This window comes from Centruroides vittatus, unplaced genomic scaffold (assembly GCF_030686945.1).
Source record: "Centruroides vittatus isolate TY-2023 unplaced genomic scaffold, ASM3068694v2 contig_18, whole genome shotgun sequence".
Classification (NCBI taxonomy): Eukaryota; Metazoa; Arthropoda; class Arachnida; order Scorpiones; family Buthidae; genus Centruroides; species Centruroides vittatus.
In genome coordinates, this window is record NW_027121101.1 from 4420992 (window position 1) to 4699367 (window position 278376).

Below are 278376 nucleotides of genomic sequence, written 5' to 3' on the forward strand. Positions count from 1 at the left end.
ATTGTAGACTTAAAATAACACATGGATAATGTTATTGATGATACAAATTCTTGCTAATCTATTCAATATACAGTATATTGTTCTATATACAACATGCAATTATTTATTGTGTCATCGTCACAAGGCCATGCTGCAATTTTTATTTAAAATATATGCTCTCCACTTCAAATTAGTAGTGGCTTGACCCTGTACATCATACTTTTCCTTTAACAGTAGAGTCGTGCCCGTCGTCTATCCGACTCCTTTCAAGGGAAAATTTTTGAATTGAAATAAAGTGACCTACGGTTGGCATCGGAAGTTAATTTATAGTTAATCGGGACCTCTTGCCCATAAGGTTTCCATATCTGGCTTCAGATTTCATTTATTTAATTCCATTCTCGAGATTAAGAAAAGACAGATGGACGACAGTGGTCAACATTTTTTTATTATTTTAAATTGCAACCCAATTATGAACTTTATATATATATATATATAGCCTATATAAAAAGCTCATAATGAATTAATAATTAATTGTGTTTGGATTGGCAGTGTCGTTGAATTTCGATTTCTTTTGTCTTAACGTTTTTGAGAAAATTATCACTTTTTTATTCTCGTACTTTCTTACTAACCCGTTTCATCATATTTTATATAAAATTTCGCGAAAGCCACAGATTTGTTTAAAACGACCATAAAAGTTCTGTAGCGTTTTTACAGCTATTACTTTTGCTTTTCGTCACTGCGCGCGATTAAAGCAAATGTAACGAGATCGTAACAAAAACCGAGTTTATTGCGTAACAGTTACATGACTCGACGACGCGGCTAACCTAGAACAACTGACTGTCCAAAAGGTCTTACTGGGTGAGTTCGGTCTTGTTCCAGGAAGTGATAACTCATACCATCTGGGGTTCGTTACGACAGTTAAGATGTGGAGGGTGACGTTCACCACAGTTCATTTTAGCAAATTCTATAAAATAATACAGCGGGTGATCGGTTAACGAATTATTCGGTTAAGATTTTTATGTTCGGACAACGAACACCTCACAGAACAAACACAAGAAGAAGCGACGTAAAATAATGAATTCCCTTGTCTTCAGGCAACAATTCGAAACTTTTTGGAACGCGGGAGACGTCGATATCGACGCTCAACCCGGTATATACTTTTTTTTTTTTTTTTTTTTTAACTCTTTCCGCCCTGTGGGCACTAAGAGGGCCTCTTTTAGTAGGCCCATTATGGGTTCGGCCAGGCCCACAATGGGGCGACCGGGTGGTGAGGGACGGGGCCCGACATATCCGAACGGACCACCCCCCGAAAAATTCCTGGGGATTATTCGACCCGCTCGGATTCGATCCCGGGTCCTCCAGAGCGGTAGGCTGCCACCTTTACCGCTCGGCCATCCGGCCGTCACCCGGTATATACTAATCAGATAGTATTCCTCCGAACTTTGAAACTCTCCCTTGTAATTCCAGCCTTTATTTTTCTGACAGAAACAATTCTTTTATAGTATTCGCAAGCTGTCGGGCGGGAACTCGTTAAGTTTTGCGTCGGTTTTTATTTTCGAAAAGTGAGAGTATAATAGCAAAGATAGAGAGTGGGCAGATGTCTGATGTTGCTGGGCAGTATGGCTCGAACAGGTCTACAATAAGCCGCAGGTTCAGTCTTATCTAAGAAAGATACAGTATAATCAAGAAGACTCAAGCAGCTAAAGGAATAACAAAAATCACATCTGAGAAATAAAGAACATTGAAGAGCTCATGATGGAACCTGAAACGGATCTGACGACAGAAAAACGACAAGAACCCTTGAACGAAGAACACCAAGAAACTCGGCGAGATATCTTTTCGTCCGAAAAAGAGAATTAATGCCGATATCTGCTATAAAGATCTTTTGAAGAAGTGGGAGAATGTCAGAACAGTCTTAGAATGGCATCCAAACCAGGTTGAGGTTAATAGGCTTGGGGATCTCTACAATTTCAATGCTATTATTAATTACTTCTGAAAAATCCCGAAGAAGAGAGAAAAGCAATTGATATTAGACAGGTTCTTTAACCCCAAACAAACAGAAAAAACATGACTAATAAAAATACAAGACTGTGTATATATGTATTTTTATTATTACATTTAAATAAACGTAGTAAGAAAGTATATATTTTTTTATTTTTTGGGGTCTCCAGAACGAATTATCAAAAAATCTTTAATTAATAGCTGATATTGGCATTAATTCTTTTTTCATAATAAAACATATCTTGCCGAGTTTCTTGGTGTTCTTCATTCAAGAGTTCTTGGCGTTTTTCTGTCGTCAGATCCGTTTCAGGTTCCATTATGAGCTCTTCAATGTTCTTTATTTCTCAGATGTGATTTTTGTTACTCCTTTAGCTGCTTGAGACTTTTTGATTATATTGTATCTTTCTTAGATAAAATTGAGCTTCGCCCTACTGTAGATTTGTTCAAGCCATACTGCCCAGTAACATCAGACATCTGCCCACTCTCTACCTTTTTTGCTATTATACGCTCACCTTTCGAAAATAAAAACCGACGCAAAACTTTACTACTTTCAGGGAAAAACTTTTGAATTGAAATAACGTGACCTCCGGTTTGCATCGGGGGTTCATATATACCAGACATGGGCAAATGCGGCTCTTGCTGAAAGTGTTAATTTCTGTTTATTATTATTATTTTTACAATTTTATTTTTATAATTTTGTGAAAATATGTTTATTTAAAAAAATTCAATATTTGTTTTATATTATATTTATATTATATAATAAAATCGCGAGCCTTACCATACTATCCGCCACGACAGTACAGAACTGCGGTTCCCATGCATTTTGCAAAACCTACATTTCGGCTCCCACAGAACTCTTGCTTGCCCACCCCTGATATATACAGTAAGACACCGCTTAACGCCGATTCCATATAATGCGGTCTGCTCGAAGCCTTAAAAAAAAGCTCAAAATTTACACCGATTTAAATTATCGCGGCATTTCATTGATTCGTATATAATACGATTATTTACGAACACGAACCAATCTGAAAAAGGTAGCAAAAACGTGTACTTTCTTTAAATCTATGTTTGTTTGGTGCAATTTTGGAAGAAAAAAAAAATATAGCTTCATGGATGCCATAGGCAATATCGGCTCGCTTTGCAAGAATTAACTGATAAATGCATGAACGAAGTGTGGAAGAAGTTATGGCTGAAGGTATCCAAGAGTAGTCAATGAGAAGAGCCTATCTCTGTATCGTTAGGTTGACCAAATTGTCAACCTAATCGATACAGCAGGACTAGATGTAGATTTGCAGGATATTGAGGAGTTACTGCAGGTTTCTGGTGAGAGCCTTACCAACGACGACCTTCAAGAACTGGCAGAACAAGGAATTCGTGTAGAACTGGAAAATAGAAATTCTGAAAACGAAAAACCCAAAACATTTATCTACAGTTTTCCTTAGTAAAAGTTTGGTAACGATAACCGAAATCGTTAATCAAATTGTAGCGAATGATCCAGATTTTGAAAGGAGTGCAAAAGCAAAACAAGGCTTTTTGGATGCGATCTTCTGCTACCGACATTTGCTTAAGGAAACAAACGAAACTTCATAACTTTATTGCAAAAAAAAAAAAAAAAAAAAAAAAAAACAAATTTCAGAAAAGTCAGGACCTTCACGAAAAATGAACTTTACATTTCTGTGTGCATGTTTATGTGTTATTTAACATATATTATACAAATTAATTTAAAAATAACGTAAAATCTGTTTATTTTTGGGCTTGTGTTACCCTATCCCTATTTACTCTATGCTAAAATGACCTCGTTTAACGCTGTTTCGTTTAGCTCTTTGTCGTCTAGGAACGCATCCCCCGCTTAAGCGGGGTCTTACTGTAGTTAATCGGGACTACCTGCCCCTAATATCCTTTCCATATCTGGTCTCGGATTTCATTTATCTAATTCCTTTCGAGATTAAGGAAAGACAGAAGGACAACAGTGGGAATTTGTCTACAATTTTTTTTTCAAATTGCAACCCAAAAACCTTAACTAGTAGGTTCTGTCGAAAGTGTAAATGAGGAAATGCTTTCATTATCACAAGTTTTCTTAATTAGATTTATTTTGTTTGATAAGCGTTTGTGATAACTTGCAAGTCTTACACGATGTCACTATCAGCGCTTGCAGTTCGCCATTGTTCAGACGGATGTTTACTCCGCTGCATTAGTTTTAGTACATCGCATTTTTCCGTTCTGTCTGTCGTGCTTAAAAAGGAGAAGTAAATCTACATTTAAAATTCGACGAACAAATCTTCAACATATTGGATTTTAAAAAGTAAACTTAAAGTTGTTTAGATTTACTCGTATATAAACAATTTTAATAGACTAGATTTTGTTTTTCATTCCCTAATCTTAATGAAATTTCATTTAATACGAAATAAGAAAATAAACGAACTTAGGGTAATTGAATAAATAAAAGTTCAAAAGCCAAATTATAAAAATAGCGTTTAAAAACGGTTTTTACCTTTAGTATTTACAAAGTTTCATATTTCTACTCATTAGGTACTGTACTGTACTGTACTGTACATTATACAGGGTGTTCCAGAAAGCCTGGCACAGCCTTTCTGGAACACCCTGTATAATGTGCCAAAACTCAAATGGTTAAGAAAAATTAAGCGTAATCTTGTTGATTACTTTCCGAGCTATATTATTAATTGGTGCAGAAGTTGCGTCCCGTTCAGGATCGAGGTTTCCTTTCAGAATTTTTAATTTAAAAAGACATAAATCTATGTAAGATTATGGTTTAACCGCTCTTCATTAGGACACATGTAATATCTTATTAAGTAAAAATTAAATTCGTTACAGCTTGAAAAATAATTTGGTAAATTATGTTTAAGTTTGGTTTAAGACTTATTCATTATAATGGAGACGAAACCAAAGTGTAGAACTGATTAATCTAAGTTTTACTTTTTGATGTAGTACGAATACTTTTTTCTTAATTTCTGTAAAAATAAACGAAAGATTTATGGAGACGAAATCGCGCACTTTGCATTTTACTCGTTTGTCAGAATTCAACTGGACCACCCAGGAACAGTATATGAGCCAGTCAAATTATTCATCAAATGTACTTAATACATAAATTAATGCAGACTCTGCACAAAAGCAATCGCTAAAAAATAAATTGAAATAAAAAATTGTAGTAGTCGTTTTTTTAAGTTCGATACTCAAGTTGAGTCTCACGACCAGCAGAACTATCATAAATTCTGTTCATAGAACTGACAAGTCTACGCTCGGCATAAAACAGAAAACATAGTTCGTCTCATTTCTGTACAATTAAATTAACATGGATTATATAATTTTTCTGAACAGAGAACGATAACAACAGACAGCAAACACCCTCTCCTGTGTCCAAAGTAGCTATCACAATCAAAATACAACAGCTACTTGACAGAGCTAAATGTGATTTATAATTATATATTTCATATATCAGGCATTTTTGTAAAGAATTTCACGATTTTAAAATTCTATATGATTTTCTTTACTGGCTAAATCAAGAGATTAACTGTTTTATTTAAATCAACGTTTTTCAACATTATGTGAGAAGCTGGAGAAATGATTATTATTAATTATTCAATAAATTTCAAGAGAAAAGACAACAGGTTTTCTTCTGTCAGAAAAAAAATTATAGGCTAAAAACTTTATTCCAAATATATTTTCTATTTTCGGAAACTACTTTGAAGATGGACAGATAAAACTCGAATGCTCACTGAACCTTCATAATGGAGACAAAGCATCTCAATTTACAGAAGTATCAAACTAGCAATAGGACTTTTTATTAATCATTGAAAATGCATCTATCCATTGTCAGCAAGTTCACACAATAAAGAACATAATAACTAATTACTTCAAAAATAATATATTACTGTATATTCCAAAAATTTTTACATTGAATTTTATGTAAATTTATAAATATGTTGCTTTTGCATTAAAATACATAATTTATTTTTATGAAACTAATTGTGAAACATATGGGATGGATTTACAAATTACCAATTAAAATGCAAATAAAGCATGAAAGCTTTGTATAAAATAAATACAAATAATAAATGGTAATTGTTAGTTTCATACATTTGAAATGCCAGTAGTATTTTTTTTTAATAAAAAGTTAATTTTTTTAGTATTATTATTTGAAATCACATTTTGCTTTCTGTGATTTCTTCATCTTCTGAGCAGCTTAAAGCTTCACCAAATATATCATGTTCTGTAACACTGCAACTTTGTGAATTTTCATCGCCAGTAGCAGGAGGATTGTTTAACAATACAGTGCCATTACCATAGTCTGAATTTTCCACTTTATTTTCATTCTTCTCGTCGGCATTTACTATCTTATAACATACGCTGACTGCTTCGTTGTCTGCTTGTAACAAGCGTTTAACTTCTTTTTCTATCTCTGGAAAATCCACATTTTTCTTCCTCAATGTCTTTCTGAATCTATTTTTTCTGGCATTTTTTAATGGTGGAGTAATTCCATGAGGCCATAAATATTTTCTATCTCTTTTGTCACTTTTTTTTGGAGATTCATTTTCGGGCTCTTGTACGTCCTCCTCTTCTTTACAGATCATCATCTGACATATATCTGCTGTTTTATAAAATGTTTTTCTGTCTAAGGTTTTGTGGCATTCTATAATACAAGGTAAATCTACTACTTTAGATGGCAATATCCATTTATCAAACCGTACCATACCGTGCCTCATATCTGGTTCTAACTGAACTGTTAATCTGTCTTTCAAATTCATTACACCCGATCTCACTGCAGCTCGTAACGAAGCTGCTGGTGTTGAGGGTAAACGTAAAACGAACTGACTTTCTAACTCTACTGGCATATCATCTCTGATTTTTTTTGCTGCTAAATTTTTATCGTCATTCATTTTCTTCTATATCTGAAAAATATAAAGTCTGATGAAGTCCAAAAATTTAATTATTGTCATAAATTATATCAATAATAATAATTACCGTATTTTATGGACTATAAGACGCACTTTTTTCTTCGAAAAATTACCTCCAAAATTCAGGTGCATCTTTCAAGTCCGTAGCATCTTATAGGTATTTTTTTTTTTTAAATTGCTTAAAAATTAAGGTGAGTCTTATAGTCCGTAGCGTCTTATAGTTCGCAAAATACAGTATATGTTTTTATGGCTAGATTTCATTGTGGACATGTAATTTTAGAGCTGCAATGAGGTAGAACCATAAATTTAATGTCCCTTGATTCACTTTTTGTGTGTTATAAATTATTTGCTGTAATTTGGGATGAATAGAAACACCTCTATGTCTATATGTTTTATATAATTCCAATAATATTAATATTCTTATCTCCTAACTTGTCTTTAAAAAAATCAATCTTATCCTGCTTAAGATCTTCAGTAAGTAATATTTGAAGTAATCAGATTTCTTGTTTTTCATTTTTGACTTGATGTTTCTTTTCACCACTACTAATGGGATAAAAAGAAAAAGTAATTTAAGTCATGTTTGTTTCTATTTCACAACTAAAGGGGTAAAAAGAAATGCATTTTCTTTGCATAAAGGTCTATTATGTACTTAGGCCTTATATTATGTCCATTAAAGAAAGAAACAAGTTTTTATAAAAAAAACTTAAGCTGTTTGGGTAATTTGAAAAATTGATTAAATAAATCAAAATGAATAGTTTTTAACAAATAATTGATTCACTGAAGTCATCAGGAAAAATTATCATGTAAAACTATATTATAAACACAAACTCCTTTATGTTATATGCTGGAGTTTGGGTAATATAGTTTTACTTATTTATCCAATTATTTTGTAGTGTAATATTTAAACTTATGTTTTTGAAGTATAATGATGAACTGATAATGGGGGCAGTTATGAAATAACTCTGCCCATATATGAAATAAGATTTCTCATATCTCCAAAAATATCATCATTCTTTGAGTTCTGTAGAAGAGTACTATACATTCACCATCTCCAATTTGACAAACTTTGCAATGTATGTATGATCTGCTTGAGCCTTGTTTCTTTCCATACACCTTCATTACAGAGAAGTTACAACATTTAAGAGAAGTGTCCTCACTGAAAGAAATTAAAACCAATATGGAAACACTAACATATCTATTTAGCTACTTCAGAGCTAGGTCTTAAAACTTCTTCAAATTTTAAACCACTGGTACTGAAAAGTTTCATAGGACAAATAGAAACAGCAATTTTTTGTTATGTTTCCAATCGCCCTATGAATTCAAAATCATTACATTGGAAAAAGAGATCAATGCCTCATTAAAAAAAAAAAAATTCAAAATATGAGAGATTTAAATGAAAATTTAATGAAATGCTACTAAAACACTATCCTACCACTATAATGTGCAATTGAGATTGGCATCTAGAACAGCATTACAAACTTAACAAAACAATGTCGGTACTTTGAAAAATAATGTCCAAAGAGATAGCACTGAGAAATTTCTGATTTGTTGATTACTTTCTTTGTTAAGCATGTATAAAATTTTCTAGTTTTGTTTCTATTCACTCCAAATTATGGTACTATAAGATACATTTTTAAGAACTTAAATGACAATCGTAAATCAATATTAATTACAAAGAACATTGTAAAACAATATACTTAAAATTAAAGATAATATAGGATAAAAAGTTTACTTATACATACTTTTATACACAGAAATATTCTTTAAAATATTATTGGTATATACTTAATCAAGCTATACAGAATGACCTACAGTGAGGAATGGAAACTAGGTTGTCTACCTTGTAAATGTACTCAATTCAATACGGGACATTCCAATTTTCAACATGGGTGTTGAGTATCGAAACCAACAATTTGACATCATCAACAACATTCCAACTCGAGTACGAAGTGCTTAGTTCTCATAATTCCATTTTCCAAGATGGATTACATTCAAATATCACACCAATTACCCACAATTCATTGGAAAGTAGCAGTCAACATATCTGTTGAGTGCTGAGTGCGTTGAGTCAGTGTTGACAACAGCGCCACTTCAACGTAGAAAAAAGGGACGACTTTTACCAAACGTTGAGATCAGTGCTTAGTCAGCATTGAAAATTGGAATGTCCTGATAGTGATGAAGTAGCCCAATGTAATTTGGCAGTCATTTGGCATATTACTAAAATATTGGGTTTTGAGATGTTTATATATGTACTCAATTCCCGTTTTCATCCAAAAAGCCTGTTGTGTAGTAAACATAATGCAACAATGTGTTGACTTTCCAGAATAGAATTTGTGCCAGACATTTAGAGAATGCATCCACAGCACTGAAATTTTCTTGAGACATTCCTTACCATACGTCATTGATGATGTTCTTTATCTGTCACAAATGCCAATAAAAACCAACCATCTTTATTTGGAAACTTTGATTTTGATCTCACTATAGCATTCACAGGAGATACTTCACCTGCACAATACAACATATTCATTGGCATTCATCTCTAAAGCATTCCATTCACTTTTGTCTTGTCAATTACAAAGAAATTCTCTTCCTAAAAGCACCATTCTTTTTTGTACAGCTTGCATTTTCTTTGCTTTACTGAGCTCTTCTTTTCATACCCTTTCTTCCAACTTCTCATTACTATTCCTAGTTCAATCTTTGGCTTTATGTAGATTATTAGTTAGAGTTATTTGTTTGAAAACAACTTGATTGTTTTCTGACTACAGGCTGCAAGTTAGAGTCCAGTTTTTTGTAACAAACACCAGTGTCAAAAAATGCCTAATGACTCGGTTGACCCAAAGTGCTTTCAAGCAAACACTTAATCATAGCTGCAATTTTTGAAAAATTGGACAATGTAGATATTTTCTTGCTCAGTGGATTTATCTTTTAACACGTGATAGTCACATAAAAATGAATATCTGCCTTAACTTCTTGATCAATCACATTACAGATTTGATTTTCTCAAATAGTTTTGTCAAATGATACACCATCCCACACATCAGGATAATAAACCCGATTTGACTCTTATCTAGATATTAACTAATTTCTTTTAAGTATGGTACATTATACAAATTACTTTTAGGTATATATTGTCTACTTGGATCTTGTTTATTAATAGGACTTATTACACTGGTGTAGTTTCTGATTAGCAGAGAGGAACTCTTAGTCAAAAAGAAAACCTTTTACTAAGACTTCTTCTCTTTGCTAATCAGAAACTACACCAGTATAATAAGTCCTATTAATAAACAAGGTCCAAGTAGACAATATATACACATTAATTAAAACAGTAAGGACATAGAAGTAAAAAGAATTACTTTTAGGTAATTTGAAGATACATACTTAAATATATAAAGTACTTAAAGTTAACTTCTACCCATTATAGAATTACTGTATGTTATGTGGATTATAACATCCTTATCTTAAACATTTATAATATAAGATACAATGTCTGATAACAAAATTATCCCAAAATTTTATTAAATTAATGAATTACCTTTCAATCAAATTTTGTATATATAAGAAGGACAGTTAAATTGGTACAAATGCAGCTCTGAATGATTCCTATGCGTCGATTTTTAGTTTACCGTCATGAGTTGTATCGGGGTATATCATACAATATACTCTGACTGCACAGAAAAAAATTCGTCAATGTTGCCAGATGTTTTTAGCTTTTGTAGACAAAAATATTTTAAAAAGTAGCCAACTTAAAAAAATTTTCTTTTTAGTTGGCTACTTTTTTAAATAAATATTTATAAAATATTTATTTTAAAAAGTTATATATATTTTTTTAAAAATAAATAACTTGAGATTTGACGATAATATCACAAAACACACCTTTCATACTTTACCGTACCAGTAATTAGAATACTTAGATATCTAGGTACAATGATACCTCGGTTTTCGTCGATAATCCGTCCGAAAACAATCGGCGAAGTCCGAAACCGACGAAAACCGAGGCAATTATTTCTATATGAATCAATGTAAATCCAATTAATTCGTTCTAGACACTCCAAAATACATACCAAAAACACATTTATAGAGAATTAATATAGCGTTAACTACTAAAAGCAATAAGAAATTAACATAAAAGACTAATTAGCATAAAAGTACTAAGATTAAAGATATGATAATTAGCATTAAGATAAAAGCAATGGAATTGTTCGGCTAGACACACGGAGTAATGTCTTGTCTTGTAGAAGCTAGTTGGACATGAGATTTTAGCCTATATCACCCCGTGGTAAAGTGTGACGTCATTATCATGTAATAGTAGTAGTATGCATTTATGATGGTCATATCGAGGGGAATAATGCCTTACGGGAAATCCGTTTAAGGGTAATTGGCCCCTATTCAGGCGTTACAGACGTGGAGAAAACCCGGAAAACTTCATGTGGCCAGCCCACCCTGGCGAAGCGCGAACCCACGACCGAACTCCCAGTGTTCAGGGAACGGAACCTTGGCCAATGGTGGGCCGTCGCGGGGTAATATTCACACAACGAGAAATAACGCCACACTGCGCCGGAAAACGCGTGGGTCGCCCTTTGTTTTCGCAAAATTAGCAGCGAGGTCACTTGAACACCTCGACGAAATCCGAGGCAATCGACAAAAACCGAAACCGACGATAACCGAAGTCAACGAAAACCGAGGTATTACTGTACTCTAATTACTATCTAGGTACTCTACCAGTAATAACCTAAATCATAGAATCGAATGTTTTCGACCCAATTTACAGGCCTGCAAATTGATCTGCAAATAAGGATATCAAGACAAAATACATAGGCTGTTTGTTTTTCAAGCTCCGATGGTCCATAAAACAACGACAAGTGTAAATAACAAAATGAATTTATTACCAAAAGTTAGGTACCGGTACAAACATGGTTACTTTTCGATATATTCACCGTGAAGATTGAGGCATTTTTTATATCTGTGGACGAACTTTTCCACCCCCTTGTCATAGAATGTTACCGCCGATGACTTGAGATGGGCCCTAACGTTGTTTCGAAGTTCGTCATTAGTCTCGAACCTCTGCCTTCCAAGTCACTTTTTCTGTTCAGGAAAGAAGTGGCTAAATCGGGGCTATACGCTGGGTGTTTAAAGGTGGTGAAGACGTCCACCTTTCAGACTTTCTCCCAGCTTGGGACTTTTTAATATGTGAAGACTTCAACTCTTTCCTGAACTGAAAACGTGGCTAGCAGGGCAGAGGTTTGAGACTAAAGACGAACTTCAAAACAACGTTAGAGCCCATCTCAATTCGCTGGCAGCAACATTCTATGACAAGGAGATGGTAAAGCTCGTCCGCAGATATCAGAAATGCCTCAATCATCATGGTGAATATGTCGAAAAGTAACCATGTTTGTACCTAACTTTTGGTAATGATCCATTTTGTTATTTACACTTGTCTTTGTTTTATGGACCATTGGAGCTTGAAAAAAACCGCCCTCGTACATGCATAAAATGTAATTCACTGCTGTCGAGAACACTCTTATTTTATATGGAAAGAGTGCAATGAATTATGCAACAAATGATCTCCCCGAGACGGATTATAAAAATTAATTTTCTTATGTAATATTCTTAATAGCTACTGATTTTCTACTATTCCAAAGGACTTATCAAACCAGAATTATTTAAATTAAAAGTTTAAGAGATTTCTTTATACTCGAGAATATTTTGCCCAATTTACCAGTGGCGTGCCGTGACATCTGATGATAGGGAAGCTGTGTTTCTGTAAGAAGCCGACTTTCAGGAGCAATCAATTAATTGCGCGTCAGGGCCCGTTCGTATTCGTTTGTTCGATAAGCCAGTAAAAACCGTATACTTCTTTAAATGTATTTTTAATAGATTATCCGACGTACTTAATAAATAAAAAAGTTCAATATAATTACCTCCGTTATTAGATTCAATAAATTCCCTACGCCCTCTAAATGCCAATTCTCGCTTTGAGAAAAAACATATAACATCTATTAATTTAGATATATCTATTAATCGTAATTATCTCGTTATAATTTTCAATATTTATTTTATATTGTCTACCAATGTTAAATTCTATTCCTCTTTGATTTCCAAATTGCTTCAATTTTACAAAAGAATCGTCATTCGTCATAAATTTTATCGTTAAAATGTTGACATTTTTTGTTGACGTATTTATATTTAATTTAGGCATTGGTCTTTCTCTTTTAATAATGTTTTCTTTTTCATTATATGGTCTCGAGCCAAAACTTTTTTTAAATAAATTTTTGAATCACTAGCCACGATATAAGGGCTAAAATTAAAATTATCAGAAAAACTTACTTGGTAAAACAAAATGTGTGATGAATTTACATGCCTAGTACAAAAAATTCTTCAATTGTATGAATATACTTTTAATGAAGCTTATAATTAAATATAACTTTGTGAAGAAACGTACATAAAAATAACAAAATATTCTTTACTTTTTAAATCTTAAAACAATCCACTTAGTGAAATACTGTAGCTCCCTACGAGTGGCTAATGAATGGAATCAGAGACGGTCCGGGTAGGTGTGTGCGTGCCAAATCCCGAGGGTGCCGATACCGGTCAATGTCAAATGCCTCTTTTGTCGCGTCACTAGTATATATCAAAGGACGCGACGGGGTTGTTGTAGATTTTAAACGTTTCTCACCATAGCTATAAAAATCTAAATATGTTAAACTTAACAGATTGTCGGTTGTTCGTTTTCTAACTAATTCGTTTTAGGATCGAGTGTTCACGGAAATTTCCAAAATTTACAACTTTTCGGTCACTCTCATTGAACTGGAGAAATTTCTGTCTTTATTACATCTAATATTACGAAGAGATCAGACCCCACTGTACTCGGCAAGAGATTGGTTCGGTTAAGCTTTTGTGTAAGTAAAATTTCGGCTCTTTCATCGGGGTTTTATTTATGTTTCTAATTCCCTAATCGCTTAATTATTTAACTACTTCTTAAGTAGAAATAAGTCGAAACCGGTTACTTTGTACTCGAATATCTGTAGTCTTGGGAAAGAAGTGGAAAGAAATTTTTATGACAACGGATACATAAATCGTAAATTTAAGGAAAATAAATTCTAGAGCTTTTTTTGTACCATTGTACGTCTCATTCATTAAATTTAGTTGTAAATGATGCAGCCAAAGTAACAGTTAATTTTTTTATCACTGTACTAGAATCGTACACGTTTTTTCTGCATCCCCTTACAGATGGGACATACTAAATCGTAATATCACCGGTTTAACATTGAAATCCGTAAGTAATATAAGATGGGAGAGCAGAATAAACGCGGAATAAATGTATCAAATATTTTAATGGATTTTTTTAAAACTCCTGTCTATGCCAGTAAATTCCTATCGGTTGGGTTAAGTTATAAATCTAGTCTACAGTGGGCAACCTTTTTTATAACATGCGCCAGAATAAATTTTACGTTTTTTTTTCCGCGGGCCATAGTAGACGCTTTCTTGTGACTCGTAATTTTTTTAGTCTGCAAATATGAAATAAATAAACAAAAAGTTAATTACTACATTTATTTCTCTTATCGTTTTCGAAAATTACAAAGAATTGGAAAAATAATTATTAATTAGTTATTTTTCCAATTTAATAATCTATTAAAGATCTCGCGGGCCGGATAGAAACTTTTCGCCAGCCGTAGCTGGCCCGCGGGCCGGGGGTTGTCCGCCGTTGATCTAGTCTGCTCATGATTCACATAATCAGGCGAGGGTGGCCGAATATCTTGCAGGCGGCTAACAGCCCACAACCGCTCCGGGATATAAAGTCGGACTCTTTACGCGTGTGTCGCTTCTACCAGCTAAACCGGGTGAGGTTGGTGCTCTGTAAACCGCATGTGACAATGCCTATATAATCTGGCTGATTGGAAACTGACCCGGTTTCGACACTCCTTCCGCCACCGAATCATTCGAATATACAATAGCAATCTTATCGTTTTTTTTCACTTGTAGTATAGAAATTTGTAAAAGATACATAATGCAGTTATAATAAAATATTAATTTTAATTAATGCAAAGTACGTTAAAATATGAAAATTTATATTTTATAAAATACAAGGGAAGGTCATTGGAAGGTGGAATCGGCGCTTCCATCGCTTCCAATGAGGGCACGCCACTGTATAGATCCTACAGTTTTTACATCTGTAATTTAATTGGATAATTGTTATTGAATGACGGAAGGGTCATTTAAACACTAATTAGAACGTCTTTCATACAATTTCACGATTCACATTCTTTACTACACATTACATTATTCGTATTAACATACAAATAATGTAATGTGTAGTAAAGAATGTGAATCGTGAAATTGTATGAAAGACGTTCTAATTAGTGTTTTGTTTGTATTTAGTTTGGTTTGTTTTTGGCAACGCGACACGTGGGCGAACTGCCGAGGAGGATTGCCTTTCTGGAGGACTTTCTACGGGAAACTGGTCTCTATTTAAGTGTTATAAACAAGAAGAAAATCCGGAAAACTTCACGTGACCAGCTCGTTGGTGAGGCGCGAACCCACGACCACAATTACCAATTTTTAGTGGTTTGTTTGTATTTGCAAAGTGTACGTTTTGTCGAGATCAGGAGTATTGTCATAAATAAAACAGACCTGAAGCGCAATGCTGGCGTTCGAAAAGTTGTTAAGCGGCGCTGGCGTCACTACACCACCAGTCGAGATTAAAACTCAGAAATGTAAGAAATGTAAATTGAATTGCTGATTGCAGAAAGGGAGGTCCATTTCTAGTATGACTACAGTACTGGTACGTACTGTACAGTACATTCTTTGGAGATAATGGGATGGGAGAATCACAACTGATAAATACAGGACCTCTCTTATTAAATTTCGACAAGAAATACGGCATTATTAATTAATAATTTGTTACCACATTATTACTGATATTGATTTGGTGATGTAAAAAAAGAAATACGTAAATTTCTATAAAAAATTTTAAGTTCGAAAATCTAATAAGGAAAAAGTATAGTATAATATCAAATTTAATAGTTAGTTACGTTGAATTTTTCTTCTTTCGATTTCTTGAAATGTTTGGTTATTATTGTCTTTAGTAGCGTCCATTGATCAAATTTTCGAATTTCATCTATTTCCTTTCGTATAATATATTATTTAAATTCGTTGAAACTATTTTGTAAGTTAGTGGTTCCCAAACTTTTCCGGTCACGGAACCCTTAAGAAGAGTTTGTTTTTTCTTTCTCCGTGAAACCCTTAACTCCATCCCTGATCTTTATTGAACATTATAAACCCATAACGTTTTTCCTTCTTTCATCTACTCCTGATGCTTGAGTTGTTTGAGTAACGTAGTAGATTTGGAAAAAAGAGAAAACATTTTTAGATGTAACCACAAACTTTTAGTTTGGCACAAAAAAAAATATTGGAATTATATCTAATATGACGAAGTAACTTGTTTCATTTTTGTACTTAAAATAGTTTTGAAATTTGGTTTTATGTCCGACAGCTGAATACGTAAATCCGGGACGACGACGACGTCCAACCTACTCCTAAAGTTGTTTTCGGTGTCAGTTGAAAAGCCTGATTCGCATTGATAAGTGGACATGAAGGGAAGCGTAGTTCGAGTACTGACTGATATCAGTTCTACCCAAAAGTCATTCATTGGCACAAATTCAAACTTTATTTTTAGGGATGAATTTTCGGGTGGTGGTTCGTCTGGATTTGTTGGGCTTCGTCCATCATCATCCATCCAACTCATTATAGGTCTAACAGTGAGTTTCAATAAGCTGTTCATACTCTGGCACGTACTGTATTGTACATGTGAAGTTTATTTAGAGTTTTTATTATTAACTGTTTCCTCCCAGTGAGCACTAAGGAGACATTTTTAGTCGGCTCATTATAGGTTTGGCCGGGCCCACAATAAGACGGCTGGACGACGAGGGACGAAGCCCGACAAATCCGGACAAACCACCACCCGTAAATTTTCGAAATAAACTGCAAAATCTATTTCTAGATTTTTCACCCAGTCAAAGTCCGTGTTGGTATCTGGGAATTAGACCTAATCCGACAGAGATTTCACGAGTTGCATTAAGTGCTTACAAATTTTTATTGTACTGTATATCAGCTTCGATTTCCAACTCATTTTCATTCAATTCGGGCTTTTGGACGGACTTGCTTGTCACAATGCTAGTGTTATCGAAATCAGTGTTAAATAAGAATAAAAATATTGACAGAACACATATATATTCATCCATTTCTTATAGATTATATAGCGACTACGAGAAATATCATTGGATTTTCATCAATTTCCATGAGAAATCCAATCATAGTGTTTCGGCATCACTGGTTTCGTGGCATTCTTCGCCATTTTCATGCGGCAACTGATGTTATTGAGTAAACTTACCTAAAAAGAAAAAGATTCTCAACGGATATCGAAGAATAATACGAATAGTTAAGGACCAACCGGTAAAAAATAGCCAGCGACTTATTTGCAACTATTCTTTGGTGATTAATTCACTATTTTGTGAACATAAAAATATTTCCAGGGACATGTTGGCAAGTGCTTCCTTCATCTTATCATCGAACCTAATATTATTTTCTATATTTCATTAAAAAATCGAAATTTTACGAAACATTTTTAGACTTTGACAGAATTATACAGTCTGTAACAACCACGTATCCTTTCGTTAATTCGAATATTTTAAAAATAAAAATGATATTTTGTAAAAATAGGTCAGTCACAAATATACAAGGTCTATTGTTAATATGAATATTTATCAACATATTAAAAAATGATCTATTTAAATTATCGAGTAGGACCTTAAACTCTTCTCGAAATGTTCAATATTAATAAGGTATAATCATTTTAATTTTATTTGGCATTTAATTTTCCCGTATTTTCTATTTTAGTTTAAATTTAATCTATACTTTTAAAGTTCACAAGAAAGATAAATTTTTAAGATGCTTAACTTTCTCAATTATAGCATTGGGAAAGTTAAGTGATACGCGCTTTATATTTATAGATTATTGTACTTAGAAATTTGATGATATGAGAAATGAAAAAAATTAAGCATTGGCGTTAATGACACATATGTATTCACGAGTTGTAATAAAAAATAAACATAGAATATATTTGATATCCATCATTAAGTGAATTTTATGTGCTTCACTTGTCGCTTAAAGTATATAAATATGATATATTAGGTACTTATACAGAAAGTAAGTGAAAATGGGTTACAACGTTAGTCTCGAGGATAATTTATTATTCAATTTATATTCCTTTTTTTAATTTAATCTTTGTTTTAGATAGATTAAATCCAAAAATACGAAATTTAAATTTATTTTACGGCGTTTTCAGATTACCGAAGACGCTTTTATTCCTCAATTTATAAATTCAAATACAGAAATTAAAGTTTAGTTGGAATCTTAATGTCAGAATGAATACAAATGCATCGAATCTAAAGTTATAAATTAAACGGACGGCTATTGGTTTTAAAGGTGGGTTATTAGAAATTAACTAAGAAAATTTTGATGTAGAAAATATTTAAAAATTAAAACGTATTATAGTTAATACGGTATTGGATAAAGCAAACAGTGCTGTCGTTTTAGTCAAGCAATTGCGAAATAACTGGCTTAAATCTAACTTGACACTGTGACATTTGTCAAGCGTTTCTTAATTAACTTCAGTTAGCAGAAAACAAAAACAAAAAATAACTCTTCTAGAAACTCCAGCGATTTCTTATCAGAGGTTAAAAAAATGCGGCTATATATAATTTCAGAATGTCATAGAGACACATTGTGTGTGTATAACAGGAGATTTGATGACAAAATGTCCAGTGAAACAGGAAAACTTAACTTCTTAGACCGTTATCATTGAAACTAAACAGATGGTAGAATGACGCCAAGCCAGTAGCTATCATTAAATGCATGCATATTTAAGGTGTCGAATTTCAATCATTAGTATAGCTTGGCAGGCGAAATAAAAGAATCGTTGTTGTCATAACAATACTGAGGGGTGTGGTGTGCTAAACAGGAGTGAAACCACACCCCAGAACATCTCCGGAACGAGAGAATGAAAGACACGAAATAAACTTCATTCAGCAATTAGAGAAAGTAGCGAAAGGTTTGGTAAGGATTCTCTGTAAACTTTTTACTTTAAATACAAACACTTACGACTTAATATTACGATTTATATATTTTTATATATGTAGGTCAGTAGGATGCGATTCTTCTTTATCCTCTTCACTATAGAAGTTTTGATAGTCAGAAATTATTGTTTTTTGCCGTTATCTAGAATTAAACGTAGTAATAATGAGAAAGATAATGAAAATATGAAAAATGACACTTACAACAAACAGCACATAAGTATCTTTACTGATCCCAAAACTGGCAAAAATCCATACGTAGATATAACGGAAGCGGAACCGACCGATAATTTTCGAAACATCGATATGTTGAATACACCTGAGAATAACCAATACCTGTTAAACCAAGGTAATCGGAGAGAAATGAACGGAAGTTTCAATCAAAATATCTGGACCAACGAAATATTGGTAGAACGCGGCAGACTCTTGAAAAACGAGTACAGGTTAGACACCGAAAGTAGAAATTCGTCGTCTTTTAAAGAGAATGTTACGGATTCTAGAATGTATCTTCGTAATAAAGAAGAAACAGATTCTTTCCCAATGACAGATACGGATGTTTCCACTCCTACTTCTTTCAGTTACGTTAATGTCACAACTAGTCTAGTCAATTCGTTATCGTCACCCTCCATTGAAACTTATCTGATTACTGCTACATCAATCATATTTTTAATGGCTGCTATCATTATAGTATTTGGAGTATGGAAATGGAGATGGTTAGGAAGACAACATCGAACGAATAACGAAAAAACAACCGTTCATCACAATCCTGCATAAGTATCCTTTATTCACCCAAATTTTTAGAATGTAACGGCATTATAAATGCCAATTTTTAAGTTGTTACTGATTTAAAACAAATAGATGTATGAATATTGTTATGATTAATATTATATTGATAGCGAGTCTTGTAATCGTGTAAAGATTTAACGATAAATAAAAGATATTTTCATTCATTAATAATATAATTATTTATAATTTATCTGCTTAAAAGTATATTATAATAAACATTTTTGTTCAGTTCCTACATTATTAAAAGATTAATCGAGACGAATAATCGCTTTAGTTATAGCCTATTTAGAAGTTAGATACTATTTTCGTTTATTAAGAATTAATAATACAAAACACTTCAATCAGCACAAGTATTAATAGCAATTCAAGTTGAACACAACCTAATGAAATAGTATAAACAATAAGAACTTTATTCTCTAATAGGTTCGCTGTTTAAAGCTTCCTATATTTTACCGTACAATTGTCATTATACAGAGATATTTATAGATATAAGTGATTGAAATATTTTGTTCTTAAATAACGACCAATTTATATTTTATTTTATCTTTACAAATAACTATGTTTATCATTCCCAAACTATAAAAGTTCGAACGTCTTGATATGCCATATATTTCCATTAATGTGTATTAAAGTAGAAATATAGAATAAATAAGAAATTTTTTAAAAATATCCTAAATATAACTGAAATATTAATTAATTTAAAGTTAATAGAAATTCTTATTGTAATTTTTTAAAATCGTTAAATAGGATCTTGATACGGACTAAGTGCCCTATGAACTGTATCTTAACAATAGGTAATAATAATCATTAAAATTAATCGAGGGAATTTAGTCAGATGCAAAAATTAACTTTAAAAAATGTTTGTACCGATAAATTAATTTTATGAAGACAAAATATTCGTAACAATCACAGGTAAGGCACATGACTAGGGGCCATCCGAAATTGGAAAAAGAAATAAAACACTTTTACGGTTGCAATTGTATATCATAATTTATAAACAATTCTATAGCTACAATTGGTTGTTATTAGTTTATGATGTAAAATTACGTAGAGGTGCCCTTAATCTTCTGTGCCTAGTCCCAAAAGATTCACCTCTGGTGATAGAACAATTAGCAAGATATAACTTAATTAATCATTTGTAAATTAAAATAATACAAATTTTCTCAGAATATATTCGTAGCGATATATTACGTATATCTTTATATTGTTGCTTATATTTGTTGCTAATTTTTGTTTTTCCTTTACAAATCGTGATTAACAAGATACAAATCAATTCGATAAAATGATATTCTAGTTTCAAGTTACAACAATTGGAGCATATTAAATCGCTATAAAATATATTAGAAACAAGTTTAAATCTCATTTAAAAAAAAATCAATTTATTTCAAAATCTGCAAGACACGTTATTTTAAAGAGACTTGCCCACATTTAACTATTTCTGGATGGTGGCCCTGAATCGTATCCACAGTATGAAAAATTGTTTAAATTAATGAAGCCAAATGCTTGTTTTTTTATTCTCAGACAAATGTTTACACATGTTTAATATATGGCCGTAATCCAAACAAGCAATGAAGTGTTATAAAAAATGTTCTTTTCAATATTAATGAATACTTCTGTTTCTAAAGTTGACAAAATAATCTAAATTTAATAGTAATCTTAATCTAATTATAGAAATTTAATGCTTTTAAAATCGGATGTTAAATAAATAATTTAAAACAAATGACAGTTAAATTCAACAGCTTGGCTAATGAGTGCTAAAAAATTGGGAAATATAAGCCAAAGCGGCAAGAAGTGAAATTTGTGTAAAATAAATACTTTAATGTATTATGTCTGGAATTATATTTGCATTGAAAGTAAGTTTTTATGTACAGTAATGCATACAATAGCCTACTCATATTTTCAGTGGTAGGACTTTGTGCTGAATTTCAGAGCATCAAACTTTCTTTTGAAGTAATGTCTCGAAAATGTTTCGATGTACACAATTTTAAGCTTCCTTGAAGGTTTGATGATAAATTGGACTGGAGAAAATTCTTTATATATGCATATCTATTTCTGTATTTTTTAAATATGTTCCTCATTTTCTAATACAATAAGCTAAAATGCTCATAGGTGGGCCACAAATATTTTATATATTTCAAATATACTAAAAGTAGGTTTATAAGTGATTTATTAAATATGTTTGCTGGCCGAATTTAATACAAGGAGGTAGTTTGGATACCACTGCAATACGGTAAATGTATTTGAATATTATATTTTATGAATTACAATTTAATTTTAAACGATTATTAAAATGTTTAATAAAATAAAGACACATTTTAGCTAACTTTTAAAATATTAGTTTTGTTAAACAATACTATTAAATTCTTAAGAATTGTGCGCTAGTTTTGTAACAATTAGCTTAAACATATAAAATATTATTTTATAATATTTATTTTGGCGTTTAACATTGATTGATCCGGAAACATGAAGAGTTAGAGCTATAAAATATTTATTAACAAGTTGTTTTTAAATAAAAATAGTTATATTACATGTAGAGTAAGGCTGTGGTGATCTATCAGCGATATATCACCCTTAAAGATGTATTAAGAGTAATTGATTGCCTCAGGTCTTAGTAATGTTTTGAAGGCAGAGGAGCATCTTTTTGAAGATGCTCCTCTTCAAAAAGATGCTCCTCTGCCTTCAAAACATTACACTGATGAGGGGCTTAAACGCTGCATAGGCCCGAAATGCATTTGTAATTTCCAATAAAGAAGAACCTAACCTAATAGCTGCGAGGAAGTCTACCGGATTGATTCATTCGGATCAAAGAGACATACATTCACATTATGTATATACAGCTATCACCTCTGACATTGAGAACAATTAATATAATTTAAAAATGATTCAAAATATACAAAAACGTATTATTATAGTAGTAACAATATTTTATTTGTCAAAATTTATAATTTTAACAAATAAAATACAGTATAATACAAAGAGATGCTTTTGTCAAATATTTCTTTTCAGACTCCCATCATGCAAATTGAATAATATACAAGCTATTCTAAATATTATTTTTTAAAATAAAATCTCATATTATTAATTATTATAAAAAGGCAAAAAAAAACACTTAATTTTGAGGGTAAAGATAAATTTCATAAAATATTGTAAATGTTAAATAACGAGTAAAATTTTCGTTAAGTCCGATCACTCTCGAGATACGACACATGGCCCTCTTTGTCTCCTCACCCTCTTGACCTTTAACCAATAAAATTTAATAGCATCAATGCCCCTTATATACAAGCTACCATGCTAAATTTCATTTCTTAATATTCACCCAATATGAAACGATTCCAATACAAAATTATTATTTTTTGCGATACTTATGAGACTATTGAAGAATTATTTACGACCTTAATACGTAGCTTACTATGTAGCAATCTCACGATTGCAGGGATAAAATATATAGGCCTACTGTTTTTGTTTATTATTATTATTATTATTATTATTATATGTCGCCAATAGGATGCCGTGTAATTGGAAATTATATTATTCAGTATACTAACTTCAAAAATTATCGAATAAATTATATTGTGTATTTTCTGAAACACTAACGAGTAAGATCAACAAAGTGCATCCATATATCTCTGTTAGGCTGCATTCAGACAGGCTCCTCTTACGTTATATTCATCTGGCCAATCAAAAGCGTTACAAATAATGCCTTTTTATTGGCCAGAATAATATAAACTGGTCAAGCAAGTTTAATAAATGTCTTCGCAAAGCCATAGTATCTTACAAGAAATGTATGGGCCTCTTTTCCAAACTTTGTATATATATTCAAAGTTTGGAAATGAAATTTTAGTAGTTTACATAATCTTTTCAGCAGTCATTACTACTCTCTAAAATCCAAAAAGATTTATGAATGAAAACAATCAATGAAAGTAAAAAAAAAAAATGGTAGTTTCACTGCAATGGTCATATTCTATGAGGAAACATTACTATGCAGGAGTTGCACCAGACTAAACGAGCTATCAGATCCGATGTATATGGTAAATTTACGTATTTACTGGTAGTCTAACAATTTAATATTTATAACATTATAATAGTGTGCTAACGGTGAAATTCTCATAAATACTTTTCAATCATTTTTCTTGAATTGCATTACGTAATAAGAAATGTTCTTACAAGTAGCTACGAACACAGAACATTAGACCAGATTAAAATGATAATAATGAAATGAAAACAGCTGTTATTTAACCGGTCTCAGAGTTAATTTTTCAAATTTTTCGTCCATCATTTTGCATTGTCTAGGTGTTAAATTTGTTCCAAGGAAAAACATGTTCCACTGCAGCACTTAAGTATATTTTAAAGATCATTATTTACATGCAGTAGTATTTTAACACACTCAAACTAGGATTCGAGTGGATTTATAGTTTAAAGTAATTGGAACACTTGGGCGATCTACCAAGGAGACAGTGCCTCCCGGAAGGACTTTTACGGAAAACTGGTTCCTATTTTAGACACGTGAAGGAAACACGGAAAACTCTGCAGCTAGCCCGTTGCGACCAACTAACCTACCCGTGTCGGTCACTCTTGAGCCACACTCAAACTAATATTGTTTTATAAATTTTCAATGTAAAATTGGAAATTGAAAATACATTGGAAATTGGAAATTGAAATACATTGAAAATTTCTGCCAACCATTTTAAGGAGTACAGCAATAACTCAATGAAGTATAAAACAAAATAAAAATATACTAATGCCATTCTTACACACCTGCGTGACAAAACGTAATAATACCCGATTGTTTTTATTTGAACTTAGACTTTTATCAACAAAATTAAAAATTTCACACACTACAATTGCTCAAAAACGCGTAAAACAGTTGAACCCGATATTCATAAAAACAAAGACGTGTTTGCTCTTCTTAATATATTACAACAAAGCAAATTATAGTGAATTAAAAGGAATAGTAGTTGAAACTAAGAATGTAGTTAACTAATACGTTAATTACTAAATTGAGATAGTAATTGTAATTAACAGTTAACTACCGATCTATAGTATTTCAGACATCTGGGCAGTGGAAGATGAAACCAAATTTATAAATACATTTCATGCTGTGGAGCCATTCATTAAAATGTCCATAAATGATTTTGGCATGCACAAGAGTAGCTTAGACTTCTACTTATCTACATATCCATTCTTGTCTAATACAATTACAATACTATATATTAACTTTATATAGTATATTTTATAATTTTACTTTAATATATAATGTATATGACCTCTTGTACTGTACAAATAGAAAAAGTAAGAGAAATACAATAAGGAAAACAAATTCTGACTGATTAATATTACTGTATTATTCATTGATATTTTTATACATTAACATTTACAAATATTTACTAGAGAATTAATTTAAATAAAAATTATAATCACCACCAAATCAATGGAAAATACAATTAAAAAATGGATATTGAAATTATATATGTAAAGAAAAAATTATTTTCAATGGGTTTATATTTGTAATGTGGTACTGTACATTCAATTATAATTTTTAAATTTTTTTTAAAGCTGGTGCCAAATTAGCTTAGATGACACCATCACATGGGATTGGATTCATGCCTCAATAGTGCCTATTTCTATCTTCTTCTGCAACCCATTTTTCAAATGACAACTAAAAAACCAGAGCATGATCTTCATATTACTTTCTCTTGATATTGATAATAGTGAATGAAGAGAAATCTTTTATTTATTTTAGATTAAGAAATGGGAGAGAGAAAATCATTTATTTTCTTACTAAATTCAGTTGAGTTACTTTTCTTTTTATAAAAAGCAAGCAGTTCTTTGTTTGTTTTTCTCTAATACAAAATATTTTAAAACTGTTTCGGCATCAATATTAGTTTCAAATAATTCATTAAATTTAATCTAAATTATTGAAGCTACTATATTTAAAATTACGATTTGTTTATTATCAGATACTTATTTATTTATATTGAAATATTTTCCTAGCTCCACTTTTTTAGATTAAAATTTCTTCAATTATTTCTCTATGAAAGAAACTAAATTTCTTTCGACCTCCAATTTTCATATTTTCCAGTAATATTTTATATAATAAAACCACTTTCTTTAGTGGTATTCTTATCACATTTAGTTTCATTTTTATATCACAAACATCATAAGTTTTTATCATTCTTAGATATCCAGTTTTAAATATTATATCTCTAGAGATAAATAACATTTCTATATCTGAATTTCCCTCTTCATGAACCACATTCACACTGAACAATTCCCATAAGTCTTATCAATTTTCTACTTTTCTGATCATCAATGTTTTTTTGATGTCTTCCATCAATTTTCATCTGGATCATTGTCTGTTAATCATCATCCATTTATAAATTATGTAACTTCATCAGTAAAACCTAAGTTATTCCACAAAATATTGCCTATTCATGAAATTTATTTGCAATCCATTATCCTGTGGCATTATCAGTTCTTAAACAATTTTATGACTACAAAATTAATTTAATAATGAAACATTTTAGGAAATAAAAGACAAATGGTCAGTGCTAAATTCAATTTTGATAAGAATAGTTTTAAATTTAAGCTCTTCTTTTGTATAAGAGAAGCTATGGTTCCGACGTATCATTTAACACAGCTGGTTCGGACGTCTGTTTTTTGGGACTCGGCCCGAAGCCACATGCTTTCAAATTTCTAAGAAAATTTGATTAAAAACTTTTTTTGCGAATATTTTGTGGCTCCACTAATAACTTTTTCTTGAGGGCCCACAAAACCTCTGCACAAATATTTAAAATAAAATATTTCTGTTTCAACTTTTCATTACTAGTTGTTAGAATATTAACAAAAACAGTTTCTTTTGTCAAGAAATTTGTTTAACCAATTTTCTTCACACTTGAATTAATCATTTAAAACCCATATTCAATCTATAGCATTCTGTTTTATTCATAAAACAGGTTTTTTATGTAAATAAAAATTAATTATTACATATTTTAATGTAATAAGTTGTTTAGAATCCAGTTAGTAAAAAATGAATGATAGAACTAAAAATTTTAAATAATTTTGCATGTCAATGTTCTAAACTAGCTTAAAAACATCCAAAATTATAAATTTTATAAACAAATTGTAAAATCTCAATACACCTCGATGAAATTTTTAAAATACTTTAAGTACTTTTTGATTTTATAGCTGAATTTTTTAATTTCTATTACTTAAAACTAAATTTAACAGGTTTTTTAAAAATAAATTTACAAATAAATGTTTTTATATCAAAGTATGATAATAAAACAGTATATTTGTGGTAATGTACTTGATAAATGTACAATTTTGATTGAAAAAGTGAAGCACTGCATTTAATAATTTCTAAATAAACATTTTGGCTCTCTACATACGTTTATATATATTATATAAACACAAAATGAAATTAAAAATCAAGAAACATATACACAAAGTTTTGTTTTTATTATTACATGATAAATTTAGCAACAGGAAAACAAAATACTAAAGGAATACCAAACTATCCCATTATACAAGTATAACATTACTACTAATTTGCAAACAATGAAATGACATCACAGGAATTTTACAGTATGTAAATGATGATTATTACAAGTGTGTGGTGAATATGTTTGTTCTTACATAAAAAATATTTGGCTATAACTTTAAATCACAAGATGGCAGAAGGACAATAGTAAATAATACAAATGTCACTGATGCATTTAGGACCATTTAGATTTTTCTCGGAATTGTTTTCCGTTAATTATTGCCGTCAAGCAAGAACGTACAATGCACGCTTCCAGACGTGCATTGTCGAATGCATGGGACCACTCGTAAGATATCTATTGTGGTTCCTCCGATAAAAACTTAAAATTTATAGACGTTTGTTGCCGAGAACAGTCATCCTCTGGTATACAGTGCAATATCACCAGTCCACGTTTTTCTTTCTTTTAAATTCTCTTAATGTCAAAATCAATATTAAAATGGAAACTATAAATTAATAATAAATGAATGAAGCATTGTTATTCAATGAGAAAGATAGAAATGCAAACATAGATGAAGTTTTCTATATTATGAAAATGAGTGTTTTTTGTTTACTCACAAAAATTAAGAACACTTTACAGATAAACATTCTGATATATAAATAATGAAACATGAAACACATTTAAAAATTTTTGTCTATATAAATGTTAATATTCAAATGAATCTAGAATTTCAGAAAAAAAAGAGGAGAAACAAAAACAGACATTTAGGGAATTTTTCCTGAGGAAAAGTGAACAACAGAAAACTGCAAGCATTTTTAAGTATGTTTGATTATTATAGCAAACTCTTATTTGAACATGTATATGCAGACAAACTAATTACACAAAAAGGTACAAATGCCATCTGAATTTTTTTACAAATACTGTTCTCTGTATTATGACGATGACATATATTGGTAGAATTGAACATTTTTGTGTCTGTTAAATATATTTTGTTTCAAAATTTTTTTTTTACATAGATTTTCAATAATTTTTTTTCTGTGAAAAATAACATTTATGATGGAATTCTAATTATATAGTGGGCATGTATTCGATGGGAGTGCAAATATATATTTGTACATAGACAAACAGAAACAAATGGTGCATTAATGAAAACGTCTGATGTATGCACCATATTGTGAAATAAAATTGCAGTGACGATGAAACAAATTTATACATATGTGCGTACATAAGCGAATACACATATACACACATATATATAAAATTAAATCCCTCGCTTTCCAGTTGAAAGAATTAGCATCCATTGTATTATTGCAATGCCCAAAAATATGGATATTTTTAAATTTTGTCTTCTACCTAAAATAGGTTTTATTAAGTTTTAGACCATGCATATTTTGACAACATGGAAATTCTTGCAGTTTTTATTCATCACCAACATATGTCAAATAAAAACATTAATATTGGAGATGTTAGAGATTTGTGAAAATTTTCAGTTAATATTATTGTGATTTTCCATCCACTTGTGTTTTCTCAATTTCATTTTCTTGTGCAGATCCTATGATAGTGGGATCCATGGCCAGTAGGGCTTGAAGTGTTTCTAGTGGAATGGACTGATCACTGGGTACTTGCAAAGTTGTTGTACCATCTGGATTCTGGACAATGACAACATTGTTTGGCATGTAATTTTGTGATAACTGGTCACCGAGTTCTGTCACTCCTTCGACTTGACCACACATGGACCACGTGCCAATGACTTGGCCATCAGGAAGAACTAACTGTCGAATTACAGCAGTTCCGTCATCTGCACTTTCGGCACACACGACCTTAAAAGAAACAGTTAATATTTTTAATTTAAACAAGTAAAATGTTTTAAAATAATCAAGTTTATTTCAATTGAAAATCAGTTAAAATTATTCTAAACAATTTAAACAAGAACTGAAGAAACTATCCAGCTTTTATAAAAAGTAGGCAATTGAAACAGAAATTATTTAATTACCATTAAATTATATAAATTATACATAACTTAATCTACTTTTCAATATAATCACTATGCAAATTGAGGCATTTATCATATCTTGGAACTAAATTGATGACATTTTGAAATATTTCTGGATGTTGCAGTGATTGTTGTTTGTTTTCTGGCGTCATGTGGCAAATCCATGTTTCATCACCAGTGACAATTCTTTTCAAAAATCCATTTTTTTCCCCTTCATACTGCTGCAAAAAATTCTAATGCTGATTCCATGTGTTTTGTTTTGTGATTGTTTTATCATTTTTGGCAACCATCTCAAACACAACTTTTTGAAGTGCAAGTGTTTAGTCACAATCTCACACAGTGAAGATCTTGAAATGTCAGGAAATTGTAGAGACAAATCAGAAATTGTGAACTATCTATCAGAATAAATCTTCTCTTTGACATTGCATGGCAAGTTTTCATTGACTAGGGATGAGTGGACACTACACTTCTTGCCATGAACATTGTCTCTTTGTTAAACATTCTAACCCACTTTCTAGCATATCTGTTATAATAAAAAGAAAAAATGTGACAAGGCTCCCCCTGTTGCATAGCAGAAGAGATAATGTTTTTTTTTTTTATGTAAACAAACTGCATGCAAGTCAGCCATGTCATTTTCTCTTGAAGTCCATGTGTAAAGTTATTTATTTCAATAAAAAGTAATAGGTTATTGGTATGGTAGACCAGTAGGAAGACTTGATCATCTGAGAATTTTCTGCACTGGATGCTACATATATATAAACAAGAATTTTCAATCAGAGTTTGACAGTAAAGCTATTTTCAGACAGTTGGTTGGGTATGTTAATGGTAAGGATGGATTTCGTGTCTGGATTCCTTCTCAAAGGAAAGTAGTTATGAGTCACAATGTGAAATTCAAACCAGAAGTTGTCTGCAACCAGTACAATGATACTTTGGAATTTGACTTCCCTCAAGAGCAGCTTCTAACATCGGGTTGGTCCAATCCATTGTCTGGGATGAAGGAAATGGAGGAAGTCACGTACTGGAACGGAGAAAATCAAATCAAAACTGAAGAATTCATCATGGCATCTTCTTCAGGAGGAAGCAAAGATTGGAGTGAATGTGATAAAAGAGAAGAATCAATGAAACTTTTATCAAAGCAAAATACTGAAACTTCTGACAAAGAAAACTGGAGAAGCAAGAGACAGAGAGGTAAACCATCCTGGATGGAAAGCAATAAATGTTTAATGATGGCAGGAGTTGTTACTGGGGTATACAAAAGCCCAAACTCATTTTCTGAAGTATTGCAATCGAACAAGAGAGAGAGAGATATAAATGCAAGCTATTCATAAAGAAATGAAATCTCTAAAACAAAACAATACATGGAGATTAGTCAAACGTCCAAAGGATGCACAAGTTTTGAAAAATTGTTGGGTTCTGTGCAAGAAAACTAAAAATGATGGAAGTACTCACTTGAAAGCTCGGTTAGTTGCAAAAGGTTATGCTTAAAAACCAGGAATTGACTACAAGGAAACATTTAGTCCTGTTGCATGTTATGACACCATTCGGACCTTGTTAGCAGTAGCAGCTGCAAAGAATATGCAATTGGAACAGTTTGACGTAAAGACAGCTTTCTTGGATGGCAGGCATACTTGAAGAGAAAGTGTATTTGGAATAAACAGAAGGTTTTGATGATAGTACCAGTTAAATATGGCTCCTGAAAAAAAGTCTGTATGGGTTTACGCAGGTACCAGGTTGCTGGAATAAACAATTTATTGGATATGTGAAAAATGTAAGTTTTCAAGACAGTACTGCCGATCCTTGTCTTTTTTTTTTTATCAAAACCAGAATAAAAAGCGACTCTACATTGCAATTTATGTAGATGACGGTCTAATTGTTGGCAGTGACAGGAAAGAAATTGCTGATTTTTTGAAAGCTCTGAAACAAGAATTTAATATGAAAATGGGTCTCTCGACAATTTTCTTGGGATGAAAATAAAACAATATGAAGATGGATCAATTACAGTAAGTCAAGAAAATTACACAAAAAGAATATTAGAAAGATTCCAAATGGCTGAATCAAATGCAGCTCAACCTGTTGGCTGTGAAGAAAGTGATCTTGATGAGGCAGCGTCATCTGATAATACCCTAGTGTGAGACAGTGGGCTGTCTCATATATCTTGCAACAGCATCTTGTCCAGATATTGCCTTTGCAGTGAATAAATCTGCTCAAGCTACAGAGAAACCAACTATTCAAAGTTGAATCAGGTAAAATGTATATTTCAGTACTTGAAAGGTACTATGAACTGGGGCATCATTTATAATAAAGAAGAAGAACTGAAAGTCTACAGTGATTCTGATTTCGCTGGTGATAAGAAGACAAGACAATCAACAACTGGAATCATCATGAAATTCTCGGGTAGAGCTATATCATGGACTAGCCAATTACAAAAAGCAGTGGCAACTTCCACAAATGAAGCGGAGATTATCTCAGCAAGTGAAGGAGCAAAAGAATTAATTTGGCTACATTTATTGTCTTAATTAATTGAAATGCCAGAGCAGTCCCAACACTTTATACAAGAACTATAAAGCTAGCAAAGAATCTGGAATTTCATCAACGGTCCAAACATATCAAGGTTCAACACTTTTATGTACGTGAAAGATTTTTAAATAGTGAACTCAAATTGGAGCATGTCGACAGAAAAAACCAGTTGGCTGATCTGTTGATGAAGCCACTTAAACATGTCTGATTTGATTTGCTAAGATTGATAGATTAAGAGAAAAGATTGGTATAAGGAGGTTGTGTGGATGACGCAGTCCTCCTCATTTCCCATGCTAACCAGAAAGTCCTGTAGGATAATATGAACAGAATCCTCGCATCTCTTTCTGATTGGACAAAAGAGAACAAACTGGTAATAAATACTGATAAATGTAAGAGTGTAATCTTCCCCAGAGCCAACCTCCTGGTAAGAAGCCTTCCACTCACACTAGGGACTAAAATCAAAATCAATGACACTATCAAGTATATCGGCCTCACCCTGGACCAAAGGCTATCGTGGATAATGTTCAAATAATACATGACAAGGCAGTTAAAATCTGCTATTCTCTTAGGTCTATATCAAGAAATACCTGGGACTTAGATGCTAAAGCTACAAAGACTATCTAAGCCCCAGGATACTCACTGTCCTGAGGATGATGAAACCACCCTACATCTGCTTTTCCACTGCCAGAAATATGAGGATCATCATCTACAACTAGTGACCAACGTTCTCAAAGACAATCTTCCTTGGCCCTGCCAACCTTCCATCCTGCTAGAGAACAACAGGTACTACAAATACTTACTGAACTTCATTAAACAACTGGACAATTGCAAGTATCATCAGACTCAGCAGAACCTCACAAACTGAGATCTTCCTGCCATTTCTGCATTCTGTGTGCTGCAACATTATTCTCTGTACTATCACACTAGTGATGCCTCTTCAACTTTGTATTTTTACCACACCTCATACATATAAATGTTTTATTATATTGTTGTTTCTCCAGCATGAGAATTTCTGTAAATATTATATTCTCTTTAATAACTGGTTCATGGCATGGTGCTTATGAGACCCACTTCCTTCTGCTTCCTTTCCACACTATCCACCCACCTCTTCCCCCTATCCCACCCTTCTACTCTTACTCCCATCCCCATCTTCTTTCTATTTCTCATTCCTTTCTTCACTAAGGCTATGCCTAACAGTGTGGCCTTTATCTTTTCCACCTATAACTATACAGAGGTTGTAACTATGTAATCATTAATTAAGCAAGTCTTATTTTTTTCTTTTGGAGGAAGTGTTATAATAAAAAGAAAAAATGTGACAAGGTTCCCTCTGTCGTGTAGCAGAAGAGTTATCAATTTTTTTTTAATGTAAATAAACTGCATGCAAGTCATTCTAATGAAATCCACATGTAAATTTATTTATTTCAAAAAAAGTAATATCATCTTCACTTATCACATTTAGTCCATAAATTTCACAAATTTGCTGGTAATTTTCGTGTGGTTGAACATTTCTTGCATTCAAAAACCTAATTACCAATCATATTTCACAAGTGATGGGCTGCTCGATTATTTGAACATTATAACTGATCTAAGCATCAGTTATAATGTTCAAACAATCAAGCAGCCCATCACTTGTGAAATATGATTGGTGATCATCAACATGAACAAGAAAAATAAATAAGGCTTGGTTACTTGGTTCTTTAGTGGAAGAAGTAACTACACACATTCAATCTTGACATTGCCAAAATTTACAGATCTTTTATTACAAACAGATAATTCTCTACACCAATTTTTTTATACTGGAGTTCTTAGACTAATTTCAAGGGTCTGCAAAACATTCAGAAGGTATGCTTAATATGCATTTATTTTCCAAAATATATACTGATGGAAACACAAGCACGTATGAATTTTTCTATGTACAGCAAATTGATGCTGCATAAAATCAGTTATATATTTATGTAAAAATAAGAATAAAGTTAAACTGTTTCATACATAAAACTTTGAATTCTATTTTCAGAAATCTTAATGTTCATACACATGTATAGATATACAAATATATATGTATTCTATCAAATATGCCCAGTGCTGCCTGGGCAAAATGTAAAACAGCAAACATTAAAATGAAAACCATATTAAAAGTTTGGTTATTTTAGCTTACAGTGTCATGTTTATCACGATACTTGAATGGTATGGAATGGCACAATTTTATTGGTCAGGTAGACAGGAATTTATATTTTCTAACAGAAAATAGTTGTTGACTTCCAATGCATGAGAAGATAATTCAAGACATCTAATTTTATTCTAATGTTAACTCTAATATTCCATTCACAGTTGAATACAAAATGGTAATTGGCCAACCACTCAAATTTCACAAAAAAGACAAATATTTAAACCCTGCACCCTCGGAAATACCTAAAACATATTTTGCTCTTGCTGGTAGCTTTGCATTAAGTAACATTCCTATTCGAATATCACCATCATGCTGGTCAGTGGACAGAAGGTTGAAGTTAATTCTACCAAAAGCACAACCTAATTCAAAACCAATAATTCTGAATGGTAAAGTGTAAGTAAGAGACTTTGTTAGATATTATACTTGCAACAAAAATTTTATCAGCTTTTGTTGCTTTTTCTAATTGATAGGAAAATAATGATTTCATATCAAGAATTATAATGATTATTTTTGTGGATATTTAAAGGAAATAAAACGAACATTTGTTGTCTCATAATGATAAAATATTAACAAATTAATTTCGAAATAATTGAATATACTCACTTTGATATTTTCTACACTAATTTGCATAAACCTACGTACTCCTGTGTGTATTAGCAGAGAATCAACCAATAGTAGGCTGTGATTACAGTCTTATCATAAGTGAGCAATACTTCTACATGCAAAGAACACCAGGATGAAATCAATCATGTACCTAGAACCTGTTACTGGTGTGGGTGATACGACAGATAAATATATTGCAAACGTTTTCGAACAATAATAGTTCTTCCTCAGGTGATACAAAAACAAGCGACAGAATGTAGAACAAAATAAAACACGAATATTTTAAATTAGAATCGAATCCTCGTCTCGTGCAATAACGTTGTGTTTGACATGCGCATTTCCTTTGGATAGTTCGTGATTAAAGATCGGTGTCCAAGATGTCCATCACCTGGCAGGCCCTCTTGGACATTGATCTTTAATCACCAACTACCCACAGGAAATGCGCATGTCCAACACAACGTTCTTGCACGAGACGTGGATTCGATTCTAATTTTAAATATTTGTGTTCTATTTTGTTCTACATTCTGTCGCTTGTTTTTGTATCAGCTGAGGAAGAACTATTATTGTTCGAAAATGTTTGTGATATATTTATCTGTAGTATCACAGATACACCGGTAACAGGTTCCAGGTACGTGATTGTGTGCAATACTGATGAGAGAGATTTCTGAACAGTGAAGATAAAAAAGCCAATATTTAAGTATCAACTAAACATTTTAAAATGTAAACAAAACTATATTTTAATTAAAAAATTCATCAAATTATTTTAATACTTACTATGTTTACTTATAACGATAGAACAATTTTCTCATTCTAATTATGAAAGTTTTTGTTATAATTCACAGATGATGCCATAATACGTTAAATTTTCAAATGTGATTTGTGTTTCTGAGTAAAAATACTTGTTTGTGCTAAGTTTAATGCTGTTTTGAGCTTTAAAAATTGGTTGGTTGGTTTGATTTTAGTGGCACAAGAGCCATGCAGGCTATACTGCACCATGACACATGGTACAAAATAAATAAATACATATATACAAAATATAACTATTTAATGATTAAAAAGACAATGGAAATAGAAATGTAACATCTAAACTATAATAAACAAACAAATTAATAAATAAATAACTCCGTAATTATATTTCTTTGTAATAATTAACGACTTTCAGAAAGTTCAGAATCTCGTGAAGACTTGGCCTATGACCCAAAATTCTTGACAAACTTCCATTTCCAAACTGACTTGTGCAAACACCTGCAAGTTTAGGGCATTCACACAGTATGTGTTTAGCATTTAAAGTGCAATTGCAATATTGGCATACTGGCTGGTCATCACCCTTCAAAAGATATTGATGAGTCAGTCAAGTATGTCCAATTCTCAAACGGGTAAGAATAACCTCGGATCTCATGTCATAGGGTTTCTTGTATGTCCAATTTTCTATCATAGGTTTGATCTTGTGTAGTTTATTGTGGACTTGTGCATTCCACACATTTTGCCATATCTCTGCTAGTCATTTTTTAACAACTAGCTTCAAATCACCTCCTTCAATATGCATTGTATGCTGTGAAGGACTAGCTGACTTTGCAGCTGTGTCAGCTTCTTCATTTCCTCTTATACCTACATGGCCTGGGACCCAACAAAATTTTACAGAAATATTACTCACAATAAGATGGCAAAACAATTTGCAAATTTTAATCACTATGGAGTGAGAAGTAGGTTCACATGAGATCAAAGCCTGAAGTGCATTAACTGAGTCAATGTAAATAACACAGCGACAATGACCTTTTTTAATTACATATTTTAAGGCTAGGTAAATAGCCTGCAGCCTTTGTCTGCCACGATTTCATCCTGGCAGACAAAGGCTGAGCCAACATAATCAACTGATTTCGATCCATCAGTGTATATAGGAATTAAATTCCTGTCACAATGTTGAATTTCAAGAAAGTGCTGTCTATAGACATAATCTGGAGTGGATTCCTTAGAAAACTGCTTTAAGCTAATGTCAACGTTCATCACAGGAGTTGACCAAGGTGATATATTATTGACCTCAGCCTGTGAAATGTTGCTTGTGTCCAGATCAATCGTGCTGCTTACATTCTCCATTCTAATGTCAAAGGTAGGGACACAACTTGGGCAAGCTGCAAATAATCTTTTCAGCTGGGTATCTGAACAATCAGCTAACAGTTTATTCTGAGATTTCTGTTTCATGTAGTAAAAAAGAGACAACTGTTCTCTCCTAAGAGATAGTGGGGGCTCGTAAGCATCCACGTACAAGCTTTGAACAGGAGAAGTTTGAAAAGCACCAGTGCACAAACACAATGCTTGGTGGTGGATTGGATCCAGTATCCGAAGAGTAGATTCTTGCGCAGAGCCATATACAACGCATCCATAATCCAGCTTAGAGTAGACAAGGGCCCTATAAATCTTAAGCATAGAACATTTGTCTGCTCCCCAGGACGAGCAGCATAATACCTTCAAAAAGTTCAAAGATTTTAAACATCTACTCTTCAAATTGCGCAAGTGTGGCAAGAACGTCAATTTATGGTCAAACACAACACCCAGAAACTTAGCTTCATTGACCATTGGGATTTTCACTCCATTTACGTAAATTTCGGGATTCAGGTGCAAATCACGCCTTTGGCAAAAGTGGATGCACAAGGTCTTCTCTACGTTAAAACTAAAACCATTGATCTTGGACCAATTGTCTACGTGATTTAGGAAAGTTTGCTGGTTAGAATTTTGTTATTAGACTGGCAGGGGATCTGAAAGTCATCCACATACAGAGAGTGTTTCACATTGAGAGGGAGACACTTAGCTAGGCTGTTAATTTTAACTAGGAACAGAATCACACTCAAAATAGAAACTTGAGGAACACCTTCTTCTTGTGTGTAAAGCCTAGATAAAGTTGTGCCTATCCTAACTTGGAATCTTTGATTCTGCAAGAAGCTTTTTACAAAAATTGGCAAATTACCCCGCAATCCGAATTGGTGCAGATCACGAAGTATTCCATATCACCAGGAGCAATCATAAGCCTTCTCTATATTGAAAAACACAGACACTAAGTGCTATCGTCTAACAAACACTTCATGTATAGATGTTTCAAGGTTTACTAAATTGTCCGTGGTACTTCTGTTTCTACGAAATCCACTCTGATGTGGTGAAAAGTAATTCTTTTCCTCTAAGAGAAACATCAGACTCTCTCAAAAATTGATTTTTCAAGATAGTCTGTCTAGATATTCATGACTTGAGTGAATAAATTCAAAAATTGGTTAACTCATGATGATATTTATTTGGCTCGTTGCATCATTTGTCAAACTTCATTTAGTATTAAATACAATGGAGTTAAATCATTTACGAGAAATGCCTGTTACAAAAAGCATAAAGTACATCTTCTCATTTATTCCCCCTGTCATTGAGTCGGCCAATGAAGCAGTTTCCAAAGATGGAGACCCTACATGACACGATGGGATAGTTCATTCAGGAATTAGCTGTAATTTCTTTGGGGGTAGTGTTGCAATATTAACTTTATATCCAAAATAAGATTACAAATTTATTTTGTAGTACACAATAAAAGCACAAGTATCTACATATAAATGGAGAATTTTTACATTTCTTTCAAAAGATTGATTTTGGGTTTCCTGATCGTTTTTCATTCTTAAGCTTGATGTTTATTAATTAATGAATGTACTGTGCTCGTAATGTAAATTGTTAACCACTTGGAAAACATTCGGTTTTTTTTTTTTTAAGCAAAATGTGCTAAGAAAGATGTTGCTAAATCTAAATTCTTGTAGCATTTTAGCAAAAAAAAACTAGCGACAGCTTAAACCCTGATTAATATTTTGTGAGATAACCACAAAATTGTAGGAAAGCACATCTTATTGGTGAGTTGACTAGTTTTTCAAAGTACTCACTCATCAGTAGTTACATTTTTCCAGATTTCTCTTATGCATTTTTAAGTTTTTGTTGATTTTATGGCCTATATTCTTGTAATGTATGTTTCATATTTCTCCAAACATTTTCTATCAGATTTAAATGTAGTAAATTAGGCAGCCACTATGGAAGAGACTTGTTTTTCTTGAAATCAATGCTGAATGCATTTTGGTGTGTAACTGGAGGTATTATCTTGCTGGAGTAAGAAATTTTTGTTGTCAGACAAGTTTTCCAGTGTTGAAATAAGAAATACATCTAATAAACACTGCAGTCATGTTTTTAGAATACATAACTCACTTGGACCTAAAGCAGTTATGTTATGCCCTCCAAATCATCATATAGAAACTTTTGTGAGTGACTTAAAAATTAGTGTTCAGTGTTGAAAACTTCCATTTTTTTGACAATCCTTGTGGACTATGACCTCCAAATTCAAGAGTAAATATGGATTTGTCACTCCAAGCAATATATATTACCAGTCTTCCTTGATCCGGTCCTGATTCACCTTAACTCACTTGGCTCTCTCTTGACATTGCTTTACTGTCATGTGGCTTTACCTCTCTAAATCTGTATTTAGCCAAGACAAGCCATATTTTTGTTTTTGAGATGTTTTTCCCAACTCATTTGGACCAGTTTTTTGCATAGCTGGCATCAGAATAAAATATATATATATTTTTTTACAATACATCTGAATATTATTATACATCTTTGGAGTTGTAAGTTTTAGACATTCATAAAGTAGATGATTGCTGTGGATAATATGTACTTCATCCCTGTAGCATTTTAGCCATTTATAAATTGTACTTTTGGCACTATTGATCTCAGCTGCTAGTGATGTCAACAATGAGCCAGTATTGTGCAAAGGTATAATTTTGGCTTTTTCTTCAATTGTTAACTCATATACTTTCCCCATATTCAGTTTGAAAAATGAGTATAGATTATGACATCTACACATTTATATAACTAAGTCATAATTTGTGTGATATTTATATAAACAACATACAATGTTTCTGAACTCTTGTATATGCAAGAACCCTGTTTATAAATCTTTGCAACAACCTGCATATATAATAAAACTATTGTTCACAATAATTAATATTTTTGGTCAATTTCTCTTCATTTCAAAGCATTTTGTATATCTGACTTGTATATGTTATTCCATCATTAGAAAAACTGATAAGATTTAATAACTTCAAAAAACAGCAATGTTAACATGTACCAGTGTTTCTAAACTTTTAAAGTTAAGTTGTATAATAATGTAGAAAATTTTTCCATTAATCATCAAAAGAGGTACTTTCAATTTTATATCTCAATCAAATGTCATACTGTTACAAGAAATGAGAAGAATCCTTTTTTTTCTTTACATTTTAATCTTTATATTCAGTTTTTATGTTCTCATGAAGTATATATCAGTAGTAGTCAAATGAAAATAGGTCTCTATGCATAGAAGTTAAGGCATGGAAAAGTTGGTAACACTACTATTTATGAATGAAACTGCCATCTGTGGGGAAGGAGGGCAGCATAGTGACCACTTGTACCAGTACATGCACACTTGTTGTTTGTTCATTGCACTTGTAATAAGGTTAGCAATATGTGTATTCATCCGATATCAGAAATAGAGGCGAGTAAAGAACAGATAGGTGTGGTTGGTTTTTTCACTGCATATGGCAAACACTGCATGTCATGTTCATGTGTGTGAGAGTGGCATAAGAAATTCTGAGATGAATGCAGGACATTGCAAGACAATCCATGCCCAAGACAGGCTTATCATGTCATTAATCCAGATGTTATTGCATAAGTGGATGGTCTTATCTGGGAAAACAAATGGGTCATAGTGGAAGAACTTCATATTTTAATGGGGAGAAGCTATGGTTCCATATATACCATTATCAAAGACCACCTGCATTACCAAAACGTGTGTGAGCAACTTTTAGGTAATGCAGGATTGCAACAACTGATAAAGGAACAAAGGACTTACAGAGTGGCTGTAAATCTGAGTCATCTGCAGCTGTACCATGCATTTCTGACACATAATGTCACTAGGGACAAAACATGATGACAACATTCAGAGCCTGAAAGCAAATGAAAAAGTTAAGAGTGGAAACACGTGCATTCTCCTCTGCCAAAAAAGTCCAAAGCCATACACACAAACAAGTTCTCTCAAAATCATGACAACATTGTTCTTTGACTGCAAGGGCCTGCTGCTTGTTAACTTACTCGAACATGGGGCAACAATGAATGCAAAGCACTATGATGACAGTTTGCAGGAATACTATTGAATAGCATTATCCTTCTCTGTGATACCACTTGCTCACACACTTCAGAGATTTGAATGGAAAACACTTTAGTATCCTCCCTACAGCCAAGATCTTTCCCCTTGACATTTTCATATTTTTGGCAATCTGAAGATAGACATTCATGGACATCAATTTCAAACAAATGAGGATGTGTGCAATTGGGTAAGATTGTAAATCCATCAGTGGCCTAAATGCTTCTACAAGAATGGGATTGATGATCCTGTCTCCCAGTGGGATAAATGTATTAACAGCTATGAAGATTATTTTTGAGGTAATAAATGTTTAATGACACTTTCCAGTGTCTTATCCTTTCATTTGACTGCCCCTAATATTATAGTGGCAAAATAAAATCCATTCTGTGATCAATTATGTAATTATTATTTTAAATAATTAGCTTCAAAATGTTTAAGTTTTGTTAAACTGACTTCTTTAAAAGCCATTTAATGTTTTTATGTATTTCAAATATACATTCAACTCCATTGATCATTACTGTATAAGTAAATAAACATACAAAAATTTTGGCAAATAGAAAATATTATAACAGTTAATTCTATTTTATCATATTCAATCTATCTCTTCTATGGGCTTAATTAATATAAATGTTATAAATATAACTAGAAAAGTTTTAAGATAAAATATCTGAAAAAAATGACTTTGAATATGATTAAAAAATATCACCTGATTCATTTCAGCAACTTTTTTCCCTTCTGATGTAATTTGATTTCCTTCTGGCAAAATTTTGGAATTAGCTTCAGTCATTTCATTACTTGCTTCAACTGTATTAACAACTGACATATCTGAGGAATTCACTTCTGCACAAGTTGAAGAATCTTCAGTTTCCATTGCATTGTGTTGTCCTGACATAGTACTGTCAGGAACACTTATGACAACATTTGTACCAGGAGGAACTGAAGAGTTGTTTAAAAGAATGCCCTCTTCTGTCATCAACCCAGTAACTGAAGAATACTCATTTAAAGTTGTAGCAGTTCCTTGTACATTAACTACAGTTGAGAGACTTCCATCAGAAGTAATAACTGAAATATTTTCTCTATTATTGACAAGCATGTTTGATGAATCTTCAGTAGTACCATGGCTAGAACCAATAGACCCTTCCAGCACTTCGTGATTTTCATTACTTTCATCAATTTTGGATGAACCAAATATTTGTACTTTACGTACTTGAAGAGTTGGTTGTTGAGAAATACCTTGCATTTGAGATTTTGATACAGTTCCAACAGAACTGGTAACCATTGCATTTTGTGATGTTGATGTAAGTTTACCTTCCACATTATAATTATCACCAGATAAATCAAAACTATTCAAGACAGATTCATCTGTTACTTGTTGATGAAGTAATGCATTCCTTTGATTATTTCCCATTTCTGAAACTAAACTTCCTCTTAAACCAGAAAGATCTATATTGTCTACACTTTCATTTAAAATTTGATCTGAAAGTGTACTACTAAGTGCTTCACCTACAGTTTCATCCAAGCATTGCTTTTTATTTGGGTTCATCTGATCTGCATTTTGGTTTGCCTCTTCACCAGTTTTCATGTTTTCTACATCAGGTGCAGGACGTTTCATTCCAAATGATGCCTTTTCTGCAAACTGTTTTACTTCGTATACACCAATTTGAAGATTTAATGAACGAGCAAGATCTTCAGAGTGAACCTAAATATAAAAATTTATTTATAATTTGCAAAAAATAATATATAAACATATATTGAATGACCAAAGTTAAATTTATTTTTAATATAAATTAATTCAGAACTAAAAGTTTTCCTAATAATTAAAAAGACTACTTTAACAAACTTATATGTAGCTATTTACACAACATGTATAATATTTATTAGTGACAAACAATATAAAAACTTGTATTTTCAAACAATATTATACTCCAAAAATTATTTCAAAATTACAATATAGACTTGCTTTACTTGTCATAACAACAAAACAAAACAGTTTAAATAGTTTCAGACTAAAGCTCATCTTCAGAACTAAATATAAAAAATTTCATTACTGTGGAAAGAACAAAATAACCATTCAATTTAGAAATTCAGGAATAATAATTTTTAATAAATCAACTTTTTTCAAGAAGCCATGAAAAGCCATTGACTCTTCGGTAATATAATGAATCAGGATTTTAATTAAAAATGAAATCAGAGAATGTGCCTAATATATCTAAACATTTGAAGCACTAACATAATAACAACAACAACAACAACAACAACAACATAGCCATTCCAAACACTCACAATGTACAAAACACATTCACTGGAAAAATTAGCAAGTACACAGAACTCACCCAGGAAATAAGGCATCTGTGGAGGATGGATAGAGTGCTTATTGTACCTGTCATTCTCTCCTGTACAGGTGTGATACCACACACACTACACAAAAGCCTGGAACATTACAATTGAATAGAAACACATACATCACACTACAGAAGGCCACAATATTGAATATATGCCATATTGTTAGAAAATTCCTGAATACTGACATTGACACACTTATTTAATTTTAGTTTTGTTTTGGTTGCTATGCCAAAACAAAACTAGACAGACTCTGGTCCGGCATAGTACACAGCCACCAGTGTCAACCGAGTATAACCCGCTACCCCTAACATAATAATAATAATAATAATAATAATAATAATAATAATAATAACAATAATGGGATATGCCTCTTTGGGGAGACAGTAAGGTTCATGATTGCCAAACAGGATCAAGTTATAAATACTAACTACAGAAAACACATACTCAAAGATACAACACTCACAAATGACACATTCAGAAAATGTCACATTATGCCAGAAACTACACATCACTTCTGGATATATTTATAATAAAGAATGAGTGCTAAAAAATAAGCTAATATCAATGCAACCCATCTGATTTATTAAAATGTTAATAAAAATATTAAACAATAAATGATCAGAAATTAACTTCTTTTAATTAGTATGACAATCAAAATCATCAAAATAAAAAACTGCCTTATTAAATTATATTTTTTATAATTTATTTTCATTTTTAGATTAGTTTATCATCATCTCATTTAAATTACAAATGTGATAAACAACTAAAATGAATTCAGAAAAAACTGACATAATTTTAAAAATAATAAATTATTGCATTTTGCATGTACTTTTATTTCAATTTGTGAATGTTGCATACTTTATGATACTTATTTAAATACAAATGTAAACATCCAAACCCAATAGTTATACAGTGGGTGATTGGTTAACAAACAAATCAGATAACAAACACTTTCACAAAAGATTTTTATGTTCAGACAACAAACACACGTTTGGATAACGAACACCTCACAGAACAAACACAAGAAGAAGCAACGTAAAATAACGAATTCTCTTGTCTTCAGGCAACAATTCAAAACTTTTCAGAGTGCGGGAGACATCGACATCCAACCTGGTATATACTGATCAGATAGCATTCCTCCGAACTTTGAAACTCTTCCTTGTAATTCCAGCCTTTTTCTGACAGAAACAATTCTTTTATAGTATTTGCAAAACTGTCGAGCGGACACTCGTTAAGTATTGAGTGGGTTTTTATTTCCGAAAGGTGAGAGTATAATAGCAAAGGTATAGAGTGTGCAGAAGATGTCTGATGTTGCTGGGCAGTATGGCTTGAACGGGTTTACAGTAGGCGGCAGTTCAATCTTATCTAAGAAAGATACTGTATAATCAAGAAAACTCAATCAGCTAAAGGAGTAACAAAAATCACATCTGAGAAATAAAGAACATTGAAGAGCTCATAATGGAACCTGAAACTGATCTGACAACAGAAGAACACCAAGAACTTTGGAATGAAAAACACTAAGAAACTCGGTGAGATATGTTTGCTTCTGAAAAAGAGAATTAATGCTGATATCTGCTATTAAACATTTTTTTGAAGAAGTGGGAGAATGTCAGAACGACGGTCTTAGAATGGCATCCCAACCAGGTTGAGGTTAATAGGCTCAGGGATCTCTACAATTACAATGCTATTAATTACTTCTGAAAATACTTAAGAAGAGAGAAAAGCAATCGACATTAGACAGATTCTTTAACCCCCACAAATGGAAAAAACATGACTAATAAAAACGCAAGACTGTATATATATGTATTTTTACTATTAGATATAAATAAACGTAGTAAGAAAGTATATATATTTTTTTATTTTTGGGGGTCTCCAGAATGAATTAATCAAATTCCCATAAAAACCTATGGTAAATTGATAATTGGTTAACGAACAAAGTCTTAGAACAAATTATGTTTGTTAACTGATCACCCACTGTATATTAAAGCCATTACAGTGAAACCTCCATTAATCAAAACTCCCGAATAGCAGACACCTCTACTTAACGAACATTTTTACAATCCCCAGACCTTTCAAATTGGACGTCTATTATATTTACCTCTAAATAACAAATGCCATTGTTCATAACCTATCTTACAAAAACACAAAGTCCCACCTTCAATATTCTGAAAGAATTAATTATATACAAAATATTTTAAAAGTAAAACAAAGAATCAGTTCAAATACTCTTTCAGAAAAAGAATTTTGACTGTAGGTGTTGAATAAAGATGGTTTAAAACAGGAATAAGGAAGGAGGGCATGTTGTAAAAAGCCAAACAATATTCTTTATCTGTTAGAGAAGACTAATCTGTCTTAAGTTGTCAATCACCATTTATTGTCATACATATTAATGTTATTAAACTTCTGTCGTAAGGTCCATTTACACACAACAGTGACGTGCAGTGAATTTTTGCCTGTGGGAAATTGTTGACCTAGTTTTAAACCACCCAGTCCAGACTTGTCCATCACAGCGCTGTGCAATGGCAGTGGCATCACCATATCATGAAAGTACATTTGATGGGAACAATATTTTCACTGACAGTAAATTTTGTTTTCCAATGGATGACAAACATTTAATTGAAATAATGCATCAACACCCTGTTCTATTTGATTTATCTCATTTGAAATACATGGACATTGGGTACAAAATGAATATTTTCTCTGTTTTGTTTAATAAAATATGAAATTCGCGTTGAGACATTCGAAAATATTCAAAAAATATAGATTCGTCATCTCAATTTTTTATAAAGGGTATGAGAAACTCCCATTCTGTTGATATTTTTGTCCATGCTTGATGTCCCCATTTGCAGCACTTTCTTGATTGTATTTCTTTTTCTTCTTCATCCAAACATATAGCTATCATAGCCAATTCATCTTCAGAAAAGTCCACGACTACTCACTGACAGCTCGGTCACGTCACTGTTGTGTGTAAATACTCATCACTGTGCCATGCTCGACATCACTGTTGTGTGTAAATGGACCTTTATTGTTGGAATTAAGCTTATGGTACCAAGAAACCATAACCTTTTATGAAGTTATTCATTCATTCAGTAAGAAATGTAGTACAGTAGTAATGGAAAAAAAAAATAGTTTTAAGGTTAAGATAACAGTGTTTATTTGGTGAAAGTTCAAAGATTGTGTTATGAAAGCAATTTGCTAACCACTTTAACCTTCACATGTAGGAAGATATTAGATTTTCTGGCATTTATGACATAATTTATGATCTTAACAGCTTTGTGGAGACTGAAGTAATTTTTAATAAATCATTTATTGAAAAATGCAAAAATGTTTGAAAAAATTACACCTATTTGATAACTACAAAGCAGACAAATCCCTATATTAATTTTTATTAGTAGCTTAGATCATAAATTATGTTATAAATGCAAGAATATCGAGCACATTTCCCACTCCTTGAAGTGGCTAGCAAACTGCCTTTGTAACTTGACATTCAAACTCTCTTCGCTTAAAAAAACTTTTGTCCACCCTTCTGTTCACAATAACAGTTTCATTTTTCTTTTTCACGACTTCTGCTCAGGACATTTTTGATGAATTAATAATTAATCAATGTTTACATTTTGTCATAATTTTGATGTTCCATTTAATTAAAGTACAGTAGAGCATCGATTATCTGACCCCTGATTAACTGTCACATCGGTTAACCGACTGTGTTCTAGTTGGCAAATTCAGATGTCCGCTAGTGATGTGGCGCTACAATATTTGGCTATATCTTGGCTACTTTAATATTATTTTTGTTAAATTTTTGCGTGTTTTAGCTGGCAACACTGGCTCGACCATGAAAGGGAGGCCAGTATTTAAAGGCAGGCTTAATTTTCTAGTTTTCTTTATTTTTGTATTTATTTTGTGCAAAATAAAGAAATAATTTTTAACAATACAATAGCAACGATTATTATTTTTAAAAAATTTTTGTTAGGCTTAACATCGATGAAAATTCAATGCGAAGTAGGTTAATAGCAATATACTAATTACATGGGATATACTAATATACTATACTAATAATGTATTTTTTCATACTTTTCGATTATCTGTTTTTTCAGTTATCCGACCAACCCAGTCCCCAATTGAGTCAGATAATTGATGCTCTACTGTATCCCTATACAATCTGTTTGCTATTTAGAATTCAATTAAAATGTGATTTTTTACAGCTGAAAAGATAAATAATATACTGTATATATATATATATTTTAATTATAGATGCTATGTATACTTTTTGGTATTTTCACATTCCTAATGCAAATTTGATGTTTTCGTAATCCATTGTATTCTTCATTTTATAATTACCAGGTTAAAATACAATATGGTCACTGGTATGTACAGTACCTCTGAATAGAGGACACCTCTAAATAGTGAACAAACTTTGCAGTCCCAATGGTGACCACTATTCGGAGGTTATACTGTACTATTATTATTAATTAAATGCTAAGTTATTTGGCACTAGAGACATGTGTTAAGCACCATCTCTTGCTAAATTTAATAATTATAATTTAATATTTTAATAATTAATTTAGAAGGTTCTGGAAGAAAAGAATTGACCCAAAGTGGGACTTGAACCAGCAACACCTGCACAGTATGCATTCTGAAAGAAATTGACAAAATAGTGTTTTGGTTAAAAAATAAAAATGCTAAACTGTAATGAATGAGATTATTTTTGTATGATAGTCCACTGTCAGGAATTCTGTCAATTTTTTTGACATTCAATAACATCTTAGAAGTTTAGAGTCAGAAATATATAAAATATTTAAAATATAAAACAGACAATCAAGAATAACTATTGGTTTTATTTACTAATGAAGCCAAATATGTTCTTAATTAAGAATATCTATTTAAAATTTGTTAACGTGTATCCATTTAAAATTTTGTTCTCTTTCTAAATATGTTATATTTTGCCTGAAGACATTTGTAAAATGTTGAAAGTACTTGTGGTACATTTGGATTAAATTAATGCTGAAAGACAGTGTGCATTTATTAATTGTACTAAATTTGGTGTTGAGTGTTCATCAATTTTACTCACTTAAATTGACAGACAAATTGTTGTTTAGGTAAAAGAGTGCCTACAAGCCCTGATCAGATGCCTAAACTGGCCAGTTAAAAATTCTGATCAATCTGATCTCAATTTTACTAATGAAGATCAGTAGTAGTATATTATGGGTGTAAAAATTGCAGAGAAGAGGTCTGAAAATAAACATCAACTGCAGAAGTTTGATACCATGAGCTTGGCATAGAATATTTGAAGAAAGTCATCCACACTATACAGGAGCTAATAAGAGCTCCAGGATAATGTGGATTAAAGCCTAAAGCTATTACTAAGGCTCAAGGTTGTCCTACAAAGTATTAGGATTCCATTCAACAAGGAATAACTTATCATGTAGTGTTTTTCAGGCATACTTATGCTGTAAACTTATTTAAGCTCAATGTAGCATTATATTTAATAAATTACATTGTATTGGTTTAGTCTTGTTGGTTTCTTCTCTTTACTACATATGTTACATTACAAATTACAATCCTAGCTTAAATATGCTATTTTGCAAATCTGTTGAACACTTTTCCTTATACACTGAGTGATCAAAAAATTAGAGACACTCCTTATTTGAAAGTAAACCAGTCCAACAATGACAGAGTAACAATGTGGAGTTGCTTATATAAAGAACACTCAGCTTAAGACGACGTAGTTATCGCAGAAGTTAATGTCAAAATGGGTATGACGGAAGATTTAAGTGACTTTGAACAAGGGATGATCATCAGTGCAAGAAGAGCTGATGCCAGCATCTCTGAAACAACGACTCTTTTAGGATTTTCTTGCCCAACAGTATCTCAGGTGTTTAGAGAGTAGCAGTTGAGAAAAACACTTCAAATGATAAGAACAATTCTGGTTGAAAAAGGCTGATGAATGAGAGAGGTGAAAGGCGATTAGCACGCATAGTCCGCAGCAACAGAAGGGCTACAACATGACAAATTACAGCTGAATTCAATGCAGGTGCATCACAAAGCATATCCCAACACACAACAAGATGGACTTTGCAAAGGATGGGCTTTTAGCAGGAGGAGACCATCAAGAGTGCCTTTGGTATGACAGAAAAATAGGGAAAAGGCAGCTGTTGTGGGCTCAGGAACAACAAAATTGGTCACTGAGGACTGGAGAAAGTAGCCTGGTCCAATGAATTTCGTTTCCTGCTCCATCATGCAGATGGCAGGATCAGAATATGGTGCAAACAGCATGAATTCATGAACCCCTCCTGCCAAATGACAACTCTTCAGGCTGGTGGTGGTGGAATTTTGGTGTGGGGAATGTTTTCCTAAAGTACACTGAGTCCCTTAATATTTGTGGACACATCTCTGAATAGCACAGCTTACCTCAACATCGTTGCCGATCACATACACTCATTTATGGCTGTAATGTTCCCTGATGGAGATGGCCACGTTCGGCAGGACAATGCACCTTGCCACTGTGCTTGATCAGTCTCAAATTGGTTTGAGGAACACCAGTCAGAGTTTAACCTGCTTCCATGGCCAGCTCAGTCTCTTGACCTCAATCCTATGGAACATTTGTAGGATGAAGTCAAAAGATCACTTCAAAGCTTGGAAATGTCACCATCCAACCTGACCCAACTTAGAGCTGCCATTATGTCAGCATGGACCAACATCCCTCAGCAACAGTATCAGCAATTTGTTGAGTCCATGCCAAGAAGAATATTGGCTATGATCAAAGCTAAAGGTGGACCGACTTGTTTATTAGAGGGTGTGTCTAATTTTTTGGCCACTCAGTGTATATCATTATACATGATGCAATTTCCATGGCCACTATTGTATTTTTAGTTGTTATAATTTTTTTAACTTTGTTATTTTATTGTAAATTTATCTATTTAAATTTATATTAAAACTCAACTTATATAATTAATTAAAATAAATATAGAACATTAAAAAAATTAACTGTAATTATTCATATACATTTTTTATTATATTTATATGTATTTTCAATACTGACCTGATAACAAAATTTATCATCTTTTCTATCTGGACTTGTTGGTGCAAGACACGTCTTTGCAACTTTCTGTATATGCTTCAATAACGAATCAAAATGATCAAGAATAGCTGGTATGTGTGGTTGAGAAGGATTTGACGATTCAGTTTTCATCAATAAAAATTCCCATAATGTAATATTTTGTGATAAATGTGGCATTACAACTTCCATCAATTCTTCTTCTTGACAATGATTTAGAAACTAACAATATTAAACAAATATAATTATTTTTTTATTAAAGACACATTAGTATAACAACAAGTAAACAATATTAATTAAAATGTCTGAAATACATATTCTATTTATTTGATATATTATGCTTATATACATACATACAAATTAAAAATTAGAGATGTAGCAAATAATGACTTGGTTTTTAAAAATATTAAGATCTGTTACAAAATACCTAAATGTTTTAAAAATATTTAAAAAATTTTTCTAGCAAAGACATAAAACTGGCTTGTTCATGAACCAAATAAAAAATTTATAGCCAGTTCTTATTCACAGTTCCATGAGTATACTTTTGTAAAAGTAGTTAACAATTATTAGCTTCTTTTTTAAACAAACAAATGTTCCTTTAAAATTGTTCATTATGTGTTAAAAACCTTTAATTACTTAATAAATAGAATTAAAATTGAAAACAACATACACTTATTTACTGTTAATGAAACTATTGATGGGTAAAGCTTAATATTCGATTCACATATTTTCCACATAAATAGTTCTAGATATAGATTGTAGAAAAAAGATCTACTAATGAAAACAACTAATCTCTCCACTTTTTAAAATATGAGAAAATTTAAATATTTTTGAATTCTTAATGGATCCTTTTAATTTTCAATCTTTGAAGGATCAATCAAACATGTTTACTACAACATTGATTAAAGCAAACGTTCATAATGCTAAAAAAATGCACATGCATGTGTGTAGGTGTATTATAAACTAATTTATTATGTAAAAACCATCTAATTTAAATGTTGGTTTAGACAGTAAAAAATATCGAATTATATAATTTTGTAGCAATATTTTAAGAACATGTGAACAAAATAAAAACATTTGGAAATGTTTATTCATTTGACAGTAAAGATTCTGTAACTAAACTAGTAAATCAAGTAAATAAATTTTAAATTTTTATAGAGAACTTGACAAAGTATTTGAATGTTACCACAATAAATGTTTTTCTGAAACCAGTTAATCTTTATTGAATACAAATGAGCATCCATTTTTAATATTATATATGATTTGCTACTCAAGTAATGAATAGCAAATCACATATAATATTAAAGTAATTTCTACATCAAGTAATGCTTATAACTCTTTGACTATAAAGTGAGAGTTACTTCTGACCATATGACCACTATAACAAATTTCTACATTGAGTTAAGCTTAGAGAATATAGTTCTAATGTTATATATAGCCCTATTATTTTCAATGCAAAGTAGCAATTTCAGCCTTCTATTATACAGAAGTTTAAGTTTAATAATAGTAGACCAATGGAATCCCATGTTACAAACAGCCAAGAAAAACTATATACCTAGTTATAACTCTGTTTTAATCATTAAAACATTTTATAGAAAAAGTAATTACAGTAAAAAAAAATCACTTAGTAATTTTATATTGAAAAAATAAATGTCAGTAACCAACCAGAGCAACCAAGCAATCACTATATATTTTTCCATTATTTTGCTTTAAATGTTGTCACTTTCCAAATATTTTTTATTGATGAATTCTTATTTTTGTCACTTTAATAAATTTTTACCATATGCATTTTTCAGAAAATAAAATATAATGATAAATATACCATTCTTATACTGGTAAAAATACTATTATTTTTTTAAAAATAATAACAACAATAATTTTTGATCAAAATTTAATTTTTCAGGTTTTCCTAAAAAAGTTTTTCTGAATAATATGGTTAATCTGTGCTCATTTTATATATACCAAACAATACTGGATTTTCATGCTAATATAAATCTATAATTTAATGAAATTAAAACATAACGTTAAATTAACTATTAAAAAAAAACTAGTATTATTTGGTTTATAAGTCAGCATGCAAATTTCAAACTAAATTGTTTTGTACATTTGTTATTTGTATGTTTTATTTATTAAATTAAGCATCCAATAATTTCATTAGTAAATAAATTGATTAATCAAAAATAAAATTTTAAATTCTTACATCTTTCAATTTAGCTTTCCGCCTAGCAGAAGCTATTTCACTGTTATAAGAACGAGGATGATGATGATCATCATCACCTCTTGTGGAACCGTGGCGTCCAAAATTCATTTGATGGCCTGATGACATAGTTGTGCTTCCAACTGCTGATGCCATAGAGCTATTTGAATTCTCATCTAGAATAAATAAATAATAAAATTAATTTAATATATTTTATTGCAATATATTTTTCCTTTTAATTATTATTTTAAATAATTTTAAAAAATTAGCCACAGTAGTTCAAAATAGATAGCACAACTCAATTATTTTAAATTAAAAGTTAATTAGTAAAATTTCAAAAAATAAATAACTGTTTTCATTGGAAAGTCCTGATTATTGTTACTTTAAACTACACTTGAAGACAGAACTACAACCCCTGCAAAAAGTATTAGAACATGATGTAAGAAAATTACATTGTTTCATTATACAAGAAAATTGTTTCATTATACAAACTCATTTTACAAGAAAATAAAAATGTAATGTTCAAAACAAAAATATACATTTTATTAATTGGGTTATTAAGTATTAATCACTTAATTTCAAATGAATAAACCAAGCCATTTTCCCAGAAAAGAATTTTTACATAAAGCAGTATTGGACAGAAATTTTTGAACATACAGGAAGTTGGAAAAAAAGTATTTGAACATCAACAATAATAAAAGGATAACATGCAAAATAATTGAAGTTAATATTTTGTTGGTCCTTCTCTTGATCTTATTACAGCTTTTATGCATCTTGGCACTGTCAAAATTAATTCATTCAGGTTTCTGAATTTATTTTACTCCAGCTAACTTTAATGGCTTCTTTAAGTTTCATCTTTATTAGTTGGCACCCTTTCATCAACCAGCATTTTCAACTTTGCCCATGAATTTTCAATTGAGTTTAAATCTGGGCCATTTGCAGATTCTTAGATTTTAAAAATTCTTTATTCTGTTTGGCTCAATGGCATGTGGCATTATCATCCTGAAAAAGAACATCAGCACCAAAATGATCTTTGATTGTTGGAATCAGAAACAATTCTAAAATTTCCTCATACACTTCTGTTATTACAGCCTCAATAAAAAAAATAAATATATATATTTCCAAATCCAATAGCTGACTTGCAGCCCAAATCATTAAACTTGTTGGAAACTTAGTGTTCCTATTGAGGCAGTCTTTTTTAAATTTCTCATCTGCACATCTCCAAATGAATTTTCCTGCCTCATCACCACTCTCCAATGCATATATGACTCTCACCGGAAAACATAATCTTTCTCCAGTCTTTTACAGTGTAATTTTTGTGCTGTCTTGACCATTTTAAACAATTGTTTTTGGCCAAGAAACAAAATTCTTGGCCAAAAAGAGTTTTGTTTTTACTTTGCAAATGAAAATCTCTTGTCATTCAGTCTATTTCTTACTGTTCTGTCACAACATTTGTTTTATTTTTCTTCCATTCTGTATTTAATTGTTTGAAAGACATTTTTTGATTTTTAAGCATATTTTTCTCAATACATGATCTTAAGCCTTACTGGTTTTACATAATCTTGTAGTAGCTTTAGAATTTGGTTTCTCACATCATTAATAAATTCTTTGATTGAGGCCATTGTTTAAGCAAAGACAGATAAAATATCACTGTTTACTTGGAAAATCATGCAAACACACCTCTTAAAACAAATGGTTTCTTCCATTCAAATTAAAATGCTCAAATCTGTAACTTTAGAAGTGTTCAAAAAACTTTTTTAATACTGTTTTATATAAGAATTCTTTTCTGGAAATATGGCTTGGTTTATTCATTTGAAATTAAATGATTAATACTTAATAACCCAATGAATAAATTGTATAATTTTCTTTTGAACATTACATCTTTATTTTCTTGTAAAATGAGTTCAAACTAAATGATTTAATTTTCTTACATTATGTTCAAATACTTTTTGCCAGGGATTGTATCTATATATATAAAAACAAATGTATGTATGTCTGTCTGTCTGTGTGTGTGTTTGTCCTTCATGCATTACCACACTATTTATCCGATTGCCACGAAACTTCGGGAAGTTGTTTAATACACTCCTGCGAAGGTTTCTGACATATGTAAAGACCACCATTTCCCCCCCTTTCAAAAATATATTTATATATGGATTAAGGCTTTTATGTCCAACAAATGGCATTAACTTCCAATGACCTAAGTTTGCTTTTCTGTGAGGCATTATGCTTTTCTGTGAGAATGGACTAAAGCAGATCATTTTCTATCTATCTATATAAATAAAATATAACGTTTGTTTGTTCTTACCGATTCCTTTGAAATTTTGACACAATGTTGCATTCGAATACGCATGTGTTTTTATATAATATACATGTCGAAATTCCCCCATTGGGGGAGATGGACAGGATTAAGGCTTACCGTGAAGAACTCGGCTTCTATTATACTATTTTACATGTGGTTTTTTGCGTTTTTAATTGCGTTTTAATAGGTTACGTCAACAGAATATACACTAAAAAGGGATTTTTCGATATTCCCCAGCGGGGAAAGAGACAGGATTAAGGCTTACTGTGAAGCACTCGGCTTTTATTATACTATTTTAGATGCGCTTTTGATTGCATTTTAATAGGTACGTCAAGAGAATGTACACTAAGAAGGGATTTTTTGAAATTACCCCCACGGGGGAAGTGTTATACATTTATAATAGATACATTTTGAGTCACAACAACGTGTGGCCGGATCAGCTAGTATTCTATAAATATTAAGATTTAATACAAGCAATTATTTGTTATGACATTGTCACAATACTGTTCTTCACTTTTTCATCACAATGCTCTCAATTTTAGTAGTGTCTTGCCCCTGTACATCATACTTTTCCTGTTAACAATGGAGTCATACTGGTCATCTATCTAACTCTGCTCAGGAGAAAATTTTTAATTGAAATAACATGATTTTTCATCCAAATTGAATGTTTGTATGTAGTTAATCAGGGCCTCCTGCCTCTAAGCTTTCAATATCTGGTTTTGATTTCCATCTATCTAACCATTCTTGAGATTACGGAAGGACAGACAGACAGATGGGATGCCAGTGGAAATTTACAGATATATAATTTTTGAAACGTGCAGCCCAACAATCTTATTTCTAGATTGAGACTGTTATCTATTATTATCTCATTAAATAAAAGTGACATTTAAATATTACAATATAAAAGCATCAAAGAAAAATTAAAAAACATTAACTACTGACTGAATGATATTATTAATAAATTTACCTTGTGTGCTTCCATCTTCAATATCAATAATATTTCCATGTGATGGATTCAGTCTGAAATGACGTGCTAAACCACCTCGTCCAATATAAGCTTTATCACAATAACGGCATTTATAATTCCTTGGTTTTGCAGTTGTAACACCTTAATAATAAATAAATAAATAAAATCAATGATCAATGCAAATTTTAACTCTGAAAATTAAAAATGGCAATATTGAATATTATAAAAGAAAAAATCTAATTATTAAAAAAATTTAATTTTGTATTTATGAAATATTAGAAATTATTTGATAAATAATTGTTAACATTATAAAATATTGTTAAACTAAACATTAAAGATCATGATGAGTGTTTCATTTAAAAAATGACATGTTAACATATATAATTTCTATGCCTATTCTTGGTAACATCTTACATCAAAATTACATGACAATAAATTTAAAATTTTTGGAAATTTATCATTTTATTTTCAAAAAACTCTAAACATAAATTGTTATATTTCTATTTAAAAAAGTTCAAGATGCAAAAATGTCAAACCTTCTGTAATTAAATTTAAATATTTAATTTTATTAATTTGATAACTAAATATTTTTGTTTCATCAACATTCATATTGATTTGTAAAGAACTGATATTCATGTGAGTAAATGTTAACAAAAATCTCAGTTCTCCTGTAGCTACTTTATTGTTTAAGCACTGAATATTCAGATGATTTATTGCAATATTCACATCAATATTTAATTTCTTATATCATAATTTAAAATTTTCATACATATCATTGTAGTTTAATTTCTAATATATCTGACAAATTTCTTAGCTGAAAAATAAAATTTCATCATATACATTAGAAGTCATAGAATATTTCATTTAATAAAAAGTACTTGAAATAAAAAGTTATGAAATTTTTGAAGGGGGGAAACTACTCACAGTAAATCTGTTATAGAGGTATATATGTAATATTAGTTATCTAATTATTAGTGAACAATTACATAAAATATATTTGAAAGTAATGTTAATTACAAAATAATTTTAGAATTATCTGATTATAAAAATTTGGCTCACTTTTTAAAATAAAAACTGAATATATTTTGTTGTTGTTAAATAAAAATATATAATTATACTAATTTAATCATTCAAAAACTTAGTTTTTAAAATTTTGCTATGAAAAACTAATTTTAGTCTTTTTGGATAATTTTTTGTAGCATTAATGTTTATAAATTAATGCATTTCAAACCTTTGCTTTTTGATTACTGTTATTGTGCAACTGTGAGTTTTTAAGCCAAAAGCACTTTGATCTGAAAAGTGCATTGTGCACTGCACAAGAAATACTTCAGAAGTATGATCTCTTTAAAAAAAGATGTAGACCTCTAAAGAAAGCTGAAGGATGTCACTAGGATTAATAAGAAGAAAACCCAAATAAACAAGTCAGTCTGAGCAAAGATCTGCACAGTCACAAATGAGATGCAGAGGAGTCTTCTCAGCAGATTTGAAAAACTCTAAGAAGGAAAATTTCAGTCAGCACAAATTTTGACAAAAATTTAAAAAAAACCAATAACAACACCATCCAAAAAGTGAACATAATTATTGTTATAAGCCAAGAAATCCTTAGTTTATCCAGAGAACAAGATAGCCAAAAATGTACTACTCAGCTTTAAACCAGGAATTACCTCCTCTTTCTTTTGTTATCTTTCAACATAATAAAAATGCTAAAGATTTTACTAAACATATTTTAAATTTTGATATTTCAAGTAAACAGTAATATATTATATATATATATATTATATACAGTCAAACCTGTTTTTATGCGCTCTTTTTATGTGCGATTTTTATTTGTGTGATTTTTTTAATGCGAATTTTTAATTTATGCGGTTTTTTTTGTGCGATTTTTTATTTGTGCGGTATAGTTGGCGACTAGTCTCGTGCAATTCGTCATGTCTCACGTTGACTTATTATAGCTAAATAAACTTATTATAGCATAAATGCACTTATTATAGTAATATTATTGCATGAATATGCGAAAAATGAAATAATTTACTTTTTAAGTCAACAAAACACCACCTGGACAAAAATATGTAAAACAGACGATAGACCAGACGATGCAGTCAAGTGCTGACATCTGTTGTCAATAAATTCTATTTCGTACGGTTTTGAGTTATTTTCTACGTGAGACTTTTTTTATGCGGTCCCTGTTGACCGCATAAAAAAAATATTTTTTAATTGTGTTGCGAAAACTATTTTTTACAGCCATTCGTAAAGTTTCGTGCTATTTTTTTTAATGCGTCTTTTTTAATGCGGTCCCTATCCCCCGCATAAAAACAGGTTTGACTGTATATATATATCTTTAAGTACAATTAATTCCAATATCATGTCATGTAACTTTGTTTTCAAAATAAGTAGTCATAATCATTATCAAGATGACAAGGCACATTGATTCCTGAACACAAAAGAAAAGATGTAAACGTATTAGATGAAGATAAATATAATCGTAAGTTACTAGATTAACAACACAAAACTTATTCAAGGAATCTTTATGTTTATTTTCTGTAAAGTTTTTGAGTGAAACTTTTTCCCTTAACCAGCAGTACATCATACAGATATTTAATTATAAAACATTTGAATTTCTATCAAATCTTCAGTTGACATGTGAAAAGCATACTACATGATTATAATTAAAATTTTTCATTTCAGAAATTCCTCTTTTTTCTTTCCATTTTAAGAACAAATAATGAACTAAGAAAATTAAGACTATCCATTAAAAAAAAAAAAAAAAAAAAAAAAAAAAAAAAAAAAAAAAACAGTTGTCTTTATTCACTTCTATATTTTAAAACTCCACAATCATGGTACATGTAGGTTTTTTCTTGTAGACTATCTAACAATGGTATAAAACATTTCTTTTAAAGCATGAAAAAAATATCCCTTTTTTGACAGACTTTTAAAATACATCATTAATATTAAAGCTATATATTAAAGCAATACTAATTCATGGTATATATATATTTTTAAAGCTAATTTTATTTGTTTTTATTTACATTACAGTGTTATAAAATATGGTTTTGTTTTAGAAATAAAAAATATTTACATAATTCCACAAACACATGGAACTTTCACAAAATATCATTTTCCTGTTCACCAAAACAATAGTATATTTCAAGATTTCATAATCATTTTTTTTTAATATGTGGATAAGCCTTAACTCTTTAAACTTCAAAAATAAAAAAGCTTTAAAATTTCTCCTTTCTATGTATCTGGAGGCAAAATTGTCTTTACCCCTCAAGCTCTGAGGGGAATTTATACAGCAAAACCAGCTAAAAAACTTTTCCTTTGGCTGATTTCATGTTTAAAAAGTTAAAGGAATAAAATTGATATCTTCATTAAAGTTTTCTTTTTTCTCCCTAAACCTTTTTTAAAACAATTTTCAGTGATTAATATTAATTACTATATAATCTTGGTATTCATGGTCATTTTCTTTTATCTGCTTTGGAATCAAGAATTCTTATCATTTAATTTTTATTCTTAACATTTAAGCTGTTTAAGTTACTTTCTTCACTATATAAAAGAAATTTTTGACTGACTAAATTTGCTAAAGAAATAAATTTATATTATTTCATCCTTGGAGCTTTTAATTTATTTATAACCTTCTCATTCATCACTAATGCTTTGTTGCAAGTTTATTTTTAATATTTTGCTTTTATGTTTTTTTATTTACTCAATGTTTAATATTTTGCTTTTATGTTTTTTTATTTACTCAATGTTTAATATTATCTTTATTTTTTAAAAATATTCTTATTCTTCATTATCTTTAAACTTTTTGTATAAATGAAAATATATAAATTTTGATCCTTTTTTTCAACTTTGCCTGTAAACTACTAAAAAAATCAGAAAATAAATCTGTATTTGATAGCTGTTGATGAGAAATATGTACTTCAGGAGAATATACATTGAATCAGTATGTTTGAAATCATAATATGGTAATATAAAAAATGAGGGGATGCCATGACAGTTGAGAAAAGTTCAAAGTGAGCCATAACTGAAAGCACATTGAGAATAGCTGAATTAGCTTATGATAAAAATATTTTGTTATACATTGATTATACATTGTTTTGCTTAAAGTCTCAGTTTCCAAGAACTTATTAATGACATTAAGTGATTAATAAATGAAATTTGGCACACAGCTTGTGTATAAGGGCACTGATGCTATTAAATTTTGGTGGTTAAATGTTGAGGGTAGAGAGAGAGAGGGTGGTCACATGTCATACCTCAGGTGGGGTCAGACTTAATGATTTTACTTGTTAGCATTTACAATTTTTTTATGAAACTCATCTCTAATAGTTATTAATACAAAATTTTTTATAACAAATTTCATAACAGATAGCCACCACACATAATTTTACCTATGATTAATAATATAAAAATTATTTTTTAAATAAAATTTTATAACAACCAGGAAAGTTATGCAACTCATTGTTAGATTTTTTTAAATAAAAATAAAGGCTGACAGCATTGCCATAAGTTTATCAACCTCTATTTTTATTTTAAAAACAATGAAAAAATTAAACAAAAATAAAAAATTATTGTGTTGGTGTAAAAAATACACATGCTGACTTGCCATTCACCAATATTTTAGCTGAGATAGCTTGTCAGTTTCCTTTGATTTCATGTATTTTTGACACTTCTTTTTGTATTTTTTCTAAAAAACTTTTTGTATAAATAAAATTTTTGTAAGAAATAAAAATTTTTAAAAATTCTAGTATGTAGATAGTCTGAAGATTAAGTTTTCCCCTATGTGGAGACACACTACGAGAGGCAGTCAAAACATTCCTGGAGTTGTGATCCTGCACTGTAGTGGCATGAGATATGGCAATGCAGTCCTAATCACTTTCAAAGTAGGTCCCTTCCACACAGATACACTTGTTTTGTCAATCCTACCACTGTTGAAAGCAGGAATGGAATGCTTCCTTTGGAATCTTCCGGAGTTGGGCTGTCGTATTCGATACGATGTCCTCCCTGATTGTGAAACGTGTCTGTTTGAGACCCATTTTGAGAGTAGGGAACAGCCAAAACTTACTGGGAGCAAGATCTGGAGAGTAGTGACTGGGTGATGATAGGAATTGTCAACGAAGGAACTGCTGCACAACAAGCAGTGTGTGACTCTGTGCATTGTCGCGATGGAGAAGATACCAACTTCTTGCTCCAACTCAGCAATGGCTATTCTTTGATCATTTTTAATCAGTTCTCAAACTTTTTCAATGTTTTTTTCACTTCTAGATGCTGAAGGTCTCCTGCTACATTTGTCATCCTCCAACAACTCCTGTCCGTTTTTAAATTGGTCAAGCCAGTCATAAACTGTGGATTTCTTTAGTGCCTTCTCACTTTAAACTTGCTGCAGGGCTGATAGCGTCTCTGCAGCAGTTTTCCCCAATTTGCACACGAACTTGATCTTTGCACACTGCTAAAACTGGGACATTGCGTAGAATGATAAACAGTCACACCCAACAAAGACGCTAAAGTAACGACTGTGCAAGTCTAAACTTGCACAAGCATTATCACACTGCAAACAGACACGCTGAGCTTCCTGCCACAGCAATGCATAACCTTATCTTATATTGCATTTTCGTAACTGTAGGTAAATTCTGGGAACTTTTTAACTGCTCCTTGTATACTAATACCATAATCTATATTGACATTAAATGATGTCTTACGTATTGTTGATGTAGATATAGGTTCACATTATTTGAAAAACAGATGAAAGTAATGTAAATTAATTAGATTTCAAAAAAAAAATTCAATCAATGTTATTTTTATTAAATCATGTTTGCAACCTCAAGCATTTAATTCCCAGTTCATAGAATCAATCTTACTGTTTATAAACAAAACTTAACAACAATAATAATAATAGATAATTACAAATGTACTTGTATTTATTCTCATTAATGTTATAACAAAATGATGTTGAACAAAAAAAGTGAGAACTTACTATATTCATTTTTCTAAATACAAGTTACATCTGTAATCTATTTGGTTTTAAAAGGAAAAAAAATTTCTTTTTACTTATAACTCCATTCATTAAAAAATAATCTATAATTAAGCTAATTTTTAGTCCAAAATTAATTTCCAGTAAGTTAATAATAAAAGTAGAATCAAAACAGCAATAAATTGTTATGAATTTTTTTATTTAAACAATAAAATATTATCATCTCAACAGAAATTGAAAAATACTAAGTTCTATTGTACAATTACTTTTACACATTATTTTCATTTTTAGACTAGTTCATTAACATCTGTACTAAAATTGCAGGTATGATAGAAAAATAAAGAGGATTCAGAAAATGAATTGTGTTATTTTTTCAGATATTTGAAAATTTGTTTTTAAATACATAAATTGTTGCATTCTGAATCAAAATTTATTTATTTAGACAAATGCTGTAAATTTTATTTGAAAAAATATTGTAAATTTATACTTTTTTTAAAATTATTAAATATCAAGGCTATAATTCTATATGATGTATTTTGAATTTATTTTATTAAATTTTGTATATGTATAAAATAGGGTTTCTCATTTCCCGGTCTTTTGCTTGTCCCGAGATCCCGGGACAAAAGTAATTATTTTTAAGATATACAAAATATCTCGAAATCAAATGATATAATTATTTGTTATTTTTTAAAAGTAATTTAATATGTTCTGCAACCTCCAAAATCATATTAATAATGCTGTCTAAGATATATATTAAAAATTACCTTTGAAGTACATAGAAATTTTCACAGACTGAAAAAATTTATTAAAGTTTGCTGGAAACTGCATATAACAACAACAAAAATACCTTTGAATTGAGTTGAAAATTAAAAAAAATGAACTTAGATCAAACTTCTAACACAGAAGGTAATTTTTGTTTTTTTTTTTTTTAAAAAAAATAAAATATAATACAAAATATTGTAAATTTTTATAAGATTTTAAAAAGCAAAGATGGTCAATACTCCAATCACTCAATCTTATTCTTATTTTAGTAATGAAAAGTCTTGCTACCGAGAATGCCTTTTCTGATTCAATTGATATGATTGGAATCATGTTTAATGCATTTAAGAGAAGACAAAAATTGCGTTTTTTTCACCTGTATCCTGAAAGATTTCTAGTTTGTTTTCAAGATTGTAGTACTTTTGTTCTCTAGTATTCTTGATTTGTCTACCTTGACTGCTTTAACAGAAACATCATAGCCCAATAATTCAACAGTTTGTTTGTCTTTAACAATCAGATTATGAAGAAAAACTTCATACTTGCAGACTTCGTACTCGTTTGTATCCTTGCCCAATTTGCACAGCTTGGCGTTACGCAGTTATTGAAGCTACTGGGCATGGTTAAAAATTAAGACAGCCTAAGCACAATTATTCCAGATATTACTGGTAAAGAATTTTGAGAGTCCTGCCACAAATAAGCTACATATTGATTATTGACCATTTGTGACGTGCCATAACGAGCAAAAATTTAAAAAAAACTAATAAGTAGGTTTAAAATTAATAAATGCAAATGTATTCTGACAGTTTATGAGTTAATTATACTTTCTATTTGCAAAATTTCCTCAACCTTAATATAAAATAAGAAAAAAGTGAATTTTTAAGAAATTTGAAGGATTTCCTGGGTTAAAAAACAACCAGGATCCCGTTTGAGAAACCCTAGTATAAAATAATTTATTTTGTAAACATTTTTCATAATACAAGTTCACGCCTTTCAATATAAACACTAGTAAAAACACTGCACAAATCTTATCAATGTCTTAAGATTTTGATATTGAGAAAATTAGAATTGTTTTACAGAAAAACTAATCAAGTGAAAATGACAGATGTAAAAAAATACATGATAATATGCGATGGGTCAATAAAATATTTGCACACCCTGAATTTTATGAAAAAATTATAAAACTGTACACATTGATAAATGTTACTTATATAAGTTTATAACACACATAATGTACAGTACATATAAATCAATGTTATAAAGTTTTATTATTATTCTCTTTTCAAAATATAATAAAAACTGTTAAAATGAAATGCAAATAATATCTTACTGTATACATTAATCAGTAAAGAAATTTTTAAAAATGCTGCAAAATTAGTTCTATCCATATGAAAATGATTACAAGAACTGAATGAAAGAAAAGAATTTCATAGAAAATATTTAAGGACTTAATAGAGAACTGTTAAAGACTTCTGATTCATTGTGTAAATACTTTAGTGACCCACTATATATAAGTTATGAATAAACAGTAAAACTGATTCATTATTTTAGTCAAAAGACTTGAAAAAGAGAAATATGGAAAAAAGATAAGATGCAGATATATATACACACAGTACATAGAAAAGTCATATTTGCCTGTACGCATTTACTCAATCAAAAAACATACATCAATATATTTTTCCCATTGTCAAGTCCAATTTACATTACTTTTTTTTTAATCATTAATCTTCATTTATTAGCAATTTCTTTCTCAATCTGAACAATAAACTTTCAATATTTACACATTTGCTTGGTGATTGTGAGAACAATCATTAACAAACAAGAAACATAAAGTATTCTCAAACTTGAATGCATGACGTGATTTGATAAAACATGGCACTAGGTTGACATTAGAGCTTCATTGCCTCCAGCTCATTGCTTGGCAAATAAGATATATGCAAATTCACATAGCTAGTTGTACACAGTTCAAACTAGTATCTGCTATACCATATTCCAAAACATCAACTGCTGTTACTACAACTGATGCATATATTTGTGTGTGGGGTGTTGCTTTTTCTTAAAAATGATCAATCCAGGATTAATGTACTTCGAGACTAAAAATTCTGACTAATAAAAGCAGGAAAATGATAAACTGAAGAATAATTAATGTGAATTTAATTTCCATGTGAAAGGTTGGAAATCTTCAAGGCATTCTTTAAAGACAAAGCAATTAATTATACAGGGAGGTGGAAACATTCTCCCATGCCTGGAGATCTTTATTTCATATTCCTGATTTTTCAATCTCATCCTACAAATCTAAATGACATCATCCATCACATGTCAGTTACAACCCATACTATCATGTTATGTTAATTTTTTCAAATTCCTTGTTGTATATTCCAAATCACATTTTAACCTAAAGTTGACAACTTAAGTTTGTCAAAAACATTTGTTTTTAAGAATTTCTTCAGTTAAAATTTAACTGCTGGATTTTCTGGTTTGTGAGTGTTTTTAATATTATATTATATCCAGTTCTCAGTTATTATTACAATTTCCATAGCTTAAATAAAATTTGTTTGGGGACCCTAAGAGTTGAAGAATGTTTTTGGGAAAGCAATACATTCAGGAACAATAGACTGAGGTTCCACCATAGTTATGAAAATAACCTTACTATCACAAAAGATATAAAAATTCTAATTCAGATAACAGTAATGGCTGGAATAAAATGACAAAGAAAGAAATTGTTTGTATTAATTTTTAAAATATGTTAAACCAAAAGATTTTGAATAAAAATTCAACTATTATGATAAATTTTGTGTAATATTGTATACTACGATATACTATGACCTAGGTAGCATTCACAGTATGCCTTAGGAATGTTTATAAAATAATATAAATAAATAAATAAGCAGACAACTGGCATTTATAATGGAATATATAAATACCAAAATTAAAATTGAAACGAATACATTACATCATAATATATAAATATGTATTTTTATTAAAAATGAGAAAAATTCTGTCCCCCATGAGCATGTTTATACTGCCTCTTTAGGAAGAATTCACACATTGCACACCATTGTTTGACTGCCCCTGGACTAATGTTTTAGAATTACTTTTACTTAATAGAAAAACTCTTCTAAACATATCATATTTCAGCATTATAAGTACTTTTTATTGCAAGTATGTACTTTCGACGAATTTATAATCGTTGTCGTCAGGAAAATAAATATTTTAAAGAACGAACAAAAATATCCTGAGAGGAGCAGAATACATATACTTTGGTAAATTGAAGTGCATAGAGTTTCCTCAGCAAGGAATAGAAGAGGTTTTTTGCAGTTTCCATCTCTTAGTATACTATAAATTGATACTCATGCCAAATATTGTATAGCAGGACAGAGTTCACTGAGTTCGGCATTACAAGTGCTTTATGCGCTTCAATTTACCAAAGTATGTGTGTTCTGTTCCTCTCAGAATATTTTTGTTCGTTCTTTAAAATATTTATTTGCCTAACAACGACGATTATAAATTCATCGAAGTACTTGCGATAAAAAGCACTTATAATGCCAAACTCAGTGAATCCCTGTCCTACTATACAATATTTGGCATGAGTATCAATCTATAGTATACTCCTATTTTTAAAAGAAATTTTCATGTATTGGAAGAATTTGTTTACTTTGGCTTTTTATTTTTAATAATGATTACTACAGAGATGCAACTGAATAGTTACTCTAATACTCTAATAAAGAGAGGCTGCCTGCTTTTGCAAACTTAGCCCACTAGGAAGAAAAAGAGGTGAAGAAAAGGTTGAAGGAAAGGATCTGAAGGGAGAAGTATAAAGGAAAAGGGGGAAAAGTAAAGGTGAAAAAAGTTCTTAGGACCTCAGAGCACTGCATCAGAAATTATTAATAACCAAAACTACAATAGTTGACAAAACAGTTATACAATATTATCAATTACAAGAAATGGTCTGGTTATAGTAGTATGCAAAACACATCACTTATAGGTAGGTAGATAATAACCTTGATCACTGCAAGATTACAATAATATTAAAAACTGATTACAATTTTAATACACAGAGAATGTAAATACAGTAGAGCATAGTTTATCCAAAAGCCAATCAACCAAAATGTCAGTTAACCGAAAGCATTCCAGTCAGCAAATTTAAATCCACTAGTGCTGTGGCACTGCAATCTTTGGCTATGTCTTGGGCTACTCCAATATTTTTTTTGTTGGTGTGTGTGTTTTAGCTGGCAGCACTGGCACTATTGTGTGGTGTTTTTCCGAGGACTGTATGTTGGGACGTGTGTCGTGATGAATCGAAATCCGTTTCCATCGGGGACATTAATTTGGATCTGTGAATTTTATACTTGTAACAGATCGTGCTGTAGTTGTTGTACCATTCGCAATGGCGACTAAACATAAACGTGTTGTTCTTAGTGTTTCCATTAAACTTTAAGTAATAGATCAGTTGAAGTGTGGTACTAGTGGATCAAGCTTAGCTCGGAACTATGGAGTTGGAATTGCCACAATATCGGACATTAAAAAGAACAGTGATGCCATTAAAAAATTTGCGACTAGATTAACTTCTAAAGTATAATATTTTTTGTTTTTATATTTTTCAATATATTTATTTTGTTTGTACAAAATAAAGAAATAATTTATAACGATACAATAGCCACGATTATTATTTTAAAAAATTTACGTTAGGCTTAACATCGACAAAAATTCAACATGAAGTGCCACACAATGGAGAAAAATTTCAATATGGGATACTTAAGTTAATATATTTTTTTCGTACATAATCGGTTATCCGAAAAATAAGTTATCCAAACAACCGCAGTCCCCAATTGATTTGGATAAATGATGCTCTACTGTATTAGCTTACTATGATATAATAATACTGATTACAATTTCTATTCACAGAGAAGGTGAGTGATTTAAGTTATTTACAAATTTCCTTACAAGATAAGTTAACATGCTAAACATATATAACTGAAATGAGGATGAATAGTTACTGTATCATTATATTTATATTGATACAGCAGTGTAGTGCCAAAATAAGCTGGCAAGTATAAGAACATGTTCTTACATCTGAGGTATGCTCTTGTAAGTAAAGCAAGACACACATTTCAAATCTGCAAAAACAAGTGATTTTCACATATGAGCATGCTCTTATATGCATGGAAATACAGTACAAAAAATTAATAGAATATTCACTAAAACAAATATTTTAGCCAATTTTCAAATACAGTAAACCCCCACAAATTGGACTAATAGGGAGTGAAGGTTGTTCAAATTTATGAAAGCCCAATTAGTGAGGCATTTTCTCTAATGACATGGAAAATGAGAACATGAATATACAGTATAGAAATTTAGTAAGATCAATTCTGTACAGAAGTTTTACTGAGCTGAGATTATATTGTGAAATTTATTATTACAGGAAATGAGCTCAAAAAATTTCATGACAGTACTAAATATTGTACATCAATGTATAATATTTAGTAGTTTAGTGACTACAATAATATAATGTAAGGCAGTGATTCTTAACAGGGGGGCCATGGCCCCCTGGGGCTCCGTAAGAAGTTTGCCAGGAGGCCGCCAAATAATGCAAAATTTCCTTCAGAATATAATAAAAAGAAAATTGATGTATAATCGAATAGCGTATTGAAAAATGAAATAAGAAAGATAAAGTTTTCCTATTTAGTTTTTTTTATTTATTTTTTATTTCTTCCTATATACAACTCTGTTAGTACAGAAGAAATAAATGCAAATATGCTACTTACACTGCAGTATTTACTTCTTTTATTCCAAAGCAATTCTAAGAAACTATTAATGCTTGGAATTTTAAAAATAATTAGGAAAAATAGTAGGCTTTGAAAATTTAAATATTTTTGCAAAAGATATGCAAAATCTTTACGACAAGTTGTGGGTGTTTTAGTTTAGTTTTAGCATCGACTTTGGATTGATTTATCAACATGTTTCTTATTTTATTTTTTGTTAAAAATTAATGAGTTTTCGTGCTTAATTGTGAAGTTTGAATATTATTTAAATAGATAATGAAATAATAAAGTTATGATTTACATTTATTATATAAAAAAATAAAGCAATAATAAAAAAATCAATTTATTATAGATAATTTAACAAATATAAATTATTATTAAAAAAATGGAGGCCACAAAAAAAATTATGAAATATCTGGTGGGCCGCAAGTATAAGAAGGTTAAGAACCACTGATGTAAGGTATTAGAAAGACTTCTGGATATTGAAAACACTTATTAATTATAATTTTTCTGTTGTCAAGAATTTTAAATTACTGTTTTGAAAAAATTTGTCTGAATTATGCAAATTCTGAGTTAGTCAGAGTTTACGGTCTGTTTTATTGTATTTGCAACAATTTGTAAAAATTATAGCTAAAATCATAAAAAAAATATTAAATACAGAAACTGGATAAACAGAAAAATGTAAATGATCATAAATTCCAACACAAATTCTTTAATAAATGTTTTCATCCTTATTCAACAAAGGCCTCATCAGACTACATTGCTTTGAATATCAAAGATGCTCACAAAGAATCTCTTTTTTGTTTTATCTTTACTTCGTACTTTTGTTATAACCCATATATCAATTTGTTCTTAATTACTATTTTATGTGTTATGTTTTGCACATTTGTGAACTTCCAAACCACACTTATTATAGCATGTTTCACAAATCTTGATATGTGTGCTTTGTTAATAGAATATAAGTATATCCAACATTGCAAAGCCATATACAGGGTGTTTCACAGCCTCTCCACAAAGTTTTTTTTTTTGGAATAACTTTTGAACTGCACGGTTTTCAGCCTCAATTTTTTGTAGGCGGAGCTTTGAGCAAAAAGGAATTGCTTCTATCACAAAGTCAGATGAGAGAAAGCATCAAGAGCATGAAGGGCATCTCAGATCATACATGTAGTAATGTGATTGCTAATTTCCAAGAGAGACTGCGCTACTGCATCTCGACAGAGGGCAGACATTTCGAAAATATCTTGCATTAATTTCCTTTTTCATCTTCTATCTTTGCTGAAAATTTCATTAAAAAATTTGAATTTTCAAAAAAGTTATTCAAAAAAAACTTTGTGGAGAGGCTGTGAAACACCCTGTATATACTACACATACCAATTAGCAGAGTTATAGCCTGATTATTTAAGACAATCATTTGGTATGATAATAGTATATAAATATGGAGACTTATCTGAGAAGACTTTTTCACTAAAGCAGATTTTATAGCTTTCCATAAGCCAAACAGATGTTGAATTTCTTTACCATATTTAAACAAGTTCTATAACAAAAGCCAACAGCTTAATGGAAATCTGTCTTAAAGTAGTCACTAAATTAGCATAGTAGTGCAATTTTTTGAGTCAGTTTTACCAACATAATGACCATTCTTATACTAGCTAACAACTATAAGATATTAAGTATTGTCCCATAAAATACGGTGACCAATTTCCATATCTTTGATACAGGCAGGTTTGAAAAGGAAAAAGAAAAAAGTGCAATATCATCAGCTAAAAGTCATAAAACAACTCATAACAGCAGTGATTCCCAACTTCCTATCAACAAAACTTTTTGCTGGTACATGAGAAATAATGGAGTCTACTCATTTTCATCCAAAATTCAACAAAATAGGAGATTTGTCATTTTATTTCTACTTTTCAATAAACAATTAAAATTAAATTTTCAAAATACAGCTTTATACAGGGTGGGCCAACGAAAACGAAACGGCAGAGTGTTCGTGTTCGTTCAAGCAAATCGCTCGAACAGGTCAATTTTATTCTCGAGGGGACATCTTATGCAATAAAGTTTTTGCGAATCTGAATATTAACTAAACAAACATTTTTTTTCGAAATAAATGTTTGTTTAGTTAATACAAATTAAATGAAATAAAACACTTACTGGAATATAAAGAATGAAAACAAAACACCTTGGTATTTCCAGCACACAAGTAAAATTTAATAAAATAAAAACGTTTTTGACTATTTTTAATAGTCCTCTTCAGTTAGAGCATACGCACAATAGCTGTACAACATGGATATCATTTACGTGAGATTAATGCTCTTATTGATAAATTTTGTAATCCAACAAATAAACATCCTACTACCACCAACCAAGACCGAAAGGTAGTTCTCCACTATATTCCTTTCCTACATTCCATCTTTAAGAAAATAGCTCGCAAGAACAATGTTAAAATGATCTATCGACGTAATCCTACGATTTACAGAATTCTACGGAATGATAAGTTGAAACTAAATCGAAACAACACATCAGGAGTATATTCAATCCCATTAACTGACTGCCGTTTTAATTCAGAGTTAGTTTATGTTGGTGCTACCATGAGGTCTTTAAAACAAAGGTTGCAGGAGCATGAATATTCAATTACTAAACACTTGGACAGTACTGTACTGGCAGCCTTTGCAAAAAAACAAGATGTCAATATTTATTGGGATAAAGCTTCCATAATTAAGACTGCCACTAACAAACATCTTATTAAATACATTGAAAAACTAGAGATTTACAAGGCCCATAATACCAAAGGTTGCATCAACCATACCAGGTTGTTCAATAAGTTTTGTCGTTCAATAAGAGATGGCGCTATTAGGTTTGTCATTTTATTACTCTAAAAATAGTACTACTTTTTTATAAACACACGTGAAGTTTCATGTAGATCTGTCAACTCATTTCTATATTTGCAGCTGTTCAAAGTTGACTTGTCAGTGTATTTTATTACAATGGAAAAAATTGAATATCGTGCAGTGATAAAATTCTTATTTTTGAAAGGTGTAGCACCAAAACAAATTCATGAACGATTGGTAAAAGTGTATAAGGACTCTTCACCTTCAATTAGAACAGTAGAAAGATGGGTTGCTGAATTTAAACGTGGCCGTACAAGTCTTGAAGACGATCCACGTGAAGGACGTCCAAAAAGTGCATCAACACCAGAAATCGTAGCAAAAATACAGCATATGGTTTTGGAAGATCGTCGATTAACTGAGAGAGATTTAGTAGAAGCCCTAGGGATCTCATTAGGCAGTGTGAGCAATATTTTGGCTGATGTTTTGGGTTACAGAAAGCTGTGTGCACAATGGGTGCTGCATTCGCTAACTATGGAGCAAAAACACATTCGAATGCAACTTTCTCAGCTACATTTGGAGCGTTTTAGAAAAAATAAAAAGGATTTTGTGCGTCGTTTCATTACTATGGATGAGACTTGGGTCTACCATCATGATCCTGAATCAAAACAAGAGGTTAAGGAGTGGTGTGAACCTGGTACTTCGGCTCCGAAGCAAGTTAGGGTCCAGAAATCGACCAAGAAGGTGTTAGCATCAGTTTTTTGGGATGCAAAAGGAATTTTGTTCGTGGATTATCTCCAAACTGGTAAAACAATAAACTCAGACTATTATTGTAATCTTTTGGACCAGTTGGATGTAAAAATTTGTGAAAAAAGACCTGGTTTACAGAAGAAAAAAATCATTTTTCATCAAGATAACGCACCCTCTCATACAGCTCAAAAAAACCATTGCGAAAATCAGCGAATTAAAATACGAATTGTTGCAACATCCTCCCTATTCGCCAGATTTAGCTTCCTCTGACTTCTGGCTGTTCTCACATCTTAAAAAATTCATGCGTGGGAAACGATTTTCATCGAACGAAGAGGTAATAGCAGCCGTGGAAGCGTATTTCGACAGTCTTCCGGATTCTCACTTCAGGGATGGAATCCATAAATTAGAAGATCACTGGAACAAGTGTATTGAAGTTCAGGGAAATTATATTGAATAATAAAATGTATTTCAAACCATAAAATTGTGTTTTTTTTAACGAACGACAAAACTTATTGAACAACCTAATAGAGATGCTGATAGTCTTTCTAGTGCATGGAAATCTTTTAACTACAACAATTAATTATATTAATACTTTGTTTTATTTTACTGTTTAATTTGTACTATTTTTATGTTACTTTTATTTCATGTTATTTTTATTTTATTATTTTAAATTTAAATGATGTTATTGCTGACATTCTATTTTTGTTCTAATTCTTCTTTTTAAAGAAGCATTCTATTTTATGTTCCATTTTCAATTTAAAGAGTCTAACTGAAGAGGACTATTAAAAATAGTCGAAAACGTTTTTATTTTATTAAATTTTACTTGTGTGCTGGAAATACCAAGGTGTTTTGTTTTCATACAAAATAAATGAGTTTTTAAAATTTTTTGTTCTCTGTTGTATTCAGAATCGCAAAAACTTTATTGCAAAGGATGTCCCCTCAAGAATAAAATCGACCTGTCCAAGCGATTTGCTTGGACGAACACGAACACTCTGCCATTTCATTTTCGTTGGCCCACCCTGTATATCACACAAGTCAGAAATTTTTAAATTTTATTTTATCTGCTAATTGTATTCTAAATATAACAATCTTCAATCAGGATAAGTGGTATAACTTGGGTTCAAATACTTTTTGCATAAGTCTGCTAGTGTCATTATGAGTGACCAAAATACAGTAGAGCGTCGTTTATCCGAAAGCTGGTTAACTGAAACGTCGGTTAACCGAAAGCTTTCCAGTTGGACTGTGTCATGCTGAATTGAATGTTTTTGATACTAGATTAACTTCTAAAGTATAATTTTTTTGTTTTCATATTTTTCAATATATTTATTTTGTTTGTACAAAATGCAGAAATAATTTTTAACAATACAATAACATCAATTATTATTATAAAAATTTTCGTTGGGCTTAAAATTGACGAAAATTCAACATGAAACGACATGCAATGAAGAAAAATTTTAACATCAAATAGGTTAATATATTTTTTTTGTACATAATTGGTTATCCGAACAACCCCAGTCCCCAATTGATTTGGATAAATGATGCTCTACTGTAATGTTCAATAATGAGCTAAGAACAGTGTCACATTTCAGTTATGTGCAATCACAGAAAAGTAGCATTGCAATTTTTAGGAAAATATGAAATATTTTGAGTTCTGCTGTTTTTCATATTGCATCTTGTGTCAATTAGAACGTTATCTTGAGCAGATAACCATCATATTTAGGTTTATGACTGTGTTCCTGTATTAGATGTACAGGGTGGTTACAACTGAGTGCATAATAAGCATACCACGTGATTCCTTGTCAAAAACCAACCAAAAATGTCTAGTCCCCTTTTTTCAATTGGATTTTCCCATTTCTTTTAATATATTAAAGAATTAAAATTTAGAGAAACAGAAGTCTAAAGGAAAAGAACCAATACTAAATAAACTCACACAAAACTAACTTTGAAGAAACAGCAAAAAATGTAATAACTATATAACATTTTTGGATGTTTTTTTATGTCCTTTCAGTAGAATATATAATAGAATCTGAGATTCCATTACATATTCTACTGAAAGGAGGATGTTATAGTTATTACATTTTTTGCTGTTTTTTCAAGGTTAGTTTTGTGTGAGTTTGTTTATATTTACAAGACAGCTCTGAGTTAGAACCAACACTAATGTTGTCCTACAGCAAGCATATTAAAAAAATTATGAATAGATGAGAAGAAAGCAAACTGTTTACAATTAATTCACTCAAAATATATTTCAAGAAGTTGTACTGATAATTTCAAATCATTGCTTCATTCAGCTTTCTTTCTCTGCTAAAAGTAATGTGCACTTCACGCCAATGTATAATGTAATTACACTTGATAACATTATACTCTCTGCAAATAAAAATTTCTTATTCCTCAATATGAGCAAAATAGAATTGCTTGGCTCGGTCAAAAGAAACTTGCCTAAAACTAAAAATACTCATAGTTAAATACCGCGTGAATCTTAAAGAGCTTTGTGACTATCACTGTATAATTGTTAATACCGTATATTCCCATGTAAAAGTCAAATTTTTTAGACTATTTTTAAGGTCAAATTTATGGGAGAGATATAAATACTATTATATAAATACTACTATTGAGGAGCTGAAATTCAAATCAGAATCCAAAGTACTGAATCAATAGCAGAAGCCCAACTGATCTCTAAATGAATAAAAACAAAAACACAATGAATTACAGTAATATTACTGATTTGGCACAGTAATATTACTGATTTAGCAAAATTTAAAAATTGTTTTATCCACATGAAAATAAAATAATCAAGTGATTTCTTTACAAGTAAAGATGCACCTATTCATTTTTAATAACACAGGGTATTCTTCCAGCTAGGAAGCAATGTAGTGATTTACATTGCCAAGGGGATCAAAGTAAGACTTTAAATTTAAATTCTAATCAACTTCCATATTTCAGGTGTGATAGTAAAAGTTGCAGAAAAAAGCAATCCATTTTCTATAACAGTTTTTTTTTTAAATATGAAACTGGAATTACATGAATTTTTATATTTAATTTTCATTTTTGTTCTCAATTAAAAAAATTCTGACAAATTTTGACCACAAATGTTGACCTGTTGTCCATGAAATACTAGGGTTGACTTTTACATGGGATCAACTATCACTTGAGTATATATGATACTATTGAGTATATTTGGGCAAAAGTGAAGAATTTATTTATCACTGAAATGGAACCAGGAATGTACAACCAACCCGATAATTACTTTAAATATCAAACAAACAGCTAGATTCCTTTATTAAGCCATTAAAGATACATAAGACCTAAGTAATTTGGCAGTAGATGGTTAGGTCACCATCTCTTCTTAAATTTAATAATTATAAATAAAGTTAATTTAATTTTAGAATATTCTGGAAAAAAGATTGGCCTGGAATGGGATTCAAACCATTAACTTCTGCTTATCATGAAGATGCATAGCCAATTATACTTCCCACACCTCTGCCTGATCTTTGCTGGACCAAAGATGGTTTTGAACTTGCAGGAGAATTTTTTGGCTCATGGTTTTCATCAACAAAGAGAGATGCCCTTTCTTGACAGAAAATTTTGCAACCAACTGAGAATGGCTTCAAAGTTTTCCATAGTTGAATTGTAAAGAGTTCCCTGACCATCATGACCATTTTCCTCAAAACAGAAAACAATTTGTTTCACATATAATCTATCCTCTTGAGCAGTTGTCTGTCCAGAGCATTCTGAACCTCAGCAATGGTTATGTGTCTTCTCTGATCCACTGTTGCAACACCAAGCAATTACCATATCATTCCGACTAAGATGTCAGCTATAGGGATTGCAATTGCTGGATCCCTCATCCAGCAATCCAGCTGGATCCAGCGCATTCTTCGGCCTGCTGGATCCAGCACTTGGTGCTGGATCCAGCGCTGCGGATCCGCAAATACTCAATTAACTTTCTAAATAATTGCGCAAAAGTCTACGTCGTCGCGTTGCCGCTTTGCTAACTACTAGACTGCTACTAATTACTTACTACTTTACTAACACTAATAATTAAATTACTTATAAATAAACTATACCTTAATCAATCCAACAAAATTTAATAAAATAATAACGTATTCAATCGCTTTTAACGATCTTCCTCAGTTACAAAAAAATACAACATTAACTATAAAACATAAAATGTGTTTCGAATAAATATAAAAAGAATAGTGCTTGTAGAAAATAATAAAAGTTAACTCACGCCAAAGTTGCATATACTTCTGATATTTAGCACTGAGTTCAGCGTTAACGTAGATTCTTCTTTTTATTGCAAGCACTTTCGACGAAAAATTACGATCGTCGTCTTCAGGCGAATGTGGAAAGAACAAATTTGAAAGAGGCACGTGCCGAACGTTCCAAACCGAATAACGGAAGATTTTCGTTGGCGAGTTTTTAAAAAATATAATGTATTCTTTTAGCGTTCGGTAACTTCGCCGGTTCGAAGGAGATTTTAGATCGGCACGAATTGACAGTGCATGCGCTGAAAAGCACACACGCTACGTGTGCGCTTATCGGCGTGTTTGAGTGTTTATGCGCTTGTAAAGAGTGACCCAAATTTCGGGCAAGTCCAGGGTGGGGACGTTGCATGCCTCTGCTGTTATTGTGAGGATCGCTTCCCAGATGAATATTATTTTTCTATTGTTGGAGCTTTTTAGGAGCGCTGTTTCTGACCAAAGCGGAGTGTAACCCTGTTGTAGAACTTTTCTGGTCAGCTCTGTTGTTTGCCTTCCTTTATTTATATCATCCTGGTGTTCCGCGATACGGCAGGCGATCATTCTTGTTGTTGCCCCTATATATTTCTCTATTTCTCCTGTTGTTGGATTTTTTAGTGGCACCGCGTAGACCCCCGATTTTTCTAATGCGCTGATTTTGTCTCGGTCGCATATGCACGACCGAGACAAAATCAGCGCATTAGAAAAATCGGGGGTCTACGCGGTGCCACTAAAAAATCCAACAACAGGAGAAATAGAGAAATATATAGGGGCAACAACAAGAATGATCGCCTGCCGTATCGCGGAACACCAGGATGATATAAATAAAGGAAGGCAAACAACAGAGCTGACCAGAAAAGTTCTACAACAAGGTTACACTCCGCTTTGGTCAGAAACAGCGCTCCTAAAAAGCTCCAACAATAGAAAAATAATATTCATCTGGGAAGCGATCCTCACAATAACAGCAGAGGCATGCAACGTCCCCACCCTGGACTTGCCCGAAATTTGGGTCACTCTTTACAAGCGCATAAACACTCAAACACGCCGACAAGCGCACACGTAGCGTGTGTGCTTTTCAGCGCATGCACTGTCAATTCGTGCCGATCTAAAATCTCCTTCGAACCGGCGAAGTTACCGAACGCTAAAAGAATACATTATATTTTTTAAAAACTCGCCAACGAAAATCTTCCGTTATTCGGTTTGGAACGTTCGGCACGTGCCTCTTTCAAATTTGTTCTTTCCACATTCGCCTGAAGACGACGATCGTAATTTTTCGTCGAAAGTGCTTGCAATAAAAAGAAGAATCTACGTTAACGCTGAACTCAGTGCTAATTATCAGAAGTATAAAGAATAGTGCTTAATTACATTCCATTTTTAAACAAGATACATAGATGTACTGCCAGGTCTGATAATTTTCGTATTGTATACCGACGTAATCCCACTGTTTTCAAACTTTTAAGAAACGATAAAAAGAAAGAGGATCGGAATTCAACAACGAGTATATATTCGGTGCCTTTACCCAACCAACGTTTCAATTCCAAGCTTGTTTATGTGGGTGCAACGATGCGCAGTTTAAAACAAAGGCTCAAGAGCACAAATATACAATCAGTAAGAACCTTGACAACACTGCGCTGCCATCATATGCAAGAGAGAAGGATGTTAACGTCCGATGGGATCAAGCGGCAATTATAAAAACGACGACGAATAGGCAAACGGTCAAACATCTTGAGAGATTGGAAATCTGCAAGGTGCACATGACAACTGATTGTATAAACCATAGAGATGCAGACTCATTGTTTACCATGTGGAGATCCTTTTACATTAATTAATGTTATTAACGGACAATGCTGGTTTCATTGGATCTTATATACAGGTGTTTTTTTTTTAAACTGACGGTACTCAGAGACATCTGTAGAGCAATCTAACAGCCGGACTGTCGCCAAATTTGGAAAAGTGACTAAGGACGACATGGGAAAGAGATTCCACGAAGAAAAAAGTAGTACCCAAATTTTCCGGTAGAGGTGGATTTGGCGCTGTTGTAGCAAAACAGCTAAGAATCTGCATAAAATCCAGCTGCAATTAACAAATACACGAATGAATAATCAGACAGAGGTTTCAGTGTAATAACGAAAGTTTAATTAATCAGCAAATAACTTTCTCCCTTCTTCAATGTGATCACTGTCCTGCTGGACAACTCATTGCATCCTGAACACCGTGTTCTCTATGGCCGAACGTAACATGTCCGCAGGAATGTTCATCACAGTTCGAGAAATGTTGTCCTTCAAAGTCATCAAGTTTGGGACACTACCAAGATAGACCTTGGACTTTAAGTAACCCCACAGGAAAAAGTAACATGGGGTTAGATCCGGGGAGCGAGGCGGCCCATGCAAGTGGAAAAAAGCGACTGATGACCCTTTCTTCAGTGAAGTGCTGGTAGCTTTTTCGCTACAACAGCGCCAAATCCTCCTCTGCCGGCGAATTTAGGTACTACTTTTTTTCTTCGCGGAATCTCTTTTCCATGTCATCCTTAGTCACTCTCCCAAATTTGGCGACAGTCCGGCTGCTAGATTGCTCTACAGATGTTTCTGAGTACCGTCAGTTTAAAAAAAACACCCTGTATATATTTTTTCCACTATTTATTTTGTTTATTTATCTATATTTTGTCCGTTTGGGCATTTTCTGTTAATTTTCATATTTATTCCGAACACATTTTATGTTCTATATTTAATGTTCTATTTTTTTTTTGTAACCGAGGAAGATCGTTAAAAATGATTGAAAACGTTATTATTTTATTAAATTTTGCTGGATTGATAAAGGTGTAGTTTATTTAACTTATTCTACTTTCAGTACATAGTTTTATATACCTATAAATAACTACAGACTAATATGTAGAGCCTATATATGAAAACTGGTAAGACTGATAGCCACTAAGCCACTGATTATCTGTCCTTACATTATTATAATATATTAATATAAATTAATCAGTAGAATTACCTTTGCTATTATTTAACTTAAAGATTACATTATAATTATAATCTAACTAAACATTTTAAGTTAATTATCTCTATCTCAAATGTTAAACTGAACCAAAGTTAAGTTTACTACCTAAATGTGTAAGAAGTTTTACTGATTTATGGTGACCAGTCTAAATAATAAAAGCTTTTTAAGTATTTTTAAAAAATGTTTTATTTCATTAAAAAAAACATAAATTGAAGGATAGATAGATAGACAGATAACACTTTATTGCACCAAAAATACATCCACGCTGGATCCAGCTGGAATGATTTCAATCCAGCAAAAATCCAGCTGGATTCAAAACACTGCTGGATTGCAATCCCTAGTCAGCTAATACATCTGTTAGACAAACCAGCTCTTAGGCCTATGATGCAACCTCTCTCTAAATCAGACAATTGCTTTTAGTGCTGTCATACATATTTCAAACGCATCTTTGTACACAACTTGCAGTATCAAAGCCAGAAAAATCCAGTTCAAATTGCCTTTGAAAACACCAGTCCTTTTAAATACTGCACAATAAATGAACCTATATATCGTTGGTATTGAAAGTTTGATCATTTGTATAACTCTTGAAGTGACATTTGTATGCAGAGTTTCATGGCTCTAGCTCAATTTTTTATGGATTCATATATGTTTTTTTGCAACAGAGTAGATAATTTTACATTTATTTCTGTAATTAAAAAAATTTTATATTTATGATATGCTCCTTTATATTGATGACAGACAAAAAGCTCTCAATTTGTGGTCGGATTGAAAGTCTTAAAAAATAAAAATGCCACGAACAACCTGGTTTATAAGGAGAGGGTGAGACGTTCGAGTCTCTGATTTGAACAAAATTTGGTGAGCATGTAGCCCTAAACACAAACAGATCCTTGTCCAAATAATAGGACCCACTTCTCAAGCATTTCCAAAAACAAACCTCTGAAAATTAAGTGTTTAGCTTATAAGTCTTTGGAAGTTTCATTTCTTGTAATGGTGATAGCCGAGTGGTTAAAACACTAGGCACTAGAGCTACACAATGTAGGTTCAAACCTTTGCAATTTTAGTTTTTTTTTTTATATGTATAACAAAATTGTTTTATTATTTTACTGAATCCTTAGTATAATTGTTACTATTATTACTTTTCATGTTTAAAGCTTATAAAACAAGAGATTAAAAATAAAGTGATGTCATTTCCTGTTTAGTGAAAATGAAGTCTCTATAGATTTAACTCTTGTAAGTAGTTAAATAAAATTTTTATTTCTTCATGTTTATTTTCAGACATTACTATGCACAGACAAAAAAGACAAAGTCTGATATATTATAAAAAAGGATAGCATACTGGCAGCATTTTTTCTTTAATTGTTAATGTTATGGATAAAATCCTTGTGCACCCATGTTTGTAACACTTCAAATATAACAATATCACTATATCTGAAAATTAATATGAAATAAAAATTTTATTTAATGACATAAAAGAGTTAAATCTACAGAGACTTTGTTTTCACTAAACAGAAAATTACATCACTTCTTTTTAATCTCTTGTTTTATAAGCTTTAAACATGAAAAATAATAATAATAGTAACAATTGTACTAAGGATACAGTAAAATAATAAAACAATTTTGTTATACATAAAAAAAAATTGCAAAGATTTGAACCTACATTGTGTAGCTCCAGTGCTGAGTGTCTTAACCGCTCAGCTATCACCATTACAAAAAGTGAAACTTTCAAAGACTTATAAGGTAAACACTCAATTTTCAGAAATGCTTGAGAAGTGGATCCTATTATTTGGACAAGGAGTTGTCCAAATAAAACTTGGTGAGCATGTAACCCTAAACACAAACAAGGAGTTGTTTGTGTTTAGGGTTAAATGCTCACCAAGTTTTATTTGATTTAGAGACCCAAACATCTGACCCTCTCCTCATTAGAAAGAAAGAAGGAAAGTTGGATCAAGTAGGCAACCAGTCATAAAACTATGCAAGTTTATTCAAATGGGTGTCTAGCCAAAAGGTGATAAGAGTATTACGCATATTAAAGAGTGAATTTAATTTACCCCGTAGAATGTTTTTAGGTTTTTGGAAAGGAGTGAAAGCTTCTGTAATGTCACCAATTTGTCTCAACTCTTAATTCATCATTTAGTAGAACTATTACTGTTACATAGCAGTTACCATTACATACTCTGCTCAACTAGTAATAGTTTGTTGAATATAGCCACTATAAATCTAATTGCAACTTTTCTATTCCACATCATATATATACAGTGAAACTCCAGTTAACAAACTTTTATTTTGCAAAAATTTTGTCTCGGATAACGGACTAAATTCGAATAACGAACTTAACGGTTTTGTGTCAAATTTGTAAGCTTGTTGACTTTTAGGGGGAATCAGTTAATCACGCGTTGGTGATAGTCTAGGGTCCATTCATACATTGGTGGTGATGGAGAAGACAAAGATGACAAGTATTTTACAGTGAAAATCATTTATTAGAATGGGAAGATGCTTACATATTTGAGGTACTGTAGTTTGAAATGGTTTATCTAAAGTATTTTTTCCTGCACTGAGGAACAGCATATTGCTGGTTCTATGATAGTGCAAGCTGATCAGTCATAGCCCCAGAGTGGACAAGATGGGTTTGCTTGGTCACAGAAGCAATGGTAGGTGATGGAGCTGTGGTGACTGTAGTGGTCCGTAAGACACAACACAAATTTTAGCAGGCACAACTTCAGGCTTAATGCAGATAAAGACAACACAGATTAATCGCAGTAGAATTTTTAGGAGAATTGCGTTTTGACCTTGAGATTCAGGGTTTTTATAGTATTTCTTCCTTGAATCTCACCTTTTGATTGGTCCTGCGTCCCATTCCTCGCTTCCTGATTGTTTTCTTCTTTGTCTCCAGGTGAAAACCTAAACCAGATCACGTCCGTTCCGAGGCATCTATTTGGCACCTGTTCATCGAGTCTGATCGGAGATTGTTGATAAACCTATAAGCCTTGCACTCATAATTTAGCCCGTTGTTTCTGCTATCTGTTGTTTTGGAACTTTAACGACCATATGCAATGTTTTTATACCTGTCAAATCTTCCCCCTTTTCTGAAAATTTAACCTAGATCAACTGTTTATGAGTGTGTTTTCCTATATTTTCAAAGAAAACCCATTTTACAAATAAAATTACAAAAATACCAGCTGTTAGAACAGATAAATTGTATTTGCATTAATTTCTATGGGAAAAATTGCTTTGGTTAACGAATGAAGTCGCGGAATGGATTAAGTTCGTTAATCAAGGTTCCACTGTACCTTCTTCTTAAAAATAAATTGCAGTAAGAGACACAAAAATATTCAAGTTCAATGAGTAATGATCCAAATTATTAATTTGCACAGTTGATTTATAAAGAAAAAAAATTTAGTCATATAATGAACTCAGGAAAAAATTTCAATGGACATGGATAAGGCTAATGTCAGACAAGTGTGAAAATGAATGGATGCTGTTTTTTTGATTTACAGACAGAAAGGCGGTTGTTAGACAAACACTATTTTTCACGAAGTGCATTGGCAATCAGTTTCATTTCAGACGTGTACGTGGGAGGTGCTCATAACCAACTGGAGGTGCTCTATTCAAAAAGTTCGGAAACTTTTTGAATAGAGCACCTCCAGTTGGTTATTTTTTAATCCACTTGGAGGCATTGTGTTCACGGAAACCTCTTGAGTAACCTCCTTCAATCCGTTTGTTGATATCTTGTTTTGGTGATTAGTTATGGCCATTTATGTGAAGGGATGTTTGTGGGGTTTGGCGTAAATGAGCTCCTTGAAGGAGCAGTGTTATTCTGTGTGAAACTCGGAAAATCCTTCATGGACACTTTTGAGTTGATTACCAAGGCTTATGGTCAGGGTGGGTAAAACATCTCCGCCCCAAAAAAGCTTGACAAGCTTGCTGAAATGTTAAGGTGATGTTATTTTTTTTTTTATGCAAAGGGGGTTGTACATCATGAATACCTACCTACAAGCCAGACAGTAAACACTCAGTACTAGCTGGGGATTATGAAACACCTAAGAAACAAAATCAGGCAAAAATGGCCCAAACTTTGGAGAAGTGGCAAGTAGTTTTTTTCACCACGAAAATGTGCTGGCTCATTCGTTCCTCAGAACTCATGAGTTTTTGGCCAAAAACAACACCGCTGTGCTTCCTCACCAGCCCTACTCACCAGACCTGGCCCCATGAGACTTTTTCCTGTTCCCCTAACTAAAAAACACACTCAAAGGAACAATATTTGCCACCATTCCAGAAATAGAAAAAAAAAAAAAAAAAAAAATGATGGAGGAGCTTATGAGCATTCCGGAAAAAGCATTCCAGGACTGTTTCAAACAGTGGAAACACCTTTGGAATAAGTATATTCGTTGGGGAGGAGACTACTTTGAAGGAGACCCTGACAAATAAATTGTAAGTGAAGTATTTTTTTTTGTAATAAATAAAGTTCGGGAACTTTTTGAACAATCCTTGTATATGTCAACATGGATCTCATAGATTTGAAGTGATATTTTTTTATTACGTACAGAAGTATTTAAAAAAAAAAAAAAAAAACAGCGGTGCATGATACACCCCCTCGCTACGCCACTGACTTTGATGTAAGATGAGTGTGGGAGCATCTAAGCCAATCATGTAAGAGAAATGCTTCATAATTTTATTATGCTTTAGATGTGATATAATATAGTTAAAGCTTGGCTCCCAATTTCACATCTTTCAAATTTTGTAAGTCTATTTGCAGTATCCAAAAACTACAATATAAAATTATCACATTTTTCTTATCTGTTAAAGAAAAAAATGGATTGTCATAATGATCAAATTTTTGAACCTCATCATCCAAATTGGACCTATAATACATTACTATTAAGCAGAACTATGATTTCATTAATGTTTATCCTTTATTAAAATTTTCTAAATAGTTTTTTGTAAATTTATGTTCCAAAATTTCAGATTCAATGGAATTATATTTAAGAGAATAATAAAGATTTGCTATCATTATAATAGAATATCATCATCTGTTTTATATGAGACATATCCATATTAAAAAATAACTGTGACAAAGACTTACTAAATTTTATGTTTAATTAAATAATTAATTTATATTAATAGAATATTGCCAAACAAAATCATCAGTAGAATTTATATTTTTTTTAAATTTATTAATTAAATGCTTAAAATTACCAAATAAATTTTTGAATTTTGGTACTAAATAACTCTGAATTATAATTATACTTATGTTAAATTTAATAAATTTAAATAAATTGGAACATTAATACATATCAGATAAACATTCTAAATATATAAAATGCTAAATGAAATTAAAATGTAAGTATATATATCTTTTTAAACAATTAAAAAAAAAAATCTCACCAGGAGGTAAATGACATGCTTTATATGATCGCTTTTCACCATCTTCATCACTGACTTGGTAATCAGAATAGCCACCATCCGAATCATCATAAGGTTCTTCATCAAAATCTAAATGATGAATGCGTTTATAATCTCTCATCATATATGCAGGAGGCTTCGAGATCCTTCCAGAACGAGTACGAGGTCTGTGTTTCTTTCGTTTTTCCTTCTCTTCTCTAGACAATTCTGGACCCTCTGTTTTGTTTTCGTCTTCTTCGTTCTTTTTACCCCATCCTTTACGGGGTCGACCTCTACCCCTCGACGAAGGTCCGCCTCTTTGAAAAGAACCGTCCTGATCTCTTTCACTATCCGAGGTTTTGTTTAGTTCAGACGGATATATAACTCTGTAGATTATTCGAGTATTTGTTGCAGGATTATATAACACAGCTTTTCCTCCGTTATTTAGAGCTTTACTAACTTGTTGCTGCTGTAAAACGTGGGCAATCTGTTGTAATTGATCTTGTGTAAGAACTTGTGTCGAATGATACGTATTTCCTTGTTGTATAATCTGAATTGGGTTAGCGCTCGAGCCTAAAGGTGCCGAAGTAGATTTCGGAGGTAAAGTTAAATGAGAGAGATCGACACCCGTCTGCGGACTAACAGAAACATCTTCGAGATTTACAGAATCTGCAAGTGCTTGATCAGTGACATCTAGTTCTTCCGTATTGGAAATATTACAGAGATCTGTATTTGGATTTTCACCAGTTGAAGAAACTGCAACCATTTCTGCATCAGGAATAACATTAGTTGATGAATCAACTTCATTTGTAATGTCTGCAGAATTTTCAGTTTGATATACTGGTATATTTTGTGCTTCTGTACTGTCAATAAGTTGAGAATCTGGTAAATGAACCATTTCCATTTGATTATCGGGTTCGATTTGTTTGTTTTCGGTAACAATAACAGCACCACTGTCAGCTGGCAGTTCTCCGTGAATAACAGCAACAGCATTTTCAACATTATCGTATGTAACAGCAACTTGATTAAGTTCACCAGACGCTTGTTCCAATGCTTGTTGTAATATATCTGCCGTACTTACTTCTGTAACAGTAGTCTGCGATGTCACCAAGGCACTGATATCTTCGGCAAGACCGACTTCTCCATTGACCATGAGGGCCTGTTGTGCACCACTGTCGGCCATCTTGGACAACGTACATTGGTCCTACAAAAAACACACAAATAATTTCTTTAACGTCGTTAATAATAACGCTTTCGTATTACTACTGGCGATGGAAAGTCTCAAATTATAATAAACGTTTAAAAGCGAAGCATCCGAATACGTATAAACGAATCATACGATTATGCTAGTAACGTCATAGTCTTCCAGCCGCCATCTTTCCGCCCGATGTAGATGCAACGGTTATACGTAGATGGCGTTGTTGTACAATAAAATATAATGAATATAAGTACTTTACTCGCATTTAACAAAAATTTACGCGGAATATACCGTTTCCATTTATAAAATGTATGGTATTATTAATCGGTTTAGTTTATTTTTTATACTTTTGATTGTTTTATCAACAACTTTTGGAAATAATAAACATTTAATAATTACACACCAGCGAGAAAACCGTCAATATAGTGCAGCTTATAAATATAGTTTAAAAATACTTAACTTTCGCCCAGATGAACCTCGGTGGTCCGGGGTGCGGGCTTCAAACCCGTAGCTGATTAACGTCAGAGTGGTTCGATTCCACCTTCTGGGCGTCGCGCGCGCCTAAAATTAAAGTTTTTTTTTAATATCAAAAGTTTTGTTGTTAAAAAGTTCCTTAAGCTAAACTTCTCCGAGTATCAGTTTCTATTTCTTTAAAGATAGAAGAATTAAAATCACATTTCCTAAACCGTTTAATTAACCTTTTCGTTGTCGCAAGGGCTAATTATATATAAGTGACATTTAATAAAATAATTTAAAAACAAAGAATTTACTATCTACGAACGACTTTGATTTAATAAACTATAAAATTTTATTCGTAAAATTCATTTCGATTTCTATGTATTTGCGTTGTTATAAATAACTTAAAAATATCGAGATTGGTAAATTTCGGTGCGTATTTATAAATTAATACTTTTAATAATATTTTAAATGATTAATTACAAATCATTTTCGAAATCGATAAATTTTTATAAAAAACTAATAAATAAAAGTCATCCAATCTGAAATGACGTCACAGATGAAAACATTGGATGAGCGAGGTCGGTTGTAGACAGCTGTGTTTGTTGGCGTTTTGTTGTTAGCGAGTGTGTTAGGAACAAAGGAACTCAAAAAAGTGAATATATTACGGAGTTTAATCGTTAGCAAGCCTGGCCTCGAGTGCAGATTCAGACAACGGTGGTGTATCTCCTCCACCTTTGAAAAAACAACGTCTTGCGATGCAATCATCTACCACCAATGGCTGTCCATCTATGCACAATGGGGCAACGACGAGCATCAAGGAGGATGAACAAAATGGGGATCATATGCCCGATATCTCTACCGATAATAATGAAATTGGTACTAAAATCAAATCTCAAACAGAACAGGACATCATCAGACTGATTGGTCAGCATTTAAGAGGTCTTGGTCTCAAGTAGGTAGACAAAAAAACAAAAACAAAAATAAAAAAAGACCCCTTCTCCCTCGTTCTTTCAAACTGTTTTTATGTGTGGAGATATAATTTTCATTAAAATTAAAAAGTGTTAATATCATTGTTTCATCATCACCTGATTAAAACCATTGTCTATACTCAATTACTTTTTAACACAGAAATTTTAAATAATATTGTGCAATTCATGAATATTTTAGAAAAAATTTATCATTACATTACTCATAAATTTGTTATAGTTTAAAAAAAAAACTATTCACAGATTTTTATTTTCTTCGATTCGACTTGAACTTAGGTCTACATATGTAAATACTTCGAAGGATCTTTTCGTATGCTAATAAACTGATTTTAATTTTCCTTAGTTCTTTCTATGAACGTCGTCATGTAATTTTGTTTTTTTTTATCAATAACAGGAATTTTAAAAATTTATGCAATCATTTTCAGCTGCAATTGGCTATAAGTTAAATTTCTATCTATTTCTTTGATGTTAGGCATGTGCAGTTTATGAAGATATTTCTTATATATTCAGACTAGAATGTGAGGTTTTATTTATTTTTTCTGAAGTTGATTGTTATAAAATTTGGAAAATGTAAAATCATTTACCAACTTTTATGTGAAATTTTAAATTATGATAAAGTTTTAAGTATACCATAAATACACACATTTATATTTGATAATAGTAATTAATAATGTGTACATTTATGAATTTGAATTTATACTTAAATTCTTCATTTATTTTATAGTTTCAAAATATTCAATTTTACGTGACATGTTAATATTTTTATTAGCAATTATCTTTATGAACAACTATACTATCCAGTTTCTATATAAATCAATAAATATTTTGTAATTTAATTCAAATATAAATGATTGCTAAGGATGTTCCTTCTCGGTTCTCTAAAAATTTCAAGGATATATTTAATTTTATGAGTCTTGTTACGTGGGCTATGTTTAAATATAATTATATACAGTCCAAAAAGTAGTTTGACAAAATAAGATTGACAAAATATAATTCAGATTTTATAGAAAACTACTATCAAAGCAACAGTGTATAAAAAATTTCATTTATATTCAGGATGTCCTGTAAGTTTGGTTCTAAGAGAGTTGTGTTGATGTTTGTTTATTCTTTTATACATAAAGTCTGGTGCTGAGTAAGGAGGAACAAATTCAAGTTATTTTGATGGTGAGGACCCTTTAGTTAGTGTGAAATTGCTGCAGAGTTTAAAAGACTACATTCACACCACTATATAATTGGTTTAAGTTGATACAGTCTGTTAAATTTTTTGGCAACTTCATGCTGACTGTGGGTGTTGGTTTTGTAGGGACACCTACAAAACCACTTGAATTTTTCTCCTTATTTATATATAATACATACACACAATTTCTTTAAAAATAAATAAATATATAATATTATATATATTTATTATATAATAAATATTTATTGTTAATTTAGAAACATCAATCAAATTGATGATGTTCATTGAATTTTATTTTTGTATAGTTTGCATAATAATATATAGATAAAATTCTCATTTTTGTGCTTCCTACATATAATTTGATTCTTTATATTTGCACACATTGTTTTATCCCATGAATATCATTCTAATGATTATTAAGTATTGGATTTGTTTAATGTTAAAGGTTTGTTTAGTATATAATCATTAACTTAGTTATTGCCTGAAAATCCAGCAGAGCTTGGTTGTTGCTTATACAGTAAAACTTGTCAAAAATGGAGCCTGAATAAAACAGAAAGCTGCATTAATGGAAAAAAATCTTCAGAATGGAGAAATTTTCTATGATAAATTTTACTATAAGCCAGAAATCTGTTCAATGCAAGAAGGGAAGAAGTTTTTGGGTAGAAAGAATGTAATTCAACCTGCATAAAGCAGAAAATTAACATTCCACTTGTAGTCAAGTAAGTAAAATTATCTGTACAGATCAAACAGCAGGACAAAATGTATTCTGAGAAATATTTCAAATCTGGTCAGAGAAATGAAGATTGTGTGACGAGGACAAATAGACACAAGGTCTTTATTAATATTAGTTTGTTGGAATGGGATGCCGTCAACTGGGCTACCACTAACTGGGTAACAAAATGAGAGATCAATAATAGACAAAAACAAAATTTTTTATTGTTTTATTTATTAAAATAACCATCCTTTTTTATTGGTCTACTTCCTGGTAAATTTAAATGACATTTAAAATAAACAACTGAAGTGCCTTTGACTGGTGTGCTGCTTCTCTCAGTAAATTGCAAACGTTTTCGAACTCTGTCGGGTTCATCCTCAGGCACACCGGTCAAAGGCACTTCAGTTGTCTATTTTAATTTTGCTCTGGTGTTTACCCTTTATACTTTAAATGACATTTTTTAAGAAATGGGTTAAAAGAATGATTTTGTAACTGACAAACATATTTATACAAGTTACATACATTATTTATTTATTTATTTTTACAAGTAAATAGAAAAATCTTGAAGGACAATTGATATCTACCCCAAAATTAACAAATATAGGTACCGGTACATAAAAACAAAGACATAAAATTAAAAATACATTACATTAAATACAATATACATTAGAACAAAAAAGTATAAAAGTTCTTTGAAAGAATTTGTTTTCGAAGAATTGCTTTTCTTTGATGTGCTTTGTTAATTGCTTCTGGCATACAATAATTAACAATGGCTGCATTCAGCAGACTCAACAGTTCCAGAGCTGTTGAGTATTTTTCTGCTGACTGCCCTCTACAGTAGCGCTCTTTTGGAACATGTTTGGTGTTTTGATGTCACATTTGGTAGCATCTTTTATTTACACTACCTATTGCTACCTGAAACTGACCAATGAGGCTTTTTGTTCCAATGCAACGTCACTCATCGTTTAGCAGATCCAGGTTGCTACATAACAGCTACCAATTTGAGTTACAACTGTCAAGTCTGCTGAACACTACAGTATGTTATTCCAAAACATTTCCTTTTCCTAAGTTGGAAATAATTTGTAACTCATAGTTCTTAAGTCATAGGTCATTTGTCATGCACCCATTGGAATTAACCAGGCAGAATTGAATGACTTTCTGAGAATCAAGCTCTTGAGAACAAGCAATAAATGTAATTTATGAAAACAATGAGAATAATGTAGCACAGTGATACCAATTTGCCTTTATGGAGTAGTTAATTATAACTAACTAGAACCCATTTGAAAACAAGTTGATTAGTATGTTGATAATTACAGATTATAATAAATGATTAACTAGAGCAGTAGTGTCAAAATAATGGCTCCCCAAGCCAAATCCAGCAATTGTGGAATACATTAATTTGACCCATAAACATATTTGACACATCACTTATAAGTGATAGAAATAGGTTTATTTTTAGTATATATGGATTATACAAAATATTTATGGCCTGCTTACCTACCATTTATGTGCAATTTGGCATACCAATTGAAAAGTTTGGGCACTGTTGAAATAAGAGTATTAAAATTCCTCAAGAAGCCAAATCAAAGTATATTTATTTATTTAGAAAAGGGATTAATGGCAGCACTCACTGGTATAACCATAAGGAAAGACATTGGAAGAGAGTGGAAAGCAGTAGGATAGAGGCAGAAAGTGGTTGATAGAGTGTAGTGGAGATGGAAAATAGAGATGAAAGATAAAGATTGGAAGTGGAAGAATGGAGTTCTATGACCACCATGTATAGAAACAGAAAGGGTTACAAAGTAGCTCATGCAAAAGCTGATGATTACAAGGAATATTATAGGGCTGTAAAATCAGAGTATAACTTGGTCTCTGTATTACTGTAATGAGATTAGAATTTCCAGCAGCACGGTAAGATACTAGTTCCTGGTACTCTAATTGGCTTGTTCTCTGTCATATGAGTTCAGAAGGATCACATCCAAAAAGTATTTGAATATCTAACATCAGTTCTTGGGGAAAAAATGATTTTTTGAATCAAATAGTTCTCAATTCTTGCATTTGAATACTCTCATCTTTAATTGGAATCACCTTGGATTAAGTTGGATTTAAACTAGTAATAAAATTTTCTTATATATGTAAAAGTGATTTTTACTATAAATAATGAATGTGACATTTATCTGGTGTAGTTTAAAGATTAAAAAAAAAGGAAAAAGTACTAAAACTTCAAAATAAAAATAATTCAGTTTCATGCAATTCCATTTCACACAGATTGTACTATATTTATAAATATTAATTTACTAGCAGGTAGGCCCAGCGTTGCTCGGACAAAAGTAACGATAATGAAGATTGAGATTATTACGTTATAGTCACAAAAGAAAAAAAGAGTAATTTCATCAAAGAACTAAGTATTTCTAAAGAAAGGTCGAATTTGAAAATTGAATATTCTAATATTGTTTGATTTTCACGATGTGTTCTGATTATATCGTTCGATTTTCATCGAATGTTCTAAAGAAGAAAGGTCGAGGAAAACCGAACTAATCTGTTTAAATTTGAAAATCGAATGTGTTCTAACATATTACTCTTTTTCTTTTTCTGTTTTTTCCAGAGCCCATAAATCTTGCACGTCGCTTTCTCTTGTTCTCCATTGTTACTTAACACTTCCATTGTTGATACTTCCCTTGTTACTTAACACTTTGGTATTTAAATTTGGTACCCTAACTGTGTACCAAATTTCAAATTTCAACTCCTAACCGTTTTAGCGAAAATTAAGATTATTATGTTACAGTCAACCTTACCCGTTTTCTCAGAATGCAAGAATTGGGTCCCCCTGTTTTCAGACTAATTACAGAATTTTTAGATGGGTCTAAAAATATGTTCAATTTCCCGCAAAAATGAAAAAGCTGCATCTGCGTTTTGCACGTCGTTTTCTCTTAACAATTCCATTGTTACGTAACACTTCCATTGTTGACTCTTCCATTGTTGACATTTCCATTGTTACTAAACACTTCCATTGTTGATGGAAGTGTTAAGCCTTAATGCTGTCCCTCTCCCCCGTGGGGAGGTATTTCAAAAAATCCCTTCTTAGTGTGCGTTCTCGTGACGTACCGTAACTGTGTACCAAATTTCAACTTTCAACTCCTAACCATTTGGGCTCTGCACTTATCATCATCATCATCAACTTGTCTTGATTATATATATAGATTATGTATTCTTTTAAAATACATGTTGGAAATTTATAGTCTTAATCAATATTACATATTAAAAGAAATTCTATTTCAATACAGACAAAAATATTTATATGTTATTTTCTAAGTAAAATGAATTTTAATTTTAACTGGAATAGTTGAATCAAAAAATTAATAGTTCAAAGCAATTCACTTAAGAGTATACAATGGGAATGGTATTTTATGATACCCTTGTATAGAGGAAAATCAAGAAAACCCAATATTATAGGTGATTCAAAAGATTATTGACAAACTTAAAAAGTGTATAGAGGAGTTAGAATAGAACAACTTTTGATTAGGAACCCATGTTCTCTGAAGTAATCCTGAGTCAGTATGAGCCTTTGAATATAAGGAACTATTAATACATTGTGGATGCAACTGTATGTTGCAAAGAGAAATTAGGTTGGTTACTGTATGAATTGACTGTGACCTTCAATTGTTGCATATAGTAGGTTTGTATCATCATGTGTGCTTGCTATTTGTGCACAGATGTTCCTGGGTTGTTTGCGTTGTTCAGTTGAAGGTAACCTGTCTTGGTGCTTTCATTATCTCTTGCTATTTGTTAAATGGAATGATACACTTATGCAGAACTTCAGGACTTGCATTTCATCTGTGGTGCAGCCATTGGAAATGCAATCTATGTTTTTACATATGTATTTAAAAATATTTTAAATTTTTATATGTTGTATAGGTTATCCTTTACAGATTTGAAAAATCAGTGTCAAAGAAGATGTATTTTTGTATACAGAAGTACAGCCATAAACCAGCACATGTTCCATTGTTTATCACAATAGGATTTCACAAAGCAATGTATGCTGTCTTGCACAAAAACTAGTTGCACTCCTATCATCCACAGAAAGTGCATGGATTGTCCTTGGAAGGTTTTCCACAGTAGGGGCAGTTTTGTCAATGAATTTTGTAGCATTGTCTGAACATGTTTTTTGAGCAGTGGAAGAATACTGCTCAAAAAACAGTGCTTCACATGTGAGGCATCATTCAACAGAAATGACTTCTTCAATTGCTCTAATAGCCATGTTTGAGGAACACAATCCCAATGCTACATTTATACATCACCACCACCAAGAGAGAGAGGTTTGCAGTGAACATATGTTCAGATGATTATTGGTGATTACCTATCAAACATTATCTCCTGTCACCACATTTGAATGGGCAAAGTTATAGAATATTTTTGGAAGAAACTGTTTCTAAGCTGTTAGATGTGCTGCTTATAATGTGTCATCAAATGTGAATGTAACATGATGAAGCACTAGCACACTTTGCTCTGTGTGCTGGAATTTCAAAATTGCACATATCCTTGAATTGAAAGAGGAGATCCAGTTGAATGGACAACCTGTTCCTCTGACTTGACACCTCTTGATTACTTCCTTTATATTGAAAGCATTGTTTATGAGGCACCAGTTGATGATCCAGAAACATTTTTAGCTAAAATGCTTGCAGCTTGCAATTTGATCTGGAGATGCCTGTGATATTTGAGAGAGTGCACCAAAGTTTTGTTTGATGATGAATGCATGCATTAAATATGATGGTTGCCAATTCGAACATCTTTTGTAAGTTCATGTAGTAAATTTGTGTAATCTTTGTGTACTTAGTCTTAAGTTTTACACAAAATTTAATATTTCATTAGTATGTTGTGCACAATGTTCTTTACATTCAAAGACTTATGATTACTTAAGAGAATACAGGTTTCTAATTGAAAGCTGTTTATTTCAATTCCTCTACATGCTCCTTAAGTTTGTAAATAAGCTTTTAAGTCACTGTTTATGCAGATTAGATGCCAAATAAATTTGAGCTGAACACAGCTAATGAGAAAAAGAAAGCAAAAAAAACTAACATTTCTATCATAATAGTATTGAAAATATATTCTTATATATTCTTCAATACCAAAAAATTTCAAGCAATGTTAAATTATCATAAGAATTCAGCTTTATGATGATCTAAAATTCTATCTATTAGCATGTAATGATAATTCAATCTTGAGAAACTAAGAAATATTATTAAAGAATATACTGTATACACATTATTAGTACAGAAGAATTTAGAAAATGAGGAATGCCTTTTATTTTCATAAATTCATAATTTGTTGAGATTTCTAGATATTTTCACATTATGTGAATAAATAAATATAATGTGAAAATATATAAGTTTACATTTGAAAACTGAATGCAAATTATGATTGATCTTACTTGTATAGTTCTTGACCATAATGTGAATACATTGTGGTCAAGAGGTCAAGAACTATACAAGTACAATCAGTCATAATTTTCATTCAGTTTTCACATGTAAACTTACTGAGAAAATAGTACTTTATTGATGGGTATTTGTTGATGAAATAATATTTACATACACAAAAACTGAATATTTGTAATGTGATAGTTTAACATAGAAAATATTCATATTTAATACAAACTGAGAAAAGGCTAAATATTACAATGTAAATTTAAAAATCTTTTTATTTCCTTTTTACTGAAGGGATTAATAGATTATATTTAAATATTCAGCATGGTATCTCTTGTCACAATTGAGACAGTTATATAGTTAACTTCCATTATGATAAACATTTCCATATTGCTAAGAGAAGTATGTTGCCATATTGCATTAAACTAACAAATGAATTGCTAAGCATTTTTCAGTATAATTTTACTTTTGCAAACACAGGCATCATTCATAATGAATGGGAAAAATGGTTTATAATTGTAGAATCATAAAAATCTTTTAGACAATCTCAGTTTATTTGTAATCTATTTGGTTGAGTCATAAATAATGTTTTTTCTAAGCTGTTTTAATACACCAATTAGCTCAAGTGTTAGTTTGTTAATTATGTAACTACTAGAAATTCTCCCATAAAGCTTGATGGAATATTTTTTATGAGAAAGTAGAGATCAAAGAATTGAGAAGTGCTTGATGTCGTGATGCTGTTTCTGCAGCCCTTGACAAAGTCATTTTTACTCGATGTTGCTCAAGTCTGACTTCGTAGTCTTTAGGGGTCTCAGTTGTTCTTATTCTTTTAGACCTAGAATTTACCTGATCAGTTTTACTCTTATGCTTTCCCCTAGGCATTTTGTTTTTTTTTTTTTTTTTTTTTTTTTTTTGACAAAATAGTGTCTTTTTAATTCCATATTGATAAAACAAAGATGAATTGTATGTATGTTAATTATATGAGCAATAACACTTTCTAAATAATGGGCTTGTTAGATTGTTACTTCCAGTTGGATAGTAGAACGTCATGTGGTCACTATGGCAATATTTTTTTAAAAAATTCGTTATAGAAGTGACATGATGCGACTATCATTTTTAAAGTTAAATTTTAAATTTAATAAAGTAAGTTTAAAATACGCCATTTGCCAAAATATTTATAAAAATGCAACTTAAGGCAAATTTCCTCATTGAGCATGAACATCATGTGGTTGCTGATGTCACTGCAATGTAAGTGCAATCACCAAAATCAATAAAACATTTATTCTATAGCTAATATTTCCTCAAAATAAGTAGCCTATACTTTCCGTCAGACCAAAACAAATATACCTAAAATTTCATTTGGATTGGACAAAAATTGCAGGTGTTATAAGGAGTTCACACACACACACACACACACACACACACAGATGATGGCTTTTATATCTAACTATTTTAATAATTTTTATTATGATTTTTGATTATTTTTAAAGAAGTCAAATTATTAGTGTCAATCTAAATGAGCTTATCAGAACATTTAAGGCATATAATGCCATATGAATTTAGAAAAGATAATACATGGTTACAATGACAAACAATATATGTATGATGTGTATAATAGTGAAGCCATAATATCAGAAAATGTGAAATGGTTCAAAAACTTTAAGGGTGGGAATTTCAGTCTTGAAGATGAGCCTTGCTTTGGATGACCATTTGGCATAGAAATTGCAGAAAAGCTTGGGGGTGTCTTAATCAACAGCAGTTAGTTTGTTATCTCAATAAGGAAAGATAAACAAGTGTGATATATTGTTTCCTAATGGCCTTACTGGACAGAATCATCTGAATTGATTATCCATATACATTTCACTTTTTAATAGGCAAGAGTAAACCCAATTTCTGGACTGAATAGTAACTAGAAATGAGAAGTGACGATTATACACTAATGTCATTTGTAAAAGAGAATATCCAAAGGCAAAGACATGGTTATATCCAAAGCGCTACTCCAGTTTTAGAACCAAAGTGTTGCCTTCATCCTCAAAAAGTGTTTCTATATAGATGTTAGGATTAGTTTTACCAAATGAGCTGAGCTGAGCTACAGCTCAGAATTTTGAAGTCAGTTCAACTCTTAGCTGGAGTCCATAATATCAGATTGGCTTACAGCTCAACTCAGCTTGAAGTGAATTTCTATACCTTGTGCTTATTTTGTTTCAATTGCTGCTTTTTCATCTGTTACTGCTGTAATGTAGTATCACTGTGGCATAACTTTCCTGTACTATCCTGTGTGATAATGTGTACGTACATACTAAATGTATGTACGGTACGTAAAAATAATAAAATTTGCTTCCCCCTCAGTCCAATCAGGTAAAAGAGAGACTATCCCACCTCTAAGTAGGTTTGGTGATATTTTAAGAATTTTTTATTCATTAAAGCACATTCAATTTAATGTACTTTAATAAATAAAAATAATCTTAAAATATTACCAAAGCTATATATTCAATTTATTGCATAGTTTTTGAATTTACATATGTATTATTTTCTTCTGTATTTTTTTATTTTTCCTGTTCTGTGTATTCCAAGTTTTTGTAATTTGAGGTAGTCTCAGTCCCATTATTGAACTCTACATGTTTTGCTAGAAAATAATTGTTGTTTGTATCATTGTAATCTAGTCGAAATTCACAGCTCACATGTCAAGACTTCAGCTCAGCTTGGTATTTCAAGTTTCTGAACTGAGCTGAGCTTTGCTGAACTGTAGATGGGGTGTGAGAGGAATAATTTGAATTGTTGAATCTAAATGCAATATTAAATGCTATTTTACACTGCCAGCAATTGGGAAAACTGTAAAAAACACTCCAAGAAAAATGTCCATATTTGACAAATAGAAAGAGCATTATTTTGTTATGTGATAACAGTCAACTCTACATTGCAATGTAACTTTTGTCTATCTTTACATATATAAAATCACTAATTGATTTTAACTTGCATCACAATGTCCATCCAACAAAAATTGAGCTTAATTGGAAAGTCCTTCCTCATCTTTCTTTCAGTCCTATTCTGGCATCTATAGATTATCATTTTTTTTCAATCTCATCAAAACAGTCAAAATGGAAAAAGTATTAAAGAAGCTATCCAGAACATTATATATTGGATTAAATAAATATTTTTTATGCTGATGAGGTCTTATAACTTATAAAAAAAAATGACATTACTTATGATTCAACTTAATGCATTCACATATGCAATATTAACAATAGACACAGATTCCTAGTACAAGATTAACTATGTCAGTTGGTGATAATTAGAAAACTTAAAAAGTAGCTATATATAATATGCTTAGTTATTTTTCTTATTGTGTATATTATTTTTAGTTTTAGTGTTTTCACTGAAGGCATTTTCAAATGGAATTCTGAGCATTGTGAAAAAATCCTTATAAGTTAGTTTATATCAAACATCAGTATACTGTGTTTGATGTACTAATATACTCTGCAATATATATTACATCAATATATTGCATAGTATATTATCAAACATTAATAGTTAAATATTATGAAATAATCCATAAAAGGTGATTTTTTAATTTTAAACAAGGCAAAGAAGGAAAATACCAGGCAGTTAGCTCTTCTGATAAGGTTTTGTATTTGCTTTCCAAAGGTTAGCAATTCAGATCCATCAGCTGGAAGTTGAAGACTTATAAGGCATATATAAATAATTGATAAATATTGTTTATATTTGTCATTTTCACAATTTATTGTTCAGAATTTAAAATTTAATTTAATGTTATAGTAAATGTAAAGACTTATTAAGTGTTTCTATAGATATACAAATCAAAAATCTATTTTTAGTGTACTGTATATATGAAAACAAACTGTCTATATCTTATATAGATTTAAAATCAAGTTTTCGTTTTAAATATAGTAGAACGTAGTTAGTCAGGAAGAATTTTAAGGGATCAATTTAAAAACTTCTTAAGCAGAAATAAAAATTTCATATTTACTCAAATATAAGATGTCAGTGAATCGAATCATGCATATACTTTTGGAATAAAACTGATCCAAGATTACTCTAATCATTCAAACTGTGTATACAAACAAACTATAACAATCTGATAAATCTCTATCTGTATATACAAATGCCATCTAGGATCAACTGGATCACAATCAAACTAATCTGAGTGGAAGGTTGGATTGTTTCAATCAGATCAAAAAGATTAAAGATGGCTGCATCCATGGTTAAAGTCAAGCTTATAGTTGACAGCAAAAAAATATGTTTAACTGTCAACAATGAGAAATATCTAAAGCTTTATAAGTGGTAAGTAAAAACATAAAATATCTGATAAACTAAGATGAAAAAATAAGTATTAAGAAACAATTTTGCAAGATTGTACAGCAAGAATGCATGGCATGCACTTTCCCATCTTGTGATTTTGCAAGCAGTTTTATTCACAGAGTAAAGATGATTTGATCCTACTTGTATATAGTTTCCTCCAACTAAAACACAACAGAAGTAATCTGTATCATGTGACAAAGACTGATCTAATCTTACAGATCAATGCATCTGAAATGCAAAGTATGTGCACTAAGACACATCTTAATTTCTACATGCCCATCTACAGATTTTTTGAAAAGATAGACAACTCAAAGACATTTATGTCAATGGAATCAGTTCTGTTGACAAATTTGTTCAGTATTTAATGCACAGTAAATTAAGTTAAATATCACTGTCTTCTATAGTATTAAAGTCGGAAACCTCTTCACTTTCCATGTTAGGCTGTTGTGAATCAACATAGGATTCAATGCTCATTTATATACATGCAATTATTTTCAATGCTGCTTAAAACATTGTAAATGCACCATTTCTTGAAAGAATGCTGCACAGCTTTTTCTGGGATTTTTGTCCAAGTAACTATTTACAATGTTACTGCAATAGACTAATGATATTGAGTTAAGTTGACCTCAAACATTTACTATTATGAGTATTGGTCTAATAAAATCATTAAAATGACACATGAAATTAGTAACAGAGAAATAAGATGCATGGTATTAGAGGTCACTAACTACAATGTCTTATATTGAATCTAAGATACACTTTATTTTCAGAGATACCAAAATCTGAAAAAATGCATCTTACATTTGAGTAAATACAGTAATGTACTGTACAAATAACTTTTTTTTGATAATCTGAATTTATTTAATAATGTTCTGCTATGTTACAGTGAATTAAGCTTATACAGTATTTATTTATTTATATAGTTGTTTAATGTAGTCTGTTTCATCAGCTTTGTTATGTGAGAGAAAAAAAAATGTTATATGATTCCCACAAATAAAATCACAGATCTACAAATACCATACCAAAATTCAATGGAAACTTAACAGAATCATCCATATATTTATAGTATAGTATTTATATATAGTACTGTACATGATCATCTGGCAACTATGCTTGCAGCTGTATGCTGCAAGCATAGTTGCCAGATGATCATGTAAAAAAAGTTGTAAAAACCATGTTCAAAGTAGCCCAAAGTCACATGAATGATAACACAAAATATTGTACATTTTTCTTCTATATACAATTAAATGCATATATTTTTGATAGGATGCAGTTGATAAACTTTTTAAATGAATCCATTTTCTGGTCATGGACAAGATTTCAGTTTACTTAAGTAGGAAATTTTCTTACATGGAAACATTTTAAATGGTGAAATTTACACATTTTTTATGGGAGAAAAATTGGGAGTTTTGAAATTAAACCTCTTATACAGAAAAACTTTTAATGTGATAACTTCTTAACCAAGTTTTACTATATATTATAAATAATCTAAGTTTTAGAGATTGATTTACCTGTAAGTAGATTAAGTAGCAATTATTTTTTGAATTATAACTATTTTGTTTTTTTAAAACCTTATATTAAATAATATAGCCAAATTCACTTAAGAGAGCATTCTCAGGATTGCTGCATCATGCTCATTTATCTGAAGTAACAAAAATCAACTAGGGGTTTATTTATGTTGTTGAAAACTTTCCACCCCTTCATGTCTTAGGAGCTCTATGTAACTTATAACACACTTGGAACTCATTATTATGTAATTTTTGTGTTATGTTCATTATTATGTTCTTTATTGTACTTACATATTAGTTTCCATTTGTATGTCAAGTTATTGTTCTATTGAATAATCAGTAGAGTATGCAGTAAAACCTGCAAAAACTAGACTTTGATGGGACTATCTTATTTTTCTGTCTTGCAGGTTTTCTGCAATCGACAGGATGTAGTCTTACCACTTTTCTATTGCTCTCTATTCCGGAAATGCATAAATATCCTAAAAAAATAAATTTTTTTATGATTTACATATGTATATTCAAATGAAATTTGTTACAAATGTCTGCATGTATAGTAAAAATTTTATATACAAATAAATAAAAATAGTTTACTTTTTACAAAACAATCTAATGTCATTTGTTCAGTTGTCATTGGTTTTTTAACAAAGTTATTGAAATGAATTTCTAAGTCTGTAGCCTTATCAAAATATTCTGGATTTTTACCTTTTCTAAATTTCTTGAAAGCCTTTATGTAGCTGAAAACTTGTGTTTGATATAAAGGCATACACTTCTATTAGCTGGTCATCATCATCAGTTTGTGAGACTGCAATTTCTTAAAGGTTTATATCATCAACTTTTGTAGAAAAAATACACAAAAATAAAAGCTTAACATAATGATGCAAAAGAAAATGAGAGACAACCTTTCAGTATGTTTTGAAACTCCCTTTAACAAAAAAACAACTCATTTTCTGACAGATGGCACTGCACTGATATGGAAATATAGAACATAGATAATAGATTTTTATATAAATCAAAATATGCTAATGACCACAAAACAACAATACTAAGAAGGATGTATCAGATAACCCCAAAATTTGCAAGTTCGTTAGAACATGGGCGAACATGCAAATGATTAAAAGTACAACCCATATTCAAATTATGTGGCAGTAATGCCTGGAAGTAGTATAAAAGGAGATTGAAAAGAGCTAGCGTAAAGCACTGGAATTGTGTTTGCTTGCAGTTCTTGCTTACTGAACAGATCAAGTATGCCCCGTTGAAGAGCAAATGACCAGATTTCAGACTTTGACCAAGGGAGAATTGTAAGATTATGAGAAAGTAGATTATCCTTCTGAGAGATTGATGCTATGTTGGATGGAATGCAACCTTAATGGTGAGAATATGGCATTCTTATGTTGAAGAAGAACAAATTCACCAATGTGAGTTTTTTAAAGGAAGGAATCTGCTAATTTTAAAGGTCTATTTTCAGTGAATGGAATTAAGTATTTTATTATATTATATTATTTTAGTACATGTACAATAATTTATAAATTTAAAATAAATTTAGCATTTATCTTATAGAAATTAAGGGCAATGTATACATTGTTTCATGTAATTGAAACCCTCAATTTTTTTATATATTTTTGGCTTCTCCATTAAAAATTAATAAATTTTTATTCAGAATTATCATTTTTTATTCTTAAAAAAAACATTTTAAAAAGTTATGAACATATGCATTTTTATATTTGAAAGATAATGTTCATATATTAATGCAAATTTTTTATATGCTAATTAATTTCTATTCCTATAGTTTGGCTAACTATTAAAATTAATATAAAATAATTTTCTCTAAAGATAGGTGGTTAGACTGCTACTTTATACTAGAATTAATATTTACAATAATTTTTGAATTAAATTTAATCATTTTATTTAATAATTATTATGTTTAATTCAAAATCATACTTAACAAAATTGAAACTAAAGATGACATTACTTTTTTGCCTTATTTTTTAAATTGTAATGTCACAAGAGATATTATATTACAAAGTGTATAATTTTTAAAGCAGAATTAATTATAAATATTACTTTCTGTATAGTTCTTTCATTTTTCATTACTTTTCTAACTTAGAACTGAAAAGTTTTTAATTAAAGATTGTTAATTAACTTTTATGATTAATTACATGATAATATCAACATTATATTAGTGCTAGTTGAAGCTTTTTTTTATTCATAAATAATTATTGTATAAAAATTTAATTTTTTTGGTTTCTTGTATTTTGTATTAGACTAAAGATTAATCTGTATCTTAATTGCAAGTATTTATTAAAATATTAAATCTTAATCTATTGAAATAGGTCAGGGTTGTAAAAACAGTGGGGAGTCATTTCTCACAAACATATGAATAGATAATTGTCAGTCCAGTGAGTTGATTATCTGCCACTGACCAGTTGTAGAATGTAAATCAACTTTAATTCATGATTGGAATTCAGAACCTGCATCTAAATTGCCCCATTGCATAATCCACACACCCTTTCAAATTATCTTTCAAACACAGATAATCCATGGGTTATCCACATAAAATTACGTTAATCAAATAGAAATTAATAATAATTTTTTATTAAACATACATCAAAATTGAAAATTGTATGTTTTTACTTTAGTAAAATTTAAAGATATATCAATTATTATTGTATGTATATTTAATAATAATATCTCAATTATTAATTTACCCTAAAATCTTGGCTATAGGCCTTGACCTATATAATGAGATTATCTTCTTCACAAAAAGGTCAACATTCCTGTACAAGTTTTGCTTCTTCAGTTTACACAAAAAGACAGCCTACAGCCAAGGTTTTGGGGTAATTATTATTATTATTATTATTATAAAATAAATTTGTCCACCAAACCCCAAACAATTCCCAGTAATTTATTGATGCCTCAATAAATCAATGTGCTCTTCAGATCACTAGCAATCAGGTTGTGAATCAGGATGAATCAATGTTTCAATATGAGAGATGATAACATTTAAAACAAAATCTAAAATTGAGAGTAGCACAAAGATGTTTTGTAAAATTTTATAGTAATAGTAATTCTTTAACATTAATAAAATGAGAAAATAGATTACTATTATTACAAGAAGGCAAACCTAATTATGAACTATAATAAAATAACTTGCACTTCATGCCAACTCTTGTATATATAGTAATAACACATAAGTGTTGTGGCGTTACCAAAATAAGCTTTAAAAATGAGAATGTTTGCTAGTACATTCAGTAACATAAAGTTACCATCGTCAGGCAAAATTGAATACAACAGCAATTGAATTTTAAGCTTTCGAACAATTTTAAAATTATAAGTATCATAATAATGTCAAAAATAAGCTATTTCTGCAATTGTTTATTAGCAATAAAGAGAATCTAAAAATAGCTCACCCTCCAATACGTTCTTAGGCCCTATCTCTCTAAAAATAGTACATTGCTTCAGAAAGAATGTTTTATTTCACCGATAACCCCACAACCAACCCTAAGAAGATTATTATACCACGACAGAGATATATTTCAATTGAATGAAAAATCTGGGGTCTTAAATTCCACTAAAGCATGCTCTGTCAGGTGATGAAACTAGCTACATAGGGGCCACAGCCAGAATGTTAAATTCTTGTATTATAGAACATCAGGAGGACATCAGAAACAGTAGACCATTAACAAAATTAAAGTACTTGACCAAAATTATCAACCACTCTGGGCCCAAACAAAACTACTCAAACGGTGCAACAATTGGAAAGAATTGTTTATTTCCAACAATACCAAAGAGAAGGTTCCTGAAAGTGCAAAAAGCTGGGGGAAGCTCCACTGAGGGTGTCTTTATACCCCTCAGTGGAGCTCCCCCCAGCTTTTTGCGCTTTTGGGGACCTTCTCTTCGATATTGTTGGAGATCACACCTTGCACCAACAGATACTAGAGATGGCCCACCTGATAATTGTTTATTTGGGAGAACCTCTACATAACAGCAATAACACCAAGCAACACCCCAACCCTTGAAATCCCACAGTTATGGGTAACGTTATTCAAGCAATTCAACCTACAATTTTAGTTCCTTTTTGCATAATCATCTTTGCTTTAGCTATTGCTTGCTATGTAACCTTGGGTAAATTACGTCACTCATAATTGCCGTTTTTATAATTTTTAGAACATCGTTCTAATTCATATTTGTTTTATATTTCATCCACGTGCTGCTTATAATTTTAAAACTGTTCAAAAGCTTAAAATTTGATTGCTGTTGTATTCAATTTCACCTGACAACGGTAACTTTATGCTACTGAAAGTACTAGCAAACATTCTCATTTTTTAAAGTTTATTTTGATAATGCCACAACACTTATGTGTTATTACTATATAATTATGAACTACTTCAGCAAATGAAATGAAAGGAAGCTGAATAGTTTTTCAATAAAAAATATGGACTTTGTAAAATCAGTAAAAATTGTATTCAAGAAATGATATTAAGGAATTATTATAACTAAATTTTGAAATTTGAAAACTGAGAATTAAGAACATAAACTGCTTTCGAATGGATGAGATCAGTGCTGTCTCAACAGAGAAAAGACCTTTTTGCAATTTTCATAATCTGAAGATTAAAAGTAACATTGGAATCAAAATTATTTCAAAATCATTAAGTCAATATATAACAATCAAATTATCTATGAGAAAATATGTTGATTTTGGAGAACTCATAATTACTGAAAAACATAACTATTTGTAAAATTAAAAATAAATGGCAATGATTGAATTCTTAAAAAACTTGAAGATATTCCAAAAGTAAGTAATTGTCAAAATTCAATTTATTTATTTTAGGAGTCTTTTTAAGGAACTTTTGGAATATTTTCAATTTTTTACATAACTGTGTTGTTAATATCTAAAAATATATTAATGACTCTTAGGATTAATAAAAACAAAAAACTGCTTTAATGGAGTTGCTCTTAAAGTAATTTCTTTTGTTTATTAACATCCATTTTAAAGATTATGATTTCTTGATCATGAGGAGAAAAGAATAAAGTCAGACTGTAAAATTAAAAAGGTATTATTTATCAGTTTAATAACATTAGCATATAAATGTAGATAAATAGTTTGTATTGATATATAAACAGAGAAAGTAGACAGGAAAAAAATTGTACCTTTAATTTAAGGAATTATATTCATATAGATAGGTAAAAATTTGAAGAAAATAAAAATCTAATTTTAATCTGAATGACATGAATGAGTGAATATTATTTAGCTATGAAAAATATCCAGAGTTACTTCAAAATAATTATAAGGTATTTAGCAATATACAGTAAATATAGAACAAGTATTTTTCTGTTCTTTGTAACTAATAAGATTCAAAAGAGGCAAACACAATATCTGACAATTCTAGATCTGGAAATATCTTATACAGGAAGTAAATTTCTATTTAAAGTATATTACAAGCAAACAATTTCTATAATGAAATTGAAAGCTTAATAAATATTTAGGTAAAGAATATATGGGAGTTTATATTCAAAATTATCTATTGTGATAGTCTGAATGGAAAAGTTTGTAGTGACAAAAGGGGATTAGCAGCTACAGCATTGGAAGGATATAATTTATTAGATATTGAAAAGTAAATTTTACAAGTCTAATATAATTTTAAGTAAACTTTTATTATAGAAAAAGAAACAGTAACTGAATAAATGACTTCATATTTTTATCCAGCATAGAATTCATAGAAAGTTGAAGAATTGTTTAGGAATCAAACTAGTTTTCCAATTAAAGAAAAAAGTATTGTGTGTGTTACTATCAATTGTCTTGTCTTTGTAAAGCATCTTTGTTAATAGATATGTCACTTAAATAAGTATTAGGAAATGAATCAAAATCAAATGCAGAAAGATGAAAGAAACAGCATACAAATTCCAATAATTTTTATTCAGTTCAAACAAAATTGTTTGACTGGAGTATGAATCATAAAATTCCCAAATATTTTTATTTAGATGGGGAAAAACTTTTGGATTTCAGTAGAAGTAATAAAACTAAAATTTTAGTATGAGATGAAAAAAATATATGCCCAGAAAAGTAAATTTATTCTTAAAGTGGAAAAAATTGAATATGTTTTTATTCTCTTCCTTGTAAGAAAGTTATAGTTTTTTATACATGCTATTTGACAATATAAAAAGTATGAACTAGCCTATATGTACTAGTTTATTTTTAGCTCAGTGATGATGAAACTGATGATAAAACAAAAAGTATCAGATTAGGTACTACATTTTAATACACTTCAGAAAATAATCTAATATTTGTTTTTTTTAAATTATTATTATTATTATTAACATTGTTAGCATAGAAATTGAAAATAAATTTCATTCCAGTCATTCTTTATCATATTTAAAAAGTTCTGAAATTAAATATTCATAGAAAAAGATGGAATCTGACATGAAATTAAAAAGTGTTTTTTCAAAATAATGTAAATAGCAACTATTCCATAATCTAAAATCAAATATAAAATCAATATAATTAGTCTGTATTTAAGTATTGATTCAGTTGATGAATAAAAATGATCCTAAAATAGATAAACAAAAAACGATCATGTTTTAGCATTTACAGAAGTAAAAAGTGTATTATTAAAAATAATTAGCTCAAACTAAATGGTGATTTTTATTTATAAAAAAAGAAAGAAACGAACAAATAAGAATAAATACAAATAGAATTGTCACCAACAGTAACAGAAGTATTACAAGAAATTCAAAATAATATATTATTCTCTAGTCTTTTAATTGTCATATACATTTTCTCTGTTCAGCAATTTAAATTATATTCTGATAGATTGGATTTATGTAGAACATTATTTTAATTATGTGTCCTATTAAGGAAATAAATAAGGTGTTTGATTTTCAAAACTAAAAAGAATACAAATAACAATTTTATATTTGAAATATGTTTGAAATGAAATTTTTCACTAGCTGATCTTCGAAGAAAAATTTTTCAATATGTAATACTCGTATGTATCATTTGTTAATTCAGTATTTATTTCACATAAACGTGCATAGAAAGAATTAAAATAATATAAAATGTTATATTATTTGAGCTCTTTCTGTAGGGTAACTCTTAATTTGTAATAATAATTTAAACAATATAAATTGTTGTTACATGATAGTTACTAATGGTGACATATTTTCCTATAACTGTTAACTCTTTTTTAAGTAATAATCTGCATTAAAAACCAACATAAATATAAATCCATTAATCAAGTTGAATTCAGACTCAGTCTTACAAACAAGGAACAATATTGTATTAATAATAAACTCTACTTCTAGAACAACTTAATATTTTATGAATAAAATTTATAATAATATAAATTTGAACTTTATTCTTGTTTAGTCTATAAGAAACACAGTAATTTTCTATAATTCCATTATTGTTTCCTGAAAACTTAATTATTTGTAAGATGATAAATTTGCTTGTTATAGCATAGTTTAGAGAAAATACTACTGCAAATGAAAAAATTTAAAACAAATACAAGATATGGATATATATCATTTCATAAAATTAAGGTAACTGAAAGATATGATACAAGATATGGATATATATCATTTCATAAAATTAAGGTAACTGAAAGATATGATACAAGATATGGATATATATCATTTCATAAAATTAAGGTAACTGAAAATGCATTGTTTTGTGAAGGTGACAAATAGTTTATTAGAACTTGTGAGAATATAAGAAGGAAATTTGTTAAAAAATTGTATAAGAATATTAATATAAAATTATATTTTTATATACAGGGTATAACATAACTCTGTGCCAATATTTTAAGGATAGATTGTAGCGTCAAAAATAAGCTTAAAATAACATTCTTTCAAACTGGTTACACATTAATACATTCACAACAAACCTTTAAAACCACTAACAACTAATTATTTAAGTTAGCCAATCAAATTAGCCAAAAATGTTAACTAACTTAAATAATTACAATTGTTGGTGGTTTTAAAGGTTTGTTGTGACATATGTATTAAGCTTAAAATTTTCTATGAATGTTTTTTCAAATTCCACTTTGTTTTCAATAGCTGATCTGCCAAAACATCAAATTGGAAACCACTTTAATGTGTTCATTAATTTTACATTAGAATTTATTAAATAATAATAATTATTATTATTATTCTTACATTTGAATGCTTATAAATTTTAATTTATTCTAATACATGTTTCTAAATTAATATTTAGCCGTACAGCAGAACAATTGATGCAAGAATCTGGTTGCCGCCTTGATCATCCTACTGCAACTAAATTTCAAGCTCATGTAATGGCTGGAGATTGGGCAAAGGTGATAATTTTAAAGTAAATTTTATTTAATTCTCCATGTCAATAACTTACATTCAGTTCTTTTTATTTTTTATTTAGAATAATTTGTAAGTAACAATATAAAATTTATGTAATGAATTGTTTGTGTAGATGAATAAATCTTTTACACTAACAGCATAGAAAAGTTATTAGTTTAACATTGTTTTCAAACAGCTAAAGGTTTCACAATGAAAAATACGGAAAGGAGACAGTATTACATGCTTCTCATATCAATTATTTTTGCATATTAGATCATGAAATGAGTTGTTATATGATTATTGGAGGTGTCTACTTTATATAATTTGTCAGTGTACATTTAACTATCAAAAAATTGTAGAATATTATTTTTGATCATTAAGAAAAAACAGTAAAAATGAAGGGAACAGGAATTTGACAGTGAATTACTAACAAAGAGAATCATTTTTTAAGCACCTGTTTTCAGTTACAAAATTTTTAATAATTGAATGTGTTAATATAATATATTGGTAAGAAAATAAAGTTACAGTTAATGAGAATACAGGAAACTTAAATGCAATATAATATTGTAGAACCAACTTATTGTAATCACTCGGAATTCACCTATACTGATGATGATAAACTGATAACATACAGTAAGTTAATAAACAGGCTTACAATTAATAGAAATTCCAGTTTTATTGATTGGAATACTAAAAAGACATTTTAAACAATTAAAACATGTGTAAATTGAAGATTTATTCATTTGGATAACTTACTATTAATAATTAATGTTAGACTACCCAAAGAAAGATGGGAAGATATATGCTTGGCATAACAAGAAAAGACCAAAAGAATATCACTTGAATCAGAAAAAAGGCAGGAGTTATCAATATCATTCCTAGAATAAAAATGCTTAAATGGCAGCAGGCTGGACATGTTGCAAGAATAATTGATCATTGCTGGGCATATGAACACTTAATTGGATACCAAGAGATTAATTAATTAATAATAGCTAGCACATAACTGAAGTAAGAAATACCAACAATTTTTGTATTACTACAGTATTGCAAGCAAATAATGAAAATAATTAAAGTTAGAAGTACTGATTAAGACTAATAATGGTTGAGTGTTATCAGTGACATGCTGAGTTGATGAGAAAAGTGGAAAAACATGTCTTAAAAAATATCTATTTATTTGATCACTTATTTTGATAAAAAGTTTCAGTTATAGTTTGTTTTATAAGTTTATTTTAACTTTTACATTTTTAGAATGCTAATTTTGCCAGCACTAAGTATGTGAGTGCATCCCAGGAAAAATGATACCTTGGTACCCCATAGCTGGAAAAAAAATGAATAAAGTATAATAATAAGCATATTAAATTACCTTACTCAAATTAAAAATTAATTTGAGTAAGGTAGCTTAACTTTTCAACTACATTTATTTATTAAAAAATATTAAACCAGATAGGAATGTCTGGTGAATGGCCAGTTCGAGTTATAAAAATACCGGTGCTGAATAGATTTGTATTTTACTTCTTTTGCATTATATAAAAAATCTTCCATAGTTTTTTTAAATTTTAAACAGCCTGTATAACATCTTTCAGCAAAATGTTCAATGTAACTAATAGAATTGCACAGTTTTGCAGGTACAATACTTGTTGTCAGATAAGAGAGAGACTCTTGCTTTGGACTGGAACATTGTCTGCAAATGCGTGTTGGACAGTAGACACAATTAACTGTCTGAAAATTTCGTGGCAATCTGATAATTAGGATTACTTTGGATAGCATAATATAAAAATTCAAATCACGGAAGTTGAAAGTAATATAAATCAGTGTCAGGGGACCATGAAAACTTTAGACTTGGAGAAAATTCGAATTAAGGAAGTTCAAGTTGGAAATATTAAATTCTTATGCTATTCCATTGAGACCTACCAAGTGCTTTTTCTTCTTCAAGTTAAAGAAATATTCGAGTTACAGATGTTTGAGTTAGAGAAGTTTTACTGTTGTAAATAAATTTTTAAAAAATCCAGGACAAAATATACTTTTAAGATATATATTGTAAAATTACAAATAATAAAGACTTATACAAATAAAAAAATTGAAGTCTTCCTTTTCATCATCACAGGAAACACAATCCACATTGGTGGAGTTGACCTTTTCTTATAGGCTATTTCCCTGCCTATAGCTGTGCAAATTGAGTAAAAGTTCCATGATTTTGGATATTTTCCATAAAATTTCATATTGTAAATATGAAATTTTATCTCTTACTTGATTTGCTATCTTTTACTTGATTTGCATAGCTGTAGACAGGGAAGTAGTCTATAAGGAAAGGTTGACTCCACTAATGTGGATTATGTTTCCTGTGATGATGAAATGGACAACAGGAAAGACTTCAATATTTCTATTGGTATTAATCTTTATTATTTGTATTTTTACAATATATATTTTAAAAGTTCTACTGTATTTTGAAGAAGTAAATTTATTATATCATTTAGGTTGAGAGTGAAAAGCACTCTGCAATTTGAGTCTAGAGTGACAAATTGAGTAGTTAATAGACCATCCCCAGCACTGACGCCGACAACTGTAAATAATATTCATAATTACAATAAGCAGATTCTACTATAAAAAGAATTTTTGGCAGTTCATTTAAATAAGTTAAAAAAAACTTTGCATTAGTTTCATGAGCAAATGTAAAAGAATGTGATTTTGAAAGAAATTATTTTGAATAATAATAAATATTTTTTTAATCTAACATGTGGTTTCCTTTAAATTCACATATTCTTGGAACTGACTTGTCAATTTTTTTATTTTATAATTAATTTACAATTATTAAATTTTTAATCATAATTATTAAAATGTTATGAATTTAAAAATGAGTTGTTTGAATATATTTATTTATTTTTATTCATTTGATTTTAATGAAACTTATGAATAACTTATTGGAATTTTGGTAAGAGAGACAAAGTATTTGAAAATATTGATAGATGAATATATGTAATTAAGTAGTTAAATAAAGATATGCTATACATGAAATAATTTTTATTGATTTTTAGTCCTGAGTTTTAAGAAGTTATATCTTTCAATAAGATTTATCAAAATGAAATGACTTGAATTAAAATAGCAAACATTAGATTGGTTGCAAAATGTAAGATAAACAAAATATCTTGCATAACAAATTTCATAAATTTCTTCATTTGTAATAGAAAAATTACAAAATCTATTTATATCTCTTCTAAAAATCTATATCTGTTTATAAAATCTAGTGGGTTGTTCGGAAAGTAATTTCGTTTTTTTATTACTAGAGGAATTAGATGTATTTTTACCAGCCAGTTTTATTTTAAACCTCATTTTCATTATATACTTCGACAGCTGACATTTTAAGGCTTATTTGTAAAAAATTTTGTTTGATTCTGTACAATTTGTTTTTTTTTTTGGTGACCCGTCAAATATGGAAAATCGAAAGCATCATTTTCGGCATATTTTGCTTTTTTATAACTAAAAAACCAAAATGCCGTTCAAACAAGAAAAAAATTGTGGTACATGTTTGGAGAAGGTGTGTTGAGAGAAAGACAGTGCCAAAGCTGGTTTACAAAATTGCATTCTGGCAATTTTAATATCGAAGATACACCACATTCTGGATGGCTGTTTGAAGCCAATGAAAACAAAATAAAGGTACTGATTGAAGCAATCTGTCATATAACAACACGTGAAATCACTAAGAGATTAAATCTGTTAAATTGAACTGTTTATTATTACTTAAAACGAATTGGTTTCGTTTCAAAGTTTGATATATGGGTTCCACATGTTATTAACTAGAGATGCTCTCTGTGGTTGGATTTTAAAGAAATTTATTTTTTTGAGCTTTTACCAGACAATTTCACAATTGATTCGAAAGTGTACTGCCATCGAGTAAACAAATTGAGTAATATCATCAAACAGAAAAGGCCAGAATTGATTAACAAACAAAGTGTAGTGTTTTACCATGATAATGCCAAATTTCACACAAGTTTGGTAACTCATCAGAAACTGTTATAGCTTAGATGGGATGTGTTATCACACCAACCATATTCACCAGATCGGGCACACTCAGATTATTACTTGTTCCGGTCTATACAAGTTTTTTTTTGACTGTAAGACATTTACTTGAAATGACAATGTCAAAAATCACTTGGATCAGTTTTTTGTAAACAACGATCAAAACTTTTATGAATGTGAAATCGTGTTACTACCAGAAACAATGACAACAGGTATTTGACTAAAATGGTCAATATATAATTCAATAAAATATTTATTTATTATAAGAATATTGCATTTATTTTTCTATGAAAAAACAAAATTACTTTCCAAACAACCCAATATAATACTTGTAACAACTTAAAAACCAAAGGTGATTGTCATTGTATCTAATAACTTTTTCATTTGTAATTGCAAAGACTTTTACAGAGTTATTCGGTTTCTTTTAAATTTAAACAAATATACAAAGCTATAAGAACCAGCAAAAAAATTGGAAAGTTTTTTGCTGGTTACTTGGTTCTTCATAGCTTTGTATCAAGTTTACCCAGTTTTTTGAGTAGTTGTATTTTAAACAAATATGTTTATTTTGTTCTATTATTAAGCTTGAACTTTATTACATTCTAAAAATTTGCAAATGTAATGCATTATTTGAAATGGTTTTTTTTATTTCAACATATAACAGCATTCTTGTATAGCAGTTTTAAGTAATAAGTGTGTCAATGTTTGCCTTTTCTTAGTTTTTGTTGATAATTTTAAAAAATTATTAGTTAATTCAAATTATTTATTGAGTGCAATAGTTACATAATTGTCTAATTTAACTATTGTATGTAATGAATAATTTGAATTAACTAAAAATTAAAAAAAAAATCATTATAAGCAACTGAGGAGGGCCAAATATATTGTCTGATATACATATTGCATAGAGGTAAACAAGTGTTGCTGCATGTTAAAGAGTAAAAAAATCTTTTAAATAGTAAAGCATAATTGCAAATCTTTAAAATATAAAGAAAATGCTTAATTTTTACAAGAAAAGAAAGGAAATTTTTTAAAAAGGATAGCATAGTTCTGAACATAGAACAAATATATTTTTTGGTATCATAGTAAACTTGATAAATATTGTGTTATTAAAAGCTTATAATTTTACTATATTTTTATGCAAATAATCCACAGTAGCATATAACCCACTGTGGCATATACCCTGCAGAAAATTGCTAGAACAAAAATAAAACCTTTGCATAACCTGCCTCCATGCATACAGAGCAGTCATTGCTTTATAGGCACTAGTTCATAATTAAAGTGACCAGATGTCCTGAATTAGGCAGGACGGTACCACTTTTTAATATTCTATCTCGATTTTAAAACTGTTTGAAAAATTCCTGCTTTTGGACTGTTTCATAATTATATTCAAAAACAGCCAATATTTATTGCATGAATTTTAATTCAAAGATGAATTGCATACAAGTTGTAGTGTAAAAATTAATATTAAATTGTGTGGGTCAGTTATAAAAGGGAGTTGTTTTTAAAATTATTTGAATTATAAAAACATGGCTATTAAATAAAACAAAGCTAGACTTGGAGCCATAATTGTTTATCATTGCCATTGCTGTAGGTTGTTATTTTGTAAACAAGAATATATGGATAAGTAAAATGTTCATTGGTTGTTCTCAACATCTATTACTGATGATGTCAGAAAGCTAGAAAACTGATGATTCTAAACTGGAATTGATCATGTGACTCATCAGAGGTCATGTTGAAACACCCTAACCTAATATCCCACTAAAAATCTCTTACTCCTTAACCTTTACTGTCTGGTACTGCTTAACTGTTCGTAAGTCAAACGTTTTCAGCCTCAATTGAGGTCTACTTCAGGATAAAAGAATAATTGGATTCCAATCTTAGAACAATCTTAGAGTTTTTTTTTCAAGATTTCGGTATTTAGAATAGAAGATTTGTGATTTACAAAGCTATGCCGGCGAACACTTACAAAAAAACTGGTGCTAACCCTAACTAGGGCTAAAGCAAAATTGGATTTCCTATTAGAATGCCAGAGAAGAATTTAAAAGCTAAATCATTCTAAGATTGGAATCCGATTATTCTTTTATCGAGAAGCAGACTTCGATTGAGGCCGAAAACGTTTGACTTACAAACAGTTAAGCAGTACCGGACAGTAAAGGTTAAGGAGTAAGAGTCTTTTTTCAAGATTATGATATTTAGAATAGAAGATTTGTGATATTTCACTTTTTTACATTTCAGGATCCGGTCTCTCTATTCATAATTGCAATTTAAAATTGGCATATAACATGTCCCATCATATAATCCACATCTTTCAAATTGTTTAAACAGAGATAATCTGTAGTTTATACACACAAAATTTTGTGTTATATTGGATAGCAATAGAATGCATCATTTCTAATATTTAAAATATCATTGTGTTGTTTGTTAATCAGCAGTAAATTTTAATTCAAATGATTTCCTGATTAAATTAGGCTACATTACTGCTACTATTAATAATTAAATACTATGTAATCTGGCCTAGAGGTAGGCATTAAGTACCATCTCTTATTCAATGTAATAATTAAATTAATATTTATTAAATAATTTAGAAGGTTCTAGAAAAAAAAGAATTGGCCCAGAGTGGGACTTGAACCCTCAATGGTTGCATACCATGTAGATACATTGCCAATTATGCATTAATAGTAGCAGTAACATAGCCTGATTTAATCCAGCAATCACTTGGCTTTATTATAATTATCAGGCTTTGAGATGTTTATATTTGTAAAGTTCAATTCTGCTATAAATTTAAAAAATTTATATTATACTTAGACAAATTTATAATAAATCAGAAACAGAAATATTTCTTTCTTTCTTTTTTTGTATACATAAGCATTGCCTAAAGGCATATGGTTGCAGTTCTCTTCCAAATAACCCCACAAATAACAACAAAAACAATAAAACAGTAAAACTAATTATCATTAATGTACTTAAATTTTCTACATGACAATTTATATTTATGATATTTCAGATGAAATAGTTGCTCAACATGATTTAAATTTATTTGATGTCTGCCAAAAAAGTAATTGGGTGCTTTAGAGGGCTGCATGAATGGGATAGGGATAACTTTTATTTTGATGATTATATGGATTAATATAAACAGACATAAAATTGGGTTGCATTAAGCTATTAAAACTTTTATATGGAATAAGCTGGTCAAAGTAATGAAGTATTTTTTGTAATTGTGAAAGTTTTAATCTACCCCAGACCTCTTTGGCAAAAGCAGTGTGAGATATTGGCATAATTTATTGAAAAGCAAGTAAGCTCTAGAAAAAGCATTGTTGACTTTTTTGATATTGGATTTGGCTGCAGATTCCCACACTATTAATCCATAATCAACCATTGAAAGTTTTTAAAGAATATTGATCTTAAAACTAATTTATTAGAAACTCTCTGACAATTTCACTACAAAATACTGTGACAAACAGCTAACTTTTAACAGTTTTTTTCTATGTCACATAAAAGTTAATAAAAAATTATGCCTGAATTTATCTGATCAACATTAAATAATCATTATTTACCTTAAAGCTGTATTCATAAAGACAACATAAGAGGGAGAAACTGATAACTGATGATTTATTGAATTTTTAATAAGATTCAACTTTCTCAGATATATACTAACAAAGTAAGATCACTTTGAAGTTGATTGGGTTACTGTTACAAATTTTAATGTCATCTGCGTATAAGATTATTTTGGAAAGCATAGGAACAAAAGCCTAGTTTATGTAGCAAATGAAAAATAAATTACTTAAGGAGCTCTAAGGAATATGCTTAGTGGGAGAGAAAGATAAAAAAATATAAATCATTTAACTTTACAGTGTAAGTTCTGAGCAGATAAAAATTACTCAGTTAGACTATTAAGCTAAAATCTATATCATATCTTTATCTCAGGAAATTAAATAGCACAGAGGGAATTACAGAATCGTAGGGCTGTTTGATGTCTAGATAAATAGTATATGTAGATTGCTTTACCTCAAAATATATTATGAACCTATTAATATATTTGATCTTTGTAATATTTATCTTTAGTCTTTATTAGTTTTAGATGATTTTTAAATTAAACAAATTTATAACAATCAAACTTTGTCATAATGAGTTTATTGAAATAATCATACAGTTAAGTATCTACATACAATCATGGAACACCGGGGATGTAAACCACACTTTTGGGAACCTCTTGCCGGTGTTGGACACAAAACGAAAAATCGTCGTTAACGTTTTCAAACTTGGTAGTTCTTCTTCAGACGGTCAAAAAACTAGGAACACAAATCGAATAATGGAACGAATTATTTTTAAATCGAAATCGAATGCTTCACGATGCAGCTGGTTGATCGGACATGCGCATACGGTGCGAGTAGATGGCGATTAAAGGTCTGTGTCGATCAGGGTCTGCCAGGCGGTGGACAAATTGAGTTCTTCTTTATAGTTTATGCAGGTGGTGACGCGGCTGTGTTTGTAAATGGAGATAGCCTCCAACCACCTCAGGTGTTCAGGGTGAGGCGATGTGATGATAAGCCTGGCTTGGTTGAGGGCCGCTTCGATGTCCGGATCGGTCGCGTAAGTTGAGAGAGCCGTAGAATTTCTCCCATGGAGAATATCCGCATTGTGCTCACGTATTCTGATTCCCAAGGATCTCTTGGTTGAGCCGATATAAACAAGGTTTCTGTCAAACCTGTGATCCTTAAGAGGTATGGAGTAAACGCCCGGAAGTCTGTTGGGGTCGGGGGAATCCTTCCCGTTACGGAGGATGTCCAAGATGGTGGGACATCTTCTGTATGTGATCTTAATACGGCACTTGTGGGTAATCCTCTTATATAATGACGCCATGTACGGATTATATGTGACAGGGATTCGTGTCTCATCCTCAGGTTGATTGCCGAAACGCTGTCAAATATAATCCGTACATGGCGTCGTTATATAAGAGGATTACCCACAAGTGCCGTATCAAGATCACATACAGAAGATGTCCCACCATCTTGGACATCCTCCGTAACGGGAAGGATTCCCCCGACCCCAACAGACTTCCGGGCGTTTACTCCATACCTCTTAAGGATCACAGGTTTGACAGAAACCTTGTTTATATCGGCTCAACCAAGAGATCCTTGGGAATCAGAATACGTGAGCACAATGCGGATATTCTCCATGGGAGAAATTCTACGGCTCTCTCAACTTACGCGACCGATCCGGACATCGAAGCGGCCCTCAACCAAGCCAGGCTTATCATCACATCGCCTCACCCTGAACACCTGAGGTGGTTGGAGGCTATCTCCATTTACAAACACAGCCGCGTCACCACCTGCATAAACTATAAAGAAGAACTCAATTTGTCCACCGCCTGGCAGACCCTGATCGACACAGACCTTTAATCACCATCTACTCGCACCGTATGTGCATGTCCGATCAACCAGCTGCATCGTGAAGCATTCGATTTCGATTTAAAAATAATTCGTTCCATTATTCGATTTGTGTTCCTAGTTTTTTGACCGTCTGAAGAAGAACTACCAAGTTCGAAAACGTTAACGACGATTTTTCGTTTTGTGTCCAACACCGGCAAGAGGTTCCCAAAAGTGTAATCATACAGTTTTTGCTTTTTATAAAGTTTTTTCCTACTACCTGTTATATTAATTAATAATAGAAATAATTTGTATAGATGCCACCCACTTATAAGCAATGCATTTGCCCTGTAAGTGTTACCATTTTTTTTCTTATTATTTGTTTAAGAATTATGACTTACCCATTTTACATGGAGTTATTTTTACATAACATGATTGCTTATGATACTGTTTTATTGTTTCAGTATACTCTTTGTTGTTATTTGTTTTGGTAGAAAATAAGTGTGTAGTATTATTATACATAATTCAAAGAGGTTTGATTGATAGATGCAATGCTGATCCATATTATTATACTTGTACTTGTGAACATAACTATAGCAATGTCCAAATATATAGATGCTATATGATGAAAATGTAATAGAATTAAAACCAAATTGGGCATTTTGCCTATAAATTGGAGGATTAATTGTTGTTAGGGAGTTAGATGTGATTGATTGAAAGAGAATGTCAGGTATTCTAAAATGTGAAATTTCTCTTCAAAGAATATGAGAAATACTATGAATATTATGGTTGGAACATCAAAATTTAGGATAATTTTTTGCTAAAAATATTTTCTGATAAGCTTTGTACTAGGAATAAACAAAGAAATTAGTTCAATATAAAAAGTTATCAAATATGAAGATAAAATTCCTATTTGTTAATTAATCAAATAATTATCACTGGTTTATATTTGATTATAATACAGCTAATTAATGATTAAACAATGTAATTTGGTTGAAAGTAGACTGTTAGGCCCCTATATTATGTTAAATTTAATAATTAGAAATAAATTTAGATTAAATTAAATAATTTAGAAGTTTTTGAAAGAAAAGTTTTATCTAAAGCAGAGCTTGAACCCACATTTTTCACATACCAAGCAGATGCATTACTGGTTATGCTACCCAGACCTCCATTCAATCTTGCCTCCAGACCATTATTAAGATTATGTACAGTTTATTGACTTTCCTGACTGGAAATGTTTTATGTTGACAACTCTTATATGGCTAATTGAATTATTCAGATTGTTTAAATATATTTTTATTTTTCCTCCAATATTTTACACAAATAATGAAAGTACAATGTAAAATTAATTATATTTTAATTCTTTTTGCTAGGATTTTTTTATCTCCATCTAAATAGAGAGAGAGTCATACATTTCTTTATTCTCTGATTCTATTTATCTGTGTCTGGAGGAACAGAGGTAAATAAAAATCGAAGATAAGATAAGGGAATGTATGGCCACCTTTTCTATATCCCTTTCCTTCATTTTTTTTTTTTTTCTTTAAATTTTCTACAGCATACATTCAAACATTTTTGCAGTATTCTCTCCTATCTCATTTTTTTTATCTGTCTGTACTACTTCAATCATTTTTCTTTTACTTTTTGTATAATTATATGTTTTTATGCATTATTTTTCTAATAGTTTCATGTTTTTTACTTTTTGTAATGTAGATATTTTTACTGATCTCTAATAATCCATTTCTATTGGCAATGATTTTTGTTTTTTTTTTTTAAATATTTTTTATTTCCTATTTCAGCTACATAGAGTATAATACTATGTAAAATTGTTTTATGTAATAATCCTTTTATTTTTGCAACTGTTTTTACTCAGAAAATTTATTACTCTTTTTCTTCCACATATTTTTTTTTCTTCTCTCTTCTATACTGAGATCATTTATTTGTAATGATATGTATACCTATAATAAAATGTATTAGCTTAACAGAATATGATATTAATTAAAATTACAAAAACTTCATAGTAAAAAAAATGGTCAAAATAATCAACTTATATCAATTCATTATTGATCATAGCCACACAAGGATTAAATTATAATGCAAAAAAGTAAATTTTGAATCATTGTCTATTTGAAATTGTAGTTAAATATAAGTAATTTATTTGTTAAAATTTTTTTTACATAGGCTGAAACTGATTTAAATGATCTCCAACCACTATTAGAATCTTCTAATGCATTAGTGGTATGTCTCTTATAATGTATTTAAAAAATATATTTTTTGAAAATTAAAATCTCAAAGTTTAATATTAAACTATTAAATACATTAATAATGTATTTAATAGGAAATGAGATTTTTATTATTAGAAGAAAAATATCTTGAACAGTTAGAAGATGGAAGGATTATAGAAGCACTTCAGTGTCTTAGGCATGAACTTACACCATTAAAACATAACACAACTAGAGTCCATGAGCTTAGCAGGTATTATTGAATTGCTATTATTATTATATGTTATGTTGCTTTTTTAATTATAAGCTTTAATATCTGTAATTGTCTATTAAACAAAATCTTGAACTAAAAATTAAATATTTTTATTTTTAGAATTATTTATTTTCTTTATAACTAAAAATTAAATTGTTTTAGTTATATGATGTGTGGCACAAGTGATGAATTAAAACTTATTTCACATTGGAAAGGAAAATGCCATTTATCAAGACAGAGACTAATGGAAAAATTACAAGGTATCCTGTTTTCTTCGGAATATTGTTAAATTATTTATTAACTTTTCATTTTGTAATCTTGTAAAAAAAATTACTTTTTATAAACATAATTTTTGGAAGAAGGATATTTGTACATAAGTTTATTTATACTTCAATTTAATATGAAAAATATATCAGGTGATTATAATTAAAATATCCCTTTTCAATGCTACTTAAAGAGATATTTAGCAGTTCAAATGCAATCAAATCAAGATATGGTGACATTTTAGGATGTGGTAGATGTTTCCATAAAAAAGAAATTAGTATTAAAACTCACCACTATGACACTTTTGCAGCTGCAAGCAACAAACATTTTATTCTTACAAGACACTTATGCTATACAGAGATCATAGCAGTGTGGAAGATACTGCTTAATATGATCCACATTCTGAAAGTGTAAAACATGAAGGCAATGAATAGTGTTTTCAACAGTTGACTGTAATTGATCCTTTGTGATGCTTTTCACAAAGCATGATACTTTAAGATTGTCAGATTTGTAACATGTCCTTCATAAAATACAGGGTGTCCAACATGAATCTGACACATTTGAAACTGTTGTAAAAAATCTACCACTCAGGAAGGATATAAAGTAATGCACATTTTATGATAAAAAAAACTCAAAAAGTTTTATTAAAAAAATCAGTGAACCTCTACATGAGCTCCTTTTGTTGCACATAGAACATTGAGACTATACTCCATTTCCTGCCAGGTTCTTTCAAGCATTTCGGGTGTGAGGCAGCAACAGCATCTTGAATGTGCACACAAAGATGTTGAAGGTCATGAATTTTGACACCCGTGTAAACCTTGTCCTTGACAAATCCCCAAAAGAAAAAGTCTAAGGGCGTAATATCCGGTGATCAAGGAGGCCACGGTATCAGTCCTCTGCTCCCAATCCAACAATCGGGAAACTGTGTGTCGAGGAAACGTCAAACATGCAGGCTCCAATGTGGAGGGGCACCATCCTGCTGGAAAATTAAATCTGGCTGCAAATACATGATCTGTGGTACAACAAATTGTTTCAGCATATCTAGATACATAATGTCAGTCACTGTTTTTTCAACAAAGAAAAAGGGACCAATGATCAAATTCCACATCAGTCCACACCACACATTTAATTTCAGGCTATCACAGATGTGCTCTACGATGCAGTGAGGGTTTTGTGATCCCAAATTCAAGTATTGTGTGTATTCACTTTCTCAGATAAGTGAAATGTGGCTTCATTGGAGAAAACCATACATGGTAAGAAGGTTGCGTCTTGATCATTGTTTGCTATTGACATACTAAAGGCATGCGCCTTTAGTATGTCAATAGCAAACAACTGCCACTTTATGCCATCATCAGGTATAATTTCATACAGTAACTGCAGTTTATATGTATGCAAACAAAGTCTGTGGTGCAATACCTTATGAACAGTTGACCTTGGTATCTACAGTTCTCGTGCCTTGTCATATAGACTTCCTTGGACTTCTTTGAAACATTTCTCTCACAGTTTACATGCTTTCATCGGGCATCCCCACATTGCCACCATCATGTGATTTTAATATGGTTCCCTTTATCAAGAAGTGTTGTTTCCATAACTTGAGTGTGTTCCTTGAGGGTGGCTCCTTGCCAAACACGTGATGAAAGTTCCATTGCACTTGAATCATGGAATTTGTTTCAGCGTACCACCACACAGCTTGCACCTGCTCTTGTGGAGAAGCCATTTTGCATTTGACTACTGCCACACCACCTACAGTCACTTTGGTGAGTTTTCAAAATTACCTATACAACTTCCACAGTTTCTCTGCCTAATGGAATGCACAACATCTGATTACTGCCTTGCACTTCAATATGGCAGTCAAAATAAATGTGTCAGGTTCATGATTGACACCCTGTATATTTTTTAGTGTCTCTACAACCTAAAATTACATGGATTAAGATCTGGATAATGAGATAGACAGGCAGTAGGAAACACACAATTGACGACACTGTTGTATTGGGACTAGTTCCTTCAAATAAATTAGTCTAAGGATACATGTGGCTATGAATCTACATCAGACTGTAACAGTAGATAAGAGCATAGGAATCTACTGGAAACATGAGGTTTTCCATGGTCCCAATGCAAGGGTTACAGGTGTTCATTATTTCACTGAAGTAAAAATGTGCCTTGTTTCTCCACAGGATTTTCTTTGGTCTTGGTCTATCCATTCCATTCTGACCAATAAAGTCAATACAAAGGTCAGTTGGATTTCTCTACCAGAAGCAAGCAATTGTAGGTTGTAGATGATTTTGTATGAATAAACAATACACCAATTTTTTCAGTACTTTTTACATTTCCAACTGCCATGACACTGGACATGCACTATTGAAGCCTGCAATATTAATGACTAACTATTCAACATCTATGGTAACATCTTTAACAACTTGTGAAGTGATGGGTTTGCATCTTCAACTGGGTTGAACTCCCAGACATCTGGTTTCCTCAAATTAAGTAATCATTCTTTAGTGTAAATTCTTATGACAGAAAAATTCCCTAAGTGAAGCTGCAGCATTGTCTTTGTTTTAATAAAACAGCTTTACAAGAAATATGTTCTGGCAAGGTGATGCCCATTGCACCTGATAAGAATGACATTGAACAGTTGTGGTTATTTATATACCCAGAACATGGTTGAAAAATGTGCTTATTCAAAGGAAACTACTGTCTTGTTGCTTGCAGCATAAAAAGTGTTTTAGTGATAAGTTTAGGTATTAATTTTTTTTAATGGAAATGTCTTATGTACATTCTGAAATGTTACCATACTAGATTTGGTTGCATTTTGGACTGTTAAATATTACTTTAGACAGTGTTGAATAAGAGTAATTTAATTATGATTACCCATTATATATAAATTTCAAGTATTTTTTCAATGTTGTATATTTTATAAGAAGTGTAATTTTTTAGTATACTATTTTATGTAATATTAGCAAGGTATTTTTAGTTATCTATTTTAATAATACTTTTGAAAAACTAATTACTGTAATTTGGTGAATGTATGAAAATAGAATTAAGAGAATTACGAAAAAACAACCAAACATACCACTATGTAAAAAATAAATAGTGTTGAATTCAGCAGAATTATCAGAAAGTTGTGGAAATCATCAGTGTGCTAGGAAAATTAAACTTGTAATATGAAACATTAATCTACAAAACCATAAACATTTATATGTATAGCATTAATAAATATATTTTTAACAAAGAGGTATCATGAAATATGAGAGGTTAAATTACTCAATAAAAATTAAATTATTCACAGTATTTCAGATAATAATATGCATAAATTGAAATTATCTCTTAACCTAATAATTGTTATCTTTATGCATTGCTAATTGTTATGAATTGGAAATTTCCAATATAACAATACAAATATTATTAGTATAATAATTTCTGTTAATTGTAAAAATATATTTACTCAAACTGGAAGGTTGGATGCCCCCAATCCTTTTTTACAAATTAAGAAAGAGAGAACTTTCACACAAGGGCATTAAATGTGTTTAAAAATAATGTTTTATTGTTGCTTTCAACATATTATAAATATCGTCCTCAGGCTGATATTATTTTCGAATAATCCTTTCAAATAAGCTTTTTTAATTTAAAAACTAATGGCATTAACTGTTTAGAACAAAACATATTTAAATAAACAAATGCAAAGAGTAAAAAATTAAAGTGCATGTGGTGACTACGCACATGTGCCATGATGTGCCATGATCGGGTGCAGAGAGCAGAGCTAAAAGCAATGTTTCAGTCTTGTATATAAACTGACCCACATTTCAGGCAACTCAAGTGTGGGGGAGTTGCATGGATTTAGTAATATGGTGAGAAAGAACCTCCCAAATGTACACCAGGTTCCTCTGATCACAGTACCTGAGCATCACCACCTGGTCCCACAATTATATGTATTTACTTTATACCTAAATTAAACATTTATCTTGCTATAATCTATATAAATAAATACAATGACACAAACTAATTTTAATTTCTCTCATACTTTTGTCCTTATTTAAATTTTTCAAATACTTTTGAATTAAATATATATTGTACATGAATTGCATTTTGTAAATCAGCATCAAAAATATCAGTTATATTTAAAATTAACTCTTTTTCTAAATTGAACAATATAAAAAATTGACAAAAGTTTTTACAAATTAGGAGAAAATTTGTCATAACTTATTTATTTGTATAGTTTAAAAGATTATTTTAGTCACTAGATAAGTTTTTTCGTGAAATTTTTTCACATAATACTTAAAAAAAAATAAAATACAGTAGATTCCCGTATAACACACTCCCATAAAACGTGAATTTGTATAACACGACGAAAAAATTGCGACTAGTACTCATACAGCACAATAAACAGTCCCATATGACGCGTAAGATAAATTTAACATTTTCACATAGTTTGATTTTTTGTTTAGAAAAGCAAATGTATACACTTACCTATTGTTTATATATGAACAGTGAAGCTGACAGTTTAAAGAAGTAGCAGTTTATAAAAAAATAATAATACATACTCATTTAAAGATATAACAGGAAAATAATTTTATTCAACTTAAAATAAAATTATGCACTTCACTATTTAACATTTATTCACTATCAGAAGTATTGACAAATAAGTTCTAATGATGCCGTTTTGTTGATATTGGTTGTACAATACAGATTTATTGCTTGAATAGTCCATAATTTCTTCTTGATTGTTATTGTTATTTAAAAACAGTTCGTTCTCCAGATCATTTTTAGATTGAAAATATGGGGATAGAAAATCATTCAATTTTCTTTTAAATTTCATAAATCGCTCTATTGACAGATCAATTTTCATAAAATGTGTTTCTAATGTTTTGGCTATTTGTAACCCTTTATTTATATCTACTAAACTCAAAGGTTGCTTTGTTGCATTAAAAGTCTGGAGTTCAGATAATAATATGCAGGTCCCAGATTTCCTCCTCATTACTAGAATGAGAACAATTTGCTAATTCTATTAATTCAATTTCATCAATAGCTTTATTGTAATTAATTAATTTGGTGATATCTGTCTCATTCATATCAACAAAACCCTCTCCACCAATATTTTCTCCAGCAGTTATTACATGATTTACATCTGTTTCTGATGGAATTGGAGAATTTGCTGTAATAACGACATCTGGCCATAACTTTTTCCAACAGACGTTGAGGGTCGAAGATTTCAGTTTTTTAAGAGACATGTTTATTATTTCTATGCAGTTTAGTATTGAAAATTCTTTCCAAATTTGCATGACTGTTGCATTTGAGTTACAATCAATTTTTTTAAAATCATTTCAAATGTACGACAAATAAAAAGTTTTAAATGTTTGTATTATTCCTTGGTCCAATGGTTGAAGAATCGATGTTGTGTTGGGTGGCAAGCAAACCACTTTAACATTAGGATGGTTTAAATTTATAGGATGGCCTGGCACATTATCCATCAGTAACAAAACTTTAAAACTAATATTTTTTTGTTGTAAATAATCTTTAACCTCCGGTACAAAACAGTTATAAAACCAATTTCGAAACATTTCATATGTAATCCATGCTTTTTCATTGGCTTGCCAGTGAACAGGAAGCATTGATTTTCCTACATTTTTCATTACATGTGCATTTAATGTACAATTAATTAACATCAGCTTAGTTCCATATTCTCCAGCTGCAGTAGAACACAAAACCAAAGCTATTCTGTTTTTTGACACCTTGAAACCAGAAGCAGAAGTCTCATTTTTTGCAATATATGTCCTGCCAGGCATTTTTTTCTAATACAGTACAAATTCATCAATGTTATAGATTTGTTCCGCTATATAATTGCCCTCCTCTACAATTTTGGAAAAAATTTCAGAAAATCTTTGAGCTGCTTCTGTATCTGCTGATGCACTTTCTCCAACAATTCTCACATTACGCAGAGAAAATCTCTTCTTGAATTTGTCAAACCATCCTGTGCTGGCTTTAAATTTGGGTTTATGCAATTCATTAGATGAAATGCTCTCAGAATATTTTAAATGTTGGTAAACTTTGAGTGCCTTTTGTTTTATGTCAACAATATTTAAAGGTATATTTCTTGAGTAACAGTCATTAATCCATATCATTAAACACTTTTCCATCTTAGGCACTAACATGTTTTTTATTTGAACAACTTTCTTCAAATCTAATAAAGATGTACTAGACAATATGGCTCATATTTTGCTTTCATTTTGTACTATTGTTCGAACTGTTGACTCTCATAAATTCAATTCTTTAGGAATGGTTGCCACTTTCACACCAGATTTCAATTTATTCAAAATTCTAATTTTGTTGTCCAGAGCTATATGTTTTCTTCTCAACTTCTCAGGTATTTTATTTATTTCAGTAGGCATGGCTAAAATATATATTTTTCTTATAAAAATATTATTATAACACATACAATACTTTTTTTATAATTAAGTTACCTGTATTCTGTTTTGACTTACCTTTATTAAAAGAAACTTTATTTGAAACAAATTAGTTATGTATAACACTAACAGTCTGTTTGCAATGAAATAATATTTCAAACTGAATCACATCTCATTTGCATATTGCGACAACCATTACAATTTACAGACTCCTGAATTTGCATAAATTGATCTGTCCCATATAACACGATTTCCTACAACGCAGAACATATCCCCCATATTATACGGGAGTACTGTATAATATGGGGGATATGTTCTGCGTTGTATCTATGTTTTTACTTTTTTGCATCTATGTTTTTACTTTTATTGATTTTTATTTGTATCCTTGCCTACTTTGGACTTTGTTTATTAATAGGACTTATTACACTGGTGTACTTTCTGTTTAGCAAATAGATGAGATGTAAGTCAAAGTCAAAACAAAATATTTTTATTTTTACCTGATGAAAATAAAGCAAATATTTTTATAATAAATAAGAAATTTTTATATTTATTTCTGAATAAAAAAATTACATTTGTTTTAGTTTATTATAGTAGAAATTTGTTAATCTGGGACCTATCAAACCAGAGTTGTGCCACGTTACTGGACGTTTTTGAATATTCACAAAATTTGATAAGTTATGTGCAATCTGAATGCTGCGGACATTGCTGTGCATTTTACCAGGACATGCTGTAATGTTCCTCTGATTTTATTTAAACATGCAATCAGTCTGAAGATGATACAGTGTATGACTATGCTTGTGTTAAGTATTTTTTTAAATCTGCAAAAAGTTAACCTGTTATTACAAAAATCAATAATCACAATGAATCATGTGGATATATTAATTATTTTCCAGACATGTACTGTATACATATGATTCACAAATTCTACACATACTCTGAGTGTGAGAATCTTGTTTTTAGGTGGTGTGTTTTTTTTTTTTTTGCATTGGCATTTGGGAAAGAAAATATGTCAGTCACACACGTTACTTGATATAAAACAGTGCTAGTTCTAACAAAGCAATATTGTTCAGCACAATACAGTGTAGATTATGTATAGTTTACTAAATTACATTGCACAGGAGTTCAACATTCTCCTGATTATTCTTGAGATGAAATTGATGAAACTGCTTCATTCAACACACTCTGAAAAGTAACTGAATTATCAGCTATTTTTCAGCAGGAGTAAGATTAGTGGAGAGAGACATTCTGGATTACTAGATGCTGGATTAACAAATTTCTATTTTATTTTAAAAAAATAATATATTTGGTTTATTCTGTTTAGCTATTATATTTTTATTTCGCATGCTTTTGATGAGATGATCTTGTCCTATGAAACTATTTTAATGATTAAACTATATAAATTATGTGATACTTTGAATGGCAAATTTTCCATCCTTGATAAATAAATATACAATTTTTTGTTTTTGTAATCCTAGAATAAAAACTTTTTCAGTTTAAAAACTTACAGTAATGTATTTAAAATTTTTATGATTTTATATTATAAAAAATGTTACAATAGAAAACTTGTTGACAAAATTATATTTTAATTTGTCAAAACTTTAGCAATAACACAAAAAATATTTAATTTCTCATTTACTGTTATACACAAAATCAGTTTTTTAAATAAAAAGAACAATAATTATTTTTATGTATTATAAGATTATTGCAGTGATTACAATATCTATTTAATTTTTGTAGTTTTTCTGATATAATGAACTTATTTTTTCAAAGTATTTTTATTTTGAAATTTTATGTTTATTATTTGTGAAAGTTTTTTGCTTTGAATAAACTTAACATTTTAGAATAATATATAAAAATAACATATTATTTTCATATAAAATATAGATTTAGGAACTTTGATTAGTATTTTTATGGATTTTCAAAAATAATTATGAATATTACAAACTCTTCATGTCTGATTAATTAAATTATTTAATTTTTTAAAGCATTTTTGCCTCCAACAGTAATGCTACCTTCTAGAAGATTAAGAACATTACTTGGTCAAGCTGTTGAATTACAGCGAGATCGTTGTCCATATCACAACATGAAGCCAGACGATAGTCTTGAAAATGTATCTTTATTAATAGATCATAAATGCACAAAGTAAGTTACATGAATAAATTATTTTTTTATTCTGTAATGAAAAATATAAATACATAATGTAATAATTTAAAATTTTTAAATGAAAAAAAATTAGACAAATGACAGAATTGGTTCATTTCTGTGTGTATATACACTTTTTTGTACTCAGCCATTTCAATGCAGGACAAAGTAGGACATTGCTATTTGTTATTTTTTCTTAACCTTGGTTTTTTGTGTCATTATTTTCTTATAATTTTTCTATTTTATTTTTTTATCCTGTCTTTGGTTATTGCTTTTTTTTCTTTTTGTTTGCTTCTGCTATTTAATTCTTTCAGAGTTATGATTTATTCCTCTCCTTAGATCATTTATAAAGGGAATTTAAAAACAGAATGTAACTAGTTGATTGATTAAATAATATAAATAAATTTTAATTTATAATGTTTTATGTGAATTTAGAATATTTATAATTATGATAAGATTTCATATTTTCCAGTAATTTTTGTAAATATGAATTTAAAATCTATGTTTATTTTTTTAAAGGAAAAAAAAATTAAAATTTTTATTTGGTTAAATTAAAATCAATTCAATAAAATTTATGGATTAATACATTATGAAAGCATATCATATTTATTATGAGGATGATATTAAATGAATTAGTATTTTTTACAACTTTAATTGTTTGTAATGACAAATATGATTCAAACTAGATAGTTCCCCATCATACATGATGGAGGAATTATGTAGTTCCTCTATTGTGTATGGTCTGGGCTTTTGTCCCAGTCAGGTTGGTCAGAGCCTCTTGTTAATATGTTAACATAACATAGGGAAAGAATGAAATGTATTTATCCCATCCTCTTTCCTAGTTAATATATTATATTCCAAGCGAATGCTACTCATTTGTCAGACTAACCTGACCTGGGACAACAAGGTGGACCATGATGGTATAGACACTTTCACCATTTGAGTCTCAGATTCAGAACTGTACTAAAAATTCTAAAGCCTTGAAAAAGTTTCCTTATTGTCTTTTCTTAGTAATAGAGATGTTAATATTTGTTTGGTTTCTTGAATCAGATAAGGCAAATTCTTAATAAAAGATGGTAATGTCAAATGAAATATAGTAGTACTATCTGGTCAACAATCTGACTTTAAATATTATAACAATAAAATTAATAACAATAATTAATAAACAATATAAGGATATTGCTATTAATAATAATAATAATAATAATAATAACATAACAATAAAACATAATCATAAATAATAAATATTACAAAGCGTGGTGAGAGCCCAGTAATTTTACTGATCCATAGGGCAATGCAGGCTGGAGCATAAGCTCCTGGAAGGGACACCCATGCCAGTAAGGTCTATGGGGAGAAATGAAGCTAAGAGTGACCACACCCACATTCTGTGGAGATATTCATCATGGTAATAACTAGATCAAAGTGTGATACCGGCTCGGACGTCGCCCGGGTTAACAAGGTCCGCGTTCGTGGGTTAGGCAGAGGCTCACGTTCGAAAAATAGGTCACAGTCTCCCTTGGTTACCGGTGGCGAAAGCAGCACCGGCCCAAGCATGGCTACTGCAATGCCCTCAACAGATGTGAGGAACCAACCCAGCCTTGGTGTTTCTGTGGCAATGCATCCACAGACCACAAAGGCTGGAAAACCACGCCAACGGATGAAATGGACAGTAGAAATGAACGAGTTTATCATCCGTACTTATTACACCATCACAAAACTGGAAACAAACATGACAGCATACAGACAACAACTACACCATAAATTCACACAACAATATCCTCACCTCACTGTCACCGAACAAAGGGTTGTTGATCAAAAAAGAACAATTATACACAACAACCTTATTCCACAAACAACACTTGAACTTATCAAACAACAGGTTGCTGATCAAATACATCAACAGACAGAAACATCTAACATTAATGAAGATCATGTAACCTGTCAGGATAATCCAGCAACAAGCATTGATAATAACACACATACAACAATTACCACTAATGATACTACAGACACTTCCTCATCCATCACTGATAACATAGACTTGGATTTAATTAATACGCTCTCACTTATATTTCAGGAAACACTCACTAAATATACAGGTACAGATCCCACACAACGACCACGAATACCAAAAATCAACACGTCAAAGAAAGTAGGAAAAACACTAAATTACGTAAACACTCACTTACTACCACACTACATTCATTCAATTTCTACACTCGCAGACATTCATACATTAGTTTATGCTGGAGCAGTCACAGTAGTGACACACCATGGGCTGAAAGTACAATCACAGACAAACACACAGAAAACAAAATTCTATCACAAGCCAGCCTGGCAGAGAAGAATAGAAACACAAATAAATGACATTAGACAGCAATTAGGCAGGCTGACACAATACACTAAAAACAACATAACACCCAAATTAAGGAAACAGCTCAAAAACATTTTCAAGAAAATAAAAACACACACAAAACATGAACATCACAACACACGCATTACAGAATACATTGATACACTAAAACAAAAACTTGCTGCCAAAGCACGTAGACTCAAACGATACAAAACATGTACACTACGAAAACAACAAAATAAATTATTTACAAACAATGAAAAACTCTTTTACAGACAAATTAATAACAAAGCAAACACTGATACACAGCACAGTGGCACACCAACAGAAGAACAACTCACAACATATTGGTCTTCTCTTTGGTCCAGTGCTGTCACGCACAATGCTGATGCAGGCTGGATCGAGGAGGAGAACAGAAACTTGCACAACATACCAACTATGCCCTGTGCTGAAATAAACATACATGATTTCCAATACACTGTCAACAGAACACACAACTGGAAGACACCTGGTGTAGACAATATTCACAATTTCTGGTACAAAAAGTTCACATCACTGCACCAGGAACTAGCTAAACATCTAACACACATCATCATCAATCCACAAGACATGCCAAATTTTCTTACTCAGGGCATCACCTACATGAAACCTAAAAACAACAATACCACAGACCCCACACAATACAGACCAATTACATGTCTTCCAACACTCTACAAATTATTGACATCCTGTATTGCAAACAAAATATACAAACATGTTGAAGAACACGACATTCTAACAGAACAACAAAAAGGTTGTCGTAGAAACCACAGGGGATGCAAAGAACAGTTACTCATAGATTCAGTCATTCTACGGCAAGCACACAGACAACACAGAAACATACACATGGCATATATAGACTACAGAAAAGCATTCGACAGTGTTCCACACAGTTGGCTGCTACATATTCTACACATGTACAAAATACATCCATCACTCATTGCATTCTTTCAAAACACTATGCAGCACTGGAGAACAACACTACATCTCAGGGTTAGTAACACTTCCATACAAACAAACCAAATTTTTATTAGGCGAGGAATTTTTCAAGGAGATTCCTTGAGTCCTCTCTGGTTCTGCTTAGCCCTGAACCCATTATCCAACATGTTAAACAACACGCAATATGGTTACAATATCAGACACGAAAAAACAACACAGTATACACTGTCACATCTCATGTACATGGATGACATAAAACTTTATGCATCCACACAAAAACAACTTCATCAACTCCTACAAATCACACATTCATACACCAAGGACATACAAATGGAATTTGGCCTAGATAAATGCAAAACACTTCACATAGAAAAAGGAATCCTGAAGAAAGAAGATTTTGCACTTGGAAATGGAGACGTTATTGAATCCATGGAAGAGGGCGAGTTCTACAAGTATTTAGGATTCCAACAGGCCAAACTAACAGAACATACACAAATAAAGCAAAGATTAATTAAAGAATACCAAAGTAGGTTAAATGCTATTCTCAGAACACAATTAAATGCAAAACACACAGTTAAAGCAATAAACACATATGTCATCCCAGTACTCACATATTCTTTTGGAGTTATACATTGGACTCACACTGATCTTGAGCAACTCCAAAGGAAAACAAGAACAACACTTACTAAGCATAAACAACATCATCCTAAATCCGCCACAGAAAGATTAACCCTTCCACGTAAAGATGGCGGACGTGGCCTGATTGACATAGTTAACCTTCACTACAAACAAATACAGTCACTGCGAGAGTTTTTCTACAAAAAACAAGAAACATCACAATTACATAAAGCAGTAACTCTAGCAGACTCGAATAACACACCATTAAACTTACACTCTCATAATATGGACACAACGCAACATATAAAAAGCATAGACACCATTAAGCAATCGTGGGCTCGAAAGGCACTCCATGGCAGGCATCCTTATGATCTGGCCCAGGATTTTGTTGACAAAACTGCGTCAAACAGCTGGTTAGCTCGGGGATGCCTCTTTGGGGAGACGGAAGGATTCATGATTGCCATACAGGATCAGATCATAAATACTAAAAACTACAGAAAACACATACTCAAAGATGCAACACTCACAAATGACACATGCAGAAAATGTCACATCATGCCAGAAACTATACAACACATCACCTCTGGTTGCAAGCTCTTGGCACAGACAGATTATTTACACAGACATAATCAAGTAGCAAATATAATACACCAAGAGCTTGCAAAGAAACACAAATTAGTAGACATCCACGAACCATACTACAAATACATTCCACAGACAGTATTGGAAAACAACACGCACAAAATGTACTACGACAGAGCCATAATCACAGATAAAACAATTTACCACAACAGACCAGACATCACACTCATTGACAAACACAATAAAATCACATACATTATAGACATATCCATTCCAAACACTCACAATATACAAAACGCATGCACTGAAAAAATTAGCAAGTACACAGAACTCGCCCAGGAAATAAGGCATCTGTGGAGGATGGATAGGGTGCTTATTGTACCTGTTGTTCTCTCCTCTACAGGTGTCATACCACACACACTACACAAAAGCCTGGGCACATTAGAATTGAATAGAAACACATACATCACACTACAGAAGGCCACTATATTGAATACATGTCATATTGTGAGAAAATTCCTGAATACAGACACACACACTGATACACTTCTTTAATTTCTGTTTTGGTTACTATGCCTTGACTTTGGTCCGGCATAGTACACAGCCACCGGTGTTAACCGAGTATATCTCACTTAACCCAACATAATAATAATACATCAAGAGCTTGCAAAGAAACACAAATTAGCAGACATCCACGAACCATACTACAAATACATTCCACAGACAGTATTGGAAAACGACACGCACAAAATGTACTACGACAGAGCCATAATCACAGATAAAACAATTTACCAGAACAGACCAGACATCACACTCATTGACAAACACAATAAAATCACATACATTATAGACATATCCATTCCAAACACTCACAATATACAAAACGCATGCACCGAAAAAATTAGCAAGTACACAGAACTTGCCCAGGAAATAAGGCATCTGTGGAGAATGGATAGGGTGCTTATTGTACCTGTTGTTCTCTCCTCTACAGGTGTCATACCACACACACTACACAAAAGCCTCGGCACATTACAATTGAATAGAAACACATACATCACACTACAGAAGGCCACTATATTGAATACATGTCATATTGTGAGAAAATTCCTGAATACAGACACACACACTGATACACTTCTTTAATTTCTGTTTTGGTTACTATGCCTTGACTTTGGTCTGGCATAGTACACAGCCACCGGTGTTAACCGAGTATATCTCACTTAACCCAACATAATAATAATAATAACATAACAATAAAACATAATCATAAATAATAAATATTACAAAGCGTTATGAAGTACCATTATCTGTTGAGAAAGAAAGAGAGCAAATGAAGCCACAAACAAACAGACATTGATTTTTATATTAATGATGCTTCAAGAATGCTAATATTTTGAATTATTAAGCAATATATTTTTCTCTGATGTATGGTTTTGTGTGTATAATATAAAACACTTATTTTTTTAGTTCTTTTTTATACTAGTAAGTTTCGATGTTTGACTGAAATGGCTAACATTGTTTAAATTATAATTTATAATTAACAATGATGTGAATTAACAGAATAGAAATTTCAATTTGAGAAATTGTTTATATGATTCTGAAGAAAGTTTTTAACTGTAGTAGCATATTAAAAATTTCAAACTGTTAGTATAAATTAATTGGAAGAAAAAAAAAACACTCACACACATGCACATACACAGTAAACTCTTGATAACTCAAAGTGAAAGGGACAAAGAAAAATATTTTGAGTTATGGAAACTGCCATTATTTTAATGAGATTGTAAATATCACATTACAAACAATATATTTAGATTTAAATACATCATATTTCATTATTTTTTAGATATATGTATGTACAAAATAACAAAACATTGACGCTATTAGTGGAAAAGGTCTGTTATGTGAGTTTATCATCAATGATTCATTGCTTCTTTCTCAACAAAATTTTTGATGTGAATGACTGACTACCTTGAAAGCACCTTGTTTTATGAATGATGCAGCTTTTAGAAAGTTGCTCAAAAAACTTTAAAGCTTTTCTGACTTCCCTATGTTTAGAGGGAGCTGGATATTTGTCTTTGACAGGATTTATTTCTTCCTTGTTTTAATCACTTGTTTTTTGCATTTGGTTATTTACTTTGGCAGTGTTGTCTTCAGATAAGTGTCTGCAGATAGCTAGGTCATTGTCAATGTTGACAAAATCCTTTTCATCCCTCATTTCTGTAATGAGACTTGGCCCAGCCTTTTCAATATAGTCAATGGATTTTTATGGAAATTCTGATTTATTCAAAATGTCAACAAACTGTTGACAAACCTGTTTTTATAAAATAATGTGTAATTGTACTTTGTGGAACTTTATTCTAAGCTTTGTTAATCATTAGCATTTTTACATCTAGAAGGTTTACTCCAAATTTGTATGATCAAAAATATAGAACATTATAATTTGAAATGCTCAGTTTTTGTTCAATAATCTGAGGCAGGCTGCTAAAGGAGGCCAAAAATGTTTGTGTTGAAATAAAAATTTGCAGGAAAAAATGAAGGTGGTCTCTCATTGCTTAGTATAAAAGTTCCAGATTTCGTAGGAATCTACAATAAGCTTTCTGTATTGAAATTTAAAGTTTTAAATGATTCTCTGATCTAAAGGTTGTTATCTAGAAGTTATATTTGATGGTAAAAGTTGAACAGTTATAGTTTTCAGAGTGGAAATTATTAAATGGGCACTGCAGTTGTTGATAAAAAGCGTAATTTTTTTATTTTTGGCAATCATTTGAGTGAACTTTTTTTAGCCAGTTAGTAAAAATTCTGGCATTGTTCATGCTTGACATGCTGCATACTGTATAGGTAATGTCTTTGTATTGTAGAAACATTTAGGCTTTAAAGATTTTCCAATTAAAAACAATAGCAATTTTTTATTCCCTCTCAAACGAAGAGTCATATGTTCTTTGGATTTTTAAACTCCATGACCTGAATCACCTTTGAATACTATTATTTTGTAAAAAATTCATCTGCATTGAAAATGTCATCTGGGCTATAGTTCTGTACAATTTCTGGTATACTTTTCAACAATTACATGCAGTTCCTTTTACACTTCTACACTTTCACCACAGATTTTATTGAAAACTGTTTCATGCCTCTTAAATTTATCCAGTCACCTGTTGCTTCCTTTGAATCCAGTATAACCCAACTGTTGTTCAAATTGTTTAGATTTTTATTTAAGAAGTTTTCTATTGATTGGAATATATTCTTATCTCTACACATTATAACTATAAGTATCCAGATGCTGAAAAGTCCATGATGAAGACATTGTGCACTTTTCAGCATCTGGAAAGTTATACTTACACTTTATTTTCTATTTTGTTCTGTTGTTTGTTGAAGATTTTCAAAATCCTCTTTCTGTTTTTCAACTATGTAGAAAAAGTGTTTATGGAATGGCAAATGTTTTTGCAATTTGTGAATTTTTTTATTTTTGCTTTTCACCATGAACTTTACAATGGATATTTTTTTCTGCTACCAATGAAATCTTTAGTTTTCTCTTGCTTGCCATTTTTATCTACTTCAGAATGAAAATACTCAATAGACTGATTAACTGGTCACTATCAATGATGAAATTGTCAGAATGCAATCAAACTTTACCATGAAATTTACAAAATATGGATATTTAGTTTTAAATAAAGAGTTACATATACCAGGTTGTTCAATAAGTTTTGTCATTCGATAAGAGATGGCACTATTAGGTTTGTCGTTTTATTTCTCTAAAAATAGTACTACTTTTTTATAAACACATGTGATGTTTCACGTAGATCTGTCAACTCGTTCGTATATTTGCAGCTGTTCAAAGTTGACGTGTCGGTGTATTTTTTTACAATGGAAAAAATTGAATATCGTTCAGTGATAAAATTTTTATTTTTGGAAGGTGTAGCACCAAAACAAATTCATGAACGGTTGGAAAGAGTGTATAAGGACTCTTCACCTTCAATTAGAACAGTAGAAAGATGGGTTGCTGAATTTAAATGTGGCCGTACAAGTCTTGAAGACAATCCACGTGAAGGACTTTTAAAAAGTGCATCAGCACCAGAAATCGTAGCAAAAATACAGCATATGGTTTTGGAAGATCGTTGATTAACTGAGAGATTTAGTAGAAGCCCTAAGGATCTCATTAGGCAGTGTGAGCAATATTTTGGCTGATGTTTTGGGTTACAGAAAACTGTGTGCACAATGGGTGCCACATTTGCTAACTATGGAGCAAAAACACATTAAAATGCTACTTTCTCAGCAACATTTGGAGCATTTTAGAAAAAATATAAAGGATTTTGTGCATCGTTTCATTACTATGGATGAGACTTGGGTCTACCATCGTGATCCTGAATCAAAACAAGAGGCTCAGGAGTGGTGTGAACCCGGTACTTTGGCTTCGAAGCAAGTTAGGGTCCAGAAATTGGCCAAGAAGGTGTTAGCGTCAGTTTTTTGGGATGCAAAAGGAATTTTGTTCGTGGATTATCTCCAAACTGGTAAAACAATAAACTCAGACTATTATTGTAATCTTTTGGACCAGTTGGATGTAAAAATTTGTGAAAAAAGACCTGGTTTACAGAAGAAAAAAATCATTTTTCATCAAGATAACGCACCCTCTCATACAGCTCAAAAAAACCATTGCGAAAATCAGCGAATTAAAATACGAATTGTTGCAACATCCTCCCTATTCGCCAGATTTAGCTTCCTCTGACTTCTGGCTGTTCTCACATCTCAAAAAATTCATGTGTAGGAAACGATTTTCATCGAATGAAGAGGTAATAGCAGCAGTGGAAGCGTATTTCGAGTCTTCTGGATTCTCACTTCAGGGATGGAATCCATAAATTAGAAGATCACTGGAACAAGTGTATTGAAGTTCAGGGAGATTATATTGAATAATAAAATGTATTTCAAACCATAAAATTGTGTTTTTCTTATTGAACGACAAAACTTATTGAATAACCTGGTAGACAGACTCATAAATCTGATTGGCCAATAACTCAATAAGTTGTCAAATCACAAATTTGTTGTTTATATTTTGAAATTTAAAAAATAATGATTTTAAAGTGCTAAGATTTGATTGGTCAGTTTGCATTCCAGAATAAGATTGTTACTTTTATATGTAAAATGATGATAAAATTTTGAATTTTATGTTGTGCAGTCAGAGACATAATTTTATACGATATCAATATTCAACTTTGTGATAATATTCATTTCCTAGAAAATGCAAAGGAAAGCAAACAAAATTAGACATGAAATGAAATCTCTGGATATTAAATTCCGAGTAAGTGAAATATGATCTCAAAACTACTTTAACTTATAGGGACACAGAATGCATTGAGTCCACAGGAGTTAATTCAAGAGAAAAATAAAATTGAAGTTAAAGAAGTTGACTTATCAAGAGTCTACTGTATATGGACATACAGTATGCTGAATGGTTTTATTAACTCAAATTTCTTTTCCTAAAAATTACTATTTCTGGGAATTTCTCACTCAGTTTAATATTTAATTTTTATTGTAAAAATATAAATTTTATTCTGTAGGGAAGAATTTCCATGTGAAACAGTTCAAATATTAAGAGATCACTGTGATGAAGTCTGGTTCTGCAGATATTCTAATGATGGCACAAAATTAGCTACTGGATCAAAAGATACAACTGTAATTATTTGGGACATTGATCCAGTAAGTATTAGAATTTTCTGAAAAATATTCTTGTAATTTTTATTAATAAAATTACTATAAGATTTAATTAAGATTGTGTACTATATCTTATTTGTGAATTTTTTCTAAAAATAATAATAGTATGTTACATATCTTCATTTTATTACTTTGATTTAAACTATGCATTTTTGACATTGAAAAAGTATGAACAAATAGAAGTCTCTGAGTGTACAGAAAGCAGCTTGTTTTAATTTTAGTTTTTTTACTTCTGTTATAGGAAACTTTAGAAGTTCGACATAAAAGGACATTTGAAGGGCATCCAAATGGTGTATCATATTTAGCGTGGAGTCCAGATGATACATATCTTATTGCCTGTGGTCCTGATGATTCCTCTGATGTGTGGTTATGGAATGTACAGGTAATTTACCTGATACGATGATATATAGTAAAATCTCAATGCATTGTGTTTTAAGGGAATGAAAAACAAAAACAATAAATCAGAGAAAACAGTAGTTTCAGAAAACTATTAAAAGTTACAGATAAGAACAATTTAATGATTATCATTCTTTGAAATACAGTATATGATACATTACAGTGTACTTAAAATACTAATTTTACTGAAGAATTTTTTGATTGACATTTGTTTTGTGCAAACTTTATTGTCCAATTCAAAGTTCAATTTCTCAAGATCTAGAATGCTTTTGTTATTACCATCACTTATGCTGTATACATAAAAGCTTTTACTTTCATCAGTGCTCTATGTGCCTCAACAAACATGTGCTAAACTTTTTTCTTTCCCTTTTTCTTCTTTTAATTTTTTTCCCCCTTCCACATTCCCAAACACTAGGAGGCTTTTGCATATCTCTGTATATGAATATACATACATCTCAGTTTTGCAGACAACCAAAATGACAGAAATTAGCATAATTTTCTCATTCTATTATTTGTTTATGGATTAAATATACTTTTGACAATATGATGAATGGCTGCAAATGACTGCTTGATTTTTCAACATGCAGTCTAGGCATGTGAAGGCACAGTATGTGTGCCTAAGTGTCAATGTTTTGAATTGATTCAAGATTATCATGCATTTCTTCTCTCATGCTTATAAATCATTGTTCCAAATTTAAAGAAAAAACTATCAATATGGAAAAATGTTGATCAGAACCATAATTTTTTGATGAATGCCATGATAAAATAATAGTTCAAGGATCAATAAAAACAGGAAAAACTTATGTTATTTATGTGGGGATAGTTTTGGGATCAAATGAGTCAAGCAACATATACAGGAAAACTAAGGTAATGGGAACAATGCAACAAGGTTTAAGTGCATATATGCATAGATATTCAAAATTGTGAATAAATAAATAAAAAATGTAATTTTTAGATAACAATTATTATTTCTTCAGTGATGTAATAAAATTTATATATTCCAGTAATAAGATATTAAAAATCTAAATTACAGTCAAACCTGTTTTTATGTGGTCTTTTTTTGTGCGATTTTTTATGCGATTTTTTTTGTGCGGTATAGTTGGCGACTAGTCTCGTGCGATTTGTCATGTCTCACGTTGACTTATTATAGCTAAATAAACTTATTATAGCATAAATGAACTTATTATAGTAATATTATTGCATGAATATGTAAAAAATGAAATAATTTATTTTTTAAGTCAACAAAACACCACCTGGACAAAAATATGTAAAACAGATGATAGACAAGACGATGCAGTCAAGTGGTGACATCTGTTGTCAATAAATTCTATTTCGTACGGTTTTGAGTTATTTTCTATGTGAGACTTTTTTTATGCGGTCCCTATTAACCGCATAAAAAAAATATTTTTTTAATTGTGTTGCGAAAACTATTTTTTATTGCCACTCGTGAAGTTTTGTGCAATTTTTTTTATGCGGTCCCTATCCACCGCATAAAACAGGTTTGACTGTATTTTTAATTTATTGAACAAAACATTGCAGATAAACTGTAAAGATGAGATGAGTGAATTGCATAGAACATAAATATTCAAAACAGTCTATGTAATCTTTAATATGAAAACATTTTAATTTTTATCTTCTAAGCAAAATGTTTCATAAGATATTTTTTTATAATTTAAAAAAGAAAATTTTATTTTTATTTTAGAATTTAAAATATTGAGTAATATATAAATCAAATTAAGAATACAGAGAATGGCATCAAAGGTTTTGTATTGCCTCAATACATCCAAATCATAAGTAAATGTCATATAAAAAATGTTTATATTTAATAAAATCTTTTATTTAAGTAAATTAAATTTATAATAGAGTTAAATATATGATGACTTTAATTTAATGAGAATAACTACTTATGTTAAGTTAAACATGAGCAAATCTGATATATTTTTTGATTTTTTAAAATATATTTGTAAATACATTAAAAACAACATAAAATAAATTTGAGAAATCCAGATTTTCATTATTTACAAATTTTTTCAAAGTCACAATGCTTTATCTTCAAATGCATCTTGAATTATATATTTGAACACAAAAAGAGTGAGTTTAAAGAAGAGTTTCAAATGGTTACCATAGAAAAACTATTGAAATAATTTCACACTTCTTAAACTTATGTTATTTCTTTCTGTTATATATTTTTTAGTACCAGTATATGTAATAAAATATGAATTTTAGCTAACAAATTTTACTAAAGTTTATAATTTAATAAATATTTTAATAATGATATATTATTATATTAAATCAATTATGTTTACTTATGCATTGTATTATATTTTATCAGTTTTTGCTATAGTACTAGAGAGAGAAATAAATTTAAAATATTAGATTGAATAAATTGAGTTTTGATTCTCAACATTTTTATAACTTAATGTTACAAGTTAATCTACCACTTACAGGGGCTAGATGTCTAGTGATGAAATATTTTCAAAAACAAATAATAATCATTTGACACTAAAATGTTGTATTCCTATTATATTGTTGTAATTAAAAGTTTATCTTTCTGGAAGGAGGAAAAAATTTTAATATAGAAAATGAAAATCTTATTTTATCAGTATGTATTTATTAATTTTATTATTATTATTTAATGAATTAATAACTATATTATATTAACTGTTCTGGATAGATGCTATATGTGAGTAATTTGAGATTATATTGCAAGTAATTAAAATATAAGTAACTCATTATTTGATATAAATAATGCCAAATGGTCTAAGATAGAGAAATTGTAACTGTTGCCATTAAATTGTTAAACGTTTTTTGAGAGAGCCCACATTAGAAAGTTATATGCTTTCATTATCATCATTGTGTAAATATTTCAAATCTATAAGTAGCTCCAATAACCACCACCTTATAAGTTGCTGAGGGAATATTTAATTAAGAAAACAAACGTTTTCGATCTATTCCATAGATCATCTTCAGGTTTAAACTGACGAACAAAAATAATTCCAAAGAATGGAACACAAAATATTTAAATTCAAAAAACCCGACAACGGAGCAACTAATTAAAATTAGAATTAAAGCGCAAAAAATACCCAAATGTAAATTAACAAACACATAACAATATTAAAGTTATTAGTACACGCTAAAAATCATTTAACAGATAATAAAATATTAAGGTTCTCCAAATACGAAACACATCGCAAATCATGAGCCATTTGTAAGTCTCTTAATTGCAAATTTCCAAGCTGACGGTAATCCCTCAGCGTCCCTGGCGTTAATGCATCTATTCTCGAGTCTACTCTTGTAAATTTCTATTTTTTCCGCCGTCTTTGCTAAAGTTGGAGAATATATTTGTTTGACGATTTCCGCCTCTTCCCATCCAACGACGGATCCTTCGGCCTGGGCCATCTGGGCCAGAACAGTTGCGTTAGAACTTTTCCTTACATCATATTTATGCTCTTTGATTCTTACACCTAGGTTCCTTGTTGTAACCCCTATATACTCCTGTTTTAGTCCTAATTGCTGATTTTCATAAGGGATCCTATAGACCCCAGCTCTATCCTCTTTCTTAATCTTCCCTTTATCAGTTCTCAGAATTTTATAGAGGTTCGGGGCTCGTTTGAAGATCAATGCTGATTTTTTAATGTCCGCTATCTCCTTCATAATGCCCCGTACATTTTTGTTGAAAGTAAACTTGGTATATCCACTAGGTCTTTGTTTAGAGGTTCTTGTGTCACTCTTTTCAAACTTCCTCACGATACCATTAATTACGCTTCTTCTGTAGCCCAAGCTCTCTGCTATTCGCATGATCCTGTCGATCTCGTTAACCCTGTCCATAACGTTATCGCAATAAGTAAAAGCCCTCCTGACTAAGGTACGAAAGGCTGCCAATTTATAACGAAATGGATCATTTGACTGTGGCGGGATGTAGAGTGGGCTATGTGTGGGTTTAGTATACACTTTAGTGGATAGATGCCCTCTCTTAAAAGTGATATTGATGTCTAAGAAGTGTACCTCCACTGAACTTTTTTGCTCTAGTTTCAGACGTAGGCCGTCTTCGTTATCGTTAATCCTTTCTATAAAGGTACTAATTCCTCGATTACTTCTCCAAATTATAAGGATATCGTCAACATATCTCTTGTAGTAAACTATACTGTTTCTGAAGCTGTGCAGAACCTTTTCTTCAATTTTCTTAACCACTAATTCGCACAGAAGCCCCGACATAGGGCTTCCCATAGGAACTCCCCTATTCTGTTTGTAAGTATGGCCTTCGAAGCCAAAGAAGGATTCACAGCATACCAGGTTAGCCATCTCCAAGACATCGTCCCTGTGGTGTAACAACTCTGGGTTTACTTTAAATAAGGATTCCATTAGCGCTTCCAAACAGGACTCAATTTTTACGGATGGGTACATACTCTCGTAATCTAATATAGTACCCACTTCCTCATCCATCAGAGTTATGTCTTGCAACTCTTTATACTACGTAGGCCTTGCACGGATATCTTCCTCCCTACTGGAAGACAGTATATTGGTTGCAAAGGATCCTACGGTAGTAGTTAAAGAGTTGCAAGACATAACTCTGATGGATGAGGAAGTGGGTACTATATTAGATTACGAGAGTATGTACCCATCCGTAAAAATTGAGTCCTGTTTGGAAGCGCTAATGGAATCCTTATTTAAAGTAAACCCAGAGTTGTTACACCACAGGGACGATGTCTTGGAGATGGCTAACCTGGTATGCTGTGAATCCTTCTTTGGCTTCGAAGGCCATACTTACAAACAGAATAGGGGAGTTCCTATGGGAAGCCCTATGTCGGGGCTTCTGTGCGAATTAGTGGTTAAGAAAATTGAAGAAAAGGTTCTGCACAGCTTCAGAAACAGTATAGTTTACTACAAGAGATATGTTGACGATATCCTTATAATTTGGAGAAGTAATCGAGGAATTAGTACCTTTATAGAAAGAATTAACGATAACGAAGACGGCCTACGTCTGAAACTAGAGCAAAAAAGTTCAGTGGAGGTACACTTCTTAGACATCAATATCACTTTTAAGAGAGGGCATCTATCCACTAGAGTGTATACTAAACCCACACATAGCCCACTCTACATCCCGCCACAGTCAAATGATCCATTTCGTTATAAATTGGCAGCCTTTCGTACCTTAGTCAGGAGGGCTTTTACTTATTGCGATAACGTTATGGACAGGGTTAACGAGATCGACAGGATCATGCGAATAGCAGAGAGCTTGGGCTACAGAAGAAGCGTAATTAATGGTATCGTGAGGAAGTTTGAAAAGAGTGACACAAGAACCTCTAAACAAAGACCTAGTGGATATACCAAGTTTACTTTCAACAAAAATGTACGGGGCATTATGAAGGAGATAGCGGACATTAAAAAATCAACATTGATCTTCAAACGAGCCCCGAACCTCTACAAAATTCTGAGAACTGATAAAGGGAAGATTAAGAAAGAGGATAGAGCTGGGGTCTATAGGATCCCTTATGAAAATCAGCAATTAGGACTAAAACAGGAGTATATAGGGGTTACAACAAGGAACCTAGGTGTAAGAATCAAAGAGCATAAATATGATGTAAGGAAAAGTTCTAACGCAACTGTTCTGGCCCAGATGGCCCAGGCCGAAGGATCCGTCGTTGGATGGGAAGAGGCGGAAATCGTCAAACAAATATATTCTCCAACTTTAGCAAAGACGGCGGAAAAAATAGAAATTTACAAGAGTAGACTCGAGAATAGATGCATTAACGCCAGGGACGCTGAGGGATTACCGTCAGCTTGGAAATTTGCAATTAAGAGACTTACAAATGGCTCATGATTTGCGATGTGTTTCGTATTTGGAGAACCTTAATATTTTATTATCTGTTAAATGATTTTTAGCGTGTACTAATAACTTTAATATTGTTATGTGTTTGTTAATTTACATTTGGGTATTTTTTGCGCTTTAATTCTAATTTTAATTAGTTGCTCCGTTGTCGGGTTTTTTGAATTTAAATATTTTGTGTTCCATTCTTTGGAATTATTTTTGTTCGTCAGTTTAAACCTGAAGATGATCTATGGAATAGATCGAAAACGTTTGTTTTCTTAATTAAATATTCCCTCAGCAACTTATAAGGTGGTGGTTATTGGAGTTTATGTTTTTTGCTGAGTACGTTTATGTTCAATATCTATAAGTAGCTGTTAGGTGAATTTAGCTCTGTTGGCTATATAACATGATTTTCCAAAAGTGAGCAGTCCGAATCCACCATCTAAAAATTAGTTATTTTTTTTTTTAAATCTTAAATGATTTTGGCATAATTATTTAGACTTTATTAAGAGAGATAATGAATCTTTCTTATATTTTAATTCTGCACATTTTTTTACAAGTCAATGTTAAAATCTCAAATTTATCACAAAAAATCATCTTGTGAAAAAAACTAATTTCAACATTTTTAAAATATAAGTGACATTGAATTCTAGTCTTACTGATAATTCACTACCAGTTGTAGTGTAATTGTAATTAAAATAAAAATAAAATAATGCTTTATTTGTAGAATTATTTTGTTAGTCATAGAAAACAACAGCTAAATGATCATTAATGAATTTAAAGTCAACCAAACAATTGCTTTAATCAATCGGATTTATAGTCCGATTGATTAAGGTGATTGTTTGGTTGAGTATCAATGTATCAGGCTTCAGAAAGTTTAGAATTTAAAGTATTTTACAAAATATTTTATTTGTGTTATGTAAATTTCTATACTATAAAAGCATTTCTAAGTATATAATTTAAGATGATGATGTAAAATATTTTCAGGTTTTGAATTATTATAGCTTTGAAAAAAGATAACTATAATTCTTTTTAATATTGTAATATTTATCATTTACATTTAGCATAATTTGCCAAAGTAACTTATTTATTAGATGTTAGATAACAAAAGTTGTATCAATTGTTTAATAATCAGTTAAATAAGGTATGTTAATATATTTTATTTAACTGGAAATTAGTAAACATAAAATCAAGATTATGTTATATGATTCAAAGAATTATTATTAAATTACAAATCACTGTATGATGATTATTTTTTTCATTGCTTATTTATTAATTTTACACACTAGAGCTTTAATTTCTTGAATTTATAAATATTTAATTATTAATATCTCTTCAATATTCATTACTTTTAAGCCAAGATTATCAGCATTCTATTAAAAATTTTGCATTAATTTAATAAAATATTTTTAAATAAATGAAGTTTTGTAGACTAAAGCAAATTTTATTAAATTATAATCTAATATTTAGACAGGAGACCTTCGAGTTAAAATGAGCCCTACTCCAGAGGACAGTCTTACGTCTTGTGCATGGCATAAAGATGGAAAAAAATTTGTAACTGGTGGTACTAGAGGACAATTTTATCAGTGTGTGAGTAATTATATTTTGAAAACGAATCATTGACTGAGCATATTATTTAATAAATATTCTAACCAAAATTAGTCTAAACTTGGAAATATACTGAGTGATCAAGCAAAAAGAAAACTTGCTTGGAAGTCTGATTTGCCAGTGCTGCAAATCAGACTTCCTATGAGCCAACTGTAGTTTTTTTCTGTCCTGCTACATGTGAGAAACACTTAAATCTTGAACATTTATGGACTTGGCGATAACATCTGAAACTGTAAATAAATAAGTAAATAAAAGCTTATGCAAACTTTACTTAAATCGCACATAAAAGAGCGCATAAAAACAGGTTTGACTGTATTTTCATAGCTGTATGAACAGAACCATAAGACAATTTGGTTTCTTGATATAAGTTCATTTAAGATTTTGTGGGATTCATTTCTGCAATCAGTTATATTTCATAAAGTCTTTCCTTGGATAACTTTTCATTTACAACTTTCTTATGTTATATACAGAAGCAGCCTGCCTCTTACTAAATTGTTTGCAAACATAAATCTTTGTAGACAGAAGATTGAGAATATTTTCTTATGAACCATTGCTTTAATTTTTAATCACTTTTCTTTTTTATGTAATTTTCCAATTATTGTAACACTTAAGAAACAATAATGAGTTAATATTATACTTGGGAATTGGCAAAGTGTTATGGATCAATCAGATCTACCAACTTGTTGCATCATCAAATTACCCATGTTGCTATTTGAGTTTTTTTTTATTTGATCACCCAGTATTTTAAGTATTGTAAGGAAACAGTTTGATTGTAAGAATGATGAAACCTATTTATATGAAATGTTTGTTTTTTAATTTTAATAAAATGTTTAGTTCTTATCAATTTTATATTCATATTTAGATTTTATTCATAAGATTCATTTTATAGCATTAGGTTAATTGCTGTTTGAGAAATGAAATTTTGTGAGTTTAGCATGCCAACTAGATATTTCTGATGCCTTTTGGAATTTGTTAATAAAATGAATTTTTTATCATATTATTTTGCTTAATATTGAATTTAATATTTAAGAGGTGTTAAAAATTTATATTATTATAAGTACTGTGATTAAAATAAAACCTAAACTTAGTGCATTTAACTTTTAAAAGTAAAATAATATACAAGAAGTATATAATATGAAGTATACAAAGTTTATTATTGGGAGTTTTTGATATAATCTTATACAGTATTAATTTATGATAGAAATGAATGAAAACTAGAAAAAGTTTAACATAAGAAATGTTCAGAAAATGACTATTTTATTTAAATTTAATTTAGAAAATTAAAAAATTTTAAAATAAAATTAAAAGCAAAATTAAATGCAAAATAACAATAATTCTCTAATAATAGCATTTAATATCACACCTGTAATTTATTAATAATAATCATTCAAATAATAATTTCATAGGATCTAGATGGAAATGTGTTAGATTCCTGGGAAGGCGTAAGAGTATTGTGTTTATGGTGTCGAAAAGATGGTAAAACTGTATTAGCTGCAGACACACACAATAGAATTAGGGGTTATAATTTTGAAGAATTAACAGATTTTAATATGTGAGTATATTAAATATTTTTTTTAGTTACTAAAATGAATGATTATTGAATAATGAAATGAATTACTGTATTACCTTGATTAAACCCCAAGATTCAAATAAACCCTTGGAATAAAGGAGTTGTTAAAAATAAACCCAGGTTAAAAAGCATGGGAAACATGTTGAAGTACTGCAATGTAAAGGATAATGTATAGATATCCCTTGCTTAACACAGGATTTGATTAACACACAAAATTAATAAATAAAAATATACTTGCTTGCTGAAGAGACAATATCATAAAACATAAAATAAACAACCATTCAAACTTCAGCATAAATTCTTTAATATTAAGAATGTTTTCAAATGTTTGTCCATAATTGACTATATTATCTGCTCCGATTCTATTTTAGATCACACCAAAAAGTTAAATGTTTTAAATAATGACAAATCTGATCATTTCCTGGTACAGTTGGAACTATGTGGAATAATAGATGGAGAAAATGAGTTACATAATTGCGCAAAAAGTCAAAATCAAAGTAAAGGCACTAGTCGACGATTCAATAAACAGAAATTTATGAAAGAAATCAATGATATGGTTAGTGAGATACTAGAGCTAGAGTACAATAATACACCTATAGTAAACTATGACAATTTACTGAGACTAATTTATTTGTATTGTTATAAAAGTTGTATAACCAATAAGAAAATAATATATAAACAATTGGTTTGATAATAGCTGTTATTTTCATAAAATTAAAAAACAGTGGAGTCTACAACATTTCAGAAATACAAACACGGACCTATCTTTGAAAATCTATTTGGAAAATAAGAAAAGATACTTAAACTTAGTAAAAGCAAAACAGACAAAATGTTTTTCCAAATTGAATGATATATTGTTAAAATCAAGAGATTCAAAAAAGTTTTGGAACATTATAAATAAATTTCAAAAAACTCCATTAAAAATGAATGATAAATGTTGTGTGTTATACAAAAGTTGTTGCCAATATTTTAAAGAATTTTCAGATAAATACAAAAATTATAATAAAGTGATAACCATTCAATTAATTATGCCCTTGAACCAGCCATTTGAGGAAGTATTTAATGCGGAAAATTTATGCAATTGTATTAAAATACTAAAAGAAAAATCAGCGCCTGGTTTCGGTACAATCGATAACTACTGTATATAATTAAAAACCTACTGATAGATATTATTAAGTTTCTGGCTAGACAATTTAATGAGGTTTATAAATCGGGTATAATTCCCAAAAATTGGAATATAGTAATTTTCCGTATGATATTTAAAAAAGGTGAAAGGAATCTGCCTGTCAACTACCAGCCTATTGCCTTCCTGTCGGCATTTGGTGAGCTGTTTACATCAGTGTTATTGTTTAAGTTTTCTGACTGGATAGATAGAAACAACTATAGAAATAATATGCAATTTGTGTTTATTAAGAATGGAGGTATCCAAACAGCCCTTTTCACATTAATTGCATTGGTCCAACTGCAACTGTATAAGAAGAGACACAGTTTTTGCACTATTTCTGGACATAGAAAAAGCATTCGATATGGTGGTAATTACAGCATTACAAAGAAAGTTGACTAAATATCATGTTGACCCTTATTTAGTGAGAATAATAGGAGAGTTATTTGGCCGATATAAAGTAATAGTTAAATAAGACATCAGGGAGTGACCATTGTTGGACATGGAGAGAGGTTTATTACAAGGTGACCCCTGTCTCCACATCTTTTTAATTTCTTTGTGTTTAATTTAAACAAATGTTTTGAATGGGATGATGATGGCTTTACCATTAATGGACAAATTATCCACTCAATATCATACGCTGACAATGTCGTGATAGTAGCGCCAACAGCTGCAGCTCTTTGTAGAAAAATTAAATCTGTGCACGATTATTTTTATAAATTAAAACTGAAAATTAATCCAACTAAATCATCAATAATGATATTTCAGAATGGGTCCAGACTCCCCAACAAATCTACTTCATTTTACTTGAATAACAAGCAACTTACAATAGTACAAGAAACAAAATTTTTGGGAATAATTCTGACACCAACTTTATCTTTCGAAAAACATTTCAAAAACATTAAGGCCAAATCCAATGTTTTAATCAATAATGTGGTGAGGTTGTTTACCAAAATTAAACTAAAGAATATAATTGTTCACTTTAAACTATTTAATTTGATAATCATTAATGTCATAGGATATGCCTTACCAATATGGAGTCTCGCAAGTTATAAAAAATTCAATATAATCAAAACAAATTCATCTGTAAAATCTTTACACTAGAATACAATATCCCGGGATATGCACTCAGATTAGAACTTAACAGATTTAAACTTACTCCTTTCTTTATAAAAAGATTTATTAAATTTTTGTCTATGATTAGAGATAATGGAAATCTATCTACTAAATTGCTGACTTTGTTATACAAAAAAATCCTGTCAAGATACGCAAAGAAGATTTTGGATAGACCAAATGAAAAGTATTGTTAATAATTATGGTGTTTCTTTATGACCACTTTTGGAAAAATCCGAAATTAGTAATATAATTTTATCCCAATTAATCCAAAGTACTCTAGAAGTCTCATTCTCACAAGACATTGAAGAAATGCATAACCAGAAAAAACCAGAATGGGTATAGTATTATCCTGGAATATCCATTTAATAATTATTATATGTTAACAAACATACCATTTGTAAAAAAAATTAAAAAATTTTTTATTCAACTCACACTAAACAAAGAGATGATCATGCTAAATAACAAAATCTATGAATTTTCTAGATCTCATTGCTTAAGATGTAATGAAATATTAACTAAATTTCACATGTTCTGTGACTGCAAGGAGCATCAAGAATTAAAAATTAAAATGGGTCTGAGTCAGCTAAATAAATTTAGGGAGGAAAATCAAATGTATCGATTTTTCCATTTAGCAAATACTGGTACGATATATAAATTGTACAATTTTGTAATCATTGTCTTTAACTAAAGGATAACTAACTTTGATATATAAAGAAAATATATATAACGTGTGTAAAGGTTACACAAATTCACCATCTACTGTGTTGATAAAATGTATTTCTATTATATTGTAAACTAACAAAATTCACACCTAAATGCTAATTCCAGCAGTAAATGAACAAGAAACTTTAATGTTTGAACATTTTCGGCCGTCTTTTAGAGGCCCTCTTCAGGAATGTACAAAAAAAACAGTTCTATTGTTTGAAAATTTCTAACTGTTGAATACAGCCATGTTTTTAGGTGTGAATTTTGTTAGTTTAGTATATAGTTCCAGTTTATATGTGCTACTTTTTTATTATATTGTAATTATAACTCCCCGATGTAACAGGCTACGGCCTATTATGAATAAAGATAATTTGAAATTGAAAAAAATAAATAAATAATCAAGAGATATCTGTAGTTTAGAATGACAAGTTAGGAGTTTAACTAAAATTCTACCTCTTCAGATCGTCTGGACAGAACTTTATAATTCAAGGTTCATTGGAACATTTTTGGAAATAAAATTATAAATATCATCAAATATTGAGCATGAGAAAGTCATGATTGAATTCATAAGTTGAAAGCTTATCAACTGAAGGGTAATAACAAAAATCTCAAATTAGAGATTGTAAGGTTGAACTAGATGCAGTCAAGATCACACAAATAACAATGTAATAAATTTAAAAAGTTCCAGCCTGTTCCAGCAATAATTTTTTATTTATTTAATGTTTTCAGCTAACTTAGTAGTCATCCTTAGGATTGAACATTCATGTAATAGAATTTTTTTAGATTTAAATTTTAACATTGTTAGAAGTATTCTAAATATGAATTAATGATGAATTACCAAAAACAACATAAAATAAAATACAAAAAAATAATAATAAAGAAACGTTAAAATACAACAATGATGATAATCCACTACAAATCCATTGAATATATACAATAGTAATTAGTGTGTGGCTTTAATCTCATTTTGGTTTATAACATACTTCCATGCTGCAGATAAGCAATCTGCATCATTATGATAACCAAACTGGAAAATGCTGAATTGGGTTAACTATGAAAACAGTACTTATTTCAAATTGTAGCTGTATCTCATAAATACAGTTAGTAAATGATTTTGATGGTTCAGAAAATGTAGGAGTAATTAAGGTATTTTTTTATTTATTTTTGTTTACTTGCCCCCTGTTGCAAGGTAATAAACCTCAGGGGATATGTACAGTACATTTTAAACATGGTGTTTAATCAAGGAAATATAGTATTAAAGTTGTCAAATTTTACATTAGTCTCAAATACAGCTGACCCTTGATAATCCAACGCTTTTGTAATTCGATATGCTCAGTAGTCCGACGCACCTCTCGTCAAAGTCAACGTAGTCCCTGTCCCGTTATGTGTCTGCTTGCACAGAAGGATGTTGCGACATGAATCTCCCCACCCAATTCTTACACGATAACACACATTTCTTGTGTTTTCTGTGAGCCGTTCCGTACGTACTGTGTTATTTATGCCTATACATACTGTATGTACGTACATTTATTGGCTTCCATATTTCTTTTAATAAACATGTTTTAGTTAACCGAAATTGGGTGTTTCATTTCCATATTAACCTAGGCAGCATTTTACTCATAAAATGTAGGAATATTGTAGGCTACTGCTAGCAAAACAATGTCAAATATGTAATCACTTTCGGTAATCCGGGCACTTTTGGTAGTCCAACACCTCTTTGGTACCATACCTGTCAGATTATCAAGGGTCAGCTGTAGTCTAAAAAGAAAATACTGTCATAAAAAAAATTCATAACATGATATGTCACTTGTAGATTTTATATTCTAAAAGTGGCATATTAATCAATTATTAGTTTTAAAAAAAAAAATCTAGAGAATTTATTTACTGTATATTTCTGCAGATAAGATGACCTTCAGATAAGACAAGGTATAAATTTTTGTCAAAGTTTTATAGTTTTAGCATATATCTGTCCTATAAGACGACCCCAAACTATCAATGGCCTACAAATTTAGTTTAGATCAGCGATCATCGTCTGGATAATAATTCTGTATAGCGTATATGGAATTATGTCCTATTCGTAATTTTTTGAACAAACAAATTTTATTTTCTGCCTTGCTATTGTTGCAAATGTTTGCACTGATTTGGGCATTCAGGGCACCTTGACTATTCACAAAAACATCTTATGGACTATTCTATTTTGTGGACATGCCCTACTTTCTACTAGTAAATAATTACGGTTTATCCATTTTTTTATAATGGTTTTAATTTATATAAATTTCAATCAAATTTTTTTGTATCTGTCCTATAAGACAACCCCGTATTTTGGGGGCCTTTTTTTATGATTCAACTATCGTCTTATCTGCGGAAATTATGGTAAGTACTTGTATAGTACTCTAGCGTAATGCATAAATAACTTTCCAAAATTTTGGTAAGTAAATATAAAAAGAATGAAGAGTTCCGCATATAGAATGATTGAATGGCTTCTCATTTTTCAATCTTATTGTGAACAAGTAGCTGCTGCTGGGACAAGAGAATTGAAGTTAAACAAAGCTGAATGGGAAGAGGTGAAAAAATTGAAAAATCTCTTGGCAAAGCCAAACCATACATTTACACTTCAAGCTTCTGATGTGACTCCTGGAATTTTCATGAAAGAATGACACACACTCGCTAAAAGTTTGTAAGACAATGCAGGAGAAACTGCAATGGGAATTTTATCCTCCGTGCGAAAATGGGAAGAGAAATTCTTTAAAAGCATATATTTTCTTGCCAGAATTTAAGTTGATCTAAGCTATAGGATTTTAATGAGTGCACAGCAAATAATGGAAGCAAAAGAAGGACTCTTAGATAAAGCCCAATGACTTGAAAAACAAAAGAATTTTCAGCATTTCAATACACTGCAAATGAATGAAGGATTCAAATTTTCAATAGAACCATCTCAGACAAGTTTTCAGTTATTGCAACAGGAATATGATACTTCCAAAAGCACTTCAGATGATGATTTTGAAAAAGAACTTGATAAACAGGAAAAATACAGATGAGTTTCTGAACTATACAGTTCAAGTGAAGAAGAATTCAAACAACATTTTCATGAAGATTGCAATACAATGGAGAATATGGGCAGGTTCGAAATAAAATCGGTATTTGAGGTAATTTAAAATTACCCAAAGAGCATTCAAGTTACACGTCATGTTGCATCAAGCATGCCTACTACTCAAGCGAGTGTGGAGTGATTATTTCCAGCTCTAAAATTAATATTAAATGACTATTGACTAAAAATGAAAGATGATTTACTTTCTGCTATTTTATTTTATAGAATGAATAATGATGATGTGTTACTATAAAATAAAAGTTTTTTTTTTAATTTTTGAAGTTAAGTATTTCTTTTCAAAAATTTTTCTTAAAGAATAGAGCAAGCATTTTAATGCTGTAATGGAGCATTGAGTGGAGCAATAAAAAATCAATTTGCTCCAAATGCATGAGGATAAACAATTTCCAATATAAGCTTTATTAATTACATATAAATTGAAAATTTTTTATTAAATTTATAACTTATAAGACAGTTCATATAAAAATATTGTAATCATATAGAGATGTACAGTACAGTACTTAATGTATTTATATATTTAAATATATTATATAATGTAAGATGATAAATTGTTACTATACAAATTTCATTTTTCATAAAATGATTTTTAAATTTAATGTTTTCTAGCTTACAAGAAAGTTATTCAATTATGTCTTTTACCTGTGATAATATGGGTCGTTTAGCTCTTCTCAACGTAGCAACTCAGGTAATGCTTATTTTTCCTTATTTTACCTATATTAATATATCTTTAAAGCAAACCATATTTCAGACAAACTATTACTAAACTTATTTTGAAAATAAGTGTGTTCAAATACAAAGGATCATATTTTTGTGTATATAATCCATAAAGACTATTTGTTTGATATATAATTTGAAGAGGGTTGCAGATTATATGTCAATTTTAAATTGCAATTTACATTGTACTTTTTGAGTAATGTCATTTCCATGGGTTCAGGATGTATGATGAGATGGGTTATGCAAAGGTTGACACTGACATGCAAAAAAACACCTTATGTACTTACTCCAGCAAAGTTTAATAGAAATTACAAACATTTTTGGCTGTATTGAGAGGCCTTCCTATAAAAAAAAAATTGTTTTTTTGAATGTTATATCAATGGAATGGTTTTTTTTACTAGAGAAAGATCTTTTCCTTTTCTTAGCGGGTCTGCGACTTGATCTTCTTTGTTTCTTCACGCGTGTCCTGGACCTGGATCTTTTCCGACTTCTCTTCTTCCCTTCCTCGTCTGCTTCGATGCAGATATAAAGATGGATTTCCTTCGTCTCTCTATCCGAAGGGCAATCTTCGCTTTCCGGTTTCTCAGCAGCCTTGTCCATCGTGTACTCCTATTCGTTGCAAAATCTCAACTGAATTTACGTGTTCGATATTGCGTTCGATTTCGAACACGTAAATTCAGTTGAGATTTTGCAATGAATAGGAGTACACGATGGACAAGGCTGCTGAGAAACCGGAAAGCGAAGATTGCCCTTCGGATAGAGAGACGAAGGAAATCCATCTTTATATCTGCATCGAAGCAGACGAGGAAGGGAAGAAGAGAAGTCGGAAAAGATCCAGGTCCAGGACACGCGTGAAGAAACAAAGAAGATCAAGTCGCAGACCCGCTAAGAAAAGGAAAAGGTCAAAATCTAAAAAAAGAAAGATTTGTTAGAATTGGCAGTCAATAGAGAAAGGTCTCTCAATGTTGCCAAAAATGTTTGTAATTTCTATTAACTTTGCTGGAGTAAGTATGTAAGGTGTTTTTTGCATGTCAGTGTCAATTGTCAATGGTTCCAGTACATTGGTTAATTAAATTATACAAAGATTTATTTTCTGTAGAGTATATGCTGCCATGGGTTATATGCACTAAAATATGATACAATTGTAATATATAAAAATTCTGAAAATGTAATGCAAGATAATGATAAAATTTTTAATCTCCAATAAAGGAAGTTTATCAAAAATGTTCAGAATATTAAATAATTATTTGTTTTTTTGAATTGTGGTTTGTTGTTTTCTTGAATGCATTAAAAATGAGTACACACAAAAAATTAAATATGTGAGAAACTATAAATTGAAATAAAAACATTAAATGCTTTTATATAGTATATGGCTCAGAAGTAATAGTAGTTAAAGATTTTAATAGACATTTTATTTGTATGTTGCACTATTTAAACACACAAAATAAAACATAAATAATTGTTGTAATTAAATTAAGGCACTGCCCATTTATGTCAATGCATTTATTACCCCTCTCATTAAAAAGTTGCTTTAGATTTTCATATTTCTAACTTTTTATTATTTGAGGGTTTTAAAGTTTAAATAGTCAAAATAATAATTCATTTAATAACATGGAAGAAAAACTTTATTAGTAATCAAAATAATAATAATAATAATTAATAATATAACTGCATTATTATTTTTAGAATATTCTGTATGGCAGTGGTGGTTCATGACTATGTGATATGGGGGGGGCTGCTGAAAAACAATAGCATAACTAGAGCTGATATTAAGGAGACCTGAGCTATAACATCCAAACCTACATTCACCTCTATATCTTTATGGATGTAGCCACTAGTGCTGTGAATGAAGAGTAAACTTCTAGATATTGTATATGCATTTGTATAAGTATGTTTGATATGTTCAAATTTGTTGCTATACTTATTTGATTCTTTTTTACAAGAGTAATGAGATTTCTCCCTGGTTTCACTACTGCTGAATTAATTTACTTTAAATTAATTCAACAGTATTCAGATTCAAAATGTTTGTCTTTTTCATGTAAATGTTTATAGGTCATGGAGTACTCTGCATCTCTGCTCTGACTCAAAAACTAATTCTTACCTTGTGACCAGCTATCTCAAGCATTTTATCAAATTGTGAGACACAGTAGCCAAGCACATGGGACTATTCTCAGAGGGGGTGGTGTAGGAGATGGCACTGCACTGTCTAACAGTGCTTTCACAAAAAGGCACAAGGCACACAACTGCTCTAATAGAATGTTTTTATTTTGTATACTGTTTTGGTTGGTATTAGTTTTGATAAAAATATTAATTTTAATAGTTATAATAATTTTCATAATTACTATATAATAAAAATTGAGACATTAGTTTTGTAATTTTATTTTTCTTTGGGGCCTATAGTGCTTATTTCAAGCCACTGCTGCTGTACGGTATCTTCTAAAATATAAAATACCCGTGATCAGAAAGTATCAGGAATTGTTCATTAAAACACAGAGTTGAATTTATACATCAAAATTTATTTCATTTCCTTCAAAGTAATCCCCTTCCACTGCAAGGTGCACATATGTCAAGGTTTTTCCTAATACAGTCACCATGATACTACTGGTATATAATAAAAATAAGCAATTACCATTAAACCAGCAAGTAATTGTCGTCTAAACAAACATTTTCTTCTGTTTTAAATGGTCATTGTCAGGTTTTTCCAATCCTCGAAACATGCTTTGAAGTCATTTTCGTGAAACCCCTTCAGAACCCAGAGTAAATTATGTTTTATGGCATCAATTGACTTAAGTCAATTCATGTGAAAATTGACCAGAAAGTGAAAATTTTAGTTGAGGAAACAGGAAAAAATCACACAGTGCCACATCAGGTCAATACAGAGCTTGCAGAATCATATTTGTTGAAGTTTTGGCCAAAAATTCAAAACAACTAGAGTATTATGAGCATGTGCATTATTCGGGTGCAAAATTCATGCATTTTCTATGAATTGCTTCTTGCAAACAATGCAAAATGCTCAAATAATAATTTTTGTTGACAGTTTGGCCAGTCAGAAGGAATTTGTGATGCACATCACCACAACAATTGAAGAAAACAGTCAACACAACCTTGATTTTTGACTAATTTTGACATGGTCTTGGACTTTGGTCTTGCTTCACCTTTCGAGCGCCATTCACTTAATTATTGAGCTGTTTCAATGTCAAAAGTGTAGATCCATGTTTTATCACCTGTAATAATGCATTTTAAGAATGATTTTCCTCAAGAAAGCATTTTCTTTGCTACTCAAATGCATTTTTGGAAAAAATTCAATGTTTTCGAGATGACTTGAGAAGTGACACACCACAAGTCCAAATCATTTTTTAAAATTGCTTGGAAAGATCCAAATGATATTGGAGCATGTCCAATAATGTCCTTAATTGTTAAATGACGATTATTGAGCACCAAATCTTTGACTTGAGCAACGTGTTGTTCATCCCAAAGGCTTTTGCAACACTTTCAATGTTTTTGTAGCACTATTTTTGTGAAAACAAAATTTAATGCATGTTCTTTACTCAATTACACTTGACATTTTGAAAAATCTCCAGCACAAAAATTTGTTACATATCAATACAAACGTGTATTTGCAAATGAAAACAGACTTTGATGTAAGGATTCCTGCTAGATATATTTGAATGTTGTAGCAAATGACAAAAAATTGATGACAGCTTTCTCTTGCACACACAGTTTAAATGAACCATTTGCAATACTTTTTGATCACACACAAAATTTTATTTAGAAAATTGTTCTTTGTTCTTATTCCTGTTCATTTTTCCTTATAATATGCTTTCAGATTTGTGATTGTTTTTGAATTCTCGAAATTTATTGGCATTTCTAAAGTATTCTTAAAAACATGTATAACTTTTTAAATTTAATCAATCTTATTCTTGTATGTCTGTGGAATAAGTTAGATTTCTTTCATTTAATTTTTATTCTATTCTTGTTTTCTTAATCAATGATATATATGATTGAACTATAAGTAATATCATTTTTTTGAAGCATGTTTTCATGCTATAGCAGTGGTTCTCAAAGCGGGTGCTGCAAGTATGCCACAAGCGTGCCGTGAAATTTTTAAATAATTAAATTAAAATTACTTAAAATAATGGAATTAAAGTATTAAATTAAATAAATAATTAAAACAATTATAAAAAATGAATATTTGTTTTTTTCTACTAATCTTGTTACGTCGCCACTTGTCTCAGTGACTCGGTAATTGGCGATACGTAAATACTAGGAAAAAAAACGATCTAGTTACTAGTTGTCTGTTCTTCTGTTCCTGCAGCGAGTAGAAGTGCAATATAAATGCGTTGAATGCAGTAAGTAGTAGTTTTTATTATTGTTATATGTTCAGACAATAACGAAAAAGCATCATATAAAAACATTTTTCTTCTTTACAACAAGAAAAAATAAATTATTAACTTGTAATTAAATTTTATAATAAAATATTGAAGTTAATTATGTCGTTCAATATCATGAATAATTTTTTCATTAAAAAAAGAAAACATGAAGATTCTAATGATCAAGAAGTGGTTACTGGTAGCAAAGCTAAGGAATTAATTAGCACTAGTAAATCATAAAAAATTGGGAGCTCATTTTATCACCAGATACCTTTATAATAATAACTTTTGTTTTGAATGTTTTTGTGTTGTTTGGAAATAAACTTACTTACTTTAAAAAACTTTTATTTTTTTCAAAGACTTTCATCCTTCATATCTTTACTAACTGTAAAAAAGCAAAAAACAAAATAATAATAATAATAATAGGGGTGCTGTGAATTTTGTTTAATAATTTCAGTGTGTCACCAGACAAAAAAGTTTGAGAAACACTGTGCTATAGCATAACTTAATATAAGTTATCACTTAGTGCAAGTGCTAGTTTGTCAATTATGTCTCTGTTTTAATAATTTTTATAATGGTTTTTGATTATTTTTAAACAAGTCAAATTATTAGTGTCAATCGAAATGAGCTTTTCAAGAGAACATTTAAGGCATTTAATGCTATATTATGAATTTAGAAAAGAAGCACTGGTTGTGATGACTATATATATATATATACAGGTATACCTTGCCTTACATTGGTAATTGGTTCCAAGAGAGGCGACGTAAGCCAAAAAACGGCGTAAGTCAAATTTACTTGTGTAATTATGACGTAAGTCGAAACTACGGTGGAAAACACCAATAATGAGCACTTAAAGACTGCTAAATAAGACGACAACACAGAAACACACATTTTTCGTGTTTCGTTCTCTAGGATTTATGATGATTATATTAACATTTACTGTAAATGTATATATTTTAATATGATTTTATGTGCTTTTAATGCTTTTCTAGTGATATTACGACTTCAATATTTGTGGCAGATGGATGTAAAGTTGAATAAAATGACTTGATTTTTATTTTTCCATATACTTTTTTGATAAACAACATATAATCGAGAACGACGTAACTCAAAACGACGTAACTTGAGGTATACCTGTATATATATACTGTGTATGGCAGTGAAGTCATAATGTAAGAAAATGTCAGCATTGGTTCAAAAAATTTAAGGTTGGGATTCTCAATTTTTAAGATGACCATTGTCCTGGATGACTTTCTGGCTCAGAAAATGCTGAAACTGCAGAAGTGGAAGCTGATCTAAAACTACATGCATGAGAAATTGCAGAAAAATTGTGAGTGTCTCAATCAACAGCAGTGGTGTCCTGTCCATGGAAGCTGTAGAAGCACTGCTTCCCTTGTATTTTCTAAAATATAAATACATAATATTATGCAATTATTTTCATATTTTAATGTAGTTTGAATTAATTAAAATTAATATTTTATTATAACTGCATTGTGTATCATATTACAAATTTCTATACTACATGAGAAAAAAATGATAAGATTGCTATTGTATATTTGAAAATAAATCCATGTATGCATATTTCCAATGGAAGCACTGTATTGTCGAATACAGGACAGCTTCAGAATACAGCAAAAATATGTGAATTGTATAAAGCAGCCAGATTACAGACATTCGCACATGCGCTTTACAGAGCACCAACCTCACACAGTTTAGCTCGTGGATGCACACCAAAATAGCATATAACGCTTCCAATGATTCTATCCAGGGCCAACACAGCTTCCCTATCATCAAATGTCACCGCACGCCACTGATCAACAGCAGTAGGTGGTCACAGCAACTAGTAAAGATATACAAGTATGGGATATGGTTTCCTCATGGTCTTACCATACAGAATCATCTAGATCAATTATCCATATGCATTTCACTTTTTGATAGGCAAGAATAAACCCAATTTCTGGCAGAAGAGTAATGGGGAAGAGTAATGACCACTCTCTTTTACAAATGACACTAATGTCATTTGTAAAAGAGAGTGGTTATAACTAAAGACTACCCAAGTTCTAGAACCAAAGTGTGGTCTTCATATTCAAAATTCTATTTGTGTGGTGAGATTTGAGTGGAATAATGTATTTCAATTTGTTAAATCTAAATGCGATAATAAATGCTATTTTATACTGCCAGCAATTGGAAAATCTTTGTAAAAACACTTAAAGAAAAAATCCATATTTAACAAATAAGAAATGTCTTATTTTGTTATATGATAACATTCAATTCCATATTGCAATAGCCATCCAACAAAAGTTAAAATTGCTTAATCGGGTAGTTTTTCCTCATCTCCCTTATAGCCCTGATCTGGCATCTACAGAGTATCACTTTTTTCCAATCTATTCAATACAGTCTTAATGAAAAAAATTTTAATTCAAATGAAGCAATCTGCAAGCACATAGAGAAGTTTCTTGAATTAAAATGTAGTGATTTTTAAAAGAATGACATTAAAGACTTAGATTGATGAGAAAATATCATATCTAGTAAAGCATTATACATTGGATTAGATAATTATTTTTTAAAATCTTAATAGAGTCTTTTAAAACTTAAAATAAAATTTTCTATGACTCAACCCAATTGTCTTCTAAACACCATAAGTTAAAATCAATCAAATGGGCTTGCTTTATTGAACATACATTAAGTGAAATGTAGCCTATCATTTAATGACTTAAAATAAATATGATTTATATTTTTATTCCTAATAAGCTAAAACAAACTGTACTTTTATTTTAAGTGTTAAGTTTAGCTATATATCAATATAGTTTGAAATATAGTTAACAATTTTTTACATATCTATTTGTAATCACAAGTATGTTCAGGAAAGGCAGAGGAAGCATACACCCTTAATGAAAATTAAAAATAAATAAATAAATTATACAGAAATACAGACACTGAAAAAAGAAAATTAGTTGCATTCAGCACATATTACTAATATTGCTGTTAATAAGCTGTTGTTTGTATATGAGTGTATGAATTCCTTATAACTCCTGCAATTTTTGTGCAAAGGTGAAATTTTGGTTATATTTGTTTTATGTTCTGACGGAAAGTATAGGATACTTATTTTGCGGAAATATTAGCTATGATGTGATGCTGCAAAAACAGCATCACAATGTCAGTCGTCAAAACAATATTAAGGTGTGTATTACTGAAGGAAGACAGCAAGGAAATCTTTTAAAAGATAATAAAGTGTTTACTCAAAATGTAGTGTATAAAGATTTTAATATAAAGGTCTAAATCTGTTTGTGTGTGTAAGTGAATTCTCTATAACTCCTACTATTTTTGTCACTCCAGGTGAAATTTTGTTATGTTGCTCTTTGTTACAACAGATAGTATAAACTTTTTAATTTTGAGATATATTAACAACTGTTCTTGAATTTCTTGAAACCTCTACTCTTCTCAATTCCACAATCTCCTTTCTCATAAAAAGTATTCCGTCATGCTTGACAGGAGAATTTCTAGTTGTTTAATATTTAGTCACATCTTCCCTAGCCTTAATAACAGTCAAAATTTGCCAAGGCATGAGCTGATTTAAATAATGTACATCAATTTTAAACTGGTCTGATTTGCAATTGCTCATGTAATTTCTCAACATTTCTGGGCTGTTGACCTGTAAACTTCACCTGCCTCTCAAGATAGATCCACAAATTCTCAATGGGATTTAAATCTGGTGACTTGTCTTGCCAACAGATATGTCCAACCATTGTTTCATATTCCTCACCATTCCAACACAGTACAGGCTCTGTGAATACAATAGTTGTCATCTTTGAACAACAGGGCATTTATGCCATGTGTATCACTAAACTGCTCTGCAAATGGTAACCTGATTGTTCAGTGTCCAGAGAGCCAAAATGTTTGGATGATTATTACATTTTTCAGTATGTAAGGTAGTCATCAGCAGCAGATGAGACTAGTTTGTGTTCCTGTTATTCTGTATATTATTTTGTTTATTTTTTATTATTTTTATTTATTTACTTTATTTTGTTATAGATGAAAAATTATATTATGCTATTGCTTTATGTAATTTTCTGTTGTTTGTAGAAAAAGTTTTACAATATTTATATTTGTTTATAGTAGTAATTTATTTGGGTTAAAACACATGTAAATGTATGATATACTGTATGGAATGAAAGAAAAATCGGTGGCAATCATCATATGAAGACAAATATCCATTAAATATTAACAAATGAAAAGTAATTACAGTAATTATTCCAGCCTTGAAAGCAACATACTGTATATTTGCATAAGATCATACATTATTTTATCCTTTTCACAATACCACACAGAAGTAACAGTCTATTAGCTTGAAGATCTAATAAAATCTTCATTAAAACAATGATCAATAATTAAAAAATTTTCACTTAAAATTAAAATTGATCAAACACCAACCTTTTATTTTAGAATTTGGTACTTTTTACATTAAAACAATGATAACAATTTCTCACAATAACTGTCTCATAGCCTTAATATATAACTGCTTCAAACCCTTTGGTGGTACTTTTGGGTATTCATAAAAAATTATTTGCATAAGATCATATATTATTTGCATAATGACAACATAACCCAGGATTATCTTTATTTGAAGTTCAAGACAACTTAAAAAAATATATATAACTTTTTCGTTGATAATTAAAAAACTGAAAATTTTTCGTTGTTTTAATGAAGAGTTTATTAGATCTTCAAGTGGATAGACTATTACTTCTGTGTGGTATTGTGAAAAGGATAAAAAAGAAAAGACTCAAAAAAGTTATATATTTTTTGTAAGTTGTCTTGAACTTCAAAATACTGTATATTATTGTTAACTTTTTTACTTGTAAGAGTTACGTTTCTGAGATTTTATTGCAGATTAAAATAACTAAAAACTAAAATTTATTTGTTATTCTTTTAATTATAGGGTGTACATTTATGGGATTTAGAAGATAAAGTTTTAGTTCGAAAATTTCAAGGCGTTACGCAAGGTTATTACACAATTCATTCCTGTTTTGGGGGAATAAATCAAGTATTTATAGCAAGTGGTAGTGAAGGTAAGATTTGACATTTTGTTAATTATTTTATTGAGATAGATACGTTGAATTATATTGAATCATTTGTGAAATTATTGCTTATAGTTTTTCCTACACTTTTTTTATTGTAGTGTAATTCTTGTTTTATTATGAATAATAATAATTTATTTGTTCTCATATTATTGTTAGTAATTTAATTGTTTTGAATAAAATTTTTTTAAATTTATTTTTGAAATTTTAAATCAAGTCAAAATATGAAAAAAATTAGTGATTGTTCTTGATTTAAAAATTTCAATTTAAAGTTTTGATTTGAGTTAAAATTGAGTTATTGAAAACAATTGTTTTTTTTATTGAATTTCTGAAATTATACATATTAATAATTTGTAGATAACTGATTTATTTATAATTTTTTAATATTTTTATTGAACAGATCACTTTATTTTATATAATATATGTATGATGCCCATTTTTATAGTCTGCTGGTGTTGCTGGATCACATACACAATTTGGCTGATTAAAAATATATTTATAAGAATAATTCACATAAAAGATTATAGATATTGTTGTACTAGTATTGTGAGTAATGTCAGATTGGCTGTGAGGGACTATTCAAGTATTATGTCAGTAGTTTATGGGGGAGATTCATTTGCATCTGATGATTTTTGATGAATCTTTGATGACCTAAGATTGTAACAATCATTTATTTTTCTCCCCAGTAGTAATTTGTTATCAATAATTGGATATCTGTTTATCACAGAAAACAAATTTTAATGACACTAGTATTTTTGGTTTTATTGAAAGATTTTCTTCAGGTGCTTATCACAACTTATGAAAGAACAGAAAAATAGAATGATATAAATTAAATACAATTCAAACATTACAAACTTTTAAGTACAGTATAGTTTTGAAAATTCGACTTAATGTAGACTGAGAAAGTGACGAGTTACCAAAAATGACAAGTTTTGCAGCATAATGATGATTCTAGACTAAATAATGGAATTTTCATAAAGTTATTATATGTTCAAATTCATATACATATTAACTATGTACCAATAGTGATTACTTCTATTTGTAGTTAAATTTTAATTGAAAACTATTGGCTATTTGGTGGCTACTTTCAAGTTAGTGACATTCATGTCATGGCATTTTGCAATGACACCTTGGAAAAATTCTATAAAACAAAGGCTATATTCTTCGTTAACACATTAAATTGATGCTATTATTAAGTGTCTTCAGTGACGAACAATAACTTATTTGATCCTAGTGTCAAGTTATTGTTATAGAGGTAAAAATTAGATTACATGTATTTTTTTTGTTTTTACTGTATCTTGTACATGGATCTTTGTGCTGTAAATATAGTATCTGTATCTCAAGATGTATTGACTCTGTCTTATTCCCAGTCATCACAAAATTTGTGAGAGGGGATGACTTCTTTTAAATTATATATAGTCAAGTCCACTTAACAGAACATTGGATAAGGAAGCAGTCACTCGAGAACATTTTTCCCATGTTCCCAATTTTCTTCTCTATGTTTTGAGTAGCAATCCATGTAAGGGAGAACTATTCTAAGGAAGATTTATAAAGATCTATCTTTAATTATAAGAGCAGGATGCATGATGACAAGGCTCTCTACACTATAGTATTTGTTGAAATAAGCAATATTATTAAAAGAAAATGAGTGGAGGAAGATGAAGGTGCTGTACAAAGTGAAGATGGAATGGGAATTGTTCAAAAATCAACAAAACCTGATTTTTGCCAAAGAAGCATTGTTTCATTTAAGCATAGTAAGAAAATATTTAGAAGAAAATTTTACTGACTATAATGCATTTTATGAAATCAAGGAAATGATTGAAAAGAAAGCTACAAGGAATTGTATCTGAAAGAAAATTACAGACTACTTTAAGTAAATTTAAGTTGTTTATTGCATGAATAGTTTCCATAGTGCTTATTTGTAGATTATTGTAAGAAAATTTGGTAAAAAATAACTTTATTCTTGCATTATTGCATTTATTTGTTTTTATATTGTATGTCCAATTAGAGAGCATTCAGAAATTTAGGGGCAAAGGTTATTCACATATTTTCAGCTAGGCTCCTACTGTATTTCTGGGAAGAAGTAAAAGTAATGTGACTGGTAAATATATTGTATTCACTGATTATTCAATAAAATAATAAAATTGATGTTATAGGAATGGAAATCAATATGTAAGTACAGTAAAATCAGGTGATAATAAATTTTAATATTTCCAAGTGTGTTGTAAGTTATGTAGAGTTTCTAAGACATGAAGGGATGGAGAGATTCTAATAGCATAAACAATTTTCTGGATAATCTTGTTACTTTAGAAGGGTGCATAATGCAATGATTCTAAGGGTGCTTTCTTAAGCAGATTCAACTGTATTATGTGTCATGTATCCTTCATATTCTGACATTTATTTTGACAAGAATTTATATTTTTGGAGTGCAATTTGAAAAAATTGTAGACCCACTGTAGTCTGTCCTTCCGTAATCTTGAGAACAGAGTTAGGTAGGTGAAAGTTGAGACTAGATATGGAAAGCTTAGAGGCAGAAGGCTGCAATTAACTATATACAAACGTCTGGTTTGCATTGAAAGTCACAGTATTTTAATTCAAAATTTTTTCCTAAAAAGAGTTAGATAGATGACTGGCACAACTCAATTGCTAGCAGGAAAAGTATGATGTACAGGACAAGACACTACTAATTTGAGGTGGAGAGCATATATTTTAAATTAAATAAATTAAAAATATGATTAAAAATTGCAGTCTAGCATTGTGATGATGTCAGAATAAAAAATTGCTTATCTAATATGTCAGTCTGCAAAATAAAAATTGTGATGATCTGGCAGCTAACCTTTTCTGAAAAATTCATAATTTACTTTATACAATTTATTATAATTAGTCTTTAAATATTTAATATATTTAATAAATAAAATTAGTTTCTCAAATTTAAATTTATTTATGGTTTAATATGATAGAAGCATCAATTTGGAAGTCGTCTTACAAACAGTGCTGTGTGAAGTTTAGTAGCTGAAAGAAATGGGTAAAATATTAATCATGGATACAGGGATTCTTCATCAAAAATTCCCAAAGTTCTTTTAAGAAAGCCTACTGACACAATAAGATGCTGCAGGAATGTAAAAAATAGACAAGCATCATATCAATATCAATATATAAACAGTCAAAATATTGTAATTTTCTGGGAATTTTCACATCCATAGATGCCATATTTGCCAATAAATCAGCAACTTATTTTACTGCATTTTGGAAATTACAATATTTCCCTCCTGAGTGGTTCTATACAAGCTAAACAAAAGACAGACGATTATAGATAACAGATCATAGACAAACATCATATTGGAATGATATGAAGAAATCTAACACAGACCTGAAGTCCCAAATGTTGTAAAATTCAGGAATGGGAATCACTGATAATGATTCCTGTGTATTTGTGAATGGTTTTAACTTTTAACATAATTATAACTAATTACATAATTAGGGATATCTTGATTTCTGATGACTAGTGATGATGGTGTCAAAAAAGGACAAATTTTTACTGATATATGGTCCCTGATTAAATAATGTACCACACAGAAAAGATTTAATAAATTTTTACAGTATTTAATTGATATTTACTTTTTAAAAAGTTATTAAAAACCAAAACATTATATAAGTTCCAACGTTGAATATTTGTTTTCTATTTATCTCAAACCCAGAAAACTGATTTCTGTTATCAAGAAATTCATAAATGTGCTGTCTCTTTTTACAAATCAGTTATTTACAAGTAAATGAATAATTTTGAAAAAAGTTTATTTAATTTATGTTTTATATCAAGTAATTCCTAAAGTCAAATTACTCTTTCTTTCATCATCATTTAACTTTAAAAAGTTTTTAATTAATATATTATAAGAAAATTAATTCATATTTTAAGTTATAAAATTTCATTTTTAATTTGTTTGGATAAGTTGACACAGCATTATTTATCATGTATTTTGCTTTTATAGACAATAAAGTATACATATGGCACATAAAACGTGAAGTGCCAATTGCAGTTCTTGTTGGCCACACCCGTACTGTAAACTGTGTAGCATGGAATCCTACTTATCCTAGTATGTTAGCAAGTGCATCTGATGATGGTACTATACGTATCTGGGGACCAGCAGAAAGGTATCGCGTAAAAGGTACTGGTTTTTAAACATTTTAAAAAAATTTAACTTAATTTTTTTTATATATATAAATTTAATCTGCTAAACTCTTCACTCCACTCAATTTCTATTTTTACTAAACAAGTTTGTTAAACTGACTGTAATTCAAAATATTTAGAGAATATCCTAAATCTTCAATTCAAGTAATTTATTCTACAGTTGACAGTATCACTTCATATATTGAAAATCATGTATCACGATATTGAGTAAGGCCAAGAACACATACGCATAAAATTGTGTGACAGAAAACTGAATCAGAAGTCAGCTTTCAGTTCAGTTTCTGTTTTATGCTTTTATGCCAGAACACACACATGTAAAAATTCTGGCCGAATAGGAAACACCACTGCCACTAACAGTGCTACATTTTATTAATTTTTTTTCCTCTCATATATCTATCCCTTTATACCTTCTATTTTTCCTCCATTGCCACTGCTATAATTTAGAAAATGTAAATTAATAGACTTGTATTCCAATTTGAAATAACATGTGAGCTATATATCGATTCTACTAGATCTACCTGTTATTTGAAATTTAGCACCTATGGCCATCCATAAACTTTGTCAATTCTTTTGACCATGACAGTGTCTTTATACACTGTATAAAGACACTGTCATGGTCAAAAGGATTCAATAGAGTCTCCTATTTTATTTATTTTTCGTTTCTTGGAGATCTTCACAATTGTAGGGCTAACCACCATTGCTGCCATTATTAGAATAAAAAACCACGTGTTTACTTTGACGTCACAAAAAAAGACTTCTCTTTATTGGAGAAATTTTGACATAAAAAATAAAAGACATGCTCTACTCTTTTTTTCAGTTATTTTTCAGCCAAAATTTCAGAAAAATTTTTACGCTTTCTGTTTTATACTAGATTTTACACCGAATTTTACACGTGTGTTCCTGGCCTAACATACAAATTGAAAAAACACCTTCAATAAATTACAAAGCAATTGTAATTTCATTATGGTGATTTGGATAATTGGAGGGGACAGTTTTTATACATTAGACTATTGATAACGAAAGTGCAGGATGTTGGTCTGCCTCTTCCAATCCCCTCGACTCCCAAAAATCCCATGCACAAGCGCACACAAACATACAGATACATACATATATATATACATACTACAGTGTTAACTCTCTATATAATAGACTACTAAGGGAAAGCAATGATCCAATAATGCCAGTTATCCATTGTATACAAAAATGTCAACTATAAAAAATTTTTAAATGAGATATGATAAGAGAGATAAACATTCCAATGAAAAATACTCATAGGAAGGAAGGAAATGGGGATATGAACAATAGCTGGCAGATACTGTCTAGCAGTCATAGTTTGATATTCTCAAATTCTGTATTTCTATTTCAGTAGATTCCTTGAAGAAACAGATTTAGTTTTTCGTTTTTAACATCCATTGTATCGGAGTCCATATAATCAAAGGCCAACAGTATGTATAACAGGGGTGGCCAACAAGTCGACCGGTCGACGCAAAGGCTTTAAAAGTAGCCCGCGAAGCCAAAGTTGAACAATTTGTTCTAACTTAAATAAATGTTTGAAATTCTTAATTCTATAATTTAATCTTACAATAATAAATTATTTGTGAAACATACACATACTGTTTATATTTATCCTGATAAGATAAACAATGTAGTAATACTGAACGCGCTCTGTCGGCGCTAGTTGGTAGCTGTGTGGCCGCGTGTCTCAACTTGCTTTTTCTCTGTAGCGAACATAGACAGGGCGCATATCAGTATCAGTGTGTGTTAGAGAGTTAGATAGTAAAGTGACAGCCAGTGAAGTGACAGTCAGTGATAGCGAACAGAAGTAAGTATGTTAGTTATTGTTTTAAATATTCCGTAATAATATCTTTAGTAGGTAAATTCTAAAATAATATTTAACCCTATTATTTTAGAATGAATAATCCAAGTACAAGCCGGAAAAAAACGTATCATTATCACAGTAGATGGGAAGAAGATTATTTCTTTACTATGATGAAAGATAAATGTATCTGTTTTATTTGCAATGCAACAGTAGCTTTGTCTAAGAAAGAAAACGTTAAAAGACATTATCTAACAAATCATAAAAATTACGAAGAAGATTATCCACGTGGCACTGCGTTAAGAAAAACAAAAGTGCAACAACTGAAGGCACAAATAACTGCACAACAAAATAGTTTTTTAAAATACAATACAAATTCGAAGACAGCTACGATTGCTTCATTCAAAGTTGCTGAAACTTTGATTAAACACAACAAACCGTTTCAAGATGGGGAAATGTGGAAAGAGGCATTCATTAAAGCTGGAGAAGAATTGTTTCAGAATTTTAAAAATAAATCTGAAATAATGACATCAATCAAAAATATGTCGTTATCGCGAAATACAGTTATGCGTAGAACAGAAGGAATGAGCCGAAATCTTGAAGACATTTTACATGAAAACATTAATAAATGCGTTGTATTATCACTGCAGTTTGACGAATCTACGGACTATATCGGTACTGCACAATTATGTGTTTTTATTCGAATGGTTTTCGATGATATGTTGGTTACAGAAGAATTATTAACTATTATTCCAATGCATGATCACACAAGAGGTCAAGATATCTTTGATTTATTTAAAAATTATATTGCACGAACAAATTTTCCAATCTGCAAGTTGGTATCAATAACCACTGACGGGGCTCCAGCAATGATTGGCAACAAAAGTGGCTTCGTTGCTTTGTGTAAAGGTGATGATGACATTCCAAATTTTATTGACTATCATTGTATCATACATACTCAAATATTATGTTCAAAAGTGTTAAAATTCAATCATGTTATGGATGTTGCATTTAAAATTGTAAATTCCATAAGATCTAAAAGTTTGTCACGTCGTCAGTTTCGCGCTTTGCTGAATGAATGCGGTGAAGAACACAATGAACTGTTACTTCATACTGATGTAAGATGGTTAAGTCGTGCTACATTTTTAGCAAGATTTAGAGAACTTCTGCCACAAATAACCTCATATTTACAATCTAAAGGTGATTCATATCCGCAATTAAATGATCAAGAATGGCTTCTCGATCTTGCTTTTTTTCTGTGATGTTACTGAAAAATTAAACCAATTAAATCAGCAACTACAGGGTAAAGGTAAAACAATAATACATATGATTAGCATTTTGAAGTCATTTAAGGAAAAATTAAATATGCATGCAATGCAACTAAAGCGTCGTGATTTAAAACACTATCAAAATCTGGCAGATGAATCTAAAAATAACAAGACTGTTGCTTACGACAAATATGCTGATGTTATTGGAATGCTTCTAAATGAATTTGATAAAAGATTTCTCAAACTAAGTGAACTTGAAGATATTGCCTGTTTTTTATCTTACCCATTTAATGACATCGACGTTGAAAGTCTTGCTCAGAAACTTCACAATTTTCTTAATACTACAAATATAGCAGAATTAGAAGAAGAAATACTAAATATTAAATGCGATATAAATCTAAAATCAATGGTTTCAGATAGCAATTTTTGGAAACTAATAAGCAAAGATAAATATCCAAATATTTGGACAATTGTTGCTCGTTTCAATGCCTTCTTTGGCTCCACATATTTATGTGAATCCGCATTTTCTTATATGAATGCGATCAAAACAAAACAGCGATCACAAATAACGGATCTACATTTAGAGTCATGCTTAAGAATTGCTTTAAGTTCATATGAGCCAAATTTTGAGAAACTTGCTGCTCTTATGCAATGCCAGGTTTCATCCAAATAAAAATTGTATGCTTAAAATTTGTTTTGTTCGTATTTATTAACATTGTATTTTTTTAAATTTTAATAAATATTGTTGGAATTCATAAAATAAAAAATATATCGTAGGCTTAGATTGCAAACCTGCTAACTCATATTCAGCATATTTTGCACAACTTTCTTAAAACGCATAAATTTTTTGCTTGTCACGTGATTTCAATGAAATAGGTGCATAATAGCGGTGTTTCATAGCCAATGTAAGGTGTTTTTCTCTTTCTAATAGTGTGAAAATGTAATTTTTGACCAAAAATGGAGGTTTGCAATTTAAATCGGCGATATAATGACTTCTTTAATTATCTTCTAAAATTTTAAAATTATTTGCCCATATCCATAGTCGACCGCAGACTATATTTTATGGAAAAAGTAGCCCCTAAAAGCTAAATGTTTGGCCACACCTGATGTATAATATAAAATACAGCATTACAAGTAAAGAATAAATAATTATAAAATATCATATTAGTGATTAAGATAATTTATTTATTTCCTATAAAAATTTTTAATTTTTTAATTGTTTAAAATTTGATATATAAGCAGTAACACTACTTATTAACAAATACAAGAGTCTTTTTACAAATTGGAGATACAAGAAATAAAATATTAAATCTTAGATTTGCATGCTACTTTATAATAGGTCATGGTGCATTATAGTGAATCATTCCACTTTGAGTTGTGTGCTGTATTTTATAAATCGCATTATAAGTTAGGTGAATTCCACACTAAATGAAATTGAGATACTCCTGTATTATCTAAAAAGATTTCATATGCGAGTTTGATGATCAGAACTGTTGTTTTAAATTAGAATTTTAAAGCATATTGTTTAAAACAAATGATTTGATTTCCTTCGTAAAATAGTTTTAAAAAATCACTTTATATCAACAGGCTATCGAGATATCATCCTTTTAAAAATAAATAAATAATGGATATATGAAATTCCATTGTAATTTGGTTACAATCAGTGAAGAATTATATTTTGAGTACAGTTAATTGTCAGAAGATTTATGATTTTATATAATAATAGATTTTTTTAGCTTTGTGAAAATACTGTTTGACAAATATAAAAATTATTTATCCATTTATTACTTGATTTGCAATATAAATCTTAATAAAGAATCTAATCTATAGATAAAAAGATTAAAATAGAAATATTGCATATAGGCACTTTTTGCACATATTTTTCTTTTATATTCCATTTTTCAATTTTATAGAATGCAGAAATGGCTTATTTAAAATGTTTTGCAAAAAAGAAAAAAGTGTATAGTTTACCACTGGGTGTATTTTAGGCTATTGAATTATTGTGTATAATCAAGATTAAATTGCCAAGCTCTAACAGTAATATGATTAGTTCAATATACTACTACCCAAAATTAGTCATGTGTCTCACATATATATGCAAGTGGTGGTCAAAAAGTTAGAATATTATAAAAATATAAAAAGTGATTAACTTTTGAAATTCATAAATTGGACGTAAGAAGTTTCTTTTACTGTGTTTGCGATTTCAAATGCTGTGAAAAACGTATGTTTTTTTTCTGCAATACAACTAAAAAGCACGTAAGCATATTGCATTTCTATTCCTAATTTTAGTTACTTTTTTAAAAAATTGTTCGGGAAAACGAAAACTGGAAACATTCTAAAAAATAAACAAGAATTTATGTTTTTGTTTTAGCTTGGCCCTTTTTTCTCGTTGGAAGTTGGCACCCTTAATTGTAATCCGAATTATTTTCATTCACGCTAGGTTGTTGTTGTTATTTTTTTTTTTTTTTCATTTTCGTCTCTCCACCCTGTGAGCATTGTAAAGACCTTTTTTAATCATACCCATTGAGAGTTCGGCCTGACCCACATGGAAGGTGGCAGACCGACAATGAAAAATTTCTGGGCTTGCTTACCCGGATTCGATTCTGGGTCCCTCAGAGCGTTAGAAATGAAACCTAATTACATCGACCATCTGGCTTTAGAAAGGAGGTTTTCTTTCTCTTATTACTATTTTCAAGTTGGGATTTTTTTGACACTATGACAATAAACTTTTAGAAGTATCTCAAGATTTCCTAATATTCAATAATGTATTTAAAATTTAAATAAATGCTTGAATATCAAGTATGTATCCCACGCTACTAAACTACGCTAGTTAGGGTATCAATTAGAAAAATAATAATAAAGGTTGTGGGTTATTTGTTTCATTATAGTCACATGATCGTTCATATTAGCAACTCCTGTATTGCCGAAAACCAGAAACGCTTTAGAAAATAACCTACAGTTATTCAAACCAGATATTTATTTAGAGCTTTACAAAAAAATCTAGTTTAAAAAGTTATAAATTTCCTGGCGAAGTATTTTTTCCCTCCCGGTAGATAAGATCTCTTTCCAAAAATCCGGCGTTTTGGCGTCCCGGACAAACTTTATCAGGGTGTAGGTCAATGAACACACACAGGGGATTGTCCCGGGTAAACCGGAATAGTTCGTCACCCCCACTTAATTAAAAACATAGCGGTAAGGTCGGATCCGGCCTTACACATAATCATGTGCAAAACGGTTTTCCTTTATTAAATATAAATTATTTTTTAAATAAGCTTATAATAACTAACAGATCATAATATTTTTTTCCAGAACAATCCTCGAGCAACTCCGACACGGGTGTATAATAAAAGGAGTGCACTAGTTTGATTTCTATTAATTCACTCAACATTTTGGGGCCTTTGAAGAATGCAACCGACGTTAAATCGAGTGGCATTCCCACCTCTGTTTCGATCCATTTTTTAAAGTAATTCCCGGATAGTTATCGAAAAAGTTATACATATATATGTATGTGTGTGTGTATATTATATTATATTGCGACGATCATCGCAACATAATATTTTCTGTTATGAGTTTTTATTGCCAATCTGTTGGAATATTATGGAGAGAAAATTCCGAATACTTAATTTTTCAAAAAAGGAAAGAAAAAAAAAATTCGATCACTTCCGGGAATAAATTAGTTTTTGTACATAATCCACGTCGTCATGTCAATGATGGAGCTGGATTTTTAAAAATTCTCTTTTTCCCGGATCGTTTCCTAACGTTCGGTTGTTGTAATTCTTACCAGTTTAGGTTGTTTGATCGTGTAATTAATTTGTATAAACATATTATTGTTTTTAAAAAAGTCGATTCGCGTTACCGGATTTCCGATAGATAATTTAAAAAAGAAAAAAACAAAAGCTATATTCGTTTTATAATCAGCGCAGCCCATCGTGTAGAAGAGATGGAAATCACGACGTGTAGGACAATTACCATTAATCCAATAATATTTTATGTTTATTAAATATATATATATATATATATATATATAAATATATTTATTTATTAATGTATTTGTAACTAAAGAATCCCGAAATAGTTTTGTATTTAATAATTTCCTATATTCCCTGCTCAACGAAAGAATTGAGATAGCGTTAAAACTGTTGTATGATAAGGGTATTCACGTTTAGCTATCTCTCGTCATTAATAATGCCTTTACGATTAACTTAACAGTTAATTATCTTTAATGGAAAAATAAAAATAGGAAAACGAATTATATTTTAAGTCGTAAATGCAATATTTAACGTATACAATTACGTTATTATTATTAATTTTTTCTTTTTTTTTCGAGTGTAATTCGAATAAGAATCCAATTTGTATCCCGTCTCGGAGACTTTCAATTGAATGCAATATAAAAGGAGTTCGAATAACTTTATTATTAATGAGAAATTTTTGATACTTCTAATACTTTTTAAATAGCTCCTCGAAATTTATTTTCTGAAGAATTTTCGACGGGAGCCATTCTGGATTCTTTACGAAATGTTAAAAGTTGTATTCGTTATCGAGCGTGGTAGAGGAACGGGAATTGATAATTGATAACCGGAAAGGATAAGCCACCATGATTTTTCGATTCGAATTAGAATTGCCAACTGTCTAGGTGACGAATTCTAGTTGGGTACTGGAAAAAAAACTGTCTATGGAGTATTAGACATTTTACTTTTCAGAATATGCTTAAAATTGAGTAATTGACTTACTTTTATTTCAAATGCGATTTTAGGGGGCGAAATGAAGGTTGGGAATAGCAACTAATCGGTAACTCAGATTTCGATTAAAAACATTACACACGAGACACTAAGTTTTAAGCATTGTTTTGTGGGTAATAAAATCGTATAATTTAATTTTTAAGAAATATAAATAGGAATATTGTAATTAAACAGTTAAAGTTTTTACATTAACTGCTTAATTAAGCGAGGTAACACGAATCGTCATTTACATACAACCGTATTAACTTTTATAAGTAAATTATATAAAGTTACAAAAACTAAGACATTACGTTAAATTTTCTCAAGTGTTTTCGTAAAAATGTTTCTAAATATAAGATTTATTGATAATACAAACGAAACTGGGCAGTTGGCGATCCTCGCTTGAATACCCTTTGAAGCGTTTGAAACGTACAGTACGTTTTCTTGTTAACGTTGAACTGCACAATAAATTTTAAATAGTATTTAATTTTGAGTTATCGTTTATACTAACTCATATAATAATCCTAATATCTACGTTACTTTAACATGTTGCATAGAATACTATGCAAATTTTTGAGTGATCAAAGTAATCGTTGTACTGTCACAATTTTATGATCGTGTAACTTTCGTTGAACAGGAATGAGTTATGTTAACAACGTACAAAAGTTGATTAAGTTTTAATAAAATTATTATTATTATTATTATTATGATAAGAAATTTTAATAAAGTATATAATGTTTTTATTTGTGATTAGTGATAAGAAAAAAGCCTGTATTAAGGATTTTTCTAGATGCCAAACTGTCGATAATTGATTTATAAAATTTTGCAAAAACAAAACAAAAAAAATATTCGGTAATAAAATGTGATATGATCTTGTTGTAGCATGACAAATTATTCTAGAAATAAAAAAATATGACATTTTATCAATTTTTCTGTATTTTCTTTCAAAAAATGTTATCAAAAGATCCACATAAAATTTAAGTAATGTATAAAGAATACGGTTTAAAATTTTTCCTTTACAAATTTGATGTTGACTTCTCGTTTTGTACATTTGTTCCAATTATATAAGAAAATCAACTGTTCGTATATAACATAAAACGGAATTCATTTAACCGTTTAAATTCCGTGATTGCTGGTATCTTCATTTTGAAAATATTAAATATTTTCAAATGGAGTCAATAAATAAAAAAAAGTTAGCACGCATCATTTATGGATTTATCCCATTGGAGTAATGTTTCTATGTACAGAAAAATTCTCAACAGAGAAGAGGAACACGAGTTTGAATAAGGCAGTGTGTAAGATTATCTTTAGGCACTTTGTTTTATCACATGGCGGTTTCTAGAGGTCTTTTAGAATCGTAATTACTGCTGCTACTCGTGGTATTATACATGGACGGTGTGCTTTGATATACTTCGTCTTTGCTTTCACGGTTATCCTGTTCTAATGTCCTCTTCATATTCAGAGTAGAATCACTTCCCGTGCTCCAATCTCTAGATTCTTCCGATCTCTCTACGAATCCGTTATTCTTGTAAGTCAAATCGAAAGTGGGTCTTACTAAAGTGTTGGCCGTTTCGTTTTCTAGTTGTATGTCGTTGAATCTGGTATCGAAAACGGGTTGGTTTTGAGTTTCCGAAGTATCGTAACTGTGCGTATCATCCAGAGAACAACTGAATCGAGAAGGCGACTTCTCGATTGAATCGATACTCCCGTTTATCTTCTTCTCTGAAGTGATATCTAGTTTGGCTGGTTGTTCTAGTCTCCTGTTGTAACATATATTACCGTAACCGGCACTCGTAAGAGAACGATTAGATCTCATAGATGCTCTGATGGAATTTCTTCTACTTAATTTTTCTCTGTATCGTTGGCGAGATTTACACAGCCAAAAACTCACGCACACGATTGTAAATATCGCCGCTACGGCAGCAACTGTCAATGCTGCTATGGCTAGAGGTTCTTGATACCATTGCTGTGCCGTTATGATGATTTGCGGGTCTAAAAATAGAGAATGTTTCATTAAAAGAATCAAATACTACTTTCGACATTAATATAATTTACGAACCTCTTTCGCAGAGAAAAGGTAAGTAATCGTCGCAATTATGTTCTCGCACCGTTTCGTCTTGTAAGATTGCGCAGCGTCTTAGAGGTATGTCGATAGATTGTACCCACAATCGATTAATACTTCGCTTATAATATATTTGCTGAGTCTTAACAAAATTACTCAGTTCCTCGTGATTACTTTTTACGTACGGAATCGAACCGTTGTCGGACTAAAAGACAAATTATACGATTTATGAATATTTAAATTTAAAAAAATACTCAATGTTAAATATATATATTGTTAATAGAAACCTTACCTCGCATAACTTTTTAGCTTCGTTATAAGTCATTATTCCCCCAACATACATGAAGCATGTAGATCCAACTTGATGCCATCCACCGGCGCATTTTCCTTTTTAAAATTTTAATTTAATGAATTTTTATAATTACTTAAGATTAATTTAAAATGAAATTTTATAAATACCGCTTAAAACCGAAGAATTATCTTTATAATATGGATGAAATTTGACTTTTAGGAAATCCTCGAAGTCGTCGTGATCTTTGATTCTTCCTTGAACTGCCGTTAAACTTTCGAAACCCCACCAATTATAAGAAGCATCAACGTAAGCGTGATAGAATTCGTTCTTATTCTTTAAAGAATTGACGTATCTAATTTAAAATATCAAAATTAACTTTTTGCTATTGATATGGCTATAGAGAAACGGAAAAATGAAATGTTTATTACCTGGACTGGTTTACGGTGGTCAGTTCGTAATCATTATCGGGATTAACTAAATAATTGTTGTGGAAGATTTGGTAAGGATTAGCAGCCACTATAGTGCTTCTTTCATCCGGTTGGACTGCTTTATTATCAAAGAAATAATTTTTTATACAGCGTTGATTAGAAGAAGTCCCCTCGAAATCGAAAACTGACAATTGGTGAATTCCTGTATTATTATATAGCACATTAGATAAAAATTCGGACCTTATTCGCGTGAGTTCTATGTTACTCGAATAGGGCGAGAAATTTCTCGTGAAATAATTGCGGAAGATTTTGACTTCTTGATAAGTATTTCCACCTTTAATTAACAACACTTCTCTGTTTTTATTTCTGATAAATAAGTTGTTGGTCACTATTCCATCCAAAGAAGGAACGTTTCCTTCGGAATCCGCATAAATATGCAATCCTCCTTGATTTGACAGAAATAAATTGTTGTGTGCAACAAACTCGTCCGCGTTTCTTACGTCCAACAGCACGGAACTATTAGTCGATGTGAAATTGCCAAAAAATTCTTTGCCGTTGTTTTCTATGCGGTTATATTTAAATGTTATAATGGGAGCAATTTCTCCCGCACTTCTGTAAGAAATAGCGTTCAAAACATTTCGGGATATTTTAGAATTGGATACGTTGTGCATCACTCCGCGATCTGAAATTTATAAAATTCACAAAATTATCACACGATGTGCTTGAATTCGGCATTGTAACTTTAGATATACTAGATTAAATAAATACTGTATATATGTTTTGAATATTACTTACCCATTCCAGTATAGAAAGGAGGCAAAGCAACGATCTCGGCAATAAAACCGTGAATGCCACTGGCTCCGGATGCATGCAAGTGCACACTGAGCGTACCTTCGGACGATTTATAAAATTTCGTTTCGGATGACATGTCGATGCTCTTATTCCATACTCCTAATTGCGCTATCACTGGCATACTTTCGTTAAATATATCTCCGTCGATGATTTTGATCATATCTGGCGAAGCGGCGTAATCGGTAGCGTTAAATAAATTAAATTGCAAAAGTCGAAAACCTAACGTCTTGATATAATGAGCGCTGCTGAATATCTTAACACAATCGACTGGCTTATTATCGTATTTATAATATAAAAGTATTCGTTCGTGCACCACCATTTCTTTATTCGTATCACATACGCTGACCATTCCGAAGACGTTATACGGGAAACTGATAGCCTTTAATGGTTTATATTTCAAATCGGACTTCTGAGAAGTTTCTCCGATCAGAGTTAGAAAGTTGATACCCATTCCTAGATTATGCTCTATAATCATGTTATTGAAAAAAATACTTCCAGAAGATCCTATGATTTCGACACCGTGAGATGCACTTTCCGTAATTCTCACATCGTCCATCTCAATTTCTCGTAATACTGCTTGCAGGGCGGCATTGTTTTCGCCGTGTAATATTCCAGCCCCTTGTATCTCCACGTGATTGAGTATAGCCGTAGAAGATTGTTTAGACTTCGACTGGAATTTCGGATTACTTCTTTCGAAATTAGGAAGTGAAAATCTTAATCCTCCCCAGCGTGTGTATCTTTCGCTTAAACTATCCTCTCCGCAATAGATGTATACAAAACTTTCTAGATCGGAACAATCGTAAGAATGATCGCTATAACCATTTAATCTAAATTCGCATTCTGTTAATTTCGGTTCGTCTCCCGAACATTCTAAGGGATGAGGCCAATATTTGAAGCGACTCAAACTTGTTAAATCGACGTCGAATCTATGACCTCGTCGTAGATGAACGTTGAATGTGCTATAACCCAACTGACGACAAACTACTTCCGAATTACGTTCGGTAAAACGACGATCGCAGACCGGAATCCATTGAAGAGTAGTTTTATTAAATATCTCTAGAAATCCGTCCTTTCGTCGTTCCTTACATTCCTCGTCAATACATAGTCTGACATCGGAGCTTAATCGAGGAATCGCTCGTCTGAAGCGAGGTAAAGATTCAATTTTTATAGGTTTCAAAACAACGTGATCATTTACCTTGCCCGATGCTCTTAAATTTCCCAAAACTAATATACCTATACTTGGATAGAACTCCATTGTCACTCCTGCTTCGATAGTAAGTGTGACATTAGGCAAAACGGTCAAATCAGATTTAACAATGTAAGGCGTGTTCCTTTTTGTGAGAGTTAATGACTTGTAGATTCGTCCACCCAAAGGTAAATCCAAGTTTGGAAATTCGGTATAAGCAGCAGAAGAATAAGTGAATGCATCGACGGAATCGCTTGACAGAAATGGAAAATAGTCGGCTATAGCAAAATTGTTCCAATCGTCAAAATCAAAAATTCTGTTTTTAATAAATGTATGATTCACTGTTCCCCACCAGTTTTCGGCAACGTTAATCGTATTTTCTATTGAACCGGTGTGTATACCCGCTATAAATTCATACTCTAAATATGGATTGTCTAATATGTTGCGAGTCATGTTAATCTGTTGAACTCCTCTGATGGCCACGCTGTAACTATAAGGTTCGTAATTACGAACCGATGGAGAATTATTAGCATTATTTTTCCTCAATATATTTCTTTGAAAATTGGCATTGACTGTCCCAAATTTGTCGGCGTGACTTTCCATATTAAAATCAACAATATATTTACAGGAATTTGACTCGAACAAATTATGTTCCATTAATGTTTCTTTTTCCATCCCGGATAAACTCATCAAACCTTTCTTACAAATATTTCTGAAAAAAGTATTATTCGTCATATTAACTCTTGAAAAGTGTCCGGATAAAGAAAATGAAAAGAACTCGTTGTTAGAAAATGAGGTATTGTGCATAACGAATGAATGAGTATAGTTTTCAGAATATTGCCACACAAAAGGCAATCTCACGTCGATACCACCTCCTAAATTATTAACCATGTGCGTATCGTTTATAGTCCAATGAAACAAATTTTTAGAGTTACGTATATTTCTGTTATATTGCACGATGCCATCCGCATTGTTTTCGAAAGTATTTCTTAAAAGTGTGTAATTGATCTCCGCTAAATTGGATAAAGATGGATCCCAAAATGGCGTCCAGACGAACAATGCTTTGTCTTTGGATTGTTTTATCTGCACGTCTTCGACTATAATTGTCTCATTACTATAGCGATGATAATGGTCACCATTATCGCTAAAATCTGAATTGTAATGATTACTGGAAATTCCTTTTCCGCACTCTGATATTTCTGACGAAGTTACCTTCAAATAAATATTATCATCGTCATGATGTTCCCCTGCAATAAAATATGTGTTAGATAAAAGAATTATTATAATGCTATAATAATAAAATATTTCTTACCTTCTAATCGAGTAATGTGCAATATGGCAGAATAATCGGGGCGATCACCTGGACGATATTCAACATCTACAGAATAACTGGGATTACGTAAAGGGAAAGACGTTAAATTTTTTCTCAAATCCCAAATGAAGCGTTCAGAATTGTAGAAATTATAGACGTCCGGGCCGAGTATGATCATTTCTTCAGTGGAATGACTACTAAATGGGCTAATTACCATAATTCCTAATTTTTGTCCAACGTTTGCCGATATTTGGAATTTATATTCAGGCTTCATTTCTTTAATTGGCTTGAAAACCAGATACGTTCTCTCCCTTTGTATTGAAATTTTACCGTTTCCGATATCTTCGGGAATTGTAATAAATAAATTTTGATCGTCTTTATTAATCCAGGAAATCAAATCTCTCTGATCATCTCTAGTAAACATAGGATCGTAATGCACTCCACTCTCGGAATTCTTAAGTAGATTACATCTGGTAATATGCAATCCCTGAGAATGTGTTACTATTCCATGCCTAACATTATGAAGCATCTCACTGTCTGTCACTTTACGTCTGTCAGAATTATAAAATATGTCATTCCACATAATGCCCAAACCGGAATCAGAATTTCTACGAATTATCATATTTTCTAATTTATGGTGATTAAAGTCCACTTGCAAGGCTGGTTTAAAATTGTGCGTTGTATAATCAAAAATTCCTGCATTTTCTATTATGATATGTTTAAGAAAACTTTCTTTAGCAATCATTCCAAGTCTCAGTCCTGCCCAAGATTGAGGATAACAGCGAATTCCTACTTCTTCCATGCAAGAATTTTCAAAATCTTGCATCCTTTCCGCTTTACAATTAGTCAAGTCGGTGTCTAATTCTGTACATTGTACATTACTTAAAACGATAGGCTTATTGCCAGAATGAAATTGCGATCTTTCCAATAACCAGTCGTGAGGATTCAATACTAATCCCAACTGATGACAAACAACAGCCGCATCCTGAATATCCCATCCATAAGAGCAAACACTTCCCGTTATACCATCTATTTGCACTTCTAATTTACCTTCAGTTTGATTAGAAAGATAAACATTTGTGCTTACTATTCCCGAATATGCGGATGGTGCAATAGAATATACAATTTCCCGACCTTTTCTTCCTTCGCTATGAAGTTCTCCTTGAACCATCATACCTATGAAAGGTTTAAACAGGAGTTTCGCTTCTGGATGAATATGTAATTTGCTACCAGGAGTGACATAAATGTCTCTAGTTACTGTGACTGTACGTTTCTCTATTGTAACTTCGCCCATCACTATACCACCTACTGTATCGTCTTGTCGAAAAGGCATAATTAAATGTCGTTCATCTTCCTTAGATGTATACGTAGTATCTAAATCTGTACCCAAGGTAATAAATGGCAAAAATTCTACTTGAGCTAGATTGTATCGATCTTTAGTGTCAAATATCTTCTCGTAGACTACGCGAGAATCTTTTTCTTCGCCCCAGAAATTATATGTTGCGTTTATAATAGCTGACGGCACATCTAAATGAGAACTCAACTCGTAAGACGAAGAAGGATTTTTTAAATAGTTCCTATAAATGAGAGCATTAGTCGATGAAACCGCTATAACTGCAGCTGCTCTCGATCGAGGATTCAAACTAGCAAATGGTTCTTTGATTATATTATCGAACAGTCGGTTTTTGGTGAAATTTAATTGTTGTTCCAAACTATTTTCTGACAAGCCCACACTGCACACAAACGTTCCTTTATTCTCGGTAAATTCGTTGAAAGCAATTTCTACTATTGACGATATTGAACTAAGCTGATATAAGCCTTGATTGGAAATTAATAAAACTCCTCTTTCGTGATTAGTGAATCTATTGTGCTGTATTACAGCATGAATATTTACAGCTGGTACAATATGAATGGACAGTCTTTGATTATATTCGAATTTATTATTGAAAATTTGGAGAGAACTTTTTTTCGAAGTGTTTTCCATAAGACAGGAAAGAAAATGTATGCTGTGGTTCCTTTGAAAACTGAAAGTATTCATGCTAATATTCCATAAAGAATTTTCTAAACAAATATTGCCAATAAATACACCTATTTCGTTATTAGAAAAGGTGGAATAAGATAAATGAGAAGTAAAATTGAAAACTCGGTTATGAGATGTTTCATTAAACCAAAGTGATATACCGTTGCCTGTGTTATTTGAAAAATGAGATCTGTCGAAATGTCTGAATCCTCCAGCATAAGAAATGTTGATGCCATCTCCAATATTACCATTTATGACACTATTGTTAACAACAATATCTCCACATCCATCGAGAATATTAACACCTCCTACATGGTTATTACCAGTGATGCGTGTCCAATTAATAAATGTGCCCGATCTCTGATTTTCCACTGTTAAACCTCTTCCATTGTTATTTGCAATGATACAATCGGTTAAATTTAAATCATATGCCTTACCTGGTAAAAGAAATTTTGATTTGTACAATGTTAAATATTCTACAGTTATTTTAATTTTAATAAATGGAAAATTGATATTGTCTATTTCTCACCTATATTTGCTTCAACTTCGATAGTAAATAAAACCATGCTATTTAGCGGTGGATGATAATGCATATAAACACTGTTCCTAGTACTTGTAACGCTCTGAGGTCTTGTCCCGTTAATTATTTTAAATATTGCTAGGAGTTGGCTACTATCAGTATATCCATCAAAAACTTCAATTTTACCAGCATATTGTTCATCAGCTTCATCGCTTATTATGACTGGGAAATGAATCGTGAGTGTATGACCCATATTACCATTCACTTGAAATAACTAAAAATACATATTAATTTTTAAAAACCAGAACGAAATATGTAAAAAATGTTACACAGTTAATAATTACCTTTTTACATGGTTGATAATTTGTTCTGTACCGTTCCTGATATTGACTAAGTACAAAAGGATATTTCTGTTTTGTTCCTAGATTCACAGTTTGACAAAAAGTTTCTTTGACTACAATATAAGGATCGTGAAAAACGTAACGTATTCCATCACCTCCGTTATCTTTGACTTCCACTTGACGTAAATTAACCATTCCATTGCTAGTGTTAATATATATGCCAAAACCTAAATGATATTAGTTAAAATCAGTTAAAAATTAGTTAATTAGATAAACTATACAGGGCCAAGATACACAGACAAAAATATTGCACCAGGCTAGATTAGTGCAATGTTTTTGTCTACCACTCCTGTATAGGCTAACGCTTCATGTCAACAATTTTTACCTCTATTATTAGCAATCGTGGAGTTTTCGATATTTAAAGCTTCCTGAGGCTGCGTAATATTAATTCCGTTATAAGCAGACCAACGGATGTTGAGGCCTTTCATTTCAGGTGGCACTCCTCTTATTTGCAAAGCAGAAACAGCTTTATTGTCTGCATCTCTGCCAGCATACATTATATCGACATTTTGTAAAATTGACGAAGATTCTTTGCGATAAACAATTTTATCATTCTGTATTTTCCGTTCGTTGAGCGCATTTTCGAAAGATATTCCCCTCCAATACGATTGAACTTCTGATTGTAAGAGAGGTTGGCATTGAATCCCGATATCGAAATGGAAATCTAAAAGAAAAAGTTTCTTTAAGCAAATTTTATTTCAATCAGATAAAATATTTTTACTTACCGCATATTCCATTTCCTAATTTTCTCTTATTCCAATTTGGACATTCCGAAATAGATAGTTCTCGTCCGCTGCAATTAGGATTTTGATACATAAGTTGACTATCTGCTTTATTACGTTGGAACCAATGATAAATTGATCCTCCCGAAAAACCTAACTGTTGACAAATTACTTGTAAATCCACCTCTGTCCAACTGAAAAATGAAATAAAATTTTAAATATATATTTGAAGTTTATAAATATAATTAGAGATAATTCTCTGGACAATTACTTCTTGGAATTTGTACAAACTGATCTCCATTTATCCTTGTAAAATATCTGTAATCGTCCTTCTAATATGGAATTACCATCTACAAGGCGAATCTGTAACCATCTAGGCAAATCTGTCGGATATTCGTCAATAATCGATACCACTCTACGGGTAAATAATATCCTATTCTCCTGTTCTACACCTCCCTATTGAAATTAGAAACGATTACTTGAAAATTCCCATATAATTACATCAATGAATTTTTAACGCTGATTTTCTAATTAGAATCACCAAAGGCATATATAACGACATATTACAATATTTAAATAGAATTTAATATTTATAGAATACATTGTTAACTATCAAACGGTTTTTTAGCAATCGTATCATAAAATTCTATCAAAGTGTATTTCAGAATCATTTGATAAGAAACTCAATAGTTAAAAAGACATTCATATCTGTAACTTTTGCCACTCTTTTACAATTTTAATTTTTGAAATATTTTGTTACATTATGTCTTGTTCCTATTAAACAATTATTTATATTTTAATTTGCTATGTGTACATGCATGTATGTCATTTCAATACTCTATTATATCAGAAAAGCATTTTCTATAATTGTGATGCAGGGTGAACATTTTCTTGTGCAGAGATTGAAACTTTTTCTTGAAAATATCAAATTGAAGATTATTGTGATCGATTCAATCTTATAAATTATTAGTAGTTCCAAATGAGAAGTTTTTATTTTTAAGTTTTAATGCTTCGTTAAAATGTTTCAACTGATTCTATAGCAATTAAAATCCTATATTTTTTGTGAATGTAAATTAAAAAGCGGAACGAAATTACTTCAGTATTGGCTTATTACCGTTGATAATATGGATTTCAAGCTTTTATAAATTTAAATTCAAAATATTTCATTTATTTTTATTTTAAAAAACAAATTAAACTGTAAACAGAATATGGTGAAATTAAAAAATAGATTTTATTAAAGTTAAAAAAAAAATTCTGTTTAAATCTAAATATCAACCATTCAATATTTTTGAAATGATAACTGAAGATCATTTTAAATATGTCTAAAGCAAGATCTAACATTTAAAAAAAATAAATAATCACTTAATGGTTTTATTTCCTTCAAAAAATACAACTGAAAAGTATCTTCTCCGTAGATAAAAATAATATATACATATTTATAAATTTGATTTCTGCATATATTAATCCAGAAAGATCTTGCAAGAATAAACAATAAATAATTTATAATAATAAAATATATGATTATCAACAGCCATCAAAGTTTAATAATAATAAAAATTTTTATCATCAATAACAAAGAATTTAAAACATTTTGCTCATTTTCATATTATTTAAAATATAAACAACTGAAAATTTGAATTTAAGTTATTTTAATAATATCAATTATATTAATTCAGACTTTATGATTCAGTCGTATTAATTGTCTTTTTAGTGGGTAGGACAGCAAATAATTATAATTTAGAAGGAACAGAATACACATGAAATGATTTTATTACATTTATATTCTTGGAAATTTTCAAAATTAATTGATAAAAGTGACTAATAACACTTCATAAAAGCCTGTTATCGATATTAATCACTGTTCATTGCAACACATTCGAGTAAGTTTTTTTTTTTTTAAATAAACCTTCATAAACCGTTTCGAGTCTTAAAAAAACTTTCAAATGACCGAACAGTTTGAATAGATTTCCAGTTTTGGTCCGGTCATCCGTTCAACTTCGGTTCTTTTATTACCAAACAGTAATCTCTATGTAATTTCTATTAAGAAACCTTCTATTTATTTGCTTTGTGCTGTTTATTTTAAATATTTCAAAACATTCTAAAATCACATTCTAAATTACCAATTAAAATGAAATGTATGCGAAAAATGAACCACTTAAAATATTTTATCTCTCAAACCTTTATTTGTCTTTTATCTGTATAATCGTTATGGTGATTATCTATTATAAGAGACCTTTGTATTTAATGGACAATCGTTATAGTTTTTCTTGAGTTTGATATTTTAAAATATTAATCTTCTTTTTTTAGTCAGTTTTACCGGTTTTTAGAATATTCCGAGACAAGAAAGATGTTACACGAATAAAGAAATACTTAATCAAATAGTAACCAGCCGTTTCCTGTAGTGATCAATTGCACAATAGCCTTCCTGTATTACTCACAGATGGGGGAAGTTATTAAGAGAAGGGGAAGGTGGCAAGTATGAGTACCTGAAGGAGACAATATGTCTGATACTATCGTAATTAATGTTCCTGTGTTCGAAGCTTTGCACGTAGACTTACTCCAATAATTGTCTTCCTGTCATCAGGTCAATGATTATCCAACGGAAACGGGATCGTCTGCTAAATTTCGTTTTTCATCGTGACTGGCTTAATTTATCTTAAACAATTCGAATTTTTTATGTGTTTTGTGTTTTATTTATTGATATTTACACCTTAAAGGAACTTATTTAAAAAAGGAGCTTACCTTAGCAATCAATGTACCTCGAACCGTCACACCTGTGCCAGGTGAGAAAAGGAGCTTGACGCCTGCATCTATCGTCAAATTGCCTTCTTTTTCAATAATAATATCTTTATCGACTCGATAAGGGCTATTTTCCATTGTCAATATCACTTCTTCGCTAATTGTTCCTCCGATAATGGAAGTAGCAACGGTACGACAGAAAACAAATACAACAAACGAGACGATCATCAAGGCCGCCATATTAAAACAAAAAGAAATATATATACCTGTTACTTCTATAAAAATGTCTTGTTTCTATCACATTATTCGTGAGTTTCCCGGTGTTTTAAATGACAATTGCGACTAATACATCGAATAAATTTCTACGACATTCCGCTAACAGTCCTTTTAGCAGTACACTCCCTACAATCTAATATTCACAACCACTCCGGTCACGTGACTGACGCTCTTGACGTCACAATCAGGTGAACATTCTCTACCTGTGTCTTTCGACCAATCGCGACGAAGCTTGAAATTTAAATCACTTTCGGACTAAAATGCCGCTGTAACGCTTCTTAGTACAGTTTTTTTTCCGACTTGGTATAATTTTAATGGCAAAAAACGTTTTTATAAATGGTCGTATTTAATGTTTTGGTGCCAATTTATCGATCTGTCACGTATTTTAGTAGTGGGTGTGGTCGACTGTTTTGGTCAGTCAGCTGTCTCCTATTGTGTTATATAGAGTCACATACTTTTCAATGAAGCGGTTTTCAGATGATAAAATAATAAGTTTAATTCTTTGTAATAAAATCGAATCAATTTTATATCGTTCATTCCTCGCAATGCATAAAAGATATTTGCTAAATATTTAGTTTTTTTATTGGTCGGAACTATTATTTAGAAAATTTCTTAAGTAATTAAACAAATTTCCGACGATAAATTATAGCCGATCTATTTATAACTAAAACATTTTAAGCATTTAAATGCATAAATATTTATAAACTTTTATTTTTCGTTGAAATATAGGCCTAAGTTAATTCGAAAATTTAAAATTAAATTTCGTAATAAATTAATCGGTTAATAATTACATTTAATGGCCAATAGAAATTAATTTAAGAAATTTTTTAACATCCATCGTTTTATTTAATTAAATAAAATACATATACAGTACATATAAACTTTTAAATAATATTTTATTTAACATTATGATACATTTTAATATTATTTTAATAATATTTTTATTCAAATTTCAACTTCATTCAAGCGTCTTTGTCACAAAAAATAATTTCACAATTGCTAAATCCGTTACGAAACGAGTTTTAATTCTCTCACGCTAGAGGGCATTGCCATTTATTTCTAAATAATATCGTCACTTTTTAAAATTATTTTATTTTAATTAATTCCACAGAACAAACATTATTATTATTATTATTATTAATGAGAATTATTTTTTTATTCGCAATATTTTTAAAAAAATCATTGGAGCAGAAAACAATATTAATAATTTCACGTGTTTCGCGCGATACAGTAAAAAGTAGACGGCGTTTTCTTTTTTTTTAAATCTTAATTTCATATTTAAGTAGGATATTTAATTAGATTAAAGAGGGTAAAAACGCTAATATGTAATCATTATTTATGAATTGAAACTGTGCATTTACTTGTCAAGAAGCTGAAGTAGGTAACCAATAGCACTTACTTAGAGAAGAAATATCTGATGAAATATTGAAAAGGTTATTCTCAAGGTTGTATATAAGATTTTTCTTAGAAATTCGCAGTTACGAACAAAAGCGTTTATATTGGTAACGATGAAGAGCGGGGTAATAAAAATTAATTGATGACTTTTAAAATATGAGAATGACTCACGCCAATCGCAATATTTCTACACTTATTTAAATATACAAGCTAACTGCAGCGAAGTAAACAATGAGCGTCTTCATATCCATACCAGTTTACATTCGGTATCGTCTTTCATGCTTATTTTAGGAGAAATAAACTATTATGTATAAATATATACATATTATTATCAAGTTGTGTTTGATAAACAATGTGGCTCTGATATATATTAAATTAATTAGTTAAAACGGCGTCAAGTATTGCTTAATATCAATGTTACTGTATTTTATGTAGCTCGTTATATGTTTTCGTTGCATAAACAGTTTGCGATCTTTCGCTCTTATCAATAAAAGTAAAGAAAACCTTATCTGAACTGATGGTCGATGACAAAATTTTTAATCTTTTTTTCCAGTTTTATCGCCAGTTTTTCATTCTAAGGTCAAGTCCGAAAAAATTCGATGGGTATCGCTTAACTGATAAAGTTTACTTCGATAATTAATAAATATTATTTTGAAAGATATTTAAGAATCATTAAATCTATCTATAAATTTACTAATAAGGAGAATAATATCCTATTAACGAATTAACCACTCGTAAAAATCTTTGTACTAGCAAAATTAGCATTGTTATGCTGTTTACAAATTATTCAAGCGTGTTCCTAATTGTTGAATATATATACATACATACATATATATACTGTATCTTATTATATTGCAATTATAATAGGAAATAAAGCATATGTTTTCGATATTTTGTATTATATAATTTATCGAAAATATTTTATTTATTGGAGTGCAAGTTTTCCCAACGGGATCGAAATTGACCCCTTAGGGGTCGATGAAAGTTCGAGATGGGTCGATGAAACTTTGTAAATATTAAAAATTTTACGAATTTTTAGAAAAACATCTTTTAAAAATTATGTAGGAGGCTGTTCGATATATATATATATATTTATATAAGAATGTAATATAATAATGAAGGGGGGTCGATACATGAAAAAGATTGGGAACGAAGCAAATTAAAATATTCAATTATTTAATTTATTATTACGAATAGCATGTTATTAATATTAATTAACACAATGGCCATTAGTGTAAGAAAACATATTTATTTCGTTAAAATAACTACACTTCTTTAAAATAAATTAAAGCAAAATTATTATGAGTAAATATATAAAACCAATCGCATTATTTTAACATTAGCATTGATAAGTTACTTATTATAGGAAACTGTTTCTAAACTGTTTAACTGTATCAATAAAATCAAAAATAAATATTGTATGAATTATCTAATATAAAATTCGAATTATTCATAATTAACTTTAATAGAGAGAAATATTAAATTAAAAATCACCTTCTATTAATTATCTAGAATGAATGTAAGCCACGAAATTGTTAAATACGCCAAGTAAATAATGAATTACTGTAAGATTTGCTGTTAAAATATTCATTTAGAAAAGACAAAGTATGTAATTACGTAATACTTACTCTAAATGATCTATTATATATTTTACAAAGTTTGTTTGATCAATAATTCCATCGAAAAGACTTAAGATTAATGCCATTTCACATACAGATTTTTTTTTCTTTTTTAAATTAGGCCTATAATATAAAATAAAATAATATTTTGACCAGTAATGAATAACATTTCTTTCACAAATATAATAGGCATATTCTGCTTTAAAGTTAATTAAAGCCATGCCGGATTGCCCTACTAGACATGTCTAGTAGGGTGAGTCTCGAAACTGGAAAAAATATAACAATTTTACCATTGAAATTATACTGCTATATAATTACGTAGAGGGGTTCCCAATCTTCTGTGCTTGGAACCCCGAATGATCTTAATATGCTACTGCTTAAAGACCTCGATTGTTTTATTTTTATTTTTTTTTTAAATAGAGTTATTTACAATTTATAAGTTCATAAAATTATATTAACAGTTTAATTTTTAATCATCAGAAGTGTTTCCCAAACTTTTCGGATTACCTTCCTCTTTTAGTGCATATATTTCTTTAACTCCTTTGTCTTTCAATGCTCCGACTACTCCAATGCCTTCCAGTGCCCCCATGATCTTCCGGTGTCCCCCCTTGTATCTTCTATCGCCCCCAAGGGGCGGTAGCACCCACTTTGGGAAACACTGCTCTAAACGTTCACCTGTACAAATGCCGATATTTTCGTTCGTTATTATTCTAATTAACGAATAAATACGTTATACAAAATTGTTGAAATTCATTTAATATTTTGTAATAAATTTATTTTCTTCTTGACTGTTAAGAAATAAGCTTTTAGGCTATCGGAGTAGATACGATTGCTTTCTTTATTAAAGGATAGAACCGTTTAATTATATATTATGTTTTAAATTAAAATTGCTTTTTATCCGAATACTAATTCTAAAATGAGAGAAAAATTTATTCACATTTTTACGTGATTAAAATAGGGCCTATATTAAACTCACCACTAAATTTTTCCAATGTTCAATCTATTGCTAAATATTTAACTTACAATTAAACACAATTTTGACTTGTTTAGATACTTATTTCTGGGTGACTTTCCGTATCACCAAACTTTAAACTTTTATATTTACTAAAATTTCGAAAATATCTAAAGTGTAGATTATTATCAGATATTATTATATAACTCTTATTTTTTGTTTAATCTATAAAATTAATTACTACGTTCCCCGACGAGTTTGTTTAGCTAAGTTTAGACTCTAGATAATCGTGATCTTTTTATATAACTATATTTAGAAATTCTTGAACGATATATTGCAGATTTGACAAGATTAAAGGTCCTTTTTTTTATCGCCGAGTAGAAAAATTTATAGAAATAAATTTAGAAAAATCTAAAATTCGAGTTACCGAAAATTCTCTAACATTGATGCTGTGTATTTCTTGCAAACATGATAAGTCAACGCCACAAATCGAAAAGATATTGACTTGCCAAATTTATCTCTTCGGCTTAGATAAATCCAAACAAATTTTTTGTAAGTTTTCAATCCCGATTTAAAAAAACAGGATTTTCTATTTAGTAAATAATACATTTATTAATCTCTTTTGCCATCTTTTCGAACGGATTTTTCTCTTAATTATACATTGATATACTCTATACATGTGAATCATCTTTTATAACTGTTACTTTTAAATCTCTATGTAGCTTACAAACAAATATCAGTTAAAATATTAGTAAACTTACACTTTTATTAATAATTAAAAAGTATTATAGTTAAATACCATATAACTATATATTTTTGAAGTTAAGAAAAATAACTATTCCAAAATTTTATTCGATAATATATCAAAATTCTTTTAATTGTGATAATTATAACCTTTTGAAATAAATTGGTAAATAAATCTCTTTAAAAACCATTCTAAATTTACTTATCTTCGTTTAATGTAATAAAACTAATTAGTCTATATATAATATAAACGATAGTAATAGTAATCAAGGCTGTTCCCACAGACGAGGTTTTGGGGGTTTGGCCTCCATATCGGGAGAATTGGACTATGTTAATAAAATAGTATAGGCCTATTAGGCTATATGTAACTTAATATAGGCTACTTATTCAGTTCTTCCTTAGTCTATTACGGTGGTTCCCAAACTATTCGATTGGAGGGCCAAATTGCCCGTAAATCCTAGGTAGAAGGACATTTTGTACAGTCCATATATACTAAAAGTACGCCTATTTCTATCATTTATAAGTGATGTATCAAATACGTTCGCGGGACCATTTGCCCGGGGACCATAGTTTAGGCACTACATTGTTACTCTATATATTATCTTTATTATAAGAAATAATGTGTTTTTAAACATCGCCCTTTTAAAATTCCCACACACAGGGCCGTCGAGAGGGAGGAGCTGGGGATTACGCCCCGAGAGACTCGTAGTGGTTCCTCCATATAAATTAGTGTTATTTTTACTTTAAAAGACTAAATCTTTAAGATTACTTTTTGTTATCAATAATAAAGAAACATTCTCTGCGTATTTCATTTGTTTAAATAATAAAAAGGGCCAAAGGGGGAGCCGCTCTACCTCGGGGGTCCCTCCACCAGCCTGGTAATAATTTAAATAATAAACGAAGTTGAGTTCTTAAACGTAACATTTGTACTTTTGAAGAATGTAAAAGATATTGTAAATAGTTTTACAATTGATTGATTCTATGTATAGATGAATGTCGCCGATTTCGTAAGTAAGACCAATAGATTATTCACGGCACTGAGACGCATTTTAAAAAAGAAATTATTTTAAAAGTGATCTAGATCCATCGGGATCAAATGATGTTTTAATTACAGCGAACATTTTAAAAAAAGTCTTATCTGACGAATGATATTCTTATAATGAACTATTTAATATTAATATTTAAGGTTATTTACAAGAGATAAGGAAATTTTAAACATTTCTTTGGCAATTAATCTAATCGTTATAGGGAAAAATAACATTAAACTAATTGCTTAGCTTGATTATATAACAGGTACCCCAGTTCTTATCAGTTTGGTTTTTTCCCTCTTTTTGCAGATAAGTTTCGTTTTCTTTCATTAACGACCGATAAACAAATCTGAGGTTTTTGACCTAAAATCTGTTGGTAACGAATGATAAATGGCAATAGGTCAGTATTTAAGAGTTTTTATCCTGCTCGTAACGAGTAATATGGCATTTATATGTCATCAAGTAATGGCAGAGACAATTCGGCCCCCTCCAACTGCTCCTTGGAACAAACTCTGCGTATATTATCAATAGTTGGCACGCGCCATTCATATCTCCACTCGATAAAAAGTCATCGTCGGTCGGTCGATGACAAATTGAATGTTTCGAGTATTAAAAATAAAAACGATAAAAAATAAACAGTTTGTGACTTTTAAACTTAAAACAAGTTATAAGTAAACGATATAAAAATATCCTAACTCGTGCCTTAATATTTATAACGTCTTAAGCAATCAATGAACCAATGTAAAATTCAAACATGGCACCACTTGGAATTGTCGTTGAGAGAATTTCAAGCTGGGATGTATCGTTTAGCGCTCATCCCATCCAGGCACCTGTTTATTGCCTTAACATTTGCCAGCCGTACTCCACATCTAAATATTTGTAGTACAATGGTTAATTGACAGTGTCAGTCGTGCTGGTATTCCAACTTCACTCGTTATCGACATAAGGAATTTATTTACTTAGTCCAAACACATTCACAGTTTCATTACTGTAATTACAGACACGTTCAATAAGGTGAACCGAACCGAACAGAGCAACTTATTTTTAAAAATTGACGAGCCAAGTGCCCTCTAAAATTTAACTTTGTAAATTATAAACTCATTGGTCCGATTTTAAGTTTGTAAGAGAAATAAAATTTCCACTTTAATTACTATCTCCATAATATATGGTTAAAGTTCTCCTCTTTTCCGCTAAAAATGAAATTTAATTCCGGGAAAGGCGAAACTTCTCCTATTTTTTTCTGTCGCTTTATGACACCGGGGCAACTTCATAAATTTAACAAATATGGCAAACTAAGTCATTTTTCCATCTGGTACAATTTGCTGTAAAATTCCGTCACCTGCAGGTCTCATACCTTTCAAAGTTTCGCCCAACATGTGATACATTAAAAGCTAGCTACCATTGTAGATCTGCCTCACTTGATTGCTAGAAAAATAAACATATTCAAGCCGGTCATACTTAAGAACTCTAGTTGAAATGATGAGCCATCAACGTGAAATAAAGCACGTATCTTTTTTTAATAAATTAGCCAGGGGTACATAGTTCACTGCTAACCATCTGGAAAGACGACAAATGCATGCGTGTAAGAACACCAACGATGATACATAGATCTGACTCATCTCCCCTGCCTAAACATAACGTATCTCCTGTTTAACTGGACAGATTGGTGTAAACTAACCCTCCTACAGTAAAGGCAATATAAAAAAAAAACTGTTGTAAATATACTTTTATTGGCAGACGTTTATCTCCCTTAAGAGTTTTGTTATGTTGATAAAAGAACCAGTTATTATTGGACTAAGATTATTTTGATTGTGTTAATATTTTAAACTTAGTAAAATACAAAATACTAACGATAAACTAAACAAATCTTTACTGTAGTCCAACTTACATTATTATTTTTAAATGCGGTATTCGATCATCCTAAGTATCTTCAAAGTAAACATTTAAATTATTAATTAGATAAGTATCTATTTTTTCATTTTACATTTTAACAATTTATCTCTTTTATTAGATACAAATATACGTTACAACAAAGTGCGGTTGTAATATCAATTAACTACTATGACAAATTGTAAAACTATTTTTATTCTATGGAGAAATATTCACGCTAAATCAAGGTCCAATCGTTTTTAATTAGAAGTGTTTATTTTACCTATCAGAATTATTATATTTTCGGAAAATAATTAAATCAAATCATAGTCTAATAATAGCTACGTATAATCACACTGTATACTGTGTATCCGGCAAACCAAGATACTTTTATGATTTATTTATCATAAGCCCGCTTTTAAAGTGTACATCCTTAAATTATATAATTTTAATGTTTTTTTTAACGAATTTAATTTTAATGTTTTTTAACGAATTTTAAACTCTTTGAAGAGAGAAAAAAGCAAAGGAAAATGCCACAATCTTATATTTTTTTTCAATAAAACATACGTTTTTCTTAATCGCTAATTTAAGCAGAAGTTATGCATGTTTTTATATTATATCTCAGCGTACGTAATTTTTGTTATAGTTTAAAAAAGATATAATAAATAAAAACCAAGTAATCTTTAGTAAATGAGATAAAGCGTGTTTTAACTCCGCCATATTTTTTAAAAAAATTATAATAAAATTGTATGCGAGCCGATATTCAATAACGAATTTGGAACGTTTCTATTTAAAATTATGTCAAATGTTCTTATAATATAGATTTATACGCATTTTATTCTTCGATAGATCGCTCCACTCGTAATTTCTAATTTAAAATACTAATATATATTATAAGTTCATATTTCAGTTAATTTAATATTTAAAATTTTATTCCAAATATTAATTTATGAAAAGCATCAATGGCTTCTGTAAACAGTTTATACTCTTTAATGAATAATGCCGAAGAATAAAATCTGTATCAATGATTTAAATATATGAGAATATTCTTCTTCGAAAGAATAAAAAATATAATAGAATTTAATTTAATAAATTAATTTTTTAATATAATTGACAAACTAAAATATCCTTATTAATAGCATTAATTTTTATAACTTTACCGTAAACATATCATTCAATTTAATTAAAAATGTCAATAAGCCTATTTGTACAAGCCTACAAATATTAAATAATTATTTATTTTGTTATAATATTTATTAATAATACAAATAAAGAGGTTTTTGTTAGGGGTGAAAATCGGCGGAGGGAGGGATAAATCAGGATACAAATACATCGTATCTACGTATTGTATTATAGTGCTTTACTGATTAATAATAATAAAAAATTGCAAAATTTAAATCTTATATTAAATTTTATTTTCTTATAATTGTGAAAATACAAATAATTTAGATGAAGTATAAAATTTGAAACCGTAAATAGCGGATGAAGTTCGTGTGTTATTTGCTGTGTAAAAGCCTTTTTTTTCAGTATTAAAACCAATCATGGACACGGTCACATACAAAAATACAGATCTGATACATTTAGCGATATTTACAATTGTTCTTTTTCTGATCACATATAATTAAAAAGATGTCTTAATTTCTATTATTCGTCTGTTTTTTCTTCCGAGGAAGACAATTTCAATTTATTGACGTCGTCGCGACCTTCTTTAGAATGTCGCCATTTCATTCGTCTATTTTGAAACCAAACTTTGACCTAATCAAAAAACTTTTTTGTAAGTACTAAAAAGACTATTTACCGATCTTCAACGTTCAATTCTAATACGTTTGTATTTGTTGAATTGAAATAAAATTACGCACCTGAGCATCTGTTAAACCTAACGTAGCGGCTAATTGTCGTCTATCGGGTTTGGTGATATACTTTTGTATCATGAAACGTTTTTCTAAACCTTTTCTTTGTAGATTGGAAAAAACGGCTCGAGACCAAGATCTCTTCCTCTTATTCGTGGTATTACCGTCATCGGTCGAAGTACCTCCATCGCACGCTAGAAATATGCAACAAATAAAAAAAAAAGGAACGAATTAAGCGTATCTCGAAAGTTTAATGCCATTCTTATGTGACAAATTATTGATTTTCAATTAAAAATTTGTCAGTCATTCTCACGGATGGACAGTTGCAGACAATTCGCATCTGAGGACATTTCACTATCAACTGAAAACAGCCCAGAAGCCGTGAGTCATTCTCTTATCACCGCAGACCTACCGTTTCTGGTAAGGGTGGTCAACTTTCCGTTGTGTGTATATCTATATAATTTTTATTCTTTATTTTTTCCTTATTTAATTGCATCTATTTATAATCTCATTAATACATTTTACACAGTTTAAATTGAAATACGATTAGAAATTTCATATCTCATTTATTTGATAAAATATTTAATTTTTATTATTTACTTAAAATTTTAAACAAAAATAAAGGCAATTATTGCAATAATGGCCGTATAAAATATTTATTATCTAAACTACGTGGTAATTTGAAATAAGAAAACATTTATAATTCAGGAATTGGAAGTAGATTTAGTAAAATTTCATAAGAAAAAAATCCTTTTAGTAATTTTTAAACGAAAATGAATAAATCAAACACTTGTTTACAAGAAAATATTCTAAAATATAAAGTTATTTTTACATTAATTTTTTAATTCAAATGTTTACTAAATTGAGTATTAATTTCTCTATTTATTTAATGTTTTTAATTACGATGAATAAGAAATTATGTTTAAACTAAAATATGATTTAAATAGATTGATTTCTCATTAGTCGTTTCGGTAGACATTACCAATGTGGTAATAATAATCTGTCTTATTTGTTAATAAAATAGATTATTCGGGCCATTAAAAATCTGAAAAGATTTCGAATTTATTTGTAAAAATTAATTATCCGGATCACGATCCAACGTTTAATCGTCTCTCTTTTAAGAATGGACTTTACACATTTTAAACTTTTATTTGCTCATAAAAATTCATATAAACAAAACTGAGATTTTTAAATATTGAATATAGGCCTACACATATTGTTTCTTTTTAGATTAGAGTCGTAAGAATAAGTTTGCAGTGAATTTTTTGAATATAAAACAGTTAATACAGTACTTAAAGTAAAATTCTTACCTTGTGTATAAGTAGTAAATTGATTAATAATATCGGGCGTGCACGATACAAAATAAGATCTGATAGGCTCGTAAGGTCTAGCTATGCAATTATAACAATTGGACAAATTATAGTAAAATTCCGTCTGATAGAGTTGGATGTTGTTTTTTCCTGTTAAAAAAGAAAGGGGAGATTCGTATGCGAATAGAGGAGAGGCAAAGAAAGGAAGAGAAAAACTCCTACCTTTATCAAATCCAGGTGAAATGTCGTCGGATAAGATTCTTTCGATGCCGAATTTTAATCTGGAGGAACGTCGTAAATGATCATTATTCACTTCATCTCTGTTATTAGGGCGAACTAAGTCAATGACGCTTCTGTCGGAATAATATATGTTAGAATTGGTTTTGGCCTTATCGCGATCGTAAAGGATTTCTGCGACGGTGAAAGATTTTTTAAAAGTGCTGGAAGTTGGCGGAACGGAAACCATGATGGGAAATTACTCCGACTTAATACTAACACGTGCTTTTGGCTCTCGCTCCGATAGTAGGTAGAGAACGCATGCGCTTTACGTCACACCAGGCAAAGTTTGTTGATGTATTCGTTGACGGTGGCAACGGATGATAAGCAAACATTAACAGCTAAGAGGGACGAGATGCTTTTCGTTTAACGCTAATAGTGATTTATAGATGAATAAAAAGCTTTTCGAATTTGCAATTTAACCAAGTAGAGATATTTTTAATTAGTCTAAATAGGATTTGGAAGAGAAGACGTGGTCTTCTGAAGTATAACGCGCGATCAATAAAAGATTCGAATAGCGAAACGAGTGTTCAAATTACCGGTCGAAAAGTAAACAGTCATTTATTAGATTTCTTGGCGACATTTGGACGACTAAACCTAAATGCGCTCTATACATTCCTAACAAATAATCTATTATAATGATTACATTAAAGGCTTGTGTGGCGATAAGGACCTATTGGATGTCTAGCCAAGTCAAGTACAGCTGTCGCCTCCTAAGTCCACAATATAAGCAACTATTGCCGTACACTGTATACAACTTAACGTCTTTTTCCTTGTATCAACTTCTTAATGATGTCGGCATTCTGTAATGTTAAGCGTCTTGAGTCATTCTAGCCGAATTACTTCTTGATATTTATTCTTCTCCTTTACATATTCTGTGACATGCAAGTTAACGATGTTGTAATTTTATCGTCCTGTAATACCAGTTTAAAGTGATTTTTTACCGACCAGAAGAGATTCTTAAGTAAATGCGAACTAAAAATAATTAATTAAATGCTGAAGTAATTGCTCCCATCTCGCATTATTGGCTGAATGACGAAAGTTGTGGAGGTGGATATCACTTAGCAGATACGTGACATTTGTGTGATGTCGGATAACAAGAGTCCTACGACATTATCAATTCGGGCCGTTGTCGTATTTCAAATTGCTGATTGACAGTATCGTTTCCTACTAAAACTCTATAGAATTTTAATATCGGCATTAAATTCATAATTTAATAGCCAAGTGCTCGAATCCTAATTTGGATTTTAATGTGATAGTCAGTGCTTAATGGTTATTATTATCTACTAAGTAGGATACCAATGTAGCTTATGAAATGCATATATAACAGTAAGCACGACGAGCATTGGTCGAATAATGCATGCTTCGAATGCTTGTATCTAAATATAACGTTAATTCAAACCACAATAAAGTTATAATGACGCTCTTACCAGTTATAAATAGCCGTTTTCTATATGATTTACTAAGAATAGATTGCTTATATTCTGTCACTGCCTTTAAAAAATGGCGATTAGAAGTGATAGCCTATATTTAATCATTTTTAATCATTTGCGGACCATTAATTTAATGATAATTTTTTTCATAATTTTAAACTTTGTATTAGCTTTTCTGATCCTTCGATAAGATATTTCAAATACACTGTTGACAAAACTAACAAAAAAAGAAAAAAAAAGGTTATGCACCAAGGTAGGCTTTCTTCTTTGACTCTTTCCGCCCTGTAGGCACTAAGAGGGCCGTTTTATCAATTTAATCGTGGATTCGGCCAGTCCCAAATGGTGCGGGACAGGGCCCAAAACACCATGAAAATTCCTGGGACTTTTCGACCCGTCTAGATACATTCGCTGGTCATCCTGCTCTGGATGACCAGCGAATCAGTAGCTGCACACCTTAATTGCCTCGGCTATCCCTGCCAAGGAGTCAGTGTTGGAATCGAATGAAACTTAATTAGTGCGAACGTAATAACGATGATGATAAGTGATCACAGTATCATAGCAAAGTACAATTTCCTATGGAACAACAGGGTAATTTAAAGAAACCTTCAGTACGATGTACGATTTCCTCTTGCCTGGATACATGTAATGATGTGTTAGAGCATGAAGGCATACAGACACTGTATGCTATTCCACGACAAATTCACTCACAGATATTGCAACTACTGCTCCAGATCCCTTACACTCTTAGATGGCTGAAACTGTCATCCCATCTGATCCCACAAATGTTCAATGGGCAATGAGAAAGTATGACAACATGATGGAGACATTCTTGGAAAAATCTAATTGTGTACAGCTGAGCATTATCTTGCTGGAGAATGGTTGTTTGTAGCCCTGCCATAAAAAGTAACACAAGAGTGCAGGATTTCCTAAACATACCATTGTGCTGTCTATATTCCTCATACCACTATTAGGAGTGATTGATTTTCATATGAGATGGTTTCCCAGGCCAGCATTTCAGCAATTGAACACACGTGTTGTTCAACAGTAAAAGCAAGATTGAAGTGCTCACCAGTGGTCTTCCACACACTAACACAGTGGTTGTCCGTTCCCAAACAGAACTGGAATTTGTCACTAAAGACAATATACTGCCAGTCCATAGCAGTCCTTGCCTCTTTGTCACAACACCACTGCATACAAAACCAATGATATTGGAGTGCTAATGGAAGGACACACAGAAGATGCCATGCATGCAAATATGCCTCTGCTAGTTGCCTGTCAATGATATAAGAACAGGGTTTTGTAGTGTCTCTGGATGGTGGATGAAGATGCTGTTGCAGCTATTTGTATTTGTCTCACAATCAGATGATCACCTCTTATGGTGGTCTGTCTTGGGCATGCACAGCCTGCCCACGATGTATGTGTGCCCTCACATATCCACTGCCCCAACACATGCTCATAGTCAGATCAGAATGACCCAGATGGTTGTCAATTCAGTGAAATGTTTCTCTCAGCCCAATGATGCAGCCTATCTCAAACTCCATCAACATTTCCTATGGAACAACAGGGTAATTTAAAGAAACCTTCAGTACGATGTACTTCAGTATCTTTGACTGCGTCATACAGATATGTCTGGCATTCAAATACCTCCAAGCAACAGATATACTGAAAACTTTAAACACATTAATCTGCAAGCCTTTTTATAAGATGCTGGAGTAGTGATTTTAAGAGACTCTGGTGGCATTATCTGGTAGCTCTATGCCAAGTTTTGCAGTAATCAGGCAATTCTATCTAAATGTGTAACTTTTGGTCAATGAGAATATATATTTTTACTGTCATAAATATTCACATAATTCATTTTTGAAGAAATTAATACTTGATGAAGGAAAAAAAATAAAAAAAATTAAAAGCAAAAACTATCATTGCACATGTTAATATAAAGATAGTAAATAGAAATGGTCATTAAATTATAACATTTTAATTAGTAATGTAATAAAATAATTATTATTTTGAAGTAGTGTTTGGCAATGTTGATATAAAATAAATAAATCATAACTGTTGCTACATTTCACTTCAAGCTGATACATTTTGAAATAAAATTTAGCAGCAATTTTACAATAATTTTATATCAATGATATTTTATTGATATATTTCACTTTAGATAAAAATATATCAATTTTCTTTGATTATAATTTCAATAAATATAATGTTGCAAGCAATATGCTTTAGATACACAATTATAAATAATATATACTACATTTTTAAATAAATAAATAATGTATATACAACTATAAATAAATATATACTATGTCTATGTATTATTCATTTTAAATTATTTTTAATAAAATACAAACTCAAATTAGTCTGCGTTGTATATGTAATGTCTATTAACTAGTGATGTTTTTAATTAACAAATATTAGTGTTATACAAGTCTTTATATAAATAATTTGTAAAACAATTAACCTGTAACATGAAAATTATTAATAATAGATTAATAATTTTGTATGAAAACAAATGATTAAAATTGCTTTTAAATATAAAAGTACACTAATTTGCAAAAAAATTTAAAATACATTTTTCAATTGGTTCAAAGATATTTCCATAAAGTGAAATTGTCAAACTATAACAGAATATTCATGTAATGAATGAATTAATAATGCATTTCATTTTATATTTAAAACAACAAGCAATCTATATCTATTTTTAATTTACTTATTAGTGAATATTTTTCTTATTTATATAATAAGAAAAATATTAATTTTTAACTTTCTTCAATTTTAAATAAAATATATATAATATAAATTTTATTTAAAATATTTTTAACCTTTTTAAGGTCATCCTCAATTGTTCATGTAGAATAGATTTCTAAAACAATTTAATTCTAAATAGAAACACTAGGAATGATATTACAAAGGGTTGAAAATGTTTTGAAGTTAGAATAAAATGGCTGAAGTAATGATGTCACAGGCAGACTGTGTCTAAAGAATTAAAGTAAGTTAAGATATCCCCACTCAGCAGAGCCACACCAGCATGGCCTATTGAGGAAGGACTTTGCAATTGAACTGTATTTATAACAAATTAATGTAAATAAAATATATAGTACTGTGCATTAAATAGAATAAAGGAAATTTCTTGAAAAAATCATACCAAATTAGTTGTTTCGGGTATACAGTTCCACTTTTTACTGAACAATAGAATATTGAGTAACAATGAAACCACTCTGAGCAGTCCCAATAGAGCATTTATAAACAAAAACAAAATAAATTTTGCCTTGGAACAATATACTCTGATATAGATGTCTTGAACTTGGTTTCAGTTTCTTTTTGACTTTTCTTTATATAAAACAAATATAACTTGAAAACAAATTTAAATTTCTAATCCAAACATCCTTGTATGGCAATTAGTTTTCGATAGTGATATTTATGTTTAGTCTTAATTCTCAACTTGACAAAAAGAATTTTAGTTTTAATAATTTTTAATGTATAATTAATTACTTCATAAAAATTTTAGAAACTAAAAACAATCTAGAAAATACAAATGTCTGCAAATTTCACATTTATTCATACAGACATAATTGCTGTTTTTAAAATTACAGTATAATTTTTAATCACAATATAAAAATACAGAAATGGATATATTACCTTGAAGAAATTATATATTCAAACTAACAAACTTTTTAATAAAAATAAATGTAATAAAAAGGCAATCCTCAAAAAATACTGAAACACAAAAATGAAACAAAACTTTCACTTAAAATGGCATTTTTCACTGCAATGGGTCACGTAAAATAAAACAAATAAATTCAACTATTGTTGGCTCTTCTTCTCCAATATATTCTACATTTTTCTTATTAATCCATGGTTTTCTTTTTCTTTTCATTAGTTACTGAAATAATTTCACATTTTAACTCTTTTAAGTATTTGAAAAAATTAATGATTAAATGTATAAATTATAAAACTATTTTAAAAGCTACTAAAACATTGTAGGTGTATATATTATGGTATAACATATTATTATTTATCACAGTTATTATAAATGAATTTTGTTTAATTCTGAAAAAAATAAACAGTCTATGTTATAAATATATCCTTGGTCAGAACTAAAAGTTGTCAGAGAATTTTTGGTTAAATTGCAAATTTTTTAAAATATTTGCAAAGTGAGAAGCTCAAGACATTCTAGTGAATAGCTGAAGAAATTAATACTTGAGCCCAAAAAGATGAAAAAAAAAACAGATCTGGAACTGGAGTCAAACATTTTTAAAGAATATGAGCAGCTTTAGCAAAGAATGGGAGCTACGACTAGCTCCAACTCTGGCTCCCTGTTTTCAAAGGGTCCTAACAAATTATTACTCAGTAAAATGTCAACGTTATTTATAGATTTAAATGTACTGATTAAATATGTATGTAATAACAGAAAATCCCATTACAATCAGGGCCGGATTTACCAATCCAGGGGCCCTGGGCACAAATTCCGGTGGGGGCCCCCTTTAAGAGTAGGCAAATTTGATGATTTAGAAAATTTACACAAAATACTGTACTTTCAACTACATTTCAACTAGGAAGTTGTAAATTTCATTTAAAAATAAGGTTATTGTAAACTTACATATATATTATTGTGTAAAACTAATTATTTTAATTTAATCGAAAAATACCTATGTAAAATTTTTTCCTGAAATTTTCCGATGTTTCATAGGTTTTTCCCGGGTTTGGTTTGCTTTGCCTGTGGCCCTCATGATTAGGCCACACTAGGCTGTCGCAGTAATAGAAAAAAAAAAAATTATGTTTAAACATAGTTTTGCGGGGGCCCCTATTTTGTGGGGGCCCTGGGCACCGGCCCCAAATGTCCTTATGTAAATCCGGCCCTAATTACAATATTTCGTAATATATGCAGTATACGGATCTAATTCTCAGTTATGTGGTAAGTCAGCTTTCCCAAACTAGGGACAACATATCATGGAGGTCTGCAGACTACTTCCAAAGAACATATGAAACATACAGAAGTTATCTAGCAATGCGTGTCTATTTTCCTAAAAATATATCGTTAAGCTGTGTTCAGACGGGCACGCGTAACCATAACGTAACACGTAAACGGCATAACGTGACGTTAGTATATGCCAGGAAGCCATTTCAGGGGCAAGAACGTCCTTACGTTGGAATCGATCCCAAATCTATTTTGACGGAAGAAATCTTACGCTCAGCCAATCAAAATTGTCCCATGAGCATACAGAACGACAGGAGGAAAAAACAGGAGGAGAAAGATACCTAATTTTATAGTCATACTTGATTGGCTAACCGTAAAAGTTAATATGGTCGTATGAACACTTGCACATAACGTAATGGAACGGATAGACGCGACCTTGACATAAGGTAAGCGCCTGTCTGAACACAGCTTTATAAACACAAGTTTCCTTATAGAACATTTACTTATTTTCGATACAATTAGTATGCGTACAAATAACTTTTCTCACGGTGTGTACTCAACATACATCCGTATTCAACGCTGTCTAAAGAGATTTTTAACAGTTTAAATACAACCAAATCTGATATGGTGACATTCAGGACATGCAGTAACACCTGAAATGCATTTCCGTAAAAAATAAAAGTGCTCAACCTCGCCACTATGGCATTTTTGGCGTTGCAAGCAACGAAAACTCAGTTTTGTGGATGCACTTTAAAAAGTGTGGTTTATCGAAGACATGTTACAAATTTGGCAACCTTGAAAGACAGTATCATACTATGCGAGAAGCATCACAGATTTAATTACGGCCGGCCATTGAACACACGACCATTGTTTAAAAAAGTATATCGACTGTAATCAATATTACCATAATACGAACAATATTTTAGTAGCTTTTAAATAATAATTAAAATATTACAAGAGAACAAGAGTTAAAATGAAGACGAATTAATTCAGTTATTTTATATCAAATTGTCAGTCAAAAGGTACAAAATTTCAACTACTCCATGAAATCTTGTAACTTCACTACAAGCATCCAACTCTGAAGGAGAAGTTCCCCTTAAAAGTTGGATGCTTTGTAGTAAAGCGATAGTAATATATAGAAGAAACAACATATTTTTAATATATTATTGAGTATGTTAATTCCATATTTTACAAAAGCTACAACAAAAATTTTCAAATCTACCAGGTATTTATAAATCAAAACTGACAGTAACACCTGAAATGCATATTCTGTAAACAATAAAGTCTCCTTTACCATTTTCCTGAAAAGTTCCTGTATGATAAGTTCGTAATAAAAGAAAATTTATGCTAAATCGAAATATCTTTTTATATTTGTTTTAATTATTAGTTCGTACTTTAAGTTTATTGAAAATAATATTACTTTCCCGATTCTGTTATATAAATAAGTACAGCGATCGATCACAAAATGATCCCTCAAGATTTTTTTATTTTTGAACTCGAGGACCTTGAAACGTCGAGAAATGCAAAAAATTCAGGATATGTTTCTATATTATGGATGTTAGTGTGTGTATGGGGGCACATTTAGTTCATCCACTTTGAAGCTTGATAACTCCTGTGTCCTTTGTTGAAAATTTCTGAAATTTTGCAGGGATGTTTGTGTATAAGAAAGATTGATGCTATTAAATTTTGATGATTAAGGGTCAAGGGGTAGGGAGATAGAGGGGGTCACGTGTCATATTTCGAGTGGGGTCGGAGTCAATGATTTTACTCGTTATTAGCATTTTTTACAATTTAAAAAAAAAAATAAAACTCCTCTTTATCCTCGAAATTAAGCTTTGTGACATTTTATAATAATTAATAATATAAAAATATTTAAAAATAAAATATAACAGATGGCACCACGCACTTTTTAAAAATATTTTGCTAGGAAAGTTACGCAACTCGTTGCTGGATTTTTCGAATATTAAATCTGATTTATTTTAAATCGCACGATTGTTAATAAGATCATTAGCAATTTAATTCAAATTGTACGAATGTCAATCAATAAAAATCTTGTCATCGCCAAATACAAAAACTGCTCATCAGCAGCTCTTGCATCAGATAGATAATAAGATAAATCTTTCACTTCGATGTTTACGCCTGAAGTGACAACTGAACTGCATTAACACGTGCTTTAGGCATTTGTTGATGTCATGTTGGTATGTATCTAAAAACAGTAAAGATACATCTTCATCTAAGGATTAACTCAGGCTTAGTCTCGAGTTTAACTACAAACTACTGTGTATGCTTGGTTGTCTTAATTGTTTCTTTCGTAAACAAGCGAAACATTCTAATAATTTTGCAATAATTTAAACTAAATTCTTATTCTTCTAATACTGAGACTAGTGATCTTTATCACGTCTTTCTTAATTATCAGCAATAAACAGAGATCAAGATTTGTTTTAATCTTGATCTCTGTTCCACCATTCACTTTATTCCGCCTATTTAACAATGCATTTCGGATTGGTGTTATCCAATCGCTACAGATTTTAAATTTTAAAAAACAATTTCAAGAAAATGCATACATTAACAAAAGGAAATTAAGATTTAAATTTACAACAAGTATACAAACGAACCTCGCGGCTCCAGTGTCCATTAAATAAGTATAACGTTAAAACTAATACTAATGTTTCTTTTCCTTACGTAAATGAAAAATATTTTAAAAATACTTCATTAAACGTGACATTGTTTTAGCCCCGAAGTTAAAAAATACAAAATTAATGCTAATTTAAAATCTAGTGATTCAACAAAAACAAATTGTTTAAATATGGCAGGAGTAGTTTACAAGTTGAGCTGTACTTGTATAAATAAAGTACAGTACATTATATACAGTAGGTGAGACTAAAAGAGCATTAGCAGATAGACTTAAAGAACACGAGGTTAAAATACCACCAATCTCCACGGACCCCACATTGCGAAGAAAGTAATTGTAATATAGATCTTGTAATATAATAACAGAACCGGGACTTTATTGCGATCGGTCAAAAAATGAACTCCTCAAGATTTTTACAATTTAGACTCGTTGGACCTTGAAACGTCGAGAAACACAAAAATATTCGGAGATTTTTTCTGTATGTACGGATGTTGTGTGTAGGGGGACACGATTTTTTTCACCCTCTTTGAAGCTTAACTCCTGTGCTTTTTGTCGAAAATTTCTGAAATTTTGCAGTGAGGGAGATTGATGTTATTAAATTTTGGTGTTAAATCCTGATATGATAAGCCCTTCTCATTTAGCCGTGTTTTGATAAGCTATTTTGTTTTACTTTGTATTTGGGGCTAAAAGCGCACTTAATGCAGTAAATTTTGGTGGTTAAAGGTCGAGGTGGTGGGGGTTGTGTTGTGTCTCGAATAGAGTCGGACCTAATAAAGATTTTACACGTTATTAGCATTTTTTTTTCTTTTTATAAAACTCATCCCTACCCTCAAAATTAACCTTTTTTTCCCATTTTATAATAATTAATTATATAAAAAGTTTTTCTAATAAAATATCATAACAGATGAGGCAGTTTTAAATATGTCGCCGGGAAAGTTAAGCAACTGGTTGCTGGATTTTTAATATTAGTAGTGATCATTTAAGAGTTACAGTTAAAAATTAACTATGAAAATCGACTTTCTATGTGTTATCGTGGATTGTATTATAAACATGATAACGTATTTTCTATTTGAATAAGTGGTTTATTTTTTTCTTTCGATTTATTTAATAATTATTAAAACTTATAATTACTGAAACTACAAGTGAAACACTATTATTTCTTAATCTTTTGAACAAATAAGACTTATTAATCATGCTTTTATTCAAATAAAAGTGTTAATGTATAATATTTTAATACATAAGACATTAAGAATAATCTTTAAATCAACTGTCTGAGCAAACATTAGTAGACTTAATATTAAAAGGTATTGTTTAAATAAATTATGGAAACGAAAAGAGAAAAAGAAAAAAGCAGACAAACTCCATGTTCATATTGTCATTTCTGGATTATAAAGATTTCAAAGACCATGAATTGTATCTAGTAAAGTAACGATTAACGATAATTGCTTAATCTTTGTCTAACTGCTACAATAAATATATCATAGGAAAACGTCAAGAAAAATTATCTTTAGAGCTTGCAGTATCTACAAAACGCAGAATAATTCTCGTGTTTTGATATAGAAACGATCAAAAAATTCTTATCGCTCCTCTAATGATTTTTAACAAACATAATAATTTAATGTTTTAAGTGAAATTGTTTTGATCTACTGAGTAATCAGGGATCTGGATCTCTCTGACTGATCAGTGATGCATGAGATACTGGGGCTCGAGATACTGTATGTTTCCTCCGAAATACAATTGATTTTGGTTTTTTATTTTTGTGGATAATAATACAAAAAATACACAGTTAAATTCTTTTAAAAACATATAACACTAGTATAGGCCCTTCCGACCCTTTTAAAGTTAAAATCAAACGTCATCGTTGTACGGCTGTAAGTGGTGGCCATACTACTTATGTACTGTACTATACGTACTTAAACGTATTGGAGATAATCTTTGCATAAAAACATAACACTTACGTTAACAATGCATGCTAAAACAACTTTTATTAAGCTCTTATTGACATTATTTCCGTTGCTGCATGGCGTCATACTTCCTCTAATGATTTATATCAAACGTGATGTAACAATGTGTCAGTAGTAACGAATAATTTCGAGTTACAATAAATCTGATTCCAATTGTGTTCCTAACTCGAGTGTGGGAGATAAAGGCCTAATTATTGGCATCAAATTGTATTAGATACATTTAGTTTACAAGTAATTCCAAAACTGGCATTCAAAAAGAATAAATTAATGAAAATTATGTTTGTCATAAGTTGAGAATAGAGTTGCCAGACGTTTCGGTTTTCGATCTCATCCCGAATTCAGAAAAAGAAAATGGCGATAACTTAATGTCCCAGTTGCAGATAGCGCTGTTTATTTAATGGACGACAAAAATCGTGAAGGATAGAATGATTTTTCTGTGATTTTTACTCCTTAACGTAATATTATATGTGCATAAAAATAAACACAGAAAATAGTATAAGCAGAAACTCATATTCGTGTATTTCCAATATTAGCAGCTGGATATTTTCCGTTTTCGAGAGGCTGAAATTGGCAGAACGATTAACAAGAATAAAGAAACAACGGATGAAGAGACAATTAAACTAAGTTTAATGTTATCTTAGACGTGTTCCAATGGAATTCTTATTGTAGGCTATTAGACGGTGCTAGTATATATTGGGCTGAAATTTGAAAAAATCGTAACCTATAAATTTCCTTAATTTCGAGAACGGAGTTAGATAGATGAAAGCAGAGACCAGATATGGAAAGATTAGGGACAGGAGGCACCCAATTAACTGTATTCGTTTTGCACCATCACGTCATTCACGTTATTTCAATTCAAAAATTTTCCCTCGAAAGAAGTTAGATGACCGGCACGACTCTATTGTTAAAGGAAAAGTATGATGTACAGGGGCAAGACACTACTAATTTGAAGTGGAAAGCATATATTTTAAATTAAAAATTGCAGCCCGACATTGTAACGTTGTCACACCAAATAATTGCGCGTTGTTTATAGCTTATGTTATTTTAGATGCGCATTTACGTGCACCGAAATTCAACTGATTGAAATATAACCCATGTATTGTAAACGTTGTGATCTTGGTTTGTAAGAAATACATGAATGCACAATATAAATCAGCGACGTAGTACATATATTGTAGTTCGTATTTATTATGCTACAAATAGAAAGTTTAGAAAATTGATAAGTTAAATTTGCCATCTTTTTTTTTTTAATAGAAAAGTTCATATTTCGAAAATTCGTAACTGGAGAAACTCCAGTGTTCAAGATCGTGAAATATTGAGATTATTGAATGTATGCAAAATATTTAGAAAACATCATTTTCTTTAATTTTAATTCAATGGAAATCTGCTGTTTTTGCTGCACTTCTCTATAATTTGTTGTCCCAGATACTTATTACAATATCGTGAAGATTTATTTGTTCTTGAAATACAGTACCTTTAAGAATTCTACAAAGTAGTTTTGTGTTGAAAAATCCAAGCTGCCAAGTTGATATTCTTTAAATTTAATAAAGCGTGTAAAAATTAAATGAACAGATTCAGTTTTAAAGTTAACAATAATAATTTATTATACAAAAATTTTAAAAAGCTGTTTACAACGTATATTTTCCTTTCACAATATTTTACAATTCATAAAAGTTTTTCATATCAATGTATTCACACTGGAAGAAAAATTATTTATACAGAATGATTTATTTCAAGGTTTATAACCATTTATTACCTCTTTTACATATAATTTTGCAGAGATTTTACAATATTTCAATCAATTTGCATGATACTTCGAGTCAGATCGAGTATAAAATTTTCTCTATCAACATAAACTGATCCAAAACAACTGAAAAATTTAACTTATTAATTCTAATATCTAATATTAGTAGATTAGCATCTATGGAAATTTGATATACAATTTCTGGCATATTATCGAAAGTATAAAATTTTTACTTTGCAAATATCACCTAAAAATTTATATTTGTTTGTATATTTCAGTTACAAGTAAAAGTAGTAAGAAAAATAATAATTATAATGTCTGATTGTAGCAATGGACGGCTGAAGTAAATATAGAATAAACAAGATTATTTTAAAAATTGCTTATTTAAAAATTATCATCATATGTAATAAAGTCCATATACTCGTAATTAAAAACCAACAAGGATGAACTAGCCAATGTAATTATTCTGCTGAATTAATCAATGCACCTTTAACACTGGATGAAATACAAGGAATGGTAATATTTTTGACCCTTTAACTGGGTTACCAATCTTCATTCCTAACAGATGCTGGCATTCGACTTTCAACTGTTCACATCTGAAAAAACCAACTAACCAAATCAAAACTGTTAGCATTCCTTATACTTTACTCATTGTTAAAAGGAACATCAATGATTTGTGATTACAATTTGAAGGTTTAAAACTCCGATAAAAAGATATCCATTAATGTTAAAGCAAATCAATCACGTATTATAATCAGACATTTATTTCTGTATCAAAGACATGCATTATAATTTAATTTAATTTCTTCTATTATTATATATTATATTATATTACATTTATACTTTAAGAATGCAAGATTTGTAATTCTTACTCATACTAATATAATTTTTTCTTTACATACTTTTCTATCAAAGACAATAAATGTTTCATTATTATATAAATTTATCTAATTGGATAATTTTTGAAATATTAATTGAAATATTAAATAAATATCAATCTTTTTAAATATGGTTGTAAACCTGAAAAAGTCATCCTGTATGTTAACCTGAAAGTGCATAAAAATATATTTATTTTGAACCGTAACAAATACTCAAAGTAATGAACACAATAAAAAAATCTTGTAAAGGTTCAATATATTTAATGGAATGACAGAATAAATAAATAATTACATCCCAAAATATCAGAATACTTGAATTTATTAGATTATGTAATCTTAGAAAAATAATCAAATTTATTCAGTTGCATTTTTATTTTTGGTTTAAGAGTTTGAAGTAGGACATAATTCTTCATCACCATAATTTAAGTTTTTAAAATTTGTTTAAAATTTTCTTACAGATACATATCACATTATTAATAAATTTTTCAAATAATTATTTAGTTGATGTATTCCTCACTGTAGAAATTCAAACGATGTTCTTTCTTCATTTAATTTACTTTTGGCTTCTCTTTTTATAAATTGTCTATTCTCATCTCATACAATCTAGTGTAATTTAATATCAAACTATTACAGTTTCTTAATAGCTTTAAGCATCGTGTGCTGTATTTAAGCTCATACATTTCACAGTGATATGATTATTGTTAAATGAAGGATTTTTTATTTGTTTTACATCTTTTAAAATATTGATAATATATCATAAATTATATCAATATAAAATATATTGTTACAGTATATCTATTTATGAGGCTTTCAACTTGAAGACGGCTGACAATTTGAAAACTGTAGAAAAGTGCTTCTTCAGAAAAATTTTGTTCTAGACTTATATTTATATGTCATTTATGTATCTACTTTTTATTAAGAAAAACTATTTGTCTAATTTAAATGATAAATTATAACATAAATCTAATTATTTTCTTGTTCTTATAATTCACGTATTCTTCTGTCATAAATAACAGATCAAAAATACTTACATTTTAACATAATAAATAAAGAACATTCTTGCATATTAAATCATAATAATCGATAATACAACAAATATTCTTTAATATACTTAGAAAATTAATTTAATCATTAGGAAATAAATATAATTAAATGTAACAAACTGATTCAAATTCAGCGTGATAATTATTTAACATATAAATCAGAAGTATTTTATGATATTAAAACATCTTCTTTTTTGTAGCTGTATATCTTTCCATGTACTGAATAAAACAAAAATTTAATAATTATTATTATATTTTAAAAGTTTTCTAAACTATTATGACTTTATTACAAAATCTTAAATTAATTAAATTATTTTATAAAATATTTCTGTTTATCAGTTATAACTGAAAAATAATTATATAAAATACTAGGTAAAAAGTTTCAAGCATGGAAGATGGTAACAGATCCCAGATAATTATCATGAAAAAACTAAACATTAAAAACAGATAACAAAGAAGAAAATACTAAATCAATATCATACCATATTAATGCTTTTAACTTAAAGAAAATATGTCCTGGCAAGCAAATAGCAACAATAACATCTCAAAACATAGCACTTCAGGACAGTTTCATAAATCATCATCATCGTCATGATCATAGTAGATACACAACTTCAGTAGATGTTATAGTAGTATAATTAATATATTAGATATAATTACTGATTTTACTGATTATCTGATAAATCAGTCTGTAAACTGTGTTTGTTCCAATATTCTAGATATTTCTTGTGTTTCCTGCTAAATGTCTAAATCTTCAAAGGGCTGATGTATCCAAAATGCATTTCCCATATTAATTAAAGTTATATTTGAATAATCTGAGTTTGGTTCCTTCTCATCTTGATGTGATAAGCCCTTTTTATTGTAGCCATAATTTGATAAGCTATTCATTTAATGTGTATTTAACTTTGGGCTAAAAGCATACTTAATTTAGACATTACACTTAATTTAATATCATGAAATTTATAAAGAATTAAATAGAAATAAAGAACAAACTTTGAAATAATGAATTTATCGAGTCAAGGCCATCATTGTCTTTAGTAAACTAATTAAAAAAAAACTGGGATTGAGGAAATTCTTAATGGAAGTGGCTTATGATTTTCAACTAAAACAAGCAGAGAAAAACTGTTTCTTTATCAAAAAGTGAAGACAATACAGAATAAAATTTTGTCTTTCATTCACTTTAAAATGATTAATAAAAAATGGAATCTTGGAATCTCCACATACCATGTAAATGTTAGTCTCAATTTACACTAAGGTGTGCTGTCAGACAGGGTCAGTTCTAGCAGAAATGCAGTGCATGCAAACATGCACTGCACACTATAACCACTATGATTGGTTCCTGTTTTAAATCACCTAAAAAGCATAAAAACTTGGAGTTCGCAAACTCCAAGCTCTTTATTTATATTAATATTTTATATATATGTTAATATTCATTCTATTATTTATGGTAACGTCTTATGATTAACTTTAAGGTTACACTTACGTAAATCATTGTGAATGGTTTCATTAAATAACATAGGTAGAAGTTTTTATGTTTATGCTTAATTTTTAATGTAAATGGGCCTTTATTTCCATACTGTTAATCTTAAAGCAATACTCACACTATTGTTTTAATTGTTGATGGAACCAGAAGAAAATTTAAATAAAGAAAGAGATGTGCACAAAATGTTATTAATTTAAATATGAATATTTAAATTAATTTTTATATACACATACATATATATTAAATTTATATACTAAATAAGAAAGAATTTCTTTGAATTAATTTCATTTTAATTTGCAAATTCTATTTTATGGCAGCATTAAAATATAACTTTGAACAAAGACCTGTTATCTAGGGGTGGCTGATTTGAATAAAATTAAAATAAATACACATCAAATATTTTTATGGACATTTTTACCCCTGTAAACTATATGAAATTGTCATAAAATATACTAGTAGGCTTCTCATGGGTTGGGTTAAATTATGAATTTACTTGCAATCAGCATTGATAGGGCAACCAAATATCTGTAGCACACAGGCAGCTAACAATACAAAACCAGCCTGTCTGTCAGAGCATGCTAGATAGGGTAACACATGCCCTAAAATATTGGTAAATCTTTGTACTGCCATTGTCAGGAATTCTTAGTTCCAAATGTCACATTCATTCAGGCTTCACATTACAGACATTTGGCACAACCCACATTGATCTGCAGCTCAATCAGCAATGGAAGTGCCCAATCTCACCATATGCCACTAATTTACAGTTCTGATTTTACAGAGAATCAATCTACTGTGCAAATCAAGAGTTAAGTATATCTAAAAACTAATAATCATCTAGTGAACAGAAGCAACGTGAAGGTAAAATGCAATTAAAATAGCTTTCCAAATGATCTATTTACATCAGTAGAAGGAAGAAGAGAATAACATTATTTCTTTACTTACAAAAACTACAGCTGCAACAATATAAATCAGTTTTAGTGTTAATATCAACACAATCAGATATTGCCCAATCTGGGAATCAATGATACTGTTAAAACATCCAGAAAACATGTTATTTTTTTCAATTCTTTTATTCAACATCTTAAAAGTTCTTTTAAACAACTCAGCATCATAAAATAGTTAAATTGATTCTTTTTATAGATCATTTTCCTCCTGTATAAAATTCAGCATATTATTAATTATCTCTAATAAGTTTGTTTAAAAAGTTGTAATAAAAATGACCAAACTACTATTCCAAAGACTCATTTTCAACTGTAGTGGACATCCATATAATGTAAAATCATATATAATGCAACAAAAATTTTGTGACTAGAACTCATACAGCATGATGAACAGTCCCGTATAATGCGTTAGATAAATTTAACCTTTTCACATAGTTTCAGATTTTTTGTTTAGAAAACCAAAAATATACACTTACCAGTTGTTTATATATCAACAGTGAAGCCAACAGTTTAAAAAAGAATTTTTTCATTGTAAATAATCTTCGACCTTCAGTACAAAACAGTTATAAAACCAATTTTTAAATATTTCGCATGTAATCCATGCTTTTTTATTAGCTCTCCAGTGAACAGGAAGCGTTGATTTGTCTATGTTTTTCATTACACTTTCATTAATTGTACATCATTAATATATGATTAATTGACATTGGCTTAGTTATATGTTCTCCAGCTGCATTAGAACACAAAAGTAAAGTTATCCTGTCTTTTGATGCCTTGAAACCAGAAGCCGAAGTCTCATTTCACAATATATGTTCTGTCGGGCATTTTTTCCGATACAAATTCATCAACGTTATAGACTTGTTCTGCTATATAATTGCCTTCTTCTATAATTTTGAAAAAATGTTCGGGCAATCTTTGACCCTTTGCAATAACAGTTAAAATTTAGAGACATGTTTAAACTTGCATAAATTGGTCCAATAATGTATGTCTCCTATAATGTGATTTCCTACAACACGAAACATATCCCCTGCAATGTATGGGAGTATACTGTACTATAAAAATCATTTTCAGCAACATGTTGTGTAACTTTCCTGTCCAAACTTTAAAGCTGTGTGTGGTACCATCTGTTATAAGATTTTATTTAAAGAACTTTTTATACTATTAATCACTATAAATTGGTAAAAAAGCTTAATTTTGAGAGTAGAGATGAGTTTTATAAAAATTTTAAATGCTATTAACAGGCAAAATCTTCATTAAGTCTGACCACACTTGAAATAAGACGTGATCTCCATATCCATTGACCTTTAACCACCAAAATTTAATAGCATCAATCCCTCTAATATACAAATCTCTCTGCAAAATTTCAGAAATTTTTGACACAAAGCACAGGAGTTATCAATCTTCAAAATTGTGCTCCCCCCACACTAATATCCACGCATACAGAAAAACACCAAATGTTTTTGCATTTCTTGATGTTTCAAGGTCCCGAGTCCAAAAATGTAAAAATCTTCGGAATCATTTTTTGACCGATTGCCACACTTTCTCTCTGTTATATATAATAGCCAGAAAGTAAAAACAAAGATGCTAACAGCTTCATTTAATAACACATTTAAAACAACTAAAATCATCATTCCAACCAATATATTTTTGCTGCAATTAGAAGATAAAATTTCAATAATTATGGTAGACTGGAAATTTCAGGCATTCTTGGGGTCCAGTAATACTGACATTTATCCTCCATTCAAGTTTGAGAGCTATTTAGTATCTAGCTTTTCCAAAATATTTCAATATATATTTGAAATTCTGTTACCTATATATCATTAAATCAGTTCAACCAAAGAAAAAAAATACTGACTTGATTCCACTACTTTTTCAAAATATAATAATATTTCATATTTCCAAAGATGCATTTCAACAGTAAAAAGGGGAAAATATCAGGTCAGTTCATAAGTTCATGCGTATTTTTATCTACAAAAAAAGCAGCAAAAAATTTTAATTAAATTTTATTTCAATCTATAATGTATTCACCATTATTTTGTACAATTTCTTGCCATCTTGATGGTAGCTTTTTAATCCCGTCTTCGTAAAATGATTTCGGTTTTGAATCAAAATATTCAGAAATAGCCTTTTTTACATTGTTCTCATCCTCAAAAGTTTTCCCTTTTAAAAAATTCTGCAAACTGCAAAAAAGATGATAATCACTGGGAGCAATATCTGGCAAATATGGTGGATGAGGTAAAATTTCCCAGTTGTAGCTTTCAAGTTTCTGTACAGTTATTTTTGCAGCGTGTGGTCTGGCATTGTTATGCTGCAAGAGAACCTGCTTTCTGTTCACTAACGACGGTCGATTTTTTTTCAATTTTTCATTTAAACGCTCTAATTGCTCACAATACATTTGAGCTGTAATTGTTTGATTAGGTTCTAACAGCTCAAAGTGAATTACACCTGACATATCCCACCAAACAGACAAAAGAATTTTTTTTGGATGCAACCCACCTTTTGCAGTCGGTTTTGGCTGCTTGTTGCGATCCATCCATTGTCTTTTTCTCGTCACATTATTATAGAGGATCCATTTTTCGTCTCCAGTAACCAGCCTACCAAGAAAAGGTTCTAAAGCAATACGGGATAAAAGAGACGTACAAATGTTTACACGTTGTTGTCGGTTAGCTATTGACAGTACATGTAGTATCCATTTTCCTAGCTTTGAAACTTTTCCGATTTGTTGTAGGTGTCTATGAACAGTTCAATGGGATGAATTTAAACGTTCCACAATTTCATCAACTGTTAAAGATGGTTCTGCTTCAACTAGTGCAGAGAGAGCATCATCATCAAAGTCAATGGGTCTTCCAGTACGAGCCTTATCCTCCACACTAAAATCATTGTTTCTAAATCTTTCAAACCACTTCTGCGCAGTCCTTGCACTAATTACTATTTGATTATGTACAGTATTTATTTTTTTGGCTGCATTTGTAGCATTCTCACCACTTAAAAATAAAAAGTATAAAACATGTCTTTTATATTCGTCGGTTACTTCCATTTTAACGAAAATAAACAACTGAAATGTTCACAATTCTGAACAGTATTATATGAATGAGATCCAATTTAACACTTCAGTGTAAAAATTATCACATTAAACTGACATTTTTAACAGCAAAACAAGATTTTTCTCAAGGTCATAAAAATGGGCATGGACTTATGGACTGACCTGATATATTATAGGATGAATTATTGCATAATTTATGATGATATTTTAATTTATTCAATGAATTGTAATATATGCAACATTACTCACAAGCAATTATAATTGTTTAATTGTAAAATTATTTTTTGATATTAATGATAATATAATTACAGTAATTAATACATGTTCTTCCATTATTTTAAATTTATGAACTTAATACTTACTAATAAAATTATATAATAGTCATAGAAAAATCATAAATGACTATTTTAAAATTAAAATCTAGAAAATTAGTCAACAAATTAATCCATAATCCAATCTATATAATTTCTAAGTATATAGAATTTATTTCCTTAGAACCATAAAAAAAATAAGGACAAATGAATAAGGATGAAAGTCAATTAACATACTCAATTTTATAATCAATCATTTCATGATAATGTTTGCATATAAAATTCATATTAAATATAATGTCATCTAAACTATCATAGACTCTTTACTTCAATTAATAAACTAGAACTGCCTGCAAAATACATCAGTTATTAAAATGATTAATATAAAGCTAAAATCAGCAATATTTGCCAGATATAATCACTTATTTTGGAAGTCTTCTGAGTGTTCTTGATCTCTGGTGAATGTTGGATTAGAAAAACATAACAAATTTGTTTGTCTATAAACCCCTTTTTAGTTGTTACCAAAATATTGAAATGATTATGAAAAGAATCAAAAATGGCAAAAATCACATTCAAATATATGAATAAAAAATCAGAATAAAAAACTATACCCATCAAAATACATATAGCAACTAAACTTTGTGTCATTGTATTTGTTTGAAATAATGAATTAAATATTAGAATTCTTTAATTCTGTCATTGGATTTTTAGCTTATTATTAATTAATACAAAATAATATCTTCAATACTGTCTAAAATTTAATTAAGATCAAAAATATATCAAAGATCACATTTATGAATCTCATTTTATAATTTTATAATCTGTGCCACTATTCCAATTTAAATGTTCCATCTTATATGCAATAAATATCAATTTTTGAATGTACAATAATAATTGTTTGATTCATGAAAAATCAATGTTAAAGAAAATAAAAACAAACTTTTATTTAAGAATAGGGTTAAGATTGGGAAATAATAATAAATTTAAATTTTGTGTATAGAATTTCATTGAGTTAAAATATATAAATAATACTTATTAACAATTTTTACCTTTTCATAACCTTCCATGTTATGCAAATCTTTTAATTCAAAAAGATTTCCATCTACTGCCAAAAGAGAAATTAAAGAATCAGTCAAGATTTTTAGAGAAATGGCTGATAATTGGAGACAATTTTCCTCAACCCTTAAAACTTTCAAACGAGGACACAGTGCAATGGCTTCAGGCAATTCAGATAGCTACATAATTATCAAAAATATTTTTAAAAAATTAAGTTATTTTGCATAAATACTTTAAAATCTTAAAAGTTTACCTGATTCTGATTCATATTTAATTCAGCAACAAATAAGTTTTGTAGATCATCAGGCACCTCTGTTATTTTATTATGAGATAAATCAAGCATGTCTAAATGAGGGAGATCACAAAAAACAACCGGAAATTTGGTTAAATGATTATTAGAAATTGACACTGTTCTTAAATTCTTAAGCTGGGAAAGAGTCGAAGGCAATGCTGTTAGACGATTTCCATTCAAGGAAAGAGATTCCAATTTCGTCAAATTTCCAATTTCTTTGGGCAACTGGGCTGAAATACAATATTTAAAATAAATAATTTATTTAGCATTTAAAACAACAATTAAGTATTATAATGTTAATAAATAATATAAAATTATTTAAATCGTTTAAAAAATATGTTAGCATCTTTGGATATGCGAATATTATAGATATATACTAATTTCTCGACGGTCTTGAAATATTTTTAGATTATGATTATAAATTTGATAATCATTAATAATTTTGAATTTATTAGAAAAATATTATTTCTAAATTATAGAAATATTTCTGGTGTTTTAAAACATGTTGCAACATTAAATATATATATAGATTTTTCTAATACTGTTGATAATTACATCTAATTTTGCATAAATATATCTGTTATTGCATAAAATTGATTTCTTGCAATAACAGATATGATATTAAAAAAAGAAAATTATGAAAGAATAGAAAGAATAAGTGAAAAGAATAGAAATATAGAGAAAATAAATTAAAATTTTCAATTTTAGAACAACAAATAGAAGTTCCTACAAAAAGCTTGCAAGTTGGAAGTATGTGCAAAATACTAGAAAAAAAAAACAACTATTATGTAAAACATCTGTTTTTTTCCTAATATTTTAAATATTTATTTATTTAATATTTTTATATGCTATATTATAACCATTGCAAACATTAATAATTTGAAACAGTTAACCTGATTTATATATTAATGACAATGCATATTTTCTTGATAACTTAAAATTTCAACAAGACACTGTTTAACATAACAATCTACTATATTTTTTTTTTATATTCCTTATATTCATGCAAACTCTTTGGATATAAAACCCTATTTTCTGCATTACCGTAATTTAAAAAGTTAATCTGCACAGCTCAAATATCAAAAGAAACAAGATTATGTCAGCAATCTGTAACCTTGATCTGTAATTTATTTCCAGCAATCATTGAGCATCATCTTATGTTTATCAATTATTGTTAATTATTCTAGCAGGAAAATAATAAAAAAACAAAGTCTTAGCCACATTTCACAGAAGTGCACAGATTATATGTAAATAGATATCTTTTTCCTTTTTCTGTTTTTATTACCAACAAATTAGTAAAAGAACAAAAAAATTCATATTTAGATTTTAATTATTCTCTTGGATTATGCTTTCATTCATAATGATAAAGATTTTTTGAAGAATTTCCTGCGAGTTTATAAAATTCTGGTCGTAATGATAGCTTCAGATATGAAGCCTTATTGTATAGATTACACACAAAAGTTAACTCACTATATTAGAGACTACAAGACAAACTTTACGTCAAACAGTAATCAAGTTTTGTCTGCTATTGCTGCCTAGTAGGACTGATTTTATTTTGATTGGATAATATAAGTTTCCAATTATTTGCTTGCAAAATTTTTGGAATTTGTACTATACATGATATACAAACAGACATATGTAGGCACTCACATAAATGCAAAAATTTCAGTTTGGATCTAAACAACAATTATTATTACTATTTTAATAAATTTATGTATAAATTGGTCACATGTATATGCAACATTAAAGCCAAATGACTGCCCCATTAAATCAAGCTACATTAACACTACTATTAATAATTAAATATGGAGTAATTTGGCCTAGAGGTCAGGTACAATCTCTTATTAAATTTACTGTAATAATTATAAATAAATTTAATAAGAGATGACACCTAAGACCTACCTCTAGGCCAAATTACTCCATATTTAATTATTAATAGTAGTGTTAATGTAGCCTGATTTAATCAATTGTTTGTGTTTAATGTAACTGTCGGGCTTTGACATGTTTATACACTTATGTACATGCAACATTATATGTTAATATTTTGATTTGTTCTTAACATTCAATTATTCTCTTTATTTAATATTTACTGTATATTTCCACGGATAAGATGATAGTTGAATCATAAAAAAAAGGCCTCCAAAATCCAGGGTCATCTTATAGGACAGATACAAAAAAATTAGATTGAAATTTATATAAATTAAAACCATTATAAAAAAATGAACAAACCATAATTATTTTCTAGTAGAGAGTAGGGCATGTCCACAAAATAGAACAGCCCATACGACGTTTTTGTGAATAGTCAAGGTCATTACCCGAATGCCCGAATCAGTGCAAACATTTGCATCAACAGCAAGGCAGAAAATAACATTTGTTCATTTGAAAAATTACGAGTAGGACATAATTCCATATACACTATACAGTATTATTATCCAGACAATGATCGCTGGTCTAAACTAAATTCATAGGCCATTGATAGTTTAAGGGTCGTCTTATAGGACAGATATATGCTAAAACTATAAAACTTTGCTGAAAATTTATACCTTGTCGTATCTGAAGGTCATCTTATCTGCAGAAATATACGGCATGTTTATTATTTTCAAATGCTCAGTCTAATGATGGCTAATTCTCTGAAAATACTCATCTAACAAATATTGTCTGGAATGAAATGATGCTTTTTATGTTATAATTTGCAAACTCTCCCTTGTAAAATATTTCTCTCTCTCTCTCTCTCTCTCTCTCTCTTTTTTCTTTAAAACAAATTTATTTTTAATTTATGAAATATTCTTGTTTGATTTTTTAAACTTTTTTTATATATACTAGCCAAATAACAGTAACAATACTTCATTTTAACTTTGGTTATGTTTATTTATATTAATTTTATATAATCTATATTTCAGTTAAATTATTTGTAACTAATAACTGAATTTAAATAAAACATTACTAGCTATATAATGGCAATAGCAACAGAATATAAAAAACATCAATCATTATATAAAAGGTATAAACAGCTTTAGATCAATTGTTTTAGGTTTTATCAAGAACCAGAAATAATTTCTATGATATATATTTTAATTTTTAGAAATAAAAAAAATATATTAGTGAAAATTTCATTACTAAATTATTACTTAAAATAAAAAATGATTAAACAATTACTTTATTTTACTAAATTTTACTTTTAAATAGTTTTTGATAGATGATAATATCAGAGCTATATTAACAAAAAATGAAAGTATATTAATAAATTATTAAAATTAACCCTCGGGGTGCCTGGTGAAGATATTTCCGCCGAGCGCCTGGTGGGGTCCCACAGACCCCAAAATAAAACACTATATTATATGGCTTGTAAAGATAATTTCAATGTTATGTTAATATATATATATAATAGGTTTATTAAGACATATTTAGAATAAAACAATCATTGATTTACGTGAAATATTTATTTACACGACTACATAATAAAAAACATCAACTTTTTTTGTTGTAACAAAAATATTAACTTTGTTTCTCTAGAAATCATGGTATAATCTCATTATAATTTAAGTATTTTGGGTTCATTTTAATGGCACTTAATATAATTATCTGTTAAAGCATAAAAATTAAGCTTCTTCACTTAAAATTTGAAATTGAGAATTCAGGCATTTTTCCCATAGGAATTTCTCATGTCCCATGCAAATAAATCTGGATCATTTTTTACAGACGCTCAGTAGCTGCTTAAACGTTTATTTACTGACAACGTAAACGTGTTATAAATCAAGCAAACACAAAAAGTACGAATTTTACACAAAAACTCTTACTTACACTTTTGCAACGCGGAGTGCCTGGTGGGGTCTGTGAGGCCTGGCACTTATTCAAACACGCCTTGTTCGCAAGATATCGCGCGACGAACTAAAAATTTTGTGGGGATCGCAAGCGCATGAAGAGAACTGAAGCTACTAATAACCTTAAGTCTCTAACGCAAATATTAAAATAGTTATGAACTTTTGAAAATGAGTGGGGCCTCTCAGACCCCACCAGGCACCCTGAGGGTTAATCCAATGAAAAGTCTAAACTTAAAGTTTTTATTTTGAGTTTAGACTTTTTATAGACAGAATTAAACATTTTTCTTTTATTCAGAGCAACATCATCATTAAAGATATGCGAGTTAAAATGTTTTCAAGCATCATATACCGGTACCTTTATGTATCATCCAACTAAATAATACATATACCTGTATAATCATGTTTGAACATAAACAAGCATTCTAGTACAGTAAATGATAGCAGCATTCTTCTATAAAAATAAATTAAATTATATTGTTGTTATTAATCTAATAACCAAAGTCTGTTTCTTTGTGGTTTCATTTGTTGTCTTTCTTTTTCAACAGATGGCAGTACTTCATAACACACTTTAATATTTATTATTTATGATTGAATAATAATAATAATAATAAAACAAAGTCAGATTTTGACCAAATAGTGCTACTTCATATCATTTGGCATTGGCATTTTTATTTATTTAGAATTTGCCTTGTCTCATTTCAGAAACCAAACAAATATTAAGATCTCTATTACTCAAAAAGACAGCAAGAAAACCTTTTTCAAGACTTCTAGACTTCTAGCACATAGGGGATGAAGACCTGGGACTACTCAGAGGTATTGCCCAGGTGTGCCCCGGGTATTTACCTTTTTCAAGACTAGAATTTTTGGTATGGTTCTATATCTGGGACTCAATGGGCAGAAGTGTCTATACCAGGGGTCACCAAACTTTTTCACAGCAGACCAGATAACTGAGAGAATGATGAGCACAGGCCACATAATCATTTTGTTCAATACAATACACTGAATACACAAAAAATAAAGACAACCAACATATCTATTTACCAAAAAGTTATCAAAGAAGGCGACATTAACAATAAGATAGTTTTAAACGTGACAATGCAAGTTAAAACACAATTGCTGAAGCAGACTCGTAATCACTTTTCTTATAAACTTCACTGCAGGTACTGTACTTACACAAAAAGTGCTTCGATATCCAAAGTCACAAAATGTCGCCAAATTTTTTTATTTCACTGATTTTCCTAAAAAATTATATTGCTGTCAGATGCAAAAATCAAGTTATTTGGGACCATAAACACACATCTAAAATTCCAAACAATTATATAAAATAGTAAATTTTTAGTTAGCCCAATTTTCAAATCCCATTTTCTGAAAATTACAGTTTCACGGGTTTATGGTTTTATACCCATAATATGTAGTCAAGACCAAAAGTATGAACTTTTTATTATCTATCATGAATAAAAATTCAGAAGGGAAGATTCAATTTAATCAATAATCACATAGACATAATGATTGAATTGCTTTACCCATAGATTTTTAATTTAAAATTGTTCACTCTCTTTTTTTTCTCAACTTTATTGTTGGATTAATATGTCATTGAAATGATTGATATTATATATTAAATGAGTAGAGTGTCCCAAAATAATGTTAAACATAAAAATAAAAGCTATATCCACTATTTGTATGTTGGCTAATATAGACTAATTAGATGAGAACAAGGTTTATTTGCAGTTTTGAAGTGCTTTATTGTCAATATTACGTCAAAGATGCATTTTGGGCACACTCCTCATCAGTTTGACTTAGACAATATGTTCCAAAACATCACATCAAATTCCAGTAACATAATTATAAACATTATAATTGTTAGATTATAAAAATTATAATTAGCATATATAATGTTATTCTTATTTCTCATTGACCTGAAATTTAAACTATAGAATTTGAATCTATCAATTACATTATAATTAGAACATTCTGATAACCATGTAAAAATATTTCTACATAGTCTTGATAATCAATCACATGTGTACTTTTCATAATGCATTGTATTCGCACAGTGCAATGTGCTGAACAATTTTACATGAAATATGTATCAATACTACAAATTTTTATTAATATACAGCATGCTAAAAAAGCATTCAGCATTTATATGGTAGTTACTACACACCATACTGAATAAAAAATGACAAAATTGTTAGATATTTACAATTTTACATGTTAGTATCATGATGACTTACTGGTTTCTGCATGTCACATGCAAATGTAAAAGGACAAGATAATCTTTACCTAGATATTTAATCCTCTATTTACTTTGATATTTATTCTACATGCTCTCTTTCCATTTCCATGCATGTTAGTCATGTTGTTCTTACAGAATTGCAAACTCAAAAATTCCAAATCCTTTTTAGATTATTTATCTCAGAAATTGAACTTTTGACCTATGTCTACCATGGTTTCTTTACCCAGTATGGTATTACTATCCACCTGTAGATAACCAACAATGTCACCTGATTATACTCCATTCTATTTTTACTCTATGGAATTGATAAGTCTAAATTATTAAATGGCACATCAAAGAATCAAATAATTTAAACATGTATTGCAAACAGATATCAAAGATATAAAAATAAAACAATATACATGTTTAGATAAGTGTCAAGTGAATACATTTATACATTAATATGATTCAAATGTACAAATATATACTGTATTTTTGAATCATAACAGAAAATTCAGGATGATAAAACTCATTAATGCAAAAAATAGGAGGACAATGAAGACAATAGAATAAATTAATGTGTCATATTGCAATTGACTTTTGTGTAAATGATATAAAACAGAGATTGTCTATATATTTATATTCAATCTTATACATTGTAACATCAATTTACAAAGATATCTTGTTCATAAAAAACTAATGCAAATTAAAATCTCAAATTTTCCTAATTAATATTAATTATTTATTTATATTGTGTCATGTCTTTTATTTCTACACTACTTATGAATTAGTCACAAAAGATTTTATTGAATTTGCATTAAAATTTTTTATCATTCAACTCTGCTCCACCTAAGATTAAATCCTGATGCAACTTTAATTATTGTAAAACAAATTTCTACATTATACAGTTTAAAAAACAAAGCAAATAAATTAAAACTAATAATATCATCTTTGGTTTTAATTTTCTAATCAAAATGATAGAAATTAATGTTGTTGCTTGTAAATAAAACAAAACAAAAAATATTGCATACTCAGGGTAAAACTATCATTTTAAATGTATATAATTATTTTTAATCATCAAAATTCACTTTATAACAATAAAAAGAGCAATGACTTTACAGCTTACTAGAGCAATTATCACATCAAATGTCTTAATTGTTAAAGTTTGCTGAAATATCATCACATAGACAGAGATAATTAGCTAAAATTTATCAGGTTTCATGATACAAATTCAATTAGGAGTATCTTATAATATCAATTAAAGCACAGACCAAATATAAAGAAAATGAATAGGAGAAAACAAAAGGCAAGGTTTATGTACAGTACATATGTACTTAATGGTTTCAGGAAAAATTGTAATGGTAGATAAGTATATCTCATTATAACAAAATTTCTTTTTGTCCTGTAGGAATTAAGAGTGTCTTTATCCATTTCCATCATCCAATTGGCCAGAATCATAATGGAGCAGCCAAGTGGTGAGGGACGAGACCTGACAAATCTGGTATCTGGTACATACTACCCATGAAAAATTCCTGAGATTCCTAACAGAGACTCAAATTTGGGGTCTCCAAAGAAAAAAGATGATACTTTTATTGCCTTTATTATCCAGATGTCAATTAATAAAAACTGTAATCATTTTACAAAAGCTAACGGAAAATAGAACAAAAAGCATTGGAATGCCAAACAAGGTTTAAAATACAAAAACTAAAAGATAAAAAAATTTTACAATCTGTTACACTCCATGACCAAAAATGTTAGTTTCTGGTCATTGGAGTGTAACAGATGACCGAAATCATTACATTGGAACAATGGAGTGTAACATCTTTGACCAAAAACATTACTTTAAATATTTAATAAACATTTTTGTTGCTGTAAAAGGCTATATGAAGTTGACTGAGTAATCTACTGAAGCAGTTATTTTATGAATTATTATAACCACTGACAGAAGAATCTAATGTAAAACAAAGTTCACTAAACTACACAACAGCATTGGAATGAATAGCACTACTCCTTGTCAACAAAAACATAACATAAATAAAACAAAAAAATAGACTGAACCTAAACCATTCAACTGGAATCTTGTTGCACATATGATTATAATATTTTATTTTTGTGAATATTGGTTAACACTCATTGTATAAATCTCATATATAGGGATCACACTGACTGTACATAAATAGTCTGAGAAGCAAGACAAGACTTGTCAAATAAAATATTAGACTAAACAGAATTTTATTTTTACATTTCTTATGAATTCAAGTAATTTTAACAAAACTGAATGCTTATTAACAAATAATAATTACTTGTAACCTCACAGATACCAAGTTGATAAAACATTAAAATATCATTAACTTTTAACAGATTTTCAAATATCTCATTTTGTTAAATTAAATTTCATATTAAATAACTTATAAGTATTAAATTCAAAAATATAAAAAGCATTAACAGCTTTGATACATTTCATTTCAATAGTGATATAAATAATAAAATATCAAATAATTAAATAATAATAATGATGTTTCAACACTTGAAATATTTACTTTTCTAATATCTACCCACACCAATCTGTTTAACTGAGTAGTTAGTTGATTTGATGGTTTTCAAAATCAACTAAATCTTCAATTATAATTCTAAATTATCTAAAACCATTTAAACCATTAACTCAGTCAAGAAAACAATGACTTAATACTTTGTTTAATAATGTTTTCAGATTAAAAGATTGAGCTAATATTTTATAAAATAATTTATTCAGACATCTTGTAGCAAAAAATGTGAATGACATCAAAGTCATTCACATTTTACATATGTTAATTCTTCTGCATATATTTATTTGAAATTGTGGAATGTATGAATAAAAGCATTCTACATTTTATATTTCCAGAAAATGGATATACATTGCAATCATTAAACAACTATGAAGATATTTTGAAAAATAAAAAAATTAGTGCTATAAAAAATAGAGAAAAATTATAGGTAATTTTATGGATAAATTCAATTTCTCATTGTTTACTGATAAATAGAAAATGAATAAATTTCCATTAAAACTTTATGTAAAATGCAAAGAAATAATTTGTGGATGAAAGAAAATAAATCAAAATATATAAGCAACTATCAAATAATGAATTTAAAAAAATTTAGATGAGTGAAAACAATCATATTTCAAGAGTTCAAAATGCAAAATTAGAATCTCAAAAATTTAGATTTAAAATAAAATAGTATATCAAATATAACTGACATTCCCTTTAAATCAGTGGTTTCCAAACTTTTGTGATTCTGCTCTTTTAACTTGCTGTCATTTGGCAGCAACTCCCCATATACATACATACATACATTTCTATAAATATACATACAGTTTGGGAACCACTAGCTTTAAATAATGTAGAGAATTGTATTTTGTATAGTAAACATATATTGTGTAAGTGACTAGATATATCAAATAAAAAGTCATATTTTAAATAATTGGAAGGACAAGTATAAAATAGCAGTTATCAAATCACAAATATGTTTTTATGATATTTTGAACTAAAGCTTGAAGTTTATTAAATTAATTATATTCTATCTTATAAAATTTTACTGTTTAAAAAATCCAGTAATGAGTTGTGTTCCTGGCTGTTAAAAAATAACTTTTACAGTATAGTTTTAATTATCATAAATAAAATTGTGTGTGATTCTATCTGTTATGAAATTGTTATGGAAAACCTTTTATAATTTTAATTATTATACAATAGCAAAAAGCTTAATTTTGAGGTTATAGATGAGTTTCATAAAAAATTGTAAATGCCAATAATAAGTAAAATTTTCCAACCTTTTGAAATATGACACCTATCTATCTCCCCACCCCTCAACCGTTAACCGCCAAAATTTAATAGTATCAATGCACCTTATACCATGCCAAATTTTCTTTCTTAATCTTTACTTCATCTTGAGATATTAAATGAAACAGACACCAACAGATGGAATTTTTTTTGCTATTTCTTTGATATTTTTGAATGCAGGAGGTCTAAAATGTGGAAATTTGCAAAAAACTCAGAGGGTTAAATTTGACACGATTCCGATACTTTCCTTCGTTACGTATACATAACAGCCAGGAAAATAACTAATTGTGCTTTATATTTTATCAAGCTTTAGAATCAAATGAGCCCAAAAAAAATCACAAAAATTAAATTTAATATATTTTATTGCTTTAATATATTCAAATCTCTGAAAAACATTGATTATATACATTGGCATATTAAAAATAAAAAAACTGTGTATAAAATAAATCTAAAAACAAATGAATTTTTTAAATTGTAAAACGTCTACACAGATACTTATTATACATAAACATATCAAATCGACGATTACCGGCACTATAGCATTTAAATAGTAAGTAAAGCCAAATCGCATTTCGGCTACACGTATCCGGGAGACAGTTTGGGAGATGCATCCCCCTCCCCAGAAAATATTTTGTAAGATGTATTGTTTATTTCCTGCACCCCCTCTAAAGATTTCTGGAACCACTATTGTATATAGCCATGTGCATTTAATAACTAATGACTAAACATAAGTTGTATAAAAATATGTTTAATAGAAATGTCAAGGTTTTAATGTAGGCATTTATTTGTATAAAATCAAAAATCAGTACTTACATATCTTATTATTATTTGCAGTAAGATGCTTCAAATGCACAAACAAACCGACATTGGAGGGTATATTGGATATCTTGTTGCCAGAAATGTCAAGGGTCCTTAATGTCTTCAATGAAAACAGATCTCTGGGAAACTATAACTACACGTAATTAATACAACGACATATTAAGTATATTATATAGAATCTAGGCGATACTCACTTCCGAAAGATCGCAGTTACACAGCTGACATACTCCTGTTTTTTCTGCATTTTGAATCTGCGGCTTTATAGAGTTTCCCATTTTGCAGACAGGTCGAAATATTTCTTATTTATAGCGCATGAAGTTATTGAATATTCGATTTGTAATAAATCAACATAAAGAATAATCTTATCTAATCTGTACTGTTGACAGATGGCAGCACTAAACTATTTTCGTCGGTTATTTTTGTTTTTAATTAAATATATAATAATCAAAACTAAAATAACAATAAAATTAATATTAATTAATATTTTACGATATTAAATATTTTAATTAATGTATGTTTACTTTGAAAAATCGAAATATTTTTATTAATTCATCATTGGCGATTGTCGTCTCGTCGGCCGGATTGCCGAGCGGTCGAGGCAGCGGTCGACTGCTCTGGGGGACCTGAGTTCGAATCCGGGCGGGTCGATAAATCTTCAGGATTATTTCGGGGTGGTCCTTCACCACCCGGACGCCCCATTGTGGGCCTGGCAGAACCCACAATGAGCATGCTAAAAAGAAGCCCTCTTAATGTCCACAGGGCAGACAGTAAAAAAAAAAAAAAAACACAGATAAAGTAGCTATTTTATAAAAATGCAGTACCCTCTAATAGAGGTGAATATCCTGTAGACCAGCGGTTCCCAACCAGTGGTGCGCAAGAGCTAAAATATGGTCCGCGAAAGATTTAAAACTTTTATTCATTTATTCGCTTGTGCCAACGATAGATCTGGCACCTAGCGGTATTAGCGCGAACTACATAATGGCGGCTGCTATGGGTATAAAGTAGTTTGTTAGAATAGAAAGTGTTCACCCTATCTAATATAGGCATCGTCAGGTTTAATATTATAAATGTTCCAAAATGGAACGTATCGTTTTCGAATATTTTACATGTTTAAAATTCAAAAAATAATTTAACTTTAAAATAAATTGAAAGAAGTGTGTATATTAAATAAATAAATAAACAAATAAAACACAGAAAACAAAGCTAAGTAGAAAGAAATGATTTAAGGGTTTTTAAGTGTCATTCTTTTTTCTATTATATATTTCCACGTTGTTGGAAGCGCATTAGCATCCATAGCATTTAGGCAAAGGTTTTTTATTTTACTTTTATAAATTTCCACTTTTTCCATCTCCAACGCAATGGATGGAGAGTGCACCGTTTAAATGACTTTAGCCTCTTCCCATTTTACAATCGCTCCTTCAGTCTGTGCCATAATTGCTAATAGTGTTGTGTCCTTTGTCAAAATTGTATGTATGTTCTCGCAGACGTACCACCAGGTTTCTTCCAGTCACACCCACATAATCTTTTTCGATTCCTAACTGTTGATTTTCAAATGGAATTTTATATACCTCAGCTTTACCTTCCTTTTTTACGCTGTCTTTATCGTTCCGTAGCAAGCTACAGATATTAGGTGCTCTTTTATATATCATTCTCGATTTTTATAAAAAAAAGAGCATTTGATACAACGTTGACAAACGACACAACACAATATTATCAATTATGGCACAGACTGAACGAACGATTGTAAAATGGGAAGAGGCTAAAGTCATTTAAACGGTGCACTCTCCATCCATTGCGTTGGAGATGGAAAAAGTGGAAATTTATAAAAGTAAAATGAAAAACCTTTGCCTGAATGCTATGGATGCTAATGCGCTTCCAACAACGTGGAAATATATAATAGAAAAAAGAATGACACTTAAAAACCCTTAAATCATTTCTTTCTACTTAGCTTTGTTTTCTGTGTTTTATTTGTTTACTTATTTATTTAATATACACACTTCTTTCAATTTATTTTAAAATTAAATTATTTTTTGAATTTTAAACATGTAAAATATTCGAAAACGGTACGTTCCATTTTGGAACATTTATAATATTAAACCTAACGATGGCCTATATTAGATAGAGTGAAAACATTTGTATAAAAGAATTTTAAGCTCAGCAAAATTAGCTGTGGTGAAACTGAAGTGAATTGTTTACTGAGAAAGAGCTTGATAGATGTGAAGTTATCAGTTTTAGTATTTCCTCTCCTTCTGTAAGACATCTTTATCGATCAGCCACATATTCTAAAATGTCACAAAGTGTAATAATCATCATGACTTAAACAACTACGAAATCAACTAGAATTAATGTCGGATACAAATGCGAATAAAACGTTTTGACTACAGAGAGAAAAGTTATTAAAAAGACAACACACAAGTAACTCTCGTACGTTGTCAAGCACGTTATACCCTTTGTGGCAGCCATTTTGGTCGACTCATACACCACCTATATTTACTGGCACAAGCGAATTACTCCCACATTGATATAAACTGAACTTAATTTTTACTAAAAATGTTATATTTTCTATTATAATAGTACTGTTAAGCATGTTACTCTTGAGTTTAACGATTATTTATGTTAAAAGTTTTGATTAAAGTTTTTTAGATTGGCACAATTTATTTTTCTTAAACCTTGTGGTCCCTGCTAACTACAATGAAATCAAAGTGGTCCCTGGTCAAAAAAGGTTGGAAACCGCTGCTGCAGACAAAGGAATTCCCCAAAACAGCCTGCATTAGGTTATAGATAACCTATATCTAGCCCAACTCTTGAATAACAATATAATTGTTTAATTAAACCTATTTTTTATTTATTTTTTGCTTTGGCTAAGCAGCTTTAACATGTATTCATATAAAATATTTTAATCGTAACTAACTTCTTTTAAACTTTCCTTTTCCATGATAAATAAAAGTATGCATTCTAATTTTACGGTTTTTAAAACCGTAGTACTGTACAGTAAAAAAGGGGGGACTCGAATATCAAAGGCGCAGGGTGGCCGGAATACGCTAAATACAGTACTTATTTTCCTAAACATTCTACATTTAATGAGGGTGTCTTATATGCCGCAAAATACGATAATATTTTGTTACAATTTGTAATAAAAACTGAAAATTGGAAAAATTTCTAAAAAACATTCACTAAAATATGAAATTTGTTCTTCAGTAAAAAATGTCGAATAACAGTCCCTTGTTTCTTGTTCCATGGAGCAGCAGCACTCTGTTGCTACTTTTTTTTAAAACCCTTTCCACCCTGTGGGCATTAGGAGGGCCTCCCTTAGCAAGCCCATTATGGGTTCGGCCAGGCCCACAATGGGGCAGCCAACATACACAGACGGACCACTCTCGAAAAATTTCTGGGGATTTTTCGACCAGTCAGGATTCGAACCCAGGTCCCCCAGAGCAGTAAGCTGCCACCTTGACTGCTCAGCCATCTGGCCTTAAGCTCTGTTGTTACAGGCAGCACACTTGAAGCCAGAAAATGGCTTCACTGTAGAACAAATTGCCATATTCTGAGAAAAATAAAGTTTGTTTTTCTTTTGAACCTGACATTGAAAAAGAGAAGGTAAAGATAAAGAAAACATTCAGTTTGGTTTATATAGGAACTGTAGTTCATGTTTCATCCATTTATATCTCACTTCCAGGGAAACCTTCAATCTCACTTTTCTCAATTTCTACTTAGCCAATCTTGATAAATCTTTTATTCGACGCAGGACAATAATAATAAAAAAAGAAAAAATGACCGACGACATACTGTAGCAAAAAAAAGGTACGTTTTATTTGGGTTACAAGTAGTGTTTTTTTTAAACTTCTTACACCCTGTGGGCACTGAGGGCCTCTTTTAGCAAACCCATTATGGGTTTGGTGAATGGGCAGCTGGGTGGTGTGGGATGGAGCCGACATATCCAGATGGACCATCCCTGAAATAATCCTGGGGATTTATTGACTCGCCTGGATTCGAACCCAAATCCTCCAGAGTGGCAGGCTGCCAACTTGACCGCTTGGCCATCAGGCTGTTATTACAAATAGTGTTGCGTACATTAAATAAAAGAAGTTTAAAACGTGCCTTGCTTATTAACTATAAATTTCATTTTCTATTGTTAATTTTAAAGCTTTTCTAATACACATAGAGGTGAGTAATACCCAAAAGCTTTCAAGTTAATCAAAAACAAAAAAACAAAAAACCTTAATAAATAAAAAGCAGAAATGCTTCATTAAATAACTTGATGATTGAAGAGAAACAATAAGTGACAAACTTATTGTTTCTCTTCTGTGCTCAAAACAACTTTTGTTCTGTGTGCACATATATCAACTTTACTTGATTCTCAGGGGCTCCGCTCCAGTATTATAGCTCCATGTCTTGTTTGTCCTGTTAAATCTTATACTGCCGATTTTTACAGGAGGCAGAAGAAATAATTGAATATGCCAGTTAAATAATTGGATTTAACATTCAAACACTATGTACTGTACAGTTTTCTCCTCTTATTAATTTTTAAATAGATGAAACTTTCACATGTAAAAATCCATGGTTATACAGTACTTCATTACAGTAAGAGATCTGCCGTCTTCTATTATATTCCATCTTAAAGGAAAAACTGAAGTTTATTTCACGAGCAGTGTTTGCAGGCACAAATACTTGGCACTACACACCTAAGTTAAATTGTTGCTAAATATGGGATTATGAATTAAATTGGTTTGACAAGGCAATGTGACACTGGTGGGACTTTCTATGAGAAACTGGCCCTTATTTATGTATTACACACGTAGAAGACTCCACATGATCAGTCTGTTGGTCAGGTGCAAACTTGCAACCAATAGGCTAGCCGCATGGAGTTTACCAGTGTTCAATGGTTTTATTGCTTGGCCACTGGTAGACTATGGAGTACATTTTATATTGTTGTTCACACAATATTCAAAATCAATAAATTTCAAATATTTTAAAATTAAATTGTCAACAAGATCAATATCTAACAAAAAGTTTTACCTATCTATTAGTAATTTTGATTATCTTTAACACACGACTCTCTCTAACCATCCTTTTAATTAATATGTAATCATGATAATAGAAATTGATGTCAGTCAAACACTGAAACTTTCACTTTGAATCAACATCAGTGAAGTTTTCTCATAATTTATTAAACTGTACTAAATATAGCACAATTATCTATATCAGTCATCTTCGATAAAGTTCAGGTGTATTTTCGTTAAATATTTATTCATTAAAAAAAAATTAAGACAAGGCAGCAAGGCCATCCACGAGACAAAACAATCACCCCAATTAAAAATAAAAATAAAAAAGGTGTATATAAATTTTAGGAGTAAATTTAATGTTATAGCAATATATTTGAGCAGTACCATAACTAAGCAGTTGCAACAGGTTCACAGGTACAGGGCCCAAAAATGGAGTATCAAAAAAAGTATTGTATTTTTATTTTCATTTTCAAATATTAAATTTTGTAGATTCTGTAAGGTTTATGGTTAAAGTTCAAAAATAATTGGCCATTTTGAATACGCACATGTTTTTATATAATATACATGTTGAAATTTCCCCCCCCACCGGGAGGAGAGGGACAGGATTAAGGCTTACCGTGAAGAACTCGGCTTCTGTTATACTATTTTACATGTGGTTTTTTGTGTTTTTGATTGCATTGTAATAGGATACGTCAAGAGAATGTACACTAAGAAGGGATTTTTCGAAATCCCCGTGGGGAAAGTGTTATACATTTATAATAGATACATTTTGAGCCACAGTAATGCATAGCTAGGTCCGCCAGTATAAAAATAAATAAAAAACATTTATTGAATTTTTAATTCTATATAAATTCATAAATATATAATTGTGTGTACACATATTTTCAATTACAAAAAATAATCATTTTTGTTAGTTCTGAATTATTTTTTATATTTAATTCACATTTAATCTATAAATAGTCTGTGCGCGTGTGTATGAGAGTTAATTCAAAAATATTTTTGTCATAAAAAACATAAAATGCAACAGAATAACAAAAAAATGTAACTAGCATCTCTATTTCTAAACATAAGAAATATAAACAGATCACAATAGAAATAAATGTAATCAAAACTGATCATTGTCTATAGCGTAGATCAATCTTCTTCTGAGAAATAGTCATCATCATCTGATTCTCCACCAGATTCATGTTTCTCGGTAGCAAATATATCCTTTAAGTCTTTCTGTAGTTTAGATGATTTGGTTTTCTTTTTAACTTCCTTCTCTTTGTCATTCTTAAAAAATCAGATTATTAAAAATTAAAATTCACACACCAAAAAAATTATCATTTTATTGCTAAATAAAAAAGAATGCATTAAACACAAATTCTTGGAAAATAATTAAAATAATTATAATTTTAAAAAATAGTTAAAATTATGCCCACCTTTGCTTTTAGACTTTTACCAGATTTTTTCCAAATGATCTTTGCATCACCTCTGAATATTTAATATTATAAAAATGTAATAAATAAAATAACAGCATGCAATACTAAATATCAGAAATTTTTTAGATTATAGCAAGAAAACATACCTTTGAGCTAAGAGAGTTCCAGGACTAATACCTGTATTAAATGTTGGTGTTTTCCTAGCAGATACAGGTTCACAAATAGGTTTCATTAATACTGGTGTTTGAATATGCTGATTTTCATTTATATTTATTTCTAGAAAATCGTCTGAAAGCTGAAAGTAATATATATTTTAAAATATGAAGTGCAGGATAAGTTTTATAAATAAAATAATAATATATTTACTATATTGCATTGTTTTTTAAATGGAGTCGATTCAAAAAGATCATCCTCATATCCCTCATTTATCTGTCCCATTAAATTTATCAATTGCTGTTTACGCTTCTTGGTTCCCTTTTTTGCTGTTAATTTTTCTAAAAATATTTATATCCTAAATTAGATTTGATATAGGAAATAAAATGCTATTAGTAATACATAATGATATTTACCAAGAGGTTTATCAGTTTGCTCTTCGTTATTACATTCATTTTGAATATTATTTTCATCACACTTGTTTGTCTTTTTAACAGCAGTTTTCGTTTTATTTGATTTTGATGGTTTAACTTCTTTTTTATGGTTTTCTGCTGATTTATTAGATAAGTTATTTTCTATTACAATATTTTGTGGATCAGTTGTAGTATTGACATCTTTAGTTTTATTTGTTTTAAGTTTTTTTCCTCGAACATTCTTTGTTGCTTTTTCATTTTCTTTGGATTTTATTTCTTTAGCTTTCTCTTGGGTTCTTTCTGAATCCTGGTTATTATTTATTATTTTATTAGAATTCTGCACTCTTATTTTTATTCTTTTATTAAATTCTTTATCATTTAATTCACAATAGTTAGGCATTTGTGTACGATTCCTTAATACTCTTCTCTTTGGAGAAGCTTGAACACAATCTGTATTTTGTTTTTTATCAGCAACATTTTCTATTTTCTGTTCATGAGAAACAGTAGACTGAACATTACTAACTGTTGTTGGTTTTCTGTTTTGTTTCTTTACTCCAGATTCTTTTTTCTCTATTTCTTTTTGGACTTTCTTTTCATTAATGGACTGTACAGTGTTGTCTTTTGCAGGTTTTCTATTTCTTAACTGCATTTTTGAAGAAACATTTTCTTTTAAATTCATTGATTCAGATGTAGTCATTTTTCCTTTACTGTTTAGTTTTTTTGAAACAGGATCTTTTGGCTTTAAAAAGATATCATCCTTGACTGATGGAGTCTGATTTTCTGTATTTATATGTTTTTTTACATTTTCTTGTTCTGTTATAATATTTAAGTTAGTTTTAACTTTTAAAGCAGATTCTGCTGGTTGCTTCATATTCTTTCTGGTAACATCTTTTTTCTGTAAATATACATAAATATAATTTTATTTAAATCTACAAATTTTTTTTTCTTTTTTAAAAAAATATTATCCATCTATCTTCATTATTGAAAAAAATTTTTAACATTCTGCTATAAAAAGAAAGAGATTTGTAGTTGTAGTAAAGAAACTTATAGTGACATAACTCAAAGTGTTTTCTTCTATATAGCAATTTAAATCTGTGTAACACAAAAACATTATCAGCTTTTTATATTAATTAAATGCATTTTTGCCCACTTTATTTACAGCTTCATCAGTTACAGATATTTGAACAGAATGTCTGTAATATAGTAATGAAACCCTAAATAAAGTCAGCAAAAGTACTTAATTATATAAGATTATTATAATGTTTCATGTTAAATTATAGATTTGTTTACAATGTCAGGATTCCACATATTTTGAAATTTAAATATTTCTGTTATTAGCAAAATGCATTAATGAAAGCCAAGTTTCCACCACTAGTTTTATACACTCAAACCTGTTTTTGTGCGGTCTATTTTTGTGCGATTTTTTATTTGTGCGATTTTTGTGTACGGTATATGAATTTCAATCAAATTGGTATACTGCACAAAAATAATTGCACAAAACACATTGCACGTATAAAAAAATCGCACAAAAACAGGTTTGAGTGTATTATCATTATTAATTAAAACTTCATATTTTCAAAATAAAGCACTTATTACATATTCTAAAGAATACACTAACAATACAGGTCTACATTGTTTTTGAGTCTGCCAATTAAAACCTGATCTTTGCTAATTCAGTCATGCTTGAATGCAAAAACAATCAATTTTTAATCACACACAACCTTCTCACATTGGTAGAAATATTTTAAATTTTTCTATGCACTTTCATAGTTAAGTAATTTAAATAGGAAAAATTCCAGAACAAAATCTTGTGCAATATTTTGTTACTCACATTCTGCTCAACTGAAAAAGCAATATGAATATCATATAACCTGATTAAAGTAAAATATGAAGAACATTGTATTTTACTTTGTGAATTTATATTAGTTTCTGGCTAGTTTGTGAAGATCTAAAAATTCTTGTGTGCTTCTGGGTCAATAATCTTGCTATATGAGAATGCCTTGTTTTCAGCACCCATCATAAACTTGGGTAAAAAGAAGTGGCCAAAGCAAGAAAATCTCTGTTAAGGATAAAGAAAATTCTTCATAAAAGTTTCACTGATCCAAAGATTCTCTTTTTCCATTTTGTTTTAGCTTGATAATGGCATGTAATATACATCCAGTGATAACATAGGCAATCGTTTATGGTCCCACAGAAATTTCAGGAATATACATATACCAGATGACTGTAATTAAAGTATTCCTATTCAATGCTGTCTATAAAGATATTTAGCAATCCAAATTGCTAAATATCTTTATAGACACCTCTAAATATTTAATCCAAATTAAACCAAATCTGGTATGGTAACATTTCAGGATGTGAAACATTTCTGTAAAAAATACTTTGTGCTAAAACTCACCACTATGACACTTTTGTCACTGCAATCAAAAAGCAGCTTCCTTTGCATAAGCACACATAGTAAAGCCAAGTTCTGGATATAAAAGTGGTCACAACTATTCAATGTCATTCTTATTAGCTATATAACTGACATTTGGGCCATAGAAAATTCTCATTTCCCAACAATTCCTCTGTACTCATCTAACATTAGTCCAGTATGGGTTAACAACCACATTTACCTTTGGACATTCTTTCCAAAGAAACTAGTCCCAATGGGCCTGTGACATGATCATCTGTGATGATCAAGAGATATCAAAAGCGCAACACTTTTGTAATACCAACCACTGGATTACATTGAGCTACTTTTCTGCAATTATATTTAACTAATTACATTGTTATTGTAGCAGTTGAAGTATTACTTTTGTAATACTTCAACTGCAACAGTAACAATGCCTTGAGTTAGCAATGTCACATGTCTGACTTTTCAGGATTGTCCAATTTGGAACACTTTGTCCCAATCGGAAAATTTTTCCTGGAATGTACGAATTTGTTCATTTCTATCCAAAAATATTGCAATTTGTACTATTTTCATCTTGCATCAACTCCAGAGTAGAATTAAACAAGTCAAAATGCTGATAACTGGCTTTAACTGGCATAATAAAGTCAGGCTTTATTCCAATTTGTATTCAAAACAGTCAAATAAGGCTTGCAGATGTCAGCATACATACCCCAGCTAACCTCATATGCATACACCTTTAGTAATTTGTGACATGCATCATGTTCTGTTGGCCCTGTGTAAGGCTGTACGATGGCTTCCAAACTATCAATGAATCAATGGTTTTGTGCAACAATCATTTTAAAGATCAAAGATCAAAGATTACATCTGGCCATAGTCTAGCTTTTTTCTTTTTACTTTTTCCACTCAGTTGGCACTAAAAGGATTTTTATTTTTAATAATGTCTAACATGGACTTAGCCATGTCTACAACAGGAGCAACCGGATTTTATAACAAAAACTTAGTTGAAATATATAATTCAAATAACTGTTCAACAAATAATAAACAATGTTCAATAATTGATAATTCAGCACTCTTCTGTTTTGCTATCCATGTGCAATGCAAGAGCAAATGGCCATTGTTTATAAAGTCAATTCACATTAATATGAATTGCTAGGGAAACAGTAGTTAGTTCACTTTATCAAAAATTAATGATTTTCAGAGTCAGGGTCAAGTTTGTATAATTTACAGAGTTAAGGCTTAACAGGCAGTTGAAATCACTAAAATATAATACAGTATTTTAAATTAATTTACTAAATAAAGTTAAATAAAATTAAATTTATTAACAAAAACAAACTCTAAATAATTTTTTAAATTAAACAAATTGAGGAGATGATATTCACCATTTAAGTGTGGAGCAGTATATCAGAGTGGTTAAACAAAACAAAGCTAAAAGAAATTTGTACAATTCTTTTCTGTCTAAGATTGTCTGAAAAAGTCGAAAATATCTTTGGCACTAAATGAGTATAAAAGAAGCCAAATTTGGAATAAAGCAGCCAAACCTAGCATTATCATTATGCACTCCATGATATGCAAATTAGCATGTGTTTGCATGGGACCATATCCATTTAAAGAGGCAGGCATCCTTAAACTTTAGCCCCTATTTTCTGAGTACAGTAGAATGGTCTGCTAAAACCAATGTGCAAATTGCTCTACAATTGGAGGTCAAACCAGTGATCGTTTACTAGGAGGAGAAATCTATTCTATTCAAAAAAACATTTATTATAACAGTACCACTTTTTATTGTTCATGCCAAAAAGTGTGAAAAGCAACCATAATTAGTAACAGGATTATTTCATGAGGGTTGTGGAGATAATTTACAGTTCAGTTTAATGAATTCTGGTAAAATTTTTGTGCTTTACTGTGTGAAAATTAACATTGTGACAAAGGCATTTTGCCAGGATGATGGTAAAATTTGCTTTATTGGTGTTCACTTTAAGGTGAGTTGAATGTATGTGGTTATGGAAGCAAAGGCATTTAAATTGTTTGTTCCAGTATGAACTATTGGAAAAAGGGAGTTTCTTTTTGGGATTTAATGAAAAAAAAGAGGCTTGGATTTTTTGGGTGTATTTTGAACAAAAGGAGAAAAACATAAACTTGAAGTAATAAACTTTAGAAAAATTATCAAAATGGATAACAAAACAGCTTATTAACATTTATTTTCCTATTCATTTTGGAAAATTTTCCTGTAGGTCTAGCATATAAATACAGGGTCCGTACAGGTAATTCCATCTGCGATTCCCTGACCAATTATGACATTATTTCCTGACCTATTAGGGTCTCTGCATTTCCCCTTTCCATTATGTAATATTTGGTCAAGTGTATTTAAGCCCATTTTGTATACAATTATATAAATTTTTTATTAAAAAACACTTTATTTACTTACAAAAAACTTTGTGTAAAATTAGTTACGTAACTACATCATTTCTATGTCACATGAAAAATTTCATGATTTTATTTAAATTAACCAGATGTTGTGCAGGTCAAAAAAATTGGGATGATTCTTTGTATGGGACATAATTGCAATCATTTAAGGCATGAATCCATCTTTGTATTATTAGAGGAAAGATAAGATGTAAAAGAATAAAGTCTTAGTGTTTATCACAAGTCAATCTACCTATCGGTCAATCTCAGTGTACGATTTTGCAAATCTATCAAGACAAAATTATATTAAGAATGGAACAATTTAATTGAAATCAAAATTTATTTATAATAATTAGAATAAGTCTTAAAACATAAAAAAAACATAATTTTGCCATAACATAGTTTTTTGGTTTGTTTCATTAAAACTGTATAACTGCAATGGTACTAAGGAAGTTGGCATTAGTAATTTTGGGCTTTTCTGATTCTTTTTTAAATTTTTCTTTCGAATGAAATATGTGCCTTACATTTCTGTTCATATTTCTTTTGCAATTTCTTCAACATTATGAACATTTTCTTCAATTCACACATTTATCAGCTTATAACTTTACAAATTCTATTTTATTGGTTATTATTGTTAAATAATATTGTAGATCCTATCATTGTCTACAAATCAACACAAATTCCAACATCCTATCTCTTCACAATCCAAAATTTCACTGCACAACATTGCCATTTTCAGTGTTCATGTGCAACTACTACCCCTCCCCACACTCCCCCACTACCCACCATTTTAAATTTGGACATAAGCTTTCTATCCAACAAAATTTAAATTGTTAGATAATCATTTATAGTTTACGAGATATAAGCGTGACAAATCTTGCCAATTTTTTTTGGTTGCTCCAGTTTTCGTAGACCCCCAAAACTGACCTGAATTTAAAGACATATTCAGATCAAAAAGAAGCGAGAGCGATATGTGGATTCTGTGGTATTTGCAGTTTCCCTGACTTTTTCTGATAAAAATATTATTCCCTGATTTTCCAGGTTTGTATGGACTCTGTAAATAGATATCCCATCTATTTATACACTAGTCCTAAAAGCTAACATTAACAAGCAATTATTTATTATGGAATGCCAGGCCACAATTCTTAATCATCTTTTAATTTATAAAAAAGAAGTAATTTCCGGTCCAGACTAGAAGTTCATATATAATTAATCAGGATCTCTTTCCCCTAAGCTTTTTATATCTGGTCTCGATTTTAGTAGTGTCTTACCCCTGTACATCATACTTCTCTTGATAACAATCGAGTCATGCTGGTCATTAACTCTGTTCTTAAGAAAATTTTGAATTGAAATTACATGACTTCTGGTCCAGATTGGTAGTTTGTATATAATTAATCAGAATCTTTGGTTCCTAAGCTTTCCATATCTGGTCTCAATTTTCATCTAACTCTGTTTGAGACTAATGAATGACAGACACAGTGGAAATGTATAGGTCTGCAATTTGAAAATTGTAGCCCAACAAAATAGACATTAAGTTTGTTTTTTTTTAAATCCTATCTATTCAGATGCTAGACTTAAAGAAAAAATTAACCAAATGGATAACAGTAGAAGTTAATTTGTCTGTTTTGTTTTACCATGTATTTACACACCTGACCTTAAGGAAAAATTAATAGCATGGATCACAAAGCAGAGATCAGTGAATCTGTTTTGTTATCCATTTCAGAACTACTACTCCTTTTTTCTAATTCACCATTTTGTTTTTTTTTACTTTTCAAATATGACCTCTTTTTTGTTAAATCCTCAAAAAGAAACACTTTTCCTAAGAGTCCATACTGGAGCAAACAGATAAAACCTGTGCTCCTGTAAGTACTGAAACCAGCATTATGCATGCACCATTTACCCTTGCATCATGTGGCACGTGCGACAGTCACAAGCAGTATCATGTGGGATAACAAAAACAGAAGTGTGTTGATAATTCAATAAAATTAATTTAACTAGAATTATTCACTTATTTTCCAGAGTAGCTACTGCCTGCCTAATACTGGCAAGTCCATTAAATTTACCATAATGCTACCTCACAATGTGTCTATTTCTAGTTTTGAATCTATGGCAACCCCATCTTGAGTCAACTATTTTCATACAAGGTGGAGTGCCTCCACACATCTGATGATGCGTACAGCAGTTTCTGTGACAACATTTCACCAACAACAGTATGATTAGTTGTGTGTTTTCTACTTTCTAGCCACTTCATTCTCCAGATCTTAATCTGTGTGATTTTTGAACATTTAAAAAGTGTGCTTTATCAATAACATGTTGCAAATTTGGCATCCTTGAAAGACAGTATCACACTGTATATGAGAATCATCACAGAAAATCAATTATGGTCAGCTGTTGAACACACCATTCATTGTCTTCATTGTTCTCATCTTTAGAATGGGGACAATATTGAGCAGTATCCTCTGCATCACTAAAGTCTCTGTAGCATGATTGTCTTGTACAAATAGAATGTTTGTTGCTTGCAATACCAAAAGTTCCAGTGGTAATTACAGTGGGTACTGATTTCTTTTTTTTTTTTTTTTGAAATGTCTTCTGCATGTCTTGAGAAATCACCATACAAGATTTGGTTGCAGTTGGACTACTAAATATCACATTAGAAAGTGTTGGAATAGAGGTATTTTAATTATGATCATCTGGAATGTGCAATATAATCAAAACCCAAATTGTTAGCCAAACTTAAGCTTAAACTGCTGGATTATTTTTTAAGATATCTGTACTGTTGGCCTGAAGTGGACATCTGAGCTCCATTTCTGATTGATCTTTTCTTGTAAATTTTCTATCTTTGATATATTAAAAAAAGACTTTTTGCTTAATTATTGTAAAAATAAATTGACTTATTAAGGAATATTTTGTTTCTATTTGAAGAAAGTAAAATAAAGCTTAAGTACAGGGGAAAATCCCCATCCTTTGCATTACTCAACAATTTAGCCAATTGCATCATTCAAACTGAGGTAAAAAGTCCTCTTAGTGCCTTAGGCACTAAGAAAAAAACAAACAATGTTATATTTATGTATTAGAGACATTAATTTTAAAATGCTTTTTATATGTAAAATATAATAATTAAAATTTTTTAAAAATTAATATATCATTAGAATATTTTATTTAATAACTAAACAAATAATTACAGTGGGTGATCAGTTAACGAACATAATTCGTCCCAAGACTTTGTTTGCTATCCAAATTGTTTGTTAACTGATTATTGATTTACTATAGGTTTTTATGGGAATTTGATTAATTTGTTCTGGTGACCCCAAAAAATAAAAATATATACTTTATTACTACATTTATTTATATGTAATAATAAAAATACATATATACACAGTCCTGCGTTTTTATTAGTCATGTTTTTTTCCGTTTGTTTGGGGTTAAAGAACCTGTCTAATATCAATTGCTTTTATCTCTTCTTCAGGAGTTTTCAGAAGTAATTAATAATAGCATTGAAATTGTAGAGATCCCCAAGCCTATTAACCTCAACCTGTTTTGGATGCCATTCTAAGACTGTTGTTCTGACATCCTCCCACTTCTTCAAAAGATCTTTATAGCAGATATCGGCATTAATCCATTTTTCAGAAGAAAACATATCTCACAGAGTTTCTTGATGTTCTTCATTCAAGAATTCTTGGCATTCTTCTGTCGTCAGATCCGTTTCAGGTTCCATTATGAGCTCTTCAATGTTCTTTATTTCTCAGATGTGATTTTTGTTACTCCTTTAGCTGCTTGAGACTTCTTGATTATACTGTATCTTTCTTAGATAAGATTGAACTGCGGCCTATTGTAGATCTGTTTGAGCCATATTGCCCAGCAACATCAGACATCTTCTGCCCACTCTCTACCTTTGCTATTATACTCTCACCTTTTGAAAATAAAAACCGACGCAAAACGAGTGCTGGCCCAACAGTCTCGCCCAACAGTCCAATACTATAAAAGAATTGTTTCTGTCAGAAAAATAAAAGGCTGGAATTACAAGGGAGAGTTTCAAAGTTCAGAAGAATACTATCCAATCAGTATATACCAGGTTGAGTGTTGATGTTGAAGTCTCCCATGCTCCAAAAAGTTTTGAATTGTTGCCTAAAGACAAGGGAAGACCAATTGGTATTCATTATTTTATGTCGCTTCTTCTTGTGTTTGTTCTGTGAGGTGTTTGTTGTCCGAACATAAAAATCTTTTGCGAAAGTGTTTGTTATCCAATCACTCACTGTAGTTTAATTCCTATATTTTTAATTATAATTTATATATATATAGTAAAACCTTGATTTAATGGACTTTGGATTTAACAGACAAAATTTCTGGTCTATGTCATATGTGAAAATTAATACCCTATTAATTTTAAAATTCTTTTTATATGTAATTAAATTAATAGGTTATTTCTTTTAAATACAATAGTCACCACTCTCAATTAAATGCAATTAAAGTGTATTTTTCAAAAAATGTTTGTTTATTTCAATTTAGATTGTATGTTTATTTATTACAGTATCAGAACTATGGCAAACTATATAAATACAGCTACAAGAGTAAACACAGATAAACTAATAACTAGTCATTTTTTAACACACTCATTTAGAAAACCTAATTTATTAATATAATGGATTTTTGACTTTAATGGATTAGTCTGTTAAATCAAGGTTTTACTGTAATAATATTCAACAAAATTTGACTCCACTTTCAGCAGTATTATTATATTTTAAATGAATGATATATTTTTGATGTTGAGCTAGAAAAAATGTATCAAAACATGTTAAATTCACATAAATAAATTTCTTAATGTAAGGCTGTTTATTAAATATAATATAATTTAATTACTGATTGTGTTTCTGGAGGACAATAAATAGACAAACTTCTTGAATTTGATAACAAACTAGTCACTAATACATCTACTTCACATTTCTTATTTTGTGTATTTTGTTTTTGAATTTTCTTCTTAGTTTCTGTAAAGATAAAAATTTTAAATATCAAAAGAAATTGAATATTTTAAAAATATGATAATGATAAATTCCATTTAAATCATACATAGTAGAACTCCAATTATCTGAATGCTAATCATTCAAACCAAGCCATTTTTTCTCCTACAGGATGAAAAGGTGCAAAACAAAAGAGTTAATCATCCATAAACAGATGGTTGCTAAGCAAAGAAGAAATCGCTATACAAAACATGCAAGGAATATAAAAAGGCAACCACACTGTCCAAAGAGACTTCCAGCAGAGAAGACACTTAAAGGTCATAGAAAGTAAACATATACTCAAAAATCTTTACAGGTATTGTACACTGCTTTTGTGTGTTGATTGTGAGCATTATGGCAGTCAGTTTTTAAAGGTGCTCACATGGTGTTGTCACCTAAAAGCAAATAAATGTGCTGACAAAAAAATCAAAACTATAGATCATCAACTACTTAGACAAGGAAAGGAGTTTCTTTAGCTAGAAGCTACAACATAGGAAAAGCAACAATATCAAGCATAAAAGCCAACCAACAACCATCTTGGAAATTGCTGCCAGGCTTGACTCTAATAATGGATTTAAGAAAAGAAAAAACGATAAAAGATGAAAATAATGTGACATTTAATTGCTTCATTTGTGGTTCATTCAAAGAATAAACAAAGGGAAACCAATATCAAGCTCTTTGTTACATGAAAAGATACTACACTTAAAGACTTTCCTGATTTCAAAGTCAACAATGGTTGGCCTAGAAACCTCAAGTCATGACACAGCATAACAGAACTTCACATTGAAGGTTATTGACCTGCAATTTAATGAAAGTTCATGAAACTCAAAGGAAGGTAAGGTATATTCAATGTCTACAACACAGATGAAACAAAGATAAACTGAAAAGTATTGCCTGAAAATCACTGACTTCACAACAGGAATCTGCAGCTTCTGGTTCTGAAGTTAGCAAAGAACAAATCATTGCATTGATTTGTACAAATGCCAGTGGTACTCATGCACTGCACTGCTGGCAATGCATGAATACCACTCATGCATTTGCCATTGATAGTGATTAAAAAGTCTAAAAAAAAACCTCATTGTTTCAAAAATGTTGCCTGCATAACTACTGTTTATAAGACAAAAAAAAAAAAAAATGCATGGGTAATCTCAATCTATTTTGTGAATGGTATACTAAAGATTTTATACCAAGCATTAAAAGGCATCATGAATGCAAAGATGTTGCTCTGTTTATGGATGATATGCTAAATACAATTGACAATGACTTTGAAGTGATTTATCTTCCATCAAATGTTACAGCATTAGCTCAACCAATGAATCAAGACATCATTGAGAAGCTGAAGAGAATGCACAGGAAACATTCTGTTTGGTATCAGATCCTACAAGAAAAGATTAGCGTCAAATGTATAAAGTATGTGCCTTTAACATCGATCATTTTTAATGAAGAATTGTATTTTATCTTCAAGTTGTTAACCATCTCTCTCTGGCTAAAATTTAAAAAAAAGATAAAGATTTAAATAGACCCAAATTTGTTTGTTTGTTCATTATTTTTTAAAAATTCTATGTTGTTTACTCTTGTCAGAAAATGATAAAGCTGTTACTTTTTCTAAAAAGTTTAATCTGAAGAACTGCTGCTACGTGTTACCCAAAGCTTGAGAGTCATTGACAACAGACAGTCTAGAAAAAGCTTTGTTCAGATCTGAAAGATTCAGAAAAAACTACCAGAATGAAGAAGTTAGTAGTACAAGTACAAGGTTAGGGCAATCTATTTAATTGTCACCTTCAGCATAGAAGTCATAATGATAATTATTTCTGGATGTATGAAATATTCAAGACATTAAACCAGACATGGGCAAATGCAACTCTTTTTGCTGAAAGTGTTAATTTCTGCTTATTTTATTATTATTATTATTTTTACAATTTTATTTCCACAATTTTGTGAAAATATGTAATTATATATATGTAATATTTAGTAATTTATTTCCAAGTTGGTGCAATAAATTAAATTGATATTTCAAATCTATTCTTTTAAAACAAGTTCTCAACCTGGATGGGGGGCACCCATCCTTCCCTGCCTTACCATACTAACCGCCACAACAATACAGAACTGCAGCTCCCATGCATTTTGCAAAACCTACATTTCGGCTCCCACTGAACTCTTGCTTGCCCACCTCTGCATTAAACATTATCTCTGAAAACTTCCAGATCATGCCTTGTATTTCATTTTGTTAATAATATATTTTCAATTAAAAATAAAATAAACAACAGATGTTTTCACTATTATCAAAGATATATCCCTACTCTACTTACAGTTACTGTAAACTTGGTTTTCATTTTTATTTTGGAAATTCAATGCTTAATCAAAAATAATCAACTTTAGACTTTTCCAGGTAAATAAATTTTAAAAAAAGTTTCTACAATGAGCAGTGAATGTAGTACTAAATGTTTTGACTAAATTTTTTATAGTTAGGAACAACTATATAATTTATTGAGTTTATTTACAGTTGTCTAACTTGAATTTTCACAATCAAAAATTTTCTAGTATTATTTAAGTAAACTCAATAGCGATAACAAAGGAAAATCTGAAATCATTTTTAAATTTAATTTATATTAAAATTTTATCTAAGTAATAAGACAAATAATTGAGCTTCAGCTAACAGAAAAAATATCTAAATAATGAGATTAAATTGGTATAATTAATTTTATCTAATCAATCAACTAAAATAATGTAAAATACTTAAATTTATTTTAAAATTCTAAGTAAAAAATTTTGTTTTTGGTACCTTTGCTGTCTAACGGTTTGTAATTTTGGTCATTTTGTGTATGCTGAGAAGGGTCATAATCTTTTGGGTCAATCCTAAAATATTGAACAATATAAAATTATTGTAAAAACTTACATAGTTTGTTTATATGAAAATTGAAATTCATAAATATTCATTTATAATGATCAAACAAGTTACATAAATTTCTTGAATTTTTACAGACTAAATGTCAAACAAACTTATGTACTAATATGATTTACATTTTACAAGTCCAAATTTATTTGGTCAAATGAATTATAAAAGAAAAACTTGTATGTTTGCCAAAAACTTCTTTTATTTGAACATTATTTTACTTACTTTGTAGTAGTATAAACATTCCAAAAATTTTTAATAAGAACATTCCAACTGGTTGGAAATCCATCACAAAATGCATCTATTATTTTTGGAGGAATACCTAAAAATAAAATTTACCAATATTTAAATCATTGAAGTAATAAAAATAATTATTCTAAAAGTACAAAAAAATGGAAAAGAATAAATACCTTTGCTTAAAGCTAACTGTTTATTTATTTGACCTTTTAATTTATAAACTCTGTTTGCAGTTTCAAGTGTTTTGTTTGTTGTTCTTGAAATAATAGCTGTGCTTTGCCAAGTAGATCCATTACTTTTAGGCCTAGTTTTAATATTTAAATATAATTTTTATAATGACTATCAAATTTAGTTAAAAATTCTTTGTATTCAATTCAATTAACATTTTTAGAAAAAATATATCAAGTATACATTTACATATAATACAAAAACACTTTTAAAATATGATTTACAAGTGGTATAACTGATTAATTTAATATCAGAAACTTTTGTAAAACTTGGTACCGTGTCTGGCTATCAAATAAATATAATAAAAAAAGTTTTTTTAAAGGAAACCAAACTCATTTTTTACTAGAGAAATGCTTTTTGGCCTTCCATAAGGGCCAGCTTCAGCTCCAAAACATTAGAATCAACCTAAAACATTTAAGTGTGTTGTAAGATTATTTAATGTTACATGCAAACTTTAAATTTTTAGTCTTCAAGAACACAATGCCAATCTTATGTTTAATTCAGGGCCGGATTTACATAAGGGCATTTGGGGCCTGTGCCCAGGGCCCCCACAAAACTAAAAAAAAATTGTTTAAACATAATTTTTTTTCTATTACCGCGACAGCCTAGTGTGGCCTAATCATGAGGGCAACAGGCAGAGAAAACCAAACCCGGGAAAAAACCTATGAAACATCGGAAAATTTCGGGAAAAAATTTCACATAGGTATTTTTCAGTTAAATTAAAATAATTAGTTTTACACAATAAAATATAGTATGTTTACAATAACCTTATTTTTAAATGAAATTTACAACTTCCTAGTTGAAATCTAATTGAAAGTACAGTATTTTGTGTAAATTTTCTAAATCATCAAATTTGCCTACTCTTAAAGGGGGGACCCCCACCGAATTTGTGCCCAGGGCCCCTGGATTGGTAAATCCGGCCCTGGTTTAATTCTAATATATATAAAGTACATATTTCCAGTAATGTCCTGTATTATGAAATTTGATGTACAGTAATTTTGTTACTTTTCTGTGTTCGTATGATTTTTGAACTGATTTTTGGATTTATGCTTATTTGTTAGTAAACATGATGTTTTGTGACAGTAAGTATCTAATTTGTTGTATATTCTTTATAAAAGTTTGTGATAGTTTTGCAGTTTGTGAAATATTAATATATAGTCTGTTTATTTTTATCATTTTGATTCTCTTAACAAGTAATCTCTTACGCAATTAACTGTAGCATTAATTGGTTAGATTGTCAGAATTTGACTTTATTATCCTATTTGAAAGCCTTATTTTATTTTCTCCTGAAAACAGTATTTGTCTGAAAACAGTTTTTATTTATAATTTTGTGAACTAGCCTCCAATAAATCAGATTCTCTATCTTTTATTTATACATTATAATACTTATTTACAATCTTGTGCTGATTGCAATATCTACAACTAAAGCTATCTATATTTTCTGAAATGTAATTGATAAAATAGTGTAAGGAAGAAAGTGTATTGTCTTTCAGTGTTATATTTATTTGCTGAATTAAATGCAAGTACTTTCGACATTTCAAAATGTCTCTATTATACTTGCATTTAATTCGACAAATGAATAAATATAATGCCAAAAGACAATACACTTTCTTCCTTATATTTGGCATTGTAAGTGGCTTATTAAGTTTTATGATACAATAGTGTTTTATTAAATATAAAAAATATATAGACACCCTTTGTCAGAAAAGTTCTAGGACAAAGCTCTTAAAAAATAGAAAATTGCAGTTACCAAGTAATGATCCTAGCTCCTGGCAAAGTAGTCCCCTCAGCCAACTTTACACAATTGCCAATGTTTCTAGAGGTCTTGGAAGCAAGCAGAAAAAGCTTCAAGTGTGATGCTTGTTAGCTCATTTGTCACAGTTTGTTGGATATCTGCAATATCTTAACGAAACATCAGTTGCTTTTTCACTCATGGAAACAAGAAAAAATCACACTTTTCTGACAAAGGGTTGCAACTGAAAGGAATGTTTCGTCAAGATATCACAGATATCCAACAAACTGTGACAAATGAGCTAACAAGCATCACACTTGAAGCTTTCTCTGCTTGCTTCCAAGACCTCCAGAAACATTAGCAATTGTGTATAGATAGCTGAGGGGACTACTTTGCCAGGAGCTAGGATCATTACTTGGTAATTGCAATTTTCTATTTTTTATGAGCTTTATCCTGGAACTTTTCTGACAAAGGGTGCATAATAGTAACAAAGTTAGACAATGTTTGATTATTGTTCAATTTTATACTAGTGGTAATCTGGAAAAAATTAAGTGAATAATATTTACAACATAGAGAAAAAAACCTGTTCATTACAAATGCTTCAATTAAAAAAAAAAAAATTACAAGTACAGTGGGACCTCGCTTAACGAGCAAAATAAATTTTGAAAAAATGACTCGCTTAACGAGCGAATTTTTGCATAATGAGTGGCCAGGAGAGGGGAAGTCCGGATTGTGTGCATGCTCCATCTAACACTCGTTCAGCTAGCATCTTAGTGTCGCTTGTGATCACACATTTTTCAAAATTTTTTCCAACACATATTATGTATAAACATCAACAACCATAGCCCGTTATATAAAAAACACGCCAAACGATGTACCAAATTCTTGGGCTATGTAAAGGCTATAATTTCATATTTTAAATTAATTAATTTGATTAGAGGTAGGCAGTTATACTTCCATCTCATATTAAATTCCAGAAATGTCTAAATTAAAAATTTATTATTTATAATTATTAAATTTAATGCAAGATAAAAGCATCACTGCCTACCTCTAGTCAAATTAATTAATTTCTAATATTTAATTATAGCCTTCACATAGCCCAAGAATTTGGCATATCAGTTGGTGTGTTTATCAGACAAATTATCTGATATTTTTGGTTTTCTGCAAATCAAATTCACATTTCAGGTTGGTTCATTCCGTGCTAGAAGAAAAGATGATGATTCACACTCCTTAACAATGTTTATTGTATAACTTTCTTTGAATAAACATTATACATAAAATATTTGAATATATTTTTCGGCGTGAAATGCATTATTGTATTTTACATTAATTTCTATAACAAAAATTGTTTCACTTAACGAGTGTTTCGCATTACAAGTAAGACTCTGGAATGAATTAGGCTCGTTAAGCGAGGTTCCACTGTAACTTGAAAATAACAAAAGGAAAGGAAAAAAATATTTTTTCCCATAAATATATCTCAATAAAAGATTTTTTTTTCACATTAAACTCTCAGCAATATTTTGGTATTCATTTCATTTTTACCAATATTTCTAATTCTGCTTGAGTAAATGCTATAGTCATATGTGACAATAAGTAAGACAATTCCAATTAAAAATAAAAAAGTAAAATATTTCTTTTATAAGTGTTTCTATAAAAATAGCATCTACAACTTATTACACCTAGCATTTTATTAATTTTTATTAACTTTAAAAAGTTTTCTAATTTTTAAAAAAACGTAAACTAAATTTTATCTCAATGTAGAAAAGTTTTAAAGAATATATTTTCCCTATTATACAATATATACATTTTTTTTCATTTGAAAACTAACAAACTGAAATTATATGCAATTTATCTTGTTATATAATGTTATAAATCATTAGCTGGACTTATAAATATTTTAACTCCACAGTATGGCCGCGACTCCACTAGCCGTAAAAGGGCCGTAAAACCCCTCGCCATAAAAGCTTTTAATCACGTGACCTATTTGCGTTTGCACTCGGATTGCGGTGGAGGTCCGGCTAGCGAAGCTTTTTACGGCGACAGTACTATTACGGTGTATACGTGATATATCAATATAAAGACAATAATTACATTCTATGAGTTTTCTCTGTACTATAATTACAAATGTAGTAAAAGTAATATCTTTATTTTCATATATTGACTTTTATTATTATATTATTAAGATAATAGACAGCACTTATAAGCTTAGCTTTTTTATTATATACTCCTCTAAATTGAACGATTTTCCTTTGGCCGTTCATATCGCGGTTTTAGGCATCCATTATTATAATCGGGATACCTCTTGTCGTAGATACATGAATACTTTCGGATGTTTTCGATAAATCTTTCCAGATCTTCTAGAGTAGCCACGAGAGAACATACACAAAAGCTCGTTTTCCGCCATTTTCGCACCGTGTCACAATGACCTAGATTTCACTGACTTCTGATTGGTGGATGGTACCGGTTTAAGGTCGTATTCACTTCGAAAGTTGAACACTGCTCAACTCGCTTTTACGTTGGTTTTACGACCTGCTCAGGCGTAAAATATCATGGTCACGTGATTTAAAGCTTTTACGGCGAGGGGTTTTACGGCCCTTTTACGGCTAATGAAGTCGCGGCCTAACTAAGTGAATGAAATTTAAATTCTATATTATATTGTATTTTTCGAAATCTATTATGAATATAATTATGTCATAACAGAAATTATCCCCAAACTATTGGTTTATCTTAAAATTACTTTCATATTGACAAAAGTGAAAGCTAATTCACCAATACACTAGAACAATTCACAATGACACCTTACATACTTACTCCAGCAACATTTAATAGAAATTACAAATGTTTTTGGCCACATTGAGAGACCTTCCTTAGGTAAAAAAGCTATTCCACAGATAGAATATTCAAAAATGGAAAAATATTCCAAACAGAATATGATTCAATTTGAAATTTCCATTATAAATTAACCAACACAACACATTATAAAATTTACATATGATAAATACAATGGATTAATATAAAATTTAAAATAAAAGTAAAAATATTAAAGATAACATAGGAAAACTGATGTCTCTTAGTCTTATGTCAAGTTTTGAAAACTACATGATAAAAATAAATGATAAAAAACATTATTAACTTTACAAATGACAAATAAATCAGTGTGTGTAATATAACTTTTAAAAATATTTGATAGAGAGAAGTTACGAATAGTTGAAGCTATAGAAATATTGTACAGAATCCTTAATTCATAAGCCTACTATATTCATTTAACTTCATACATTACTTTTGGTATTTATTTTTATTTTTAAAAGTTATATTACATGCTTTGATTTATTTGTCATCTGTAATAATAATCTATTATAAAAAAAAGTAAAATATTTCTTTTATAAGTGTTTCTATATGACAAATAAATCAAAGTATGTAATATAACTTTTAAAAATAAAAACAAAATACCAAAAATAATATTAATAATGTTTTTTACCATTTATTTTATTGTGTAGTTTTCAAAACACACAATATTTTATCTTGTGATTCTCAAAATGTGTCATAACGCTAAGAGACATCAGTTTTCCTATATTATCTTTAATATTTTTACTTTTATTTTAAATTTTATATTAATCCATTGTATTTATCGTATGTAAATTTTATAATGTGTTGTGTTGGTTAATTTATAATGGAAATTTCAAATTGAATCATATTCTGTTTGGAATATTTCTCCATTTTTGAATATTCTATCTGTGGAATAGCTTTTTAACCTAAGGAAGGTCTCTCAATGTGGCCAAAAACATTTGTAATTTCTATTAAATGTTGCTGGAGTAAATACATATGGCATTTTTTGTGTCAGTGTCAAAAGTGAAGCATTAGTCAATGTCAAGATAAAAATATTTTTATATGCATTAGTAGAAAAAATGAGATGTATGACTTGATTAAAAAAAGTATTTTTTTTTACTCAACTGCAATGCTTCATAAATATTATTTAGAAAATTTTTATCAAATGGAAAAGTATTAATTTAATGAAAATATAAAATCCACTTAAATTACCAATGCAATCCTTGTATAGCTACATCTCCATCTCTCAGTAGTACAATAGTCCAGTTTGTTAACTGACAAACTTTTTTATTATTATTAGCCTGTAAATAAATTTTAAAATAATATTTAGTTATATTCTAAACATATTTTTTTGTAAAACTAAATAAAATACTTCAAAATATATAAATAATTTATTATATTGATAATATCAATAATAAATCTCAAGTATCTATCAACAATAGATCTACAAGTAAAATTTACAAGCCTTTAATGGCATACTGACAATATATGGATGGAATATTTGAAATTATTTTAAATACAAATATTTACCTTTAACTGAATGTTATAAAGTTGAGAATACCAAAATAGCTTATTGCAAGAAATGCTTTGAGTTAAAATTTGATTATTTTCTGCTAATACAACTACATATTTTTAAAAAGTAGAAAAAAAAACTTTATCATAAATTAACAACACTCTTCTTTGAATATCAATTTTAAGAAATGGAAACAGAAGTAGTAATAAAATCAAAAGAAATCAAAATAACTTTGAGTGAGGCTACACACTTAATCTAATATGTATTGTTTGACATAAAAATGTTCAAATAAAAATATTTCAATCTAGAAATCCATTTTCTATCGTTTTTGAATAAATCAGAAAATCTCTTAAGCTTGTGAAACAATAAAAATTATTATTTTCACAAACTTAATTTGAATTGAGAATAATTTTAATATATATTTTTAATATAAAATTTTAATTAATGATTAATGTTTATAATCACCTTTTTCTATTTACAAAGCTTTCAAAAGTCAATTCATTTTGATATAACAACACTATCCTTTTTCCAAGATGTTCAAAATCAATCTGAATTTTTTCTAATATAGTGAATGATTCAAGTCTCCATACAAAACACATACCCAGAGGGACATAAATGTGACGCATATGCACATGAGACACGTTTACATACACTTGCCACAAGTGGAAGGAATGCTTTCATGCAGGCCCAGGATGTAAGAGTATATCAACAAAATAATCTATTATATTTTCATTTTAAATTTTGCCACCGCAAAGGTGGATTCAGTAACATTTTTGGGTAAAGTTAACTGACTATTTCTATCATATTTGTTTTTTATTTTTATTTTCCAAAAAAAGGAGTGCCAAAAATAAAATTTTGTACAGAACACACGAAAGACTATTTATGGCACTAAGTGTACACATAGTTTACTATTTTTAAAACCAATCATTTTACAATTTTATGCATATTAGTCTGTGGAAAAAATTACAGAAAGCCCGTTCCAAAACGTCGCACGGAGGCCCAATCATTGGTAGTTACACCACTGACCGAACGTCTCAATATTCGTCCTTTTGCCTACATGCACAGGCTTTTGAACCACTTTGTATTGTATAAACTAATATTGAATGTATGTAGCTAGGCAAATGTAGTGTCTAGATAACAGCAATAGAAAATAAACATTATTAATATTTTTACTACTTTCAAATTGATAATTGCAGAAACTGCTTGTGAGTTTGTTTACTCAAGTTTACCTTTAATTCATTTTTTCGTCGCATCAGTCAAATAAAATTTGAACTCGTATTAAGCAAAACGTCTTTGTAACGTATAGAAAACTAATTAATCACCGCTACTTAATATATTTGACTAAATAACTGACTTCAAACAATAAAGAAGCATCGAAATCCGACTCAGTTCCCACGTTCTTGCTCGTTAGCATCATAACAAACCGCCTAATTTCAAATTCTATTATGGTTTAAGTGTTGCCAGGTTTGTGCAGAAAATTATAAGATTTCATTTTAATATTCATAAATAAAAATATAGAATATATTATTTTCTTTAAATATTTTCTTACAACTTCTGCATTTATTTTAATTATTATTTTAGTTCTTCGTTATATATATATATATATAGGCCGAGATGGCCGAGGTGGCCGAGCGGTAGGCTGACACTTTACCGCTCGGCCACTCGTCCGTCAAATCCGGGTGGCCGAGCGGTTAAGATGTCAGCCTACCACTAAGCGGAACCCGGGAAAGAATCCGAACGGATCAAAAAAACCCTAGAAACTTTTCGGGGTGGTCCGATCCAGATATCTCGGGTCCCGCCCCTCACTGTATTGCAGCTTTATTGTGGGTCTAGCCGAATCTACAATGGGTTTGATTAAAAGACTCTCTTAGTACCCATAGGGCGGATAGGGAAAAAATGGAAAGATAATGTCTATTCGATGTGAGGCTGTGTCTTATCTTAACAAATGAAATGTACCATTAAACAATATATAGAATGTTGTAGATGCACGCAAAGATATAAAATATTAGAAAAATACAAAATACTGTACACTCATTAACAAAAAGCTATGCTTCAAGAAGGAAGCGTTGGAATCGAATAAAACTTTATTAGTGTGAACGTAATGACAATGATAAGTGATTATAATATTATAGTGTGGTGAACGTCACCCTCCACATCTTAATTGTCGTAACGAACCCCAGGTGGTATGAGTTATCACTTCCTGGAACAAGACCGAACTCACCCAGTAAGACTTTTTGGACAGTCAATTGTTCTAGGTTAGCCGCGTCGTCGAGTCATGTAACTGTTACGCAATAAACTCAGTTTTTGTTACGATCTCGTTACATTCGCTTTAATTGCTCGCAGTGACAAAAAGCAAAAGTAATAGCGGAAAAACGCTACATTGGTGACCTGAACCCGGACTAAGAACGTAATTCGACTAAGAAAACTACCGAACGCTTTAATCGCGCGCAGTGACGAAAAGCAAAAGTAATAGCAGTAAAAACACTGCAATAGAAAAGAAACAATTTCCTGGTGCCAATGGTGCAGTTTAAGGGAATTTTTAGTTATCTTCTCTTCTTGACTGTTTTAACCTTTTGGCCCTGTATACTAAAATGGCTTTTTGAGCATCTCGTCGTGGATTCGTCCAGGCCTACAATACGCTTTCTTCCCAAATCAGATGGCGCAACTGTAAAACGCCCTTTTGTAGTGAAAATTTGAAAAATCTAGTTACAAACACGTGTACTTACATAGGTGCAATGAACATAGTTTTAAGAAATAATTTTATTTTCTGTCATATTTTTTGGTAGAAAATCCATTAGAGCAGGGAAAAATTAAAATAAACAGGCCATTTTCATAATGTTACTCAGAATATTCAAAAATATACCGCTTTTGGTAAATATATTCCACAAATGCGAGTACCGTAGATAAATCTAGCTAACAAATTCCAGTAAAAGTTGCCTAAAGTTAATCATCTATATTACATTTCTTTTGATCAACTTTTAAAATATAATTTTATAAAAATGCATTTGTACTGTTACATTTTTATAAAAATGTATGTTTTATGTGTAAAGTAAAAATATTAATGCAAGATTTGCTATCATCAGCATAGGATGTAAGGGAACTGATAAAAGAATTAACATAAGCATATTAACTTAATGGCCATATATTATTTTTTCAACTTAATGATCAATGGAAAATGATTAATGTCTTTTGCTCACGTAGGGCAGGACTTCTTGATAGACGTAAGCACGCAGCACGTCTTACTTTTTTATTAGTAAAGAAGAAAAAATAGAATCAAGAACAAGTTTATCGCAATCTTGGAATAAACCAGCAATTTTAAAAAAGGAAGAATACAAACAAGCGATAAGGCTTAGCCAGATTTTTTGGAACAAGAAAAAGATATAAGAAAACAAACCAACACATATCTCCAGCGGATCCATTTATAATATACTGACAGAAAACTCCAGATATTATCTGCTCAATGAAGAGTGCATTGCCCAGAAATGTCATGCCTATGCTGTTCTCAAGATAACATTATCAGAGACAGTGACAGACATTATTGTTTATTGGAAATAAAATATCTATTAAAACATAGGAATGCTTTTATAATTAATGAAGATAGACAAATAAAAGTAATCCCTGCGTACAGCATTAATCTATGCCTTTCTTTTAACTGAGTCTTTTTTTCATTCGGAAAAAATAAAAAGAAATTACTGTAAGAAGTATTACATCCTACCTCGCTACAAATATTTCGTATCTTTATTCCAGAGGAAAATTCATCGAATTTGCTGTTAGCTCAATCGCAATTCTGTTGTTTGTAACTACAGGTTTTATTACAAGAGGTCTCTATCAATAGCGCAAAACATAGGCATGGAGACAATGGAGACGGCCGGGTAGTGTGGAGGGGCTCGTCCTGAACTGACCACTCTCCGAAAAATTACTGGGATTGTTCGCCGGATACGATTCTGGGTCCCCAAAATCGTATCCGGCCGCTTGAGCCGCTTCGGTCATCTGACTATCAGTTACATCATATTATAATTACATAAAAAGTACAATGTTTAAAGAGCAATTATTTATTATGACATTATCACAATGCCGGGCTGCAATTTTTAATCATATTTTTAATTTAGTTAATTTAAAATATATGCTTTCCACCTCAAATTAGTATTGTAGTGTTTTGTCCCTCTACATCATACTTTTCCTTTAACAATAGAGTCGTGCGGGTTATCTACTAATTGCTTTCAGGAGAAAAGTTTTGAATTGAAATAACATGACTTCCGGTTTTATCGGAAGTTCGTATATAGTTAATCGAAACAAACACATTTGAAATGAAAAAAAAAACTTGAGCCAAGTAAAAACTTATGACAATCAAAATTTTTATTAGAATTTTTTTTTTCTTTGTTAACGATAAGCTTTGAAGCGAAATTAGGAAAAGAATAATACAGGTGGATACTGCTTCCAAGTGCCAAGTTTATCTTTACCAAAGAAAAATGTTGACCGTCGTCTAAATTCTCATAAGTTTTTGCTTAGCGTAATTTTTTTACATCTCAGATGTTTTTGTTTGGATATGAATTGTTTTTTGTTTAATAATTGTATTATTACGTCAAGACATAAGACGATGATGAACAATTCAGTCGGCGCATGGCGACCAATGTGCTGCTTTGTTTGTTTGTTTGTTTTATTAAGTTATGACAACGCAACACTTGGGCGATCTGCCTTGGGGAATGTCTTTCGGGAGGTGTTTTTAAGGGTAATTGGCCCTTATTCAGGCGTTACAGACGTGGAGAAAACCCGGAAAACTCCACGTGGCCAGCTCGTCTTGGCGAGGCGTAAACCCAGGACCGAAACGGAACCGCTTGGCTACTGGTGGGTCACAACGCGCTGCCGACCAATGCGCCGCCAATCGAACGCGTATTATTTCGAATAACATTTCGAATAAAATTCATTTGTTTCAATGTAATTTTATCCTTAAAAGCGTAAAATTAAGCCATAAAACTGAAATATCTCTATGGGAAAACCCCGTGAACTTGTTTCCTAGAGTTATAAATTAATCTAAAAATGTGTAAATTTTTAATATTTATTTTGATAAATATCGAATCTTCAAACAGTTATTAAATTTCATATTAAGTTTTATTAAATGTAAAAATTTATTTACAATTAAGACAATTCTATTTACAAATTTAATTGTTGAAGTCACTATTATTCAGGTTTGCACATATAGTGAGTACAATGTGTTTTCTTTGATTTTTATTGAAGTTTAACGTCGACTTGTAGTGCATGCGAGTGGCCGCTCGCATGCACTACATGTGAAATTTGTGAGCAGTAGCACACCAGTTTAAATACAGTGTAAATGTCTGTATAATACCTTGTATAATAAGTCACCTTGCCTGTTAGGGGCCGTTCATAAATTACGTAAGGTATTTTGGTGTGGGTGGGGGTCAAGAATTTCTTACGATTTCTTACTCAGGGGAGGGGGGCAATAGATCTCGTCTTACGTAATATTCTTATTTTTTGATCTCGTTGAGTGGTAGAGTTTTGAATTTGGCTTTAATTTGGCAGTTTCTACTCAACGCTCGTTGTACTAACGCCATCAGGTGTGAAGTGATAGAATAATAATGCTAGCAGACTCTCTTTACACATTTTTATATCATGGGAGAAAGGCCGTGTAGTTGTTTCTCTCTCTCTCTCTCTCTCTCTCTCTCTCTCTTTTTTTTAATTTGAATAAGTGCACCACTCCTATGGGTGTATAACATTAAGAATACATAAACCAAAATGCATGATACAATGCAAACATAAAATTAGTATTCGGTTTTTAGTGAAAACTAAAATGTAAAACTAGAAATTAGAAATTATAGTCTTATCTTCCATATTTTTTGAACATAATTGTAAAAGGCATCAAACAGTGGCTTCTGAAAAAGCTTATCGAGTGGATATGGCCACCTGAAACCAAGCGTAAAGTTTTCTAATTTCAGAATAAGTCTATCTTGATCGTAAATTGGACAATAATAGATCATATGGTCGACGGTGTCTAGGTTTTCTGTAGAGCAAAAGCAAGAGGCAGTTTCTGCCCGGTTATACATGCTCAGTAAGTAGTTGAGCAGTAGCAAACGTTAAATCTCTAAGTGGTGATGAGAACCTGCATTCAACACTAGGAAAATAAAGTCTTGTTATTCTACTAGTTTTACTGCTTAACTATTCTTGATTCTACTTTTGCATAGCGTTGTCATAAATATAATTTTTAAGGCTGCTGCGTGAGAGAGAGATGTGAGTGTAGTCCAAGTCAGTGTCCTTTGCAGCTGACTTAGCCTCAAAGTCGGCTTTTTGAATTGGTAGATAGCATCTTCTTCAGCTTGATATGTGAAGGTATCTGTACCTTCTAACATATTTTGGAAAAAATATGTCAGTTTGGAGGAAGATACAGATACTTGAGCAGACATGAAGGGGGGCTTTTGGACCCATCTGTATAGATATTAATGTCTGTATGGTTATCCATGGCGGAAGCAGATGACACCAAATGTACCCTAAGGATAACCTTGTTTACAGGGTGATGATCAGAGATAGGGTAATTGCAATATGGTAGCATTCGAACAACCGTAGATAGGAGTAGAGACCGTTGTTGAGCCTTGATGTTTGTAGTTCTGATGTAGTAGTTTAGAACCTTTTCTACAATACATAGTGGCAAAGGAAGGAGCTCTGCTAGAATCAGACAGGCATTTGTAGAAACAGTTCTGCAGCACTTTGAAATTCTGATGGCAAACTGTCTTTGAAGAGAGAGAGTAATTTACTTGCTAGTGAATGTTTACTAGTTACATGATCCCAGCTAGAGGCCGCGTAAAGTAGCATCGGTTGTATTGCCCAGTTATAGTGTTTTATAACCTTTATGATTTAGTCCCCGATGCACCTAGCACATTTTATCAACATGTAGTTTATTTTCTTGGCCTTAGCCAAGATGTAACCAATATGGCAACGGAATGTGGTTTCTGTTCTCCCTTGTTTTGTTTTGTATGACGTTTCTGTTTACACGTGTAGTAGCTAGTCGATCTGTCAAAGTTTTTTGCGTCCTTTTGTGAAAATTAAAATTAATATAAAAATGAATATTATGACGTTGATTAATGATGATGATGATAATAAAAAGATTGTTAATAATTAAAAAATAAAGTTCTTAAAATAAATTGTTCATTCGAATTTATTAAATTTTTATATTTTTAAATTTGTTCACATAGTCTTTAATAAATAATAGTACATATTAATTAACTAATTAATAATTATATATTTTGGACCTAAGGTTTTTTAGGGTTTCATTAAAAAATTTTATTTTTGTTAAAATATTTCTATAAAATTATGCCTAAATATTACGTAAGATAGGGAAGGGGAGGGGGATCAAAGAAAATATTACGGTTTCTTACACAGGGGTGGGTGGAGGTCTAGAATTGCCGAAATCCCCCTTACGTAATTTATGGACGGCCCCTTATAGTCGTTTAAATAAGAGAAACACTGCCTTATGTTTTCGTCGTCACTTTGCCACGATAGACATCACACCGTCGTTGTTCTGTGGACATTAATTTAATTGAAGTGAAAGAACGAATCCTCGGACTACGCTGACGTGTCTGTCCGTAAATTAGAAAAAAAACCAAGCCAGATGAAAATCCGAGTCCAGTTCATTAAGTCTTAGTCGGGTGAAAGGTCATTTCCGCGTGGCAAAGTCGACTTCGGGGAAGATAAACTCGGCGGAGAAAAGATTTATTTTCTGCAGAAAAAGGAAAGTCTTTTCCACAAGGCTTCTTACTCTTGACGAATTTTTTCAGTCGATCCTTTCGACTCCTGTCCGTCGAGTCCTACCTCGCGCGACTGCCTCTCCACCGTCCATTCCGCAACTTCCGGGTATCGTCGTCCCAGGTACTCGACCAGAGACGAGGTGCTTTCGTTCGGAGATATGACAATCGCCCCTTTTCTTGTCGGGTGTAGGAGACTTCCGCTCAACATCTTTCGGAAGCACCCTAATCATTCGAAGGGAAATGGAAGAGGAAGAGGTGGAGGAGGACGAGAAGCTTTCCTCCTGCTTATCATCTCCCGACTTGGGCCACTTTTTAAACACTGAAATTATCCATTCTGCAATGAAAAAGAAGCGACTATTGTAAAAATAGAACTTGTATTAATTAAAAAATATTCCTATTGTCTTCATTTATATTGTAAGTAAGAAATATATATGATTTTTTATGTAAAATTAATTTTAAAATGCAAGAAAGATTTATGATAGAAGATTGTCGTTGGAAGGTGTTAACATTCTTCGATACTTTACGCTTATGAATAAAATTGGAAAATGTATTTTGTGCCTGCCAAAGACTTACTTTTCAATTAATTTCTCAGATATTTAATACGAAAGTTCTTGTTTTTCGAAAAAAATTGAAAAGTTTCGTTAAATTGACTTCGTTTAAACCAAAACTCCAACCTCATCTACAAACCCGTGGATAGTTTTTTCCGAAAATGGGTCTGGTCGATAGAAAAGAGCAATTGGGTTTAAAAGGCTCAGCAGGGATTCGAACCCTGGATCTTCGGTTTACGAGACCGACGCCGTACCACTTGGCCACTGAGCCATTACGTATTTATTCTGAAAAATATATTTTAAATAATTCCTTTTTGTAAAAAGTTTTTTCGTTGTTATTTATTATAGAATCATGATTACATATAAATTAAAGACTTGTAACAGATAAAATAAATCACATTTGTAGGTCGTCTATAACTGTATTTTTTTAATTGGGTGATCTGGTCTGTCATTACTGTTTGTCGATTCAAAAGAAAATGAAAGACTGAGCCCTTCTGTGTTCTTTGAAATTGCCTCTAATGAAAAATAAGTTATTTCTAGGTAGATGGAACTGTGCCGATTCAGAAATACAGACAATACGATTTTCGGATTTTGCGTCTATATTTGAATTTCAACATGACGATTTTCTCTTTCCCGTCCGTCTCTCACAGGTTCCGACTTTCAGAAAACATTCGTTAGATTAATGCAATCGTTTTACTAAAAAATATTTGAATTTTCCATCTCTGAAAGATTTCAGCCTTACTCAGGTTCCGGTTTCCGCAGGTTTTTACTGTAATTATAATCACAGTAATTAAATATAGGCTTAGTTTTAATATTTCTGTTCATTGATGAAATTTATGGGACAATAAATACCTTTATCGAATTCAAATACACTTGTTCCATTCGATACAATATTATACAATATTTCTTTATCGAGAAAGCGAACGTCGTGGCCCGGTGGCCAAGTGGTACGGCGTCGGTCTCGTAAACCGAAGATCCAGGGTTCGAATCCCTGCCGAGCCTTTTAAATTAAGTAAGCCGTTTTATGTTATTCGAAAGCTTTGGTCTTGAGATATCGACACCAGTGTCCGATCCAAGTTGGTTTGAAATTTCCTCGTAGACGTTTTATTAATTAACCTTTTAAAATCCGTGGCTTCTAGAGGTGTAGTTGAAATGGGATCCTTTTATTTCATTCAGAATAAAGTTTACACAGACAATAAATTATTTTTTCTTAGTGCCATTTCTACCACTCAGAAATCTCCGAAATCATTCGGTAGAAATAAATGCCCTAATAACAGAAACTTACGATCAGTGATGTTCGGCAGATTGGACAAATTTTAACCATGTTAAAACTAATTGTGAGGTTTCCGACTGGGGGCTGACTATGTGAAGAGGGTCGAGCGGTCGCGAAGGGTCGTATGTGGGCGATCGGCACTGAGACAGACCCTACAGTTACAAGAAACCGTTTATTTGACACGAAAGAAGCTTACAAGATTTCCGCGATCTTGGAAGTTCTAGGTCGGCAGCAGTCTCTGGGTCTTCCTTTCCTTTCCGATATAGTCCCATTTTGAAGTAGTGTCCCTGGGTCGCGAATGGCCAGTTCCCTCGACGACTCCGCGACTCCAGGACGATGCGGTCGACCTCCGTTGATGGAAAGATGTCGATCCGAGGTCAGGAGACGGAGACGAAGATGGGCACGAGACACACACACGACAATAGATCCGTCACTTGGAACTTTCGGGAGAAGAAGCCATCGCGTCCTTGAATTCTCAGGTTTTATCTGTTTTCCTCCGATTCCACTTTCCGATTGGTCTCTCCTCGTCACCTGGTGACAATTCGAAACCTTTCGGGGGCGCGGGAGAGGTCAAAATCGAAGTTTAATTCGATTCCCATTCGGAGATAGACAATCTACGTTTCTCCATTGTTCTATTGTTTAAAAGTTCGCGTCGTTTTCATTAAGAAAAACTATTTCTAACTTCTATTTTTTTTTCTCTAAAAAAATAATTTTTTCCTAAAAAGAAATGATTTTAACGCGAATTTCAGTGAGGTTCGGACCTATCCAGAGCCTCACATAATTTTATATTTCTAATTTGTCCTACACACAAATCGCTGTAAGCTATAGCATGTTTTTCATTCTAACATGTTTCAGAATACATGATGCTACTTCTTGTGCATCTCTGGATGCAACGGTTTCATCCCAGAGATACACGTAAATATTATTATCATGAAAATTATGAAAACCCAGATTTAAAACATGCTTGTAAACTACACTTGTAATTTGCAACTGAAGTCAACTTTGGGTATGACCACTCATTAACAGCATTTCTTTTATTTTCTTTACATTCAAGTAAGTATAAATTAAACATTTTCTTTATATTCAGATGAGGATGTAAGAATTTTCTGTTAGGATTACCGTAGGTAAGGAGCAGCACCATTGATGCGTTATTGTTGTAAAATTATGTTATATTTAATAGATTTATTATTGTAATTATTAACTAATAAAATGTTACTCCATAATATAGTTTGAAACTTGTCAAAGTGGACTTAGCAGTGGCGTGCCGTGACATCTGATGATAGGGAAGCTGTCTTTCTGTAAGAAGCCGACTTACAGGGGCAATCAATTAATTGCGCGTCAGGGCCCGTTCGTATTCGTTTGTTCGATAAGCCAGTAAAAACCGTATACTTCTTTAAATGTATTTTTAATAGATTATCTGACGTACTTAACAAATAACAGAGGTAATTATATTGAACTTTCTTATTAGATTCAATAAATTCCCTATGCCCTCTAAATGCCAATTCTTGCTTTGAGAAAAAACATAACATCTATTAATTTAGATACATCTATTAATCGTAATTATCTTGTTATAATTTTCAATATTTATTTTATATTGTCTACCAATGTTAAATTCTATTCCGCTTTGATTTCCAAATTACTTCACTTTTACGAAACTATACAAAACACAAAACTACTTTGACGTCCTGTCAACTATACAGAACGTCATTCGTCATAAATTTTATTGTCAAAATGTCGAAATTTTTTGTTGACGTATTTATATTTAATTTAGGCATTGGTCTTTCTCTTTTAATAATGTTTTCTTTTTCATTATACGGTCTTGAGCCAAAACTTTTTAAAATAAATTTTTGAATCACTAGCCAGGATATGAGGGCTAAAATTAAAATTATCAGAAAAACTTACTTGGTAAAACAAAATGTGTGATGAATATACATACCTAGTACAAAAAATTCTTTAATTGTATGAATATACTTTTAAAGAAACTTATAATTAAATATAACTTTGTGAAGAAACGTACATAAAAATAACAAAATATTCTTTACTTTTTAAATCTTAAAACAATCCACTTACTGAAATACTGTAGCTCCCTACGAGTGGCTAATGAATGGAATCAGAGACGGTCCGGGTAGGTGTGTGCGTGCCAAATCCCGAGGGTGCCGATACCGGTCAATGTCAAATGCCTCTTTTGTCGCATCACTAGTATATCTCAAAGGACGCCACGGGGCTGTTGTAAATTCTAAACGTTTCTCATCGTAGATGTAAATATGTTAAACTTAATAGTCCTTTGTTTTCTAACTACTGTAATTCGTTTTAGTACCAGGTGTACACGGAAATCAGTTCCCCACTGTACTGAGCTAGTGATTGGTTCGGTTAAGCTTTTGTTTAAGTAAAATTCTGGCTATTTCGGCAGGGTTTTATTTATGTCCCCATTCCCTAATCTCTTAAGTATTTAACTACTTCTTAGTAGAAATAAGTCGAAACCAGTTACTTTGTACTTGAATATCTGTAGTCTTGGGAAAACATTGGAAAGACAATTTTTATGACAACGGATATATAAATCATAAATTTAAGGAAAATAAATTCTAGAGCTTTTTTTTTTGTACCATTGTATGTCTCATTCATTCAATTTGGTTGTAAATGATGCTGCCAAAGTAACAGTTAATTTTTTAACACTACTAGAATTGTACACGTTTTTTCTCCATCCCCTTACAGATGGGACATACTAAATCGTAATATCACCGGTTTAACATTGAAATCCGTAAGTAATATAAGACGGGAGAGCAGAATAAATATATCAAATATTTTAATGGATTTTTTTTTAAGCTCATGTCAACTATACAGAACTATCATAAAAACATGCCAGTAAACTCCTATCGGTTGGGTTAAGTTATAAATCTAGTCTAGCAGTGGCGTGCCGTCATTGGAAGCGGTGGAAGCGCCGCATCCACCTTCCAATGACTTTCCCTTGTATTTTCTAAAATATAAATTTTCATATTTTAATGTACTTTGAATTAATTAAAATTAATATTTTATTATAACTGCATTATGTATCTTATTAAAAAATTGTATACTAAATGTGAAAAAAACGATAAGATTGCTATTGTATATTCGAATGTCAGTGGCGGAATGGAAGCACTTCCGAGACAGCTTTCAAGGAGAGGATAACTGAATGGTGTAGAGCGGCCAGAGGGCATTGGCGCATGCGCTTTACAGAGCACCAACCTCAGCCGGTTTAGCTGGTGGAAACTGCACATGTGTAACGCTTCCAACGATTCTATCCCTTAGCCACTGGGTAGGGAGCTATCTGACTAAGTGAATTGTTTTAGATTTAAAAAATAAAAAGTATTCAATGTTATTTTTATGTACATTTTGTACATTTGTACATTATGTACGTTTTATTGCAAAGTTATATTTAATTACAGTATAATTAAAAGAAAATTCTAATTATATTGACAGATATTCAGACAAAATCTTTAAAATTTTTATCACTCTTAGATGTTTTTCATAATATTGAAATTATTAACAATTTTTCCGAGCGTGTTTTAATTCTTTAAATTAAGTAAATTTTATGGGAAATTTTTTGATTTATTTAAATTACGTAGCGAATCGCAATATTTATATTCGTGTCCGGACTATATTGACAAGTAACTCTTAAACATAAAACATATTATAATTAATGTCGATCCAACAAAGACGTACTAAAAGAATTATATGATTTAATATCATTAATATTTACGGTACCATTTACCGGTGGGTCTGCTGAGCGCAGTTTTTCGACCACGAAGCAAATTCATATATTGGCCAGGAACACTCGGTCAGAGGGAAAAATTGTCGTCGCTAGCGTTGGTTTCGATAGAAAAGGAGCTTTCAAATGTGTCGATGGAGTCGACGACCAGTGACTTTTACGATAAAGTAATTAACGACTTTGCGGAAAAAATCGCCGAATAGAGTTAGTTTATAAAAAATTTTAAAAAGTTTTTATATCATTGTTTGTATCATATCAATTAGTATTACGTATGTACTATTTGTATTTTAGAACTAAAATACATAAATTGTTTATTTTTGTCATTTCCAGTATTTGTTTAAAACTTTTATGGAAATGTCTTGTACCGGACAGGTCTGACCCGTCACGAAAGACGCGAAAAAACGGTTAATTTAGAGAAAAATTTATTAGTTTAAAAAAACATAGGTAAAAGTCGCTTGTAGTCGGACACCCATTGTTTATATCAAACTGCCAGGCAGAAACCATAAATCGCGAAAGGAATCTTTCTATGATCGGTGGAAGATCGAATTCGTCTTCGATTTTGAGTTTTCTCACTCTCCAGGTAAGAGGCTCGTTACGTTTAGTAACCAGGGACCAACCACTCGGGAAGCGTGATTGAGGGAGAACGACCAATCAAAATGGATGAAAGAAAGAACGGAGATTGATATAATTTCCGACAATCGAGGACACCTGGCACTCGGTTAACGTTCCGAATAACCAAAACGCCGTGTGTCAACGCGCAAAAAAAAAAAAAAAAAAAAAAAAAACAATTTCTCGTCTATTATGCCAACCTGTAACCCGTGCCACTTCGGACTTACACCGTGTCTCCGACTCCATCGGACAAAGCCTCCCCGTGCCTTACGGACTCGTCAACGCCACTGTCCCGGAGCCACCTTCGATCGACCATCAAAGAACCACATCGACGCTCGGGACGTCCGAACGGCCGATTGTCCTAAAGCAAACTATTTTGTACATAGTATATGTTTATTTTATGTTTAAAATAAACGGTTTTTGTCAGATACTTGTCGTCTTTGTCTCTACAGCCACCACCTATGTACGAATGGACCCTAGACCATTACTGACACGCAATTAATTGATTGCCCCTGGAGGTCGGCTTCTTACAGAAACACAGCTTCCCTATCATCAAATGTCACGGCACGCCACTGTAGTCTAGGGTGGGCAACCGTTTTTATAACATGGGCCAGAATAAATTTTACGTTTTTTCCGCTGGCCGTAGTAGTTAATTGACGCCTTCTTGTGACTTGTAATTCTTTTAGTCTGCAAATATGAAATAAATAAATAAAAAGTTAATTACTACATTTATTTCTCTTATCGTTTTCGAAAATGACAAAGAATTGGAAAAATAACTATTAATTAGTTATTTTTCCAATTTAACAATCTATTAACGATCTCGCGGGCCGGATAGAAACTTTTCGCAAACCGTAGCTGGCCCGCGGGCCGGGGATTGCCCGCCGTTGATCTAGTCTGCTCACGATTCACATAATCGGGCAAGGGTGGCCGAATAACTAGCAGGCGGCTAACAGCCCACAACCTGTCCAGGATATAAAATTGGATGCTTTATGCGTGTGTTGCTTCTACCAGCTAAACCGGATGAGGTTAGTGCTCTGTAAACCGCATGTGCCATTGCCTATATAATCTGGCTGATTGGAAACTGACCCGGTTTCGACATTCCTTCCGCCATCGAATTATTCGTATATATGATAGCAATCTTATCGTTTTTTTTCACATGTAGTATAGAAATTTGTAAAAGATACATACTGCAGTTATAATAAAATATTAATTTTAATTAATTAAAAGTACGTTAAAATATGAAAATTTATATTTTATAAAATACTAGGGAAGGTCATTGGAAGGTGGAAGCAGCGCTTCCATCGCTTCCAATGACGGCACGCCACTGGATGTAATTATTGATGATATTGCACACCTTCGTTAAAAGCAGGATTTTTGTGTACACCCTCTGTTTACCCTCTCCTTTAATACAGTATAAGATATTTAAGACCATCAGTACGTAGAAAACAATAGCTACAAAGAGTTCCGAAACAAAAATGCTCTAGGGTTAGCGTTAGCTCATTAACCTTCTCAATTTATGGTCCTGGGTATTCTATTTAAGGATAGCCAGGACCATAAATTGAGAAGGTGCGATATATACCTGGGATGCAGGATGGTCAGACCGAGCAGTGAGGGGGGTCATCCGTAACGGTAAAATTAAGTTTAAAATAAGGTCAAACGCTCAACGCACCATTTTAAATAGTAAAAGTTAACAACGCAGACTTTTTTCTTTTAATGCTAATGTGGGAACGCCGGGAGGTAGGACGGAGTCGTACCTCCCTTTTTATTTTTATGATATCCCGACTTGTCGGGATTGGGTAGTTGTTTGTCAGGTCGATTGGCGGAAGTGTGTGGGTTCGCCGATAAGTTAAGGCGATATTCGAAATAACGGAACTATGATGAAAACAAATAACGATTTATTTAGATAGACAAACAAAATACAGAGAAGAGATTTACTCTAACGCGTTTGGTTCCTAACCGCGGGGAGAGAGAGAGTTTACAAATTTCGGGGTCATACCTCTTCCTAGGATGTATCGGCTATAATTGTAGGAGTAATCGTATGGATAAGCAGGAGGATCAATCGTTCTCCGGTCGTGGAGGTAGGCAGGAGGATCGGTCGTGGCGGCTCGTCGTCGGCGGGCTGTGGAGTCCTCGGGTTTCGGCCCTCGATTCTCGATTCGGATCAGACGGGACGTGCGTCTTCTTCGGACCTTCAGCGACCCCGTTCTCAGCCTTTTCCCTCCTTATATACTATAGGTCACGTTATCTTCGATCACCAATCGCGATAGTTGGTGAATCGCTGATGATTCTATCTCCGTGACTAAGAGTTTGGATCCGGAGAGAAAGGAAGTGCTTTTCGACGGCGGAAGGCTGCACATCCTTTGAATTTCGACCTTTTTAACAATTTCCCACGAGGGGATTTGAACAACAACAAAAAATTTTGGGCCGGGTTAAACCCGGTCCTCACACTAATACAGTACGTTTAGTAATACGTTTATTATGATCACTTTGGAACTTAAGGCTTTGATCACAGTAACTGGTTGATAACATTAAACAGAGAATAAAATTTTTATTATTGAACTCAATTTATTACAGATAATTACAGTAGGTTATCAATGTGTACAATTTATATTTATCACAAACTACACTTAACATTACACATTTATATATGCTTATAAACAAATGTTTTTAACTCAACAGGTCACAAAATTAAAATACAGAAATCGAAACAGGAATATTTATCCTAAAGGTAGCTTCAAATAACGATCTAGGCCTACAGTACACGTATTTTCTAAGAAATCTTGTCTTTAAAGTGTGTTAAAGATAAAATGTATACTTCGGTTAAAAGTAAGTAAGGTATAACTCGACACTGTCGGTTGAGTAGTCAGTTTTCTGTGGTCCCGGCCGACTTACATAGGCATTAATGTTTAAAAAAAACTCGACACCGTTTAACTCGTCACCACTGGATATATCGACAAACTTTTGCTGTCCCACACTCTGTCACTTCGACTTCTGATAAGTGTACTCCCCTCTAGAAAAAAATGAGTTCACACCGCACTGTGCAGTCCCATTTTTTTCAAGAGGGGAGTCAACTTATTTATTAATAAAGGCATTTTTATTAATATGTATAAACATTTTATGTATTTTTATATATAAAATAATAACAGATAAACAGAAAGAAAATATACAATCTACATCAACGTCACAGCAGAATCCGATTTTTTATTTTCTCACGTCAAGGGTTATTTGTAGCACGTGTCTCACGTTTCTGTTAGAAATGAGTGTCCGAAAGCTAACTACGCTTAGGCTGAAGGAAAAATACGAACTTGTTTCTGAATTTGAATGTAAGAAAATTTCGCAAGCAGAATTTGCAAAACAAAAAAAAAAAAAAAAACCCTTCCAAAAACAACATTAGTGAGAATCCGAAGAAAAAAGAGGAAATTAATAAGCTTTTTCTTGGATTTTCGTCACGCTGTCTCAAAAACGCCAGAGAAAGTTGCCGTAGAAAGATGTCAAAGATGCTCTCGTACGTTGACCAAAGCAAATTTCTTCATCGAATATCTTGCTGTTTCGGGACCGATATTGAAACAAAAGGCGATGGAAATTGTTGGGGTACTTGGAGTAGAAACCAATTTTAGTGCCAGTGATGGATGGTCAGAGAGGTATATTGCACTGCTGTATTTTCCTAATTGTAGTATTGTGTTTTGTTTTCAAATTCGCTTTAGCGTCATATCGAATAACTCGACACATTTTCACTTCCCCTTGGGGTGTCGACTTATGCGGACTTACGGCATTCAAAATATATATTTTTATAAAATTACCGTATATAACAAATGTTTATTAAATAATGAAGCATTTAATAAAATTTATAGATTTTTTAGTCCTCTAGTTAAAAAACTTGTTTACATTAAAGACTACAGTGGAACTTCTCTTAATTGCACCTTTGTAAAGCGAATATTTTTTCTCGATAGACAATTTACGTGATTCGGTATAAAAAAAAAAGTAGTAATTGCAGTTGATCCCTCTTAAGCGGACACTTAACTACGGCCACGAACACAGGAAATGCACCACAGCTGTCACCTCTCTTAATGGATAAAATAAATTCTAATCAAGCCGATTTCGTTGTTTGAAGTTTCTGCTGTTCCAGTCAAATCGATCGATTCCAAAAACTCAATACTGTATTCCCTGTTGAGTTCTTAAAATTAACTTGACTGTTGATTTTAAGAACTAAACAGGGAATACAGTTTTATTATGACAGTAAAATTTCTACATGGCTATGATCAACAGCTAACCTACTATTGTAGGAATTCGTTTAGTATACAGCATCAGTCCGCATGAAGCTCGTATATCTTACAAGAATAATTAGTAGAAACAACGTTTCTCAATGAATTAACATCGATGAGGTTGGTCGAAAACAATTTTGAGAACATTCATTATCACAATTGTCATACCTGTCATCTTCAGTGGCGTAGCGAACATAACTGGCGCCAGGGGCAAGACACTTTATTGGCGCCCTCCTCCCTCTCCAGAAACACATAGTTTGTCTTGGAGACCATTTGGGCGTCCTTCCGCGAGTGGCGCCCGGTGCATGATACATCCCCTCGCACCCCCCCTCGCTACGCCCTGGTCATCTTGTGCCCTTTTACTTTCTCTTTTCACATTCTTATGACGCATATAACGTCTTTAGATTTTTCTACAGTAAATAGCCAATCAGCGACAGTTGCATTTATTGGTCGAACACGCAAGCAAGATGGACCTCCGTATAAGCTGCTGGTCGTTTTTTGGATTGGCCTGTTCGGCTTTGTCAGTGTTTCACTTGAAATGTTGACAAAGCAACTGGGTGTCTTCCAAACCATTCGTACATCGAAGACAGGATCTGCTATTTATCTGTTTCCAATCTGTCTTCTTGAAGTTGTTTCACAGCTGGAATTCTTTCTAGTAATGAGAACGTGTACAATGTCTCGGCAGCTTTTGCAAATGATATGGAAATAATAAAGTCTTATGAATGCATTTACCACACTGCAAACCATTATGACTGACACCCTGACTGAGCACACAAGCCAAAATACAAAAACTATCTTTTAGTTACTCTCCGAGATTCGAGAGATTAAAATAATAATACTGA

At 30.6% G+C, this 278376-nt stretch overlaps 7 protein-coding genes, 2 long non-coding RNA genes and 3 other non-coding genes across 16 annotated transcripts; 4 read left to right on the forward strand and 8 right to left on the reverse strand.

Annotated features, from left to right (window-relative positions):
• Nucleotides 1-5847: 5847 nt before the first annotated feature.
• On the reverse strand, nucleotides 5848-10540 carry Taf7 (TATA-box binding protein associated factor 7). The gene is made up of 2 exons (XM_067263991.1): nucleotides 10426-10540; nucleotides 5848-6887 (listed from the first exon to the last, which is right to left on the reverse strand). The coding sequence occupies exon 2, from the start codon at nucleotides 6873-6875 to the stop codon at nucleotides 6141-6143; it is 735 nt and encodes a 244-aa protein (XP_067120092.1). The 5' UTR covers nucleotides 6876-6887; nucleotides 10426-10540; the 3' UTR covers nucleotides 5848-6140.
• Nucleotides 10541-18672: 8132 nt separating this feature from the next.
• LOC136969714 (uncharacterized) lies at nucleotides 18673-19497 on the forward strand. The gene is made up of 2 exons (XR_010879856.1): nucleotides 18673-19004; nucleotides 19088-19497. It is a non-coding gene; the product is annotated as an uncharacterized lncRNA (long non-coding RNA).
• A 7749-nt stretch (nucleotides 19498-27246) lies between these two features.
• On the reverse strand, nucleotides 27247-85762 carry LOC136969609 (uncharacterized). 2 transcript variants are annotated; one of them, XM_067263843.1, is made up of 7 exons: nucleotides 85627-85762; nucleotides 84291-85491; nucleotides 55613-55753; nucleotides 52350-52522; nucleotides 50135-50371; nucleotides 41459-42451; nucleotides 27247-29105 (listed from the first exon to the last, which is right to left on the reverse strand). In XM_067263843.1, the coding sequence occupies exons 2-7, from the start codon at nucleotides 85468-85470 to the stop codon at nucleotides 28782-28784; spliced, it is 3048 nt and encodes a 1015-aa protein (XP_067119944.1). In that variant the 5' UTR covers nucleotides 85471-85491; nucleotides 85627-85762; the 3' UTR covers nucleotides 27247-28781. The 2 variants fall into 2 exon arrangements, with proteins under 2 accessions (XP_067119944.1, XP_067119943.1); XM_067263842.1 differs by having other exon boundaries at nucleotides 84291-85762.
• LOC136969715 (uncharacterized) lies at nucleotides 66498-73014 on the reverse strand. Its single transcript, XR_010879857.1, has 2 exons — nucleotides 72912-73014; nucleotides 66498-66605 (listed from the first exon to the last, which is right to left on the reverse strand). It is a non-coding gene; the product is annotated as an uncharacterized lncRNA (long non-coding RNA).
• Nucleotides 85763-85949: 187 nt separating the features above from the next.
• Nucleotides 85950-86036, forward strand: TRNASTOP-UCA (transfer RNA opal suppressor (anticodon UCA)). The gene has a single exon. It is a non-coding gene; the product is annotated as a tRNA-Sec (tRNA).
• A 469-nt stretch (nucleotides 86037-86505) lies between these two features.
• LOC136969618 (WD repeat-containing protein 26-like) lies at nucleotides 86506-177800 on the forward strand. 4 transcript variants are annotated; one of them, XM_067263862.1, is made up of 15 exons: nucleotides 86506-86896; nucleotides 108277-108376; nucleotides 118066-118098; nucleotides 119927-119983; nucleotides 120084-120220; nucleotides 120383-120480; nucleotides 128868-129024; nucleotides 139105-139243; nucleotides 139500-139640; nucleotides 146934-147053; nucleotides 148478-148623; nucleotides 155337-155415; nucleotides 164751-164880; nucleotides 168876-169052; nucleotides 175469-177800. In XM_067263862.1, exons 1-15 carry the CDS (start codon nucleotides 86700-86702, stop codon nucleotides 175501-175503), a joined length of 1746 nt encoding a protein of 581 aa, XP_067119963.1. In that variant the 5' UTR covers nucleotides 86506-86699; the 3' UTR covers nucleotides 175504-177800. The 4 variants fall into 4 exon arrangements, with proteins under 4 accessions (XP_067119963.1, XP_067119964.1, XP_067119966.1 ...); XM_067263863.1 differs by having other exon boundaries at nucleotides 128886-129024; XM_067263865.1 differs by lacking the exon at nucleotides 146934-147053.
• On the reverse strand, nucleotides 177796-189845 carry bark (protein bark beetle). Its single transcript, XM_067263838.1, has 13 exons — nucleotides 189415-189845; nucleotides 186944-187128; nucleotides 186676-186866; nucleotides 186276-186614; nucleotides 185894-186117; nucleotides 185559-185823; nucleotides 183010-185466; nucleotides 180455-182944; nucleotides 179660-180341; nucleotides 179399-179583; nucleotides 179232-179326; nucleotides 178937-179144; nucleotides 177796-178869 (listed from the first exon to the last, which is right to left on the reverse strand). The coding sequence occupies exons 1-13, from the start codon at nucleotides 189649-189651 to the stop codon at nucleotides 178202-178204; spliced, it is 8226 nt and encodes a 2741-aa protein (XP_067119939.1). The 5' UTR covers nucleotides 189652-189845; the 3' UTR covers nucleotides 177796-178201.
• Nucleotides 189846-198686: 8841 nt separating this feature from the next.
• H2.0 (Homeodomain protein 2.0) lies at nucleotides 198687-201439 on the reverse strand. Its single transcript, XM_067263992.1, has 4 exons — nucleotides 200677-201439; nucleotides 200455-200604; nucleotides 199154-199338; nucleotides 198687-199049 (listed from the first exon to the last, which is right to left on the reverse strand). The coding sequence occupies exons 1-4, from the start codon at nucleotides 200918-200920 to the stop codon at nucleotides 198939-198941; spliced, it is 690 nt and encodes a 229-aa protein (XP_067120093.1). The 5' UTR covers nucleotides 200921-201439; the 3' UTR covers nucleotides 198687-198938.
• Nucleotides 201440-214151: 12712 nt separating this feature from the next.
• On the reverse strand, nucleotides 214152-233538 carry LOC136969592 (leucine-rich repeat-containing protein 57-like). The gene is made up of 5 exons (XM_067263816.1): nucleotides 233330-233538; nucleotides 233130-233262; nucleotides 222427-222695; nucleotides 222167-222352; nucleotides 214152-215561 (listed from the first exon to the last, which is right to left on the reverse strand). The coding sequence occupies exons 1-5, from the start codon at nucleotides 233408-233410 to the stop codon at nucleotides 215520-215522; spliced, it is 711 nt and encodes a 236-aa protein (XP_067119917.1). The 5' UTR covers nucleotides 233411-233538; the 3' UTR covers nucleotides 214152-215519.
• A 5520-nt stretch (nucleotides 233539-239058) lies between these two features.
• On the reverse strand, nucleotides 239059-260776 carry LOC136969615 (DNA ligase 1-like). Its single transcript, XM_067263856.1, has 11 exons — nucleotides 260573-260776; nucleotides 259043-259131; nucleotides 253218-253348; nucleotides 253033-253129; nucleotides 252697-252770; nucleotides 249778-249902; nucleotides 240129-241020; nucleotides 239926-240053; nucleotides 239706-239854; nucleotides 239560-239611; nucleotides 239059-239410 (listed from the first exon to the last, which is right to left on the reverse strand). Exons 1-11 carry the CDS (start codon nucleotides 260594-260596, stop codon nucleotides 239273-239275), a joined length of 1899 nt encoding a protein of 632 aa, XP_067119957.1. The 5' UTR covers nucleotides 260597-260776; the 3' UTR covers nucleotides 239059-239272.
• A 7068-nt stretch (nucleotides 260777-267844) lies between these two features.
• Nucleotides 267845-267916, reverse strand: TRNAT-CGU (transfer RNA threonine (anticodon CGU)). The gene has a single exon. It is a non-coding gene; the product is annotated as a tRNA-Thr (tRNA).
• A 659-nt stretch (nucleotides 267917-268575) lies between these two features.
• On the forward strand, nucleotides 268576-268647 carry TRNAT-CGU (transfer RNA threonine (anticodon CGU)). Its single transcript has one exon. It is a non-coding gene; the product is annotated as a tRNA-Thr (tRNA).
• Nucleotides 268648-278376: the final 9729 nt, after the last annotated feature.

Bases quoted from the DNA above. Each gene is read 5' to 3' on its own strand.
- LOC136969592 (XM_067263816.1), bottom strand. From the start codon at position 233,410: ATGGGAAACTCTATAAAGCCGCAGATTCAAAATGCAGAAAAAACAGGA. The intron at 222,353-222,426 runs GTAAACTTTTAA...ATAATTATGTAG, and splicing joins TAAATATGAATCAGAATCAG to CTATCTGAATTGCCTGAAGC. The intron at 215,562-222,166 runs GTAAAAATTGTT...TGTTTTATTCAG, and splicing joins ACATGGAAGGTTATGAAAAG to TACATGGAAAGATATACAGC.
- H2.0 (XM_067263992.1), bottom strand. From the start codon at position 200,920: ATGGTTTCCGTTCCGCCAACTTCCAGCACTTTTAAAAAATCTTTCACC. The intron at 200,605-200,676 runs GTAGGAGTTTTT...CTTTTTTAACAG, and splicing joins TTCACCTGGATTTGATAAAG to GAAAAAACAACATCCAACTC. The intron at 199,050-199,153 runs GTGCGTAATTTT...TTTTTTGATTAG, and splicing joins TAGGTTTAACAGATGCTCAG to GTCAAAGTTTGGTTTCAAAA.
- LOC136969609 (XM_067263843.1), bottom strand. From the start codon at position 85,470: ATGGCCGACAGTGGTGCACAACAGGCCCTCATGGTCAATGGAGAAGTC. The intron at 52,523-55,612 runs GTAAATTTATTA...TATTTATTCTAG, and splicing joins TGAAGATGGAAGCACACAAG to ATGAGAATTCAAATAGCTCT. The intron at 50,372-52,349 runs GTAAGAATTTAA...TAATATTGTTAG, and splicing joins GGAAAGCTAAATTGAAAGAT to TTTCTAAATCATTGTCAAGA.
- bark (XM_067263838.1), bottom strand. From the start codon at position 189,651: ATGGCGGCCTTGATGATCGTCTCGTTTGTTGTATTTGTTTTCTGTCGT. The intron at 187,129-189,414 runs GTAAGCTCCTTT...TAATTTCAATAG, and splicing joins GAGGTACATTGATTGCTAAG to GGAGGTGTAGAACAGGAGAA. The intron at 185,824-185,893 runs GTAATTATTAAC...ATGTATTTTTAG, and splicing joins ATTATCAACCATGTAAAAAG to TTATTTCAAGTGAATGGTAA.
- Taf7 (XM_067263991.1), bottom strand. From the start codon at position 6,875: ATGAATGACGATAAAAATTTAGCAGCAAAAAAAATCAGAGATGATATG.
- LOC136969618 (XM_067263862.1), top strand. From the start codon at position 86,700: ATGCAATCATCTACCACCAATGGCTGTCCATCTATGCACAATGGGGCA. The intron at 120,481-128,867 runs GTATCCTGTTTT...AATTTTTTAAAG, and splicing joins ACTAATGGAAAAATTACAAG to CATTTTTGCCTCCAACAGTA. The intron at 169,053-175,468 runs GTACTGGTTTTT...ATTTTTTTCCAG, and splicing joins AGAAAGGTATCGCGTAAAAG to AACAATCCTCGAGCAACTCC.
- LOC136969615 (XM_067263856.1), bottom strand. From the start codon at position 260,596: ATGCGACGAAAAAATGAATTAAAG. The intron at 239,612-239,705 runs GTATGTTTTCTT...TTAAATATTCAG, and splicing joins GGAACTCTCTTAGCTCAAAG to AGGTGATGCAAAGATCATTT. The intron at 239,411-239,559 runs GTGGGCATAATT...TGATTTTTTAAG, and splicing joins GTAAAAGTCTAAAAGCAAAG to AATGACAAAGAGAAGGAAGT.